The 243,047-nt window shown below is 44.6% G+C and overlaps 6 protein-coding genes across 19 annotated transcripts; 5 read left to right on the forward strand and 1 right to left on the reverse strand.

Annotated features, from left to right (window-relative positions):
- The first annotated feature begins 8,444 nt into the window (after positions 1-8,444).
- On the forward strand, positions 8,445-12,235 carry LOC142575809 (mitochondrial ubiquitin ligase activator of NFKB 1-like). The gene is made up of 3 exons (XM_075685472.1): positions 8,445-8,693; positions 9,291-9,502; positions 11,095-12,235. The coding sequence occupies exons 1-3, from the start codon at positions 8,568-8,570 to the stop codon at positions 11,807-11,809; spliced, it is 1,053 nt and encodes a 350-aa protein (XP_075541587.1). The 5' UTR covers positions 8,445-8,567; the 3' UTR covers positions 11,810-12,235.
- Positions 12,236-12,757: 522 nt separating this feature from the next.
- Positions 12,758-33,974, forward strand: LOC142575810 (uncharacterized). 4 transcript variants are annotated; one of them, XM_075685473.1, is made up of 13 exons: positions 12,758-12,853; positions 13,309-13,389; positions 14,003-14,080; positions 16,303-16,398; positions 17,890-17,907; positions 18,030-18,097; positions 21,268-21,333; positions 22,675-22,805; positions 25,538-25,700; positions 27,488-27,604; positions 29,995-30,099; positions 31,082-31,168; positions 32,797-33,974. In XM_075685473.1, exons 1-13 carry the CDS (start codon positions 12,829-12,831, stop codon positions 32,971-32,973), a joined length of 1,212 nt encoding a protein of 403 aa, XP_075541588.1. In that variant the 5' UTR covers positions 12,758-12,828; the 3' UTR covers positions 32,974-33,974. The 4 variants fall into 4 exon arrangements, with proteins under 4 accessions (XP_075541588.1, XP_075541591.1, XP_075541589.1 ...); XM_075685476.1 differs by lacking the exon at positions 16,303-16,398; XM_075685474.1 differs by lacking the exon at positions 14,003-14,080.
- A 5,367-nt stretch (positions 33,975-39,341) lies between these two features.
- On the forward strand, positions 39,342-60,451 carry LOC142575813 (neprilysin-1-like). 2 transcript variants are annotated; one of them, XM_075685487.1, is made up of 9 exons: positions 39,406-39,720; positions 40,795-41,003; positions 42,457-42,606; positions 45,852-46,210; positions 48,433-48,733; positions 52,391-52,621; positions 55,410-55,663; positions 58,010-58,330; positions 59,639-60,451. In XM_075685487.1, the coding sequence occupies exons 1-9, from the start codon at positions 39,483-39,485 to the stop codon at positions 60,039-60,041; spliced, it is 2,466 nt and encodes an 821-aa protein (XP_075541602.1). In that variant the 5' UTR covers positions 39,406-39,482; the 3' UTR covers positions 60,042-60,451. The 2 variants fall into 2 exon arrangements, with proteins under 2 accessions (XP_075541603.1, XP_075541602.1); XM_075685488.1 differs by lacking the exon at positions 42,457-42,606 and having other exon boundaries at positions 39,342-39,720.
- Positions 60,452-60,543: 92 nt separating this feature from the next.
- unc-104 (kinesin family member unc-104) lies at positions 60,544-192,489 on the forward strand. Of its 9 annotated transcripts, none has more exons than XM_075685478.1 (45): positions 60,544-60,813; positions 131,216-131,377; positions 132,256-132,338; positions 132,970-133,049; positions 133,676-133,841; positions 138,205-138,383; positions 139,109-139,220; positions 140,227-140,370; positions 141,408-141,486; positions 141,580-141,658; positions 143,442-143,578; positions 145,027-145,195; positions 145,532-145,607; positions 146,020-146,099; positions 147,063-147,154; positions 147,863-148,003; positions 148,100-148,144; positions 148,463-148,540; positions 149,045-149,129; positions 149,226-149,298; positions 150,139-150,256; positions 152,093-152,247; positions 153,042-153,226; positions 158,541-158,681; positions 163,249-163,389; positions 164,070-164,188; positions 164,790-164,878; positions 165,671-165,776; positions 166,594-166,777; positions 168,165-168,255; positions 169,052-169,176; positions 170,812-170,910; positions 171,003-171,074; positions 171,696-171,847; positions 172,271-172,376; positions 172,760-172,874; positions 173,709-173,791; positions 174,419-174,543; positions 175,593-175,738; positions 176,703-177,059; positions 178,890-178,972; positions 180,134-180,374; positions 180,913-181,032; positions 184,009-184,127; positions 185,254-192,489. In XM_075685478.1, the coding sequence occupies exons 2-45, from the start codon at positions 131,278-131,280 to the stop codon at positions 185,294-185,296; spliced, it is 5,313 nt and encodes a 1,770-aa protein (XP_075541593.1). In that variant the 5' UTR covers positions 60,544-60,813; positions 131,216-131,277; the 3' UTR covers positions 185,297-192,489. The 9 variants fall into 9 exon arrangements, with proteins under 9 accessions (XP_075541593.1, XP_075541595.1, XP_075541597.1 ...); XM_075685480.1 differs by having other exon boundaries at positions 178,893-178,972; XM_075685482.1 differs by having other exon boundaries at positions 174,419-174,534.
- On the reverse strand, positions 177,845-222,165 carry LOC142575814 (uncharacterized). 2 transcript variants are annotated; one of them, XM_075685489.1, is made up of 13 exons: positions 221,913-222,165; positions 221,571-221,822; positions 214,296-214,495; positions 211,584-211,859; positions 210,967-211,252; positions 208,846-208,919; positions 208,153-208,236; positions 205,249-205,381; positions 204,694-204,813; positions 203,081-203,211; positions 201,432-201,506; positions 179,473-179,539; positions 177,845-178,911 (listed from the first exon to the last, which is right to left on the reverse strand). In XM_075685489.1, exons 1-13 carry the CDS (start codon positions 221,986-221,988, stop codon positions 178,847-178,849), a joined length of 1,839 nt encoding a protein of 612 aa, XP_075541604.1. In that variant the 5' UTR covers positions 221,989-222,165; the 3' UTR covers positions 177,845-178,846. The 2 variants fall into 2 exon arrangements, with proteins under 2 accessions (XP_075541604.1, XP_075541605.1); XM_075685490.1 differs by lacking the exons at positions 177,845-178,911; positions 179,473-179,539 and adding an exon at positions 201,115-201,260.
- A 193-nt stretch (positions 222,166-222,358) lies between these two features.
- Positions 222,359-241,567, forward strand: CSN7 (COP9 signalosome subunit 7). The gene is made up of 9 exons (XM_075685491.1): positions 222,359-222,514; positions 223,342-223,544; positions 225,186-225,261; positions 225,933-226,021; positions 227,315-227,517; positions 232,341-232,446; positions 238,193-238,314; positions 241,117-241,197; positions 241,477-241,567. Exons 2-8 carry the CDS (start codon positions 223,362-223,364, stop codon positions 241,139-241,141), a joined length of 804 nt encoding a protein of 267 aa, XP_075541606.1. The 5' UTR covers positions 222,359-222,514; positions 223,342-223,361; the 3' UTR covers positions 241,142-241,197; positions 241,477-241,567.
- Positions 241,568-243,047: the final 1,480 nt, after the last annotated feature.

Here is a 243,047-nt window from a genome sequence, read left to right on the forward strand (position 1 = left end):
CGTTCCTAGTCAATCCCGTTTTCAACGTCAAAATAAGATAGGCATCGTTTAGAGGCCTCTCTTTGTGTCTATTCCTCTATAAAAAGTGGCACACATTTCCTCAACCCTCTTCTGGATAAGCCAAAGCACAGCGCTGATTAGTTTATGATCTTCATGAGATCACGTCTGCACGCAGGTCGCCTTCGAACAGATGGGTGAACCATACCCGCCTGTATGAACATCTTGAAGGGGCAGCTCAAGACGACAGACAGAAAGCAGGAAAGGCACAGGACAGCGCTGAACTCGCAACTAACTTTATTGGAAAGTGTACACAAACATAAGTACTGCCACCTTGCTTGCATTTTCTAGCATCAGTGGTGTATCTGTTAGTAGTTTTCTCGAGATTCTCTCTTTTTAGTTAGCTTCAACTTTTGTTGAATGGAAGGGAAATTTATTCCGACAAAAATCTGGCATTTGCATTGGCTCCCAAGTTGCTCTCCAGTACCACCTAACATTTTCCTAGGCAGGGTTGACAGGAGTATAAAAAGTAACCTAGACGGCCAAACGATCAAAGTACTGTGATATGTTGATTTTCTGGCCTTTGTGAATAAAGCTCATTTCCAACAAACGGTTGATAGCGTAGTTCAAGTGTTCCACAAGTGTGGCTCAGGGTTAGAAGTCACATATGAACTGCCAGATAAGAACGAGCTGCAATTTTTTTAGATACGAGGATTAAACTAACTGTTAAGCATGTGTGCTGGATGTATTGCCCAAGGTCATAAAATTTTTTAAAATTTTAATTCAACACATTCAGAGGTGGTAAAAAATGGCATTGCATTTTCGGTGCTCCTTTCCGCACTTTGGAAATCTTGTTTTCACCAGACTTCTGAGAGTTTTTTAATATAACTAGAGCGTTTGAGAGCGGTAGGTTTTCGGGAGGACGCTATCCGGGTGAACCATGCAGAAGCTTGTTAAGAGTGTAAAATTAGGAGCGCCTACAAGAATAAGTGATTCAGAGCCTGCTGAAAAGAAGAAAAGAGTAGTTGTAATTCCATATATACATGAACTATCACACAGCCTCAGGAATGTAGCATTCAGGTTTGACGTAGAGGCTCATTTTTTTCTGCCCCTAACAAGGTAAGCAACATTTGCGGAAAGATTGTTCGGAATTTGGCACAGGCTGTCTCCACTGTTACTAAGAAAGGCTACACTATTAAGCACGCGTCCCCACCTGTGCATTGTAGAATGAGCGTTGTTTACCAGCTTCCGATTTCCTGTCTGTATCGCCCAAACCGGTTTATGCCTGGACATTATATTGTCTGAGCACATGCGCTCGCTAGCAGGTAATGCCTACTCACATGTCGCGCGGCATTGCCCTGAGCATGGGTGTGCTTTGAAGAATCTATGAAGACGCCACAACTCTTTCCGTATATCAGACTACGATGGAAAAATACCAGGAAAAAAGAATACGTTGTGTAAGCATGCCTTCATTAACTTTGCATGACAGTGAGAGGGAGAGTCAACTTTTATTATTTCCAGCAATCGTGAGGGCACGCAGCCTCCCTCCGCCTAGCAGATGGCCGAGATCCCCCGGAGTCTCAGCGGTTTCTTAGACTAGCTGGGCAGCCAAGACTGATCTCGCTGGTCTGAGCTGAGCAGCAGGGTCTCCCACTGCTGTCGGTTTTGAATTTTGCGGCTTTCGAAAGGCAGTTAATTTGCATTTTTAGACCGCTTCATAGTATAGCATTGGATTACAGGTTTTTACTGTTTCCCTGTGCACTGATAATACCATCGAAAGGAGAGCACGGGAGTATAGGTTAGGGGGGGGGGGGGCACTTAAAAAAATTAAATTAGATTATGGGGTTTTACGTGCCAAAACCACGATTTGGTTATGAGGCACGCCGTAGTGGGGGACCCCGAAAATTTGGACCACCTGGGGTTCTTTAACGTGCACCTAAATCTAAGTACACGGGTGTTTTCGCATTTCGCCCCCATCGAAATGCGGCCGCCGTGACCGGGATTCGATCCCACCACCTCGTGCTTCAGCCGTGGTAGTACTTAAGTCTGTGTATGCTTTCTAATAAAGTTAGTTGCGAGTTCAGCGCTATCCTGTGTCTTTCCAGCTTTCTGTCTTTGCCGTCTTGCTGTTCCCGCCGCGCCGCGAAACAAACAGCTATTCCTCCACGGCTAAGCCGGCATTCCTCCATGACATTCCTCCATGACATTCCTCCATGACATTTTCCGAGGGAGGAGGATCGCGAACTGGCCGTGACCCCGCAGATTGTAGGATATTTGGCAGGTCACAAATCACGCCGAACCTGACAATGAAATGGAGCGGACGGCGCCTGCTTTTCACTGTCGGTGCCGGCAACGCGAGTCACGTGATGCGCGGTCCTTTCGTCTGTCACACAGATTGGCCTTGTGATAACCCACCTGCCGTAAAGTTGATAGCCCGTCTAAATTAGGAGAAAAAAAATGAAAAGTAAATATCCCTATGCAATAAATAAGATTGCTGCAAAACGCAGGTCCACTATTAAACTAAGAACTTCGTTGGCATTCGGTACAACACAGCGTTAGTAATTCGTTAGTTTAAGAGAAATAAAAGCGCTTGATTCTATTTAACAGAAATTCAATTGATAAAGAAATATTTTCCAGACCTTCATATACTAGAACTGAGCTGTAATCCGTGCTGACATTCTAATTTGGCGTTCCCTTTAATAAGAGCAGACCATGCTGTATGTCTCGATTTCTATGCACCTATGTTACTGATGGCTTGCACGATTATTGTTATGCAATGCTAGTAGACTTCCAGGCATGTGCAGCACCGCTGCATTTCTTGACCATAACTATTTTTGTAAGCACTAAACAATGTTTTTACAGCGAAGCTGCATATCTCTATACCGTCCAAGGAAATTTTCGTGTCGTTGGCGTGGTAGGCAAAAAACTCCCCGTACGTGGGCCGATCCCTGGGATAGTGCAATGCCGGGCCGACCCGCGACGGAGGTGAAACAGGCGTTAAGCACTCCCCATACGCGGGCCGATCCCGAAGATAGTATCATCATCATCAGGATAGTTCATCAGGAGTGCGCACTACTCGTGGTCTTCCCATAGTTGTAGCTGGGATGGAATGCGCGGAACCACTAATCCAAAGCTCCGTATGTCGGGCGCAAGGCCCACCACTTGAGATGCGGGCGCCGCAATCGTTTTGACGACAAAGTCCTTATTTGGCGATTGTTTGGATTGGTTTGACGACTGACGTGGCTGCCGGTACTTCTTACCGGCGCAAGAAGTGCCGGCAGCCGCGCGCTCCTAGTATCGCGTTTCAATCCCTGGGCACTGTTCGTTGGCAACAAACCGCCAGCATGACATTTGTTTGTTTCGCGGCAGGGTGGAATCAATCGCCGATAAATTCGACGCCGATCTGGCTCGATCGCCGAAAATGCACGGCGCGACAACCGTATAAGATTCGCGTATAAAAATTGCGTTTTCACAGGCGGAAATGAGTCACTCCAACCCCTTTTCCCCTGTTGGGCTCATCTTTTCCTCTCCCGCTAGGTCGCGTGGCCCCTTTTTAGCGAAGTCCGACAACGACGGCACGAGGTCCGCATAGACAGCTTCGCTGTAAAACTCCCGCATCCCGTGCATTGGGACACGCTGAAGATCCCCTGGTGGTCAAAATTAATCCGGTGTCCGCCACTACGGCGTGCCTCATAATCAAGTGGCTGTTTTGGCACATAAAACCCCAGAATTCATTTTTCTTGTCTTGCACCAAATGGCACAGACCTATACGCACGCCTGCAAATTTCCTCATCTCATCACACATCATTTTGTTTGATGTCGTCCTCTACTGCGTTTTCCTTCCCTTGGTGCCCATTTTGTAACTATTAGACAAACAGTTATCTAACTGTTCTATACACTGGCCTGCTTACTTTCATTAGAATTTTGGTTACCCCCGTTTGCTCTTCTGGCTACCCCCGCTTACCATGGATGTTTAAAAAAGTAATAAAAAGGAGTTCGGCAGCGTGTCTCGCTCCTGTAACACGTGAAGGCATAAGCCTGCTGCACACTTGGTAATGCGCCGCCTCGCATCGTCCCGTTGCTGCTTTCGCAGTTCGGCTCGTTCGGCTCGTTTTCGACGCTCAGCTGCGGCTTCGCGCGCTCGTATATAGCGGGGTCAGACTAGCGCCACCGACGTTTCTCTTCGACTATATGCTGCATCCCCTCAGCAGAGAATTGAAACGTATGCTGTTCTGTGTGCTGTGTGGGTGATTTCAATGGATGTATGCACTGTTCGCTTAACTTTGCTGAGCACTTGTAGCCTCAGCCTTACGGGGTTATGAGCCATTGCATTTTTTTCCTTGCTTGCGGGGGTATGAGCCGTTGCGAAGGTCACGTATTTTTTTTTTTTTTTTGACCACTCGACTATTAACCGCATTTCTGTACGTTGTATACTTGAATCTAATGAATGTATACACTGTACGCTTCACTTTGGTGAGTGCTTATAGCCTTCGCATTACGAGAGGCATGAGCCATTGCCTTTGATAGTTTTTGTACCATTGGACCGGACGACGCGTTTTCAGAGCGATAGCTCTACTACTCCAGGTACTACCTCTGCTGGTAAGAAGCTGCGGCAGCTACCACTAAAGAGAACAAACATTTGAACATCATTAATCCACAACGCGCTGTCTTCTTCCTATCACTTCGTTACCTATAATTTTTTTTGTTCCAGCACTAGTGGCGCCGTTTTTACCCAGACGCTCATGGACGTCCTAAAAAGATCCACGTCTCCACATCGAAATGAAGACGTCCGGTGGAGTTCCAAGCGACGTCCACGGCAAGTTCTAAATAACGCATCGATCATCACGGGCATCATTGGGATGTGGCATCAGCATGCGAAATATCTTTTGCGAACGAGCGCCAGAAGATGGTCTGCCAGATGGATGTGTGTCTGCTTCTCAGACGGGCGCGCTAGCTACCATGGCGCTTCCCGAGGACATCACGCCCGGGCCTTTTTTCAGCCCACACGTTAGTATAATCGGCCTCCAGAAGTTCGATCTTTCAGTTTCCTAGAAAGGAACGTGCTTACCATATGCTCAAAATGTAACCCATAGCTATAACATCTCCAGCTCATGTATTGACCTTTTTCACGGCGATCCCGTGGGCGCTGCCATCTTTGATCACGTGGTGACGCGTCCATTGCTTGCCTCAACTGCCTCCGTTGCCTCCACTTTACAATGGGCGTGTATGACGCCGGAGCGGCTTAGCAAAACTCTGTTCCAAGAGATATTGTAGACGATGACTGGGTGGACATGAAGCTTTGGCCACAGCTTCAGAGAACATGCAAAAGCGCTTTGGGAGCTGATTAAACTGTGTCCAAATGGCGTGAACAGCGTATATGGTGCTTGTTTGGAAAGCGAGGCTAAATATGCATTTCAAGCTATCCAAACTTTCCGCTCATGAATTGAATCAGGATTAGGCTGTTTTGCTCTTCGTCCTTTATTTGGCAAATATTTTGAAGCAGCGGCTTGTCACTTTTCTGACTCATCAAACTTCCTTGGTGCGATCACTATCTGATTATTTCTATCTAATCATTCGCGGGTGCGCTCAGTTTCAATAGATTTGTTCTTGCTGCACGCAAGAGGTTGGGGTTGGGTGGGCCAAATGAAACTTGGGGGTATGCTTACGCATACATAGACAACTTCAGTGGAGTTCCTACATTTTTCAGTTCTTTAATTTGCTTTGAATTGGGCCGCTACGAACGCATGAGTGGGTGACGATTATTATTAGTTTTTATCACGGATACAGGCAATCTGCAGGGGGTGTTCGCATGATCGTGCATGCTTGCTCGCACTGAAATTGCACAACTGTCCTATTCAGTTTCACATTGAGCTACATAGCTACTTTCCCATAGCTATTTCCACATTGATAAGAAAAACACATGGGCGGACGATGCAATCGCGACTAATTCATTATATGAAGGCACGCTGAATACCTGCGGTGCGCATGGGCGCACAGAAAAAAAAGACATACAGAGAGATATGTGCCACAAGCAGTACTAGATCAGATGCACAAAGTAAATCATCTTATCACGTGGCAGAAAAAAAAAATGTCTGGAGTATAGAACTCGCCTCAAAGCTCCTTTCACGTCAGTATGCCCCATTCATGCAACTTTCGGAAGGAAACAACCTTCTCATAAAGGTTGCCTTCAGCATTCCCGATGCTGTTATCATCATTTTTCAAAATTTTCTGCAACACTGGGACGCGCAACAGTTCCAAAATCATGCGCCTCCATCGAATACTACGGCCCGTGCACGGGAGCCAAGGAGAAAAAGCGTGACGTGCGCAGCGTGCGCGGGACTGGCGCGTGAGGAGAATTGAGGGGGAAAGCGTCGCTCGGAGGAGACTGTCTCTACTTTCCCTGAGCACGTGCCGGTGGGCGAGTTGGTTATGCATGATTACAACGAAGGCGCCAAATAAAACAACGGACGAAGGAAGGAGACACGAGACAACCACGTAGCCGCACTAGCAACTGAGCGTTTTGTTTCTTGACACAGGAATAAATACCTGCTGTCAAGGATCAAAACAACAAGAAGGAACAGGGACGTCATCTGCATCGCACAAGGAAACCGCAATACAGAACAACTTCTAAGTGCCGCTCCCAAGATACGCCAGTTCGTTTGTCGAAAGGGAAACTGAGGCTTCACTGATGCAATCATCACCACGCTTTTTGATCTCAAGCGCTTCCAATATCTCCCTTGTCACTTGATCATCAGCTCTGTTCAAAACAGCTGATGATGATCTTCTTGTTGTTTTGATCCTTGACAGCAGGTATTTATTCCTGTGTCAAGAAATAAAACGCTCAGTTGTTAGTGCGCCTACGTGGTTGTCTCGTGCCTCCTTCCTTCGTCCGTTGTTTTATTTGGCGCCTTTGTTGTAATCTCTACTTTCCATAATATCAAGGGGTTTTAGCGGCACGCCGCCGGAAGCGCCATCTTATTTCTCTAGAACAAACTGCTTCGCACTTCGTAAATTTTCTGATAGGCAGTGATAACATTGACTTCGAAAAATTTCTTTAGTTGAATATCCTTTATCCAGGGGGAAGGTCTTCAATAATTGAACTGCCCAATTCACTTCCATGCAGACGCGTACGCGATGTACCTGCTCTTACATGTGTGATGTACCATATGTCCCATCCCACGTAATATATGTGTCAAAATTTAAAAAATATATGCAAGTGTAACGTAACCGGCGAGAACCAAGGTAATGACTATTTATTGTACTTCGCCTAATAACATAACTAGTTATTATGAACAACTTCTAAAATAATGTGAGCAAAAGTGTCAATGAGAAAATTGTAGACCATTCTGAAAAATTCCCGATCCAGCTTTCTGCTGCTCAACACGTGCTACTTAAAATTGCCTTCCCTCCCCCCCCCCCAACCCTGCGGGTTTTCTCAGAGAGAGAGAAACTTTACAGAAAAGATCACACGAGCGTACGTTGCTCTTCCGCTGTGCAGTGGGTGGTCACCTCAGTCCAAGAGTCCAACGGCCTTAGCTGTCTTTCTCGCTCGGTTGACCGGTTTGAACTGGTCCGTCGAGTCGGAGCTGGACGGCGCTGCCTACCGTCGCCGTGTAGTGGGGTGTGTTATGGGTGTGAACTGTGGTGTGCTTGCGCAAGTCCATACCATGTGGTAAAGCGTTGTGCATCGATCGCAGTGTGGGCATTTGTAGAAATACAGCGCAGGGTGTATGGCACACTGGTAGAAACTCAAATGTGGATATATGTTTGTTTGGAGTTCTCGCCAAAGTGCATGTGCCACGTACGTGAGCTTCGCAATTATCAATTATAATAAACTGCGATCGATGGAGGTAAACCATATCGTTAAAAGATCACAATAATATATGTCGCATCGAGGACGCGTCCTTTACGTTAGCTAGAAGGTGCGAGCATATTTCGCTAACGTGTCCGTCGCGGAACACCGATCTTCCAGTAGAAAACAGTGCCGGTGAAACTCAGTACTTTCTCACTTGTACGCCGATGAACCTTGCGCGTGCTTGCACCAAGGAGGTTGGTTTGCACTAGGTGGGCCAGGTGGAACGTGCTCCGTGACCGTGGACAACCTCCTACTTTTATTTGACGGCGCATATTGCAGAAGTATTTAAACCCGCGAGGAAGTTCAGACGTTCAGATAAGTGTCAATGCTATGAAGTGGAAAGAGCTACAAGACAGTATTTGGGCATGTCTAACAAAGTTTCAGTTTGATTTGCATTCGTTCTCGCTACTCCATTAGCGCATCATCGCATTGTGTCGCAGCCGGCCAAGAAATGGATAAGCTAATGCAAAAATACACTTCACGTCCATAACAGCAGTTTCAGCGTCCTGTTTCAACCACCCCAATGACCATCCTTTCGAACTAATTTTAGCGTTGCTAGACTGCCGTCAAGCAACTATGACAAGAGTTGCTTTTATTTGTGTGTTTTTGTTAGCGCATTTTCTTGGATCGGTGTGGCATGCGTAGGGAATGAAGAGGATAAACAGCCGAAGTGTACGATAATTGACACGATTCGCTTCTGATTCCGAACATCACCATGGCACTCGATTGGCTTACGCAATACGTAACGTTAGAAAACGTCTGTCTTGGTGTCAACCTTGTCACGCTCAGTGTAATCTACAAGGCGTACCGGTCTAAAGTGACGAATTTCGAGGCAGTGCAGGTAAGTTTCGTTTGCTCCTTCATCAAACATCCTAAGTGATCCCGCTGCGTGTTAGTTCGATCAAAACTAAATCCAACGCCAATCGAATCGGAGGTGCCTTGAAGGGCGAACGAATCAGTTCCCTTTGGTTAAGAGGCCATCGGAAAGAGGAAAACACTGTTTATTTAACTACGCGTGTGCTAAAGACCGCCGAGGACTCCCGAGGTCTTTGAGATCGCTAATGACCTTGTAGAGACTAAGCGCTGTACCAAGCTAACAGTTATTTCGTTGTCGGTAAAAGGAGAAAAATGCGTGTTATGAATTGCTGATATTGAAAGAATCAACAGCTGTGTTTGAGGTATACACTAGCGACTGAATCGCAGCATATTCACGAAGCGTTATTAGATCACCGGCTTATATAGTTAAACTTCTCCCTCGGAAAACACTTAATCTAGTATGTTCATTTACTGTAGCGCAGCTCGAATCAATCCAAACCTGTTGACACAGTTGTGTTCGAGACACAAAACACCGATACTGTGTTGTTTCTCTGATTCGGCCGTCGTTTCCCTGCAGTTTGCTGTGTGAGTTACACCTGCTTCTATGTTTTGTCTTTTACAGACAGCTCGTCAATTGGACGTTGACAATAATTTAGCATCGAAATTGCGCGAAGAGTACCCCAATGCCACTGCGGTGCACGCCGTCATCAGAGGCCAAGTCAGGGCCCTTGGAGAAACGATCAAGAGCAGGCACGTGCGCGGTGCTAAGGCAGTCATTCAGGAATGTTGCCTCACAGAGCACAAGATTCAGTGGAGCCCGGTATCCCGCTTCTGGTAAGTACGTGGTGGTGGTGAACTGACACCGTTCGGTTCTTTGGTTCTCTCCAATGCTGGCTTTGTCTTTGTAGCATCATTTTCTTTCTTATCCTGTTCTTCTAAATGTCTTACCCTCGCGAATTGAAATGCCTACAGGTATATATGAATGAGAATGTCTTCATTTAAGATGTGTAGTTAACTTGTAGCTAGCTTAAAAGCGCACCATAGCTCAGAAAACTCAATGCTCCATTCTGTGCGAAATGCCAATGTCGCTTGTGAGTATGACTGTGCTAAGACACATTGTGGTTTCTTTCTTTCTTGTTTGTGCTTTATTCTATATAAGTATTGTGGTATGTGGCATGCCCAGACAAAGCATGTAATTAGAAATGAAAAATTTTTTCCACTTTTCAACATGTTTCTTATGCATAAGTGCCTGACACAGAGCATAAGGCAAATTATTTTAAAGGGACTGACAACTGCCCAGAATGTGTTGTGAGGCTTTGATATTAAATGACCATGATTTATAGTGATATAATTCAGCATGCCGTTCGCAATTTAAGTAGGAATTATAATTTTAAATTGGCAAAGAAAGTCACAAAATCCAGTAAGTGGCATGGCCTGGCGGTGAAATCTTGGTACTTCAGATGTAGTCTATGAGATTACTGTACGTAAGTCGGCTGTTGTTAAGTACAACATGATTATTGCCTAAAATTGCTGTTGCTATATTATTAGGCTCTTGCACTTTATTCTATGATTCGGAAATCAAAACAGCACGCATGGCAAAGGCAACATGCTGAACTGCATATCACATGCAAAAACATTGTTTCGTTCTCAATCTGTTTGGTTTTGCTTTGACTGGTTAAATACCAAAGCAGTTGGGCAGGGAACCACGGAAACACGTAACTATTATTACAGAAGTACTTCAACACATTGGAAAACATGAATCACAGGAACATCGACTTGATAAACAAAATAATACTTTCTCACAGTTACGATGGCCCTTGTCATTGCCTCCCACTAATGCTGGCGTATAATTGCTATTGCGGTCACCTACCACCGCTTTCAGCATGTTTCCAGTGAACGGCTACATCCTCACTGAATATCGAAAATTTCCAACAAAAAATTTTCAATCGCGTTTTGCGCATTGCCACGTCATGATTAGATACTCTGACTGGTAAGCTTTCCCTCGCATTAAAAAAATAGGTACCATGAAAATTGGTTGTCAGTCCTTTTAAGGAAAGATCTAGTCTTTTGAACTTGATATGTAACATTAGCTATAGTCACTGTTGGAATGTCAATGCTTTGCTCTTCCTCAAAATTGTTACATATGTTGCGCTTCTTGTGCTTTTCAAATTTTTCCAGTATAAACAAGTCACATAGCCATTTTTAGCTATCTGTGCAGAATTTATGTGATGGTTGAGGATGAGAAATTAAATAACTGTTCAGCATGCATTGATGTTCTGAAAGGAGCAGGACTGTCTTATTGTTATTCATTCTGTTCTGCCATATAATTTAGATGATGAACCAGCAAACAAATGCTAAGAGCATTGACTTCTCTCATGCTTGCTGAAGCTTGCCGAGTTCACTGAAAGAAGTTTCCTCTTCTTCAGGTCACAGACCCAACGCGAGATACATCGTATCATCAACTATGTGCCATTCGCCATTACGTCACGACACAGCAAAGTGATGGTTGAGGTAGTGGATCCACAGGAGTGTGAGAGTATTCCAGTAAACTGCGTCTATGAAAACTTTATCCCAAATCGAGACGGCCTGAGCGGTGTTTTCTTTGGCTGGCTGCGTGGAGAACAGACCAAGGGCATTGAAGAACAGGAATTTCTTCTAGAAGAAGGCTCCACTTTAACTGCCTTTGGCACATTGACAGTCATGGAAGACGGTTCCGTCAAGCTGATGCCACCAGCTGATGGCGTCTGCTACTACCTTACACAGCTAAGCCACCCAGCACTAGTGTCAAAGCTTCGCTCAGAACTCAGCATATTGCGCATCGTTAGCTTTGTGCTCGGCTGTACAGCTCTAGGCCTTTCATGCTACCTCATGTTCACATGGTGGAAAGCAAGGCAGGCAATGGCCCAGCGAAGAAAGGACTCAATTCGTCGTGAAGAAGCGAGGAAGCAAAGACGAAAACTGAACCGTGAAGCACCTTCAGAGAACCCGTGTTGCGTCATCTGCCGCACAAACCCCGTCGAAGTGATGATTCTGGAGTGTGGCCACGTTTGCTTGTGCGCTGACTGCTCGGAGATGGTTACTGGGAACTGTCCCATGTGTCGCTCACCCATCAAGCGAAGTGTGGCAGCGTTTCTTCCTTGATCAAGGTGCAGTGGTGGATATGCTTTCTGCAGAAAATATATCATCAGTGAAAGCTTTGTTCTGTCTTTTACATAAACATCATGAACATTGATGGACACTCAGAACTTCGTTCCTGTGGTAATGAATATACAACGTATTAGTACTCAGCAAGATGTTGCTGTATGTGCACATAACAAAGAACAACGTTCTATATAAGTTCAGAATTTCTTATGGTATTTACATACGCAATAATTGTTTTCAGGTTTGAATGTGTGGTCATGCATTCATTCACAATTTGACTAGTTGACATACTTTGGATATGTTGTGAGAAGTCACCAATTCACTGGTAAGATTGTTGTGCGTTATAAGGGCTGCCTACTGAGCACCAATAAAAAGTTATCTGCTTTTATGTTGATGTATTCACAAATAAAGTTTGTGTAAAGTTCACTTGACTACTGAAGTAAACCCATTTATGCAGCTTATTGTGTCAAATGTTTCAGCATTTAAATTTTGCATGTTATACAAAGATTGAAGCGGGGGGGGGGGGGGGGGGGCTGTAAGTCTACCCAAGCTTTTGGCCTATAAGGACAGTTTGTCAGAGCCTGCATTTGCAACACGTCATTCTGGCATAGTAACATCTTGGTTAGTGTCGATCAAGCTTTGCTAAGTCGCTGAATAGTGTGCTGACGGCACTGCTAACTCGGAGTGCTAAGGTTGGTGTATAGAGCGCTATCGATACAATGAAACCAAGAGCCTCAGGCGAGCAAAATTCGCCAACTGACGGCGTGCCTGTAAACGAAACTAGAACTGGCGGGAACATCGCATTCAATTTTTATAATTGTATATATCGTATAGATATCAGCTGAGAGTAAATGTTTGCATAATCTAAATATTTCTCCTAGCTCTTTTTTTTTTCCACAGCGATGTCTGCGAACGCAACACCAGAGGTAAAGGGGTGCAGCATTGAATGGGGTGAAGTATGGCGTCGCCAGTAGAGGCCGCTACGGTTGCCACTTACTTTCCGGTGCCAGTTTCCAAAGATGAGCAATAGTGGTGCTAGCGCAGGCAAGTATTTCTATTTCTTTCGTGTTGCGCTTCACCCTTGTTTCCTTGTCGACACTGAGGTACGCTTGTCGATGTTGCGGTCAGTGCATCCATCGGATCACGAAACGTTTGCGACACTGCGAACTCCTTTTGTCACTCAGAGGCGCCTATGTGCGCGTTATATGTGGTACGGGGTAGTGCTGCCAAAGCTAGTCGCGCATTTTTTGCTTCTCTCACGCCGTTAATACGAAATAAGGTATTGTTCGCATGACTGATTGACTCTATTTGCATCCTTCCTGTGGTTTCGATTGCTGATGATACACGACAGTGCACTCAGTACTGGCGCACCTCCGTTTGACTGATGATTTCTGGATACAGCGATGGTTCCCCGTCAAGAGCTGCCCCCTACGTAGTGCCGTAGAGTACGCTTGCCGAAGTTTGCAGACACTTTTTTAAAGCCTATGTACTGTTTCCAGGCGTACCTCCGCCAAAGTCTGAGGAGGTGAAACCAGGCGTCCAGGATGCGACGAAATCGTGCAAGGATCAAGCAGCGAAAGGTGAGCGTTGCTCCTGTTCGTGCATTTTCATGTAGTTGTAGAAGGCCGATAAATGCGAAAGTCACGCCAGAAAGTTTGGTCATGTCATGCTTGAACTGCGTCGCGGCTGGAACTAAGAAATGTATTTAACGTAAGCAACGTAGCTGTGTACAACTACAACAAATTACGCATAGTTAACTATTGTAGTTTAATTTTTCCTCTTTCTCACTACTAGAGGAAGAAGATTTCCCGACATTATTGGAGGTTTGGCAGCTCGCTAGTGTAAAAGTTAAAGCGCGTAATTTGCACTTAAATGACAGAATGTAAGCTACCAGTCGCACAGAAAACCAATCGCATGTACTCTAAGTTGCAGCAACGTTACAGGAACGAAAGCATTCAAAAGATATGTTTCATGTGTAAATGCCTCATGAGAGGCTTAATTAAATGGTTTTTCGTCACTGCATATTAGTCATTCACTACTAAATGTTGTCAGCATTACATTATTTTTTTAAGAAGCCTATAGTTAAACGTTGTAGAACATGATGTAATCCTTATTACAATTTGAGTTAGCCGGTGCAGTGCTTTTCAAAGGCTGTAACAGTTGCGTCTTCTTTTCATGACACCACGTTCACAGCACCACAGGGTACTGAAGCTAAAGGAACCCCGGAAGCTGCTAAGACCGCTCAGCCCGTTGCTGCTGCTGTGAACAGTGGTATGTTAGCGTTCAAGCATAAGATGGTCTAGTTGGTTATGCTTATCATGAAGTATGACCTTAAGGTACACATTTAGACAGGACAGAGGGAGATGTACAAGACAAATGCAGAACCGCTATTTTGGGGGTTGACCTCAGTATTTTGCTCTGTCCCGTCTAAACTTGCACCATAAAATTGTGTTCCATAGTGTGTTAATGTACTTGCAGAGGCTGCGGGTTGCCACACCTGATCCATTGCATGGTTTGCTTTTGCACTTCTACTTTTTGACATTGTTCAACCAGGCATGAAAACTTAATGCTTGCTTTGTGCATTGTCACTGCTTGTTTCATAATCAATGCTGTCAGAATATAACCATTCTGCTTATACTATTCCTACTCATTCCTGTTATGCATCACACCAGACTAGCCGATTCTAATGGTAATGTTAGCGGGGTTCGGCCACAGCCAGTAGCGAAAGGCAGAAATGATTGTACTAACCAGAGCAGAGGCATTGCATTTTTCAGGCTTAAGGAGATCAATTGTATGTCATTTTATCTCTATTTGTGTGCAGTGTGAAGGTCGAATATTGTAGGGGTTCGCTAATGTCAGTGTAGTGAACCTCGATATTGTGTGGAAAAGCAAAGCTTATAGCATGTGGGCTTGTTCAACTTTACGCAATCAGTGTTATTTTGCTGTGCAAGTATTGGCATAGTACTAACGTTGTAAGCTCCAGGGAATGAGTGATGGGATGTTGAGTCGAGGCTAGTATGACTAAAGTTCATAACCTCTCTGTTGATGAAGCTGATTGGAGCTCTGTTGGGATTGTTTCCTCAAAGAGATTGCGATTTATGGTGAAATTAGCCTTATGTCAGCAAGGCAGTTCATCATTCCCACAATGGAGTGCATACTTACAGCCATTCACAGGCCCAATTCATTGAAATGGAACACTTCTGCTAATGGCAAAACATGATAGCATTTAATCCACTTGAACACATAAGGGAGTCAAGGAAATTTGATTGCTGAAGCAAAAGCTGGAAGATAAGTGTCATACAAGCCAGCTACCATCCACAAAATCTGGTTATGATAGTGTCCTTTCATGTTCTGGCATTTCTGGTAGAAACCAACATGTGAAGAGCACATGTAGAGTCAGTGCTTACATGCCTCACTGTAAGCCTTGCTTCACTGCTACAATTGCTTATTCAATATCTGCCTTTATTGGTAGGCACCATGCTGCCACTGGGGGGAAGGGAAACGGGGCCAAACCTGTAAGGACACAAGCTGAAATCAGGGCTTGAAGCAAATGTACAATTTTGTTTAGAACATCAGTGTAGTTTCTAAGCATGAATACAAGTGTAGTGCCACATGCTCTAGTTGAGCTACTCTCTTCCTTGCTCAGTGCTGGATTCTGAAGCAAATGAGTTACCACAACAGAGGTGCCATGTTCTTGACTGATCGCTTTTTGCAAAAAAAAAGTATTCCACTGAGCAAGTACTGACTGGCTAAACCTAGGAAATGTGGTTGGGACAAATGAAATTGCACACCTGCCGTCATCATTATTTTGGCGTTACATGATTATAATGCATGTTGATTATGTTTCTCACTTTACCGGCACATTGCAATGCATGCTGTATTATACCCAACAAGGTGGCTCCGTGACTGGCCAGGCACGAGGTCATGCATTCAATTCCTGGCAGCACTTCGGTGGAGGTGAAATGCAAAAATGCTTGTGTACTTACACTAAGCTGCACATTAAAGAACCCCAGATGGCCAAAAGTAATCTGGTGCCCACCGCTATACAGCATCCCTCACACACCACGCTGAAATTTTGGCATGTTAAGCCACATAATTTTAATGCTGTGCAGCAGGAAAGTGAAAATGTCCCTGAAAAAGGGTTGAGAATATGGCCCCTGTCATCAAAAACATTTCCATGGGTACCTGTTTGAATTTACCAATAGGTGTTTTCATTGCCTTTTCTTTTGATCCTTCTTTAACCATCGATACATTTTTGATATGCAGTAGACAATCGATAGATGTGGAAGAAAACAAGGCATTTAGTTTTGGCGTCTTGTCACAAACTTCATCCCACGTTTCTGTCTTGATGCATGTTTATGATCTTGTTGGGCTAGTCAGACATTTTTCTCAAGTGCACTTATTTTTATGCATAGCCTATGCTTCAGTGTCCATTCTGATAGGTGGCATTTGTGCTTCTTGCGGACCAAATCGGGTGATGCTTTGGCTTTCAGCAAAGACGGAGGGTGCTCAGCCAAGACCTGTCCAGAATGTCGAAGGAGATGCTAAGGTGGTCTGCAGCGTTGCGGTGACCCTTTCGCCATCCCTTGGTACGGAACAAGGCGCTTTGACCATGTTTTTGCACACACTGTATGGTTTAATTATGAGCAACGCAAACAATACTATAGTTTAAAAGGGGAGCTTTTGGTCCATTTCAGCTAAAGGGGTGGGAATTAGGTCCAGTACAGCATTGCAGAGAACTGTAGAAAAATAACTGGAGTGAAATGGAAGCTGTGCTAGTACTTGACTCAAATAGAAAGTATTTATATGCTGTGATTACTGCGATCAAATCTTCATTCCTCTACTTCACCAGCATTGAATTTTTACATGCGTCAAGTAACAAAGAGAGTAGCATATTCTATTTAAACATTTCTATGTTGTACAGGTTATGTATTATCGTACTTGATATGAGTGGCAGATGGTATGCACCCACCACTTTTTCATTCACTAAGAAAAATGACAGGCACATTTTTCTTGTAAATGAGGTGCTACAAGTAATTAGAAGTGTTTAGTTTACAAATATGTGCTGTACTGCCGCTGTTAGGTCCCTTCGGTAATGGGCGCCATTGTTGCAACTCATATTGGGAACACGCAGTACACCCTATCGCAACAATAAAGGCCAGGCATTGTTATCAACAGCCAGGTGGCCTTAACCTTTTTGCAATAGGCTATATGTCTCGGCAGGATATCTATCTGTGATAGAGATGCTAACTCACTCGTTAAGGTGGATAAGCCTCTTTTGGCTCTTCGCTCAGGCTGTTCAATGGATGTAAAAATTCACTGTGGACGAGCTGTGAGAGTTGAGCCCGCAAGTTCATCAGAGGCTGATCTCCATAAATGGGACTAATGAATCTTAGGATAATATCTAAACAGAGTTGTCTATGTGAGCATTATGTAAGATCCGTAAAAAATGTTAACTAATGTTCATAGACAATAACACTAGGAACAAGAAAAGCCTTCTGCCCAAAATCCAACTTACGGCCATTTGAAGTGATGAGTCACCGTAGTGCTACATGCTAGAAAAGCTCCTCTACATTAACAAATAATTGCTTGGCAGTGATTGATTGGCAGGCATGCTGTCCTCCTGTGAGCTTATGTTGCTGCAGCTGTCATACTTTTGTGCTGCATTTTGTGTTCAAGATTAATTTATCTTCGCGCATGTGTTGGAATGCTTTGTCATGACCTTATGCGTGCATGCTTGCAGCATTTTCGCTTGCATTGTGCATGTTTTTTATAATGGGCACACGCACAGTCAGTGCCATGACATCTGTGCATGCACTTGCTTAACTTGTTCATTTCAGAGTTTACTAGACTGCTATGGACATTATTTTTTTCTATACTAGTGTAAGGTACTCCTAGTCTTCGCATATAATTCTATATTAAATATAAAGAGGCATTTGGACTACAGGCTTTTGCCGTGCTGAAGGTTCACCTTATCATCACCTTTAGTCTAATATATGCTGTAGTAACCCACACTCACTTCTAATTAGTTGTCTTTTTCTCTTCTCTCTCTCTCCCTCTCTCTTATTTTTGTTTCCCAGCTGGCACAGACCAGAAAGGTAAGCTGCAACCAGTTTTTTATACTTCATAATCTGCCATGAGAACGTACTCAGTAACCTTTTAGAAGGTAATTCCACATCTCTTATCATTTTGACTTTCCTTGAATTTCAATCATCCACAGACCAGCAAAAATCAAAAGGACCTGAAGTACATGAAATATCATTGGAAGATATTGATCCCGACGCAACGGTGAGTTGTGAGAGCATTGCTGTCGGAGATAATTGGTGGTTGTAGCTTGCGAAACACACTTGCGGCTCCTACATGCAATTTGAAGAGGTCACACTCCATAAAGAGCTTGAAATATTTACTTGATGGCTGATTGGCTGCTAGCTGTAAGTGGGAAAGTTTATTGCAGCATAGTCATTACTATAATTGCACTGGGTGTTCTTTTTTGGGCACAAGCTAGGATTATGTGAAATGAGATACATTAACTCCAATAAATCAGTGTTCTCTCTGCAATGTGCAAATAATCTGTGATATTGTAATATTTATTTAAACATGTAAGCTTCAGCATCCAGTTTTAGAATTAATGCGACATACCAATAGTAAGCTCCTCAATGAGGTGTGGACACTTAATGCACATATGGAATACTAACTGGCTGAGTCTTGCTGCGAGCAGGAACTTAAATAGCAGGAATGGGAAAATGGAAGACTGCTGGTGATGCTAATTTGAGATTCCGGCACCAACTTTGTGAGATGTCACTGATTTTGACAGAGTGTGTGTGCTCAGGGATAGTAAATTGTCTATGAATCAAGAATAATCACATTGCTTCGTGAAGTAAGCAGACAGGGAAATGCGATGCAAGGTAAAGGTTTTTAGGGAACTGCCCTGTACAAGCACTATGTAAATTAATGTACTACAGAGTCTGTGATGCCACATTTTACATCATTTGTTTAATGGCTTAGACATGAAATTTACGTTGGAAAAGTTTTGCCATCATTTTCTGTCTTGCTAAACAACCCTTTTTTGTATCGGAAGAATGTGTATAAAGGTTTTGAAAGAAGACTGCCAGTCTAAGCTGTCTTTCTTTCTTTTAGTTTTGTCTTTACAAGTGATGAAGCAGTTGTGAAGCAGATTTTCTTTTTTCACTGCTGCCCTATCCATGGGCTTTTAACTGTTGCTGTAAACATCCACACTTTTCATCGTCCATTCTTAGGAGCATTAAAGAGATGCTCAAGACGAAAATAGTCTAGCTAAACAACATATCAAGGCATTGAAATGTCTCGGTGTTTCCTGCGCCTAAAGTTGATCTCATCGTTCAGAAAATTGCAGTTGAAGACAGCATGTCTCTTTCTCACATTAAATTGATGATATGCAAAACTTGCAAGTGCATTTCACCACAAAGTTTGTTTGACGTAACCAAGATGGCGGCCCCTTGGCTAGAATCGTAATTGAAGTGTCACCATGCGAGGTTGTGACATCGTTCCTGCCGCCGCCCATTTCTGGCACCATCCAAGCTTTCAAAATGCGTATCTCAGCTTTAACAGCGCACTATTGCGCTAACACGTCCATATTGGTTAGGGCAAGGCAGATGTGTGGGAAAGCCTCATTGCGGACTTTCGCATATCGTCTATTGCCGCCTGAAAAATGGAACAAGTGCACCACACAGATACTGCAACTGCACTGGCAGTCTTGAAGGCCATGCTGTAGTGTAGCGAGTGAGTAGGTTGCAGGGGGACAATGACACACTTCCATTAAGCGCTGTGATGAAATAACATCCGTGCGCACTGCTTGAGCACCTTACAAAATTAAATTCGATAAACATTACCACAGTGCATTTCTCTTAATGTTCAAGAGAACTGCAATTATCATCTTATTGTCACTGGCTGATGACTATTTACTGCACTTGGGCAAATAGTAGGAATCAAATAAATCGGGCAGTCAAACCCAGGTGCATACAGCAAGAATATTTATTTTGGTATAATTATATGCCATGCCTGTACTGACTAGTGCAAAAAAGATGGCAATCAGGAGCAAAGGATTATTTTTATGCACAAGATCACTAAGTGTCACTAAAAAAATAGCTTCTTAACATATTTGGAGCCTACTTGCAAACAAGTTTTCCACTAATGAATGACTGCTGTACGAGTAGCTTTCCGAGAATGCTAAATAAATCGGAACTTGTGAAAAAAGAATACAAAAATCTGCTAAGAGACTTGTGGGCCGTAACCACTAAAAAAACTTCACTGGTGGTAACTTAAAATATCAAACTGCTATATGAATGGATTTCCAAAAACATAAATGACAGATTACATACAAACATCACGGTTGCCATGTAGGCTTCCACCGGGAAGCCAGAAACAAAGCTTGAATTATCCATTTTGCGTCTGCATTGCTTTGAAAACTTTTTGTCTTTGTTTCACTTCTGATCATTCGCGGTACTTTCTTTGCTTAGCCAACCGAAAACAGTATCAGAGCATTAATAGTAGGTTCTTGTAAATATTTGTTTAGTTTTGAGTATTTGAATATGCTGAATATGTAGTTCCTTTTTAAATACAAATATGGATAGTTAAGATATTAAAAAAACAGCGCAGACAACAGGACTACGAGCAGACGGCAACACGGATGCTGCGCATACGTCAATGTTTAACCAACCAGCCCAAATTAACACTCTTCTTACGAATGGGTAGTGTGTCATGTTCAATTCATATTTGAAACTTCAAATGTTTACCTACCCCTACTGTTTAGCAATTATGTTTGGTACACAAGATGTCATACCTAGATTATGGTTCCGGATTTTCGCAGTAATGGTGCCAATCCAGCTGAACATTAGCATTATTTTGCCTCTTGCAATACTTTCGTTTCCTGGATCCTTGACGTTGCAAAGTGCTGATCTATTGTTTTAGCTTTACTTATTGGCATGCCCCTTTGTGTTTGCACCACAAAGAGATCCTTGGCACTTCATTAGAGTGCCTCAATGACTATGTTGAGACCCGTCGTGGTTGCTCAGTGGCTATGATGTTGGGCTGCTGATCACGAGGTCGCGGGATCGAATCCCGGCCACGGCGGCTGCATCTCGACGGGGACGAAATGCGAAAACACCCGTGTACTTAGATTTAAGTGCACGTTAAAGAACCCCAGGTGGTCAAAATTTCCAGAGTCCTCCACTACGGCATGCCTCATAATCAGAAAGTGATTTTGGCACATAAAACCCCATAATTTAATTTTTTAACTATGTTGATGAGTGTATGAGATTCGTGTGCATTGTGATGGCTGCCGAAGCTCTATGACACTTTGCAAGCTAATGCTCATCCCCCCAGTGTCTCACACTCTTATCTCATTAGGTGCTTTATGAATTTAGTAAGGCGGCAGCTGGTGACAAAATGCTAATTATCTCATTCTCACCTGTTTCACCCAGGATGTCGATTTCACCCATTGTCGCTTGGGGAAATTGTCAAACTTGGAAGGACTGCAACGAGTAGAGGTCAGTGAACTTATATGTACTGTCTTCGACATGTCTTCTCTTTAGGGGTGTAGAATAGCTTCACAATTTGCTGTGGATTGTTTCATGGCTTGTCACGTCTGCCTTCAGTGCGACAGCGACAGACAAGCAATGAGTCAACATAGTTTCGACAGTTGCCCTTCACACATAAATGAAATGCCTGAAGTTTGCATTTAATGAAGCATATTTGTTATTCAAGTGATGTGTCAGAGGACTTGCACAGTTGACTTCAGATGAATTCAGCATCAGTTATTTCACCCATATTTTTAGTTCAATTGCGGAAAGTACTGAAGGCCAACCATACTTCGTAAATATTGTAAAATTTAAGCTACTAAATATACATCTGTTTATACTTGAACAACTTAAGAAAATAAGATTTGCCATATGCTGTTGCTTCCTTTGCACTCGATATTCACTACCAGTCGATGGAATCGCAATTCATGTGTTGATGCGAGATCTGCGTTATCTTCTTGCCGTGATTGATATCACAAAACGATTCCACTTTGTCGAATCATGAAACACCAAACAGCCAACCCCACTAAATTGCCCTGCTACATGTATTATTCATGCTGTGTTAAATCTTTAGTTGCCAAACGAACCCGGCAAACGGCAATGCCAAGTGTATACAGGAAAAAAATTTATCATGTAGCAAAATTTGAGTGGGAAAAAAGTGGGGCAAAATCATTTTCTAAAGTTGCCAAAATACAGTTGTCTGATCTTTCTGACTCCATAGGGACCGGGAAAACAAAAAAAAAATGAATTCTTGCATTTTACAGCTCCCAAGGGCTCAAATGGTCAAAGGCACATCCAAAATAGCCCTGAAGGCCTGCCAGTAGTACACTTATTAGGCGTATCGGTGCTTGTACTGTGACAGGAGATGACGAATGCACATGTGTAATAAAGGAATACATACTGTGTCCCGGGATAGTTGCCCCTTTCCACTCTTGATATGCTCGATCACAATAAATTGTGTATGCTTCATTGCGTAACACCGCTGCGTTCCTGTGTCCAGGATTTACGACTGTTATTATATTACACTGGCTCTATGGGATGCATTTCGGCGCCACGAAGGTGTCCGAATTATTGGGCATGTCAGAAAAATCCGTCATTGACTGTAAAGATGCACGTCTGTAAAAATGCACATTACCACTTCTTGGCGCTCTTTGGCCATCATTGTCAAATATGCATGTCACTGTTTGTATGCACTGATAGCCTTAAACAGACCTAACGTGGTAGCAGACTTATCACAGATAAATGCCACCTCCTTATTTTAATCAGTATAGAAGATTTAAATGTGCTGCATTCTTTTTATTTCCTTTTAAGGTTTTAATATTTAGGAACAACCTGCTCAAGAAGATTGAAAACGTGCACATGTTGATAACGTTGAAGGAGATAGAGTTCTACGACAACCAGATTACAAAGATTGAGAATCTTGATGCCCTGGTTAATCTTGAGTGAGTACTGCATTTTGGTCTTTTGGTAAAAGAGTGATGACTTCACTTGAAGTGTAAGCAGCAAAGTTACATTGTTCTTATCACCAGCGTTTTAAGCACAGTCACAACTTGATATAACGAACGCTGTTGTGGTACTGGAGATGCTGAATACTCAGCACAGAGCAACTTGACATGGCACATTCTTGATGCACGTGCGCATTTCGACCAGCAGACTGGCTTGGCTGTGTCACCAATGGCAAGCCAACATGCCAATGCAATGTGATTCAATCTTACAATTGCATATTAACAGCAGTTTAAGCGCATGTTGGTAATACAGTAGAACCTCGTTCATACGTTTTAGAATAAAAGCTGCAAGAGAAAAACGTACTAACCGAGAAAACGTACAATCCAACGTAACTAAAAAAATTTGACAGACTCAACTATTCTTCACATCTGTGTAGCGCGAAGCGTCGCATCGATCATTGCAGCACGAGACGCTCGTCGGGCTCTTGGTGTTTCAGCACCCCTCCCCCCCCCCGAGACATGTTTTGTTGTTTGCCTATTGCGTAATGTTTTGAGAGTGCAACGGGAAACCAAAACGAAATCGAGCTGGTGGGCGATGCCAGATGCTGCCGAAGCAAAATGTGATGCCCAGATCCCGCCACCTGCAGCAGGGAACGGCAGTCCATTTGGATTATCACCTACTAAAACCATGCAGTACGCTACCAGTGGCACTACCTCCACGCGCTGTAAAATGGATAAGTGAAGATGCTTATCGTAATAGGTTTGGCGGCGTTAGATGTGAATGCAGCGATTGGGAGGAGATTTGCTGGTACTGGAGCAAGAAACTACGTGCCGTCGTTTTCGCGTGAGACAGGCAGCTATATACTGTTCTCGATCATGTGCGCCTCTCGTCTTTTCTTGTTCACATGGGATCTAGCAGCCGGAAAACGTATACAATTGCAGTCTGCAGCAGAGAATGGCGCATTTCGGTTAGCGCCTATTAAAAGTGTGCGCTATGCTTCCGACAGCCCCACGCACTGTGAAACAGATAGGCGAAGGTGCTCATCATAATAGGATTGGCAGTGATAGCTGTGAATGCCGCATGCGATGATTCCGGCAAATATTTGCTGGTACCGAAATGAAAAACTGTGTGCGCACCGGCGTTTTCATGCAAGATGGGCGGGCGAGTATTGCGGTGAAGCTGCCACAGCAGGCAGCTATATACTGCAGTCGATCGCGTGTGCATCGTGCATTATGTTGTTTACATGAGATCTAGCAGTCAGAAAAAATATCATACGATCACAGTTTAGCCACGTACGGAACGTTGGTGCCGAAACATAGTGTTTTCTGGGAATGTATGAATCATTAAAACATGAGCGTACCTTTAGTGGGTCATTTTCTGTGTTCTTGATTGCGAATGTTGGCACCAGGAAAACCTACGTAGTGGGAACGTATCAGCAAGGTTCTACTGTATAGTGTTGTTAATGTGTCATGTATCAGTGCAGCAAACTGCCAATGGTCCATCATAATTAACGGGACACATTTCATTGGTCCGTGAGACGTGTCACAGTTGCATTTCTATTGCATAGAGCTGGTTGTGATGTCGGCATTTAATTTCATTTATTTCCAACTTAAGAGCCCGAGAACCTTCGAAAGGGGGGAGTATTGAATTGTTCTTCAGTATCGCAGAAAATAAAACACACAATAAAATTAATGACCAACCAAACAATGAGAAAAGCAAGATTGCTGTTTGTCAATAATTATTCAGTTCTATTGCAATGCTTTGTTGACTTCTGGCAACACATTCATCCATACTAACAGAAAAGACACGCACATTGTTTGTTTTGCTGACAGCATTTATAAACCTTAGAAGGACATAGAAGAATTTATGCAATATTCGAGGCACACTGTACCTTCAAAAGTATCCTGTAGTCTAATGTATCATGGTTGGCATCTGGAACTATGTGCTGGTATTCCGGCAAATATTTGACAGTCTGTACGTATGAAAATATTGTCAGGTAAGGGAATTCCATAGATTTATTGTAGGAGAGGAACGAATTCCTCATTGCTGAAGAATGGCAGCGTGCACGAGCTAAGGGATGGCATTGAATAATACGTGAAGAAGTGCTCAATGGCAGTTTTAGCAGTGTGTGCCTTGAAAGCCTTGGGTTTTTGCCAGTATATGCATGTATGCTTATAACAATTATTAAAATGTTAGTTTTTTTGTCGATCACAACCGTTTTAACGAGTTCAACTGCATATTAGCCAGCACCTAGCATGGTGCTTCATTGCTGGGGTGACCCGCCTGTCTTTGTTTCTCACACTGTTTGTTTTTAAAACGCACAGAGCTGAGAACCTACAAGTACGTTGCTGCTTGCTTTCACAATATGGTGCCGCACTAGGGGCATCTGTCGTCTCTGTTGAAATGCATGCGAGTTGGATAGTCCATTTCAATTCCAGCGGTGGAGCTATCATTGTTGCCATAATGGGCTATGAGGGGTAGTGTCTCAACCATTGACTGTTTGGTAAAAACGTATTTGTCACAGCTAATTTAAAATGCTACTCATCATTAATTCAGACCTGTGCATTATGGTTGCTGAGGGGTTACTAAGGAGGCACAGTATGTAATGCAAACTCAACCTTCTTCCTTTCCTTACCTTAGCCAAACTGTTTAATAAAAGCTGTGTAGTTTGCCTAAAGGCTGCATAAGGATCTTTCTCTTTTATTTTCTTTGCACATCTGTGATCAAGAACACTGGACATCTCATTCAACCGGTTAACACACATTGAGAACCTTGACAAGCTTGTGAAGCTAAAGAAGCTGTTCCTGGTGAACAACAGGATTAGCAAGATTGAGAACCTTGATCATCTTGTCAACCTTGAGATGCTTGAGCTGGGTGGCAACCGAATCAAGGCAAGTGTTGCACAATTTTGCTAGGTTTCAACTCCACGTTTCCTTAGTATGCTTTCGTTTAACTATTTGCTCCCCCACACCTTTTGTAATGCCGTCTGTCTTTTGCAAATCGTTATTTGTAGTGCTTCTGCCAAAGTGGAAAAAAAGAATGTGCTATATTCTCAACACCTAGTAAAATAATATAATAGTCTGGGATTCATTTATTTGATGGAAAATTTGCTTGTTAATAAGGGGTGCTGTTTTTCAGACCTTCTGTCTCTGGTATGAAAAGAGCAGCAAGCGGGGTAGAAAGGATACATGATAGCAGTGTTGGTAACTTAGCAAGAAAGTCGCTGAAAATAGTGAATTTTTCGTCATCTGAATGACAACTTTGCCTTTTTGGTGTCTTAGCAGCATATTTAGTGAACTTTTTCAGGCCAGTCAATGTTTCCAAGAGCATCGACTGAGTAATTGCTTCTCAGATCGTAGAAGTCAACTGTACAGGCACAGCTAAACTGGATATCTTTGCTTTTACATTCAACACTGTTTTTGCAACATTGCCTTTTCACATGCCAACATTTGGCTTGTCACTGCAAGAATTTAAAGCTGTCATTTAAGATAATCAGGAAGACATCTAAATGCTACAAAAATGAATATAACATTTAAAAAGCAAAATTCCAAACAAATCATTATCATCACTTAGTGACATTTTGCTAAAGGTGAAGTGTTTTGAGCCACAGCCTGGCAACTTTGTCCAAGAAGTCACCAACACTGTGTAGTAGTGACTCAGCATGCAGATTGACGACTGTCCTTGAACCTTCACCTGGAGGTTTTCATTTTATAGCATTTAGTCTACTAATTTTTTTCTTCTGTGTATTGGGGACACTGTCTTATTGCACTGTTAAACGAAAAGAATATTGTGGGCAGAACCAGTGGCACGTACATCGCTTTGTCATGCTTGTCGGATCATGCGAGCAGTGAGCTGGGAAATGTGGCAGTGACGTGTAAGACGGCACGAGTTAAACTTTGCAGAGTGTAAGGATCAAAAGTGGCTTATCCTGCAATTTGTGCTCAGTGAGCAGCCATGTTGAGACCACAGACACTCATTAGTATCACTGCCATCCTTCGGAGCACACCATTCACGATCCCTACATGGGTGTGATTCAGTTAGCAGGCTCATGAGAAGGAATTAAACTCTTACCATGCTTTAGCTGCAGTAAATTGTTTAATGCATAAGCTAGTAAATAGAGTGTCCAGTTGGCTATGTGCAGTAAAATATTGCAAATACTTGCTTGCATGAACTAACATTTGTCTGCTCCACTAAATTGGCTTTCCTAAAGGCATTCATGAAGGCATGATCTCATTTATACAAAACCTTAAGTTTTTCATCCTCTACCTTTCTTTAAAGCATACTGAACAGGGTAATGTGGCAGATTTTGTTGATATGTAGTTTACAGGGCATTATCCCTGCCGAAATGACCCCAGCTGAGACAATTATACCTATATGCAAGTGCAGGAAACTACATAGTTATTTGTCGCATAAGTAGAAACTAGATGTTCCTGCCATAGTGTTCATTTTTATTTCGAGTGCAATCCATGGAACAGTGCAGTTGATGCCAGTAGTAGGATTTTGTTCTTTCTTTTCTTCTTTAGTTAATTTGTAACAGCAGGTCATTTTGGTATCCTTTATTCTTTCACCTCTTCAGTGTTTTGTGTGCTGAACTGTAGGCCTGTTGCTATGTGCAGTTCTTAGCTGGCATTTGGGGGAGGAAGGTTTCACTGTGGTCATGGCTCGTTGCCAATTACAGGTCATTGAAAACTTGGACCGGCTGGCAAAAGTGAAAAGCCTTTTCTTGGGGAAGAACAGGATCTCCAAGCTTCAAAACCTTGAGCCTCTTAAACAGCTGGAGCTTCTCAGTATTCAAGTGAGCCTTCTCTAGATGAACGTTACGGTTTGTGTATGCCCACACTAGTTGGAAGCAGCGTAGTGCTGTTGCTAAACAAAAGGATTCAAGCGCTGCTCGACGGTCTGCCAAATGAGCGGTGCATGTGATGGCACCGCATAGAAGATCCATATGCAGACAAAACCCACAACCTACGACAGTGATGACTGATGCATAGGGTGGAACTGTAACTTCTTTAGGGGGGTGAGTCAATTGTACTACATGAAATTTAGTCAAATTTGTTTCAATGATACGTGAAGTTTTGTGAAATTGATATGCAATATACAAAATGTAATTAAGTCAAATTGTCATGTAATAGTTTACAATGCACCGGATACTTCCGTCAGGTTGTCATCTTCAAAATCTCAGCTCTGACACCACACGGCAGAGATGTGTAAATGACACACTGATGTTATGATGCCAGTGGAGTGTACATGGTGCACATGTTTCATAAATGCAAAGACAGTTTGGTTTTTATTGCACATTGTATAGAGATTCTGACATCCACCTCACAGAATGTAGTGGGGACACAGCTCTGCAAGCTCTCTGTGGGTGCAGGACGTGGTCATGGTGACTGACTTTTTCTATGTTCTGCTTGCACGAGATGGCAACATTGTGCGCCCTTATTCGCCGAAAGCCCGTTGCTCTTACGAGTTACACTTTGTGCTAAGCTTGGACCTATGTCTCATAGTTAAAGAACCAAGGTATCTGTTCTCCTGTTTTCAGTATGCAAACTTGGCACATGGACCAAGGCTCTCACATTACTGATTTACTGTATGAAAGTGCTGAACCTAGGCTGACTATATAGCTGCTTGCTGAGCATGAAAAGTCACGAAAGTTAAGGTACGATGTCCAATGTGTGGTGGGCTGGTTGAGAATTTGCTTGCAGAGGGACAGTGTCTGGCCCTTCAACTAAAGAACTACGCTCTGTAGCAAGTCAAAGACACTCTAGCAAATAGTGTTCAAGATCACAATGAGTCTTGCAAGTCACACAGAATGGCGATGCAGCAAGTCCTCTTGTATAGCCATTCCTGAGTATGCACTGAACTTGTGCAGAGGCAACATAGCAAGGATGCCCCTGGTCTGCTCAGTCCCTTTGTCGCGCAGGACCATAAAGGCTAAAAATGGCTGGCAGCAGCTTGTTTAAGAAGACATTAAGGGTCCTTAGTGGGCGTTCTTCATTGTCCTGAGTGCTACGGCACCGCAGGCAAGTCTATCAGCCACCTCATAGCCTACTACACTTACATGCAAGGGAAACCAGTGAAACTTTATAGTAAATTCACTTAGGCACTCCATGTACTTGTGTGAATGACATGGCGTTTCTGCGAGGCAACTGGACATTCAGGAGGGAGGTTTTGCAACTCCTTCTGGATGTCATAGCCCATGATTAGTTCTTATTAGTGCTGCGATTAGTTCACTGATTAGTTCTTCGCTTGAGATTGGTAACATTTAGCAGACTCTTTTCAGGATATTACATCGTCAGGGGGAGGCAGTTTGGCATCGTAAGCTGGATGGCTTATAAGCTGTAGGCTGCTGTCCTGTTCCGCCGTGCTCTTTGTGTTGTCTTGTTCACTCATCCCACACTACATTTGTGAAAGATGGCAAATTGAAAGACTTAACTACCTATAGCTTTTTTCATTTATTAAATTTTCCGGAGAGGAGATGCTTGGGCGGAGCTGCCAGCATGTCTTGTAAGACTAAATCTACCTGTAGCCAACAACATGCTTCTCCTCCAGCATTTCAGAATTAGAGGGGGGGGGGATGACATAAATACCTAGAATACAGTGCCCAGGAGAACAGTCAGGGGACAACTCAATAATGTGTGTTCACACATGTGACTTATGGGATTTGCATGGGAACATAGGTCCAGGGCATTTAGAATGTCCTTCATGTTGACACTGCAGTGGCAGTTCCAGAGATCCTGGCTTGACAGTGGCCGTCCACAAGTGCAAACTTGAAATCGCGTGCTCGAAGGCACCTCGAGCCCTACAGCACACAACTGGCAATGCTTCATTGGCTTGCCTTAGATATGTTTTTATTCCATGTTATGTGAGCATTTTCAGTATATTGATTCAACTAACTGGTTTTACCTCCTCTGTAAAGCAGTCGAACCTCAGTATGACAAGGTCGCACCCGACACAAAAATACCTTCATAACATTCAATATTTGTAGTAAGCATGCATTCATTGCCTGCTGACATTGCCAACCAAATTTCAATATTTCAATTCTTTCATTGAATAATTCATTACATATCAGTGTTTGTTATATCGAAGTTCGACTGTAGTGGGCTCACAACTTATTTTTTTTCGTTGCATGACACAAATTTCTTTCAGGGCTGGTTCAATAAAATATTGTTGCTCTTTTCCTCCTAGAGTAACCGAATAGTGAAGCTTGAAGGGCTGCATGAGAACAAGAACCTCTGTCACTTGTACATGTCTCACAATGGTGTTGAGCGCATCGAAAACCTTGAAAACAATGTAAGTAGTATCTCTCCTTTTTATTCAAATGGTCTTATTGGTGCCTGTTTGCAGCTTCATGTGCGACACTGCATGTTGGCTCTTGAACAGACTACAAACCCAAAGAACGCTCACTGAGTTGTACTGTCATCTTTGTTCACATGTTGAGGCATAACGTAAATGTTGGCAGATTTGATTAAACCACTTAATTCATTCCATAGTTGTAGTCTCATAGCTTGGAGAAAAAAAAAAACATCATTGTCCGCACGTTTAGCATACTTTTCAATAAGTACACTAGTGCGATACTTTATAATCAGGCATGGTACACTGAAGTAAAATCACATTTTTCTAGGATACATTTTTTGTTCAATATGGACATAAGAAATCGCTGATGAAATCACCATGCTCTGTGAAGAGCTTTGTTGGTACCCCTAGCATAAGAAAATGGAAAGATGGGCCATGAACATTCTATTTAGTATGTATGTGAGATGTGACGTATTTAGCACTCAGTGCCATCATCAGCTCCTTCCTCTTATTTTCACGTATCTTAGGTCAAAGATTTTCTTATTCAACTTCAGGGGTTTTAAAAAAATTTACTTTTGCAGTAGGTTTGTTTGTTGTGCTGATTTATATGTAATTAACAACATACTTGACGCCATAATTATAAACCTCTGAAGCACCTAATTATGTGTTAAACACTTTGGTGAACTCGGATTTTTTAAAATAAGGCACACTAATGCACTTGTAGTACAGCTGGTTTTTGTCATCAACAGTCGGACATTTTTTCTAGGCATATGAAAAGTGTGGAATCTATAACAAATCGTGGCAGTTGTGTTTCTTATTGTAATGCTTTTTCTTTTTTCTGTGTGTGTGATGAATGTTGTACTTTGCAATTGAAAATGTTAGAGGAACCATAGGTTGTCAGCGATACATTGAGTAGGTACTAATTGCTGCAAATTGCGTTTCTTCTTTGCTAACTTTAGATTTCCTCTTATATGCGCAGGTAAAACTGGAAACGTTAGACCTTGCAGCCAACAGGATCAAGCACCTGACCAACATTAAACACCTCGTCAACATTGAAGAATTCTGGGTATGGAACTGGGGCCTTTCTTGATGTCTCTAATGAGCTCCTTCGATATTGACGTGGTGGGAGTTAACATTATGCAGTTTCTACTGTATCACTGAACTGTTTTCATGGCTCCCATTGGTTTGATCCTGGCTTACTGACCTATGTGTCCTTGGCAGCCAATGTGTGCCAAGGCATTGTACTAATAAATGCATTTATTATTACATTTATTGTTTCGCTAAGAGCAATTCGATTCTGGTCCTGTCCCTTGGTGACATCTCGAGCTCAGACTGGTTGGCCGCTGAATACCCGGGCATCAGAATAATAGGCATTCATTAAGAATACTTTTGTACCTTTACCCTTTTATTACTTTAGGCCCATCTACATCAATATTGTAAGGAAGTGGGGTGCCCTATTCCAGTGCCATTGCCAATGGTTTGCGCATTGTAGATGTTCAAGTTTTAAGGCATGCTCAATGTGTTGGCAGAGCTCAGTTCGCTGGTGCACTTTCACCAGTAAACTTCTTGACAATATCTGTTGTTAGCTCTTGCAATGGGCTGATATAAATGGACTTATCTACAGTGCTTACATTGCAAGGCAACACTGGGGCTATGGGAGCCATTGTAGTGGAGTCTGGATTAATTTTGACCGCATGGGGTTCTTTAACGTGCACCTAAATCTAAGCACAGAAGCGTTTGTGTATTTATACTGTGGCTAGGAGTCGAAGCCGTCACCTCTCACTCAGCTGCAGAACTTCATAGCTACTCAGCCATCACAGTGGGTGAGCAAAGCAAATAGCCGGTTCTGAAGGCCTTCGCTGCTGTAGTATGCCTTCTGTGTGTTGTCTAGTATGTTGTGTTTCCATAGTGTTTCTGCATGCTGAATCACAGATCTTGTTCCTTGATTTTTGTGCATATGCCAGGCTTTACATGTGGGACTCGATGAATTCTTTTACAGAATTTAAAAATCCTAAAATGGAATGTGTGTAGTTGTCTAATACACTCATTTCTCCGCAAGCTCGTACATGAGACTACTCTTCATGCATTTCATACAAAATCTGCCAATTCTGCTTTCTTCCTCATGATGCTTCCCTAGATTTATTACCCACAAGGTCTCTCATCTGCTTAGTGCTATCCAAGGGCCTCACTTAAGAATTTTTGAAAACTATAAGTGCCCTGGAGAGCTTTCATCTAGAGGGCTTATTATTATTCTCATAATTTTGTGATAGGAATTCCAATAACAAAGAGCTGGAATAATTTCCAGCCCAAATGGCCACATTTTGTTTGGGCCCATTGATTGGGAATGCCTGTGTATTCAAATTTTTGTGCATGATGAAGAATTTAATGGGGATTGTCATTGATCAGACACTCTTCATCACAGTGTTCCTTGTAATTAAGGCATAGCTTTGGAACATTAACATTGTCACATCATGAAACATCTGCACAATCTTTAGTGACAAGCAGCTTTCCTGCATGCCTGATGGCATTATAAAATGTAATTAGGCAAAGACATGTACTAATAAGCTCTTTTTGGTCTCTCTCTTTCTTTTTACTGCACAACTTAATTGCTGCAAAAGTGGAAAGCCATTCCAACTGTTCAGCTTTGTCTTATAACTGCTGCCTCTCTCTTCTTCTTTTTTTGCTCCGTTGCAGTTCAATGACAATGAGATAGAAAGCTTCGAAGAGGTGGAGGTGCTCAGAAACTTCCCCAAGCTAGCCACAGTCTACTTGCACAGCAACCCCATTGAGAAGGACCCCATGTACAGGCGCAAGATCATGATGATATCGTCCACTGTGACGCAAATCGACGCCACAATGTGCCGGAAGTAACCCGCCAATTCACCGGGCTGCACAACTTGACTTCTGCGCTCAGTGCCACAGGGTTTTTTTGTCCACGTGAGGCTAGTGGTTCAAAACTTGGTTTTGTTGGCTCCGTAATAACCAGCAGCGGTCATCAGCTAATGAGCTTCGAGGCTAAGCTTATGAGCTGCAAAGCTGAGTTGTGAAAAGGGCATCAAGATAGGGCGGACGAGAGCAGAGACCTCTTTGTTGTTTTGTTTGTGTTCTAAATAAATGCTACTTGGAAGTGTTCACTTCTCCCATAGATCCTGTGAAAAACTGTTTAACATCTGGTATTTGTTTTTGTACTTAGCACAAGCACTCTGCTTGTAGGTTGTGCTGTGTTAATTGATGCTTCTGAAATCCAAAGGCAGGCCATCAGAAGTGATAGTGAAAAATATGAACAAGGTAAACGGGCAGTATCATATAAACTATCTGTATACTACCTGCCTGCTTTACCTGGCTCTATTTTTGTAAGAGAAGGTGGCTGCAAGCAAACTTTTGATGTATGTGCTCATCTTTTAGTGTATTATACCTCTGCTTGCAATTTGCCAAAGAAAAGCAGTCTAGAGAACCAGATGCTTTTAATAAATTTAACCTATTCACAATATGTTTATGCAGATAGCATCCAATGTAGAATGAAGTCACTATACTTTAGTTGTGCACTAAAGAGAGACACCGTTTGTAATATGAAGCTCTTCATTAGGATTTACAGATTTTTATTTTATTTGGTGCTGAGTGATTCACATTACTAACAGACTTCTGCACCTCACGACACGCCAATTTGCTGTGTAACATTGTATTTTGCTTACGAAGAGCTGTCCGAAAATTAATTCTAGAGAGAGTGGGAGTATGAATAAGTTGACATGTATATATGTCTGTCACATTTTGACTTTGCAGTGCATGAATCGACATCCCTCCTCTATGTCTATTTAATGTAAATTGAGCTGCTCGTCTGTGCAAGAATAAAGGAATGTTTTTTGGATTCAATATTTCTTAGTGCCCATTTTTATGAACGAATTCTTGTAGTAATGTGTTTTTCTTCTATAGTACAAAGTCTATTCTGTATGTGCTCACACTCGCATTTAGTTAAAACGCTCTCCATTGAGCTCAAGCAGAACACTAAAACTTGCTATTGCGGCCAGTGCTTTGCCCTTCAGGTGAAACTGCTGCCAATTTGTAGCGGGCTGAAATGCCCTACATCCTGCTATAGATGCTTGGGGTGAATGATGACGGTAACTTTTTCTATTGCACGATGCGTCGCTGCGTATGAGCTGCTCTTTAATGAATCTCTTTGGCGCCAACATGCGTCACTGGGTATGTGCCAGAAGAAAAAAATTCGGGTAAAACTTGTATCTCGCGATGAATGTTGATGTAAATGCATTTAACATTGAAGCAATTTAGCGACACACCATATTGCCACTGCCGAAACATGTCTAGTATAAACACCCAGCATCGGTCAAATCCTAAAGGATTTTTTATTTGTCAGTGAAGAGGCTACGCATATCCAGTCACACATACCCATAGTGACTCAAATTGGGGTTGCAAACAAGGCACTGCGTAACATCGACCCAAAATCGATGGGAGCGATAAACGAATACATGAATGAGTGCTGGCACTCCAGCTGTTTACCTCCTGAGTGGGAACACGCACAGTTGTTCATACCAAATCCAGGCAAGAAACTGAACCTAGAGAATTTTCGCCCCGTTTCACTCACCTCCTGTCTAGGCAAGCTCATGGAGCATGTAATGCTCTGCCGCTTGCAGATCTTTGCAGAGGAACACTATCTCCTACCCCCCACGGTGCTCAGTTTTGGGCACACTTGTCTGCCCAGGACGTCCTCCTTTAATTACAACACAACCTCTTGCATCCAGACAGTGGTTCGAGCACGAAAGCTCTGCTGCGTGTGGACGTCCATAAGGCTTTTTGACGACGTGCGCCGCACGGCCATGCTTGAGAGCTTAGCTGACTTACAACTCGGCAAATAAACCTACAACTGCACCAGGTCGTTCCTCACAGATGTGACTGTCGAGCTCGTGGTCAATGCTCACCTGTAATCCAGTTCGGCGACAAAGGCATGCCGCAAGGCGCAGTCTTGTCACCATTCCTATTCAACCTAGCAATGCACACCCTGCCTCCTTAACTGAATGAAGTCCCGGGACTCGGACACACGCTATATGCCGATGACATCACGCTCTGGACATGGGAAGGGTCGGACGGCACAGTTGAAGAAACACTCCAACATGTTACCGACATAGTCGTGCAACACGTGAACGCAGCGGGACTAGAGTGCTTCCAGCACAAGTTGGAACTCGTCCTGATCCGGCCACCCACTCGAAGCAAGTACAAGTCACCGCCCCCTCCCATCACAATATGCGTAAACTGGCAACCAGGCACCCATGCCAAGCATATGCGAGCACTGTGCGTGATACTACAGCAGAACCAGCGGAACGTCGTCACCATTGACGGGCTCCAGATAACATTATACCAGACCACGAGACTGCTACACAGAGTGAATGCGCATAAACAAGCCACGAAGGAGAAGGACCTGCTCCAACTAGTCCAGGCCTTTGTCGTCACCGTCTCACCTATGCACTACCATACCTCCAGTTACAGAAGGCGGAACGAGCTCGGCTCGACTGCATTATACAACACGCATGCAAGGTAGCCCTCGGCTTACCGAGACACACATCCACCGAGAAACTTCAACTGGGAGTCCACAACACCATCGATGAACTCATTAGAGCACACCACACATCACAGGTTCACCGTCTCTGAAATAGCAAACCAGCCGCTGGATCCTCGCTCGAACGAGCCTCGGAGCGTCCTCAACTGGCAGAGACCTCACCACCATTCCACCACACATAGGGGACAAGTTCGTCATCAAACCGCTGCCCCAAAAACACACTCGCCGGCCACCACGACGGCAGAAGAAGAGCGAGGGCCCAGGCGCTACACAAGACGTACGGGACCAACTCCGCCGTGTCATACGTGGGCACAGCCCAGCTCTGATCGACCCCACACCTACACCATTTGCACCGTTTCGGGCCCAGGACTCAAGGCACGGACAGCTTCGAGCTTTCTACATGCTGCCACACCCACTGAAGCAGAAGAAACCGCCATTGCGTTGGCCACGGCCTCAACAGACGCCTGTAAAGTTATGAGCGGCTCCAAAACCACCATAACTTTGCGTGAGGAATAGTGGCACAGACCACATTAAAGCGCCTACAGTCAATATACAACAGAGAAGAACCACGCTCAATAGAGTTGATATAGGACCCGGCTCATGCAGGGAATCCAGGTAACGAAGCAGCCCACCAACATGCTCGAGGATTCGTCAGCCTAGCGGAGGGCCTGCCGGGACCGGAGACCTCGAACGAAGCCCTGCACTCGTATCACGACATAACCCAATATTATCATCTGGCACGATGCACTACGCTCGCACCGCACAGTAAACTAAACAAGCATCAGATCACCTGGCGCAGTTTACAGACGCACTCATACCTGAACCCCTACATATAGTGGCACATTTACCCGGACAGAGCAAGCCCGTACTGTCACTGTATGATGAGCTAGCTACGCTCAGTCACATCCTCTTGGACTGTGAGGAGGACCTCCTCCCTCCGATCTCCTGGCCTCTCCCTCACCTTCATTGTGGGAGGAAGTGCTGCTTAGCTCGAGCCCGGATGTGCAACTGCGAGCCGTTGAACCAGCCGACGAGGTCGCTGTCACACATCGCCTGGCGGCCATCTGGCCTTCCTGACTAGCACATGAATTAACTCCCCACTCTGACGAATAAAGTTGTCTCTCCCTCTCTCTCTCTCTAAAGTTGGTGTCAAAGAGGTTCCTTGAAGGGCAGCACATACCTAATGTCAGCTTAATATGCATACTTAGTGACACCAGTTGGTCCAACAGTTGGTTTCAAACACGGTTCCCTCAGAACACGTAGCACTATGCTCTCTCTACCCATTAGATCATGGACTGCCCACATGACCAAAGTTGTTGGTAAAATGATCTAGACACGCAAAAAAGGTACAAGCATAGTTACCGAAAAGTGCATGAGGTAAACTAAGAATCACAATCACATTAAAAATAATTTGAAATTTATCCGGTACTGGGCGGAATCGAACCTGCGTCATATATTCAGACACACGCGGCCTTTGCGTGGGTGCCGCCAGATGGCGCAGCTTGTCCTGAGGAAAGCGCCAGAGAGGAGCCCGGCTGCAGTACACGCCTCATGTACGCGTTTCAGGGGCGATATTGCGGTGTGTCGCTACTTTGCTTCAAGGCTAATCGCATTAACTTCGACAGTCATCCTGAGGTTGTTTTGTTTCTTTAGGGAAGCGTGATGTCCGTGATGATGCTAGGTTTCGTCGCACATTTATAGACACGTTGTCTTGGAATCTGGCAAAAAGGCAAATAAATGTCTGGCGAACCGCCTGTTACCCATAAGCACTTACTGAATGTGAATAACAAGAGAGAAAAAGTTATCCCAGAATACAACAACAATAAAAAAACGCAAAAGAATCCCGGTGATTTACGATATTCCCCAATGCGAAATTTGAGCGCAGCTGTATACATGTTTTCATTTCGCAAAGAATATGAGACCGAAATCGCCGCACTGAGTGGCAGTGGACCAACGCCTTAGCACAAGGAGGGGCAGTACATGCGAACACTGGCACTACGAGCGGCATCGGAGCCAGCTGTGGACGACGACGAACTCGCGAGCGGCACGTGGCACAAGCGCGTTCGCGCGGTTATGCCGAGGTACGCAGACCCTCAACCCAGGAATGGGCGCCCAAGAGCTGCGCTCTAAAACCAGGAGCTCATTGTGCACCTGTAAAGAATTAAAAGAGGTATAAGTCACATATACCTACAAGGTAACACAACATATGCAAAGTGTAGGAATTCTCTCTCATTCACTAGATTGGTCCTATTCGATTAGACTTCCCGATTTTACTCCCATCTATTTAGCAAATTCCTAGCTGCAGTTTTAGCCCTGTGCATACTGAAGCCCTCTCATGCATGAGTAGCTATTATCACCGACTCACTCTCTTTATGTCCAAATTGCTTACCACGTGTAGTGACACAAAAGTTATGCAAGCACTATATCTCATGGCTCCGTCTCATATGGGTTTGCTTCGTTTAATTTGGGTGCCTGGGCACAAAAGCTTGCCTTTGAATGAGTGTGCCGACTCATTAGCAAAAGCTTCCATGACTGGGGCGTTTATTAGTTCCTGCCGCTCCCCCAACCACATACACCACTGTCGCTACGTCGCTGCCATCACCACTTAAGCCATAAATTCTGCCCAACACGTAGATTAGATGCTACACTAACGATATTGCGCTGCCCTACACCAACACTAAACCTCCATACACACAGGGCTGGTTTGGCGGCATCCAGAAACAATTGACCACCTCCTTCTTGCATGCCGACGATTTTCCTCAGTAAGAAGAAGGGTGCTCGGTTTTATTTATTTATTGATACTGCCGTCCTGTTTCCAGGACCTTAGCAGGGTCCTGCAGGGTCCTGCAGCAGTGTCCGCCACGGATGTCCCTATAAACAAGCTTGGCCTGAGCATGAACGTTGCGGTCTCCCAGCCACTAGAATGTTTGCACAGCGATGAAAGACTTTATTCCTGACACCAATCGGCTGCCTTCCTGAAACAGTCAATTATAATAATTAATTACATATCTTTTTATTCATGTTAGCATGATGACTGTTCCACTTTGCACATCCAGCAGAATACATATTCCCCTAGCATTTTCTTTTCTGATCATCTTTTTTATCTATTTTCTCCAAACGGCCCAATTCTTGGCCGATCCCCCATGGTGGGTATGTGGCATTTGTGCAGAAGAAAAACAAACAAATAAACAATAAAAAAACTTAAAATTGTGGGGTTTTGCGTGCCAGAACCACAATCTGATTGTGAGACACGCCGTAGTGGAGGACTCCGGAAATTTCGACCACCTGGGGTTCTTTAACGTGTACCTAAATTTAAGTACAAACAATAGGCAAGGCATGCTAACATCTGGAGTTGAAAGAGAGAGAAGCATTTATTATGATAGAAAAACTGAGATATCAGCCTGAAACAAAGTTCTGACCTGTTACTCAGCATTGCACTGTACAAACAGTTGACGATGGTGCTGCACATCACCTTATGTCCACAGAGTAAGACAAATATTGATGTTATGCTGCACTGGAATGGCCATGTCTATACGAAGAAACGTGACGCAGACCTCACGTGGCTACGTCCCCGCGGCTCGTTAGCTGTGTTGCCAGCTGAGCCGCACTTACGATAATCGCTTCTTTTGAAATACCATATCTGCAACATTGGCCAACCCCCCTTTGTGGGCGTATGCGTCATGGTCTGGAGATCATCATCATGACGTGCCAATGTGAAAGGGCAGCCGCAGCACCAGCACGAGAGCACGCGCATCACAGCTCGCGTTCGTGACGTGTCGGGTGGAGGCAAACCCGTTCGAATCTCCCACGAGTCATGCAGCAGCATCTTCAGGGTCGGGAACACCAACAAAGTTGGGGGCCTCAACAGGGCCAGCAGCCGACCGAAGAACCACGGCAGCAGTCCCCGCAGCCGCAGCATCCTCAGCAGGCTTTGCAACTTGAACAGCGGCCCTCTGCATTTCGCGAGCGCAGAGATCGCGTGGTGGACTCGGTGCTGAGCGCATCCCGGAGGGCGTCCGCGCAGGCGGCCAGCTTCGTCAACACGGCACGCAGTGAGCTTTCTTCAGCACGCGCTTGTTCAAGTGTCACTGCAGGTTTTTTTTTTTTGTCTTGTTGACCGAACAGGATCGTCGCCACGGAACAGGAAGGATTAGCGTGTGGGCCAGCCATTTCATAGCCTCTCGTGCCTAAATCGGCTACATATATAGGTATAGATAGCACCGAAGAGAGGGTACATGCGGGCAGAGGAATCGCCGTAGCACTGTTGTTTGAGCAGCTGCGAGAAAATTTAGAGGCATTTCGCGGTGAATTTTGTTAGAAACGCGCGTGCCTAACGGCTTTAATCGCCAAACGCTTTGAGCAGATGTTCAGATAGTGAACGTCGCTTGTCCCTTCTCATTTAAAAACTTCTCGCGCCTCCGAACTATTCGCGTGCTGGTTGAACTGAACGCTGCTATACGGTTACAGCGGACCATGGGTTCGTTGGGTCTGGAGGCAGATGAAGCGTGCGCGGTATTTCAAAGGCAGCAGGAACAATTTTTTTTTTTTTGACAAAAAGCAGAGGTGTGCCCAATGGGAGTGAACGTACTCCGCACTACTTCGGAGGTATACGAAGACTCTCAAAAGGAGTCAAATTTGGCAGGAGCGCACCCCTATGAAAAGTTTGCACCCTTTGGGGCTTATCTTGCCCCCAGATAATCCTATATCGTGCGTGCCATTCCTTTCCTTAACGCTACGTGTACGGTACTTCCAGGTCACGAACGGCATGCCCTTTAGTAGAGTGACAAAGCATTCCTGACAGGAAAGTATACCGACTGCAGCGTTCTCAAAAGAAAGAAAACTCAAGCAAGACAGACGACGGTTATTGTCCGCGGACAAGATGAGCCCCCAAACGGTGCAACCGTTTCTTAGAGCGTATATAAGTTAGTCCTTCAAGCAGTTGCTAAGGTTCCCTCTGTTGCTAGAATGTATATGCACTCTATGAAGTCCTTTGACCGCGCTCACCACCAATCGCACCTGTGTTCATTGGCGTACGCACACACATGCAAACATGATGGACAAGTCGGATAAACGGGTAATGGATGAAAGAACGCGCGCACCTTTGCGATGCGCATGCGCACACGCAGAGCGGCTGTCCTGCTGGAGCCAGCCTCCGCTGGGGCGCCTCAACGAAAGCGCCGTGTACGGTACGTGCGTGGCCGGCGCCGCCTTGGTCGTGCTCGTGGCGCTGGCGCTCATCGCTCGGGCCGGAGTGCGCGGTGCGACCAGCCTCGCCTCGGCCGCCGGCGACGTCGGCGGCGAACCGCACAGCGTCGAACACGTGCCCGCGTTACAGGTATATATATGGGTCACCACAACAGCGCGAACGCATCGTCGGACAACGTTTGGAACGTCGACTAAACGATTAGTTAAAGCGAAGCAGCATTCTCTGCCTCTTCCCACGGGTATACACTGTTGTCACCAGAGAAGATGCAATCAAAACCGGATCGATCCCTGATGCACTGTAATCGAAGCTGGTGACATGGTGACGCGAGCCGATCCTGGACGCAATGCATGTCGAAGGGATTGGTTGGGCGATATATTGATAGCATGCATTACGGTCTCTCAGATGGAGCATAGTTTTGCCTATTGCGCCTACATTATCCGCGTTCGGTGTCTTTGTCTCGCCGATTATAGATGCAGCGTGGGGTCTCACAGATGTGCGCTGTGTTCGTCGGAGCTGCGTTAAGATATTGCCCTAGATAAAACAAGTTTTTTTTTTCTTTTTACATGATGAGGGACACTTGCGTCGCGGCGAGGAGAGTTCCGTAGCGCGGGAGGATGCATGTGTCGTAGCGCGTTCACACTAACAGCAGCTGTGACGTATAAAGTAATTTGGCGCACGCCGTAATTGGTGTTCGTATAGTTCAATGCTACCCCGAAATACGTTTACCGACATCTCGATTGGGAGGTGCAACCGACTTGTCTTTGCAAGAGGTGAGGGGTCCGCATTATCATATGCCATTCAAACCGTGCTCATAGTAGTCCAATACGACCTTGATTGGTTCAGTCATTTGGTGCTGCAAAGTGAAAAAGACAACGAAGACAGAAAAACCGCGTTCGCCGCGGCGCAAGACTGACGTCATCGCACGCGCCGGAGCGGCTGTCACTGAAGCGTTCCCTTTCTTGTGTGAGCGTTATTATGCTCCTGGCCGTCCGGCCGGATGCCGTTCCCGCCCGGTCGCAGTCATAACAGTCATATGGTTTCGTGGTAGGGGAACTATAGGGAAGAAACGATAGTGTATATGTATAGCGAGCCCTTAGTAGCATATGGTTGCTCAGCTGGGAAGAATTCTGCGGGACTCGTTCTGCCGGTTGACTGGGAAGCATTCAAAGGCCCGTCTGCGAGAAGTCGTGCCTTCACTGATAAACAGAGGAAAATTTATAACACTGACTACCAGGATATATTGTCAGTGCTCAGGATACAGCAGATACTGGTATATCCCTATTCATGCCAGTACATGCAAACGATCAAGGACAGCTCTGGAAAGAGATCGCCAATTACTACATTAAAACCGACGCAAACGCCTTTCTCAGGTTGGCTGTTTCCTAATTTATTTTGTATACCATGCTTGCTAACATTTTTTTTTCTTTTTTGACGTGGCCACTTGTATTTCACGCACTGCACGCGACTGAACTGTGTACCCATCTCTTCCGCCCCTTTGTAAGCAGCAGTAGGGTTGCTTCCCGGAGGTGTTAGTGAGATCAGGACTGTGCTCATGTAGCGACCTTATCGTTTCGGCGTGCAGGAGCAGCCGTGCTCTTCGCCGTCGTGCAACCAGGTGTCGCGCACGCTGCTTCTCTCTCTGAGCCACGAGACGTCGCCCTGCGCCAACTTCTACGAGTACGTCTGCGAGGGCTGGAAGCGAAGGCATCCGCTGCGAGATGACAAGTACCAAGTACGTCATCCCTTGCAGAGAGCCAAACAGGACAGAAGTTAGCGGTGAAGACGGTGACTTGAAGAGATGCAGCGGTGGTTGAACGAGGAATGTCGCTGTGGCCAAGGTTTCGACGAGAGGAGTTGCCTTCGTCGTCGGGGCAGCGAATGTTTTGCTTAGCAGAGTTTGCATGCAGGGTCGGCCACCTTTAGGGGAAACGCTTCATAAGTATTCAAGAGCTCATGGCAGCTGATGTCCAGCGTAAAGTCCGGAAAACGATTATTTCGTATATCGACGTCATCATTATATGCGTTGTGTAAGGTACATTTCTCCCGTAAAGCTTATGGAAGAAATATTGAGGTTATATATGCAGGCTTGAATGATATTGAGGCGTCTCTCATAACAGTGCACGGCCCTGTGTGCATAGTTTACTCACTCCGCCCTCACCCACCCCCCACTCTAAGTGAGGGAGGATGAAGAGAGTAAGCTGATGCGTAGAGTATGGTGAGGGAAGTCGACTCATGAAAAAGAAAAGGGGGGGGGGTGATTTAGTTGTGGTATATTGGACACAGGTAGGGGTACCGGCGTTGATTTGATTCTTAGCTTTCTATCTCAACTAAACCCGATGTTTCTTTCTCTATTGAACAGTCTACATACCTACTTCTCTTCCTCCACTATTTGGAGGAGAGGGGAGGAGTGGGCTACGCGTACATAAACGCTGCCGAGGAGAGCGCTTGCTGACCTGACTGCCCTGACGAAGGAAAGTCTCCTCGTCGAAACATTTACCATAGCGACATTCCTGGCCAACCTCTGTTAATCCCTTGCATAAAGTGTTCCACACATGCATACTGCCTTTAGAATTCAGTCTGCTTATCGAAAGGTTACTTGCCCTTGAAAAATCCATAGATTTTCTGTATACAAAGTTGGGTGCCAAAGCCATTCTTTTTTTTAAAGGTCCCATGGGTCGTTTTCAGGAAGTCTGTAGACAAGAGTCCACAAAAGGTGCAACCCCACAAGCCCGTACACATTAAAAACACGAGAAAGCTACATAGATTTCCTATATAGCATAGATTATCTAAAATGACTTGACAGAGCTTCATGCGTTAGCACCCCACCCATCTAAAGAACTGGGGCTAAATACCGGCTGTACGTTGTCGGCATAATTCATCGAGTCCGTTTGTCCAAGGCAATTGGGAGACGCTGCGCACAACGCCGGATGCCGCTGACTCAGAACTTGAGAGAACGCGCCGGGGGGCGACTCTCAAGATGAAAGAAGTCTACCCAGCTTTCTCGTTCATCCCTCGTTGCCCGTTACCGAAGACGTCCAGCAAATGGCGTAGTATTAGCTCTGACAATAAGCATGATGATATATTTTTTTTTCAATATTTACAAGGAAGCCTGCATAAGTTAGGCTGACGCGTAGAGTACTGACGCGTAGAAAGCACATCGCGAAAGACGGAAACGGGATAGAAAGGCACACAGCATCTATCTTGTCCCTGTCTTTCGCGCTATGCTTATGTCACGATGAATTAGCAACACGCCCAAGCCTCTACCTTTGTCAGCGTAGAGTAGGGCGAGGGAAGTCTAAGTGTTAAAAAAAAAATTGTATAGGTGCTTAGCTCTGATATAGGGGGAGGAGGGGCGGGGCGATGGGTAAGGGGTATTGGCGTTGGTTCTTCGCTCTTTCTCACAATTAAACCCCATTTTGCCTTCTCTCTCTCTCTCTCTCTTTGCTCTTAATGAGGCAGAGAGACGCGCAATTTTGGCGCTAAAGTGTCGACGCTCTCAAGCCGACAGACAGCATGATTGGCTCGTTTCACATGCCCTAGCTAAGACCGTTTAATGAAGTCGTGAAGAGTTATCCATTAATTGCCATGAACTGATATATCCCAGGTGCGTAGATGGACTATCTGCCTAAAAGGTGCATGAGTGCAGATCACAACAACGTCGCATCCGTCGATCATTTTTCCTTTTTTTGTTGTTGGAATCATTCCCATGACATTGTGCGCGGAATATACTTCCAAGCCGTCGTGCAGCTTTAGGCTATCTATAGCGCACCGGGGCTGATGGAAGGCTCAAAGGGGTGTTGCAATGTCTCTCGTCGATGGAGTGTTTTTTCTTTCTTTCCTTTGCATTTCCTGGCCTCGCTTACGCTCCACCATTGCAAACGTGCTCAGTCAATCCTGATTCAGTATGTGCGCGGCCTGCAATGCTCGAAAAAATACACGCACAACCTTGCGATATATACATTTATTTTTCTGTGGTCAGCATGGTCAGTTCCTTATTGAACCAGGTAACGCGCTTTCTAAGTCTTATGTCTGCAATGGATAGTTATTAAAGCACAGAGGATGTTAGTGCGCTCAAACGTGTACATTAACGCCGATCAAATTGATGACTTATTGCATTGCGCTTGCAATTGTTATGGTTGTGTTATCTATCTGATCGGCCGTCTCCCAACGGTCGTTTTTATCGTTCATCAGTCGCAGACGGGGACAAGTAGATGGGCGGAACTGCGATAAAATTCATCCTCGGTAAACATGCCCCAAGCTCGCGCATGCTCGTGTAGCGAGATATCTCGCCGAAGTGGTCTTCACTGCAAGCGCACCTAGTGAGTGGAGAGGCCGCCCTTACACTGAACACCCGCATTTGCTGCATCGCTCTGCGGCGAGGAACTAAATCGGATTGTTGGTTTGTTAACGCGCGTCTGTACGGAAATAGCACACCTAAAGCCAGTGTGTTCGGCCTGAAAATTTGGGGACGGATACATTGGAGTCGGTGCTTGAAAAAAAATGGGGAGCTGAATTTCGATGTTGCAAAATTGTGGTATAGAAGTTCCATAAACAGCGATAAAGTGCCTCAGAAAGGCTGGCCTACGTTTGTATAGGTCCACCTATCCAAACAAAGGCATGAAATGTCAGATTTCTTTGTCAAAGACATCTGATAGAATGGTGCATGAATGTTTTTTTTTTTGTCAGCCATCTTGACTTCTTTTTTATCTGTACACAGTCTGTAAGTCCACCGTATATATATATATATATATATATATATATATATATATATATATATATATATATATATATATATATATATATATATATATAGAGCGAGAGAGAGAGAGAGAGAGAGAGAGAGACTTTATCGGTACGTAGCAGCATGTACATACACCGTATGTCTATAACGTTATGTCAGTAATTATTTGAACGCGCAGTCGAATCGTACACACACGGGTAGAAAGGTGTGTACGCGTCCCATCCGCGCGGCCACAGGTCAGCGTCCTGACGGAGGCCGAGCGCGAGGTGCGCAAGCGCCTGATGCTGGCGCTCGAGACGTCGGCCATCCCCCGCCGCAACCAGTCGCAGATCGACAAGGTGGTGGCGCTGTACCGCTCCTGCGTGGGCTCGCTGTCGCGCGGGGGCCAGAGCCTGCACGACCTGCGCGCCTTCTTCCGGCTGCACAACAGCCGGTGGCCCGAGCCGCACGCGCCGGAGCGGCCAGAGTTCTTCGACCACCTGCTGGAGCTGGACATCCGCTGGAACCTGGCCATCGCGTTCCGCTACCGGTTCGCGCCGGCCGACGACCGCGCGGGAGGGCGCACCGTCGTGTTGCAGCCCGTCGTGCCTGACGCGTGAGCTAGGCGGGCCCCCGCCCTCTTTCTCGTTCGTCCCGTTGCGCGGCGACGGACGGAGCCGTTCACACTGGCGCGATCGCGGATGCGAAATCGCTTGTCAGGAGAGAGATCGGCGGAGTACCGGAGAATTAAAAAAAGAAAACAGTCGTTTAGGTTGTAAACGCGCGGATCATAGATCATCCTGTGGGAGCGCGCATTGTCCCTTCCTACTGCGTCTTCGATTCTGCAGATTCGCGACGCCGTCCCACGTCTGAAGTCGCCTGTGTGAACGGATACGCACTGACCCGCACATTTATTATGTGACCTTTCATTTCTACTGCGTGCGCGGACGAAGATTAAGTTCTCTGGTGACAGTGACATGCCCATGGTAACCTCGCCCAGCTTCTTTCCGAAGCCTGTATCCGGGTAGTAAACCCATCTCTTGTGTTGAAACGCGACACCTGAGAACAAAATTTAGCGAAGAGCACCGAGATGTTCCGATGCGAAACCTGATAAGGTCACTTCTTGTGTTTGCACGTTACAGCGTTGCTGGCGGATTTACCTGTCCTCCCCCAAACAAAGAATGAATGAATAAATAAATAAAATCAATAAATTAATCATAGTTAAAAAAACACCGAGCTTTTTCTTATTTATGCCAGCGTGGGCGCAGTTGGAACAGTAGAAAGCACTCGCGTTACTTTTCTTCTGCATAGTAAACTGGGTGCGTATTTATTTACTTATTTATTCATTTATTTATTTACTTATTTACACGCAAGCGCGTCTACGAAGGCTTGTATCGGAGCGTCGACAGAGGCGTTTCTGGGGCCGTACAGGCTGCAGCCTTGCAATCGATCAGTTAGTTTCGCGCTAGATGGTCTTGTCTGCCTTTCCGAAGTTAGTAACATATTATACAGCCAGTGCTATAGATTGCTTATTCCTATGTACGGCTGGTTATGCTTAATATAAGTGATTAAAAATACGTCAATGCAAAATCATAGTAAACATGCGCAAAGAATACCGCTTCTGCTGAAAGCGAAACCATAAAAAAAGAGCCTGCAAGGAAGCTTCTAGCTTGCACTTGTCTTCAGATTGTTCAAGTCTGCAGAACCTTACGTGAGAACTAGTAAAACCCAGTGGAGAATCCTGTCCGCCATGTTCTCGCAAGTTCCAATTTTTATTTACGGGCTTTACATTTTACCACCCACTCTGGGGCTTTCACAAGTATGCACACGTGGACCACTCGTGGGTCCTGCACTGTTACAAGTCGATACGTCTTAGCGATCACTTCAATATCGCCCCCAGGTCCCTGCTTGCTTCACGACGCCCAACTTGTGGCATGCCCGGACACGGGAGCTCATGACAAGACACGTGTCCGAAAAACGTTCCCGGCACGACGCATCCCACGATGACTGTCGATGTCCACGCGATTAGTGTTGCAGCAGTGTGTAGCGACAAACCGCATTACTGAGAGCACCTTTGTTTACAATCTGTAGTAGTGGAAGTATGCAATAAGAACGACCACAGCGTGTACACAGCGTCACGAAATACGGCCTCACATCCGCAGCCAGTTTTTTTTTCCCTGTCCCTGGCACTATAGAGTTAGGGTCTCACTTGGGATCACCAACGGCGCAGTTGAAGAGGCCAGTACTTCAGGCCTCAGTTATTCATCAGCAGCTATAGAAGAGCGGGCGTTCTCACTATTGTCAGTCGGACATGTACCTGTCGAGCGGGCTCGCAGCAGTTGAAGGGCGCCGTGAAAGAGGTTAGACAGCACCGGCCGACAGAAAAGTACCTCGAGTATCCAAGAAAATTAGTCACTTAAGTACCCTTACGTGATATGAATGCGAAAGCATTATGACTTCTCTAAGTCGTCACCTTAAACTGAAACTCTACCTTAGTCCACCTTGCTCTAATTTGTACCAACCTTAATCCGCCTTAATTCCTCTTATTCGACCTTCATACACGTTAATGCATCTGAATTTACCTTAATCGATCTTATTCCACTTTGATCAACTTAATCCATCTTAATTTACCCTAATCCACATTATTACACCTTAATCAACCTCAATTCACTTTAATTCACCGTAATTCACGCTGATGATGATGATCTTTCATGCCACTCGTTGCGCACAACGCCGGCTTTTCTGACCCACGGGGCACACAATGCTTTCGCATCAACAACGCCACTCGCATTGAAACGTTCTTTTGAGAAATAAAGATGGCGGCCCGCGCCGGCGCAGGAGCGTGCTGGGGCCGCCCACGCGGCGCGCGTACCAGTCGCTGATCGCGACCGTGGCGACCCTGGTGGGCGGCGAGGCCAACTACGTGGACCTGGTGGACACCGTGGTCAGCGTGGACAGCGTCCTCGTGCGCCAGCCCGCCGACGACACGCGTCTCGCGGTGCCCTGGACGCGGATCTACACCGTGCTGCCCGGAACCACGTACCAGATGTGGCTGCGGCCGTTCGCCAAGTACCACCCGCTGGGCGGTACCGTGCGCGGGCTCGACCCCGTGCAGGTGCACAGCCCGCGGTACTTCAACGTGAGTGCGCGCCTGCTGTGTCCTACATATTCGGCCGCGGAGGCTTCGCCGCTTTTTGAACTGCACCAGCGTTTGACTCGAGCGGAGATTTAAAAAAAAATTTAAGTGGTAGGCGACCCTAATCATTGACTTGGGTGTCTCCTAGTGGCACTCGCACATCGGCTTTGGTGTTCTTTAGGTTAAGCGAGCGAACGTCTTTCCCCTGGCAATGCTAGGAGAATGCCAGCAAACTTGAGAGTAGGAAAAAATTGAGAGGCAGACATAGACAAAGTGACACCTTCCTGTCACTTTGTCTATGTCTGCCTCTCAATTTTTTCCTACTCTCAAGTTTGCTGGCATTCTCCTAGCATAACCATGTACCAACTAGCCCAACAGGCCACTCTCATGAATTCCCCTGGCACGATACGCGGGCGCAAGCCGTTCGTCACCGGGCTCGCAGCGCTAAAGAAAAGTAAATGCGGGCGAGACAGACGACGATTATCTTTGTGGGACGAGATAAGCCCCGAAGGGCTTAAATTTTTAATGAGTGTGTGGTATTGCAGCCAACTATATAGAATTTAACTCCAGAAGAGCACGAATTTGCGCCCAGCTCAGATTAAGAGATTTATTTATTTATTTATTTATTTATTTATTTATTTATTTATTTATTTGCTTGTTACTTGCTTTTGCATCCTACAGCGCCATTGGTGCAATTTAAGGCGTGGAGATAGCACCACATATCACTTGCGAACAAAAAATTGGTCAGTGGTAATAAATAAAAATCTCCAGGCAAAGCATTCGAATGTCCAATGTTAAAGGGGGATGGGGGTGGAAATATCGGCCCTAGGTCCCAGTTGAAAGGTTAAGGCTATAAGATATGAGTACGGAGTGGTTCAGTGAACTCACTATATTTATCTATAATCTATTTATCTGAGCCGGTACAGCGGGACGAGGTTTAAGCTTTCAATGTGGTGACGTCAGTTGACAGAGGGAGGGGTTAGGTTCAGATTAGTAAGGTTAGAGGAAGGTGAACCGTCCCTACCATATCTACGGCAGATGTAAAACGAACAGCTTTCTTCTGTACAGACTCAACCTTGTCAATTTCATTTTATCTGAGGGGTGGTTCGATACTATAGATGCATATTCAGGAATTAACCAGATTTGTGTTTTGTACGTTAAGAGTCCGTGCATAGGCTGCACGGTTCTAACTATAGGGCCGTATTTATGTACATGGATGAATTTTAGGGATAATTGAACTTTTTGTGTCACGTATAGCGTCCAGTGAGAAACTTAATTCGTTGGAGCAACGAGCTGCTTCCTGTCGCTGGCCTATATATATAGCCAATCAGCGTTCACTGAAAGGGATATATATCCGCGAAAGCGACCGAGCCAGAATACGGGCCTCCGACTAGCACGGAAAAGCAACAGCAGTGTTCGTGCCTCTTTCATTACATGGGAAACGCGGATATATTTGCTCCCTGCATGGTTTTTCTTCTTTTGTTTTTCCCCAATGTCTCTTTATGTTATAAACTTACTTTATTGCGTATTTTTTTGGCGGGTTTTACGCTGTCGTTCGGGCTTATTTTGGACGCAGCTTTCCTGAAAAGGTCACGGCCGATTGCTATAGCACAGCTCTTTGGATAAAGAACGGTGTTTATTTCACATAACCCAGAGGGCTGGAGAGTCTGACGTCGCAAAAACGACACTAGCTGCTCTACAGTGAGTGAACTAAAGAACGCGAAAGAATAAACGGAAATAAAGTAGTGTCTGGGAAGTTTCCAGAAATAATTCGAATCATTCTTATAAGTGTGTCTCGCCACACGTCATTCAACTTTTCGGGATATTGCAATAGCCATTAGCTGGCTGGAGGCGATCTGAACAGCAAAACTTGGTCAAGAAGAGCGATACCGCACTTGAAGGGTATCACTCTTTTCTCTCTCTCTCTCCTTTTTTTTTGTTTTTTTTTTTTTGAAGCTAAATTTCCCAGAAAGTATAGCTGTCTCGCTGTGCCTGTCTTCGGTAGGTTCCAGATTCCTGAAGCGGCGTTTTTTTTTTCCCGCATTGCATAACACGGCATAGGGTCAAATGGCGTTGTTGGCTTCCGGAAAAGTCGGCTAGGCGCCATCCTCTCCGCGTCATTATGCTCCCCGGGAAAGACAAATTGCTTGCGTGCATTGTTTTGAATACGATCTGTTAACACTGATAACCTGGCGTTCTCCTTGTAAGCTATACGCTTTTCTTATTACTTTGTTCCATTGTCATCCACCATCGAGATGCCTTTTCTTTTTCCCTTCGCAGTTATACGTGTAATATGACGCTGATGTCTCAGCGACCGTCGTTCATACTGTATTGCCGGAAACTTTTATGGCGCGAGTCAACCCGCGCTTACGACATTTCGGCCCGCCTGCCTGAGGATGCTGTCTGGCTGAGGATGCTGTCTGGCTGAGCATATGTTGACTGGCGTATATACCGTACCGGCATATACGCCAGCCAGCAGCGTTCGCTCCTCGACTGAGGCTATGGTCCCCAAAATATTCTAGGGACCGTACTGAGGCGATTCGCTTCTGAGTATATGGTTGCGAATTCGATTTTAGACCGCATTGGCTGCATTCCTATGGCGCAGCACGCTGTACTTGCATGTACAAATATTTCGGCTAATAACGACAAAGAACTATTGAAATTTTGTGTACTACAATACACGTAAGGCGCCCTTTAGAGCCCTCTTTAAGAAGTTTTATTTCCGACAGAAAATTCAAGACCTGTCTTTTTCTTTTTTCAATTTTTCTTTCACAGCCTAAATTCGAAGTTTCGCGACCTTAAACATGACTACAGTGGCATCGTTATTTGTACGATGGCTCCTTAATGGCATTGTATGTAGTGCGATCAGAGTGGTCGATATCGTCCGTACGAAGACGTCGTACAACAAAACGACGCGGATTGTTTGGGAGCTCTTGGAGAATAAATAAAACAATGAAATTAGGTTAAAGTAGATAGTTTATATCGTTTCTAAAACCGCACAGGTAGGTATGGATGAATAAGAGCTTCGGACTATATTTGACCAACTAGGTTTATTCTTTAACTTACTTGCAGCCAAAGCACGGTACACGAGCGTCTTTCGCATTCGTCCCCTATGGGAAACAAAGAACAGCAAAAATAGTAGAGAGATGGTCCTCCACCATGCATCGATATATATATATATATATATATATATATATATATATATATATATATATATATATATATATATATATATATATATATATATTCGCTTCGCAATAATACATGTGATACTGCTGGTGTCCTAGCGACCGGCGTTCCCGTGAGGACATGCAGGGTCACAAGAGCCCTGATGTTAGGAATTTCGGCTTACAAATTTGAATCCGCAATATCTTTAACGTTCTCCAGTCCTTACGAGAATTATCCGGAAACGCAGAACCTTACCGAAACGGCATTCTCAATCGATCACTTTCAGGGCTGTATACTTTCACTTTTGTGCGACGTAACGACAAGCGCGCAGGTCGCGTCGTTAAAGCGATTGGGTGTGTGTCTGCCGCCTTATCCAATGAGCGCGCAGTGAAAGTGGTCCCAAAGTTTATCGACCGAGGATACGCATTTACGGTCTCGGGGCGGGTACCGTTGGGACATCCGCGCGGGTCTCTCCTCACTGCGCATGCGCAGTCCCTGCTGACGGTGCTGCTGGAGAACGTGGCCAACGGCCGCTCGTCGTGGTACGTGGGCTGGCGGCTGGTGCTGACGCTCGCCTGCCAGACGTCGCACGAGTTCCGCTCGCTGCGCCAGACCAAGTTCCTCTGGCCCCGGGGCCAGTGCGGGGCGTTGGACGTGCACACCCACTGCCGCGCCCTCGCCCAGAGGCTCTTGCGGCCCCAGTGGCAGGGGTTCGTGACCAAGGTATAACCGGCGCGCCCGAGTCGCGTCTGTCACGTGGCACAGCAGTCATCATTCTCGCTAGCCTATTTTAACCATGTAATGCCCGAACACAATTACGCATCAAAAAAATTTTGAACTTGTTCACCTTAATTCTGGTCGTGGAGAGTGAACTTGAACAAAAAATATCGAGGAAATGTTAGTTGAGTGTTAACTTAAATAACGTAGTAAATATTTAATTGGTAAGTGGAACAACCGCCAAAGTGCCAGAAATGGGATGACATACTAACGAAACCTCTTATCATTTTTATCACATGTCCAGAATTGAGACTAAGAAGATCGTTTTTCCGCGTCGTAAAAAGAAAATAAGGAAAAAGAAAGCACAGTTCATCCTGCCCAACCACTCGGAGACGACTCCGTAGTACCCCTGGGAAATGCGGCCATGTTCTTGAGAACTACACAGGTTTTTAATCAACTTTAGACAAGCGCACCTAACCAGATAAATCATTTAGATAACAGTGCCGTTCTATTACATTTATTTATAATTGGAAATTAGAATAATTTCGAACTGTAAGTACTTATGCACATTGTGAGTGACGCCAGAAAACTCGACACCGGTATCGTAACCCAAAGGAGTCTGAGCACGCTCCCTATATAGCAAGTCTCTGTAACCTTTTCTGTGCCAACCGGGACCCAATTATGTGAAATTACTATGAAGTGCGAGACATCACTCTGACGTATATGTACCGGCGTCGAGGTTTCGGAGCGATGATTTAAGAAAGGAAAGTTCGACCTTCACTTACAGCATTAGTAAGCGAGACATTACCGTCGCGAGAATGAAAGTATGTATAGTTCAGAAGGAAATAATTATGGTTCATATCACAGGAAAATGAAAGGACGCCGACCGAAAGTTGTTGTTGTTGATGATAAGTATTAGACGTTTCAGCTTCCGTACCGAAGCTTTGTTAAACTCTCAACTGCCCAAAATGTGAAGCCAATGTGTACGTCACATACGAAGGGCAAGCTAAAGAAGGAAACGTTGCCACCTGGTGTATATAGAATACCCTGCGTTTACATAACCGAATGTGGCCATTTCGAAAAGCGCTTGAAGCAGCATACGTGTATGATTTCAAAAAAGAACGTGTCTTCCGTTGCATTTGCGGAACGCTGGCAGCCTCCATTCATGAGGCTGGCTGGCACAAGACTTCCATTATACTGCCAAATCGACTGGATTACACGGCGGTCTCTCGAGTCTCTTGCTATATCTAGACTACGATATGCAGGACAAACGCCGAATCGCAACGGTGCCAATCTTCTGCCCGCATACGCAAGATGCTATAGGTCGGGGAAATGTACCTAAGCTCGTGCGAACAAAGTTGGTGTTTGGAAGCCGAAACGTCCGCTGCTTATTAACACTGCCTTTCTTTTTTTTTCTTTTTCCTTTCTTTCGTGAGATACCCCAACAGGCGAGAGTCGTCAAACCATCAATTTCAGCGCATTAATACTGTATAAACTGATCTAGTGTTGGTCTGTGGTATCCCATTAAGCCCGCTGGAAGACAAATATCTCTTTTTAGAGATCTCCAGTCGTGCTCGCGCATGTGCTGCGTCAACTGGACACATTGCTTTGTATATTTTATAAGTTATCGTTGTCTTGTCTAATGTTGAATTCCAATGGCGGAGTCGGAGCAGCCGACGGACTCCGTGAGCGAGCACTCGACTCTGGCGCAGAGCAACGCCTCCAGATCCGCGAGTGGAACACAACCTGCGCCGCCGGAGCAAAGCGGAAGCGGAAGTTCTATCACCGAGTTACCCAGGATACCTTGCGTGCTGTCATTTCATTCCGCTGTTTGCTCCCAGCACCGCTGCACCGGTCACTTGTCTCTTCAGCGCCGTTCACCTGTTGTTTATTTAAAAGCGCGGAATGCATATCTCGCCAAGCGTGCAGCAGCTTTTGCTTCCTCGCGAGTCGTGACCAGTGGCGCCTCCTAGCAGACAAACGTGGTAAAGGAAATACGTCACGCAGAGTTCCGGTCCACTCCGCCGATTTTGGCGGAGCATCTTTTTCTGCTCCACGGACTGACTCCCGCTCTGAATCCCCTCCGACTCTCTCATTGGAACACCTTACTCCCGCCCTCACTCTGCCATTGGAACAAACTTGCTCCAAAACGAGCACAAAAACTTGCTCCGACTCCGCCATTGGAATTCAACATAAACCTCTTGCGCACTCGACTGTGTTTTCTTGCTTCACCGGTATACCACTTTTTTCAGTTTGATAGACACCACTGGTCTTTCTTTTTTAATGTATATCGTTACACGACCTGGTCCAGCTGCCCCTTGTTCCTCATGATCCGATGGGTAATAAGGATCTCACACTCGAACGAGCGGTCCCACCAACGCTGATAACAGCAGTCATGAAGTTAACCGGCGCTATTGTCTGCTATGTGCATCTCTGTAGCCTTAACCATTTCCTGGGTGCCCCGCTTCTACGCAACCCTCGCTCCACCTCTTCCTCTGCTTGCCATCCCATGCCGCGATCGCTCTTCTAGTCATCGCATAGCGGGCTGTGTACTATAGCTCGGAAGCGCCCATTCTGGACCCTTTCAAATTCCGTCATGGCGTTTTCAGCCAATCGGAGAGGGCATACAGCCGCCCTTAGAAGCCCATGAGACCAGACAATAGGATGGCTAATTTGACTCGGCGGCAGCGAAACTTCACAATTTCCAGAATGGCATCCCTATAGTTCAGGGTTTGCTATACTTATAGTGCGGCGTTTGAGCGAGTGTGTGCCGCATCTCGGCGCACGCGGGCAGGTGCTGCTGTCGCCGGACGCCGTGTTCGAGGTGCTGGGCATCGTGAAGCGCATACGGAGCACCCTGGAGGAGCGGCTCCGCCAGGCCACGTGGATGGACCCGGAGACCCGGGTGCGCGCCTTCACCAAGCTGGAGGCCCTGCGAGAGCAGCTGCCCAAGTTCTTCGTGTTCGACGGACGCACGCCCGAGTACGAGCGATACGCTCGACTGCCGGACCTCACGCCCTCTTTCCTCGAGAACTGGCTCGCCTTCAGGTACGTCGTTATGGCCTCCGAGATTGCGCGCGCTGCCTGCGCGCGTAATCTCGGAGGCCACGGGTATGTGCTGTGCGCACGCACGCCTATCTGCACCGCGCGCGCTCATGATGTCGTTTGTTGCGCTCGCATGACGCTTTTATATAGGAAGAGTTGAAGAAAATGCTTGGGAGTAGTTGGGTGCGGTCATCGGATATCGTGTTATTGCGCGCAAAGCTGGAAGCAAACGTCAACATAGCCGGACGAGTTTTTTGAACGTTGTATATGCCCTGGACAATAGAGTTGAAGTGCGAGACACATATGTGTTGTTTTGTCCTTCAGAGGGCTGGGAACGACGTACGCAAGCGCAAACTTCCACACCACACCAAAACTGAGTTTTGGTGTGTGTTGGTCTCTTATTCAGCTTTGTGCGTAATATCTGGATATTTAGTAGAAACAACGGAGAGGCAACCGCTATTGTTTGTTCTCGACTTTCCGTGACAATGGAGGCTTTTGTTATACCGTGGCAGCCCTGTACGCGAAGTACATGCTCCCTTCGGCTTATTCCACTACTACCACAAAGCATTACTGTCAAGGTGACTGTCACAAGGTGTCTGTCACATTCGAACGTGGCGATGCATATGGAATATTTCGTGAAAACCAGAAAAGAGAAAATAATACTCTTGGACGGGTTCTTTTTTATTCACTTGGCGAAGAATTATACAATAAACATGCAGTTAAAGAACAGTTAATAACAGCACCAAGAGCGTATCAAATAACAGTAAACATGTTCGTGAGTGGCTGTTTAATCGTCTATACTTCTCTTTCGCCACACCTATAGCTGTTTAGACATCTGCATGAGCCGTATTCTTGGGCCCATGCAGGTTTTGAAGATACTTTCAATTGCGATTGATCCCGATGGAATGCATCCGAGGAGCTCCTAACCCTTTCCAGAAATGCAAGAAGTTGACGCCGGATTTTTTTTTCCCCGAACAATTCTACACAGAAAAGCGCAACTCAACAGCCCAAGAGCGCTACTGTCACGCCCTTGGTAGACGCCTATGAGCGCGACTTGCTCCTTGCGCCTCATCGTCGGCACAGCATGAAGCGACCGAGATCGCGGCTTGATAAGGACGCATGCTTGATGCTCGCCCACCGGTGAGGCTCAAGCAGTTGCACGTTATTCATGTGTATCTGCTATGGGCGTCACAGTTGTGCTCTTCAGGTTTTCAGTTTCGCTTTACTTGGTGAGGTTGTCCGGAATTCGTTATATGCTGTAGCAGCGTCAAGTTCTTGGATTTCTAGAAACTCACCGGATGACGCGCTTCGAGTCTTCCATTGGGATCAGTTGCATAGCTATATTTAATAGAAATGGTTAATTAGCTTAATTTACATACTTTGTTGTCTAATTATTACACCGAGTCATTTTCGAATGTTTGGATCCGCGGTAAACGCAGTCAAGAGAAAACTTTGCCTATTCTTTGCCTATTCCTGAAGAATTTTGAACGCATATCGTGAAAATCTCCGTATGTATATAGTAGCTCGCCCAAAGGAATTACATCGTGGGCAACAACCTTGCTGACAAGGCTGCCCAATCTGCCCACGAAGACACCCAGACGCGTCCAACAGGTTTGGTGAGGTCGGACGCTGCCAGGGAACTTCACCTACTAGCACGCAAAAAGTCACGATTTCTCTGGAGTTCCAAGCGCCTTCAACTGCCGATACCATAAAGTGGACCCCACGCCATCGCTACAACTGCCATCTAGCCTTTCCCGCGGCGAAACAACCTTGCTGTGCGGCTCGTGGTTGGGAGTGGCGTTTACAAGCGCCTACTCCTGTCTTATGAGAATGGCTGAGAAACCCCTGTGGGTGCGAGGAAATCGTCGAGCACCTATTGTGTACCTGCCCTCGCTACGACGTACAACGCCTCTCTCTGCGGACAACTTTAAACCGACTGGACTCAAGACCGTTCCCCGAGTCAAAGATACTCGGACCGTGGCCACATCCGTCACTGGCACGAAAAGCAATTTGTGCACTAGTACAATACTTGAAGTGCATCGGCTTAAGAGGCTGTTTATATTGTATCCCTGTGCATCCTTCCACGCGCACTCAGTGCTCACTCCCTCCCTCTTTTCCTCCTTCTATTCCCCTTTCCCCCACCTCCATTGTAGGGTAGCAAACCCAGGTGCTCGTCTGGTTTATCTTTCTCCCTTTACTGTCCTTGCTCTCTCTCTCTCTCTAAAGTCATTGCGTACCTCGCGCGAACAAATCGAAGAACCAGCCGTCAGAAACCAGTTCCGACAGCGTTACTTTCCTCCAGCGCTCTCACACGCGGTGAGTGACGCGATCGCGGCTGCATCCACGCAGGCACGCGCTGGGCCCCGGCGTGGACCCGCCGCACACTGCCAACGGCTCGCTGGCGTCGTCTTCGGGCGGTGACCGCAGCGAATCCGACGAGGAGGACCTGCTGCGCTTCGAGGTCGCCTACGAGGCGGCCGCCAACGAACTGCGGCTGAACGTGGACGTTCTGGCGCGCCCCGTGTACAGCCGCGGCGCGCCCGCCCCCATCAACTTCGGCGCGCTGGGCGCCATCGTGGGCCGCGAGCTGACGCGCGCGTTCGACCGGCAGGGGGCCCTGGTCGACGCCGTCGGCAAGCCCAACCTGTGGTGGTCGCCCGAGACGCAGAGGTTGGTGCATGCACGCGGTGCCACCGCGCTTGCTTTTGACGTCGTTCGCTACGCATCGCCGTTACATGGGCGGGTTAAGTTGAAACGCGAACGAGTAAATAGCACGCCTTATTTGCGTTTCCGTTCCGGGTTCGCCTGTGTTTGTGACGATAATCGCGTTCATGCTTCAAACCGTAACGCATGCACAGTGTACACGCAATCCTCAGAAACCGGCCTCGGAGTGATTGGCCATCGCATTCCTGACTATGGGATGAATTATTATTATTATTATTATTATTATTATTATTATTATTATTATTATTATTATTATTATTATTATTATTATTATTATTATTATTATTATTATTATTATTATTATCCCGTACGCGCTTTAATTTATGCCGATGGTATACACTTGAGTAACTCATCTAGTAACGCACGTACGAGTCAAGAAACGCGTTACGTAACGTGTTTTTGGACTCGCATGATAGTTGCGTGTATTCTAGAAACAATGAAATAGAGATTTTGTTTCGCCAGACTCAGTGGCGTAGGAGAGAGAGAGAGAGAGAGAGAGAGAGAGAGAGAGAGAGAGAGAGAGAGAGAGAGAGAGAGAGAGAGAGAGAGAGAGAGACTGCGTAAATTCGTATAGCCATGGGATAAAAGTAGTCGAGATGACTAGTCCTAGTTGCCAAATCGATGGAGGATGCACCTTCCCTATTTGCGTACGTTTTCGCATATTTATATGTTAGCTTACCTAATTACACTGTCGGAAGAATAACTGTAGGGCTGTTTAGTAATGCATATGTGCATGCAGTGTATAATGACTAGCAATGTGCACGGGCGATCAGTTTTTCTTCTCTCTACTATAGCAGTGGCATTCCATTTGTATGATGGATATTGTGACACCCTCCGCTTAGTGCAACTGATGTTTGACCAGTACCTCTTGGCCAAGCTTACCCCTTCTGAAAGGAAAAGAAAATCACAATCGTTAGATTGAGGTACACAACAACGAGCCTGTTTACCTGCACCGTGAACAAACCAGACTGAATTAAATTTTTTTCTATGATTTTGCGTGTCAAAATAACGATATGACGGTGGCACACCGTAGTGGGGGCTCTGGATTAATTTTGACCACCCGCACTTCTTTAACCTGCACCCAATGCACGGGTGCAGAGCGTTTTTTGCATCACATCTGACTACAACACAAAGGCAGGACGACACCACGCCAGCGCTGGCTCACGGCTGAAAGTTGCTAGTTTACCAGTATAAATAGAAAAAGAAACAGACAAATCTGAAAACAAAGCGAACGAAAATTGTTCACGTTTGCAGGAAGTACGAGATGCGCGAGCGCTGCTTCCTGGGTCAGCTGACGCGTCACGTGAACGACTCGGCCGCGGCGGGCAAACTTCTGCGGCGGATCGTGACCGTCAGCTCGGGCCTGCGGCTCGCCTTCTTCGCTCACAAGGCGCACGAGTTGGAGAGCGGCAGGCGCGAGACGCTGCGCGACGTCACCGCCCTGTCGGGCGACCAGCTCCTGTTCGCCAGCTTCTGCTACGCGCACTGCCACAGCGTGGGCAAGCTGGGCGAGGTGCTCGACCTGCGCTTCGGGCGTCGCACGCTCGGCGAGCTGCTCTGCAACGTCGCCGTCACCAACATGCTCGAGTTCTCCGAGGCCTTCGGATGCGCCGACGACGCCAAGATGGCCGCTGCGGTCAAGTGCCGCATCTGGTGACGACGCGGAGGGGGGAGCCGGTGTCGTCTTCGTGTCGTAGCCGCTGGGGCCGTCGCGGCGCGAAGCTCATTGCCCGCTCATCGCGTTCGTTTTAACCCCTCCTCCCATGTCCTTCTGAAGGCAATTCCTCCACCGCCTTTTACGTCCTTTAACACGGCCAGGGCTGATATTTTTCTTTTATATTTTTCTTAATTGTAACTCTCTTGTAAGTCTTGTAGCTCTCTATCATGCGGTTATTCTTTTTATAAAAGCGTGTCTTGTGACTGTGCATCTCGCGAACGTTCGCGTTACCCTGTTGACAAGCTTGTGCGTGACTTTCTACAGCATGCATCGGGATTCCTGCCGTGCGATACCTTGTATCTCTAGAATTTTGTGCGTCTGAATAACCTTCTTGTTCCACCCGAAATTGCCATTTGACTTCGTGATTCATTTTCTTTGTTAGTAAGCACAACGGTGTGGTAAAGCAACAGCTAGCCCTCTAAAGATCGCGCTTTGCTTTTCACCTCCGATAGTAAGCCGCACACTGCGACGCGCATGGCGCCGCTGTTGGCACGAAGCAGTTTAGTCGTCTGCTAACAATGTGCGCGCAGAAAATGGCGTTGTTCGCCGTGTGAAATCAATCCGTGGGCCGAGTTTCACGGAGTTTCGTTGATCACAATGTGTCGATGCCTGTTTTTAACGCAAGTGTGCGGCGACCTAGTGTTGTAACTTCACCGTGCAACGCGACCAGCCTTTCTGGGGGACTTGCCCGGCGAAAGGCGGCTTCGAACAGGTATGAATGGGCTGTGTTCGTCAGCTGATCGTTGCGACTCGGACGTAAAGCTCATTTGTCGTCGTTGCGGATAAACTCGCTTTCGTATCGCTCGCTGTTGCTTGGACTGGGACCTTATTGGTCTTATTTGTCTGTATGAAGTGCTTTGGTTAACTGTGATCCCGTGCATTCTTTCTACGCTTGCGAGAGAACTAAACTCGATCGAAGCCATCGTAATGAGTCTACGTTTCCATGGTGACTCATTTCGCTGAGCAGTGGTTACTTGGTTTCGCTTGGTGACACGCGAGTTGATCGTAATGAAAATATTCTTTAATTTTCACTATATACCCACTACGTGCAAGTCATGACTGCGTCTTTCGGCGTTCTTGATTTTTTTTAGTGTACTGTTCTCATTCGGTTTGTTTTTGTTTTTCTCTCGCTTTTGTTTACCGACTCACTCTGTTTCGTACCATAGTTTTTTGTTTTTAGAAAAATAGCTCGTCCACAGCTACGCTGCATGCGTGTTGGTCAGGACAGGTCGGATGAAAAATCTCTCCGAGATGCTAGGAGGTTGCGTGATATTTACTGTTCGATGCACAGCTGCGCTTTGCGGAGTGGTGTCGCCGAAGATCTGGCTGTTTGCCAGGCGGCCGTAGCCGTGATGTAATGCGCCCGCGCGCAATGAAACGCCGTGTCGACAATTTCGCAAACTTGTAGAGCAAGTGTGCTAGACGCATTGCGAACTCTTTAGCATTGTTCATTTGCCTCGCTGACATCGCGCACGAACCGTGTTGTTGCGCAGTGCTTCCGCGTGCGCTTCGTTTCGTAGATGCGCTTCTTCAGAGCATTTCTCTTTCGTTTGGGGCGGGGTCGCGCAAATGTTCGTACAAAGACTTGTTTTGTATTGACATCTCGCCTCGGCGTCACGTTTCTGCGCTTCACGTATACTATAAGTTCGTGCAAAAATCGCGACAATCGGACAACCTTGTTTTTTGAAGTGGCTGCCGCTACCGACCCTTTCTTCTTTCTTTTTTTTTTCTCATTATGTAGGCTTGATTTCTTGTTCCTTTCTTTTTTTTGTGGCAGCTATCTTTAGCGTGGTGACTAATTGTTGCTTCTAGTCGCACCTATCTATGGCGTTTACCTTTATGAGCGGGCTTGCGAGCGAAACTGGTCCAGTGGTGGAGGCGATAAGGCGAGCGTGGCGTCGTAGCTGTAGATAACAATTCGGAACTGAGATTATTCTGCAGTTGTTACCCGAAAGCTAGGCGTTGTGCCAAACTGTGCGCTCGCGTGCTCGTGGTATAGGCTGCGCTTATGCTGACGACGGTCGTTCACCTGTAATACAAACGCAATGCTAGCATGCGACGGAGTTTGACCATTTGTTTGGTGTGAGCGGCTGTTATTGTGCCGACGTACTCCTTCGGATGTACGATCCCCTATATACAATCGTCTGAAAGTGCAGTGAAACCAAGGGAATATGCCGGATCACGCCTGTTCTCGTACAGTGTCTCACAGTCGCTCGGATGTACATGGTGGCGACGAACTATGGTGACGATGGGCATTGTTTTTCCAACACAGATCACGTTTCTTAGGAATCCGAGCTGTTTGTACTCGTCAAACAAAGCCGCTAGTGAAGGGTATCTGTACGGAACAACACAGCGGCTATAGAGCTTGTTTTCCTAGATGTGTATGCCTGGCTGCGCTCCTGCCTTAGACGTGGGATTCACTGTACAGTACAGGGAGCCACGTGCATTACCTGTTCGCACACTCGTCCATTTGGGCGTCGCTCACGTCTTGCTCAAAGGCATTGTCTTTCCGCATCGTGCTTGGAATACTGGCGGAAGAAGTTTAACGCGCCTACCCATCTCCCGCTGTGGATCGTTTGTACAAGATGGGCATATAAGATTGCTCTCTGCGAAAGGGGAGCTGGCTGACTAAGATTGATTTGGTAGTCGTTGGCTTCGGACGATGAGTGTCGGAAACTTTCTCGAGTCTGGAGAACCAGATATGGGTTACTCAATAGGAGGGGGTGGGGTCGACACGCGTGCTCTGAATGCGCAATAAGCGAGCAGAACGGGACCGCTAAAGATTTGAAGAGCACGACGCGTTCAGGCCGAGTATTTTAGTTTCACCACCAAGGAATTGAGGATTACGAGAGTTGGTGAGCCTTCATATTTATGCTTCATGTTGAAACAGAAGTTGGGCGAGTTGGCATGGGTTCATATTACAGTGAAGCTGTTAGCCTCTAGTAGGTCGGGATTTCTCGCGTCGCATCCTCACGAAAAAAAAAAAAAAAAAAGAACGCCCTTCAGCGATTGAAGGGAAGAGTACATACATTCCTTGGCATCACGCATATAACATACAGCAACGCATTCGTTTCAATAAAGAACTAGCACCAAAACAAGCATACAAATCACATCATTGATGATAAGGCGCTCCTGTTAACAATGCGAAGCATGTAGCGTTTCCCGCATACGTTTCCCGGTTACTGTTGCGCAAGGTGTGTCTGCCACGGCAACTTGCGACGTGGAGAGTGACGTCACTAGCCTTTCATATATGAACGAACCAGCTTAGCAACTGATTTCATTGTTGTTGCAGCACTACTATGGGTAGGCAACGCATAGTTAGGACTACCGAGGAGTAGCATGAATACGAGGAGCGGCAAAGGGAAAAAGAAACGGCATTACGACCAGCAGCGGCGTGCTGTCAAAATTGCCATTACTCCCGTTACTACCATTACATATACTGCATACCCCCCCTCAGCAGTTGTGGTGGGGGTTTTCAACAGGTTCGCTGGACATTCACTTTCTCAGGGCCGGGATGGCGAGTAAATTTTTTTTTAATTATGGGGTTTTACGTGCCAAAACCACTTTCTGATTATGAGGCACGCCGACCACCTGGGGTTCTTTAACGTGCACCTAAATCTAAGTACACGGGTGTTTTCGCATTTCGCCCCCATCGAAATGCGGCCGCCGTGGCCGGGATTCGATCCCGCGACCTCGTGCTCAGCAGCCCAACACCTTAGCCACTGATCAACCACGGCGGGTAGTAATTTTTTTTTTTACATGTATTCTCTGATCTGATCTCTGAGCTGAAAGGTAATTAAGTAGCATTGCAATGATTTCGGTTGCCAAGCTACCTTTTCATGACACTTAGGTTTTGTTCACTCACAAAAGCCAGCCAATTAACAGAATCAGATGGTGGTTTCGGCACGTAAAACCTAGAACTTAATTAACAGACACGATTCATATCAAAAACGCGTAGAGAGCCATGTTGGCCGTCCTGGACCATCAATCTTTTTAACGACGAATTTGAAATCTTTAACGCCCTATCTGCTTTTACCGACTCATCTTAATCACTTGTGATCCGCGCATGTCGAAATGCATTTGTTGCTTTCTGTGTGTATTTTCCCATATTATTCCTTTATGACTCCCGTTGCTTATTCGCGCGACTATTGAAGGGAAAGTGCGCGAGTCAGCGTTTTCATCCGCGCGTCTTCGTTTCGTGCTGTGGTCGCTTGTGCACACCAGGGAGCTTGTTCGGTGATAAATTTCCACACGCACACACACACACACAAAAGAAAAGAACTCTCGGGTCCGCTGTATAATCCCATAAGCCTGTTTCGCGTTGTGCGCATATAGTTTGCGGTTGTCGAGCTCGCCTCCCGGCCGGTCAGTCATGTCCGCAGCTACGGCTACTTGGAAAGGCGAGAGGTCATTGCCTCCGTGAGGAGACCAGCGGGGACGAGGGGGGGGGGGGTAGAAGGGAACGCAAAAGCATGCATGCCAACCCAACACCCTCTAGAGAACATCTCCTGCCGTCTAGGAGGTGCTGGCCAACCGCGCTCACGCACTGCCCCGGTGCTACTCTCGGTGTTACTCCTTGTACTCGTTGCTATACTCGTAGGGGTGTCGAAACCGACGCATTCGGGGAAGGCAACGGAGCGAAGACGACGGCGGTGCTGGCTATGTCCCCTCCGTTTTGTCAACGGTTATACTGTCAGACCCGAAGCGCACAGGACGCTCGTTCACTGGTTCGACTTGAGAGCTAAACAAAACGTGAGTTTCTCATATTCGTTCGGCCTGTAAGGCTGTTGATTTGTTTCATCGTGCGGGAAGAAAAAGAAGAAACCCACGAAGACTGGTCACCTGTCCGTGGATATGGCCCGAACTGTCCCACGGGACTTGGGACTGCGGTATACCTACACAGTTTACGTCAACCTTCGGGTACACGCCTCCGACGCGTGTATATAGTTCCCGGGAACGACGGAGCGGTCGGTGTTCTTCCTCTGCAAAGTTTATTATTCAATACGACGCGTAACAAATAAATAAATAAATAAAATAAAAGAAGCATGCGTTCGTCGCAGTTTGAGAAAGTGCCGTTGTATAATTCATTACACAGTTTGCCGCTATAGCGCTTGTATATAGCGACTGATTCAATTTGTAACGCAAAACGGTTCGTACAACTGCGAGTGACAGTGTTAAGCGCGACTGAACGATTCACGCGCGTTCTCGCTTCATCGTCGGTTTGCACTTCTGCGCATACTATATATCGTTTCATTAAGGTTACGCAAGCGATTTTTGCTTTCTTTTTCGATTTCGGTAACAGAATCGTATGTATATAAGTGTTTCGTAAAAAGGGTCGGGGTACAGTGTTCGGGGTTGAAGGTGCGCCGCCTCACGTAACCTCCTTTTATGCGTGCCGCGCGTTACAAAACACGCGCGGGCGAGACACACCATCATTTTGTCGAGCAGTCACGAAGTCCGGTGGGAGCGGTGCGTATAGATGTCAACGTCAACTGACGCCCGTGATGTAACCAAGTGCCGCCCGTTGTAACCCCGACGCAGTTGCTATACCTCTCCGCGGTGCGAAGATGCCGACGACGCTATTTTTCTTTTTTTCTTTTCGAGCGCCTCTGTCACAGTAAGGTGTTCTCCGTAATTCATTTTGTCATTCCAATGTCTTATCTTCTGTTCTATGCATAAAGTACTCACGCCTCAATTGCCTTCAGAGTTGATAGTGCTTAAAGGAGTATACACTGACATGACATTTCCGACTTGTCGCTTTCTTTTCTTTCTTTCTTTGCGTTAGCTGGCGGTACAACCCCTCTTAACCATTAAAAACATAATAAAAATACTGTCAGTCGTCAGAGCGCTGTAAATAATTATCTATGTTTATTAAACAGTTTCGGTTTCGGTACCCGCGATGTGGACGTGTCGTGACGTCATGATGCACCGACTCGGACAGTTCCTGCGGTACGTCACTGCGCGTGGCATGCCACACGCGTGCGCAGGCAGAAGAAACAGGCGCGCAGCACTCGTGACGTCACGATATCACGTCGACGACGTATAGGTCCGTATAGATGACTTATAGATCAACAGTGGTCGACACCTTCAGATATCAAACTAAAACATCGTATGCAAGTTTTTCACAACCTTCACAAGTTGCCGAGTGTCGTCCTCTTACGTGCGAGAGGCGTGTGGTTGGAGTTTCTATACGTATACCGCATCGACAGCATGTGTATCAGCACGCTCCTTTAAAACTGCGAGTAAAAGAAGCTGCCGGCAGGTGCGCGCTTGTGACCTTTGTGAGAATGTGAAGGAAAAACACCGTCACGTACATGCACACAGACACAGCGGACGTATTTTCCCTTTCTTTCCATTTCCGTTTTTTTTCCTATTTTTTTTAATTGTGCCTTCCAGCTGCAATTGTCAACGACAGAGAATACGGTAACCTTTGTGTGCGGGCGGTTGTTCGCTTCGTGCCGGTGATTCATTACATGGGCGCGTGACTTGTAAGAATAACAATGCCGCGCGCGAGCGTATATCGCGTCCACGCGAACATAACTATATAGACGAAAATATCGCTAGACCGGGGAAAACGAGGGAGCCTGATGACCGAAGGAGACAAACGATTGCCTCGTGCACTCCGTCTGTCCGTCATTTAAGCAGCAGTCTATACGACACATGCGCCATGAAGTTTGATGCGATAACTGCACTAAAGCTTACTATATATGGCGTTTGCAGCCATCCCTTCGCTACCCTTGGGAACGATGAGGAGTATACGTCGATCTCGCTCGGCTTGGCCGAAAGCGGACTTAAAGCTTCCTTCGTTGTTCTTTTAGACTCGCTATGTTTTGTCGCACCTGCGCAGTATTTCTTTTACGATCGAGTACTTAACGTCGCGAGCTTTGTGGTCTATAATCTCCAGAGTGTATACTATATGTAGGTGAGTGTCTTTAACTTCAGAACAGCAACGGACGTCGTATACGTGCAAGGATTAGACAGGGGGGTCACAGGAAGCTCAGTACTTGAATTGATCAACAGTGGTCGAGCGACGGAAGCCTCCGGCCAACGTTTGGACAAGGGGATCTGTCGAAACGTTAGATTCCGTGCGTATGTATGGATTACGGTTTTCCACTGTACTGGCTGAAAGAGTGCCTGTAGCTCCATTTATTATACATTATAGTTAATTTTTGTTGTTTGTTCACGTAGCGCCGGCGTTCATTTGCAATGATAAATTACGACTGTGCGGTGACCTGCGCGTCTCCAAGTCTGTATAACAGTATTAGCGGTAACGCTTTCACAGTGGTCGAATTGTTTTCGGTACGACGAACGGTTTATCCAGGAGTGCCCGGGCGCCGAAAGCTATTGAATAGTAATGTACTGAGAGATTGAGTAATGTTAATTGTAGTCGCATGACTCATTATCGACTATAGAATTAGCCCCGGGGAAGAAAGGTTAATGTAAGAATTAAGCCAAACGGGCGCGAAATACGTATCGCTCAACCTATGACCACGAAACTTCTTGGACTATGACGTCAGAAGTATAGTTTACCAGACCGCGGCAGCAAAGCTATAGCTTCTCGCAGTTTCTCGATAAAGCCAACAGCTCCCTCTGTTACGTACTGTATATACGCACTCCATATGACCCGTAGTGGGCGTCGTAAATACGCTCCTAACGTCACAATGGTGCGCCCGCACCCTAGCACACTTATACGCAACGTTAGTTCCATCGTAACGTGCTCATTAAACCATCGTTATAGCGAAATCGCTTTATCCGAAGTACTTTATGGGTCAAAACCGCAGTGCATGCGTCTTAGACCGCAGGCTATCTGAAGTGCATGCGGTAGCGCCAGTCTTCGCCTATAGTATACGAAGTGCGAAGCGGGAAATCCGCACGGGCACGCACGGTACAACATCGTCTATCCACTGACCTTCTGCGTTTCTTCGTATCAACCTGGAGACGCAACTGATGATGCGTTGAAGTTCACTCCACCGCATGGCGGCTGCTCCTTGAACCTAACTACCCGCCGTGGTTGCTCAGTGGCTATGGTGTTGGGCTGCTGAGCACGAGGTCGCGGGATCGAATCCCGGCCGCGGCGGCCGCATTTCGATGGGGGCGAAATGCGAAAACACCCGCGTGCTTAGATTTAGGTGCACGTTAGAGAACCCCAGGTGGTCGAAATTTCCGGAGTCCTCCACTACGGCGTGCCTCATAATCAGAAAGTGGTTTTGGCACGTAAAACTCCAAATATTATATATTATTGAACCTAACTGTCTCGCGCGATGTTATAAGCGACAGACGAGGCAGCTGCTCGCGGGCGTCACCAGGATTTCTTCGTTGCCAAGGGAGCGGTCGGTATTGTGCGCGGACGGTATTGTACGTTTTACAAGCTCTCACGCTATTAAGAGTGCACGTCTCGCCCTATATACTTTGGGTCCTTTTAGAGCCTCTTCGCTTTAGCGAAAAACTGCTCATAACGAAGTCGGGTTCCCGTCCCGACTGCTCCGTTAAAACGAGAGTTTACGTTCACGTGCCTACCGGAGCCGCACTACACACACACACACACACACACATGCAATATATATATATATATATATATATATATATATATATATATATATATATATATATATATATATATAGCACATTGCAGTTGGGTGGAACGTGGTGCAAATAAGAAAAACTGCTGCTGAACACCACATCGCCAAGCTGTGCAGGGACCACAGTGTCCACGCATGACTTATTCGCATTCGAAGGCAGCTCAGTCGCATAATCGCTTTTCAAGTCCGTTTCATAATGCCCTCTGTTATCGCACGAACGTGGAAAAAAAAAAGTTTTGTGCTGAAAGATGCTGAAAGCAGTACCTCCATAATGCGTCGACAAAGTAACCGTCTCCTCGCATTTGTTGTCGTATAAAAACCGGTTTTCGTTGCCTAAACGCAAAGACGATGACGTAACATCGCCTGCGTGCCATATAGGCTGTTGTATTTGTCGACGCTGCGTTCTGGATTTTCGTTGCACGTCGCCGTATTCGAAAAGCACTTCACGGGAGCTCCTGTCTCTTTTTGTACCCTCGTCTGTGATGACGCAACTGTCTAGATCGTATGTTATGTCAATTTTTTTCCCCGGGCATCTGAATTCACATCCCGAATGAATATTTAGCGTACTCGTTGCCGCTTTAATTATTACAGGGATTCGAGGCTAATTGTACGGTTGCCCGCAGACTCGACCGTAACCACGAAGACACTCATCTAGCGGCCTAATTTTAACAAACGCAGGCTGTAAGGCGCAAACATCTAGTGCCTTAACTGGAATAAAGGATTAAACCAAGTTCAAGGCATCCTCTAACCAGAAATCTCCTGCACCATCCGCATGGCATAAGCAAGAAAGGCGCTTGAGGCATGTTCGGGTTAAGTATTACGGAGGCCGGCGTATAAGGGAAACTCACGAGGATATGTGCTCAGGATTGTAGATCCGAGATCTGCGCACGCAGGCGGAGGCGCCAAAAATCCTCGTCTATCGGCGCGCCCGTGTGAACCTCTCTCCCTCCCTCCTTCCCTCCCTCGCCGAGGAATAAAGCGCGGAAACGACGGGGCTCTACTAAGCACGCAGCACGTGTACAGGCGCTGTCCATTCATCATGGCGACGAAGCTTTCGGCAAAACGCGGACGATAAATTACATACGGCAGCGTGACGCCAGGCTTTGCGTGCGTGCGTGTGTGCGTGCATGTGCACGGGCCACGGCGGCGGCGGCGCGCGTAATCCGCGCGGCCGTGCTGCAGCCCGCGCCGCTTGCGGGTCGTTTGCGGCCCGGTCGGGACTTGTGTATTTCGCGGGGATCATCCGCACCGGAATGCGCGTCTGCCGCCGTCTTTTGGTGTCGTTTTTTTTTTTTTTGCTTTTTCTTTTTTCGGGCGAGCTGCACCCGTGGACGCGGTTGCGCGTGGGCGCCGGAGACACGGCGGGGAGAGGATAAATAGACCGCGGCCGGTTTGCCGGGATTAGTGGACCGCGTCGAGCGCCGGTTGTGTTTGTGCGGGTCAATTCTGTGGCCCGCATGTTCTTATCTTTGGCATCGTTCCTCCTATTATTTCTTTTGGCTGTTGTTATTTTATTTTTGCTTGAAAGCAGCTTTCGTGGTTCGTATATACGTTTACGATTCTAATTAAATGTTGATTATCCGCCTCTTTACGCGTGCAACGACAGCGAGAGCATTGCGGTCCGCGGTCACGTCGTTGTTTGCTGGTGGTTGAGGGGAAAGCCTGGTGGGATCGAGCGTGTGCGTAGAAATATATTTCCTAACATTCTGCTCGTGAAAAGAAAATTAGTAACGATCTTTCTTTGCATACGCTCGATCCGGCCACCGACTTTCTACTCAACCAATTTCATCATCTCATCTCGTCATCAGCCTGTTTTATGTCCACTGCAGGACGTTCGTCGCACCACCTAGTCTTCTGCCGTCCTCTACTGCGCTTCTCTTCTCTTGGTACCCGTTCTATCACACTAATGGTCCAACGGTTACCTAATCTGCGCATTACATGACCTGACCAGCGCCATTTTTTTTTTCGCCTAATGTCTATTAGAATATCATCTATACCCTATATCGTCTATATCTTATGCCCTATGTTAGAACATCGTATATACTATAACCTATACCCTCAACGAACTAACTCACCAGTAAAGAACACCGTGACTGCGACCTACAATGCCCAACTTTCTCTCTCTCTCCCCTGCACACACACAGACGCGCACGCGCGCACGCCTCAAGAGCACGCGCTACTAAGCTTTCAGCATTGTTTGTCCCCGTGACATTTCTGGGAAGGGGACGGCCACTTCCGGACTCGCTGACAGATGTCCGCTCTAAAGGAAGCGACCGAAGTACAAACGCAATAGATTTGTGCCGTCGCGCTCCCATTCTCCCACTTCCTTTCGCGAAGAGATTGAGTCTTAATTGCTTCAGTTCTGCCGACTGCCGCATCAGCAGTGTTCTGTCGTCGATGCGGCAGTTCTTAATTAGAACGTCTGAAAGTTGGGCAAGTTAGTATAGGGATTCACGGCATACAGAGATCCAGACTTGGGAGCCACGGTCACAAGCGGAACGAGCAAGACAACACAGATGCCGGCTAGATAAGTTTCGCGGATCGGGCTTGTGTCTTCCTGTCTCTGCACGCTACTCCGTCGTCTTTCGGTTAATGATCGGCGTTTGTGTTTTCCTTATCGCTTAACCTGTGTCTGTGTTTGCCAGCCTACCCCTCCGCGCCGTCAGCCCTTGAGTCGTCTCCCTGTCAAGCTCCATTTGTTCCAGTTCTTCTAGAACATCTTGTCTTATTATATGTGTAAAACAAGTTTACTCTTTGCAGAACATAGTGCTTCGCCTCGTCTCGTGTTCCGTCTCGTGTTTGCGAAACCGCGCGATCGGATCGGATTGTTGAGGAAGCTTCTTCTGTGTAGCGCTAGCGCACGTGTATAACCGTTGATAAGAACACTATCGATTATACCCGAGCGACGTTTGTCGTAAGAAGGGGGTAACCGATCTACACGGAGCACTGGGTACATTGTTTGTCCGAAAGCTTTGTTTATTTCGATCTTTGTTTTATTCGGCGCCCACGCATTTCAGCGCACCATTCTAGTCTTGTCTCCTACCGATTTATTTATTTATTTATTTATTTATTTATTTATTTATTTATTTATTTATTTTCCACTGTACTCCACGTTCTGAAAGCTCATATCCAGCGGTGACGATGCTGCGCTCCGCACGTTGACACATCATATCGTATATATCCTATGTTCGCACGGTTGCCTTGAGGAGAGCACTTCGCCGTTTTACTTGAGTTGGGTGTTTTGTTTCTGCCATGAATTTTTCGGACTTCGAGCTAGTTGGTATAGAAAGTAAGTTACGAAGGAGAAAAGAAGCAAATACGAAAAAGAAAAAAACGAGAAAGGAAATAAAAGGAAATATGGGGTCTCGAGCCGGCAAATAGGCTTAACCGTTAACTATAACTATTATTTATCGTTAACATAACTATTGAGTCTGTAACTATCACGTCACTAAATCGGTGATGGCATGCTTAGACAAAGTAATACTAAGGCAAGCTGTACTAGTAAATTACGCACATCCGGTATAGCAAAACAGCCACTCTTATACCGTGTAAGGGGAGGGGAGCTTTGACAAAGCCTGAATAAAAAACGTTAATTAGTGATGTTTGTTAGTTAGTCGAACATGCATCTTTTAAGACTTATTTCCTCACACATAGTCGAAGAGAAGGCCGACACAGAAGGCATGGGTGACAAGACGCCGTGCCGCTTAAATCAGGTGCAGTGATATTGCTCTGCTTTTTTTTTATAATAATGTCAGCTTTGTTTGCAGAATGATTGAAATTAATGCTATCTCACAACGTAAAGGGACAGCGTCAGCTGCCATGCAGCACATTATTAACCGCTAATGTTTCCAGGCTGCCTTGCACATGCGTAAAGAGAATTTACAACCGTGCATTGTCAGCGCTTAGGAAACGCGGTTTAATGGCCCGTATTCTCTATGTCGCCTTTTTAAATTTAGAACGCATCTAGCAGTCCTCCTGACAGAGCATACAATTGTGTCGACGTAGTCAAATTCACATTTATGCAGTTACACACAGCTCCGATTCCGGCATTACTTCGGAAGAAGTGGGAATAAAATTTAAGAAAAAGCAAGTACAGTGTAAATCCATGGCCTACATACAAACAAAACGTGCAAAAATTTTAGAAATTTGCTTTAAATATACCATTGCTCAACTCAGAATTATGACAATGGCCAAGAAACCAACGGCTTAAAAATGTTCGAAATGCTTGCCTTCCGCCGCAAAACACCACATGAACCGCTCTCGCGTCGAGTCAACAACTCTGCGCAGCATTTCCATGCCAATGCTTCTACAGGCAGTAACCATTCTCATCTTCATGTCATTGACATCGGTGGGCTCAATTGCGTAAACGCGATCTTTCACGTAGCCCCACAAAAGGAAGTCCAGTGGAGAGAGATCAGGCGACGTCGGCTGCCAAAACATCTCTCCTTCGCATCCAATTCACTGCCGTGGAAAGTTACAGTTTAACCAGTTCATTGCAGCGGAGGAGAAATGTGGTGGGGCCCCGTCATGCTGGAACCAAACTTGCCGCAGTTCGTTGAGAGGGAGACTCGAGGCAAATGTATCGACGACAGCAGCAAGAATTTCGTGCGCAGAATTATTTCCAGCGAGGTTCCCTTCGAAGAAGTGAGGGCCAATGATTCTGTCCCCTAGTATCCTACACCATACATTTAGACCCCAGCGCATTCGGTGGTTGGGTTGCCGCAGCGAGTGAGGATTTCCTTGCAACCAGTAGTGAGCATTGTGACTGCTCACTCTACCGTTCCTGCAAAATCGAGCCTCATCAGTTCAAATCACTCTTTGTACGAATTCCTTGGTCAATTTTTATTAGGGCCCAATCACAAAAGTCTGCCCGTTTTTCAAAGTCTGCCTCACTTAGGTCCTGATGAAGACTTACATGATATGCGTAAAATTCGTGCTGTTTTAGAACGTCGTGCACTGTTCCCACGCTATTCCCGCATTGTTTAGAAATCTCTCTGTTGCTTACATTTGGCATTGCATGCATGCAGGCAGAGGCAATCCTCATCAGTGATGCTCTTCTTGGGGGCTGTGTTTTTTGGTGAACTGAGCCTGTTGTGCAAAAACGTCTGAAAACGCTAACAAATGTTCCTTTGGTTGGAACTCGCCGATCCGGATGGCGAGACGCGTAAAGACTCACTTCTAATGAGGCATTGTCGTTCATCTACGCCATTGATAGCACTACATCATTTTTTTTTCTGCCGTAGAATAGTACCTCGACCCAGACGAAGCAGCCATTTTTCAACGCAGAAAGCCCCCAACGCAGGGCTTGCTTCTTCCAACGGCCCAGCTTACTAGAGTCAATCAGTGGCAAAGACAAAGGCACATAATGAAAGCTCAGGGGCTCACTCGATGCGCTTGCAAGGTGATGCCTGATCTGTTCGGCACTTTCGCAAAACCGCGAAGAATAAAAAAAATCGTCAGGCATACACCAATGAAGCGCATTACTCACGTCAGTTCGCAGTCGTCCTTCTATTTCACAGCAGTTTTTCAGGCGTAGGCAATGCAGGGCCATCAAATCACACACTTCGGACAGGTGCAGCGTCCCTGGAACACCACAGGCAACTACAGCGCTGCCCGGCAGCTGTCACCTTTGCTTCATGCTTAGCGCTTGCATGACTTTGAGCCTCCGAAATGAAAAAAAAAAAAGAAACCCCAAAGCCAGTATTGTAATCCTGGACTTGATTGCTTCGACAGTACGTGTATACGGTGGCACCGCGCTTTGTCGCCAACTCTGCAAGTCATTGCTTCAAAAAAAAAAAGAAAAGCTCGGCTAAGCCGCCAGGCGCAGTCATTCTTCGGTCTCACTGGCCAAGAACGGAAACGCTGGCCGAGAACGAAAAGTAATCACCGTCGCCTATCACCCCACATTCTTGTCAGACGGGGCGCCATACGCAACAGCCGCGTCACACTAAGGAGGGGCCTCGATGCGTAGTTAGATGGCTTGGGCTGAAATTTCAGACGTGCATACCTCGGGACGCAGGCGCGTTACTAAAATTGTACAAAATGGAATAGTCACCAAATGGCATCGCCTCTGAGTTTTCAATATAAACATGCATTCTAATTGCAGTAAATAAAACGTTAGTTGTCGAATTTAATGAAATACTGACATTACGACAACAATTATCCTCACAGATTGCGGCCGCCTGGCCGCGTAAGCTAGGTAGACAAATGGCTTATGTGTACTCTTCGCATATGTTTAAAAACCCGGAAAGTCTAACTTTGAACACCCTGTATAGAGCATGTACTTGATTTTTATTTTTGTACTGTTGTAGTTTAAAGCAGTATATCTGGTCAGCTTTTTGCATGTTGTATATTATACATAATGGCTGTTTTCTTAAATATCTTCTATTTCCACGGTAACACTCATATATTTTTTTTCTGTTAGATAATTAGTTGTAGTTTGTTAGAGTTGTCGTACTCAAGACTATAGTATGCCTTCACTTAGTTTAGGAGTACTCAAGTGTGAAATATAGGGTCTCTTTTAACCTTGTTATAATGAGCTCTTGTATCTTATACATACACTACCAATAAGCACTTCTAGTGCAAGTAATATCTGCCTGTCTGAGTAATCCATCTCGATGTAATAGAAGTTATGGTATCTGCCACACGCGATCTTTTATTTAAGTACTTTGAAATCCGTCACGTCGCAGTAACGGTATATACCGGCGCTGGGGTCTCCCGCGCGAAGTTCGCAGAATTTAATTTTCGCCTTCATTTTCCCGTCGGTATAAACCATTCTCCACCGCGAAATTAAGGAAAATGGGAGTTCTGAAAGCATGCTTAATCTGCCTATACTGATTAACTGTCAGGCGTCCTTATTAAACACATGTAAAGTGAACCTCTTCTACTGTAAACTTCTACTTTCCGCCGTATACCGGAGCATACGGCTAGGATTTCGTTTATCACGTACAGCCCGAGGCGTTGCCCCGTATGTAATCGGAGACGTTTATACGCATTTATCGGTTCTTATATTTAGCGCCGAGGCGTATATACCTGATAGACAGAGGGTCGCTGCCGCATGTTTGTTGTTGCCTCGCCCACGCGGATGTTATACGCTCTCCCTAGACTGCTGTACGGAAACAAAAGAGGGAGGGAAAATGTCTGCGAACCTCACGACCGAATTCATCCAGGCTGCTGCGTACACTGTGTTCATTTCCGCATATACACTGTTTGCGTAGTGAGTGTGCGCTCGATATGGGGATCAGGTTGTGCTTGCTGTAGGATGCGGTATTATTTTTCCGTATTGACTGTTTGCACAGCCAATGGGCGCTGGCGGGGATTACAAGGACCCTGTATATTAATGCCTAGCGCCAAGAGAGAGAGAGAGAGAGAGAGAGAGAGAGAGAGAGAGAGAGAGAGAGAGAGAAGAACGATAGAGGAGCAAACACAATGCTGGCACGTATACGATTACTTTTGTTTTTCCCCCCACTATCCTGCCGGCGATTTGTCACCCAACGAAAAGGTCTTTAAGTGGGAGATTCCGCCCAGTCATCTTGGGCTTAGTATGTGTATAATGCTGTTGTACTCGCACTTGGAGCATCAGTACGAAGCTTGGAACATTTGCTGAGCCGTGTGCAATGCCTCTGCGAAGCAATAAGATAATACCTTGTTAGTGTTTCAATATTTGATCACCCGCCGTGGTTGCTCAGTGGCTATGGTGTTGGGCTGCTGAGCACGAGGTCGCGGGATCGAATCCCGGCCACGGCGGCCCCATTTCGATGGAGGCGAAATGCGAAAACACCCGTGTACTTAGATTTAGGTGCACGTTAAAGATCCCCAGGTGGTCGAAATTTCCGGAGTCCTCCACTACGGCGTGCCTCATAATCAGAAAGTGGTTTTGGCACGTTAAACCCCATAATTTAATATTTGATCAGTCTATGCCACATCCCCGCCACCCGCGTTTTATTTTTCCTCCGTAAAATTATGAAATTGATATTTCCATAAAGAACAAATTCCGAAAGTTGAGTTCGAAATCTGTGAGGTGTATAATCCTTTACCACACTCCGTCCTTGTTTACCCGTAATAATTTCGTTCTTTTTTTGTTTTTTGAAAGGCTGACTACTGTATTGAGCATTGCTCTATTTGTTTTATGGTACGTTTACCTTGTACTTTCATTCGTTGTTTTTTTTTTTCTGTTCCTGTGATGGACACCAGTTTCTCGTGCTATCCGCTAAAGGGGGCTTGTGCAATTTTCGGAGGAAATCGCCGGCGTCGTCGTCGTCGTCGTCGTCGTCGTCGTCGTCGTCGTCGTCATCATCATCATCATCATCATCATCATCATCATCATCCCTTGCGAAGCAGCGCAAGAGCCCGTATACGTACATGCACATCCACGGTTATTATACTCTCGGAGTCGTCTGTTCTAGCACCCGCTACACGTACGAGTAGAACTTCCTTCGTAATACAAAACACGTTCCATTTTCCCTTTGCCAGAGACGGTATGTTGGAACCTTGCAAAAACTTTTCGCTTCCGACTTGCCTTCGTTTTCTTGTGACTTCTGTGCTGCGCGCAGTTTCGCAAACTGTTCGCTCGGAGGACGCGCGTTTGTCGGATCCGAAATGTTTACCAAATGCCGCCATTGTTATTTCTATACGCGGCAGCTCCGAGAGCAAAAGTGAACGAACTGTCGAGTGCGCGCGTCTCGGAGGCACGCGTCTCGCATTTTCGATCGTCTGTTTACTGGCCTCGCATTCCTTTTCTTTCTTTTTTTCCCCCTCGTATAGTACGTCAGCATGTCGTCTTACCTCCCGTCGTCTGGTGCAATCTCCCAGGAGACTTCTGCGCAGCCTCGGTGATCGCGCGCGTTGGCGGCCAGTCTCGGAGGCCACGCCTTCCGTGAGCACGGTTTCAGGCACGTCGTCTCGCACAGCAGCAGAAGCAGCGCCACCACCGCGGCCCGTTATGAATAATGTATGGTCTTTTATGGAATGGGCCCCAGCTGTGCACGTGCGCACTAAGCAAGCAACGCATCGGGAAAGCGTGGATGTTCGTCGAGCCCGCACACGATGTAGTTCGGTGGGGAAGCAGACCTGCAGGCAGCGTTTGCGAGCGCCGAAGCCGCGGTGCGTGCCCGGCATGAACTTTCTGGTCTGCGACGCTCGTCTGATAAACGACGAGGGAACGAAGAAGACTATATAGCATTACCGCAATTTGCGCCCTCTCTCAAAAAAAAAAAAAAAATAGCCGTCACTCTATGGCAGGGCGCAAATTGGACGTAAAGCGAAATGGGCGGGTCGAGCCTGTTGTTCAAAAACTTAAGCGACCGAAGTGAGTGACCCGAAGTATGACGCGAAAGAGAAACAAACAAACAAAAAAAACAACGCCACAACCGTGATACAGTGAATGCAAACTTGAAACGAATTTTTTTTTTTTTCCTGTTGTGTCGTTGCTTAAGACACATGTGTTTTCGTGTGCCTGCTAGTCCCTCGTGCCCTCACACTCTAAACGTGCGCACGAACCCTCCTTCTCTGCCTCTCTCGCCAGTATGTGAAACCTTCATAGCTCCCTTCCGCCATTTCAATTCAGTTATTATTTATTGACCAGAAAACACTGGCTGAATGCTCTCCGCGGGCTTTAAAAAAAAGAAAGAAAAGAAAAGGAAGACGTGCAAGAGACCGACAGCGCGGCCGTCTACCTATAGAACTATATTTATTCCACTCACTTTATTGTTTTTATAAGTTTCCGGAGTTGTTCTGTTTCCAATAGCGTTTTTATAGCGCACCAAAGCACGCGAGCGAAATACGCAACGTCACCTCGCTTCCTCCACGGTCGTCCGCACCGCACGCGAACACAGTGCTATATGCGGTGCGGTTCGCGCTTACCTCGTCTGTGTCATCGTGTTCGTTGAGCGTATTTTCTCTACCGTATTTCTCTCCAGTTCAATGTTATCGACTCTCGCCGCTTTCCCTTCACATGCCTCCGTTTCTTTCAACACCTTAACCCCCACCCCTTATTTATTTATTTTCTATCTTTGTAGCAGCGCAAAGATAGAAAATTTCTTCGGTGGAAAGTTCCTTCGGTTTCAGTTCTGACTGCCTTCCCTTTCATTTCTCCTCCTCCTTTCTGACTACTGTTGTGTGTGTGGGGGGGGGGGGGGGGGGAGGTGAGTGTTTCGTTTTTCGGTAGTTTTCTCCTCTTTTCCGCGATGCAGACTTGCACCCATGTCACGATTCGTGCTACTCTGTCCACGTCCGCGAAAAAAAAAAAAAAAGCTTTCTTTTTACAACATGCAAGTTTTTTTTTTTTTTTTTTTTTTCAAGCACGATGCAGTTCGCTGACTGTGGGACCGAAGTGCGCTCGCGTAAACAAGCATCTGCACACGCACACAGACAAGGTCGCATCTGAATTACTGGGTGCGCATACACTATGTGTTGTTGAGCTGAAGATGCATATGACACTACCCGTAACGTGTGATTGACCAAGAATTAGTTGCTTACGGCAAACTGACAAAGGCGAGCTATATTAATAAGGATTTGGGCGTGGTCGCAAAACGTAAATAATCTCTCGGAGTACTCCAACAATAGAAATAAAAAAATTTTAAAAATAATAAAAAAGCGATTAGCAAGGTGATCGGTTTGCTTCCCACGGGACGAAGTGGGCGTTCGTCTTCCTCCGCGGAACGCCTGCCTTAGGCTGTACCCAATTTCCACTGTTTGTGGTTACGCATACAGATGCTTAGGCGCTGCAGTCCGGAACGCTTGGCGCACCGAGGATCTCGAAGGCATTGATCGAGGCAGGCTCTTTTGTAGCGCGCAGTGCTCGTCGAAAGATCTCGGAGGCCACGAGTGTAGGAAACACCACGCACGCTTCGTGAGGGACTCTTCAAAAAAAGCGGCGCAGAAGGCCTCCCGGCCGTTTCTTCCTCGAGGGAAATCTGGGTCGCCCGAGGAGCCTCGCAGTGCGCGCCGTCCCAAGGAAGAGCTGCGGCGGCCCCGCGAACGCCGCTGCGAGGGTATTTGACGAGCCGCCGGGACGGAAGCAATAAAGACGTCAGACAAAGGCGGCTGAAAAAAAAAAAAAAAAGGGCCGAGAACTCCGTGCTGCGATGAAGGAAGACAATGGCATAACGGGCAGAGTACATGAGCGGCAGAGGGGGATACGCGATGTCTCTCGAGAAGCGGAGGGCAGCGCGAAACGACCGAGTTGAAAGACCTTCCGTATATGTAGACGGTCGCTGTTCGCGATTTGTGCCTTCGAACGCACTTGCGCAGGCGTGGTGTGCAGGGACGGACGAACGAAACCGCACCTACATGAGACATGGAGTCGCGGTTAGAGCATATGCGACAGTTACCGCTGTCAAATGCAGTCAAGTATTGGACGCGAAGAATCAAGTGTGTAAGTGCACGAAGGCTCGTTTGAAGCAAGGGAAATATAGTAGATCAACAGTGGGCGCACGAGGGGAGCTTCATGCCGGGGCCAGCATGACTTGTCTTCGTCCTGAACTATACGTATACCCGTATATAGCAATCTATATAGAGACAGCAAGACCATCGCGAGAATTAAATGTAGTAATCTAACACCGGTTACAGCGTTCGGATCAAGCGCGCTTCGGCTGCAAACAGCGACAGAAGCAATAGTGCTGCAGTGGCAGCAGTAGAGCGTCGCACGACGTCTGTTCAATGAAGGAGTAAGCGTAGAGAAGAAGACGCGCTCGCGCTTTTGAAGCGAGCCGTGTTCCCTGCATTCTAGCGTCGATCGACAGTGCGCGCGCGCTTGGAAAACGCGTCCCGCCGTGCCACGAGCCTTCGGGTCCGTTGATGCGTGGCATCATTCCTCTGCCGCGTCCTGTCGATATCGCCGTCCTCAATACGCAGACTGCGTAGACGTACCATTATGTATAGAGAAGGGTGGGGGAGGCCAAAGAAAAAGGAAGAAGAAAGAACAAAAGATGCTAGGCGCACGAAAGCGCGCTCTGGAATCGCAAAAGGAAAAGATTGCTTCCACCATGCACAGGCACGAATGCGTTCAATTTCGCCGCTGGTATGCGATTCGCTCCCGCAGCTCTCTTCTTTTCGTTTCTTTTTCGGCATGTCGGGGACAAACAAACAAACAAACAAACAAACAAACAAACAAACAAACAAACAAATACGGACGCCGTCCAGGAGACCGGGAAAAAGAAAGGGGGTGTCCGAATGCTTTATCGCCCCATAGTATAAGCGGAAACCTATAGAGCGCAAGCACCTGCAGGTTTGCCTCAACCGGTATTCTGTACCACCTCTTGCGGCTTTCTTTGTTTTTGTGCGGTGCACGCGTGCAGGCGCAAGCTATAGCAAGCGCGCACGTACACAAAAAAAACCCCGGTACCCGCCCACGCTGGCTCGCGGAGAGACGTTCGCCAAGCGCGTTCTTGTGGATGCCAAAAGACGAGCGGAAACGCGGGAGCGTTTTCTATAGCACAGAGTCCACCACCATCGGCCTTCTTTACTATTCTCTCTCTCTCTCTCTCTCTCTCTCTCTCTCTCTCTCTCTCTCTGTATGCGCTAGCCTGAGTGCATCGCCGAGGCCGAGTCCGCAGGCGGAGCCCGACGTCATCTTGTTTATTTTATTACATGCCGCATGGGCCACGGCTCTCCATGGGCTGTTCTCGCTGTTCGAAGGGAGTGGGAGTCCCATGCTGCTTGCTGCTACTGCTGCTGCTGCTTGCTGCTTGGCTGCGTATATAGCCGCATGCTGCAGTCGCGGTCCACTCGCGCCTGCTGCCCACATATAGCCTCTTGCGCAAAGCGATCCTGTCGGTTCGATACACGGCGGCTCACGACTGCAGCGCGCGCGTTGCTGTGCGCTGCGGGGCCGGAGGAGAAGCACGGAGCGTTCGCCGTCGTCGGCTGCCGGCGGGATAGCAACAGGAGGAACGTCGGCGGAAGCGCGCGCGGCGTTATTGCTCCGTCCGAGTACTTTCCGTGTATGTAGAGGCCCGCCCGCCTGTATGAGAGCACGTAACCCCGATTTTCGAATATTCTCGCATCACGCAAAGAAGGATAGGATGGAGAGGTTGAATGCAGTATATATAACGACATGAACGATCCCTCTTAGCAGTCATATAATGGTAATACTAGTAATAAACGCGCGATTTAATTTAGCGGAGCCCCAGATTAGTAGGGAGTTTTCGATTTTTGTGCACCCAAAGCTAGGATAATAAACGAACGTGAAAGCGGGGGGGGGGGGGGGGGGGGCTTACGCGTATACGCAGGGTCGCTCGGGCTCGCCATATTTTTAAAACTCCTTAGTATTAGGTTTTCTCAGACGACGCCTCATGGATAGCAAGCCTGTGCGCTCTGCTTTATGACGTGATGCTACTTGGACCGAACTTTACACTGTCCAACCCGGCGTGGCCAAAAGCGGAGACGTCAAGGGGAGAGCGTCCTCGTTAGATTTTTGTGGCAGTCGGGCGAGGCTGCACGGCTTCATGGATCGAAATGCACAGGCCTCGTGCTATGCCTATAGGAGGCATTGGCTCAGACGCGCGTAAGCGCATGCCTCCCCCCCCCCCCTCCCCCCTCTTTCTCTCTTTTCAAGAAGATGTAATGTTTGCCATCCGTTCTTAAATTCGTGACCGAAGAGCCCACTTAGTTGGCCAGGAAAACGATATGCTATATATGTGCAATCAACCGCAGTGTCGGGTACATTGTTCGCTTCAGTGGTTAAACCGATCAGATGGGTTTAATTCTGTCGCATTGTTTAGCGTTTACCGCATTCCGCAACGCATGCAAATACGGTCGCCCTCGCCAGGAAGGAAATACACCCATCTTATATAGTCGGCGATCGACAGTGGGTGTGTGTCACCCCCTCCGAGGACAGCAAGGACTTGAAGCGGATGAACAAGAAGCACTGCAGCGGGGTATGGCGTTGCGTCTTCTTTTCTATATGTCTTTTTCGAGCCGTTAGCTTCGAGTCGCATCGATCTACGAAGCAGCTTTTCTTAAATATATGTGGCCGCGCTGAAAGATGATTCGACCGACGGACGCGTAGTGCCGGAGCTGTGGCGTCTTTCCTTGCCTGCGCCATTGTGCGTTCTCGTTAATGCAGTTTGCACTCGCTGAACTAAAAGTCTTTGCTTAATTGTCAACCAGATTTTATAGAGGATCACTTAAAGTCACGATCGCACCTGTAATTATCGCTATCGTCATCGACGCTTCTATACAGCCATCATTAGCAATACCGATGGTGATAGTACCACGGCGGCGTTCTTCCATAAATACCGGTTGTCATAGTTGTTATTCTTTTCTTTCTCTTTTTGTATATATTATACAGAATCTTTAAAAGTCACCTGTGGCAGATAGCATACGTCTAGTCATTCAGCTGGATTAACCAACGAGGCGGGCATATTACTTGTACGAGAAAATCGAAATGCATAATGAGGGAATTATTACAAATGAATTAATAAGCTTCTGAATTATTTTACTGCTGACATTGCGATTTAGATATCGTAGCGGGCGCGTTCGCAAGGTAGTATCCACTTAGAACAAATTTTCAGCATGACCAGCTTCGCGAAGTTGGCGACAAAATACATTGGCATCTGAATTACTCCTGCGATTCAGTGAAAAAATAAAATCAAAAATAAGTAAAACGTTTTTTTTTATTTTCTTTAGAAAGTGCATTATTTGCCGCAAGTTTGACGGCGCGTATCACGCAACTGGTGCCATCAGTATTCGCTCCTGGTGAATTTGCCAACTGCAACGTGTGCCGTAAGACAATTAATTAAAAAGCTAATGAGTGATTATTTGTTAATTGTTCGATTGGGGTGCATATCGATTTATTGTGCGAGTAGTAATGCCCGCAGCTTCGCGTAATCTACAGCTCAAGGACTACAATTATAGGTTGTCCGCATGCTACAGGCAATTAAAAAATGCACGCACGCGCAGATCGATAAATCGAATCGAGATATGCATCCTCATTGGTATGCGTAACGCCTTTAGCAGACGTATAGGAAACCACGCGCCCAGTGTTAACCCACTAAATTAACCCGTTACCCCTATATACAGAACGGAAGCTCGAAAGAATCTCAGCCGACTGAGATCGCACGCCCTCGAAGAACGTTTCTTTTTTTTTTTTTTCTCCCCAAGAACATATTCGCAGGGTTAAAAGACGAGCGGCGTTGTTCCTTCCCAAATCCCGTCGCGCGACGACTGTTGAAACGCATGTCTCTCTCCCTCTCTCTCCTCCCTCAGTCTGCCCGCATCCCAAGCCTCGTAATCCCGCAAGACCTAATCCGCCCTGATCCGGCCGCGATATTACGAGCGTTCCGCTTTCCTCCACTGCGTCGCGGAGTCGGTACATAAGCGCGGAGCACCCTGATGGACTCGGGTTCATTTTGTCTTCGTCGCGGGCGCTCCTGCAGCTTGCGAAAGGGTCGGGCTGCGCGATCGAGAGGGCGGCGCGCATGCGTGCGATGCGGGCTGTATGCGCGCACGTACCGTGCGTGCGCGTGTGTGCGTTGTCGCTGGAAGGTGAAGGTTAATTAGAAACAGGCCCAGACATGCGCCGCAGTGCCCTGTGTGTGTATGTATTGTACTGTTCGCGCGTAATGGATATATATGCGTCCGTCCGCGATCACCGCCGCTCGCAGGCACTCGCTCGCTTCATCTTCTTGTTTGTCTTGGGGTGAACGGGATGTCTTGTTCCTGCTGCTCGTTTCTCGCTCGTTGTTTCTTTTTTTTTGTCGCTTTTTCTTTTCTTTTTTTTTCGTTCGCTGCGGCCTCTCTTTTCGTGCTGTGCGCCGTTTCGCTAAAATACCAGGCGCACACTTTCTCTCTTTCTGCGCCGTGTGTTGGATGGGGCCATTTTCCCCGGGGGCCGTTTCTCGTTGGCCGATATATAATTTCATTTGATCCTAATTAGGGGGCACCATCCTCCGTCGCGGTCTTTTGTTACCGCCTATATCCGTCACTTTCGCGTTTCTCTTTTGTCATCGGCCAAGCTCTCCGCCTTTCTGCTCATTGCCCTCTCTGTTTCCTTTTCCTCTCGTCTTTTTTCCTAACTCTAACCATATATAATGCAATAAGACTACCGAACCGCCTATAGTCTGCGCTATCGATGAGCGAGGCGATGACGGTTATGTCTGACGCCCGTTCTTGCGCAAACGGTGCATGGCTCTGCGAGGAGCCGGAGCTCATTTAGGTGTTACGCAAGCATGCGCCGCTGATGGCGTGCCGCGCGGAAAAACTTGGTTATCGTGGCGTAAAGGTCATCGTAACACGGAAGAGCGGGGAACGGGAGTTGGCAGCGCCAGTGATCTGCGGCCGTAATCGCCATATGGGCGCGGAGAGGGCTCTCATGTAAGAAGGAGCCGCTCTGGAAAGTGGATTTTCGCACCATGTCTTCTGTGTCTTTTCCATAAGCGCGCAAATGTAAAATGACTTTTTTTTTTTGTTGCTTCTCAGTCGATATACGGGTCGTTGGTGGACATTTTCATACTGTACAGAATGCATTTTTGTCTGTTATATATAGAAATGGACATTCGGGAAGAGACTGTTTCGTGCACGTATGGTGTAACTTTACCTGCTTTTGCATAATGATTTCTTAATTAGCAGAGCTATAGTGTTATTGTAGGCCCTCCGCTGTCTGCAATGCAGCATGGAGCGCGTGTCACCGTATTTTCAGATATATACGTTGACAGTGTGCGCCTGCCTGAACGTGTCGGAGTAGTCGGAAGACTTCCGCAACAAATGCTTTTCATTCATGCATTCATTCATTCACCGGTCACATAAAGTCATGAAATCCTGGCACAGCACTGGCTACTATAAGACTATATATACGAGAGCTTCGTTAATTCTACCCGTGACTATCGGTCGCGGCATGTATATCGTGTATTAAGAAACCACAAAGGTGCGAACGGGAACAAAGCAATGTAGAGCGGACCTCCGCCGCTGTGACACTACAGCACGATTCGTGCTCGGGCGATCCGCAGAGAGTCGGAGTAGTCGGAAGACTTCCGCAACAAATGCTTTTCATTCATGCATTCATTCATTCACCGGTCACATAAAGTCATGAAATCCTGGCACAGCACTGGCTACTATAAGACTATATATACGAGAGCTTCGTTAATTCTACCCGTGGCTATCGGTCGCGGCATGTATATCGTGTATTAAGAAACCACAAAGGTGCGAACGGGAACAAAGCAATGTAGAGCGGACCTCCGCCCCTGTGACACTACAGCACGATTCGTGCTCGGGCGATCCGCAGAGAGTCGGAGTAGTCGGAAGACTTCCGCAACAAATGCTTTCCATTCATGCATTCATTCATTCACCGGTCACATAAAGTCATGAAATCCTGGCACAGCACTGGCTACTATAAGACTATATATACGAGAGCTTCGTTAATTCTACCCGTGGCTATCGGTCGCGGCATGTATATCGTGTATTAAGAAACCACAAAGGTGCGAACGGGAACAAAGCAATGTAGAGCGGACCTCCGCCGCTGTGACACTACAGCACGATTCGTGCTCGGGCGATCCGCAGAGAGTCGGAGTAGTCGGAAGACTTCCGCAACAAATGCTTTCCATTCATGCATTCATTCATTCACCGGTCACGTAAAGTCATGAAATCCTGGCACAGCACTGGCTACTATAAGACTATATATACGAGAGCTTCGTTAATTCTACCCGTGACTATCGGTCGCGGCATGTATATCGTGTATTAAGAAACCACAAAGGTGCGAACGGGAACAAAGCAATGTAGAGCGGACCTCCGCCGCTGTGACACTACAGCACGATTCGTGCTCGGGCGATCCGCAGAGAGTCGGAGTAGTCGGAAGACTTCCGCAACAAATGCTTTTCATTCATGCATTCATTCATTCACCGGTCACATAAAGTCATGAAATCCTGGCACAGCACTGGCTACTATAAGACTATATATACGAGAGCTTCGTTAATTCTACCCGTGGCTATCGGTCGCGGCATGTATATCGTGTATTAAGAAACCACAAAGGTGCGAACGGGAACAAAGCAATGTAGAGCGGACCTCCGCCGCTGTGACACTACAGCACGATTCGTGCTCGGGCGATCCGCAGAGAGTCGGAGTAGTCGGAAGACTTCCGCAACAAATGCTTTCCATTCATGCATTCATTCATTCACCGGTCACGTAAAGTCATGAAATCCTGGCACTGCACTGGCTACTATAAGACTATATATACGAGAGCTTCGTTAATTCTACCCGTGACTCTCGGTCGCGGCATGTATATCGTGTATTAAGAGACCACAAAGGTGCGAACGGGAACAAAGCAATGTAGAGCGGACCTCCGCCCCTGTGACACTAGCACGATTCGTTCTCGGCCGATCCGCAGAGAGGGTCGGGCTGCTGAGCACGAGGTCCGAGGGTTGGAGCGCCGCGGCTGCCGCGGACGCGTTTCGAGAGTAGCGTCTTTCGTATCCATTGTTTTCTTGTGTTGTTCTTGGATGTTAAAATAAATAAATAAATAAATAAATAAATAAATAAATAAATTTCGGACGCCGAGTTCAGGTACTGCGGTGTGTTCGAGCTGCCGGATGTACATGCAATGTTACCGAGCACACTCTTCACCACGCATCCGGATGTATAGAAAATTAGGCACGCAGCCTGACAAACCTTTTCTTTTTTTCCACTTTAAGAGGAAGCTTTAGCTCGGGTGCTCCTATCTAAATACATGTAAAAGGAGAATTCGTTTTTCTCGGCAACCACTGCACCAGATTTGACGAGGTTTGTTGCGTTTAAAAGAAAGACTTAAAATCTAGTGACTGTTGGTTTCGAATTTTCGAGTTAGGTCGTGAATATTTTATTAAAAATTGGCAAAAATCGAAAATTTTCAGAAAACGAAACTATCAAGTTTACACCTCTGTAACTAGACAACAAAAAATGATAATACAATTCTGTGAATTCTATCCAATAGTACATCTAAAGCGGACAAAATTGATATGTTACTCATGAATATAGAAAATTTTAGCAATAGGGAAATGCAACTTTTGCAGAACCCTTGTAACCAACGTAATAAAATCACGTAAGATGTAAAATGACACATCAAATTTGTCCTCTTTGAATGATCTAATAGATGGCGTTTACAGAACCGCGATATCAGTTTTTTATGCAGAGCTATGAATTTGTAAACTTCGTGCTTCTATTTCTTTCAGACGGTCAAATATTTGAAAATCTTTTTAAGAAAATTCTAGCCCTAAATCGAAATTCCGCTTCCAAGAGTCACTAGAATTTAACTTTCTTTTTCAAATGCAACAAGTTTCATTAAAAGCTGTCCAGGGGTTATCTCACAAAAACGTTTTTGCGTTTTACATGCATTTGAATAGGCCGCGTCGGAGTTGGGCCCGAGCTAAAGCTTCCTCTTAAGTTAGGGAGTCCGTCTCTCAAGTGACAACTGATGTTTGAGGTCCCGATTTGTAAAAATTCTGTCATTCGCTTTCGCGTTTCAATTCAAGCTGCACCGAACCCGCCCATCGCGCACCGCCTAACTAAAAACGAGGAATGAAAGAAATCTGTCTTTATTCTTTCACCTATATATATATATATATATATATATATATATATATATATATATTTCTTGCTGATCTTCCAGTAATATACACCGCCTCCGTACATTCCTAAAACCTGAGGACCAACTATACGGCTGGGGAACATGCTATCAGCACAGGGCCACGGCTACCTGGAACGGGGTGGCCGCCCACTTTCGGGCACCAACAGCTTGGACTCCGAAACAAAGTTTAGTCACTTTCTCTGTGCGAAAACGAAGGCGCGTTCTCGCGTAATTCCGAGTTTCGCGACGGCCACCTTACGCACGTATACGCGCACTCGATCACGCCCGCGTTGTTTCCGTCGTGAGACGACGGCCCTATATCCATCGAGTTGCCTCGCTCGCCCGACGCACGTCCTCGAGCTACAAAGCGCGGCCAGTTCACTCTCCATAGGCGTTATATAGCGCGGGCCAGTCAAGTTTTACCGCCGCCGGTCTTAACCACTCCCGCTGCTCCTCTTTCCTCCGCGCGGAGATATATACTGTAAGCAGTAAACTATGATTCGAGAGTCGTCGGGAGCTCGACTTTCGTTATATGGCCAAAAAACGGCAAAAAAAAAAATAGCAAAGGGCAAAGAAAGAAGATGGAACAACACTGGCCCTCGTGTCAGATAGGCAGCGAGGCGCCGCCGCGTACACCCGCGAAGCGATCGTATACAAAAAAAAAAAAGAAAAAAAAGAAAAAAGAACGCGCTCCGCGAACTCCTCTTCCTTGCTCGCCCCCCCCCCCCCCACCCCCTTCTTTTTTCTCTCTCTCAGCCTTTGGCTTCTCAATGAGTGCCTCCGCTGCGTGAGTGCCGCACCACCAAGTGTACGCCTCGAGTTCGAGGCTTGCGAAGAAGACGAGGGAGGCCGCAAGGAGGAAGGTCATATAGCGTCAATGACAGGCATGGTGGCGCCCCTTCTATATACTGCTGTATAACGACCCGAACACCCTGCCCCCGCGAGGAGGGCTTCTCCTTGACGCTCCCGTTCGGTGCGCCTGCGCGCGAAATGCCGCATATACGCGCGTGTTATTGGATGCAGCGCTAAGTTTCACGACCCGCGGATTCACAAAATAAATAGATAAATAAATAAATAAATAAATAAATAAATAAATAAATAAATAAATAAATAAATAAATAAATTGCCATCATCAGCCTATTTTATGTCCCCTGCAGGACGAAGGCCTCTCCCAGCGATCTCCAATTGCCCCTGTCCTGCGCCAACCGAATCCAACTATCGCCCGCGAATTTCCTAATTTCATCGCCGCACCTAGTCTTCTGCCGTCCTCGAGTGCGCTTCCCTTCTCGTGGTACCCATTCTGTAACCTTAATGGTCCACCGGTTATCTAACCTGCGCATTACATGACGTGCCCAGCTCCGTATTTTTTTCTTAATGTCGATTAGAATATCGGCTATACCCGTTTTCTCTTTGATCCAAGCCGCTCTCTTTCTGTCTCTTAACGTTATGCCTAGCATTCTTCGTTCCATCGCTCTTTGCGCGGTCCTTAACTTGTTCTCAAGCTTCTTTGTCAGTCAGCACCGGTAAAATGCACTGATTATACGCCTTCCTTTTCAATGATAATGGTAAGCTTCCAGTCAGGAGCTGACAATGTGTGCCGTATGCGCTCCAACCTATTTTTATTCGTCTGTGAATTTCCTTCTCATGATCGGGGTTCCCTGTGATTAACAGACTTAGATAAACCTACTTCTTCACAGATTGTAGAAGCTGATTGGCGATCCTGAAGTCTTGTTCCCTTGCCCTGCTTATTGATCATTATCTTTGTCTTCTGCATACTAATCTTCAACCCCACTCTTACACTCTCTCTGTTAAGGTCCTCAATCAGTTGTTGTAACTAGTCTGCAGTGTTGCTCAATAGAACAATGTCATCTGCAAACCGAAGGTTGCTGATATATTCGCCGTCGATCCTTACCCCTAAGCCTTCCCAGTTTAATAGCTTGAATAGTTCTTCCAAGCACACAGTGAATAGCATTGGAGAGATTGTGTCTCCCTGTCTGACCCCTTTCTTTATAGGTATCTTCCTACTTTTCTTGTGTAGAATTAAGGTAGCTGTGGAATCTCTGTTGATGTTTTCCAAGATATTTACGCAAGCGGTCTGTACTCCTTGATTACGTAATGCCTCTATGACTGCTGGTATCTCTACTGAATCAAATGCCTTTTCGTAATCTATGAAAGCCATATAGAGAGGTTGATTATAATCTCCGGATTTCTTGATTACCTGATTAATGACATGGATGTGATCCATTGTAGAGTATCCCTTCCTGAAGCCAGCCTGTTCCCTTGTTTGACTAAAATCCAGTGTCGCCCTTATTCTATTGCAAATTATCTTGGTGAATATATTATATAATACTGGGAGTAAGCTAATGGGCCTATAATTTTTCAATTCTTTAACGTCTCCCTTTTTGTGGATTAGTGTAATGTTTGCATTTTTCCAGTTTTCTGGGACCCTTGAAGCCGATAGACACTTCGTATAGAGAGCCGCCAGTTTTTCAAGCATTATGTCTCCTCCATCTTTGATTAAATCGACTGTTATTCCATCTTCTCAAATAAATGAATAAAAAGCTCTTAAGCTAGAATTGTTCGCAAGAAAAAAATTACAGCCAGTCATGGCAGCCTACCAATGGCAGGGAGCACTTACGAACGAAAAGCCTCGTGAATTCGGCTCCAGAAGGGAAGGACGTAAGACGTCGTGTATGTTTGAGCAATACTTCAAGTATTTTACGAATGTGTAGTTGATAAACGTGATGAGGTGAACGCACCGTGTAGCACAGAACAGAAAAGAAGCAACGGTGTGTATGGGAGGGGGGGGGGGGATCTGAAGGGGACACAGTGCTTCTCAACAACCAGGACCTGCATTCACACACACATAGAATAAAGGAATCTTACGCTCATAAAGAATTGTGAGAAAAAAAAAATGTCAGCCAATCGCGAAAGGCGGCCGGCGAATAGCAAACAGCGCTTGCGAACGAAAAGCTCTGTGAATGCGGCTTTATATAGTTGCTTTATTTCCTGAAGCGTCACACGATAGATAGGCTGAAGCGCGCAAAACAGCAATGAATGCTAAAGGATGGAAAATAAATCTTGCCTATCTATCCTTTTCAGGCGTGCGAAGCCGCGGGCAAGGAGAAAATGGCTGGTGGATAGCGAGGGAATATATAGCTGCATGCGGCTCTGTAGCCCTAAGTTGTCTCTTCTTCTTCTTTTCAGCGACCGTCAGAGACAATTGATTGTGTTCCTGCTTCCCTGCCGCCCCTTCTCCTTCCTCCGCAAAGTGTTCCTCGAATTTTCGTCGAGACAACTATAGCTCTTTATCGATCACTTAGTCGTCTTGATCAACATTATTGACCTATTCCCTTTAACTCCATCGACATGCGATGTCTTTCGGCGCGTTTCAGTTCGGCGAAGGCCGCGGGACCATTCTGATGCGCTCTTCACAAGTCCATTCAAGCGTCCTGAATGCAGCACTATACTGTATAGGTTTGCGGTCGAGGTGTGCTTTTCGCGCTCTGTGAAATGACACACTGTACTCTCGTTGTGTCTGTTAACGTATTTATTTATTTTATGTGATTTTATTTCTCGCTTCGCGAGGACATTATCTCCGCCTGAGTGGCCAATCCCACCCCCCTCCCCCTTTTATCTATCATGTTTCGAGACGACTACAGCCGGGCTATGTAGCATATACCGTATACACGAAGAACTCGTACTCGAGTACCACACACGATAAACTAAGGTACACGAACAACCTGACTTAGTCACCGACCCTGTGCGATCGTTTTGTAAATAGTCTCTCTCGCTTCCCTCTTTCCCTATCCTTTGCGCTGTATAGCCTTTACCCCTATACCTCGTCTTCCCCCCCTGTGCTGGCCACCGCTCTGGTAGCAGCAGCCTTGGCTGGACAGTTAAGTATACGGCCAGCACTAACAACACCAACAACAGCAGACAATGACAAGCTGCGTTTCCTATGCTCGCTTCCGCGCGGCGTTTGCTCTTCCCAGCCGCTTCCCCACCGCGCGTGGTGTTCGAGGTCGCGGCCTCGGAGACGCGGCTTTCGCAGCGACCTCGGGTATCGGAACCGCGGGATACGGGGCGTTTGCGTGAGCGGCGGGTGGGGGCGGCGAGTTTACATTTGCGCGGCTAAACAACGACAACAACAACGACAACAACAACGGCAACAACAGCAGAACCGGGACGGGATATGGCGGAGGGAGTCGGGAGCGGGGAAGCGGGTGCGTATGCGGGACTGAACGCTTGCCGTCACGCAACGCACGCGCGAGCGCGGCAGGACGTTCCCGACCTAATTTTTCGAGTGCGCGAGAGTATATGTGTATATACGTGGGCAAGGGAGACGACGGGGGGTGTTTGCATAATTACGTAATCACGTTGTCACGCCACGTTCGAGAAATCTGGGCTGCCTCTAAGGGGGGAGGCTAAGCTTTCGCTCGGGGTACGACTTCCCTCTATGGGAAACGTATAGAGGTACTCCCTCTAGAGAACGGATTCATGAACACATTGGAATGTACTTTGTTGTAGTTAAGAAAAAAGAAAATACGCTGAATTTTACGGTTTGTTAGAAAATATAGGCGTGAATCTCTCTATAACAACGACCATAGATCGGCGAATTTCAAAATTATAACGATATAATAAAGTATATGGAGGAAAGTCACAGAGCCTACGACTTCGTAAGCTTTCTTTAAAAAAAAAACAGAAAGATCTGATGTATATCACAGTTCTGTGATCTGTTTGATCGTCGAAAACACACGAATATGGTGCGGCGTGTTTTACGGCCTATGAGATGTTGCTGCATTCTTTGACGCGAATTCTGCACAAGTCCTTCTCACAAATTAGTGACAGTAAACATTCCATTGAGTTGTGTGTAATATACCTTATTTGTCCGCTTTACGGATCTCCCGATAAATGCGTTCTGCGGAATTATGATGTCGTTGTTTACTGTTGACTTACAGAAATGTCAACACGACGATTCGTTTTAATCCCTTAAATTATGTGCAACTGTTCGCAATCTCAGCTAAAAAAGAAAAAAAATGGAGTGAAATCTTTATTTACACCATTTGAATGTTTCGGGAGCGTAGAAAAAAAAAAAGTCGTTATGGAGGTTTGGAAATGCCGAAGTTAAATAGGGCGGGGCCGGGGGGTATAGTCAACGAATTGAATTTTAAAACACCGCGTGGTGTGTTTTTGGTTCGGCCTGTAGTATCAGCAGTGAACGTGAACGCAGAGCAACGTGTTTAAAGTACGTCGGACGTACGGTGTAATTACCCAACATATACGCGTGTTTTCTATACCCTGAGACGTCCCATCATCGCCTCAGATTCACACGTTTACTTGGAAAACCGAAGCGTACTGCAGCGAGTCGTGTTGCGTGTTTAGGGAGGAGGTATTTAGAGTGACGTATGGCATACCGAGTGTTTCTGCGAAGACCTTTAACTAATTTTTAAATATCACCTGTGGCAGATGGCGCAATTCTAATCTTTGAGCTGGATTGCACAAACAGGCGGGCATTATTTGCACGATAAATGTAAGTGCATAATCGATTTAATTTGTTTAAATATCACTAATCGAGAGAGAGAACCCTTTAATGAGAGGTACTAATTGAGTTCTTAAACTGCATTATTTTACGGGAAACATTGAAATTTACGAATTGCAACCGGTATAAGTTCGCGAAGGCGTACCAACTTGGAACGAATTTTTGCAGGATGACATGCACCAGTTCCGGGATATTAATGACCGAATTTGGTGACGAAATACATGGGCGTCCCAGCTACTTGTGTGCTTCTAGGCATAAAACGACGTTTTCTTCAAAAAAGTAAGCGGTACAACAGTGCATTCTTAACTCAAATTTGACGGCGCATATCTCAAAACCGGTGCCATCCTTAGTATTCGCTCCAAGAGATATGTCTTGCAAGCTCACTGGCTCCAATTCGCCAATTGCAATATGCACCGTAAATTAATTAACTCAAACGCTGATTGTAGTGAAGTTTTATAAATTAGTCGATTGCGCATTTCGAACAGGGACAGTTATCTTTGCCAACGCATCCGCCCCATTGTCAGACTATAAACGCCCGCACGCAACAGTCGCGTCACATCAGGGACGAGCTTTGCGCCGATCCTAACTCTCTTTTCAATACAAACGTACCCACTTATTCCTGTCAACAAAAAGTGAATTATTCAATTTTAGTTAATCGGGCTGCTGACAGCTGTAATTTTCATCTCACTTCGTGCCCCCTGGCTACATAACTTATTCGCGCAGGTGGTCCTCGCGTGCCTCCCAATGCTTAACTTTAAGAAAACCATAAAGCTTAATTTTGAATACTGTGTTACGTGGGTCACTTTCTCTTCTCCGAAAAAAAAAGTACATAAAGTGCGTCAGGCCTGTCATATATATATATATATATATATATATATATATATATATATATATATATATATATATATATATATATATATATATATATATATATATATATATACGCTGATCTGTGTGTGTGCTGGCCTTACATTTCGCGTCACCGCCCTTGACAGATCGATGTCCTATACGTTCTGACGTGTTGAAGGATGTGGGAACACCAACGCACTCCGAATTAGATTCAGGCTTTGCCGCGTAACGCGAAGCGCGACCGGCAGTTTCGTGCATAATGACCGCGATAACGCCTCGCTTATAGATTTCTTGCGAGGCATCATTTTAACGGGCGTGAGAAGGAAGACGCCGCCAGCAGCAGCAGCAGCGAAAGCAACTGCAGTAACTCGGCTTTGCCGGTAGAGCACTGACAAAGTTACGTGCACAGAATTCTGTGGGTAACGATGGCTCCGGCCTGTCCGGTCTCACAGGCCATTTTACAGAAGCCACATATTATAGAGACGCCTACAGAAGCCATCTATTTGACTCTGTAAAGCAAGCCATCGAGCGCCAGCTCCGTGACGGTTGACATTTCTGCGGGGAAATCAATGAGGCTGTCTCCATGCACCGGAGAGGCATGCAGCCGTCTCGCGTGTAGCGGTAGCGTCTTTGTTCGTCATCGTGTCCGGGTGAGCGTGCTGCGAAGATGCTTTAGCTTTACATTCTCTTTTAAAACTCTCCTTTGCGTAGCCTCCACGATTATGGAAATAGCTCGTGAAATTCAACGGAGACCGAATTCACAAAGCCTCTCGTTTTTAAGTTTCCAAGCGCCGGCAAACTACATTAGCTTGATTCTGTGCAGCTATACGTGGCATTTGCTTATTTTTGAAATCTAAGTGCATGATAGTTGACCCACCCTGTAGAGTCCAATGTGCGCGTTACACACACACACACACACACACACACACACACACACACACACACACACACACACACACACACACACACACACACACGCGCACACACACACACGCACACGCACACACACGCACACACACGCACACACACACACACACACACACACACACACACACACACACACACACACACACGCACACACACACACGTCAACAGTTAATCTGTTGCCTTCCCTCTGGCAGACGTCTTTTGAAATGGCTTACGCGTTTTGCCGCAGATAGTATAAAAAAGCGGCTGACCTGCGGTTTAAACATAAGGTATATCTTTGTAGACTGTATGCCGCTGTAGAACGCAGTATAGGTGACGTTGCTGTAAAACGGGTATGTGGGCTTTTTCCATTAGTAATTAACCCAGGCCCCAATTTTGCAGCGATGTCTTTCGCTCGATTCCATGCCACTCATTATCATTCGCCGTTCGTGACGACCGACAGCGCGGGCGGAGCTTCGCTCTGACCACTAATGAAGCGCGAAAAGCCGCGAAAAAGAAATTGCATTGGAAAAAGGCATTGCAGAAAGAAATCGCGGACCCATGCAGGCTGCTGTTTCGCAGACACTAATATTTCGCTTTCTCTCTTTTTATTTTCTCATTTGATCAATTAAAATGCAATAACCGGCCTATTATTCTGACAAATTTGGGAGAATATTTTGTGCTTACTTCTGCTTTGCATTTAGCATCGCTCAATAAAACATTTGGCATCGTTGCTTGCTTCGTTTGTCCGGACATCTACTTTCCAGCAGGCGTCGAAACCGGTCCACGTATTTAGGCTAATAGCTGGCGTGCACGATGGCGAGATCTGCACGCAACTATGGTTTCTTTCTTTCTTTCTTTCTTTCTTTCTTTCTTTCTTTCTTTCTTTCTTTCTTTCTTTCTTTCTTTCTTTCTTTCTATCTATCTATTCTAAATAAACCAGGTAAGCAAAGAAGCCACGTTCTTTGCATAAAGATTCAAAAAAGAAAGGGGGGTGGAGGCGACCATTGGGTGTACTTGCGCGGAAACAGAACAATGGTAGACACAAATCTTTCTTTTTAAAAGCCGTTGAACAAAAACACAGGTCAACATTCATTCATTCATTCATTCATTCACTCCGTCGGCACGAGATGAATACCGACATTTCTATGTATCCTGTTGGTATGACCATTAAGTGTATTGATCATTTGATTAATTGAGTGATTAACTGATTGCATTTTTGTAACACACCATAGGCGGGGCGACCCGCGGAACACGGGGAATGCAAAGGAGCTAACGACATGAAAATGTATTGATTGATTGATTGATTGATTGATTGATTGCCCTGAGCGCGTGGCAGACCCTATTCATTCGTGCTATGCCGGTTTTCTCAGCGCTGCGCAGCATTCAGCGAGGAGAGGTGCAGAGCCGGTCATGACAGATGTGCAGGCGGACCGTCATAAAGGGAGAGAAAGAAGAATAAAGGGAACTGCGAAGGAAAGAAAAAAGAGGGAAAGCAGCGCAGGCGAGGCATGCTTAGCTTTCCGCTCAGCCGTATAGTGCGAACCGCGCGTGGGCGTCCCGAAAAGGGCGCGCGCCGACGAAGGCGCCCTGCATCGCGATTCGGTCTCCCTCGCACACTCCCCTTTTAGGGAACTGCGCAGCAGAGAAGGGGGTTTAAAGGCCAATTCTTCGTCCTCCCCTTTCTTCCTCGCAGGACGTGTACGCGAGCGCAATTTCGCCATTGCCGTTCGCGCTTCCCAGTACGTAAGCTTACCGGGAAATTTACGTAAGTGTAAACGTCCATGGTTGTTGTCCAGCCTAACATAGGGGCCGAGATTTCTTCAATAGGGATAAATAAATGGATTGAGGGAAAAGGGGTCGGAGCGCGTGACGAACGGCGCGCCTTTCGTAGATGCGAGAGCGTGGTGCCGTTGGCGGTGCTTCACTATTGTTAAGCGTCGTTGTGTAACGAGCGAGTTATAGTTCAGTGTAGTTTCGCTTCTTTTATTTTTTCACGCCACTTCTTATATAAAAGCTGGGCATAGAGAAATGATTAAAAATTCGCCGCCTCCCGCCGTATCCGCCTTTATAATTTTTTTCTTTATTTCCTCGGAGAACCTCGGGCACCAGAAAGAGAGTCCATGCGCGATATAGTATACGCCACCGTTTTAGTGAATGTTTCGTAAGTGTATGCGGCTACAACCTCTTGTTCGTCACAGCATATAGATCGAGAGGTTTTTTTTTTCTTTCGGTTTTGTTTAAGGCATTGCGGTACCGGCCAGCGTTGCTGGTTTTATCACTTTGACTAGGCATAGACATGTGTGCATGGTTTAACGGACGACTGAGTCTATAGAGTGATACTTGGAAGCTTTAAGGGCGCGCTCCTTTCCGCTCTCCCAACGTTGCGCCTACATTTTTCTTTTTTTCGTTCCATAGCTCTTTCAAGTTTCTATGTTAACCTCCAAGTTTCTGCCTCATATGTGTTAGTACTCGTATAATGCAATGACTGTATATGCACACTTCGTTTCAACTATTACGGATAGGCAGCCAATCGTATGACTTTGTAATATGCCTCTCTACCTTTTGCTCTCCAATCAATGAGGAAAAAGCAGAGTTTCTTCCTGCAGGTGACCCTATGCATAGCCTCGCGAGAGTTTGTCCGAACGCCACTTATCGAATGCGGTCTAGGGTCTCAGGTCCGTCACTTTCCATCTGGTAACATAACGTCGCCAATTATTATAAGGGACCGTTTAGTGACCACCATATGGAACGTGCGCTTCCGACGCATTTTTCCGTGTATATAGAGTTTCCGTGTATATATTTTCTGGCCGTAAACAGTGCATTCTTTCCTGGGTATACTTGATTGCGGCGCGGAAGACATTTCGTGAAAAGGTACAGAAAAAAAAGAAGATGACAGTGAAGCGCCAACACTATCTTGTTTTTTTGTGTCCATTTTCACGAAATCTATTTCGTACTAGCAATTCACCGTCTTCTCTTTTTCTGTCGCTTTTCGCGAAATGGATTTCGCGCCGCAATCAAGTATACCCAGGAAATCTAAGCACCAACTTTCCCAAGAAGTCCTTTTGCAGTGCATTCTTGTTCCGGATTGCATCGTACCACTGTGAATGGCGGCGCATGCGAGTAAGGGTGGAAGGGACGTTGCATTGCGCGCTTTGCGATGCGCTTCAGGCTATATACCGCGCCTAATGCTTTTGTGTTTGAGGTTATGTGGAATAAATACAAATGTGGCGTCCTGGCGGAGCGATTACCCGCTTCCTTCTACAAGACATCAAGCAGCACTCCTCCTCCTCCTCCTCCTCCGGAGTTTACTGCGCAGTAATAAACGCGCCCTTGTTATATTTGTCGCAATCCTTTTCGCGTGCGTCTATGCGACGCATCCTTGCGTGCGCTCGCGTCCGTTATACGTCCACCCTTTTACGTACGTACAGTGCGTCCGCATCCCGCGACATTTACGTCGTGTTATCTGGAAGACGCCATGCGGCCAGCCGGCGACGTCGTGCTGGACGGACGCGGTTATTGGCTCCACGGTGACATTCTCGACTACCGCGTTACGACTCCCCGCAGCGGCGAACGATTCACGTGATCACCGTGGGCGGCACGCGCGTCAAACAGGGCGCAACGGCGCGAGGAAGGCGACGCACGCACACGACTGAAGCGCCTTCTGACGGGAGCGCATAGAATAAAGAAAAGGGTGACGAAAAGGGAGCGCGTCTGTTTTTCGCCTGCAGAGCAAACAGCAGGAGAACCTGGGAGGGAGCTAAGGTCAGAACCGGTACACGAGGCGCGCCCTGCCGGCCAATTACCGCTGTTTCAACAGACGAGCCGACGCAGTCCAACCATGGTCCAACCCCGTTCTCCTTCCCCGTTCGCACTGCGCAAGCACGGAGGAAAAGTGCGCATTCAGTGTCCCCTTCGGGGTTCCGTCTCGAGCGTGGATCGTCGCTCCCCGCGCCTTGCTGCGTGAAACGACGCATGTTTACACAGCCGCGAGCCGTGCGGGTGTTGTCTCTTCCCGCGTCTGTACGCGGGTCGCGCGCTTCCTCGATGTTGTTGTTGTTTGCTTTCGTTGTTTGCCAGCTCTCTAGCTAGCTCGCTTCGTTTTCGGTTCCGCTCTGTCTCGTCGCGATTTCTCGCTGGTTGGCTCTTTGGTGTGTTTTTCTCGCGTCGTAATCGTTCCTGGGCCACAAAAAAGCGAAGCGGAAGCGTTTGTGTGCGCACGCGGATTCTTTTGGGCAATGCGCGAAGTAACGTCGTGTGGCTCTTGTCCCTGCCAGCAGACACTTCGACTCCACAGGTGTGCTTGCAATCCTTTCGGTTTGCATGCGCTGAGAAAGCGCGTTGTCACGTGTATGGAGGTTCTTCTAATGACGTTTGAGCTCGAGACTGGTGCAACGCTCCCTGTTTGCTCGCGTTGTGTGCGTGCCTGCGTGCGTGCGTGTGTTAGTAAGTGACGAATAATGTGGCTAGACGTGGGTATGAACGGGACTGAGAGGGTTAGTATGAGTGGGCGTGAGTATAGAAAAAATAAGTGAGTGTCAACGAGTGTGATCACACGAGTGTGAGTTAGTATACATAACCTGCGAAAATAATGATGAATAAGTACGAGTATCGGCTTATATCCTGCCGACCTACGGTTGTATGTGCGTGTCTTCAGTGTATACGTACAGTAGTTTACAGTGAAACTGACAGCAGTACCATCACCATCGCGAGAACCGAAACTTGACTACACCAGTAGAGAGAGAGAGAGAGAGAGCTTTTTCTTGAAACGCGCAGTGTTTAGCAGCCAGCGTATGTTCGCGCACGTGCTATACTGTGCAGGCTTTCGCTATGAAAGCGCCGTTGCAACAGAAGCAGTAGAAGCATCGTTCGCAGCGAAAAGGATATGCACTGTTAAGAACGGCCCAGCTGAGGTGCAAGTTTTGCCAGCAAGTTGCGACAGCGGCGTCAACTTTCTAGGAACGCCACCGTTACGCTCTAGCCTCGTCGCCGTTGTGACTGAATGCGTTCGACGGGCCAACTATTATTACCGAACCCACCAACGTCGACCTAGGGCCCTACAACGTAAAACTATTCCAATATATTTATATTCCAATCTCCTGACGTCAAATTTGCGTAACCACCGACGCAAGCACCGGGCGGTCACCCACAGGGCTCTCTGTACAGACCAATCAAACACTCCCCTCGTTCATAGGAGGTCACTTTTGCTTGCTTGAAAAACGAATAACATTCCCTACACTGTGAGGTTTGTCGTATCTAATTGGCTGACAAGAGACGAGGAGAACGCTCAAGTGGAGAGGGATCCGCTGGGGCAGAGCCAGCGCACTGAAAATCTATAACCGGGTGAAGAGGGTGGTGCCGGCGTCTGCGATTGGTCGGCTTTCCCTTACTTAGCTTGTGGTGGCTGGTCGAAAATCGCGGCGGCATGCAACGGAAGCTTAAGAATGACGCTAAAGCTGACCCTTAGCAAAGAAGAGTTGGCAGAATGAGGTGGTAAACGTGCCGAAAGTGCTCGAAAACATTACACGGCCACGCAAGAAGCTTTATTATACGCAAATACACTCATGCTCTCCGGCAGGTGCGAGTAGTCAGCGTCTCAGAGATCGGCGGTAGCCATCTTTTATTCCTTTTGGAACGGGGCAGCCTGCGGCTATTCCGAAGAAAATTCAGTTTTGTTCGGCATATTAATGGATCTTTATCGCGTACACGTCACTTTGACGCGGTGAGTTTGTGCGGTTTTGCGACGTCGCGTGACAGGCAGGTGAAGTGGGTGCAGCCCGAAAACTTTGACTTTGACTTTATTGAAATTTAGACAATATACAGTTGTCCGGGTGAAGAGGGCTAAAGGTGACACACGTGGTCACCTGACTAGGCCCTAGACACCCTGAATTCACGCAGGCACAGTTTCGACATGGTAAGTTGCGAAGTACAATTTTTTTTTTTTTTTACGGGAAGAATATAACAATTCACATAAAGCAATATACATACACTGTACATTCAAATCAATCTAATTAATTATGTATAATACCTAGAAACATGTTCACTTGACTAAGAAGAAAAAAAAATAAAAAACAAAGCAAGGAATCCTAACTGCATGTCGCATACGACAAAAAAAAAAATGTTCACATGACAAATATGTTCACTTGACAAGAAAGAACAAAGGAAACAAATTTCTAACTGGTTTATACATGATTTAAGAAAAATCTCTTTGCCTGGCTTCGGAAAGCAGGCAAAGAGGAACAGTTTTCCATAAAGTCTATCAGAGCAGGATAAAGGTTTAACACATTAGGAATTTGCCAATTTAACAGTTGTGTCCCGTAATTCGTCCTGCATTTAAACTTGGTGAAGTTGGTTCTCCTAAACTCGTAGTGGGATTCATGTTTGGTATACCTCAAAGAGAAAAGTTGTGGATCAATTTTGAAATCTGAATATGCAAGCTCTGATAGTCGCAGTTTGTATAGTGATTCAATGTCCAGGATGCGATTCTGCGAAAAATATACAGATGTTGATTCACGTTGTGGTAGATTTTCAATAAAGCGCACACTTTTTTTCTGTAATCGATGGAGGCTTTCCATGTTAGACCTAGTAGTGGTGCCCCAGACAAGCAGGCAGTAATGCAGTCGCGAGTGAACGGTATTAAAATACAGTTGACGTCGAATATAACGAGGCAACAATAAGCGAAACTTATTAAGCATACCAATACAGTGTGCAATATTACGCTTAATATAGTGAATATGGCAAGACCAACGAAGGTTTTCATGAAACTGAACACCTAAAAATTTAATTTGTGCTACCTTCTTTAGCGGTCGCGACTCGAATGCCACATCACTATTAATATAAGCAGGTCTGTTAATAGGGGTAAAAACAATGTACTTAGTTTTGTCAACATTTAATGAGAGTTTATTTGTAACAAGCCAGTCAGATAGATTCTTAAGCCATAAGTTTACACGGGGGATTAAGGAACCTAGATTTTCACAAGAAAAAAATACACTTGTGTCGTCAGCGTAAAGGATAATAGAAGGGGTTTGTGGGATAGATACCATGTCATTGATGTATAAAAGAAACAGAGTAGGTCCTAGGATTGACCCCTGAGGAACCCCAAATTTTATTAGCTCAGAATTAGACGTAGCATTATTAATAACAACATACTGGGAACGACCGGAAAGGTAGTTTTGCAATAATTTTAGTGAAGTGCCTCGTATTCCATAATACGGTAGTTTGCTAAGAAGTATATTATGTTTAATAGAATCAAACGCTTTGCTGAAATCTAGAAAAACACCTAATGTGTACAATTGATTTTCTATGTTGTTAATAAGTTTATCCTTAATACTGAGCAATGCAGATTCAGTTGATTTCTTTCTCTGAAATCCGTACTGGCTGGGAGAGATTAACTTGTGTTTGTTAAGATAGGTAGTAATCCGTGTATTAATCACTTTTTCTACTATTTTGGAAAACAACGGTAGAACTGATATAGGTCTATAATTACCGATTATATTGGCAGCACCGCCTTTAAACAAAACAGCAACTCTTGCCATCTTCATTTTTTCGGGAAAAATACCTGTTGTCAAGATTTGATTTGTTATATGACAAAGTAGATTAACTATTAGGTCAGCAATTGCTTTAATTGGTGCTACCTTTATGCCATCAAAACCGCAAGAACAGTTATTCTTGAAACCTAATATAATATCATTAATCTCTGCAGGAGTAGCTGGATATAAGAAAAGGCTGTGCTGAAGATTATGTTCCATGTATTTTCCAGTATTACTGGGCGTTCCGGCAGGAAAATCTCCAAATGCCAAAAAATGTCTGTTGAACTCGTTGGCAAGATCTTTACCACTCAGAACCGTTCCTCCAATTGTCATTTGTGTAGGTATATTTGTTTCTGATTTCTGTAGAAGATCTTTGACTGTACGCCACGTTTTTTGAGGGTCAAAGGAGATATCTGAAAATTTATGAGCGTAGTATTGAATTCTAGATTTCTTTATATCTGCACCTAATTGATTTCTAACTTTTTTATACTCTTTCAAAACTGTCAAGTCTTTAGATTTTATAAACTTGGAGAAAAGCCTATTTCGTGCCTTGATTCGCCTGAGCAGGTCTCGTGTAATCCAAGGCTTCCTTCCTTTTCTACACTTTGCTATTGTTACAACTGGGAAAGCGCATTCATACAACTCTGTCAGTTTGTGCAAGAATTTGTTGTATAAAATATTAGGATCTTCATCACGCTGTAATTGGCTCCAGTCAACAGAGTAGACGATTTGACGAAAGTATTCAATTTTGCTTTGGTTTATAACACGGTAACTATTTGGCGGGTAAGTATGTTCGAATGTTTGTTTATTTGACCTTTTCATAAAGCAGAAGGTTGACAGGTGATCACTGATGTCGCTCAGGAGTACTCCTGCCGTGGTACCACCAATATCACTGTTTGTTAGGCATAGATCAATAAGTGTTTCGCTGGAGCTTGTGATACGAGTAGGCGTTGTGATTATATTGGAAAAGCCGTCGGCCAGCATCATATCAACAAATTCATTGACAGAATTTGACGTTTCTAGTAGGTTAATATTAAAATCACCCATTATTACGACAGGCCTACTTTGTAAGGAGAGGTCGCCCAATACTATTTCTAAAAAGTTGAAGAACTCTTGAAGAGACGCAGAAGGTGGCCGATAAATTACGCCAAAGATGAATGCATTTGTCTGAATAAAAAGCGATTCGTACGAAGGGCTCAAAACTGTGCACTGTGGCATTATTTCGTAAGAAAAACTGTTTTTAATGTACAAAGCTACACCTCCCCCTTTTTTGGCTTTTCTAAACAGCGCTTCACACCTATAACCAGGAAAGCGAACAACATCATTCGATTCAGTATACCAGGTTTCAGTGAAAGCCAGCGCATCAAATTCATGGTTCAATGACGACAAAAAAATATCAATTTCTTCTTCTTTGTTTCTTAAACTGCATGCATTCAGATGATAAAAGGAAAAGCATCCGGATTTTGAAACCTTCATACATTTAAAAGAGTTAACATCGTGATAAGGACTGTTATCCATTTGAACTGTCATTCACACTAGATATACACTATCTAAATAGCACATCATATCATGTTATCAATGTCACTTTCATCGCGGATGCGAATCGCGTTGGCGCCCTCAGTTTTTCGTGCAAATATGTGACCATTCTTTTGCCACACAAACCGATAGTTCTTTTCCCTGCCTTTTCCACTTGCTAGCCAGAGAAGGCGTTTGTTGAAAGGTGTCAGGTTGTCCAAAAATTTCACGTTTGGTGCTTCATTCTCAAGGCGCGAGCGATTGCGCATCCACTCTTCCTTATGTAGGACGGATGAAAACCGAGCAAGAAGGATAGGCTTCTTTCCCTTTCGTGCAGGTAGCCTATGAAGCGCATCAAGGTTACCGTTCTCAAGCAGCGGGAGCTGAAGTTTGCATGCAAGATCATTCATTTTCGCGAGCAGGTCTTCGTGTTCCTCCACTATAACGCCATGTACTTCCATGTTTTGCCTGCGACTGTACTGTTCCAGCTCATTCAGCTGCAGTTTGACTTCCCTCGTGCTTGCGGACGTTCCCGATTCTACGGCCTCGACCCTTCTTTTCAAGACTGCAATGTCAGAGTTTTGCTTGTCTAATTTCCTTAATGTTGTATCATATTTGTCGGAAAGGTGCTGTATCGATGTTTCAATGTCACTGACTTTTTTCAATAGTTGTGTCAGATTGTCAACTTTAGTGACGAGGGGAAGCATGAGGGTTATCTTTTCATCTAGCTCTTTCAATCTCTTCTGAATGTTTGAATCTTCTGTTGGTGTCACGGTATTTCCACATCTTTTTTTTCCAAGTTCACATGTTGCACAGTTCCAGCTAGATTTTAGTGAGTCACCCTTGGCACGGAAATTGGATGTTTTCACCCCCGAGCATTTACCTAGATGGTACGAGTACTTGCAACCAGTGCATGTTATGTACATGCCATCTTCAGGCAACACACTATGACATGTCAAACACTCTTTTTCCTCCATATCCGAGATCACTAAGAATGCTCTAATAAACACCTCACTGTGGCAGCAGTGGATACAACCAGATCTACAGTCCTTACAAGAGAGGCTAAAAGTACCACCAACCTGTGAACAAGCGTAGAATTTTGTAAGAACGCGTTAAGTCTGCCGTCCACTGCTGCCACTGCGTGAATGCCAGCACAGCCGGTGGTGTCCGTCTTTTTGTAGCCAGAGTGCGGTCACGTGGCTTGTCCGCAGTTATCGATGCGAAGATCGGCACGATGATTCTTCAGCTGTCAGCCAGGCGTGCAGGCGCAGCTCCGATGATATCCCAAGGCTTTCGTGATATCCCAGTGGCTTCCTGTGAACAAGCGTAGAATTTTGTAAGAACGCGTTAAGTCTGCCGTCCACTGCTGCCACTGCGTGAATGCCAGCACAGCCGGTGGTGTCCGTCTTTTTGTAGCCAGAGTGCGGTCACGTGGCTTGTCCGCAGTTATCGATGCGAAGATCGGCACGATGATTCTTCAGCTGTCAGCCAGGCGTGCAGGCGCAGCTCCGATGATATCCCAAGGCTTTCGTGATATCCCAGTGGCTTCCTGTGAACAAGCGTAGAATTTTGTAAGAACGCGTTAAGTCTGCCGTCCACTGCTGCCACTGCGTGAATGCCAGCACAGCCGGTGGTGTCCGTCTTTTTGTAGCCAGAGTGCGGTCACGTGGCTTGTCCGCAGTTATCGATGCGAAGATCGGCACGATGATTCTTCAGCTGTCAGCCAGGCGTGCAGGCGCAGCTCCGATGATATCCCAAGGCTTTCGTGATATCCCAGTGGCTTCCTGTGAACAAGCGTAGAATTTTGTAAGAACGCGTTAAGTCTGCCGTCCACTGCTGCCACTGCGTGAATACCACTGCGTGAACTTTTTACCAATAGCCGAGGGCTAATGGCGAAGAGGGGTCGAATCAGAAATAACTGTTTTTATTTTTTCTGTTAAATCATGCATAATCAGTCTGTACACATCATATCACATGGGGGGCTGTCGCGGTTTTCGTGACGTCGCGTGACAGACAGGTGAAGTGGGGGTGGTCGAAAAAGTTTTTGACCAATCGTGGAGGGCTGATAGCAGAATTGGAATAGAAAAGTTTGGAATAGTTTTACGTTATAGCGCCCGTAGGCTCCGGACCGTGAACCTCGCGCAAAGAACTGTGTGTATGTGTGTGTAAACCGTCCCGCAGAGAGGCGACTTGTTTACGATGACTGGACGAAAGTTTCCGTCACCTTGGGATCGAGGGGTGACCGAGTGTTTATAAACCGCTGTTGTGCGGCTGCTCATTGCACTTTCTCAAGCAGTCATGTTAGACTGAGGCACTTTCTCAAGCAGTCATGTTAGACTGATGTACTTTCTCTCGCAGTCATGCTAGACTGATGTAGATACTGTAAATAAACCCGTATTCCTCGTTCTCGGTGAGAAGCAGTCCTACCCTTCGTCAACGTCCTCAGCGTGGATAAGTTGGACGACGGCATGGGCCCGCTACCTTGTAATTGATGCCCGACTCCAGTCTTGACAACGGGTTACGAGCGATGGGATTGAGCCCCCAATGCTGACAGCACCAAGTGTCAACGCACGCGAGTTCTTGTTCTGCTGAATTCATTCAACATTCTTGTTTGTCTGTTTTTTTTTTCTTTTGCCTAGAAAGTCATTTCGCAACAGTGCACCGTCTCTATGACGTGTGCGTTTGCGTCTGTTTTCCTTCTGTTTTTTTTTTTCCTCGGAACGTTCAACTCCTGGTCCTTCATCCTTGACGATCCTTGTTTAGCAGGAACGGTTTGTTTATCCGCGTCGTTGTTAGTGGAGTATCGCCGTTTCAAGGGGGACGCTTTTTTCCCCCTCCCCTTTTCAATCCGTTCGGTGCGTTGACACATGACCCGTGATCGATCATGACGCGCCGTGCGCGGCTTGGCGCGCATGCGTAGAGCAAACGAGTGTAATTTTAGACTGGGGGCAGCTGCGTCGCGGCTCTGGCTTTGCCCTAGCGACTCCAGGCCGTACAATTCATCCACGCGTTGAGCGAAGGCGGAATAGGTGCACCGCCTGCGTGCGGTACGCGAGGTACCGTGCAGTCGACTTGTGCTCACCAAAAATATGCAGTATCTCGGCTTCTAATGAGCGCGAATCGGGCGCCAGTAGTGCTAACTTGAGACGCGCGATAAGGACAGGCTGCATAGCCTCGCTGAGAGTATACAGCTGAAACGGAGTTCTCGAATTATGCGCCCCGCGCGTGAAGTTTCGTGTGGTATATGGGACGTTCAGCAGCCGTCGATTTCCTGCCAGATATACTCGAGCTATAAATGACATTTTAAGTGTATAGAACACATTGGGCGAGAACGTTAAAAGTGGATGCAAGACACAACATCAACACATTATGTTACTGTTCTTCTTTTCTTTTTCTTCTTTTCTTTCGTGTCAGCATGGACCGGCTCACCCGCATAATCACTTCAATTAACTAACACGTGAATATTTATCGCGTTCATTTTTTTCGTGTAACGTGTGACGTTAGACTAACGACACCATACATTCACAGATGCCTCTTGTATGCATACGCTATATACACGCTACCCGTTAGTTCACGACACTGTATACAGGCCGTTTCGAAAGCACAAGACTGCGCTGCAGGTGTTCGTGTGTAGAGCTGTCGCTGGGCCATGCCGTGCTTGGGTCGCCCTCCGAATGTGGTTGGTGCTCATTCTTCGGGGCGCGCGTGAGAATTTTTCCAAGTGGGCTGTGCGTACGCATCCGCGGCGACCGCGGGACGGTTTCATCGAGCGACGTCTCACCGAACGCGGCTTCGTCGACGGCCGCTTCATCGAAGGAACGTCTCCCTCGCCGGAGCCCGTTTCATCGAAAATGCAGCCGTCGCTCTGTGATCCGCGGAAGGTTCACAACGAAATTATGTTACACGCCATCGCTAACAGATATCGACACCGATTTCAAGACGTGTGAGGTGTATATATAAGAACAATTCTTGTCAGCGTATATCGTGAAACGTCGCAGGACACAGAGCGCGAGGTGAAAGACGCAACGAGGACAGCGGACTCCCAGCCATACGTCTAGACACACACGAGGGCAAGGGATCAAACGAACGTGTATAGCGAAGGAAAGAATGGCTGTTGCTGTTCTTGCGGCCACGCGGCATAAGCAACGACTTCGAAGACGCGGATAAAGTATGCATCGCCGCGTATAACTTACACACAAGTCCTATGGATTTCTCGATCGCGTTGCCGACTATATCTCGATATAATTTTGCAATTGCGAAGCACGCGGGCGCCGTGAACGGCTAACGGACAAATGAATTCCCAGCGACCCAGGCCGCTGCGTGAGTCGACTTGTTTACATAGGCGCCCGTTTAACCTACGGGCCCATCGGTAATGACAATTCTCGGGCCAAACAGAATGGAAGCTGCGCTGTGTACACGTCATCGAGCGCTTACAAATGTTCTTGTAGCGTTTTCTTCTTTGCGTGTTCTCTTCCCTGTCGGTGGATGATGCACGCACAACGGTATCGGACGGAACCAAAATGAACTTGCATTTGGGAACACTTCTGCAGTTCCCTCGCCGTCAGTACAGCTACGTTTGGAATTCCTCCTGCTGCTGTACCTAATGGACAAGAGGAACAAAAGAAACAGGGAGGCTTGTCGCGGCCGCGGGCAAAGACAAAGAGGCAGGGAAAGCGTAGTTATGTGTTGTAATCGAAGTGTAGAATTAATATGGAAAATGAAAATGAAGGTAGAAGAAAGGACAACTAACGTACCACCCGTGGGAACCGGGTGGGTCCCACGTAGCACATGGGAACCGAACCCACAACTTCCGCACGACGCGTGCGATGCTCTCTACCAACTGAGCTGTACGGCGACGGCTATCCCCTCGTATAAGTACCTGCAGGTATTTGTGGTTGACTACTAGATTGCAGATAAAACTACAACACCGTGCTTTTGGAGATCCTCGTAACACTCTTAACTATATATTCCCGGCCTTCGTCTAACGATTTGTTCGCCATCAATCCAAACACGTTCCGCAGCAACACATCCTCCCTCGGAGTAATTACTCGATAAACGCCATTCCTGGAGCACACGTAGACGTGATGCTCGGCAAGGTTTCAGAGGTCGTTGGCGTACTCTAAAGATTTTGATAGCTTATATGCGCCGCAGCGCATAACGCATATCGTGCACATTAACTCTTACGTTTTCATCGCGACACAACTTTTTTTCTTTTCTAATCTGAATCGTCCGAGCGTTCTTCAAAAGCGCGCAGAGAGGAAAATCTTAAATCTTCTACACCGCGACGCCCCGCTCTTATGTTAATGCTAGAAGTATATGCGACATTACTTTCGTCAGGCGCTGCGATTCAAATTAGCTGATTCATCTTTAATGCAATTGTCCAACTTAAAACACTAGCAGCACGCTCATAACATACGCACTGCTCCTTACTGAACGCTAAAACAAGCGAGAGAATACCTGCGTTTACCAGATGCTGCCATATACAACTTGCCGAATTCGTTGAACAACTCGAGTAACGTCGGACGCGTTTTCTTTGCGTTTGTGAACTGCCCTAACTCTTCATAGAGCGTTACAACAAGTAACGGTATAAAAACAGCAACGTTCAGTATTGTCATTAGTGCTCTGTATTCTTCTACTAGTGCTGTTTTTTGCAGCAGAGCTACCTGTCGTGCCTTTTTGTATGGGAATGAATTCCAGGGTTTTACGTGTCGATTATGAGGCACGCGGTATAGTGGGGGACTCCGGGTTGACTTCTACCCCCAGGGGATCTTTGACGTGCCCCCAATGCAAGGGACACGGGCGTTTTTTGCAATTCGCCCCGATCGGAATGCGGCCACCGCTGTCGGGACTTGATCCAGCGACCTCGTGCTCGACTTTTTGGTATCGGTATTTCTTTTTTCTTGGTGCACCGAAGGCCTACGTTTGTACATGTTTGCAGAGGGCCTGGCGCCATAGTCAAGCCACTGTTATGGAGTTCTGTCCATGCCCTCAGACATACTTGTGGTATAAATAGAGTTCATTTCGTCTGCATTCAGCCTAATTGGGGGTGTAACTAGCTAACCAGCACCGTTCGCGGTCGTTGCTTGTTGCGTTTCCTACGCGTTGCGGTATGCACTAAAAGCCTGCGTCGACGAAATGCGTTCGGTCGGATCGCTTCCTTTCAATGCATTCTGTCAAACCGACTGCGGCGAAACGGCAGTTTAACGAAACGCTGTTCAAATTGCATCAGTGGCCGTGTAACGTGGGTGACATTAACGCAAATGTCAAACCTAGGAAACGAAATAAAGCCGCTCGAATCGCTGAAACACCTCTCCTCGGCTTTTTTTTCCCCCTCTACATGTACGCAAATTTTGTGGTTCACGCCGATTAATTATACGTCAAGAGTGCAATATATATAAGCCCCGTCGGATTCCCGGGAAAAAAGCGAGCGCTGCTGAACCGCAGCGGTGAAAGGTGCAGCGCCTGCATGTCGTGCTTTTACATGCATAGCGCGGTCGCGTCACCGCGTATACCTGCTGGTAGAAACGGAATGCGAAACTCTTGTTTGCTTGAAGTGTCGAAACCATCTCCACGTGCCGTTCGCGGCCCGGCATGCGCACGCCGGATCGATTTCGCTCTGCCTACGCACCTGTCGTCGACGCACTCCTTCAACGTGAGAGCGAATCAAAAATTGCCACGGCAACATTTTTTTTTTTTTTTTACTGCGCTTCGCGCGTTCGCGTTCTTTGCGTGGCGCTCTCGATATTTGCCATTCGAACAACTCGGCGATTATCCGTTGCTCTTTCCCTTCGTTTTTCTTTCTTTCTTTTTTCTCTCTTTTCGGACGCAGAAAGGCGTTCGCCAATCCATCCATCGATGCATGCTTTTCGCCTACTCATCGTCCTCTGCGCCTCGACCAGCCGGTAAAACCGTTCTCAATTCCCCTGGCTTGAAGTGATGAAAGGACGCGGCACATTTTTGAGAGCTCGTCTCCAATTAGCGCTTCGATCGTGTAACGTGACTAACGGCTCCTTTGAGGCTGTTGTTGTTGTTGTTGTTGTTGTTGTTGTTGCTGCTGCTGCGGTTGCTGTTGTTTTCACAGCTAAAGTGTTGGGGTTCTACGTGCCAGAACCAACGATCTGGCTACTAGGCACGCCGTAGTGGGGGACTCCGGAATTAATTTTGACCACTCGCGGCGTCTTTAACGTGCGCCTAAATGTGAACACACGAGTTTTTTTTCTTTTTTTCATTTTTTGCCTCCATCGAAATGCCACTGTCTGGATTGAACCCGCAACCCCTGTCTCTGCAGCGCGGGACGCCATGAACGACAAAGCTCTCGACCGGCTTTGATTTAGTGTTTATATGTAGATGTCGAGGCCTGTATGTGTCAGTGGCACCGCAGCCAATCTGGGGAATTGGCAAAGAATCGGGTATAGTCCAAAATAATAGTATGTGTGCTATATGTAACATGCAAAATAAATATACCGCTATTTGAGAATAGGTAGGTTAGAATCAAAAGAACCAGAGCTTGGCGACTACTTATATTAATGAAGACAAAGGAATAAATCGGAACAAATGAATGTACGGAACCATCGTCTTCATCCGTGTCACACTGAAGGTTTCGTGTCCCTAATCAGCATTTACTTAAATAAAACGTAAATTAACAAGGGGGGGGGGGGGCGGGGGGTATTCTTCATGGCGCATTACAAGTGCTCTTACGGACGGATCTTTTTTTAGTGACTATAGGTTCGTGTTTACTGTACAAGCCTTGGTTTAGTGACCATAGTTTCATATTTACTGTGCGATAGTGGGCGCAATTAGGGCTCGGAGAGAAATGGTCTCTCTCTCTCTCTCTCTCTCTCTCTCTCTCTCTTTTCTTTCTTTTTTTGACGCTTGTGCCCCGCAACGGCTCTTTTCATATTGTCCGAGTCCATCTCTGCCCTTTCATCCCTTTCAAAATTTCGGGCAAAAGTGGCCTTTGAGGAGAATGTGGAAAAGTGAAGAAAATAAGGTGGCGCGTTACGTTTTCGCGACGAAAGGGGTCGCGAAACGAGAGAAGCCAGAGAAGAACAAAAATGTGAAAAGAAGCAGGTGCAGCGGAGAAATAATAATAATAATAATAATAATAATAATAATAATAATAATAATAATAATAATAATAATAATAATAATAATAATAATAATAATAAAGAAAAAATAATAAACAGAGGTTTTTTTCAACAGTTTGTCACGGTGCGGAATCTTTCCTTTCGTCCGCGCACGCGCAACTTTGGCGCGGGACAACGCGCGAGACGGTCCCGCCGTAAACAACCATTGTTTTTTGATCGCCCCGCACAGCCGCGCCGCGAGGTTACTCCACGGGGTTATTGTTCCGTGCGATCGGATTTGGCCGCAGAATAATAATCATTGGCCGATGCTTCCGTGGAAATGTGCGGGGTGCATCGCGTCCAGTGGTCGAGAGCTCGAGAAAGCCGCGTGGGCGCTTCGTTATTGTTTGTTTCCTTTTTCTCACGCCGATGCCCTGCAGCGTTTGCGGCGTGCTTATCGAGCGCTATATACGCGTGTTTCGTTTCTCACTGAACACCGCGAATCGCACAGCCTTTGTCAAGAACAGCGCGACGAGTTGGGCTATGTACATACATATTTAGTGTGCGTCCATTTGTTCTTTCGCAATGTACAGCGCACACACTGAACATAACGAGAAGAACACCGTCCAGAAAAGCAAACGGAAGCAAAAAAGTTCGGCAGCCATTCCACTCTGTGACGGTAGATGACCAGCGAAGCTGTATCCATGATATAATGTACAGCGCAGATGTACGCGAATATTTTGGCGTTGTTTATCATTTCACGCAATCTACTATAGCTTCGTCGTCGCTGTGGTAGACGGCCAGGGCTTCGGTGACGACGATTGACAGGTTCTTGGCGAAGGTTAGGTCTAAACGCGAGCGCCTCCTGGTCGACGGCATCGGTGTATAGCACTTGGGATCGTGGTGTATAGCACTGTAGCCCGAACCGTTCGGGCACGAACGAGGACGGACAATTGCCATGCGACCGCGACACGTCCACGTTGAAGTCGCCAACGACGAGGGCCGGAGTTTGATCGTCATCGGCCGGATCGAGTAGCCATCCAAAGTGGTCGCTCGTAAGGTCCTCCACGTCGCGCTTGGTAGAGGCGGGTCTAACGTACACGGTTGCAACGATCGCCCCGATGTCGTCGGTCTTCACGGCACGCACGTCGGCACAGAACGCCGCGATTTCTAGTTCCTGGGTGATGATGATGATGATGATGATGATGATAATGATGATGATAGTTGTTGCTGTTGATTATGTTGACGACGATAGTTTCCTCTTGCCAGTGAATGGCTCATACCTATAGCACACTCTACTCATACTCCACTCAGCAATGAGCGACAGCGGAGCCAGGTGTGGGAGGAGACGACGAGGACGACGACGAACGCGTGAGCAGTGGCAAGAGCGCAGTCGCGCGGTTGTGCCGAAGGGCGCCATCGAGCTAGTTCGCGGGTTGTTCGCGCACGACGGGTGACGGAAATGCCCTAGCCGTATACCGCTTCTCTGTAAAACAAAACGCAAACAAACGCGAAGAGGCGCTTTTTCGTGTTAATACATGTAGCGGCGTTTACGCGAATGCGGCAAACGACGCGTCGCGTCGCATTTCTAGCACATAGCGGTCACATAAATGGCGGAAATGCGCTATAGGAAGGAGAATATGCTACTGGAGAGGATAGTTCGAGTCGTCTCTGTGGCTATGTGCTGTAGCGGTGCAAACGCTGGCATATATGGCTCTGAGGTATCTATAGACTGCTGCCCACCGTGTGCCTTCATCCGCTCACCTTCGGAACGCAGATCGCTGGAAACAGGTTATACCGCTGTTTCAGAGGAAACGAATGCGCCGCATGTAAACGTTGTCGCATAGTTATGAAAACGTTGTCGCGTAACGCTTAAAAAAATAGAAAGAAAGAAAGCCACGCGATGCTGTCGCATTCACATAAACGCAGTTTGTGTTTTCCTTCCCGTAGTCGGTGTTCCTCTCGTTCCCGTTAGTGTATGTGCTGTTCATAGTGCAAGAAGAATGAACAGTGAACCTTTGTCAATATTTTTCCAACCGCCGCGCGCGTGACTGCATCCGAGGCCCCTTTGGAAGTTTCGTTCCTCGGCAAGCTCAGAGGGTGAGAGATGCGCTTCTCTTCACTGCGTGTGATGACTCGTGACTTTCGAAGTGCGCGGTGTGCTATAGAATTGCTGCCGGTGGCAGACCTCGCTCTGCTAAGCCCTAAGTGTAGCTCACGCTTCGTGCACCGTACGTAAGAGGAATATGTGACGCAGAACACTACGCAAGAGCCCGAATGGACGCCTTCGCACTTCTATATATATGCGACCATGGCCGTGCGAACTTGCAGGCGCGATTAGCATTTCATTACAAACGGTTATTCCTTACACACGTTTTTCAGCATTTTTGTTGGTGACGCGTCGACGTCGCATCGTGCATGCAAATACTAGCACGTTGAGAAGTACTCGCGTTTCTGTTCCGCTTACGCTCGTGCTTCGTTTATGATCGAGCGGGACCGAGTCCCGGGCGCGGCGGCTGCATTTCGTTGGGGCTAAATTGCGAGAAACGCTCGTGTAACTGTGCATTGATTAGGGTGCTCGTTAAAGAAACTCCAGGTGGTCAGAATTAATCTGGAGCCTCCCACTACGACGTGCCTCACAAGCATCTGGTTGTTTTGGCACGTAAAACCCCAGAATATTATATATTTATTAAATTTCCTGATCGAGCGTCGTATTACACGCTTGAACCGACCGGAAGGGGTCACTAAAACAATGGGAGATGTTTTACCTAAATAAATCAATATTTGATTGGCTGTCGCAGAGGACACGTAACAGATGGAATTCTGCCATCGAAGGGTCATGCATCGTCACTTTAATCATTCCTGGTCGACCACAATTAGACGAAGCCTGCAGCGGTGGCTCTAACGGGAGGCGATCGAGGAGGGAGGGGGGCTGCAAATATTTCCTCCTGCTCAGCTCCTCGCTTTCCTGCTACTACGATGGAGTACCACGTGATGGAGTGACCTCCTACACTCCCAATGAGAATGGAGAATCGTGCTCTGGCCCTTCGAATAGGAAATCCTTGACGCCGCCCCTGATAACAGGTATCGTCAGAATGCAGCTGTACGTTATGCATATATTGTATTATTTCTCTGCAAGAGCCGCCATCTATTCGAACCGTCTTTCCGACTACGGTAACGCCATGTGTGATGCGGTAAAGCCCACGAGCGTTGTAGGATGCCACATGTACCTTCCGCTCCTTTATCAGGCATTCACAACCGAAGAGAGTTTGAAGATGTATGACAGTGCCGAAATTTGCGAGTATGTCAACACCCTATAAAGTGTCTATCCAGTCCTCGTCTTTAGGTGTTCACCATCTTTCATTGAAATCTGCGTGCATATTACCAACTATAGTCCAAGCCAAGCGTCGTCTCGACCGTGGTATTTCAATATATATATATATATATATATATATATACTATAAAGCTTGCTAGGAAAATTTTGGTGGCTGTAAAATGAAAGAGGCATACATCAGTGACGCTCCTGCGTGTCTCTGTAGCGCCGAAAGCCAGTTTATTGACCGCGCAAAATTAATGCTCGCGATCTTGTATCTCTTATGCTGAGCATAGTCGCTTCGTCTTTGAATAAAGGTCGTGCCTGCTAAGAACTTTAAAAGAGAGAGAGAGAGAAAAAAAAAAGAAGAAATGATACTGGCGATAATTAAAATTAACTGAAAGAAGTTCCGAACCGAAATCGATTCCAAGGCCCTTCTTCTCCACAAAGTATCTTGTTCATTCGTGCCGGGACGCGACCCTCGCATGCAGCGGTATATCTTAATTGCCTTCGACACCCAAGCGGCGGCGAAAAATCGGGGCCAAGGTCACGTGGCCGGCGAAGCCGCAGGGCAAGGACTGCACCGCCGTGATGCCGGCCCGTGTTCCCCAAAGCCGTCAGTCTCTGACGGACTCGCGGTTTCTCGCACGGCGCCTGGTTTTACGGCGTTCATTTCGTACTGGCTGTCTCCTCTTCGCACTCTGTCTGCATTGAGAGAGTGCATTGTCTGCATGAGAGCCGGCAACATGAGAGCAGGGGAGAGAAGTGCGTCGGCAGACTCAACCGCTGTGGAGAAGTCGCGTGATGTCCACGAATCGATTGCTTCGGTGCACTCTGGAAAGTGTTAGGCGCCGCCCATTACAGCTGTGGCCAGCTGGTCCGTTGGCGAGACAGTTCGCACGTTGCGGAATGTTAAAATTAATGAATTAAATTGTGGGGTTTTACGTGCCAAAACCACTTTCTGATTATGAGGCACGCCTTATAGTGGGGGACACCGGAAATTTCGACCACCTGGGCTTCTTTAACGGGCACCTAAATCTAAGTACCCGGGTGTTTTCACATTTCGACCCCATCGAAATGCGGTCACCATGGCCGGGATTCGATCCCGCGACCTTGTGCTTAGCAGCCCAGCGACATAGCCACTAATAAGCAACCACAGTGGTACGGGATGTTACGGACGGCAGAATTATAATTAATTAATTAATTAATTATACTTTACTCCTTTATTTATTTATTCATTCATTCAATCAACCAATCAATACCCTTAGCAGCTATCGCAGTACATATTTGGAAGGGGGATATCAGTTCGTGAATCAACATTCATTTACGTCATTCATCGACGCCCTTACATATGTCGCCGTTGATAAATGGAATGGGGATAAAGGTTCGCGCAAACTTATAGTAAACATTTATTCATAAATTAATTTAATGCATCTAACGACAATAATGGTAAAGCATTGGAATGGGGATGAGGCTTCACACTTAATTAGAACCGTGGCCGGCCTTAGATCATAAAGCGCCCTGGGAGAACTCCGGCCGTGATCGAATATATATATATATATATATATATATATATAGTGACAGCTGTCGCTGTCAATAATTAGAAGGGGCGTAGAGGACCGGGCAGATTTAGAGTTAATTTATTAATTTTCCAGCAGATCGTTGTGGTAGAGTAGATAACGAAGCATACAAGAGATATAGTGGTGCTCGACAATATACAGGGTAGTTCAAATACAGCCAGAGGCGCTCGGCAAACTGTTCAAATTGTAAATTTTAAGAGGCGTGCCGATCAGCCCGCATTGCCCTTCCCGAAAGTCGTGCTAAATCGCATAAAGCTTCGACGATAGGCAACAGCGACGGCGGGAAGAAATAAGTACGCCAAGTACGGTTGACTGTAAAGCAGCTGGGCACATATTTATGTAAGGAAGGAAGAGTGTGCATTACGAAAGTGCTCACAGCATAAAGCACGAGCTATACGCGTATAGCAGGTGTGAAGAATGAGAAAGAACGAGGAACAAAACGATGCCATAGGCAAAGAATCGGGAAATAGTTACGGTATGGGCGACGTCTACACTAGGCGACCTCAACTCCTAATCAAGTATACATTCACAGGCGGCACTGTGGCGCAGGAGTGGGCCGTCCTGCTAATCGCTCAAGGTCCGTCTTGCAGCCGATGCACGGTGATAGATGGTATTATGTACATGTTGGCCTCACCTGATTAATTAAACAGCAGCCTCTGACGGCGTGGGAGCTGCGTGGCAGTGGCTTAGCCGGAACGAGAGGAGGCGAGCTAGAAGGGGGGGGGGGGCAGAACTCCCCATCCCAGTCTTTCCGGAATTACGTTGATCACTGTGAAAACAATAAGAAGCAGGTTACAAGCTAACGAAAAATGACCCTAGAAATCCACACCAGGAGGAAAACACTCCGCGAAATTAATTTCTGGCTGGTTCATTGGTGTGCGCGGCAGCTTGAAGCTCGCCACTACGCAACGAATAAGCTACTCTTATTGTACCGGCGCTGAATAACCCTAAATAATAAAAGAAGTATCTAACGTTGCGTGTATTACGTACAGCACTGTTTGGCTTTAAAAGGAAAACGAGCGAAAAGCCTTCTTTCGTCCGCAGTGTTCTGAACTCGCAGTAGCAGCAGCGCGGTCGTGACCTTAAAGCCTTAGCCGCTCGCCTCTGCACTGGCTTGCGCAGCAGGCTAGCAACTACGACTAAGACGCTGCAGCACGCAATGCCAAAGCTTCATGCCTTGTCACCGCGCATTTCGGACGTCGCGCGCACTTCGGTCCATCTATAGCCAGACACGTTGTTACTCGCCGGCCCACAATAAACGCTAAGGGGCACTGCGCATACGCAAAGTGTCGTAAGGCTTCTGTACCCGCGCTCAACAGACGCAAGAGCTGCGCTCAGCGTCTTAGCTAAATTGGGCGCGTCGTCTTTTTTGCACTCGTTGTCCTCCACTGTCGTCAACAGCCGAGAGAATGCTGCTCGTTGGTGTTACTCCTGCCTGCACTAAGCTAAAACAGGCTTGTAACACGGAGCTGGAAGTAATCACCTCTGATCAGTAACCTCGTTGCCTTTTATGCGCATAAATGCCATCGCCGTTCCGCTCTCCGCCGCTCACGCGGTGTCAACGTCCCGCCGTTTCGCGGTCGTTGCGCGCTGTTAGGAGGCTGTCCCCCTGTAAAGCGTGCTTTGCCTGCCTTTGACTGGCAAAGTGAGAGAAGCTCCTTGCGAGGAGCAGCCTTCGTGAGGTGCGTGTCGCAACTGTAGGATGGCGAGACGCTCTGAAGCTGGTCTCAACGTCAGTCCCTCTTTTTTTCTCATTATCTCCCCTGCATCCGCTTCGTTCCCCCTCTCTCTCTCTCTCTCTTTCTCCCATCTCTCTTTATTCGACCGGAGTTGTGACGCGCGAGGCAAGTTTCGAGGTTGAAGTCTAATTTGTGTCCCTGGGGGGTGGGGACAGTGTTTCACCAACCACGCTCTGTCCAGTCGCTTTTTTTTTCTTATTCTTTTTATTTATTTTTAAAGGGTGGGGGGGGGGGGGTTATATTGTGTCGCATTACACCGTTGCCTAATGGTTCTCTTCGTTCTGTGTGACGTTGAAGCCCCTAATTGCCGTCCTCTATTGGGAAACGTGCCACTCGACTCGGCTTGTTGCGTAACTTCGCTTTTTTAGGTATTCGCCCCAGCGCACCCTTCGATCATGTTCGCGGCAAAAGTGCCTTACGAAACCGAACGCGTTTCTGGTCGGAAAATCGGTTCCCCACGCGTGGAGTTGAACGTGGAACCTAAACGACAAGAAAACAGACGGCGAGTTCGCGGCGAAAAAGTAAGTGTTAGCAATGAGCTGGCGAATCATAGCGACCTATTTGGGCGTGGCTTTTCTTCCCTTTTGTTTTGCAGGACCTTGCGACAGAAAGGAGGTGTGGAAAAGCAGGTAGTTTAACGAAGCGTTTTCCCGCTTGGCTACACTCCACAGGAAAGGGTGAAATATATGAAAGGGGAAAGAGAGCGCCAAAAAAAAAAGATAGCGTAGAACACGCGCTCCGTTGTCAGTTTATCGCACATACCCATAGACCTCAGGGACACAGGCTGAGGCCCGGCTGGAACTTCGCTCTGGGGCTCGTGAATGTACATTGACCCTGTGGGACTCGACTGTTTTCGCGGCCTCTAGTCTGTGTTCGTTCTCCCTTGGTCATTAGCTTATGAGTGTCGCTGCGCGTGGGAATTAAAAAAAAAAGATTTTTTTTTTTATGGGAAACTGAGCATACTTCTTTCTTTTGCTATTTGGCGGTATCACCCGCGTTGTATTGCGGTGTGCCCTGCACTCTGACGTAATTGAGCATTTGATTGTTGCTCACATCTTTCTGTAACGTGTTCTGCACCTGAGAATGGTCTAGGAGAGCCTCTACGGCACTGTAAAGCTATGAGCGGCTTTCGAGTGATCTGTACTATGGAAAACTTCAGTGCGGGACCCAGCATATACCAGTCAAGTTGTTGGTACGGTTTCTTCTGGCCTACGTCACGGTAGTGCTGCATAGTCTTGTGCAGTGACGAACGCCGAGCTGGAAGTCTTTTTTTCTACGGGCTTATAAGAATGCCTTGTAGAATGCTACAGCTGAAGTTTAGGTATCTCTTTTAAGGATTGATTGATAGATTGATTGCTTGATTTATTTTAACGTCCCAAAGCGACGCACGAGCTATGAAGGAAGGAGGAAAGAGAAAAGTAGAAGGCAGGGAGGTTAACCAGAATAACGTCCGGTTGGCTACCCTACACCGGGGGAATGGGAAAGGGGAAAGCAAAGATCACAGGGAGAGAGAGGAGGGAAGGAAAGAAGGAAATTGCGGCAAGTTCGCTGACGCGTGTGGTTTTACAGAAATTGCATTAATAGTCACAGGTGGTTGCACAAACCCGTCGCCCTTAAGAAACACAAAAGCACCTTCACCGCTTTATGGGCCGACGGGCGATGGGGGCGGTGTTCCAGCAGCACCTGCACAGAAATTAGAAAAGCCGTATAGTAGGGGGCTTTCCGACTTAATTCTGACTACCCCGAGTTTTTTTTTTTTATGTGAACCAAGGGCATGGCATACGAGCGTTAATCTTTCCCCGATTCTGACCGCATCGAAACGTAGCCGCGGCAGGAAATCGAAGTGGCGACCTCGTGGTGAGAAGCACATACGTCAAAGCCACCGAGCCACCACGACGGATACTTACTTTCATGGAAGGAAAGAAGTGATGAAATGTCACATCTGTTAACCACGCAGTACTACACGACTCGTAATTGAACTGTAGTACTGCGTGACCTGGTATAGTTGTACGCAGTTATACCCTACAATTACACGGGCGTGCTAACCACAGTTAAGACGCACCTCAATTCCGGCCAGCCGAAGTTACACCCAGACGAACGTAGCGCTTTGAACGTTGAGCGAAATAATAATGAGTGTGACTGCCTCGCTGGGGCCTCCCTTGTATTGCGCCCCCGAACTGACCCTGTTGAAATGAAAGCCTTTGGCACAGAGATCGAAGGAGGAACGCGAGAAACGCGCCGGGACCGCTGCCAGTTAATGGGGACTTGAGAAAAATACAAGTAGACCATAGGGAAAACGAGGCTGCGTATGAGGGAAAGAGAGAGAGAGAGGGGGGAGGGAGTAGGAGATGCCGGCAGTTGGTTGTACTGCCTGTGGCTTCTCCGCAGGATGTCGACGCCGGACGGAATCGGGGCGCCGGGTGTAGTAGCTGACCCAGTTCCTTCACGGCGACCCCGTTGCGCTGCTTCGCTTATTTCATTTTGTATCAATGGTCCCAAGCTACGTGTGAGATCAGTGGGAAAGCAGCTACTTCTCTTTTCGTCGCTCGTGTGGTCTTGGGTGCTGTGTGTTTGTGCGGGCGGCGGGACGCGAACGAGCCTCCAGACACTTTGCTTGTCCCCCCTCCCTCCCCCCCCCTTTTTTTTTTAACAGCCGGAAGGTGTCGATAAGGCAGCGGCCATAAATAACGGGGAAATGGCGCAGTTTACATGTAAAGTGCGGCGGGGAATGCAGAGAACTAGGTCGTTCGACTTCTGAATTTAGCTGTAGTCTTCTCTCTCGCTCTCTCTATTGCCTTTTAAATTTCTTTCCCCCGCGCCGTTCACGCGTGCAGTTTGATAGGTTGGTGAGAATCGGTGATAAGATATAAGAGGGTCGGGAAGGGAATGCCCCCACTGGCCCCTTGCACCCGGAGTCCACGCCCCCCCCCCCCCCCCCCCCCCCCCTGTTGCTACGCCACTGTACGTGTGTGTGTGTGGCATCCGGTCCTGGCGATGGAAAGCTTTACTTGGCTGTCGCAGATGAGATTCCATCCTGCAACCTCACATTCTCGAAGGGTAATTCGCACTTGGGGAACCAGCTCAGGAATGAGGGCACAGACGCAAGAGGCAAAAATCGACACGCGCGGAAAAGCGTTTCGGCGCTTTTCAGTATATATATATATCGTTTAAGAAAAGGGATATAAAAGTAGTTTGGCGACCGCGTGGGGTAATACCAGTGTTCGGAACTGGGAGTAATACTTATTCGGAACTGGGAGACTAATATCTGCGTTGCAGTACCTGTCGGCATATATACTGCGCCTGACGACATGCAGGGTGTCGTCTTGGGGATATGAAAGTCAGCAGTAAGGTTGCCTCTTGGCGAGGTGGTTCACGATGTTTATAAGAAACCAGCACATAATACCACGTACACGCAACGAAGGAAACAGGGAAGTTCTTGGGACAAACGCTGGAGTCTACATTCAATTTACTGACAAATAAATAAATAAATAAATAAATAAATAAATAAATAAATAAATAAATAAATAAATTTGCCTCATGAGTGACGAGTGCCTGGCACATTCACTATTCTTTATGTAGGCCCCTCTTTGCTTTTCCCGATATAGATAGGTTCAGCGTTTATATCGTGAACTTTGTTCGTAATAATGGTGCACCTGAGAAGATAGCGAACAGAGATGGCGTAAAAGTTAACGCAACACTTGCTATATACGTAGCCCAGAAATATACAGCGGCACTACCAGGCTTTTAGGGCCGACAGGCATCACGCTGTTGTATACGCAAACGTGCATGCTACGTGAAGTATACAGTACGCCTACCGACTGTAATTTCAACTCCGACTTCTCTCAATGCGATATTGCCAAGAGCAGCAACGCGCGGCCTAAGTCGCTACGTGTTTTCGCTTTTCGAAAGTGGTGATATAACTTGGCTGACACTCTTGGATCAACCTAGACCTTAGTCTCTAGAATTTGCTTTGCTTGGAATGGCTCACTTGTCTGCTTAGCCAACTGCAACGAGGTTAACACCTTTCTTTCCCACTCGCTCAGCCCGTAAGCTTCGCGCAGCTTATGTTACTCGCGCCTGCGTTCAATCGTGCCATGCACACGCGCAGTGACGCATCAAAGAAGTCTGAAAGTGCCCACCTAGTAAACCGATAAGGCTGGCCAGCATGTGATGCAACTAGAGCTGCGTAACGCCAATCGTGTATCCTTGCAAATGTATGGAGGTAGAGGCGCTCGCTCGGCTTAAGAAGGAAATCTGGATCGCTGACTTCGTGATGTGATCAGCGGTTCAGTATATCTCTTGTGACCACGTAACGCCAGTCTCGCATCTCTTCAAGCGTTCCAGGAATACGCGTGCCGGCCTCGCGAAGTATTTGTTGACATGTAAACCGATAAGGTTACTCGCTATCTCGTGTCGCCGCGCAACTCCTATCCGTGTCTCCGTCCATGTGCGTATATCTTCGCGCGCTGGCTTGTCACTGAAATTCGCATTTCTTGACTCGTAAAAGGATAAGGTATTCAGCACTCGCTGTCACGCCGCCTGTTGCGTCTCTTTTAAGGTGCGCAAAGTATATACGAACGCTGGCGTGTCAGTTAAATCCGCCTCGTATATAAGCCGATAAGCCCCTCGGTATAGCATCCCTTATCACGGTCGCTACGTAACGCCCGCTCGTGCTTATCTTTCCAACTGATCCGTCAGAGGAACCCAGATCGCTCGGAAACAACGCGCTCGCTCGCTCCCTTATTTAATATGCATGTCCGGCGTGGCATCTCGTCGCTGCTCTATCCGAATCAAGGCGGTATTACTAGACGGCGAACACCGCCCGCGACGTTTATTGATCCGTCTGCGCCAATCTCATTGGACGCTCTCGTGCCGGCTTCCGGTCGCTGACGTCTTCCGGTGACGTCACGCTCCGGATGGCGTCACGCGCAGTTCCCTCTCTCGCAGCGTCCCCATTTCTCCCTATTGTGTACCCTTAGCGCCGCCGGTGATCACCGCTGAAGGGAGCGGAGGGCCTCCCGTAGTTGTGAATATTTTGTTTGTTTTGATTTCGTGTTGCATCTAGTAGTCCGATATTGCGAGTAATGCCGTTCGGTTTATGACTCTGTCGTTTTGTAAACGCCAACGAGGACTGTCGCTCCAGCCTATTGTGCGCGTATCCGTGTCAAGTTTATGCTAACGATGTTGTTTTGAAAATTCATTCATTGGTATCGGCGAAGAACTTATGCGAGGCCTGTCAGGTAAAACAGCTTCTAGCTTTTCCCCTCTCTCACGAAATTGAAACTATTTCCTCCTTGTTTCTCGGCATCAGCACAATCGAAACCCTGTTTCGTAACAGCAAAGAGAATATACGTTTCGATGACATATGATACATGCCTCGTCTACGCAGCGACCTTAACTTATATTATTTACTGTACATAAGACGTTAACACGAGATGCGTTATAAAGCTAGATCACGTTCCTTTCGCGAAGCCGAAAGAAGAGCTTGTTTTGAAGGCGCGATTGGCCTGTCACATAACAGGTAGTTGCAGCTATAGCCTGGTATCTCGCCAGCTCCTCTGTATCAGCGCCACATGGCGCATTCTTTCTTTTTGCGTGACCACTCTCAAAGAATCATTGATCGGCACTGCTTATTGTATATATGAGTTCCGACTTTCGTACAATCCGCGAGGTACCAGAATTCACCTCCTGACAACGCTTTACTCAAACCACTAAATGTAGGTACTATAGAAGTGCTCTGAGCGTAACAGGGGTTATAAAATAATAGTAAGAGCGTCGTGCTCGTATTGACATAAGGAGCGCGCCTATTGACAAGTTTTATACGTCGTAATTAAATGTATGGCATTACTTATTACCAATATGAAATGACACGCAAACAACAAAATATGTTAAAAATCAACGTACTAGCTGCACTGTTAGAAGGACAACACCTCCGCTTGTTGACGAAAAGAAGACATAGAAATAGAGCATAGAGTAAATAGTGCACGCATATGTCGCATCACAAACAGACGAGGGGCATTCTAAAGGAACCAAACCATTCCTACGACCGGGATAAATGGAGACAAAGAACCGCCCGCCAAGGGAAAGGTTATGGATGTAACCTAAAAGGAGAGAAACACATCACGTGCTTGTGGGCGTCTTTGTGATTGAGACCGAAAGTGGCGTGTGGCGATTTCACCTGGAACCGTAGTACCGCCTCTCCGTTCCGCGCGGAGAACGTCCGCCCTACTGTCCCCACGTTCCGTGCTCGTGCGCAGAAGCGTCGTCCCTTTTTCAGGGGAGAAGAAAGGTGGGCATGCTCCCTCTTTGGGGAGTGAGGGAGGGCTCAGAAGGGAGAGGGAGGCCAGACATATTGGGGATCGCTCGGGGCCGGCGCTGTTGACTCCCGGACTGCCGCCATCTGTGGCCGAGAGGCGCGCCTTCGCGAGCACTCGCTGCCTTTCCCAACCACCCCGAAAAAGAAAGGATGATTTGGATTTGACCCCCGTCGTCTGCACCGCTGCGTCTGTCGTCCCCACCCCGTTGTCGTCGAATTTCGATCGTCCACTCGTGCACCGAAAGGATGCCGTCGTTGCCACCATGTCTTCCACACTGAACCGCCCCTGACACACCGTCGCCTTCGAACGCAGGTCTGTGCTGCCTACGCTGTCCTCTGCGCTACCGTTATTCGGCCGCGTTTTGGCCTTTATTTATATACTATACACCTGTGCTTGGTTTCTTCTCGCGCGCCGCCGCTTCTGGAGCCGCTTTATATTACGTCAACTTATCTGGAAAATCCGAACCACATTCCAGTTTCAGAATCCTTCGGCAGTAAGTTGTGAGTCGCGCTGCGCAAGCCGCCGTCTGCTGCGCCTGCCGACAGAAACGTTCGCCGGAGTCAGCGCTCCAGGTTTAGGCCTAACAGCAGCTCTCCATATTTTTACGTACCAGCCTTTCGTAGCCCGAAACCTAGTTCGAACTCTGTGTAGGGGCGTACAAAAAGAAGTAAACCGATAAAAATATGACTCTTCGGCAGTTCCTTTCTGAAGGGCGGCGATGTCTACAACGCATCCCGTTGTTACTGTACCTCCCGTGACACTCTTGGAACGAATACGAAAGCTACATCAATGCTTGTTTTCCGTGGGTAGTCGTAATTAGTCTAATTGACGTGTGTGCGCTAGCCAGTAAGTATAATGGATGCTTGTTTTATGACTCGTAGTCGATGCTCATTTATCCATTTGCGCTTCGCTAAAGAGGAAAAACATGTTTCCGCCGCGCTGTTTCTTAATGTTTTGCTAATCATTGTGACCGCGGGTCGCTGAAGGTGGACCGCGGCCAGTCGATGATCACGCCTCCTTGTGTTCGGGTATGGTTCAATGAAAGCTGGCTACGTCGGTGCAACTTCGAGAGAACACATATTGCCGGCAATACAAATCGCCCCTTTCTAGTAGTCACCGCGAGTAATGTGAAAACATATGGCCCACCCTGCAGCGATCGTCGTAAGAACGCTGCTGAACACGCCGCGTGCCTTGCCCTTCTGCTTGTGTTACCGTGTTTTCTTCCCTCGCGGTTGACCTTGCCTACGGGGGCTTTAGCCTACGCAACTGAGCCGCCCGGCGGGCCGGTGTTATTGTTACGTGAGCAGCACGATCACCTTTCTTTCGACGTAGCATATCGTTATGCTTTCGTCCTACATTTTGTAAGCTGTCGTTGTAACTTTCCTGTCTGCGACGCTGTCCTTGAATTCGCGATCCTATTTGCCCCGCCTGTCATCTGCATTTGTGTGTTTCGCACGGTCTTCGCGTCTGCGTTCGTTTTGCGTTTTTAGTTGCGCTGTCGCTTGCTCGGCGTGTTGGAATGGGGCGAGATTCTTTCTTTGGAACAGCCGACGTTGCGCTGTTCTTTCCCAAGCGGAATCGAAGCTTTCGAGCGCTCATTTATCGCCATCCCGCCGCCGGCCCACGCTCCGCTCTTTTATTGTTGTGTTTGTTTCAAAGATGGCGGCCTTCACTGCGGCGCTCGCACGCTATGCAGAAAAAATGGCTTCTCAGGGGGGGTCGCACTTGCAGTGTCGTCGCGCCGCATGACTCATGTGTCGGCGGGTGTCCGAGTCACCTTGCGAAATCGACTCGACTTAGTAGTCTTAGTATCGCTGGGCTAGTAACCAGCGCATTTGGCAATACGAGTGAAGGAGCAAGCGAAGGTTTAGGCTTAAAAATCTCGCATTTTCAGCACCGTTTATAGTGAAGGGGGCGTTTGCTGCTCTTTCCATACGGTTGTTTTTGCTTTCTTCTCTCTTGAATTTTGTTCCGTTTAGCTTCGATTTTTTAATGTGATTTTGCGGAGGATACGATGCGGAGTGCACCACTTTAAATTTCCATGTTCCTTTAAGTGTTTTTGATGATTTGTTCATTGCGCTTAATTAGGTGACATTTCAAGGCCGTGATTTATCTGTAATTAGAATGGCAGCTGGCTCATCTACTTTTGGTTGTGGTGCTTTCTATCGAGTGTTCGGTCCAGAGCACTTTGGAAGATTTGTCTCTACATGCCCTTGACAAACACTTAATTGTGCATATGTTTATGACTCATATATTACACATTCACATGTCACAACAGTGTGATCTCTGAGGTCTTTTATTTGTGCATTTTCGTCGTACTTGTTGATCAGTTCATTCCAATATCTTTCAGGAAGCTTGTACTGCAGTGAAAATTTGTTTGTGTTGAATGCAATACATCTTCTGTAGTGCAAATTTGCGGTGTCTAAAAGTGGATCACAACATTTCTTTTTGCTTCTTTTCGTTCTGTATCGGTGACTTACACATAGCTTTATAAAAACAGAACTGAAAAAAGAAAAGTCTAGCTTGTGTATACTGGAATTCACAAAACCTTGCTTTTTTATGCAATAATTGTTTGCCTTTGCTGTTCATTATAGTTAACCACATTCAAGAAGCCTCCAACAGACCCCACCAACGTCTCACAAATTAAGTATTTTAAGTCTACCTATGCTGTCACAACCCAGAGAACACAACAACTTTTTCTTTTTCGTACACAAACAATAGATATATCTAATTAGTGCATTGTCTAGAAACCAACTCAATAATGACAGAAACCAATTAGAAACAAATTATCTGTCTAGAAATCAATTATTGAAAATTCAAACAGTGTGGAGTGGATTAAACACCATGGCTGTTTCTTTGCTGTGGTGCCTCTGTACATTTCAGGTTTAGTTTGTTGCAGATCATAGTTAAACTAGTGAGCCATTGTAGTATTCCCTGAAAGTATTATCTCTAAGGTCCAACTGGTCAGAAACTTACTATGCTGTGGCCTTCAGGTGTTAGCACCTTGGATGAATTTTTTCCTTTCCGTTTTTTTACTTAAAGGGAGTGATAATTAATTCATTAATTAAGGACAGCATATTATATTATAATACCGTTATTTAAATTAAATGATGACTGTTGCTTGGTGACAGGTGCACTTTGTTGTTGTCATATTGCAAAAAAGAAAAATTATTTCATTATTTTATGTTCACCACTTTAGCATTAATGTTGCACAGAGATTGAAATTTTATTTGTGTTTTCTCTCTATAGGTATAAACTATAATGTAGCATAGATGTAGTCACTTCTTTCATGCTGGAGAGACTATGCAAGTACGTAGAATATGTTGTAGAATGCAAGTTGTAGAAATTTTCCCGATTTGGCTTCTTTGGCATTTAGTTACATGAATAATTACTTGCACATTACTGAATTACTGATGGGCAGCACTTGCTGTGATTTGGTCTCGTTGTGCATCCGACGTGAACGCCCTACAACCCACCAGCATGCAACCATGGAGACCAGTCACAATACTTGTTGACTAGAACCAACACAAAGCCACCACGACAGCTGTCAGGCTTTTGACAAATAATGGTGAAGAATTACGGGTGTCGAAAAAGCGAGCACATAAAAAAGATTCATGAGGCAATCGTGAAGCATTTGATGAACTGTTTGGAGAAAATATGAGATGGGCTTCGAGGTGAACAGTACAACCACCGGGGGGCGCTATTCCCTGAACTCGCCTCTCCGCTCATGCAAGGAAAGATGTCTCAAGAAAGAAAAAAGAGAGAGAGAGAAAAAGAAAGGAACACAGACAGCTGCGCAACGATACAGCTACTGACTGCGAGTCGTAGCACCCACTCTGCTAATGTATGCTGCAACAGGCAATGAAGCGAACAAAAGACCAGGGCAAGTTAGCTATTATGTTTAATTTAAATGTACAAGTAATTAGTTCAAAGGAGATAAAAGTGGGCTTAAAGATAGCTTGCCCAGGAGGGAGCTGAAACCACATCTTTTGCATTACACGTGCAGTGATTTACCAATTAAGCTACTGTGGCAGCCTCCCTAGCTCCCACCTGCTTTCTTGGGTATTTGCATAAGTGCCAAGATTAGCCCTTAAAATGTCAGCCAGCACCACTGATGGCCAAGGCGACGTATGTGGGACGTCCCTTTTTGAACATTGACACCTCATAGTAAGTGAGCAGGCAACTAGCCCATAAACCCTCATATTCTACCTCATGGCATCAAGGCATGCCCTACTGTCCAAGTTATCGTTTTGCCCACCTTCATTTTCCTTTACCTTATTGTGTCTACAATTCGATTGAACATATCACTTAACTTCCCCTATGCTTTCCCTGGCTTCATTGTTTATTACTTCATCTGGTCGTGGCTAATAAAAAACCAAGCCCCTCGGATTCCTGTATTCTTCTCACACTCAGCCAGTGTGTATATTTTGCATCCATAGGTGGAATAACTTTAATGAAAAGCATTATTATGCCTGACTTTGGCTTCCTGATGGGTCAAATCTAGTGCAACTGATACCACAGTGCTGTGTGCACACAAAATGAGCAAGAAAGAGTAATAGGAACCAAGGGGCTGAATCTTTAGTTAGCTGCAACCAATGAATTCAACTAACAATGGAGCCAAAGAAAGCAAAGAGGAAATTAAAAATAATAAGAAAAGTGAAATGAAAATGGACAAAAAGACAACTTGCCATTAATGGTAGTTGAACCGACATTTTCTGCATCGCATGTGCGATGCTGCACCTAATGGTATAGTCAGGGCATGGCACACTGGACGCGTGCTTAGCCTGTGCTTTTCTTGACTTCATTGTCTGTTGATCTTGTGTGGGTTTACGCAGTAAAGGCACAGAAATTAATGCAGAAATGTTGCAGAGCATACAACGTTAATTGCTATGACTGACATAGGATACAAACATGTATGTCAAGACTTATATGTGAGACATATCTAGGGAGGCATTTAACTCCTAATAGTGCAATATCAACAGCAGATATGTCATCACTCGTGCTCGCATGATATCAAGGGATTGTAATGCGACACTGCATGCCACCTGTGGAAGCCGAAACCAAAAGCATGGCGTGCAGAAAGACTCACCGAAAATAATGTGGTGCAAGCCTGCTCATAGCGACATTTCCACAATATGAAAGGAAAAAATAAATAAAAGCTGTAGCTGTTATGCCTGCAATCCTTAGAGAGAACACTTATATACATATCATGCCTGCATGCCATGCCTATGGCATATCACGCCTGTGGTAGCAGGTTTGACTCTCGGCCGTTGCGGCAATCATTATAGAATGCAACAACACTCGTTCACTGAGGTTTGGATGCATGTTAAGGAACCATAAGTGGCTGAAATTTCCTCATCTGGAGACCTCTACAGCAGTATTCCTTGTAGCCCTGCAGTGTATGGGCCAGTGAGAGAGACTGTAAAAGTGCATGTGCTGCTTCAATTTTGTGCGCCTATTCCCATTTATATACTCTTTTTTCTTTCTTGCTATATCTTTTCAAATCCTATTTCCCTTTTCCCTTGTGCAGGGTGGCAAACCGGACTTTTTTTGGTTTACCTCCCTGCCTTTCCCTCATTTCTCTCTCTCTCTCTCTCTCTAACCATCGTTAGCCATTTACTTACTCTAGTGTTTCTCACGTGCAGGCCGAGCTCCCAGCCATCTGTGCCCACCTCCTCGCCCTTGTTGCTCTTGAGAGGAGGTGGCCATGTCGTCTGTGAAAGTGGCAGTGAGGGTGCGGCCCTTCAACAACCGCGAGACAAGCAGGGACTGCAAGTGCATCATTTCTATGAGTGGAAACACAACAGGTACATATGCTGTAAGGTTGTCTATGTGCTGTATTGTCAGTATCATGCAACCTCAAGAATACTATAGTGCTATGGAGCAGTGGGGCATTGTGTGACTATGAACAAAGACGATTTGGCGAGAAGGGCTTGTGGCTGGTTTGGGCAGCCTTCTTGTGTATGCAGCGTTGCTGCAGTTTGTAAATACCTTGTAAATACACCTATGCCTCACTAATTCTGCCTCGTGGCAGTATATAGTATAGTACGTTGGCCAACATGTTGGCCACCATTTTACTTGAATAATGTTTTTTTTTTTCATTGAGTCTGTCACACTAGAACAACGACAATTGTTAGGCTATGGACTGAGATTATGTATCCTAGCAGCTCCTGTTGCTTTTCTGTGATGCAGCCATTGACAATATGCCATTCTCAGTCTTGTCCTAAACGGTGCAGAGTGTGACGCCACCCTTAGAGTATAGTATGTTACTTGAGAAAGGTTGAGGTGACAAGCAAAGGCTCATTTAATAATTTTCGTTTAGCATCACTGTTCTTGTAGGTCTTCTCAGTACCACTTCTCTTGTTATGAAACAGCAAAATTGCTGTCCTAAAATGTTCGAGTTGCTGTGTCTGGCTGCACTGAGATGTTCTCTTTTTCAAGTAGCTGCATGGTAACAAATGTTCATTATGTGTATATAACACTGAAACTCTTCTTCTTCTTTGAAACGCTTTTATTTGTGTTCACTCACTTGGCGATTGCTTTAAGGTATCTGTATCGATGAAGTGTTTTCAGCACTTTTCAGCACAATTTTCTCAGCATGTGAGTGAGCACTGTATTTACTGTATGTGATCAGTTGAACACTTGCGCCACTGCGTGGAATTGAGAAGTTGGCTATGTTTTGCAGCAATCACAAATCCCAAGGCACCACCTGGTTGCAAGGAAGCCGCAAAAAGTTTCAACTATGACTATTCATATTGGTCCCATGATGTAAGTTCGCCCCCTGTCTTTTTTGTATGCTGTGCGTCCTACGCAGAGAGCTGCATGCTTAGAAACATAGGTGAACACATGAAAACTCTTTGTCTCACATGAACAAGTGTTTTAGATATCTGGCCAGAAAAACATGCTCTAACCTTAAGGGTGTGCCTAATACCAATGATGCCACGACGGCAAGCAAACAGTTAAATCTGTGCAAAATTTACTGAGTGTATTATAGCAGTTTATAGATAATAGAGGATTCCTATTCTGTTTTTTATTCTTTCAATTTAATTCATATTCTTTAATTTGAGAAGCTCTGCAACGGGTTTGCAAAGCTAATAAGAGCCAATGATTGTGTTTATAATGGGTGCAACACAATTATACTGGAGTCATGTGTGTATGTAAATGTTGTTATGCTCTAGTATATTTCCGATTCACTGTTGTCCTGCTTGCATCTGCAGTGTACAGCACTATTAACTTAATTGTTCCTCATGAAGGGCAGATGAAATTTAATAAAATAAAACACAGAATGTAGTGCGCCGGTCATATACCAATGTACTGTATATGTTGTTGTCAGTCACATGAATCATAGACTGAAAGGGATCTGTGATCTGGATGCGATTCTCCGACTTTTTGCTTTCAGCCCACAGATGTTCACTTTGCTACCCAAGACAAAGTCTATGATGACATTGGAGAAGAGATGCTCCTGCACTCCTTTGAAGGGTAAGGGAAATATTCACAAGCAGGTTGTGAGGATGCTCATAGCAGTTTCTCTTCATCTTGAAGCATGAACATAACAAGAACAAAGGTACAAATAAAGGTGTGATGGTACTCTTGTTTTATTTCCACTGTGTAGAACCTTTAAAATGGGCCTTAACCAACTCACCAACCTTGCCGTCTTTCTATAGCTTTCCCTGTGCGGTCATTTGAAACCAATGTGTTCATGCGGTTAAGTGTGCACAGCAGGCTGCTAATGACAGCAATGTGGAATTCGGGCATCAATTAATTCGCGGGATAATTAAACCATGCTCATTTTACAGTAGAGTCCTACCGCATAATGCACAGATACTGTGCTTATGGAATGTTTACTTCATATGGAACATTTACTTCACAATGTTGATTTAGAGGTGCCTAAAGTAAAAAAGATTCTGTGGCTGTTCGAAAAACAGTCTACAAGCTACAGCTAGTGCATGTGTGTTTAAGTGAGCCAGTGAACCTTACCTGCCATCTTTATTGTAGCACTTCATGTCAGATGACTTTCTGACTTCTGTCTCATACAAAGCACACCGCCTTGTATGGAAACCTGATAGAGACATACTATTCTCCCGTCTTTTCTCCCCTTTGGGCAGGTACAACGTATGCATCTTTGCCTATGGGCAGACAGGCGCAGGGAAAAGCTACACCATGATGGGGCGTCAGGAGGAAGGGCAGGAGGGCATCATCCCGCACATCTGCAAGGACCTCTTTCGCAAAATCAAAGAGGACGTATCCGAGGACATGCTCTACTCTGTCGAGGTGAGCAAGGAGGACGGCTCTCGGTGCTCATAACCATGGGGTCCGCATGCCGTGTTTTCAGTTGTGCAGCACCAATCGTACTGGAGATTTGGTATTACCCAAAGGTTGTATGCATTCTCAGTGCACTTGTAAAGGAGCAGAAGGCAGATTGTGAATTCTCATTAACTCCACAAAGCTCAAAATATCTTTTTTTTTTGTGTGTGTGCTGAGTGTACTGGGCTCTGTAATTTGCTGTGCCAGCCCAAAATCTAATCCTCATTGCCACTGTTGCAGCTGAAGGAAGCGTTTGATACAGATCATCGGTAACAAAAAAGAGTGTTCATTGAAGTCTGCCCTAGTGCTTTTATACTCTGGCCATGGGGGCAGTGCATGCGTCGTTAGAAAGCTTTCATAACAATTTCCGTAACTAATGCGGTTGCTGCACATGCATCTGGCAGTGTATGACACAGCTGTGAATTTGATACCTTATGCAAATGCAGTTTGATACTTAATGCAAGGCACATAACTGCGCGATTGATATGCTAGAGTGAGATTCCAGTTGTGGATACATCAGTGAATCAATTACAAATTAATTTTTACTACGCTAATGAAGTTCTTGGATAACTTTTCATGCCTTCTTTGCAAATAATTGCAAACAATTTCTTCAAATTTTCCTCGATGTAGATAGGTGATCTTGGGCTTTCTGGTGTTAAGGGGAGATGTGGGTTCCAAAACCAATTTTGTTAATTTTAGTGTGAACTGGATGATATTTAACAGTATTGTTCAGTTTTTTTCTGCTGATTGCAAATATCTAATTAGGTTTTGTATATCTGCTTAGAACAAATGAAGCAAACTTTTAATACAGAAATTCAGTCAATTTCTGACAGGACTTTTCAAAAACTTAACTTTGTCAAAAGCAAAAACAACGTATACAGCCAGAACATCAGAGAGTAGCTCTAGCCGGTGATGCTATTTTTATTGTTCTCAGTGCACTTACAATGTAAAAAAACCAGATGTAAACATAATTGCAATATTTTTGCTAATTTTCATTTGTGTTTGGTGGCAAATAATATTTAGCCGAAAACATTAGAAATAAATAAATAGCATCACTGGCTAGATCCATTCGACACAAATATATTGATACCAAACATTTTGCTAGTACTTAGAACGAACATATGAAGATCCCCTGTAAGGCAGTGTGTGGCGTCCAACAAAATGAAGCTGAGAAAAACGAATTTGAACTTTCAGTTCACTGCAACTTTGAATGGCCTGATGATATGGCAATACGAATTGCATCACTATGTAGCCCTATGTTTCAGCAACAAGTTCATGACAGATATATATGGCCATTGTGCAAAAATAACACTCAGATTTTGATTGCAACATCATGCATAGTCATTGGAAGCAATGCCAGAAAGCTAGTACCACGAGCTTCACATTTCTATTTTAGTTCCTTGTTGAACAGAAGGCACACAAATAGCATCCCTATGCAAATAAAGTTGCACAGAGTTCATGGCCACAACAAAATATGTCCTTTCCACAAAGTTTATGGCTACAACAAAAAATCTGGATCAAATCCCAGTGGTGGTCGCCACATTTCAATGGAGCCAAAATGCAAAAAAGTTCATGTGCTTGTGTTATAGTGCTTCCCAAGTGGTCAAAATTAATCCAGAATCATATCGTGGTTTTGGAATGTAAAATCCCAGGATTCAAATTTAAAGAAAAAAATTTATATCTCTTGCACACTCACACAATTGTACATTCAGCACAGGTCACACCTAGACCTATAAAAGCCCAGGACTGTAGGCAGAGTCTGTTGCTGGCTTGTGCCTCTTTGCAAGCTTGTTTGTCAAAGCATTTTTGTTTGTGTGATCCTTGTTGGACATGTGAAGCCTCCGACGATCCTTGTCATCCTCCGACAATCCTTTCGCGCATGCCACATGTGGAGCACTCCAGCACAAGCTTGGCACAGAGCCTGTACTCCTTTGCAGGACCCAAACAATGGGACTAGTGCTGGGACTAAAGGGTGCAACTCTGTGCAAATGATTGATGTTTGCATTGCGTTTAGCTTGCAAACCATGCAAATGATAGCTCATAAATTATAAGAGCTTCACCCCGCTATTAATTTTCTGTGATCCCTTATTTAGTACAAAATTAACAGCGCATGTCACTCTGCATAGTTATTTACTGTAAATGAAATATATGTTATCACTGTCTACGTTAGTGCTATAAACAAAGTGCTTGTAAGATCTTAATTTAAATGCAGCCAAAGGCAAATGGTGCGCTGTTTAGGTCTGTAGTCACTCATAGTACTAACCCTACTCCTCCGCCCTTGGCTGTGATGAAAGGCTGATCTCTAAAGGACTGTTTGATTGCAGGCTAGTCGAATACATACTTGGTTATGGAGGAGGTTAGTATGGAAAAGGCTAACGTTGAAAATGGTAACTTATGTAGGAAACCCATAACCTGCATGTACACTTTCTTAAACCATATGGACTGCATGACATTGCTGACAACAAGGCCATATCCCATTAGCCGTTTTTAAGCAGTAGAATCTGATTAAAAAATGCATGTAGGTGTGAAAGTGGTGTCGAGGTAATTTGTGCAGGTTCATTTGCTTGCTATTATGAATGGCCACCTGGTCACACACAAAAAGTACCGCCGCCAATTTTCCCTTTTCCTCATTTCTTTTTGCTCTGCTGTACTTAGGCAGGAAGGCAACAATGTTAATGAAACCACTTCATGTTCTTTTTGAGGTGTTCTAGGTTAAATTGTACCAGCTAATCATAAGCATTTATGCTTAAATTAGAAAAAAAAAAATGTTTATACGACTTTGCAAACAGTGTCCCCTCTTCTCCATCTACTAATTTTCAACCACTCATGAGCGTTTGTATTAAAAAAAAAAGAAAAGAGAAAGAAGAAGAAAAAAAAACTCTGCACCACCAGTACTCATTGTTCACTCATTTGCAAGCTCCATTTGCCAACGTAGCACACTAATGACAAGACAAGTGGACGAAATGTTAAACTGTTGTGGGAAAGTTAGGAAAGGAAAGGGAAGTTGAAAACAATGGGAGGCACGGATGAATAATCGGTTCCGCTCCTTCCCCCGCCCTTTTTTCAACCTTTACTGCTTTGTGACTGTCGTCCTGGCTTCTTGCCCAACTGGTGTCTTGGCTGAGTGCCCATTGCGGAAGTGTCATTTTCTGCCTGGCGTTTTGTCTCCCGCTGAGCCTTTAAGGAATGCCGACTTGGCTCCCCTGTGACCTCATTGCCTTATTGTTGCTCTCTTTAAGCTCCTTTGGGTTATTTTTTCTCAACTTTCGATCTTTTCAAGTTTGAAAACTGGCACTCTTTTGTTCTGGCTCCCTTGAACATGTAGAGTAGGGCATTGAAGGCATTTATTATTAGGTCATGAGAGGCATTTATCCTTGGAGCTGGAGCACACAGACTGTTTGACAGAGGCATAATGTTTTCAGCTGAGTTAACTTGTTTACTTTAGGTTTCTTTCTTATGAGTGAATCTATGCACTAGACTTGCAAATTTTGAAATGTTGTGATGTTGTGACAGAAAAGAATGGCATGAAGGTACTATAAGTAATATTTACAGATTTTATAAGCTGCTTATTATGTTGTAAAACCAGCACAATAGTATGTTGCATCTCTTATTGAATAGTGAAGGCTTTCAGTAGCATCAGTTTAAATGGCTTGCACAATGAGAAAGCACAGGCCTTGTAAAGCGGGTTTTCAAGTTTTCTGAAAGTTATGACCTCCAAGGTTTCAATCCTTTGGCTTAAACCAAGCATGCAAACAGAATGTCAATACCATATTTCTCCACAGCATGACATTTACCTTGTAAAACATGTACAGTTTGTGCATTAATATGTGTTCAGCACTTAACTTTTCAATTTCATTGACTTGCTTTCATTTTGGGGTTTATTATGGTGGTTGTTGCATGCAAGCGTTCACACTGAACAATAGCTTTAATGTGGACTCAATTATGCAGTGAATGTGGTGCTTATAATGATGTTTATTACATATTATTGCTACATGCCGAGTCTTGCATGAGCAATCTTGCTTGTGTGCGAGGCTTCACGGTCGGTAAGTGGTAGAAACAGGCCCTTAGAGTGTGGCACATGGTTTTGTTTCGGGGGTAGTTGGGATGTTCACATTGTATTCTGTGCAGCAGATTATCATCCCAAGATATTCTGAGGTTGTGTGGCTTTTCCTGAGGTTGCATAAGGTTTTTCTACCAGGCGAACCTGTTACTTTATGTGACCATAATAGGTCACTACTGTTCCTCTTAGCTAGACCTTAACTGTGAGACATTGGGAATGATATGATGATGTCTGTACATGCCCGTGTCGACTTTACCTGGTCTTTGACAGGTGAGCTACATGGAAATCTACTGCGAGCGAGTGCGGGACCTTCTTAACCCAAAGACCAAAAACAACCTACGCGTCCGTGAGCACCCTCTGCTGGGTCCCTACGTGGAGGACCTCTCCAAGTTGGCCGTCACCTCCTACCATGACATCCATTCGCTTATGGATGAAGGCAACAAGGCCAGGTATGTATGTGTATAGCTTTAAACACTCCACTGACCACAGCTAAGTTTGAAATCGAAATTTTTGCTTCAGTAAAAACATTTGAGGCATCTAACCTATGGCCAGCTGCCACATAATAACGTGTCATGTGGCACCACGTACATTGTTGTTTTGACTCTGAAAATGTTGGATCAGATCATAGAAACATAAGAGAATAAAAGTTATGGAGTCCCGGTTGAATGTGACAACCAGGTTTTGACCATCACCTCCAAGCAGGATATTCACCCTCTTATGGATGAAGGCAACAAAACCAGTTCATGTGCGCCCTCAGTTAAACATTAGCACGAAACGAAATTTGTAATAATTTTTTGCACTTTCATGAAAGAAATCAAGTAAAGAAAACCTTTATTTTCTTGTCTTGCAATTTCTTCTGAAATTCTAAGTTAATTAGATGTAGCTTCATATGTGTAATCTGTCACAGTGGCTGCGAGAACATAGGGTTATTCCACTCAACACAAGGTTGCAAGATGAATCCTTGGCTACAGGCACTGTACTCAAATAAGGACAGAATGCAGAAACTCCTACTTTCCAAATTTTGGCAAATTGAAAGGAGCCCAAGGTGACTTATACAAATCTAGAGCTTTTCCGCACAGTTTTAGTACAACTTTCCAATTTCAGAATCAACCAGTTTTTCTCAATGCAAGTTGCTTCATTGATTTAAATATATCTTTACTATCACTGAATGCAGGACTGTAGCAGCCACCAACATGAATGAGACCAGCAGTCGCTCACATGCTGTGTTCACCATCATTTTTACCCAAAGGAAGACGGACAAGGACACAGGTCTTGCCACAGAACGGGTAAGTTGAGAAGTCTAGTTCCAAGAACAACAACATTCCACTAGGAAGGATATGCTTAACCGCACTTTGACATCTGTAGAACATGTGTGCAAGTTTCTTCAAAAGTTACTTTAAGCCACAGTTCTCTTGTAAGCTCGACTTTCCACTATTTTGTTTGATGCTAAAATCTCTAAATGGTTTGTAGTTGTTCAGCTTTATAATATCTTTTTAGCAGTCAGACCATAAGACATGCTAACAAATTAGGAAACCAGTTGTGTTAATTACCAACAAGACTAACATTTTGCATTTCTTGAAATATAGATCGTCATGATAGTTAAGTTGTTTACAACATATGTCACGCGGATCTAATGTGTAATTTTTGGTCGAGAAGTCTTGTGAGAAATGGGGCATGGAAGATAACTCAGATTGTTCTGTTTCATTTTTGTACAGATGTTTTTGTTTTGTTCACTGTCAGGTTTCTACCCTTGCTTTCTAACACGCAACAGTACGAACTTGCTCCTCCTGTGAACTTTTCAATTATTGCGACAGTTTTACAGAATAAGTGTGAATAAGAAAGCGTGGTATGTCTTAAACTAATTTTCACTAGTATTGCCTGTGTGTAATATCACTGCATGCTTCTTTCTAACTGAAAGCATGGTGGAACAAATTATCTGTGCCATTAATTCATAATGATAGTGACACTAATTATTACAAGTGCCTGCCTAATACATCATATATTAGAGGTGTAAAGAGTAAAGCAAGGTACAATGCCGTGTACTATTATCAGTTGGATTTTCCAACTTTGTCACGAATGAAGTGTGCAGTAGGCCATAGGTTGCTGTGAAAGTCTGATTTCTCACTGCACCAAAGCCATGGCATTAGGAGTGGTGACAGATTTGGTGAAGTGCATCACCTGAAACTGCTGTTCGGTAGTCGTCAGCAATTTATTATGGCACATACTTTGCAGGGTGTAAACTCATGTAATGGATAGCAGTGTCACCTCTGTTGTTGTGTTTTCATCCCTCAGGTGAGCAAGATTAGCCTGGTGGACCTAGCTGGAAGTGAGCGGGCTGATTCCACAGGGGCCCAAGGAACTCGGCTGAAGGAAGGAGCAAACATCAACAAGTCGCTTACCACTCTGGGCAAGGTCATCTCAGCACTCGCTGAAGTGGTACTAATTCCTTTTGCATTCATCTCACTTGGCATTCACAGAATTTTATTCTTAGTGTTGTTCACTCTTTCCTCGTCGCAGACACTTTCTTTGAGTATGACCATTAGGGTCTGATGGTGGCCGGGGTCTGAAAACTGAGACACATCACACCTCTTGATAATTTGTGAAAAGTATTTAGCTTAGTTATTATTTTTATCAAGACCAGTGCTATTCTCATGCGAGCTTTGGGGAATGACTGATCAACTCTGGTGGAGGATTGGGACTGAGAATCATGACATTGTGCTCTCCTCATAACTTTGTACAATTATGTTGAGCATAATTTGCTCTTCCCATCATCCCATTTCTCTAAATATATTTTTTCTCAGTTTAATGGAGCAATATTGCACCTTTTTGTTTTTCTTTATTCTTCAAATTAAACTGCTTATCTGTGTTCATCTGAATATTCAATAGTTTATTTAAATGTGTTCTGCACAACTATACAGAGTGACTTTAGAAGGCAGTTGTGGAATCTTTCTGCTCTATTCTAGTCTTTGTATCCTAGGGTTATCTGAGATTCCTTTTTTCAGGGAAAACTTAAGAGCGTAAGAAACACACATGTACACATGCACACAAACATTCAAAAACGGCTCCCCCCCAAACAAGTGCTCTTGGGTGGGGAGTTTCTTGGATGTTTGTGTGCATGCGTGCATGTAAGTGTGTTTTTTACCCTCAAGCTGTTTATCAAGATGAATTACCAACTATCCCAGCTGCAAGTTCTCCTCTCTCATTGTTTACAAAATTTTGAGAAGGCTTTAACATTATCCATGTCCTTTCTTTCTACATGCATCGGATGTGAACCAGGCGGTGAGTACTGTTGCAATGGTCCTGATCTGCCTTTTTCTTTTGCTTCAGTTTTGTCTATTATGCTTCTTAAGTCATACTTGGCAGATCTAAAGTGTGCAGCTGTGTGCATTCAGGCTGACAGAATGATGTAGCTCTAGCAATTGCTAGATTTATTACTGATGACTCACACTTCTTTTTTTTTTTTTTACTTGTAGGCGACCAAGAAAAAACGCAAGGGCGACTTCATTCCCTACCGGGATTCAGTTTTGACCTGGCTTCTAAGGGAAAATCTGGGTATGTTGATAACAGTGCGCGTGAGAGCTATGTTTACGACACCTTGTTAACCATCATCAGTGGATTAACCATAAATGGGTTTATTTGCTTCAGGTGGCAACTCAAAAACAGCCATGATTGCGGCAATCAGCCCGGCTGACATCAACTACGAGGAGACCTTGAGCACGCTGAGGTGAGCTCTGCTGTGCAAAGAATTAACCATCCAACATCCCAAGATTTGGCCTCTCTTGGTCATGTTCATCTCATTTCGACCTATGATTGAATGGAATATACACTACGTCATGACTCCCAAGAACTCATTCACAAAACCCACAACACCCGGATCAAACACTGTGCGACTGCACCTCGCTGAGAGCTGGCAGAGGCGATGTTTTGCCAATCAGAGCCACTACATGTGCTCCAGTGATGTAATGATGTGATGTCACCAGCAATGTGCGACGTACTCAGGGAGAGGTCTATTGAATTTGTGATCATATAGTGCAGTGAAATATATGCTTCTTTAAAGGGCCCCTCACCAGGCCCCATAGCAAATTCTGATTATACGCTGAAAGTTGTTATGTGTCCTTTAGGTAGCGTTTTGCCGCAAAAAATTGTTCAAATTAGCACATTAATAGCTGAGATAGAAATATTTAAGTGCCGCGAACCCATAATTTCAGAAGGCAAGATCCACTGCATAGTGAGACACTCTCTCCACTTGCCCCGTCTAGCCTCCGAAAGGGAAATTCCTTCCCTGCGTTCTCCCATACCGGACCTTGAGGATCGCACGGGTCCCACCTTCACTTTTTTTCTCCTCACCTTTCTTTTTTTTTTTTGCGCTGTGCACGGGTTGTTGTGATTGTCTGGTTTCGCGCAGCGCACAATTTTGCACGCTGAGCACAAGGACACATGACTAGCGGTGTAATTCAGTGTTACACGAATACTGAGGTAGAACAAGCAGATCGCATAACATGATCACGCGCTGTAACATGGTATAAAATGCCATGGTTTTGGTACCTGTGCACGTGACTGCATGACAGTGGGAACAAGCAGACAAAGAGGAAATGCATCTCTCTTGCTTTGGCGCAAAGTAAAACAAAAAGAAACATGTAGACATTCCGTTTGTATGTTTTATTATTTCTCTAAACTTCAATTCTTCAATTCAAGTAACAGATCACATGAATAGCAGAGGTTGCCTTGAATAATTCTCGAAATCATGTGTCACCACGAGTGATGTCACACTGCGGACCCGAGTACGTGGGCGCAGGGACACGAGTATGTCACCGTCTGGCTTGGAGTGCAGTTGCCACAATGGAAAGGGAAAACAGCATTCAGATTGAAATTTTGGATCTTTCCGCAGCGCGTAGCGATGTAATTCTTTGCAAACACGATCGTTAGTACGCATTGTATGCTGTGCGTTTGTCAGCTCAAAATGGCCAGACGTGGTGAGGGGCCCTTCAAGACTGCCACAGGCATACATATAAAACAGGTAATACTTGGGAACTCAAAAATAGTTATTTGCTAAACACTCTGTGTACAGTGGCCTAACTAGTGGCTTCACTGCCTAGAAATGTTATCAAAGAAAGCTTTCTGTGCTCCTGTCATTTTGCCAAATAAAGTGGCACAGTATAGGCTTTATACTTCTTATTTTCAGTTTTTGTTGCTAAAGGGTAAAGACAAGGTGTGTTTTCTCCAGAATGCATTACATTAAGTGGAATTCTGCATAGATGCAGGTATCAAATACAGCAGACTCTCTTTAGTGCTTGCCTAAAGCGACTCTGAGCTAACCGAAAATGCCGGTCCCGCACAAAAAAAAAAAAAAAAAGGAATGAAAGAAAGAAAGAACCTGTTCATCTTAGAGCCTGCCAATTGTGTGAAAGGTGCTGTTGTTGTCTAAATGATGGCGATGATCACTTTGTGTAGATCATAACGCCCTTTACCTAAGCCAAACTTCATTAATTGTTAATGCTCACATGCAGGTATGCTGACAGAGCGAAGCAGATAGTCTGCAAAGCTGTCGTCAATGAGGATGCCAATGCTCGACTCATCAGGGAGCTCAAGGATGAGATTTCTCGTCTCAAAAACCTGCTGCTGGCTGAAGGGATCGACGTTGATGGTGAGCTGCTTTCAGGTTGTGCTTTGGTTGCAGCCATGTGCCTTGTTCTGTCCTTTTTACTTAAACGTGGTTATACTTGTTGCTGTTAGACTAGAAGGAACCGCATGGGGTCATGCCGCTTGGGCTAATAAATATGGGTAGCATTGTGCTGAACTTAAGCGTAATCACTTGCATGTTTTTGCAAAGGCTGCATTAGGTATTGTAATCAAAGTAAGGCGGTATATATTTTCCTCGAATGCTGTGCATCCTTAGGAAGAGTCACTGTGATATTTACACTGCTATATTATTGTGGTACTGCTTGTATGTGCTTGCCCTGCATTCTTGATATGTCATATTTATTTGTTTGTAGGCCTTTAGTTAATGCAGGGTAAATGTCTGCACCTTTTGACTTCTGTGGTAGATTTCTTCTATATTAATATACTATTTAAGAGCAAGCTGTAGTGGCGAGCAAACAGTGCTGTTAGCACTTACTTGCTTACTTTTAACATAAAATGTTAATGAACAAAACCTCTTGTGATACTGTTGAAGCTTGGGCAAGTTGGTGTGACATTCTTTTTCAACAGTGCAAAGGACAAGGACGAGATGAGTGCATATACACAGCACTGAACTTGCAACTGGTTTTACTGAGACAATTTCCGCTGCTTAAATATGGTGGCAACCAATCTCGGATGAAAATACACAAAGACACACATCTTGTGGCAAGCGCTACACGAGGCAAACTCCTCGCTGCCTCAACGACCGGCTAAGGGAACATAACAACGTGAGCAACACCATATCTGGTCACCTGGGCATTCATTGCGGAGAGTGCATGGAAGAAAGAAAAAAAGAATAAGAAAGCGCCTTGTCATCCCATTGTCAGTCAGTACGGCGTGTTGTCAGATAATCAAACAAAAATCACTAGAGAGGCTATTGAAGCCCATTAAATCCACAAATTCAAAGACAAATGCGTAAGCGCCACCTCAATATCTCTGTCAGAAAAAGAACTGAATTTTCTTGAAGATAAATAGGAAACACGTGCACAGCTGTTCATGTGTCACTGTCGCCCTGTGCTCAGGTACTGTCATTCTCGCCAATTTTGTGTGTCTTCGTGTGTTTTCATTTGAGATTGGTTGCCACAGTATTTAAGTAGTGGAAATCGCCTTAGTAAAGCCAGCTGTAAGTTCAGCGCTGTGTATGTGCACTCGTCTCGTCCTTGTCCTCTGCACTGTTGAAAAAGACTGTTGTGATAACCGGTTATTGTTAGAGGTGGTGTCATTAGAAGTCAATTGCACTGCATAACCGCTTATAGTATGCTATTAGGATGACCATGCATTGGTGTTGATGCTTGTTGCAGAGAAAACTTAAGCTTAGCTAATGTTGCAAAATATGGCTGGTTGCTGCTCGTTAGGCTAGGACAGTGACCAGCAATGTGCATTACTTAATTGAGCTTGAATGTTGTGACATGGCAGCTGATGACAACATGAATGTGGAGACTGGCAAGCGGAAACCGCACCTGTCCGTCTCTGCGGCCTCGGAGAATGCAATAGAGCAGCTCCAGGAGTCTGAGAAGCTTATCGCTGAGCTCAATGAGACCTGGGAAGAAAAGCTGAAGAAGACAGAGGCCATACGGCTACAGAGGTAGGCTATCGTCCTGAGTCATCTTTTCATTCAACGTGCAGGCAGTGCAAAAATCAAATAGCAGGAACACTTGTATTTTGAAGAACAAAAATGCTGCATTGCTGTAACCCTTCTCTGGAGCAGCAGTTCACCAGAGTTCTTGATGAAGGCTCAAACAATTCTGAAGCTATTGCATGTCTAAGTAAGACAGTTCTGTTTGTGTGAATTAGAGAGGACTTGACTGGTACAGAACTGCTGAAATGATCTTGGAATGGAGCCTTACTTGTGAAAGGCTTATGTCATTAAAGGGAGCCATGTTATACCACAGTATGTTTTTTTCTTCCTTTCCCTTGACAGGGAAGCAGTTCTAGCTGAAATGGGCGTAGCCCTCCGTGAAGATGGTGACACTGTAGGTGTGTTTTCCCCTAAAAAGGTGAGACTTGCTTGCAACTTTTGTTTTACTGTAAATTCTGTGTTTAGTTATGTGATAAAGAACATTAAACAGCATCATGTTGTAAACTTAAGCATGATAGTTTTCTTTGTGCATGTGTGAACTTTACAACTAACTTTTGAAAGAAGTCCAAACTTGTGGCGAATTTTTGAAATACTAAATTGGTTATGAAATGCCTGGTGTATCCCCTTTGATTTCATATTACATGCATCTAACATGAAAAAAATATATACATGTTTACCTCGATGCTTTTGAAGTAAAGCTATAGACATTTTTGTGCCGTTGTTATAATACATTGACTCTGTTGGGTTGCATGTTATTGGCTTGAACATGTTAAAAAATAATTGTGGTTGCTGTTGCACTAATTAACTATATTTCGTCATTTTCTTGACAGACTCCTCATTTAGTGAATCTTAATGAAGATCCACTCATGTCTGAATGCCTCTTGTATTACATAAAAGATGGGATAACAAGGTGAGCAGTGCTGTGTAGTTCTGTGGCTGTACGTCTTGTGAATGTACTCACAGCATCTGATATATACATAACGTGAAGATCGCTGGCAAAGCATCAAACATTACAATGCACGTCATACCTAAGTTGAATCTAAGGTCTAAAGGAAATTCCCCGTGTAGACCAGTCTGCTCAATTGCAATGCTTCCCCACTGTTTGGCTGTGCAGTACTAAAGGATTTCGATACTGAGTACTAACGTCTGTATAACTGATTTATCTAGTTTAGAGCTGACCTTTCCTAGCTTCTTATATTATTGTTGTAGAAGGCGTTAGGAGCTTGACCTTTGGTTTTTGTTGTGTACTTACGGTGGCACATAACTGCAAAACCAACTAAAGCTGATATGTGTGAACAGCTGCATATGAAAATGCTTGTACAAGGAAACAGCTTGTTAGGAAGCGCATCCACTTGCTGTTTGATGGTGGCTTCACGAGAACCGTGCAGTGTCGTGAGAGTTTTGAAGCATGTTGATATAGTAGCTGGTAAAGTGGTATGGAAAAAAATTGCCACACCTTGCCAGTGCTTCGCACTTCATTAACAGCATTCTTTAGAGTACTGTAACGTCATGCTCTGCAGTTGAGAGGGTATTCTAAACCTTGAGCAGAGAATGTCGTGACCGGCATGCATGTGTGCCGCTGTTCTTTATGACCATCCAATTTTACTGAAACACGTAGTAGCTTCAACAATGCTGCATGGTTTTAGTGAAACAGTTGGAGTGGAAGTGGTCCGCAAAGACAGGAAAGTGGGAACTAAAATTAAAGACAGCTGTATTGTTGCTTGATGGAGCCTTGCCTTCAATAGCTGCATAAGACACGGCGAGTCTTACTGCACGCAGTGGTGTAATTAGCCATCACAATAAACGCTACACTCTTTTCGTAAAGCTGTAATAATTGTAAATGTATTTATGTTCGTCTCTTCTTTTTTTTCAGAGTGGGAAGGCCGGATGCAAATGTTGCTCAGGACATCAAACTTAGCGGCTCTCAGATTCTGAACGAGCACTGCTGGTTTGAGAATAACGAAGGTATTTCAGCCTGAATTTTATTTATTTTCATAGCTTTAACGAAAATCTGTTTCGTGTGCTTGCATCTTGCTGTGTGCTACGCTTACTATTGCCATTTTTTCTGTGCACGCGTGGGTGCATGATGTGCAATCCGATTGCCCGTGCTGCTTGCAGTGACAGTGGCTAACTAATTGGTCAAGTAAGGGAGCTCATTGAATGTTGAGTGAACTGGGAACACCTTTAACTTGTTTCACTCATTCACTAATGTTAATATATTTTAGGTAAAACCTTTATGCTATTAGGGAGGCACAAATAACAGTTTTTGAAAGTGAATTGAACACAAATCAACTAGTGCCAGAAGCAAATTGAATCGAACATTGAATATTTTTCTAATAGCTTGTGAATAATGTACAGCCACCGTTACAATATCAAACAGTATTATATCCTGGTACTCGATTGCAACATTAGAAAGTTTCTGTTGTTTCTGCGCACGTTAAAAGGCACGCTTTACTAAAAGCACAAAGGGAGCATTAGCAACAACGAAGTAGTTTGTTTGCAAACTCGGGGCTATTCAGAGCTTATGCAGTCATGCATTAGGCAGCCTTGTGGGCCAATTAGCATTAGCACAAATATAGCACTTGATCGCATCTAAACTATAGGTCGGTTGCTCGCATTGGAGACATTTTGTGAGGCAGAACAAGACCTCTTCTCACGGCTGCAACTACGCAGGCACCGTCACCCTGTACCCATGCCAAGGGGCCCTCGTCTATGTCAATGGGCGGGAGATCGTCGACGCCGTTCAGCTGAAGACTGGCTCTCGAGTAATCTTGGGGAAGTCTCACGTGTTTCGGTTTCAGCATCCTGAGCAAGGTATTGTTCGCACCAAGTTGTTTCATTCTACAAAAATATTTCCATGTAACGTGATGAAAGTTTTATATTTGTGTTTCTATTAAATTGCTCTTGCAGCACGGGAAAGTAGAGAGCGGAAGTCACCAGTTGAGGTGCCTGAAAGTAAGTTAATCTCTCTGTTCATTATTCCTTTCATCTAATTTACTTGGTTATTTTTCTCTTAGACAGAAGGCTTAAAGAATAGCATGCATGTGTAATCAATAATTATTTAGAGCTAAAGTTGTGTTTAACTTTTATCCAAACCATAGCACCTTTGTGGAAGAACACTTGACTTCATTCCTGTTTGTGAGGCATCTTATGTTTCCCAGTGTCGCTAGGCATTGAGTGCAACTTGTCTTGCTGATAGGGCAGTCACCTTTGCGCTAAATATTGTTATGTGTTTGCAGCACAGCTTGCTTAATGTTTGTGTCTATGTTACAGAAGCCCAACCAGATGAAGGTGACCGCCTTGAATTGTTGACCTCAGGCAAGAAGATGGATGACTCTGTTTACTCAAATGGTAAAACAATTACTGTGTTCATCATTATTTGTTATTTCCTTTAGGAAGCCTGTTTCACATGCTCAAATACACCTAAGGTTGAAACAGCACATTCTGGGTCTTTCTGCATTTTTTATTTGTGCGAAATGCAGCATGCAGATGTAAGCAGCTGTGCTCATTTTTGAACCTATTTGTGTTATAATTATCAGCACTATATTTCCTGTATTTTTTTTTCTTATGTACTAAAATGTGAAGGTCTTGATATTATAATGTGCCAGTAGGTTTTTAAGTTACACAGGAAAACAATTCCTGCCTACTTTGTTAGCTGTTTTGCACAGAATGGGATAGACAAGTTTAGTACTACATTGCAGCATGTGGCATTGTTGTATAAGATCAAATAAGGTTTAATTTGATTCGATTGAATCATTGCAGTAGTTTGAGTAATTAGGCATTTGTTCTTTGACCCTGGTGGTGTGCTGGAGAATCTATGCATATTGAAGAGTGCTCATGCTTTATTTTGGGCAGGTGGAGAGCCGATGGATTGGTCCTTTGCACAACTTGAGCTGTTGGAAAAACAAGGCATTGATTTGAAGCAAGAAATGGAGAAGAAGTATGCATTTCTTTTTCTTTTTTTACCCTTACCCCTGTCTTTCACGGACGTTAACAATTTTGTCACAAACTCTAATATTCACTTCTGTTCTTTCAGGCTTGTAGCTTTAGAGGAGCAGTACAAGAAGGAAAAAGAAGAGGCCGACCAGCAGTTTGAACAAGAGAGAAAGGTGAGGGCATACATAGATCATCATGATCATGATCATAATCATGAATGATCATTTTATTGTCATCGTGGCTGGAGGATGTTTCAACAACCTGGTAAGGTTAATGCCAACACAGGTGAGGTTAATGCCATTACAAGAGTCTAGAACCTCAAGTTCCTTGATATCATCATATCTAAAGTATCTGCTGCATGCCCATCTTTAATGACATCGAACACATCATGATTACGATAGCTGCAGTGAATGCAGTACATTTATTTCACAATTGTAATATAATTAAAAATAGTTACTTAGCAGACAAAAGTACAGCAATATGCCACCAAAAACATTGATATGCATATTTTACATAAAATTATTTTAGACTACTTCTGAAATGTGTTTTTCATGTGCAGCCATAACTGGGGCTAACTAGGGAGTAAGAGTGGCAGATTCGATGACCAAATGAGTTGTGAGAATGCTTAATATGTGCCACAAGTGACATCAGGTTTTAGTGCCATTAAGCATGTTTGTGTGGGACCACATGAACGGTTGTAAACTATAATGGATTGAGTAGCTAAAGATATTTTTTGCCGTTCATGTGGCACAGGTATAATACCCACTGCAGCACTACTAGTGTAGAGGCTGTGTTCCTTACAAGCACAGGGGCTGTTAATTTCAACCATCATTACAGTAGCCACTTCGAAGCTATTAGTATTCTTCTCACACGGTTCCCAAGATGAACCAACACCAACTACTACCAGTACTAACAAATGTAGTATTGGTGATAGCTAGTAGTATGATAGGGGTTTGTGATGCAACAACTTTGGCATTGGTGCAACAATCGTCTGCTATTGAAACCTATTTCAGACATATGAAGCCCACATTGAGCGTCTGCAGCGACAAGTAGAGGAACAGTCAATGATTTCAAGTATGTACAGTGCCTGCACCATAGACGAAACAACCACCGCTGAAGACGATGCTGTCTGTAAGTTTTTACTTTATTACAGCTTTTGCTAGCAAATTGGACAGGATTTGTATTTATGGGCATAGTATTTAAGTTTTAAGCTACTCTACAAAAATGTGTGTGCTAGCCTTAGGCAACAGGGTCTAGATGGGAATTGCACTTATGTGATATGTGCTGCAACATGTAAACTGTGTTTTCCCTAATTGAATGCCATCCAAATCAAGTACAGTATAACATCATTCATACGGTCTGAAAAAGAATATTGTAAGAAAAAACGTACTAACCGGGAAAATTTACCATCCAAAGTAACTCAAAAAAATTGACTCAAATATTGTTGACATCTTGCGTAATGTGAAGCATCGTGCAGATTGTTGTGGCATGAGATGTCGATGTGCGTTGAGCTGGTGGTGCTCCGCCGGCCCAAGACGCGTGTTGTTTGCCTATTGCGTCGTGTTTGAAGACGGCGACAGAAAACCGAGACGAAATCGAGCTGGTGGGAGACGCCGGATGCCGCCGAAGCTAAACGTGATGCCCACATCATGCCACATGCAGCAGGGAATGGCAGTGCGTTTGGACTATTGCCTACTAAAAGCATGCAGTACACTACCGATGGCACTACAATCCACGCACTGTGAAACAGATGGGTGAAGATGCTTATCGCAGTAGGATTGGCAATGATAGCTGTAAATACGGCGTGCAATGGCCCCCAGAGAAGATTTGCTAGTACAGAAATGAGAAACCGAGTGCGCGCCGGCGTTTTCATGCAAGACGGGCAGGTGATTATTGCAGTGAAGCTGCCGTGGCGGACACCTATATACTGTTCTCGATCGCGCATGCCTCGCACATTTTCTTGTTTACATGGGATCTAGCGGCCGGAAAATGTATCATATGACCGCACTTTGCCGACGTACTGAACGTTGGTGTTGAAAAATCGTGTCTTACAGGAACTTATGAACTGGTAAAAAAATGAGCGTATCTCTATTGGGTCATTTTTTTGTGTGTTTTTGATTGTCAACATTGGCGCCGGGAAACGGGAAAACATATGTAACAGGAACGTATCAGTGAGGTTCTGCAGTACTTTATGTCTATAATGCAAATGTTGTCACACCTATTGCTTACGTAACCTGAAATTGTCACCAGATTTTATCACTGCTTTGGCCATGAGTAATAAACTATGCTCGACCAAATCTGGTGGGGTGTAATATTGTAACAAGCATCAACAGTTCTTTCTGAAGTGCATATTTGCACTTATGTATGTCTTAAGCCTTCACAGATGATGATAACGATGACATCGGTCACAGTGTCAACTTCTGTGTTCTCCTTTTTCCCTGTCTGTCTTCTGTGTGAGCTGTACATGATACATAAACGTGCCAAACCAACTAGCTCTTTAGCATATCCTCATTAAAGCTTACGAGTAGTTGTTAATAGGTGCCTGTAAGCTCTTAATTCACTCTATTCTATTGTTCTACACCATGCTATCCTTGCCTCCTCATGCTCCCACATAGCTCCAACTTCTCGGCTGTATTATGCAGGTGCAAACAACATATCTTAACTCCTTGTGAATGTTGCACTTGCATTATGTTGCACCACACTACAAAAGAGGCAGGCAGAAAAGTCAACTTACAGTATTGCTCAATGCCCAAGTATGGCTTTCTACTGTAGCTCTGGCACTTGCTTGGCAAGCACAGTGCAAAGAATAGGAAAATAAAAGTAAAGCCGCAATTACATTTGTGCAGACATCTTTTGTTTGACTCTCGTGATGTCTACTTATGCAGAGTTACAAAATCAGCAGACTTTGTGTGAGCTCTTTCTTTGTTCAGATTAGATATGTTGCTATTTTTGACCAAACTTGCGCAGTTGACCAGCCCTGGAGTGATCGGGAGTACCAGGTCGCCGCTTGGGCCTTTCAGAAATGGAAATACCACCAGTTCACATCTCTCAGGGACGATCTCTGGGGCAACGCAATCTTCCTCAAGGAAGCCAACGCCATCAGTGTGGAACTGAAGAAAAAGGTAAATATTGTCAATCATTAGAATAACCTTTCCTTCTTTTAAAGGAACCCTAAAGAGAAACACAGAATCAGTTTACACTGATAAAGCATTCTTTTAAAAGTCAATGTTTGTTATCTTGTGGTAACAGGCAGATTATTACAAGAGAAAATGGCGGTCATAGTATAGTCTGTTGAATTTCGTGTTGAAAGCCCAGTGCTGGTACGGCAGTGTGATGTTATGGAATCTAAAGTATTTTCTTGTATTTGGGCTACTGTCGCACCGTAAAAGTTCTTGAAACTTGCGAAGTTCAGCCTCGGGCTCTTTTAGTATACAATGTAGTCCATCTGTACTGGCAACAAGTCAACGAGACCCGTTAAAAAAACCATGACGTCACAGCGAGCTACTGTGAGAAGTTCGAGGCAGTGCTGCCACCCGTCTTTCGTTTTTGTGTATTTTCTGGCTTACCACAGCTCCTCTAACAGTAAAAGTGGCTTTTTTTGGTATTGCAGCAAGGTATTTTACTAACACAGCCTCAATAATTTTTCATTTAGTGCTCCTTCAACAAACCCATTTCAACCTTGCAAAAGAATGCTAACATTTCTTATCACCATTGCCTGTTCTGCTGATTTCCATCACAACCGGCATCACTTGATTCAGTTTCAGTTTATTCTTTAAATACAATGAATTGGGTAAGAGACAATATACAGACGAGGGTCCCAAAGTCAAAGACTGCAATGGGACCCTTTGAATATTTGATACTTGCAGTGTGAGAATTGTTATAGTACTTATCTTTTTCTCTGAACTCCTGTTCGCAGGTGCAGTTCCAGTTTGTCCTCGTCACGGACACACTGTACTCACCGCTCCCGCCAGACCTGATTCCTCACGACGAAGCGGATGAGTTTTTAGACCAGGAGCGGCCTTTTCCTCGGACACTGGTTGCCGTTGAAGTGCAAGACACGAAAAACGGGGCCACCCACCACTGGACGCTGACCAAACTCAGGTTGGTGCTGCCTGCATTCCTAAAGGTGCCCATTGCATAGCATACGATTGAAGCAGTGATTATGCATGAGTGCTTCCTCATGTGCTGTGGGGCCCAATTTAGAAAGGGTTTGCACACAGACTTTACTGAAAGCCTTGCTTTGGGTTGGCAGTGCACATATTGCTTCTTTTCTGCAAGAAACCTATGCTGTATCTGCAGCAAACCTTGTTGAAGTTGGTTGGGGCCAAGGGTTGAGATACCACACTGGCACCTAATGCACTGAAAGTGCAAATATTTTATGTCTGTGCTCCTAAGTGGTTAAACCAGACAGTAAGTCAGAGCATAGGCACCCTGGCTGTTCAGTTCTGGCAAGGGGTGGAGAAAAAGCTTTTACAAGGACATGCTGTGAGTGCTTGTATCAGCAAAGGCTTCCCATACGCTGTGTGCTCGATGTATGGATGATGTGAGCATCCTGTTAAAATTTGGTGGTAAGTACCACCGAGCTTGTTCTTTTTGCTCTTCTTCTTCATCTTTGTGTTTTGAATTTTGTAATCCATAGTTTGGGTAACAAACCATGAAATTTTTAGAAACTTCTATACACTAATTGAAATTAGTATAAAATGTAATATTCCCTTCATGTGTGCTTTCTCTTCATAACTATCTTAACCATACTAGCTTGCATTGTAGACAATGGCATTGCCACCTTAGGGTGCAGCTTATCAAGTCAAGTTGTTAGCAATGGTACTTGTTCTTGGACATGCATGTTTGAAACGTAACTTTATTTCAATAGGTACCACCTCTCCTCCTCCATAAGCTGCACTGATCCTGTAGTCTGTAAACAAGTGATGTGCATTCGGCACGCAAGACCCCAGAACCTAATTTAATTTTAATTAAAGCAACTGATGTGAACACCTATCTATTAACAGTTACATTTACCACAAATAAATAAAAGACAATACTTTATGACCTTCTGCATAATTTCAAACATAGTGCTTGTGTTGTGCAGAAATGTGATGGCCAAAAGTAGGGAACTTGTCTTTCAAACTGTGGAGGAATGAAGCAGCTTAAGTAATTGCTTAAAGTCATGTTATTATATGTCCATGTGGTATTGTTAAGCACTTATTGCATCTATACTAAATTATGCAGTCAGTGCTTAATAAATTTGTGCACAAAACAATAGCACACCAGTTATACCTGCTACATAAGTATCTATCACCAAACTTTCAAAATCACTTCCAATAGGAATTGCTAAAGTCTTATTAAGTTTTCCATTCGTGATTGCGTACGGTTACTCTTCCTTTTGGTGCAGTGTAGTCGCATCATCATTTTTCATGTGATCTGCGTGCAGTCTGTGTTCTCTCTGTACTAAGCTGTCATAACTGATCGCGGTGATTGATTGCCTTTTGGTAAAAAACTGAAAACTTTAAAGAAATCAGAATGAGACCAACTGGTTATACAGAGAAGCACAGTCATGAACAAGTTCAATTGCAATGTAAGCATTCTTAAACACAAAGAAAACAACGGGCTCCAAGTCTACTTGTTTACTGTCTGGAAATGTTAGATTGATTCAGAGGTGAATAGCGCGTAGGCGACAACACACGTAAGAGAGATACACACACAAGGTGCCACTTCCAAAAAAATTTATTCCAAAAAACTTGCACTATTTATACACAGAGCGCTGTCACAATTCATCAGTGCGCATTCACAGTCAAGTTCTTTCAAAGCAGCTATTTGCGTGAGTATCGCATCGGTGTCATTATCGCCAAAAGAGCTGCTTTGCTTGAACGTAACTGCGTTATGATGAACTGTGACAACATTCTGTGTACAAACAGTGCCGGTTTCTCAGAATACATTTTCTTGGAAGTGGCGCCTTGTGTGTGTATCTCTCTCATGCATGTCTTTCACCTATGAATGTGCTGAACTAACGCGCCCAGCTTTCCATCCTAACATTAGATTCATTCCTAACATTAGATTAGATGTTCCAAAGCAATGAAGGAACACAGAAAAATGCTCTTGTAACCTATGTATCCAGGCATTGTGAAAAAGTAGTTCTTCACGAAACTTTAAACAATCTTGTTGACGTGATATTTTGGTGCCATATAGTGAAATTCCTAGGCACTTAAAGCTATAGGCCCTCCTTTCTTCTCTGTCAGCTATTTTAGCTATAAAATAACTGAGATTTGAATAAATGAGGCAAAACTACACGCGCCACATGTTTCTGCAAACTGTAGCGTTAAAGAATTGCTTATCAGGCACCACTTTCAAAGTCTAGAATACATTTATGGAATGCCAGTAAAGAGAGTTCAGGTTTAATTGTAGCCTCAGCATCTTACAAGGATTCTTTCTGGACAAATTCATGCTGCACATTCAAGGTCAATTCTAGCTTGCACATTAGCACCAAAGAGTTCTAGATAGAGATAGCATTGAATTGACACAAATATAGAAGGCTACTTTGTGTGGAATACTACTTTCCTGAGTTTCAACATTTTAGTGTCATAAATCCAAAAGGATAATAAGATGAAATAACTCAGAATTTTCCCAATGCACCTCATTAGTATAGATGTAGGAACAAGTTAGCCAAGAGTCCTAACCTCCCCCTGTACTTTTTGAGTTACATATGATGAATGACAAAAAACACTGAGGAAGTGTTACTTTCCTATATCTTGTTTTATCTGTTTGAGTGTATATTGTACAAAATTATTTAGTCCTGTATTATTCTCGTCCTTATATTTTCTTTGCAATGATTGATCACCTGTGTGTGATCATGAGACATGTGAACATACAATAGTCAAAATAAAACAAGCAACTATCTGGCTCTCATGGTAAGGCACAAAATAATGATGATGCGACAGCCATGATACCTGCTCTTCACTTTCTGTCACACTGTAACTGGTTGCTAATCGTAGTTCCAGACCACACCGTAGCACCCTTCTCAAGGGCTCCGGCACTTCAACCTTGCACAGATGTTTTTATCATGCGGATTGAAGTATTTACCTTAGTGAAGTATCCATCAAAATTTTAAGCTGTGTCCATTTGGAAAAACTAAAAATAAACTGTTGAACCGTTTAGATGTTGGGATTATACCATGACTCGTACAAGTCAAATAAATGTTTGCAGCTAGGTCACATATTCTCTGCGAAGGCATTGCTTTTTGGTGCTGTCTTAATACATTTAGCTTTTAGCAATAGCAATATTTAGCTTAGTGAACTTAGTGTCTTGTGAATGATGTGAAAGTGCTCTGTCATCAAACACCAGGAAGCACAGCTTACTTGTTTGTCACCTAAAAAATTGCAGCAGTACAAACTGTGTTCTTGTTTTGTTGATCTAGATGCTATGCTGGATATGTTGATCCTAGGTACTGTGCTGTAATATAGCATTTTAACTAAAGCATCTTCTGTGCAGGAAGGGTTGGGGCAGTGTGCATAATATGCTGTCATGGAAATGGCAGGGAATGAAATGAAAAACTTTGGCTGCATCTAGAGTAGTCATGATGAGGCAATGTGCATGAGGCAGTGTTGCTTTTTAAATTAGTTCTCGTGCATATTGAAGTGTCTCATTCATTTTACACACTGAAAGAAAAATTTGCTGCAGTCATCATGTTTTTACGTTATGTTATACTCCTTAGCTCACAATATAGTAACTATGTCATATGCATAGTTGTGATCTAAAATGTTATCCCTTGTTCTGTTCTTGCTCTTTTCTCTGTTAGTGATAGTATTGGCCTTTTTCTTTTTATTAAGGTGTGTTGCTGATGTTTCAGTGTGTGAAAGAAGCTCTTGAGCTGCATTGGAACAGTTTTTCATTTTACTTATGTGTCATTGAGGATGAAAATTTTTCATATTATGAGTGCATTTTGAGAGATTGAAATATGCATGCCACTGGCTGTAGAACAATTACTATATTGCATGTGAACTTGTGGTCTAGATTGCACCTTAATAGCTTGCACCTCAATAGTAGACAAAGTGGCTGTCTTATTGCAATTCTTCTGGTTCTTTTGTTTTTACATTGTGTTATGCTCTACCTAAATTTTCTGTGAGAGCATTCACAGCAAGCACTATAGCCTGAGTCCAGTTTCTTGACGTATGTGATGTTGAATTTCAAATTTCTTTTGCATACCTTTTTGCATGACGTTTGCCTACTACGTGGAGGTGTGTTTGGCCTAGTAGCGACTTTTGTCAGATTATTGGCCCCATGTGACAAGATAACAGGCACACCTTTGAGCGGTAATCACTCTGGGTGAACCATTCTTTCTTTTAAGCATCATTTTGCGATGGCTGGACACACCTGGCTTGCACAAATGCTATTGCGCACATTATTTGCATAACATAGACGACCATTGCTATGCAATGTTCAAGGCGCTCTGTCTACTGTTGGGGTTCCGATACCATTCTGATCAATGTACCTTACCACATAGTGCCCCAAGCTTGGTTGAGCTATGCCGTAATGCTGGAAGATTCACTGATGATGCTAAGAGAGATAATTAATTATATGAAAAGTAGACAGGTTGGCCTGGACTAATATGCTGTGGCCTGCTACTCTACACAGGGGAATAAGGAAAGGGGAGAAAAATAATTGTAAGTATAGGGACAGAAAGAAGGGACGCTTATACACAATAACTATGCAGCTACAACGAGTTTACACGTACAGAGTTTTAGGAATTTAAACACTACACGTTATATGTGTTTTTCTATACTTATGTATAGTATGACAGCGATAGGCTGTCAGAGCTTACTGAACACTGATGCACACATTTAATAAAACTAGTGATAGTTTCTCAAATGTTAAGCTCGCTAAAAGTCAACTCAGTGTGCGTAACACACAATTGTATGTTTGTTGTGTGCTTGATGGTCATAGCTGGACCAGGCAGCCAAACACTGATGGCCCCTAAATCAATTTAAATGTCATGCGTAAGCTAATCTGTGTGTACAAAGTGCAGCAATGCTGGTTACTTCTGTCGAGTCACTCTCATAACTCCACCATCTCCTAAATTTCGTTAACAGGTTACCGACACAGTGGCACAAACAGAGAAGAGAACGCATTTAAGATTGATATGCAAGCAGTGTTGATTTAACCATAACAAGGAAGTGTCTTAAAATCTTCTCGTGATCTTTTGCTGAATTATGACTGTCGCTTAGTTCAGACGGTGGGTAGTACCATTGCACTGTAAGCGCAGTGAAGTTGGTGAGATTACTCAGCTAACCAAACCTCGGGCACTAAAACGGTAGCCAGGCAAGGGCAGTAACAGTTGGGAGCATTGTCTGGCGTGGCAACTGATGGGCACACCTCGCTGCCCCCTCTCCCGCCCTGCCTACTCCCCCCCCCCCCCAACCTGTAGACGTCGCCTGGAGCTAATGCGCAATGTGTACAATGAGGACACCTGGTCCCCCGGGAGCCCCGAATCTCGGGAGGACCCACTGCAGTGCTTGAGCACGTCAGCTGCCCTGGGCCTGTCCAGTCTCATCCCTTCCAAGACAAGGTCATAATGCGCACTACGCTGCTGTTGCCACGCATTTTTCACTGCATTGGACCCCCTTTCTCCCCTTGCCGCAGTCGCGGTCGATGTTCCCACCGTATTGCACTTGGCCGCCAGCACCTCTCGTTTGGCTCCTACTCTGTCGTTCGCTTCATCTGCCGATGCGAAACTCTCCCCACTCTGCACCTTGCTTATACGCTCTCTGCTTGTTTCGATGTAGCACCACGCGTCGGTTACTGCTGTCGGCAGCAGGAATGTGCATTGTGCTGCTAGCTTGTTGGTTGCTCCGCTTCTTGTTGGCTTCATCACGTGTCCGCCGTGTTGATGCTTCAGCTTGAGGTGGCTGCTTGTTAAGCCATGTGTTCCTTGCTGCTTACGTTAAAGATGCACTTGAGTGCCACATGCTAAGCTGCATATGTTGCATAAGTTGGCTCATCATCGAGCCTGTGGGCTTGCTTCACTACAGACCTGATGAGGACAATTTTCTGGCATGAGGAAAAGTGGAAGTGTCAGCTTAGATGACATTTTCGCATGTATTGCGTCAGTTCAAACAATCTTCACAAATTCTAGTAAAGAAGTCGATAACCAAGTAGCCAGTTGTGTACATATTTGGAATGACATTGTTATTATTAAAATTAATAATGGAATAATTTGTTAGTCTTTATGTCCTGAAATAGTGTAGTCAAGGAAACAGAAAAATTAGTGGGGGGTGTGCTTTATTTACCTACTGAGCATGTTCAGTATTCATTGCATTCAAGCTCATATGCAGCATTCTTTTTCATCACAAAGAATAATACGAAATGAGACTCCTTTATGAGAGTATTTGAACTTTGGAGTTGACATGATCTTTCAACATGCCGCAGCATAAAGCAGTGTTCAGGGTACTGTACAACATGTTACAAGTGTGTACCCACAAAGCTGTGATCGATAAATTTGTTAATGCTACACTAAATGCACTAAAGGACCTTTGTTCTGTGTGCATGCATAATTCACTAAAAGAAATTGTGGAAGCACCATATATGCAGCAGTTTATCTTAGTCTTGTGTCTTCTCTGGTCTGGTCACCTCTCACATGCTGAACTGGTACATTCGCTGAACTGGCAATTAGTTAACTTCTTTCTCACGTCATGGCACACTTGACATTTATATTTTGCATTGAAAAGAGAATAATAGATAATCTGGGAGTTCTCAGCAGAGGGGCTCACACTTGGGTTGCACACCCTTCTTGCACAGTAGGCTAGTACCCAGTGCTTTGTCCAAGGCTAATACTATGAATTTTACATATGGTGATAGCTACGATGTGGACACTGGTGACATCCGACGAAATCTTGATATTTGAACAGACGGTTTAGTCTACGATCAAGTCAAAATATGCTTGATGCTTCAAGTTTTATATGAAACCCAGTACAAGCTAAATATAATTTGACTCTTACCACTCACTGGGCCTGTGTTCAGCTTAGAAGGGGTAGTGGATTGGGCTTGTTGTTACGTCAGGTTTACTGTGGTGAATGATGGCACAAAGTAAAGGAACACTGGATTTGTCTTTGTCTGTCTCGTTGTCTGGTGTTTGCTTACTTCTTTCTGCGATTCCCCACAATCATGTTCAGCATGCTTTCACCTGACTGAATAATTTTGCACTTTATTGATTTTAACTCTGTATGTTACATAGCTGCTGCTTGCTCTAAGACTACAATTTTCTGTGCAAGAATGCTAGTTGCTTAATATATTTGTCCAGCTTCTGCCACTGCCTTGAACCATCACCTTAGTTCCAACTTTTTAAGACTGTATGTCAATCCCCATAAAGTTTTTCTAGAATGATTTAAGAACCAGTTGGCTGTGTGTGCACTCCATGTTAATGTGAAAGAAATTGCACACAGTAGGTCTGGGTCTCAGAGTCATTGCAATACAGTAAATTTCACAATATAAGCTTGCAGCAAACACTAATATTTTCCTATTATACACACATCTTTCCGGATATGTTATGATGTTCACTAATCACATTAGTTGTGGTGCTATGACTCACGTCAGGAGACCATTTCATTCATCTCATATTCACGAAAATGGCACATTTGATGAGAAGACTGCGGTCAAGCATGCTGCAGTTTGTCTAATAAACAGGGATGTGCGAATATCAATATTTTTGTATATGAATTGAATGTTAATACTTAGCTTCAAATATTGAATAATGATTTGAACATGAATGCATTTGCAAGTTTGGTTATCTTGACATGTTAGAACATCGCAATTACATCGTCAATGGTAAAAAAATTATACTATATAAGGTGTTATACTAAAGATTGTGTATTCTGCTCATCTTTGAAAACTGAATAATTCCCGCTAGCTGTCTGTTCTCACCAACCTGTGCCTTATTATACATAATATGCCTGTGAACACAGAGGCATTTGACCCTGTCCCAGACGTCACTCATCGCATTTTCTGTCAAGCAATAAGCTCAAACTGGGGGTGGTGCTGCAAAAAGTGCACCTTCGCCTACCGCAAATCCATGCCTCTTGCTATTGAGAGGATTGCTTTCGCGCAAAGTTTTCATGTTTAGTGACCAAGCCTGCCTTGTAGCACGAAATTATCAGAAAATTCAGCACAGACTCAGACAAATATTCATACATTAGATAGAAGAAAACGCTAAGGACTGTGTTTGCGCACACACAGCCAGCATTATATTGGATTTTTTCCGAATATTCGTACAAAACTGAACGTTCGAAAATTTTTGAATACCTAGTTTTCAAATTGAATACAAATATCAAAACTATGTTAATAATAATATTCGAAAATTTCGAATATTTGCACGCCCTTACTCATAAATGATTCTCGCGCTGATGTGCCTATTTCTTGAAGTATCACTCATCCACCATACTGCCCTGTGTGCATTTTATTCATTGCTTGTAAACGAATTTTGTTTCTACATTCCTGTTTGCTTGAATGCTGACATTGCATATTGGTTGACGTTGGCCTACTGACGGCAGTGTCTGCAGATCTGCAGCAAATGTTGTTAGCTGTGGCCAGCTGTAAGCCATAATTCATGCACTGAACTTATTTGAGCATGGATTTTATTTCTTGTATGTCCTGTCTATATGTTACTTTGCATTCTCTATGTTGTAGGCACACTTTTGATTCTGCACTATTACTGTCATGACATTATGTTTTAGTTTGATTGCATGAGGATTCCAGACTACCTGGAACCATGCTTATGCTGTCCATATTCTATCCATCTTCTGACACACTTCAATGTCTTCATGTGTATTGTTGTTTTTAACACATTATCAGTGTTCCTTAAACGGCCCTGCTACACTTTTTCAGTGTGGTGAATAAATTATCTTTAGCACTGAACTATGCTGTCATGAACATCTGAGCCAAATATTTTTTCTTTGCTTTCAACAGGTAGCCTATAAATTAGTTGAAAAAGCCATTTCTTTAACTTCCTGAAACCCCCACCATTTTTTGTCTACATTCCTAAGCATTTATAACTGCGATGGACATCGGCCAGAGGTTTTTAAACGTCGTGACTAAGTAGCTTTTGCAGAAGAAGCAAAAAAAAAAAATAATAATAATAAAAAAAAATATGTCAACTGATAATGTGGTGGCATTATCTTGTGGCAAAGAACACAGTACCACTGTTCTGATCCTATAGCCTTTTCCAGAAACCCATGGTTGTTCCACACCACCTTGAAGTTATGCTGACGTTAAAGCCCAGCGCAATGATAGGTCAAGCATTTTGTTCAGCTTGAGCATGACAGCACAACCTTGAGTCCCGTAGAAGTTACGAAAAGGATGTAAAACTATGAGTGCATCACAGCAGCTGCATTTCATTACTGATAACTCTGTTTGAGGCATGTTCAACGTTTTGTTGGAAATAATTTCTGCAATATTCAGCATGTATATCGTCTGTATATTGTATCTTACCAGTTCATTGTATTTAAAGAATAATAAACTGAAACTGAAACTGAATATCAGGCAAATTTGCCACATTTCATAAAAGTTGCTGCATGGCCCCTTATAGGCACAGTTCTGTAATGAAAATAGTAGCACATCGTCATAATTGCCAAGCAGTGTTACATTGTCAGGTGTAGAAAAGATATAATAGGTTGTGCTATGTCGTCTTTTTTTTGTCTTGGACAAAAGATAATAAAATTTTAATTTTACAAAGATCACATGACTCTAGAAGATAAGAGATAAGAAGAGTTATTGTATCACCAGAGTTTGACACAAATTAGAAGAAAGCAGAACCTCCACACTGCAGTAAAGAAAATGTGTTTCCTTTTTCTTGTCCTTGCGGAGTGTGATAAACATATGCTTGTGTCATGAAACTGCCAAAGCTCACAAAAAAGTGCAGTACATATGTCAATGCAGAGAATTGCGGCCCTTGCTGGCTGAAACTCCTTAGTAACTTTCACTGTACCAAGATACATATGAGGCATGATCTTATCACAGGCATGCTGTGGTCTACTGTCATAAAAGACTCCAAAGCTGTGCACCACTGAACACGGTGTAGACACCAATGTAGCTCTTTAATGTGTTAAAAGTCCAGCTTTAAGTTTTGCTCTCTTAAATTACAGGCAGCGTCTGGAGCTGATGCGTGAGATGTACCACAATGAGGCTGAACTGTCTCCAACATCTCCTGACTACAATGTGGAAAGCAGCATTACAGGTGGCGATCCATTCTATGACCGGTTCCCGTGGTTTAGGCTCATCGGCAGGTATGTCCTTTTAAACTCACATGATGCAGAAGTAGAGGTGTATGTGAGCATGTGCATAAAGAGATACTGCCAGGTGTGGCAGCATGCCTCAGTCAACTGTAAAGTGTGTGTTCTACTGGTTATGGCAAAATCTGTATGCTGTAGAATGCATATAGCAGTTCATATTTATTGAGTTTTCATCTAACTTGCCTGACTTGTCTTCATCGTGTTATTGGAAACACTTGCTTTGTTGGTTGGTTGATTAAATGAATGAGCCTTTGTTTCCACGAAGAAAAATTTGTGGAACCTGCAGGGATTGTTTTCATAGCCATAGTTTGAGAACTGGTGGTCGAGCAGGTAGGTAGAATTGGTTAGAGGGTAGTGGGATACAAAAGCATTTAAATAGAGAATTATGGTAAAGGTGCTATAATACCTTGCAACAGCTAGTGCTTTTTATCTCGCTCTTGCTTTTGTAAGCTTTACGCATATGCATATGTATTCTGTTCTACTGTGGCGACATTGTGTAGTACTGAACTGGACCATGACCATCCTGCAGCTGCAAAAGCCATTAATATTTATGGCTAAAGACTTGAGTCATTTGTTCTATTAATGATTTTTAGTGTGGGAATGCAGGTCATCATATGTTCTGAACAAACAAGGTACAGCATAAACATATAATGCTTGTCTCTTCTGTCACCCAGGGCCTTTGTGTACCTCAGCAACTTGTTATACCCTGTGCCACTTGTGCAAAAAGTGGCCATTGTTAATGAGAAAGGTGACGTAAAGGGCTATCTACGAGTCGCTGTACAAGCCGTCATAGGTAAGCAATGATTTGTCTACATACGTAGTGCTTGAAGCCTTAAGCATACCCACTGTGCTTCTCAATGCTCTACACACTTGGACATTGCAACAGCTAGGGTGGGTGCCTGTCTCTTTTTGACTGAGTGCTGATGAAAGGTGTGCAATGCACAAAAAAAAAGCTAAACGCTTTTAGGGGTGTCCTAGTGTTCATAGTCCATTGGTCTCGGGTTATGTGCTTCTGCTCCAGCACAGTGTGTGATTTATTAGCAAGTATAAAGGTCAGAAGGAAAGTTGCTTTATGAAGCCATGCTTTATTCACAAAAGGGCTCTGATTTCTCCCTGGGAAGCATTACTTCTTGTGCTGCAGTGCTAAGCCAACAAGCATGCATAGTGCAGAATGCAGAAAGATATTAACTTCAAAAAATAAGTTAGCTTTCTAGCAATTCTTGCATATGGTTGTGAAGTGATACGTAAATGTTGTACGTGGATGTAATATAAATGGTGCTGGCATGAAAAGTTTGCAAATTGAAATTGAACAAGCGAGTGATTGAGGAAAGTTCTAATAACTATTGGTCTCCTTCACATAGCCACAAAAGTGTGTTTCTTTTTGCTGTTTTCAGATGATGAGGAGAGCACGGACTGCAGCACAGGAGTACGCCAGTCAGCAAGAATCAGTTTTAATGATGAACTTTTTGACACTGCAAAGAAAGTAAGTGATTCAGAAAAGCATGAGAACTCTGTGGTTCTGTTAGAGTTCCTGAGACATAAAATATAATTTAGTTGAATGTGATGGAAAAGCAAACTTCACTGAGGCTCCAGGGACAATGACAAATGTAGTTAAACAACAAGGAATGCATAGACGAGACAATACAGCATGGTTTGCTATCACCCTGTTTGCCACCAACCCCAACATGCGGGCTTATTATCAACTTTACTAGGCATTCTAACTCAAAATGGCACAGTTATTACGGTGTCTGTGCTGGGAAGCAATTTAAATGAGATTGTTGCACCAAGAACTGGAAGGTGGTAATTTAATGTTTTTGTCAGATGGCTTGATGCAGACCTATTGGATATGATGTAAATCAGCACCTTGAACTGCTTAACCAGCATCAGCTGTAGCACACTTTCTGCAGCACCATGAGACACTAAGAATGTGATTAGTTGCTGTTACCAAATAAGTTCTGTGAAATGTTGCAAGGTGGAGGAAAAGTCATGCAAGGGAAAGTTGGCATCCACCAGAATACAGCCCAAAGCAGCAAACAAAGCCTATGCAGATTTCTCGGAATCAAAGCTTTGCACTTGAAGAACAGCTTTAACTGCTAAAATTCCTTTTCAATGCACCTGCATGGGTTTCCTTTGGTAGCTTCTGCTACTTTCTAATGAATGCTAGTTTTCTCTTTCATCCTTGTCTTTCCTGTCATTTTGCATCATTTTGTATCGCTTGAGTGTCCCTTGAGGGAGGAAAGTCAAGCTAAGATTGCACCCTGGCTATTGTTCATAGGATCATTGTATAGAAGGTTCGTCACCCTGCCTTGAAAAAGCGCCGTGCTGTGAGGAACGCATAGTGGAAGGGGAAGAGCAACAACAACAGAGTCCACTGCAGCAAGGTATTAACTCTTTTTCTCTCTTCTTTTTGCCACTGTCCCACTTAAGCAAAGTTTTCTCTTTTTTCTCTTAGCTTTTGTATGGTTCTTGGCGAGATACAAGCAACCTACATGTTCCATAATGTAGCCAGGCTGGTGCTGTACTGTTTAATCTTTGTGTTTCTGTTTTCATGGTAGGTTTCTGCTATGAGAATTCAGAAAAGGCACAGTTTAATGTGACGGTTTAGAACTAGGAAGTTGAACTTTGTTGCCTTCTTCGCAAGTATGGGGATGTGGGGGTGACATACAGATGTCGCGACTCCGGACTCAAATTTGTGTGGTCTAATTCATCATAAAAAGCAATGTCAGTAACTTTTACTAGGTCATTCATGTAAGATATTTCACCTTAAAATATTTGCTCTGCTTAATATTCGAGCCAGTATAACAGAGGCATTCTTTTCAAAATGATCAAAGCCGTGGGCCAGAATGTCTTCAATCCTTTTCGAGCGAAATCAGTATGTCACTAAAATTGAGAAAGGCATCACTGTCATTTGTTTGTCATTATTAATTTCCAAAAGGTGGCTCACCCCTCCCTTAGGAAATGTCTGGATCCATTCCTGCTCCTTGCTTTCTTTAGTGACGTCCTTGATGTATTGATAGTCATACTTTGCAAAGATTATTCTACGTTAGAGATCCTTCATTATTTTTCAACATGGTACAGTGTTATATATATGGCTGTCATTGCAGTATTGATGGCTGTTTGCAGTGAAAGGAGCTGTCACAGTATATTATAATCTCATTAGAATGCTCCTGCTTGTCCCTGCATGGCTCTTCCATCCAGAGGAGCGCAGCCGGCTTGAGGCCTACAAGCAGGATGGCGAGAACAACAACATCCTTCCCCTGAGCCAGGAGGAAGAGAAGCTGCCTGAGCACTTGCAGATTGGCAAGGAGTTCACCTTCAGGGTCACCGTGCTGCAGGCCATTGGTATCTCGAAGGAGTATGCCGACATCTTCTCCCAGTTCAAGTAAGCAACCCACGTTTCCCAGCTGCTTGCGTTTTGTTGCAATAGCAATTATATAGATATTCGAGGTGCAGTCATGCTGTCACTGCCACTGTACTGTCCCGGGCATGATGGTGCAAGCACAGCATGCACACAAAGTTCTAGTGGTCATATGACCAGCTGGCATGCAAGGGCGAAGGGATTAAGGCAAGAAGGCTGGTGCTCTGTTGCGTGCTGTCTACCCACACACCTAATGTTGGAGGTCACATGATCTGCTGAGTTTCAGAGGCCTGGTACAATGAAATAGTACCCCCCCCCTTCCACTCTCCATAAAGAAAAAAAAAAAAAAAAGAGGCAGCACGAAGGCTTACTTTGGGACGAGCATGTGCACTCCCCACTGCCAGTGCTGCTCCTCATCGCATCGGTGCTGTGAGTGCAAGTGCTCGCAATCATCGAGCAAATTGTGTTCGTGTGTGTCAATGGCAGTGTGACAGCATCTGTGTTTAGTTAGTAAGCAAATGTTTACTTCAGTTTATACTGTGCATAAAACAATTTGTTTTGTGTAATGTTCTAACACCTTGCTATTGCTGTCAATGCTCCATCCTTCGAGTGAAATTCTCGCTTTTTTTTCTCAAGGCGTCAAGGGTACAGTTCCAAAAGTGCTGTGTTTTCCCAGCAAGAATTCACTAGTTATTCTTTGAACATGAAAAACATAAAGTGCAGAATCTAGCATAAAGTCAATTGAATGAAAATTTGGAAATAAAGGAAGCAGAAGAATATGCACACCTAGTCAAAAAATTTTAGGAGTATGGAAATTGTGGGAACAAGTGCTGCCCAGCGCAGAATGTAGGGAGGCAACATGATTGAGCCATATGGGGAAGCGCACTGTACAGCGTTGAAGTCTACTTATGATATGTTGACTGTGACATAGTAACTTATTTTCTTCACGATTACTATGTTTAAAAAATATTTGATGGTGGAGTGTTCTTTGTTGAAAACAGCAGCACTATGAAAATGGCTTGATGAAGTAAGCAAGTCGTAGTGAAGAATCAAACAGGTGCTGAGATGGATTGGCTAGAGAGTGCATTGCGCACAATAGATTTTCTAAAATAAATGCTTTTTACTAGTAGAGAACTGACATAAAAGATGGGAATGCTATTCAGCTAGTGCAGCTTTTTTATGTTGTAGGGGAGGTACTGGTTTCACAGTGACATCTTTGCAGCATGTCGTCACTTCTGCCATTGAGCTAACAGCAATCATTTCAAGATTTCTTCAATTGATGATAAAGCTGTTATTTTGGAAACTGAAGGAATTCCGATTGTTCCTGAAAGCATCAGCTGTTATGCTTTAGGGTGCTGTCACCTTGCCGTAATGTATATATTAGTCGTCATGTAAAGTTGCTCTTTTTCAGCTTTCTGCACCGTCATGATGAGGCATTTTCAACGGAGCCTCTCAAGAACACAGTGAAGGGACCTCCACCTGGCTTCTTCCATGTTCAGAATGTAGGTGCCATTTACTTCCATCTTCAATAATAAGTGCTTAAGTGACATAATCAAGCTAAGATATTGTACTGTTAATGTGGAAACCTAGTTTGCTGTCATGCCTTGTGAGATTACAAAAAGTGATGGACCTTATTGCATTTCAAAGCCACAAAACACACCTGTATGACGTGCTTGGCAAGGTGCCAGCTCTATCGATGCAACTTGAATTGCACCTGAGTTTATGTTTAGAACAGATAGAGTATGGGCTGTAAGTAGAGGTGTGTATACACCCTACACCAATGTGAAAGAGAGCACGTAAGCTGTGTTCAAACAGTAATTCCTGCAAATATGTATGTCAGAATTTTAATTATTGCTATTTGTTATATAGTTCTGATGTTGAATTTCTTTATGGAAATTTTATTTCAATGTAAGAACAAGAAAATTACTAGCTTTAAATGCAAATCTGGTGTTCATCCTTGTATTGGTATCCTTGTATGACTTTTGTGTACGAGATACAGTGAAAGAGGTTATTAACGAGATGCATCAACTGTTCTTTTTATCGCTGTCATTAATCAAGTAGCAATGACACTTAGAATATGTGTGCGGGATCAACTGCAGAAAATTAATGTTGATGTTATTTTCGGATGTCACTTTTGGCTTTGATTGGTAGGTGAACACAGAGCAGTGTGATTTCACACCATATATGGGCCGAATGTGGCTAAAAGAGACACGAAGTTATAGCACTACTGTCATGCATACACTGTTTGTGCAACCATTAACAACTGGTGATCACTGGCCCATTTTGCTTGTTGTGCAGATCACGGTGACGGTGACCCAGTCATTTGTGAACTACCTGCGGACTCGGCCTATTGTCTTCGAGGTGTTCGGACACTATCAGCAGCACCCCTTGCACAGAGATTCCAGAGATGCCTGCCAACAACAGTAAGCACGCAGCTTTCACTTCTTTAGTGGAAGGCTTTTTGTTGTGGCAAATCACTGTTAAAGCTTTCGTGCACTGATAAGTTATAATAGGAGTGGCCATACTACACAGTCATGAAGTCAGTCTGCTCTAATCAAAATGCACAAAGTATGTACAGTGCTGTTAGTGTGTGCCAGACTAGGCAGTTTTTGCAAACCTATATGCATCTACTGTCTTTGAAACCACACCAATGTTTCTTAGCAGGGAGAACGACCATTGAAAAGGCAGCCAACGATGTTAAGGTCTGAGGCTCCCATGTATAGTTCTTGAACAATATGATGAACTCCTTTGTGGCTCTTTGAACTTGCCTGTCTGGCCACCCTTGAGGTACAACAATGGCTTTGTAAGCTGGTTGTCCATGGCTGTTCGAACTGGTTGTCTGTAGCTGTCATAACTGAACCACAATGTTTCTACACAATGTACAGTGATATTCTGTGCAGTGCCTGTTTTGTAAGCCTGTTTCTCCCATTTCGCACCATTTCTTATAGGAAATTTTAAGTGTTTTAGCTGGAAAATTCTTCCTAGAATGTATAACCGACAAAATGCCTTAGCTGCTGTTTTAAGAGCCCATGATCTTCATTTCTGGTAACCTAGCTTGAGCATCATCTAGCTAGGAATAAACCACGGGTCTCGAATTCTCTTACATTATGTTATGCACTTAATTTATGTCTAATTAACTCTGCCTGATAAGCATCATTCTTTGTTGCTTAAGTTGTTGGGAAGTAGAAAATCTGAACTATTGACACATGTAGTCAGCGATTGATAATTTGAAATCAATGGGGACTGCCAAAATGGCGGAATATTCGGAAATCCGAAATATCGGATTCATCCAAAAATAAGTCATTTTATTCTACAAGTGGCAAAAAGAAGTGTGCCGTATCCTCGAATCGTCACTTTCCGAGATACCTTCAATTTTGCATGACTAGCGGAAGATGCGTCGGTGTCTAGGAACAATGGCATTGATGGCACTACGCGTCGACTACTCGATCAGCAACTGTTAGAATGGCTAAGCTTCGCTAGGTTTGAGTTCCCGGAGCACCAGTGACTTGGCCAACGACCATGCCAGCGACGTCTAAAAAAAAAATAAAGATAGCTAATTCTGCTCGGCCCGGTGGCCATAGTGGCACATGGTCATGTAGTCGGAACCTGAATTATTGCACGATGTGCTGTAAAGTGTCTGAAATTTCAACTGTCCTTACACATCGGCTAACAAATGTTAAAGGCTATTGCTCGGCACAGGACGCGCCTTTCTGTATCAGAAGTTTCTCTAATGTTGTCGCTGATTCTATCTGTTGCCTATGTCGTCATTAAACCTTGTGTAATCAGATTGCATGTGTGCAATGTGAATAATGGTGTACATTATAGAACTTATGCGAGCACCAGTGGTTTCGTGGGAATGTTCATTGAGCCATGTATAAATGGCACACGTCTGACCCTATGACCAGGTTTCAATGATCAATGAGTGTGCTCGCTGGTATCATTGTGCTGAGTGTTGTTTGTTTTGCTGGGCACTAATTCGCCCAACAAACAGTTTCGTGACTTGTGTTGCGTCACTGTGGTTGCTCACTGTCACTACAACACGACAATATTGTTTGCAGCAGCAGCGTACGTCAGCCGCCCCGACGGATGTTCCCAAGGACACTGCCTATTTCACAGCCTGTTCGGTCACCAAAGTTCGATATACTGCAATGCCCAAGGTAAGACTCCCATTTCTATCATCCGGTTTCTACATGCGTGCACCTCAAAACGACGGACTAACGGTGATATTTCATGGCTTCTTTTTTTTCAGCACGACGCACATATATGCGAAACACGACGTCCTGGTCTGGTTCGAAATTTGCGAACTGACACCTAATGGCGAGTAAGTGGTGCTGGATATATTCTAGATAGCTTATATAACAAAAGCTGTTCTTGGGATCTGGTAGGAGCCTTTTGAAGTGATGCTGCAGCTTGCTAACTTTGCTTGCAATTTGCTTGGTAATGGGCATTTAGTAATGCAGAGCTTGATTTAGCAGTGCATTGCAGAATGTGGGAGACTCGAGGAACTTTTGGGAATGGAAGGATTGCTTTTATTTCTGTTGCTTTCAGTGTAGTGTTTCGTCTTTGTGTTGACAGAGTCAGTGCTACAATACTTTTGCCTGAATAGTGAGAAGAATAAAGAGATTTGAGGGGCTAAATTTTTTTGTTTGTCATGATCAGTGAGAAAACAGCTGATGATGCCAGAGGAAGCATATAGCAAATTAATTTTTATGTCTAATTAAAATGTAGAAATAATAAGGTAAAGGGAAATGAAAGTTGACAATAGGGTAACTTGCTGCAACTTGCAGGAGGGAGCCGAACCTACACCTTTCATATTTCGCATGCAATATTTTACCAACTAAGCTAGTTACCACAGCGGCCATACTCCTGCTCACTTTCTTGGGCATATGGGCATACGTGTATCTCCGCACACAGCACCTGTCTTGTCTGTTTTCCACACTAGGTACACCCCGGCCGTGGTCAATCACAGCGATGATGCTCCTTGTAGAGGGACGTTCTCTCTCCACCAGGGGATTCAGAGGCGCATACGCCTAACGCTGGTCCACGAGCAAACACCCAACGTCTGCTGGAAGGATGTCCGAGAGGTTGTTGTTGGTAGGCACCTTGCTTAGCACATCTCATTTGTGCATGTCACAAACAAATCTTGTTAAACACGAAGCTGTGAGACAGCAGGCTGGTACACATAACCACAGGCATGCCTTTTGACTTTTTGTTGCCAAAAACTTCAGTACTGCTACTATGTTTGACCAATTTTGCAGGGGTAAAAATTCATAACCTGATGATAAAGCATTCAGTGTTTAATTGGCGTTGGGAGGTATTACACTTGGTTGAATTGGTATACCTCAAGTAAAGAACATGCAAGATAAAACTCCCTCAAGTGTCATAACTGTGATATGAGAAATGCTGGTATGAAAAATGCTGGTATGAGAAGTGCAGTAGGATGGCATTTCGGTAATTTTTAGCACTTGTGTCTTGATGTTATAGTAAAGTTAGTTTAATACCAATGCAATATTACAGGTCGTGTCAGAAGCACACCAGAGTGCGAGGAAGAGGACAACGACACCTCAGTGCTGTCGCTGGGCATCTTCCCTGGAAGCTACTTGGAGATGGCTGGTGATGACAGGTATGCTGTTGTTTTTTTGAGAGCCATGCCAGCTGATAAAGTCTTTAATTAGTAGCCCTACCAGGTATCAACTAGCTAGGTCCAAATGCCGTGTGAGCTTTATGTCTTTGAACTGGTGCCAATCCTTGCAGTATCATTGAGATCAGTGCCACAGTAGCTGTCATTAACAGTGGTAGAACGAGGAATGTTGCCCTGACGAAGGCAAGTCCCCATGTTAAAACGTTGGCTTCAGTGACGTTCCTTGTTCTATCGCTGTTAATCACTTCAAGCCTCCACCTTCTTGTAAACCATTTTTTTTTTTACGTTAGCTGTCAGTGTTCCTCTTTTTCAGCATTGGTGACAAACAGCTGAGTACTACACGAGTGCATTTTTGCATCTTGCAGGACGTTCTACCACTTTGAGGCAGCGTGGGATTCCTCCTTGCATAGCTCTCCTCTGCTGAACAGAGTCACTCCTTATGGAGAGCGAGTTTACTTGACCATCTCTGCTTACTTGGAGGTAAGCACCAGGCGTCCTACTAATTACAGATGTCATGTGACATTTACTAATTACACTTACACTTTGTGTAATTGTAATTACACTTACAGTTACACTCTAAAGTTAATTTATGGGGTTTTACTTGACGAAACTACGATCCGATTATCAGGCACACCGTAGTGCAGGACCTTGAATTTCAACGACCTGTGGTTCTTTAATGCGCAAGTATATGAGTGTTCTTGCATTTTGCCCCCATCGAAATGCAGCTGCCACGGCTGGAATCGAACCTGCAACCTTAAGTTCAGCAGCCTTACAACATAGTCACTGAGCTACTGCAGCAGGTTCTGCAATTGATCCTACTGATTATGAAAGTATCACTAATTAAAGCATTTACATTCTATAGTCATCTATAGTCATTTATAGTTTATAGTTCATCTTCCAAAGTAGCATAAACAATCTGAGAGAAGAGTACCAAGTGCACTAATTGCCTTACGCAAATACCAGCTGTCTTGGCTAAATTTTGTCAAGAATTTAAAAAGTAAGAGAGAGCGTTTTATGAACAGCAGTCGCTGTATGTTGATGGGCGTTAATGCTAGTCATGAGTATTTTTCTTTTCAGTCGAATTTAAAGTGGACTAATTAGACTTTATGAAATAATTGTTCTTGCAACATGAAAAAGAAAATACTTTTGACTAGTGTAAACAACCCCCATCAATATACAGCAGGTGCTGTTTGCGTAAAGCCCACCATTGTATTTTTAGTTATTTAGTGGTGATATTTAATTGGGAAAGCCAGCATAAAGAGACATGTCGCAGTGAGATCTGATTTTTCTGAGCTCCAACTGTCTTGTTCACAGCTGGAAAACTCTGCACAGCCTGCAATTGTAACAAAGGACCTGTGTCTTATCATCTATGGACGAGATGCGAGACTGGCACCAAGGTCAGTAATGTGCGACGAAATGTATACCATTATTTCTTTGTTACTGCTATGACTGAAAAGAAATTTTTTTGTTAAAATTTTATAGCTCTGTCAAGAGTTGTGTTTCACATACAAGTGTCACTTGATTCAGTGAAAACCCTATGCGCTCAGTGCCACTGATGCGCCGGTACATTTTTCCATTTTTGTCCTGCGGTGTCGCTGACGTCGCATGGCAATGGGAAGATCATATCACGATAACATTTGCCATTATCCTTGTCATTTTTTTCCCTTCTGCATAACCAGTATTAAAGTGTTGTGTTTGTTTTATAAAATCTATGAAAAAAAGCACGACACTGGAGGTAGGTCACCACCGAAAGAACACGACTCTGGAAGGGGAAGAAAAAAAGACTATTTAGCATCTGCAACTTTTTTGTTGCACTGCCACCTTTAGCTTCTGGATGTTTCACATCGTGTTTGATGCATTAATTCCTTCCTGTTGGAATCAAGTGAACGGTTCATGGCATGTTGCATTGCTCCACATTTGTAAAAAATGAGGTCATTGCAGTCTTGTTTACCACAGCTTAACACATTATACCCAAAATATTGTTCCCTGTGCATTCACTGTTTCTTGATGGCACTTGTACGCAGGTTGTCTCCGAACGCAAAATCCCTGCGCCACCTGTTCACTGGTGCCTACAAGAATGCTGATGCCAATCATGTGACCGGCATCTACGAGATGATCCTCAAGAGAGCGGCAGATTCAGGTAGCCCGGGTAGGAGGCACCTTCTTGTTTTTTTAGTTGTGCTAAGGTATGCTCCATGTGAGATGCTGATACATGCTACTTAGTGACAAAGGGACATGGCAGCCACTTGGTAATATGCTTGTACAGCTCAATTAAAGTGACCTTCTGTCATCTGCCCACTGTTGTCTGTACAGGTTTTCTCTAATAATGGCCCAATCCACCTTGCATTAATTGCGATGAAATATATTTATGGAAATAGTGGATTCTACTCAGCATGCATTTAGTCTAAAATTACATATTGCTCCTCAAATTTAGATTTATGAAGCTAAAGCTAGTGTAGCATTTGCACATTGCTTGTACAGCATGCAGGTACAAAGCTCCAAGCTGTTTAAAGACAAAACAAAAAAACTTGTGAATCCATGGGTGGTAGTGCAACATTCCTGTATGTAGGGACCTTAGGCCTGTGCCATCAGCAGCATCCTTTCGAGTAGCCATGGCATGCACAACATCAGTCAGGTAGCCACGATGAGCTGTGGACACTTTTAGTTACGAGCAAGATGGCGTGAGTTTGATTTATTGGTTTGGTCAGAATAGAAGCTGACACCGTAGTAGGCACTTCACTATACATGAACCTTGCTATTCAATGGCTACAAGAAAAATAGCCCGTGGCCGCGTATGTTCGCGGATACTGGCACAGCTGAGCATGTGAATTACTACTAAATGCAGAATTATCCAATTTGCAACAATCAGTGACAAAACATTTCTTACTGTGGTGTTGGTCACTGTTATTGTGAATCCCTGGAGTGCCTTGAACATCCTGTTCCCGACTGGAAAGGAGTGCCCACAAGCCCTCACTGCTAAGCTGTGGCATACATGTTTGTTTGTAACCTCGCTGATACTGCTAGTGACTATGTTCAGACAACGCTGCATGTATATTACTTTGACACTGCTCATTGTTCTTAAAGACAGAAATCTCTGTACAAATTTGTGTAGGCAAGCCTTAATGTGGGGCTGCTGTTTCGTTCTCACTACAAGAGCAGAGAGCTCATGATGTGTGCCTGGTGCCGTTCTAACCACAGGGGTGCAGCGTCGGCAGCGCCGGGTGCTGGACACGTCATCAACGTACGTGCGAGGAGAAGAGAACCTGCATGGCTGGCAGCCACGAGGGGACTCGCTCATATTTGACCACCAGTGGGAACTGGAAAAGCTGACACGCCTTGAAGAGGTGGGCTACGCTTTCACTGAGCTTATGTATGCCCACTGCAGCATGTGCTCCTCACTTGTTAAGTGCATCAGCCATCAAAGACTAAAAGATGCGGCAACAACCAATGCTTGTAACCTTGTGATCAGGTGCTGATTACGAAGTTATCCATAACCTTGTATCTGCAACCTTGTAATCGCCTTGTAACCATGATTCGTAACCTTTTAATCAGGTGCTGGCGCACAATTATCTTTGCACTTAAAGCTTAGTTTTCACTCTTTGCTGCTTCATAGATGCAACCTAGTTGCTTTTCACTCAACTGCTGGAATGCTGAACACCTTCTGAACAACTTTCAGCAAGGATGTATTGCATGCTACTGTAAAGTGATCTTTGAAATGGTGCCAGCTTTGCTGTCCTGGTATTTATTGGTCATGCAGACATTCTGTACCGTGAGAACTGTATTGTGCCGGAGACTATAGACCACATGCTTCCTGCATGCCAACTGCACTTGTGAAAGAGAGAAACATCAACTGGAGATCTATGGCATGCACTAACAACCAGTGACTTTCTGAAAAATTTTCTTTGGGATCCATGGTCCAAATAAATATACACTAAGCAGTGCACAATGAAGACCATTGCGACTTTCCGTGAGAAAATGAATTGGATATGAAAATGTAATGTAATGAGTGTTTCCACTTTTTTTTATTCATTCACGGCTATCTTTCTGCCCTTATCAACTTTACTTTCTCCTACTCCGTTTGTTTTCCTTCCCCCCTACCCGAACGCTGAGTGGCTGGCCAGAACACTGTATTGTTCATGCTGGCTTCTCAGCTATTCTCTAATTACAAATCTCTTTCTCACCATTTGGCAACAGTGTGCTTAAGCTTGCCCTGCCTAACATGCTTGCAATTGCAGCGTCTTGCCGACATTCCCACAGCTCAGCACTCGTGCAGAAGCGTTCCAACACTGCCGCATATAACATTCGCAGGTGGAGAAGGTGCGGCACCTCCTGCTCCTCCGAGAGAAGCTGGGCCTGGACTTGGGCGGTCCACCCCAGCACCAGGACATCTGCAAGTGGGAGAAAGAGGCCTGCAACCTGGTGGCCCGTGCCGCGGCTCGGGGCCCCAGCTCCACCCAACAGGCAGCTGCTGCCTCGCAGCTGCCATCGCCCACTGTGACTTCCTCGGTCGCCGTGACTCCAACCCGTGGCGCAGCAGTGGACGAGAGTGTGTATGCCCCTTGGGATATGACGCCTCACGAGCGGGAGCTGGCCACTCGCACCATCGGCCTCATCTTGAGCCACATTCCCAGCAAACCGCCACCTACTGGACCAGGGGCTGCCAAGGTATGGCGGATGTGTGTCATGTCTTTGTTGAACTGCTGCATTTAGGCCTAGCCTTAAAAACTGCGAGCCACTTTATCTGCCGGAGGCACCTCTTGCTCGGCATGAATCATATCACGCCACTGCATTTTGGTCAAAATTACAGTTGGTATTCTAAGAATGCAGCGGTTTTACTAGCCGGTGCTTAGGTGCCTAAGTGGTGGCTGAGCAACCAGTGATGCAATTATATATTCCTAGTGTCACCATAGTTTCACTTTCAATGTCTTTCTGTCTGCTTAAAATTCAAATGAAATCTTTCATTTTTATGCTTACCATTGATTAGTTGCACAAGACAGCAGATCTTACCTGGATAACAAACCTATCATACTTCTTTGAAATATCTAGTGCGTTTTTGTGTATATATGCAATTTGTAGAGCTGCTTGTGCACCTTCAACACTATTCTCACATTAATAACAAGGTGCACCACGATGGTTTTTCATGCATACATATGTACTACATATTCATACGTATTCATGTCTTATATTTATCTTGATGGAAAGTAGCACAAGAAATGAGAAAAAAAAGAAGGGTGAAACGACCAAGCGTTACTTCTTTGCGCTACTTTTCATCATTTCTACACACCAACTAGCCCAGCAAAGCATCTTGCTCGTATATTTATTATTTAAGAGAAGTCTACTAAGCCTAATGACATGCATGTATAAAACGTGTGACCTAGACACCTTCGGGTGCTTATCAAAAGAGACTATACTTCAGTGATGCAGTGCTAAGTAAAGACCCCATTTGTTCGTAGAAGTTCTGTTGTATTTTATTCGTTTAAGGTTCCTGAAGGATACTATTTTGCTTGTTCATTACAGTGTGCATTCAGATAAGGGCAGACTGAAGGGGCCCCAACTATGTTTAGTTTTGAGCCCTGAAAACTCAGGCTCAACTCATTTCATGGCTAAATAGAGAAAGACATAATCTGAGTCACTCTTCTTTGTTAAAAAAAAAAGCGGGTTCAGAATTCAATATGAGTGTGATTTTTATTTTATTATTAGAATGAGACACATCGTTTGGATCACCCTACATGGGTCATAAAGTAAGGTACAGTTTCTCACTTAAAATGAAAATAATCCAACATGTTCTTGCAGTACTAAATTTACCAGTCCTGGGTGGGTGTTTTATTAAATTTTCATAAAAATCGGTGAGGATTATTTTTTTAAATGTCTAAAATGTTCCGATTTTTGCTACTTTTGGAATTTTGACATTTTTGGGATTTTATAATGAAATAATTATGTGGTGTAGTTGCGTACTTCTTTATTTAGTTCCTAAGAAACCTTTTGAATATTTGTCCGAAATATTTTTGAGCTTCATCGCCTTAGTTAAAATGGCTAAAAAAACACCTGATTACGGGGTCAGTCAGAAGCAGTTGCTGAAAAACCAAGGTTTTGCAATTTTTCAAAAACACTCTGGGTGGCATATATTGAACTTCATCTGGGCCAATAATACTAGCGGTGTATAGAAGTACAGGAAAAAATTTTGGCGGGTTACAATGCACTAATTTTAGAGCGATAAGCCTTCGAATTTGTCAAATCTGCAAATCGTCAAAACGCTCTTTTCCACCTTTAGTGAAACAAGAATTTTTCTTTTTCAAGAAAGCAGTGTTAAGTTTTGCAAAACGAAGGTTGATTCCTTTTTAGAGAGACATTTTCCCAACTCGTATAACAATTTCGCTGAAAACTAAAAATACCGGGCACTCCCCTTAGTCTGTCCTCATCTGAACACACGCTGCATTATAAAGGGACTAACTTTATCTACTTGTTTCCTTGCTTTCTCTCTCGTTGGATCGGAAGCAGTCGAACACAGCGATGACACCTGTTGAAGAGGGAGATGCATCATCACTTAGTTCCAGCATGACATCAAGCTCTTCACAAGAGTAAGTACAAAAAAGAATGACTAAGCCTCTGCTCTCATGGTTACATCATTAAATGGTTTGGAAAACATCAGTAGCAGAGACCAACTGGTGGATAGCGATGGCTGTCCACGTCAGGTGATGATGTGCAGTGAGGTCCACTGTTAAAGTAAACGCCCAGCTTGTATTTGGCTACCAATAACAACTCAATTATGGCATGAGTGTATGAAAACCATTTGTGAGGCATGTCATCCTAACGCATACAATAACAGTAGCTTTCTTTTCTCAATAATGTAAAGGTGTTTCAAGTAATTTGGTTTTATTTCCAGCTAACCTAATGCTTCTGTCTTTCTCAAGAGACACACATGAAAGAATGTTAAGGCGGCATGTAAATGCATGCACATGTTAGCATAGACTTTGTTAGTTGTAGCTTTGTGCTACACAGTGGTTTTGTATCTTCCATGCTATGAAGGCTGGTCTGTGCAGTGAACTTGGTGCATTTCTTGCTGGTTAAATTTGCTTACCGTTTGAAAGAGAGGCACCCTGGTGCTGTTCATTTGTTGCTTGCTTGACCTCTAGTCTGCTCTGACCCTGCATGGAAGGGATGCGCTTTGTATATGGAGGACCTAAATAAGTCTCTAATTTTGTATATTTTTTTTTCCTGAAGTCTAATAAATGTGAGTTCAATTCGCATTAAGCCGGCTTATGCTGAGAGAATTTATACCCAGGGACATAGGTGATAGGTAGGTCTTGGTGGCCTATTGTGGCCAGCAATTTAGTAATATAATGTGTGCTTAAAAAATTAATAAGAAACCAAGACTCCATGATTGGCTTCAGTTAATCATAAATTGTATCAATTATATTAAATTTAGTTATTTAAGTTGACCACGTAATGCCAAGTTTTCACATTGGGATTAGTAAAGTGGAATTGTCTTGTGGACTTTGGGGCACAATTGCACAAATCTTTAAGGCAGCTTTCCTGTGAAGTGGCACACCAATAACATAGCAAGAGAATTAATGTTTAAACCAGAAGGCTATGTTTACCTGTATGTAGCTTTATGAGGACAATATGGTTTTCATAATGCCACGCACCATTATTCTGTGCTTCCATTGGTCGGGAAAAGACGCAGTGTGGGGAAACAAGCTTAAGCAACTGTGAAAGGCATCTACTGCTTGCACTTGCAGCCTGCTGTCACCAGAGAAGCCCTGTACGTCGGTGCCCGAGGCAATGGAAGCACGAGGATTGCCGAGCAGCTTGGCACCCCCTGCAGGTCTGAAGCCCGCCTCGCACCCCCCAACCTTTGCCGGAGGAAACCCTTGCTTTGTGGCTGAGGTGGAAGAAGTGCGCCCCAGCCCCATTGTGTCGCGCAAGGGCTACCTCAACCTCCTGGATGATCGCACCGGAAACTGGGTCAAGCGATGGCTGGTGAGCTGCTGCCACCGAGTCACTCCGTCAACAAACAATGCTCTCAAAAGAATAAGCACCATTTCATCTGGTTGAAGCGCAAGCTGGTGCATTTGTTTACATGCAGTTAACAAACTGTAGTTCTGATATGCTTTCGGAAAACCAAAGACAAAACGCAACCTATAAGAACTGTCCCACTAAAACATATACCCTGACACATAGTATCACGAGTGCACCCTTACTATTATGAATTGCTGAGGTCCTATTAAGTGCTTAAAATTTATAACGAGCTATCTAGCAGCACATTTTCATTGAGTTCACATAATCAACTGCACGCTATTATACTTTGTTTAGAAAGTTGTTAATACAACATTCTTTCATCTTTTTTGTCAGTTTCTCATCCTTCGTCCATTTGCGTTGTTTAATGTTGGTATGTTACTAGAGTTCTTCACTTGGTGCTGTCGTATCCTCTAAAGGAAGCCCTGCCAGGTCATTGTGGAAGAAGAGGCTGCTTTTCTGGCTGTTGAGGTTCTTTCAACATGCTTTTTTTCTTTTTCAGGTCATCCGTCGCCCTTATGTCTTCATCTACCGTGACGAAAAGGATTACATCGAGAGGGAGCTGATCAACCTAGCCACAGCACAAGTGGAATACAATGAGGAGCAGCAGGCCATGTTGAAGGTATGCGACAGAGGATTTTTATTCATTCTAATTTACAGTAAGGTACCCTGGTGTTCCAACAAACCACAGTAGACTCCCTTTAACAAAAACATAATTTTATTTTTGTTCATGTACATGGGAATTCTTAAAGGGGGCTTGACACCCAATTTTTGATCATTATCTGTACTGTGCGAGATAATCTTAGTGCGCTCAAGAACATGTTGGCAAAATTTTAGCGCATTTGAGCCAGCACGTAACCTGTAATTGAATTTTTTATATTACATTCGAACGGGCAAAATAGTGGGGCAACAGTGGCATGTTCCCAAGCCGTGACGTCACAGGCTGCATGTCTGCCGAGCGAGCATGTATATTGTATATTCTGGTGAAGAATTGGTGTGTCAGCTGTGCCGTTGGAATTGTTCAACTTGTAGCGGCTGAAACAATGCCACCGCAGTGCCTGTGTAGCGCTGTTGGGTGCAGGAGTGAATGGAGCAAGGAGTGCTCCGTATCATATTTCAGGTTCCCCAAGGAGCCGGAAGATTAATGTGGGCAGGAAGGACTGGCGATTATCTGACGCTTTTGTTTTTCTCTCAGAACACTTCACGCCAGGCAGCTACAATGACGATTTGCACCTGCTCGCTGAGTTTGGGACACCCGTGAAAATGTTGAGGCTGCAGCCAGACGCGATGCCGACCGTGTTCGCGCACCGACCCATCTGGCAGGCAGCACCCCGGCCAAACATTAGCCTTGCTATTTGTTTTATCGATGTCGGGTGCAATAAAGCGAGTTCAAGTGAAGGTTCAGCCAAAGCATACATTACGCCAAATCCTTGCACCATGGACACTTGTGCGAGGGCATTTGTTTACATATGTTGCACGCAACTTGTGGGGATGCGCGACTCTCACGCGTCCCCTGATATGTTCGTTTCCCGCACGGCTCGCGTGGCCTGGCGCCCGCGGCGGTCGGAGTGGTTGAGGCGCAGTACGAGAGATGGCGCGAGTGTTGCGCTGCTAACGCCGCCGACAGGCGGGGTTACTTGGGCGCCGAAAGGGAAGGCGCTTCCTCTTTGGTTCGGGACAGCAAGCAGGGCGGACGTGCCGTGCTGCGCGTGCGCCGATCCATGCTTCTGCGAGACCGTCTCGCGTGGCCACCTTCGAAAGCACCACCGTTCGCGTGACCGTACACGCGGACGACCAGGCGTTGGGATCCAGCATGGGGCGAACATATTCGCTCGCTATCAGGTCGTGGTAAGTCGGACTTCTAGATTTGTCGCGCACCCATCGGCATGTTTTGTGGATAGCAACTCGGCTAGCAGGCATTGATCTATGAAAGGTGCAATAAATGCCCTTGTGATTGTTTGCACAACTGTGTACTGTCGTTCCTGTGTCCCAAGAGCATGGAGGAGAACCCTACAAACTACAGTGAAAAAAAAACAAAAACAATAACTGGTGGGAAAATGCGGCAGCTTAACAACATCACAGTTTTGTTGAGTACGGATCCTAGAGAAATGCATGCCAGCAAACAATGTATGCACGTAACAATTTGCATTGTGCGAAGTAGCACCAGACTTCACCTTCCGTGAACGGATGGCTAAGCAGTGCTGAACGCATGAAATATCATGAGTGCGGAAAGGCATCAGGGACATTTAGCGTAACACCAATGTCGCCATCTATGTTGACCAAGTTTACTACGCGTACTTCGTCCATGGCCTCCGAGATTCGCCCAAGCCAGCCGGCACGTGTGAATCTCGGAGGCCGTGTTTTGTCACTTGATCTGGTGGTGATGAGGTCAAAATGTGCCGCGTATACTGCGCCATCGCTGCTCAAAGATTCCTCGCTTGCTTCATCAAGCGAAGTTGGCAGTGTTGAAGACATGGCAGGCAACATCTGGAGTAAATACGGCAAGAAATGGCAGCTATGCCCAGACCTCACATGGCACGGTGGCTGATTTTGTAGCAGACGATGGCTCTGTTCCATGCAGCACATGACGTCACACAAGGCTTGGCAATATGGTGGTGGGCGCCGGAAGGTGGGGCTTAGAGCCAGCAAGTTCTAGCTCATATTTTGGACAGAAATGTGCTTTTACTGACCAGTTTTTATGCGTGTATAGCCATAATAAACCCTCTGCTACAATTCATTGTGGGAAACCACAAATTGTTGGGTGACTGTGTCATGCCCCCTTTAAGCTTGTAACAGCATCTATGGAAAATTTGACTAACAGAAAACTGAGCATGTGGGCATGTGCCCAAAATATAAATTTCTGCAAAAGAAAATGTGTACGCTTTACTAAACTAGGTATGAAACGAGCATAATTGAGGAAGAATTTGTGAAGAAATATACTCAATGCTAAGCAATACTCTTGGAGAACTCCTACAGTACTTACAGAAATTAGCCGTGCAGTTTTTGCGATTTCTGCAACGATTTTGCTCCTTTGACAAAATGAGTCACAACTGCCCAGTGCTTTGAGAATCTGTTTAGAACTCATACACTCTTAAGGAAACTGATACAGAGTGGAATGTGCCTTTTTGTTGCCTGGCATCACTCCTCTCCATTGCGTGCAGGTATGAAGTTGTGTGGTGATGTCCATCCTTTTCTTTTTCGCAGCGTTTCTATGCAGTGCACTCTTCTTCTAAGCAGAGTAACGGAGTGAGAAAGCGATCATGTTGCGGAATGCTAGTCAATCTGTATTAAACTGTGTGCATGAATGAAAGGATTCATACTAACCACATTTTTTACATTGTCTACATGAAACAAAACAAACATCCGCGATGTGTTCAGCTTATGAGAGAATCCAGCTTTACAGAGTTTGCCCCCAAAGAGAGTGTGCTCTATTGCCAAATGCTGATCATTCTTTTTCTGTCAGCACGCCTCTTTCTTTCTTTTGCTTTGTGTTAATTTTCCATTTCTTGACAAGTTTCTTTTACCCTGCCCGATCGTCACTGTGCTTGTCCTCGTGGGTTGGAGGTTAAAACTTTGACATGCTCTCATGGAAATGCAGGTCCCCAACACATTTTCTGTGGTGACGAAGAGCCGTGGATTCTTGCTCCAGACGCTGGGGGAGAAAGAGATTCACGAGTGGCTGTATGCCATTAACCCACTACTAGCAGGGCAGATCAGGTATGCACCGCTTCCTGCAAACCCAGACTGGTCATCGTGCGCAAACAGCTGTTCGTGAGTTGTAATAACTGACTGTTGCGTGTCAATGTGTAATGCCAACATGTTCGAGGGGATGTCTCGCTTAAAAAAAAAGGAATGATGTGGTTCTTGTGCTATGTCAAAACAACAATTGAAGCCTCTGACCACATATTCCGGGCTTGAAAAACAGTACTAGTAACTCTGTTTTCTAAAGCACAAATATGCCAGCCAGTGAGCCATTTTCAGATATGTACGAACTACAGTACAGTGAAGTTACTTTTGAAGTTTAATGTTGTAGCTTGCAGCTCTGGCACCACGTAGGCAGTGCGTCATATTTCAAAGATGTTTTGTTGCATTTCCTTATCCCACTGTGAGTATCAGGGGTCTTGTTTTCATGAAATATTTAAAAGAAGCCCTGCTCTTGCATGTTTCACCGTTGCAAATAGGCATTGACATGAAGTAGTGATAGCAATAAAGAAATAAATTGGTTTTCTGATCACATTAGGTTTTCTGGTCACATTAGCTCAAATGATGGCAGACAACATTTTCTTCAGTTATTTTGCCGATGAAGATCAGTTGAAGGCTCAACTATTGCATACTCTACCTCTATACACTGCGGTTATCAGTTACAGTTTCAGTGATTTAGCACTTTCTCCTGACCAACTGCCTTCCGACAAGTATCTCTGTTTGTGTTTGAAGAACATACTCAAGAATTGAGTGACTGAAGTCTCTGCTAGCTCAACATGCTGAGCAGGTCAAGTTCTTAGTTGCTGTCATAAGCGCTTCCAGAAGCATTACTGTATGCAGCTCAATTCGTTAAGAAGATGAGAACACCAAGAATTTTGTGTCCCCTAAAAAGAACAATTGCATACTTGCAAATATAATTTGGCTATTTTAAATCTTTACAGTTTACGTTTTTGTTGGATTGATGCTATGTTTGTATGGGATTGCAGAGGATGTGGGAAGAAGCCAGGCAAGACTGTGTATGTCACTTGTGGTGCTTTACTCGATTGGAAAGTTAAAGAAAGAGAGAGAGAGAGAAAAAGAACTCTTTAAATCTCACCTTATGTTTCGTTTCTCCTTCCCCTTTTCTCTTTTTCTCCTTCAGATCAAAATTGGCACGAAAACAGAATGTAGACCTTGGCCTGTAAGTGATTGAAGCGGCACCCGCCCTGTCCTTGCTACTAAAAGAGGTGGTCCTTGGTTTCTTTCGAGAGGAGCTCACATGACAGCTTGCAATAATTGGGGGAGCTGACACGAGTGAACAGCTTAGTTGTTTGAAGCATGTGTGATGCCGTTTTTGGTTTTACAGTGGTTCTTAGTAAGTACGGCAGACAGCACTACGCATTTTCTTGTCCAGTCCTGCTTTGTTTTGCTTTGTTTCATACTTTTATCTTTATTTTTATTTCTCAGGAATGGTGTTTTAATTTTGATGACACACATACCGAATGGGTAAAAAGGTTGTGCACACTACGAGGGTGCAGACGTGAACGCTAGTGAAATGTGCGTCGGTGGACTTTCATATTTTTCTGCGTCATTATGGGATTGAAAATTATACGGCTGCGAGTATGTAGCACCCGGGTACCTCAGTTTGACCTGTGCCCATCGAAAAACTAGCGTATACATTTCAGCTGCTTAATGAATTTATGCAGTCCGAGACATTCACCCTTCAGTGCCCTCTTGGTGCATTGAGAGAGGAAAACATCAAGCTTTTTATTGGGCATCAAAGGAATGTTTAGTCTTTTTGAACAATGATCCAGTATTGTTTGGGTCTTAATTTTGTGTTCCCAAGTGGTGTCAAAATCTGTGCTTGTTTTTTTTTTTTTAACCACACATGTACGATTCACTGATGTTCATTGTGGTAGGAGCCGTAGTGTTCTGCTACATGCAGCAAGTGTGTAAAGAGTTGTTTTTGTTGCAATTGTTTTAATGTAAACTCCTTCATTCCTGTATACTTTACACATACACACGCATACATATATATATATGTATATTTATAGGAACCTCTGTTTCCATATCACATAGGTCTGCTATTTATATGAATGTATAAAATGCCTAAAATGGATATTTTACCCTGTTTGAAAAGGCACATAGCCCTGTGAAGTTTATTTACATGAGTTGTTCGCTTTTTGGAGTGTTTTTATTGTAGGGAGAAGATGGCCATTGATTATCACGATGGCTGCTCGGCATAGCTTTAGTGTACGTAGTTATGATTGTGGCAAGGACTCTCGGGTTCTACGAGTTTTCTATACATATGAAATCAAACTACGAAGGAAAAAAAAGAAGACAACAAGAAAGGCACGCTGTGATGATTATTAGCTTCGGAGCTTTCTGTACATAATAATGACAGCACACTTTTTCCTGTCTCCTTTATGTGCAACTCTTCTGACGTTCATTGCCTTGCGCCCCGACCGATTGTATATGTAGTTCGCTCGATCTTGCTTTTGTTTTCTTTCTCTCTTGGTGTGCTTTAAAGGATTTGAATGAGTGTGCAGGGCATTGCAAAACGAGTATGCAAGAGTGGTTTGTGTGACAGTGTCTCACTTGTGCAGTTGTTGATGCGATTCAGCTTGGCTTGCGTTGTTGCTTGGGGGTCGTCTGTCGCTAGAGCAACATCCCTAGCAAGTACACCTTTCTGGGCTCGCAGAACACCTGTACAATTGAAGCACTCTCACACTTGAAGGTGTACGAGGAAGAGAGGTCGAGAGAGAGATGTGCTTTCGAAACTGCTTTCGTGCTTTGGAGAGCACCATTCTTTTTTTTCCCACCAGCCATGCTGTGCAGCTTATTTCCTATTGCTGCTTGCTCTGGCATGGATCACTCCTGCATACTGTTTAGTGTACATAACCTATTTTTTTGCGTCTGTATGTAAATCTGTTATGTGTATATACAATGTACTTTCATTACCCGTGTACTACGACACGCCTATAGCATGCGACACTCTGGACCTCGGTGTTTACAGGTTGTTTCTCACGCGCTATCGCTTATGCAGTGGTTCCCGATCAATGCTATCACAGTTATGTACGCACTATCTTGTCGCTCCTCATGTGGAGAGCACGGCCTTTTGCCAACTTGATGTGCTGATCATGTTCAGGGTTTTTCTCTCTCCTCGAGGCTTGCAAACTAAATGAAATAAGAAATATCGAATGATGCTGACTGGCAGTTTAGTTTCAGCTGGGCAACTACTTCTAGACGGGGTTTTTGATGCACATTGTTTCAATTTCTTTATTAAAAAGAAATTTACTTTCGAGTGAATGCGTGGATGTTTCGTGACTTTTCAAATCAAAGAGCCTTAAGATTGTTGCATGTAATGAAGAATGGCATAACATTACCTAGAGAAGGGTGACAGTTTAACTTGCGCTGTAGCAAGTTACTCTCAGTTAGCTGCAGTCAACTGAAGTCAAAATTATCACAAACTATGGGCCATTTTATTTCCATTATTGCTTCACAGCATGACAAAATTAAAAAGCACAGAGCCCTATTTTTCTCCTTAATGATCATAAAACAGAAAGAAAAAAGAAAAAAAAAAGAGAAATACATGCGGGAGAAAAAAGTCGCAAACCAGTAAACTTCCAAGTGTTCCCAATTATCGTAATAATAATCTTAAGACCCTATTGTACGTAGTCAGCAGTGTGCTGTGTTGTGCATTACATCCACACCCAGAGGCATAATCTCACGGGGGCTTCTTCCAGGCTAATGAAACTCTTTATACTGCTTATCTTGCATTCAGCACTGGAGATAGCTAGAGAAGTTTATGAATCCATTGCCTTCACTGTGCAATTTTGATAACGCATTAACTGCAATGTTAGGTGCAAAACGAAACAGAGAGCGACAGTGCACTGGTAATATTGGGGAGAAGGATTTGAGTGCCTGATTCTCAGTTTGACACAAACTTCAGCAAGCCTGTTGTACACTTGAGAGTTTGCTGTATATCGAGATGCACCTTTAGCAGAGAAGGCGATAAGAAATTGTGGCAGCACGTGTACTGTATATGACAAACATGATGGCTTGGCAAGACAGGAGGTTGCAGTCCAGGCTGATGAGTTACTTTGTAACATTATTATTTAATCACGAGTGAGATGTGCCTGGAAATTCGTGCCTGCGATGTTTGCAGGCACGAATTTAAATTTGCGCAGGAGGCGTTGACCTGAGTCTGTACAGAATGGGCACATATATATATATTTTTTCCCTGGGCGTCGTGAACAGTCACCAATGCTTCATTTACGTTGTAACTCAGAAATATGCAGAGGAATTTGCTACAAACTCTCATTACTAGAATGCTGCTCCGTTAATATGAAAGCCTTGTGGCATTTGCCATGACGTGTTGTGCACCGTGCCCATGCTTGACACTTCATACACATGCTGTGCTGCCACGTTCGCATAAGTACACAGTTTAAGTAAATGTACTGCGTAGTATTTGCACTAGCAGAGACGAGTACAGCCTCTGTCAAAGGAAACTGGATCACTACAAGCACGAGTGTTGCCGAGTCCTGGCTTTATTGCATTGTGCCTGTGGAACATACAGCACAAGAAAGAGCCTGCACTCCCATGTAGCACTTTTAAATGGTGTGGATGCAACAGTTCAACTAGATACTCTCAGATCACGGCTGCGATCGTGTGCACAGTGCCCTTATTTCTTTTGACAAAGGCTGTAACTAGCGCAGTGAATGTGCAACTTGTTAGCAATTCTTGAGACCAAGTGTACTAAAAGTTTCGACCAGAAATTGTAGGTTTGATCTTAGCTAGCAAATAATGTGACTGGAAGTGCAGAGAAATTTATTCTCTTTTCTCTCGCCTGAATTTTAATTAGCAGTTCAAGCAACTGATGGCATGGTGTATGCTACTTCGCCACACCTTATGAAGGGAACGTCTGCATTTTTTTTTTTCAAGGGATCTGAAAGAGAGTGAAAGGCACTTTATACTTCCTTATAATGCTCCCACTTGTATGGTTAGTCAATGTCCACTGCTGCCTTAATGATAGTACGAGAAGCTGAAATGCAGGTGTAATCTTAATGCCTGTCATAATGGCTGGCCTTCTTGTGGACGGTGCATTTATTCTCATGAATAGGTGCGCAGTAAATTCAGCACTCCTGCTACTCTTGATTTGTTGGTAGTAAAACCAATGCATCAGATCAAAAGAATGCTCGGAGGCAGATCTTTACTGAATTGCAGTTTGAATGACTTGGTCTTGTAATTCGCGGTTCCCCATCACAGAGCTTCCGTTAGGGGGCTACCTGGTTTGACAAGCAGTGCTTGCAAGCGAGTTTAAGCAAACATTCCATTCCTGTACGATGTACGATGCTAGTGCTAGCAGACCTCACATGTAAGGCATATGGAAGCAACAGTAAAAAGCAGACCTGAGAGATCCTGTATGAAGAAGAAAAAACAAAACAAAACAAATGCACTATACAAACAAAACAAAGAAGGAAGTTGCTCAAGTTCAGACCAAGCAGACTGATAGACATGCTGTCGAGATATTGCTAAGTGAAACTGCCGGCAAATTTGAGCATTGCACTCTGAGAAGACAACTGACATGTTAATTTTGACAATTTAAATTTCTCGGACTCTATTACTTTATATTATTGCAGAATTTTTTTTTGTCATGAGACATTTGTCATCTGATGAAGGCTTTTATTTATTTTAAGTAAAATAAATACAGACGTTTTAGCACTTATGTTTTTGAACTTGTACAGGCATAACATCTCAGTTCCTGCAGTTGTGAAAGAGGCCTCCAGCGGAAGGTTGTCAGCTTTTTGCAACACAAAAGTCGTAATGTTCAACCTAGCTGGAGGAGACAGTCATTTTTTTTGTCATGACTGCAACAGTGAACATGCCTGTACAGCGCAGCTAGTCATTTTTGTTAACTTTATATCTGTATAAAGCTAGTATGCACAATTTTCACTATTTGTGACTCTTTAAGCAGTTTGCTTTGTCATATTTTCAAAAGATAACACAGACATTCTTTTTTTTATGGAAACATCTCATGGCAGCAGTTCTATCCTACACTTAAACAACCTTATGGTATGTTGTTCAAGCCAGCAAAAGGAAACATAAGCTGCAAGATGTATGTCACAGAGGTGTGGTAGCAATGCCATTGAAAAGAAATGTATGGTCATCCACACTGGTAGCATAGGTATTTTTACCTGTGCTCTGAATTGATGTCACAGTTACTGTCTTGTTTACAAATTTGTAACTTGTCTTTAAATATTCAAGGGAAGTCCAGTGCTTGCTGCAGTATAAGCACCATTGCTTAGCGCAGGTAGATGCGTGAAAACTTCGGAACCGCTCTGAACGTTGCCTACAAGAGCTCGTGTGAATGATGTGGTTGCACTTACTTGAGCTAGTAACGTTTTAAAAAGAAAGGTGAAATGGGTAAATGAACTGCCAATTAGTGGCTAGGTACTGTGCTGTTTTTACACAGTAGACAAAGCAATGACCCTCGCCAGTCCCTTCAAGCTGCTCATTCTGAATTGTTTTATCTGTTGACACTGCTTGTGGTGGTGTTCCTTCGTCATCTTGTGTGCACTGGTGCAATTTTTACTTTTTCAGAGCACTCCATTCTTCTTATGTGTATGACTCTTTTGTGTGAAGAATAGCTATCGACTTGTTTTTACCAAACCATTGCTTCAACCTGTGGTCTCAATATGTGTTTGTTCTCATTGTGAGAAGGTTTAATGACATACTATATTAAGCATGCCTAGACAGAAAAGAAGATGCTCACCATGGCATGAAAGGTTGGACAACACCTATAGGAACATTTAAATGAATTCCTACAAACGTCTTCACCAGTATAAGCTAACTTACTTTAAAAATTAACAACACAAAGAAGAGCACTTCATATGATGTCCAATGCCTTCTCTCATGCAGACCTCGTTCTATATGGCAGCAGTAAAACAAGCAAAAAGAGATCTAGCATATCTTGCCAACGGGGACTGCTGAGACGGAAATGTAAACATGTGTGTCGTATGACCTTCTCAAGATGAAAACAACATTCTGTCTTGGAAAATCTCCGTCTGTATTCGCTATTTGCTTACAGCTGCAATTCTAAAAGTGTACAAGTTTGGGCTGGTTGTAATGATTTTTCAGTGTACATCAATATGGTGGACACAGAAAGGGTCAAACATACACAATAATGACGTCTGTGAGTCTGCCCTGTGATGTACTATTAGCACTAGGTCAAATGTGAACAGCAGAGCCATTTCTGTGTATGTAGAGTTGCAAGCAAAAGTCTGGGGACTATGGCATCAGCTAAAAATTAAAATATTTTCTAGAGCAGCTCCGCGGCCTGTAATTGGTTTAATACATTGTATTCATCAAACACGCACACGCAGGCTTGCACTCTTGATTTTACTTTTTATTTCAGCCAGAATGCCCAGGCTGCAATAAAAAACAACAAAAATGCGGCACCTTTGGTCCCCAAACCTTTGCTCGTGACTGTACTATCAGTGCCGATCGAGTTGTGAACAGCAGAGCTACTTCTTTTTTTTTGCGCATAGTGAAAAGCACTGAGTACTCGAATTTTTGATCAACTCTGGTACATCATAAGCTTTGCTTATCACACATCAGAGTCGGTTGTGAATCGTCATGCCCACTGGTTTATGTTAGTTAGCATGGAAGCTTGAGCTTGTTGGTGATTCATCAGATAAAAGAACACAGCGCAAAAAGACAGGGACACGAGGGAGTGACATGCACACAGCGCTGTTAGATTGTGCAAAAACCAAGTGCTTTGCTGTCCTCATTTCAATCTGTGTCAACAGCACGTTTGCCCCTTGCTGTGGCCGCCATCTTGTGACGCCTCTCTACCTTTTTTATCTGAGCACAGTGAGAGTGTGTTGTACACAATGGCATCTACCGTGTATAAATTGTGTGTGTGCACTCGTTTCTGAAGTCTGGATCAAGTCACTGTGCTCCGCCAATCGCATGCGACTTTTTGAGACAAAGCACATTCAAAGGCGAAAGTCTGGGTTGGCCAAGGCAAAAGAAAAATTTTAAAAAAGGAAAAAGAAAAGAGCTCTATATTACTGCCGCATCTTAATTCCTTGTGGAAACATGTGCAGTCTGTGTTCAACATGTACAGCTGTGACTTGCATTGTGTAGTCGTCATAAAGGGCCAATTGTTTTCGGTGGTGAAAGAAAAGGACAATGAGAACAATCTACTATAAATTTAAAGAATGCTGTCCCCCCAACTCTGGATTTTTCGTCTGTCACTTTCAAGATGTTATTGTCTGTTGGTCGCGCTGACTAAAGAAAAAAAAACAATGACGAACACTGTGATTTGTTGCATTAAAGGCAGCCGTTTCTCCCTTCTTGAGTTTTTCAAATAAAGCTCAAGGCTGACTGTGCAGGTGCTGTTATTCTTGTTGCTTCTTAGTTGAGCCCACCTTCTCACTTTACATGGTGGGCTTGGAGGAACACTATAGCAATAGTGATCTCATTACATAACAAATCTTTTAGTCTGATAGTATCCTAATGGACACATAATGGGAGACTTAAGGTAAAAACACCTCTTTAGTCACATAGCGATCATTGCAGTTTGGTTGTGAAGGCATCACCTTCATGTAATGACAGAAGACATGGTTACTATGTTTAACTCTTACGCTATTTGAAATCCTTTTTCACCACTGCATATACAGCCCTTTCAAAGCTAAATGCAGCCACACAAGTATGGCATGCCACGTCAACTTACAAAAGCCTGTGTAATTTCAATAACAGCCTCAGTTTGAAGTTTGTATTATTGTGCCTCGACAATAGAAGCTCATGGAATACTTTTGGCATAGGTCCACAAACACTTGCATGTTATGTCAGTCAATGTTGAAGTTAGTGTCAGAATATCACTCAAGTACTTACTCAAAGCTGTGAGTCAAAACATAGAAAATTGGAAATATTGAAAGTATTCGGGTAGGAATGCATTCCAGCAATGCTTGGTGTTCATGCTATCAGATACCGACACAACCAAGTATCCACGCAAACGAATGCCTGTGCTCAAATGTACATGGCAACAGCGGTAGCCCATGTTTCAAACAAATACATGCATGATGTTATTTGATGTGGTGCGTCACACACTCTGCACGCTCTCGGAGAGGACTACAGCCCCTCCTTTTCAGAAAGCAGTAAACAAGACAAAATGTGTCTGCTAGTAACACCTTTTTGATTAAAAATGTAACTAGTAACAACCTTTTTGATTAAACTTGCAACATGAGATACTAATGTGCATTATTTCGGGCACCTAACATAGCATGTTCTAAGAATTTAAAAACGTATATGAGGCTTTGCAAGCACTTTACAATTAGTCTTGGTACAGTAGACCCTCGTTGATACATTTCTGTTACGTTTGTTTTCCCAGCGCCAACATTTGCAATCGAGTATGCTCATTTTTTACTGGTTCATATGTTACCGGTTCATATGGAAAACACGATTTTTTGGCACCAACATTCATTATGTTCCCAAACTGCGTACCATCCTTCAACCACAGATTCCAGATCGGTTTCACGGTGGCACCTATGAAGATGTTGAAGACTGGCTTGACCAGTTTGAGTGCATCATCAAGATCAACGAGTGGAGTTCTAAACAAAAGCTCAACAATGTCTATTTCGCCCTTGGTGATATCACTCGTACATGGTATGAAAACCGAAAAGGCAGTCTATTGACCTGGAGTGACTTCTGCCAGCAGCTCCTTGACACCTTTTATCGAACGACAGGACCGTGCCTAGCAGCTAATTGAGTTACTGGTTCAGAAACCCAACCAAAGTGTCACAATGTTCGCCGAGGACATGGCCTGTCTGTGTTGTGGAGCTGACCCAAACATGACAGATGATAAAAAGTTATGTTGCCTCATGCACAGTGTCAAACAGCAGTTTTTCGCTGGACTGGTGCGCAATCCATCAAGTACTGTGGCTGATTTTGTCAAAGAAGCTACTGCTATTGAGCGAGCACTTCATCAATGACGCAAACAGTATGATCGCTTGTCCAGCAGCAGTGAAGTCAATGCCGGCACCATAAGTGTTGACACTCAGAGCTCCCTGCATGATCTGATTTGGAAGATTGTTTGAGAAGAAATGCAGAAGTTCGCAACTCTGACAGTAAAACTGCCAGTGGCATCAGTTGACGAAATCGTATGTGACAAAATCAGGCAAGCGTTCTCGTCTACGAACCTTAGTCCTGAGTCGCATTCCATGAACTACGCTGCTGCGGTCCGACGTTCACCATCTATTATGTCGATACCGCCGTACCACCAGCTGTCGACTGCTACACTTTGGTCATCCCAGGAAGAGCCTCCGAGCCGTCCACAGTTTGTGAAAACGGACGTATGGCAGACTGCAGATCAGCGCCCACTCTGTTTCAACTGCGGTAGTGTTGGCCACATTTCCCGCAATTGCTGGCATCACAACACACTCTTTCACCCTCCACCCATGGTTTGATGGTCGACATGCCAACGATGACTATTCGCTATGCCGCCAAGCTCCTTTTCAAGGTCCTCCAGCCACCCGCTTTCATTCTGACGATTGCCGAGCCAATGACGAGGAGTCGCTGCCGAACCACCAGGCCGACATGGATCATCAGTCGTGCTCCCTGTCTCCTACACATTCGTCTGCACCAATATGCTGCACTTTCACTGACCTCAGAGGCAGGAAGTCACCTAGCCCACACTGGAGAAACGAAAGGCGGCAGCCACTGGAGGTAAAGTTGCGAGCCGTCACAATGATAAAAAGCCCCTGTTGCTTCCGCTGCAGGACGCTATAAAGCCAACGAGCCGTAAAAGCGACGAAGTTGTAAGCACAGACATTATTTTTTGTTGACGGGTAGCAAGTGACAGCTTTGGTTGACACTGGTGCTGACTTCTCCATAATAAGGCGGCCAGTTACTGATTTCTGCCAAACGACATACGGCGAGAGTCAACATAGGAGGTGCATCTTTTGTCTCCACTTTCGTCATTCTCGCTACATGCTGTAAAGACTTGGATTATCGGAATGGACGTTTTGAGGGAGTATGGTGTGGTCATCAACATCCCAGACTGTGTGGTAGCATTTTACCATAAACCTGATCCAGATGATTGCTTAGAACCACCACGTAACTCATTATGCCTGAGTGATGACATTGTCATCCCACCTCGGTCGTGCACCCTTGTTTGTGGCATGTGACGCGCCGTTTGATGGGGAACGAGTTGCAGACTAAGCAACCCCTCTGTTATTTACTCACGGTATTTCAGTTGCATGAGGTACTGCCAACATGGTTATTGAGCACACAAATTTGTTGCTGACAAATTTCAGCATGGAGTGCCAGCACCTTCCAAGGGGCATGGCTGTGGCCTATTTCGAAGGTGTTGCAGATGTTCATGGCTGCTTTTCAATGCTTGAAGAAGTATCTGCACAAGATATGACTCCTGTTCTTGATGTCAGGACTACGTTGCCTCAAGAAGAACAACAAAAACTCCTTGCATTAATAGCCGAGTTTCAGGACTGCTTTGCATTGACATCAGAAGTCGGTCGCATGTCCTTAACCAAGCAAGAAATAATAACTGAAGATATGGCCAGATCAATTCACCAGAACCCTTCTCATGTGGCTCTAAAAGAATGTGAAGTGATACAGCAGCAAGTAACTAGAATGCTCGAAGACAACGTGATTCAAATGTCAAAGAACCCCTGGGCATGAGCTGTAGTTTTAGTCAAGAAGAAAGATGATAGCCTGCATTTTTGTGCCGACTACCGCAAGCTAAATCAGGTTACAAAGAAAGAAGCCTATCCACTCCCATGTATAGATGACTGCCTCGACAGGCTTCGACACTCTCGTCACTTCTCCTTAACGGATTTGAAAAGCGGATATTTGCAAATCAAGGTGGGCCCGAGAGACTGTGACAAAAATTACTTTTGTGATGCCAGATGGACTGCACGAATCTACAGTTTTGCCCTTCAGTTTGTGCTCTGTGCCCACAATTTTCCGAAGGCTCATGAATACTGTGCTATCGGAGCTGAAGTGGAAGACCTGCTTGATCTATCTTGACGGCGTCAATGTGTTTTCTGCAACATTTGACAAGCACCTACAATGACTGAAAGTGGTTCTGCGAGCCATCTGGTCGGCGGGCGCCGCACTGAAGCCAGAGAAATGCCACTTTTGCATTGAGGAACTGCAGTTTCTTGGTCACGTCATCAGTCATGCTGGTGTTTGTCCCGATCCTGAGAAAATTGCCGTCATTGTACAGTTCCCTACACCGTCCGATAAGAAAGCTGTTAGGCGCTTTCTGGGCCTCTGCGCATATTATCGTCGGTTTATTGCAGATTTTGCATGCATTGCGTCGCCATTAACTCGCCTCATGAGAGATGACGTGGCATTTTTGTGGGACGACACACGGAAAACTGCATTTAATGAGCTGAGGCAATGGCTACAAACAACTCCATTACTTGCCAACTTGTACGAAGCAGCCCCTACGATACTTCACGCTGATGCCTGCACAGTTGGTCTGGGAGCAGTGCTTGTGAAGTTGCAGGATGACGCCGAAAGGGTGACTGCCTACGCAAGCAGAACGTTCTAGTACACAGAAGTCAATTACTCGACAAATAAGAAAAAATGCCTTGCCGTGATATGGGTGGTTATGAAATTTTGCCCATATTTGTACAGCCGCCCTTTCAAAGTTGGTGATCATCATTCACTAAACTGGATAACAAACCTGAAAGATCCTTCTGGGCGACTAGTACACTGGAGCCTCAGGCTGCAAGAGTTCGACATGACGGTCATCTTCAAGTCGGGGAAAAGGCATACTGACGCTGCCTGCCTGTCGCGGTCACCGATAGAGTCGACTGCTTCATCCCATGAAGATGAAATGCCATTCCTCAGTGTTCTTGATACGGCCGCCGTTGCACACCAACGTGATGACCCCGAGTTGCTTGCCCCTATTAATTTTTTAGACGGACGAACTCCCAAGGTGCCTAGAATTTTTTCAAGAGGACTATCATCGTTTTGTTTTCACAACAACGTTCTCTGCAAAAAGGGACTTTTCACCCATGGGATGCAGCTATTTACTGGTTGCTCCTACACCCCTTTGGACTGAAGTACTCCAAGCATGCCACAATGAGGTAACTTGTGGATGAACACTGAACAGAGTACGACAAAGGTACTACTGGCCAAGACTTGCCATGGCCGTGAAACATCACGTACGAACTTGCCTTGATTGTCAGTGACATAAGTTGCCCCAAGAAAACCAGCCGGCCTGCTAGAACCAGTTCAGGTCCAACGCACTCCATTTGCCCAGATTGGAATGGGCCCTTTGGGCCCTATTCCTGCGTCTAGTGCCGGAAACCGTTGGGTTATTGTCGTGACTGATCATCTGACTTGCTACGCCGAAACAAAGGCTCTTTCACGAGGCACAGCAGCAGAGGTGGCGCGATCTTTCGTAGAGAATGTTGTGTTGAAACATGGTGCACCCACCATCGTAATCACAGACAGGGGAACCGCATTCACGGCAGTGCTTTTAGATAATGTCCTGATGCTCAGTGGAACGACTCACCACAAGATGATAGCCTACCATCCACAAACCAACGGACTCGCAGAGCAACTAAACAAAACTCTTGAAGACATGCAAGCAATAATGGCACTGGACTTCACCAAAGCCTTCGATAATGTCATCCACAATGCCATCATGAGTGCCCTCTCCGACTTAAACATGGGAAAGAGAATATATTCATACATCAAGGCTTTTCTAACCAACAGAACGGCTCAAATAACATTCAGAAGCACCAAGTCGGATACACTACAATTAGGAAGCAAAGGCGCACCTCAGGGGTCGGTGCTGTCACCCTTTCTGTTCAACATAACCTTCATACCCATGGCCAAGCTTCTTGCCGTCATACCAAACTTATCCTCGGCACTCTAGGCAGACGACATCACCCTCTGGACAGTCAGGGGAAATGAAGGTGATATCGAGAGCACGCTACAGGCGGAAGCAAATATAGTGACCAGATACGTCAGGAGAGTCGGACTAACGTGCTCGCCACAAAAATCCGAACTCCTAGTTATCAGACACAGACCAAAGAAAAACGATCCCCCGGCACACTTGGATGTTAGGGTTGATGGCACAAAAGTTTCAGAAGTACAAACCTTGAGAATCGGGAATGCACATTAAAAACAATGGGAAAAACGCAACTACACTAAACAAACCAGTCGCATGAGTTGCGACAAACCAACAGGCTCGTAAGACGAATAGCTAACAAACATCAGGGAATGAAAGAAACAAATTTGAGGAGGCTAGTGCAGGCTTTCGTGCTCAGTCGTATAGTATATTCTCTCCCCTATAATCAAACTTCAGGCAATGGAAAAGAAAAAGGTTGAATGCCTCATAAGACAATCGTACAAGGCAGCCCTTCATCTCCCTAAGTATACATCAACAGAAAGGCTGCTAATGTTAGGCATACACAACACGTTTCCCCAGCTAGTCGAGGTGCACAGAATCGCACAGTATGACAGGCTAACAAAAACACCCACGGGAAAACATTCTAAGGACCTTGGATATGGACGGATGCCGTGCAAATGCCTAGAGACATTCACCAGTATCTAAGAATAGATCCGATCCTAAAAAAACATGCATCCTGAACACCTTGCAGAAAGGAGATGGCGAGAGCCAAAGCCCTCCACAGGCCATATTCAAACCATAAAGAGGCAGTCTGTACAGACGTTGCAAAGCTCCATGATCACGATGCCTTTTCGATAGGTGTCGTGGGCACGGACCTAAAACCAATCTCCGCCGCCTCTGGATGGAGCAAAAAGGCACATGAGGTGGAGGAAGTGGCCACCGCCTTAGCCATTATAAGCACTGAAGACAACACGATTTTTAGCGACTCGAAGACGGCCGTTCGAAACATTGCAAAAGAGAGGATCCACAAACCCGCCAAACAAATCCTAAAACCACAAAATTTAAACGCCAGACTCATTAGCATCATATGGGTTCTGGCCTACGCGTCGCATCCTGGAAACGAGGTGGCCCACAACTTAGCCCGAGGTTTTGTCAACCGGGCAGCGGGTGAGCCGGTCCTGAAGTCAGCCGTAGAGACCTTGACCACCTACCACGAGATTACATTATATTGTAGAAAAACAGAAGGATGCTCCCGCCGCCGGACAAAAGCCTTAATAAACATCAACAAGTGGCATGGCGGAAGCTACAAACTAACACCTTCCCCAACCCCTACATATACTTCAAGGCCTACCCAGGAGTCTACACCCCCGAATGTAAGCTCTGCGGGGTCACAGAGGCAGATTTAAAACACATTTTATTCGAATGCGACAATCTAAAACCGAAAAGACAATGGCAACTCTGTAACGAGCAAGAGTGGGAAGATGCGATGTCCAGCTTGGACCCTGTGGTTCAACTGCAGGCCATCAGCTGGGCTTTGAAAGTCGCCGACTGACAGGACCTCACAACCATAACAGGTGGCACTAGAGGAACTGATCGGACGACCACCTCACGCACCCTGGAAGCCCACTAAAGTCAACCAAATCCTTTCTGTTGATGAAATAAAGTTGTTACCACCCACCCTCAATGAATGTGGACGTCAAACACAAAAGTTGGGACGAGACCTTGCCTTGTATAACTTTTGCGTACAACACCGCTAAGCAAGAAGCAACACGGATGGCTCGGTTCAGCCTTGTTCATAGAGGAGAAGTATGGATGATGTTGGATGCAATGCTCCCACAGGAATGTGATGGTGCTGACATGGATGCAGATGCGTTTACACAATGCGCCGAAGAAGCTAGACAGCTTGCACAGGTGGAGATCTGCCAACAGCAGGACTACGACGCAGGCCGCTACAATGCTCGCCATAGACCACTAACCTACAAAACCGGCGACCGAGTGTGGGTTTGGATGCCCATCCTATCTGAGAAGCTATTAAGGCGATACTTCAAACCGTATCGATGGGACGCCTAAGTGACGTCACCTACGAGGTAGTCCCAGATAGCCCCTATTGCATGAGATGCCGCCAGCACTGGCCTGAAGCTGTGCACGAAGTACGCATTAAACCATATGTCTGCGAGTGACTTGTGCAAGGAGCTTCACACCAGTGACCTCCTCTAGCATCGAGGTGATGCTTCTTTTTTAGAGGGAGGCAAATGCCACGTCTCTTCTATGTCGACAACGACGGGAGCTTTAGTAGGCTTCGCCTCGTGCATCGGCCTAGCGGAGGTCAGAAGACAAAGTCCTCTTTAGGCTTGACTACTAAAACAGGCCATCTTTGTTATATGTGTCACTGTCTCCTATATTCATTGCACCGCAATGGTATGGATCGTTTTGCAGCCACTAGATCCCATGTGAGCGAGAAATGGCATGAGGCATGCGCGATCGAGAATGGTACGTACCTGCCTGTCTCACGTGAAAACGACGATGCGCACACTTTCTTATTTCGGTACCAGCAAATCTCCAGCCCAATTGTCGCACACTGCATTCACAGCTATCGCCACCAAACCTATTGTGATAAGCACCATCACCTATCTGTTTTACAGCGCGTGGTGCATTGTGCCATTACATAGTAGCGTACTGCATGCTTTTAGTACGCGATAATCCAAACTGTGCCGTTGTTCCCTGCTGTAGGCGGCGCAATGCGAGTGTCATGTTTCGCTTGGGTGGCATCCGGCATCACCCACCATCTCGGTTTTGTTTTGGTTTCCTGTTGCCCTCTGACAACACCATGTAATAGAAAAACAACAAAACACGTCTCAGACCTCTGAAGCTCCACCAGCTCGACATGCGTCGGCATCTCCTACCGCAATGATCCGCATGATGCTTCGCATTATGTAAATGTAAAAACTTTTGTTTGTTACTTCAGATCGTATGTTTTCCCGGTTAGTACGTTTTTTTCTCATGTTTTTTCCCAGAACGTATGAATGAGGTTCTGCTGTATTTATCGTAATTTGCAACAAACTAGCCTGCCTTTCTAAGAAAGCACTAAGACTACCAAACAAACAAACAAAAGTCAGACATGCACAAGGATGAATAAATGTATAAATTTATTTTGAAGAAAATATGTATATCATATATATAAAGACGCAGTGTGACGACCGTGTGAATTAAAAACCGTGCTTGCAAAAAAAGTGCTCTTAGCGTCTTTGCCTCAAAAGAGGTATCTGTTCATTGTCCTGCAAAACAAAAACAAAACAAAAACACAGGAGTATGGCAGTTGGCACACATAGGCTGGTACAGTCGGGCTAAGAAAGCATGCGATTTCCAACACACAAATAGCAGGAAACGTGCGAGTGTTAGTGTGCATCGCTGGCAGTGGTTAGTTCCGTTTTTGATGAACTGTCTACCTCTTCTGCTTCCTCGCCGTTCTCATTCATTGACTGCTGCTGCCCAAGTTGTGGGAAGGAGGCAAGGAACAGCACCTAGGGACAGAAAAGACATGTGGTTTGAATGTAGCAAAGCAAGACATACACACACACACAAAACAAAATTCAAGAAAGACAAGTTCACAGGATGACCAAGACTTGCAAATCATCAACCATGGTCGAATGAGGTATGTATGTCTCTGGCTGGAGCCAACAATAAAAGAGTTGATGAATGCCACAACACCACGAGAAGCCTCAGCACAGGTCTTCGAAATTCATGATCATCAGAGAATCCAGGACAAGGTAAGTATGCTGCACCATAACCAGGAAGCTAGGTCACACAGAGGCATTAATACATTGCAGAGGTGATGAGTATTTCAGACCAGCCAAGAAATTGAAGTCACAGGTTATGATGCGAGGTCCCGGGTTTCATAGATATGTGAATCTAGATTGCAAGATTGTTGGCTCACATAAAAAACATACAGTGGACTTCTGTTAGTTCAAGCCTCACGGGACTGACGAAAGTGGGCAAATTATCTGGCAGGTCGAATTAAACAACATGCAGAAAAAACGCCAAAATGCGCCACTGCTTTACATTGAAGTATTTTTCCAACCCTTCCATGCCCCCAAATCAAATGCTCACCCGCTTTCTATGTGTCTAAAGTAAAAAAATAATGCATAAATGACATTAAAGTTCCCAAACAAAGTAGAAATCTAGTGCATGCCCGATTTTCATAAAGAAATATGGGCAAGGTTCTAATATGTGTGGCACAATGATGGCCAGCTTCCTAAAGTCAGCTTCGCCACAATACAGTGTTATGTAGTAAAGCATGCAAATGCCACAAATGCAGTTTTAGTTTTGTCTTCGATTGCACTGTACAAGCAATTCCCAGGCCAATTTCTTTTATAAAAAAAGTTGCGTGTTAGAATGGGACAAATGCCGCAATCAGACATTGTGAGCTACTGCTATTGCTTGGAAATATTCCTATGGCAGGCCGAAAATAGGCTTTTTGAGCACGGGATGGCATATATTTGACGTATTCACTGCCCCTAAGCTCTGCCTAGACAGACACTGTTGCTAAAGGGGTCGTGATTGGGCTCATTAGGTTGGGTCAGGTGTGTGTGAGCTGACCAGTCAAGTTTAAATTATTCAGTGAAGGCCCATTGTTGGATTGAAATAATGAAAGTTTCGACCAGTAGAAATGGTGTGGGTGCATGCCGGAACCTTTGGTCGGGATCAAATTAACCGAAAAATGATATAGAATTAACGGAATCGAATTAACAAAGAGTCTACTGTATTAAGTATCAATTGTGTGTGCTAGCTCATTGACATGATTTATTTTTCGGTACATCGACTTGGTAATCCATTTGGTATCTGGGATTGACTGTATGTGCCTTGCAAATCAGACACCCTCTTTACGATAGCTGCACATATCATATGGTGGCTCTGTGTAATGGGAAAAGAATAGGCACTGTGACAAAGAACTAGAACCACTGCGAGAATACACTGAAGTGATAGCATGCACGGCCTGCCCTTTGCCATGCAGTCCCAGTAGTAATGCTAGTATTAGTGTTTGTTTGTGTAAGAGATGCAGAACAGTGGCCATAGTGATGACCTCGTGCATACATACCGTGAACAGGACCGATAGGCCACAGGGGACACCAAAAAGCATGCTCTTGTGCTGCAAGGTACCTCCCGTCCACAGCGGTCCCAACGTACAGCCTAACTGCATTACACCCATGTACAGCGACTGCATAACAGCTGTAGAAGGAGGACAGGAAGATGGCATGTAGTGAACAATACTACTTCTCACAGCTGCCAACGGGGCACATGATGGACCATGACCATGCATCTAAACATTTCTCGGAACGTTCAAACAATGCCAGAGGCCGAAAAGTATCAATTGCTGTATTCAGTGACCGCAGTGGTTGCTAAATAGGGCAGCTGAAGTTTCGAGCGCACAAGTTATGATTAACTGACACAGTGATTGACTGGTGAAGTTTAACAACCCAAAACAATACAAGGGCTGTAAGAGAGGCCATGGTTGACAGCTCCAGATCACATTTGACCAGCTGATATTTTTTAATGTGCATCCAATGCTTGGTACACAAGCATTTTTGCATGTTCCCTCATCATAATGTGGCTGTGGCTGGGCATTGAAGCTGCAACGTTGTGCTCAGCAGCAAAATGCCACAGCCACAAAGCCAGCATAGCAGGTCGCTTGCACAGTACAGCATGAAGGTGTAGTGTCACACAGCAGATTTATGCGAAGAACAGCAGAAGTGCCAATTCAGCATGCGAACAGAGGGTTACATGGCTCAGCAGCAATAAGTCATGCTCCACGGAGCTTGTTTGCAGAGCCGTTACATACAACACAGGTCGATGCCATTGCACCGCATCACGCTCTGTCTGCTTGCCGACTGAAGTGGCGGTTTGGTGCACTGTATGAATTTACCTTTAATTTCAGTCATAACGAATAACTAGCATCACGTGACTTCCATATCCAGGAATGCACTGCTGCTTACGTCAAATCCACCTAGATTCCAAGTGCCTAGTTATCTGAAATGTAGTGTGAAACTTCTTGAGAACTGCACTTCTACTTCATTTGACACCTCAGGCAAAAGTAAAGCTCGCTACGAAGAACAAATGCTAATAAATTAGAGAAATTAAAATATAGAGCTACAAGCAACTCTTGTAGTTGGGACCAGTTAAAGCTCATAAACTAACAGCGTGGATACACAAAGATGCATAGTGCATCGCAGACTTCAACATGGAAATGTGGAGTATGAAAAGACGAAATGTTTTGCTGTTTTGTTTTTTAACATTGTGAACATAAAACGGTATGGTATAACAAACACTTCAAATTACAGGCCATGATGTGAAGGTAAGGCAGTGCATTATGCCACAGAAGGTTAATCGGATCTTCATGAAAACAAAGTCAGTGCCAGTTAAGCCACTTCATGTGGTTACTTTACTGTATGGACTGCACCATTGTATGGCAAAAAAATTATGACGTGTCACTGAAAACATTTTTCATTACGGAAATCACCTAAATGGAACTCCTGATAAACGGAATCAATTTCCATGGTCCCTTGAGGTTCCATCTAAAGAGAATCCACCGTATATGTAAAACTCTCAGACGTGACCTCTTCAATATTATATTACAGGTTAACCCATGTTTAAAAGCCAAATGAAAAAAAAAAAAAACTGTGAGGTGGGAAAAGGCACATGCAGACCACTAACCTTGGTGTTTGCTGCTGGTGACCTTGGATATTAAAGAACTTGTACACACTGTCAGCATGGGCATTCCAAACAAGTCAATGGCAGTTCCGAGCACAAACAGAGGCAGCGAGCTCAACCTTCCTGTGGACAGAACAGCAAAGTGAATTTTTTAGTCCAGTTATTTAACTGTTTCCATGCGCACACAGTAGATGAACACAAAAACTTGAAGCCCAATGTAGATCTTTGGGACACATAAAAATTATTAAGGCTAACTAACTGAACAGTGTATGAAAATTTGAGTGAGTGACAGCCAAGACATGATTTCTATTACAGGTTTTGATAAGAAGTTGATGGGACACCTGCAATAAGATGCTTTTGCATCTACATTCCCACAAGAATTTCTCTGTTTCTTTAGTTTGGGCCTGAAATTCAATTAGTGCAGTCTTCTTCAGCCAAAGTGTAAACATCGTTTTGAAGGAGTAGTCTATTACCTAAAATTGTTTAAGTGTTTCTCTTTGGCAGCCTGTTAAACCATGCAGCTTTCCTGCTGCGCTGCTCATACAGCACATGACTAACCTGGACTTGCAACAAAACTGAAACCAAGCCAAAGGAAAGTTCCCGCACAAGTGAAGACTAGACCAACTAGGAGCAACAGTCGGTCTGAGAGCTGTCGACTCAGGATGCGTACACTGACAAACACCAGGAGGACCTGCGAAAAAAAAGAGACAGAGCCTTTAATACCAATCTGGTGCTCGCAGTTATTCATGTCCAGCATTTAAGTAATTGGTGAATACTCAATGCCATAAAGCTACAGCTGATATTGACAACACACTATGTGGGACTTCTTGAACGTGGAAATGTCCTAACTCGTCATTGCACTCTCATACATGTTACCTAAAACACGAAGATACCTGAGTCGAGGCCCTCTCTATGCAACGCACTACAGGGATCAAAGGCACTGGGTGACTCAGTATTTAGTTGAGTAACTAATACTAATATAACATTGGTGTCAAATGGGCACCTTTGGTTGCCTTTGTGCACAACTGCGATTGAATTCTGAGGACAATGTCTTTCTTTGCGAGTTACCGCCACTTCTCTGTATGGGGTATGTCTGTTCTCACCGTCTGGCCTCTTTTGTGGGCCAATCCTGGAGATAGTGCAGTCTAAAAACGAGGGTGCAGTCCCAAAGCTAGTGCAGTCTAAAGTCCCAACGCCTTTCCTACTCCCCTCATGCAAGGGGTGACATGATATAGAGTGCCATGCGCAGCTGAACTCCTCCCCTACTGCATCCATTGGGCATCGTTAGTACACTATCGATGGTTTGAAATGCCGCTTTCAAGACCTTCCACACCACTCATGGACACACTGCGCTATTGGATGTGAAGGAGAACCACATTTTTGTTTTCTAAGCAGCTCGCTTTTTTTCCTGCCAGGCAGTGAGTTTTGAATGCACTCGGAAGTTTTGCGATTGTCAAAGTAAAAAGCAAAAATGGCTGCCCACTAACGATGGTTTAAAACGCCGCTTTTGAGACCTTCCGCACCGATGATGATGATGATGATCGAATGGCATCCCCTTTGCAACGGGGCGATGACAAATTGTCACCAAGTCTGCTTCATTGAATCAGGTGTGCTATACATGTTTCTTATCTAGAATTTTTTTATGCATCTTCTTAATCTTTTTTTTTCTCTTCAAAATCTACCTTGTACCTCTAGCTACGACTGCAAGAGATGTGGTCGTATTAACCTCTTCCCTGCTTTTTTTTCCACCAATGCTCTAAATGTCTCTTGCTTATCTCAACTGCTGACCGGTTGATGCTTCTGTCCACTTTAAACCCATGTGGTTCTAGAAGGTGTATGTTACCTACGGTTCTCACTGAGTGAATCCCTTCTCATTACATAAGGATGGGCTGAGTGGTCTCAAGATTTTTGCTGTAGCATACACATGCCTCATCTAGTTCACAGACACACTAGTGAACTTCTGAACATTCGCTTGGCTAACTAAATTAACAAATATGTTGTCAGCATGCACAGCAAACACGAACACATGAGGCTCGATGACCGTGAACACTCGCCGTCGAAACACTGGCATGAGCAAGTGCGGTAGCAGTGGCAAGCTAAGTGACCTTCGTGCCGTCTATCGCTTCAACACAAACTGAGTGCCAAGAGCACACAGCATGCACAAAGCTACTAGCCGTTGATGCACTCAGACTGCCCCCAATGCAGATCGCTCTCAAGATACAGCTCCATGGCCGCGTGCAGCCACCACACACGCAGTTGCAGCCCGAATAGAATGCCGTCCCCTCCCTCCCCTACCTCCAGTACCTCGCAACATTGGGTACCTCGCACACGGTGGAAAACGGTGTGCTTCCTCCCCGTTATCTTCCCTCTTCCGTGCTTTCACTCGCACATACAGTGTAAGATGCGCGGCAATGGTGTTATAACCCTTGAACTTTATAAAGAATATCATGGTGTCACCAATGGCAGTAATGCGCCAGGAGTGTCCATATAATTGTTGCAATAAAAAAAAAATCTGGTGTAACCTACAAAAAACACCTATTTTCCCCATGGTAAGGAAAGAGTTAAATGCACTCTGCCTTCAGTATGTGCAGGAATGCAGCACTCCACCTGCGCCGGGGAAATATCAGTACTTTGAGGAAGCACCATGGAATGAGACCGGCGCTCGCTTGCTCACTACTTGCCTTCGCATTACTATGCCACGGTCGAGGAAATTGATGGCCATAGCAGACTTTGAAGAGCGCAAGAAGAAACGTGCAGAATGTGCTCAATGTCGCACTCAAAAAGTTGGAAGGGCAATTCAACCTCTATCTGACATTGATCAAACATTGTCACTCCAGCGCAGCTCTGACAATAAATTATACAGTCCATACACCCAATTCTCAATCACAACTCACCAAGGAAGGCATTGTTTTTCATCTACTTGAACTAGAGGCTGAATTGCCTTCCAACATTTTTTCAATCATAATTTGTCCCATTGTACAAGCTCACAGAACACAGCCAATGGGGCCCACAGATTTCGATCTTCATTTTGAATGCTCTTGGAAGGCATGCACGTGACAGAGCTACTGAACTTTATAGTTACAGTGTAAGAGCAAAACATATGTGTTCACTTGAACAAGAAGTACATTTATTAAACAAGTAACAAAACGGCTCATTTCTCAGACAAGGCCTATCACTTAGCAACATGACGCATGAGTGATTACTAAGAATATGTAACAAACGTGTGACTTGATGCAATGACAAGCCTTGTGACGGGCACTCAACTGTTCATGATAAGTATATGTGCACTGAAACTTCAGTTTTACTGATCCATAATTTAGCAGCAAATTCAGTGACTGAAAATATTCACGACAAGAATGTCTAGGAAGACCTTCTTCAGTGTAATCAGTTTCAATGACACAACAGTACATGCATAACCACATGCTACCTTTTGACATGATGTGCCATGAACTGCCTTCTTACCTCAACACCGCATACGAGGTATATTGCGATACTTTTCATCTCTCCATAGCGGTAGTACTCTTTTGCCACAGGATAAAGGGCAGCCTGGAATTTATAAAAAAATTGGAGATACCAAAATTCAAAATAGTGCAGAGTCATGGAGAGCCAATTATTATTATGACAAGCACTGCTGATCAGTCCATGTTATGCTACACTGCAGTGGACTGACCATGGATCAGTGGCATAGACTGCAGACCAATGGTAGGAGCAGCACCATTGAAGCAAACAGGGATAAAAATAAAAATGAATTGATATTATTCACAATGGACATTTTCAAGAACATCTGAATCCATAGATTGAGACTAGTTGGAACCTATTAAAGTATAAATAAAAACATAAACATATTACACACAAAAACGATGTCAATATGAAAATTGCGTAAAAATCCAAGCAAACTGATCAAGGATATATAAAAAAAAAATGTGATGTGTTATTGTAACTTCCACAAACAACAAATTAATGTGAACATTATATGATGCACTGAACACAAAGGCAATATAGCTAATAAGCTAAAGTGACAATAAATGAATACCATTAGCTAACAAGTGAACGTAACAATGACGTGAGGGTTAGATATAATTCATGGTGAGGCGCAAAAAAAAAAAAACACTGCCGCAAGTCATGACATTGTAATCTGAGGATTGCTTGGCTCACCTGAAGAGCCGTTTGGCTGTAGGTGACCAGAAACGTTATAGCCAACAACACAACTGTATCTTCTCTGATATACTCTGCAGGAAAAAAAAAAAATGATCAAGTGAATATAAAGTTGGTATGCAAAACACATTCTAGACTGGATAACAAGTCCTAGGAAAACAATAACACATCTTAAAGTGTGGTGAAGATTTCTAAATTGAATAAAAAAAGTTAATGTCAATTTTCGAAGAGCGACTGTTAGCTTCCTGTGGAAACTACAGTATTTCACATACAGCTTGCCTAAGACAGTTTATGGAGCTCACAATATTACAGAAATTCACCGCAATCAGTGTTTCTTGGAAAGATTCATTTTGTAATTAGCCTCACCACCTTTGTTAAATCCTGAATAATTATACTCTGGCAACCCTTAAAAGGCTGCCAAATCTGTGAGCAATCTGCACAAACACAATCGCTGCTACCATGAAAACTTAGTATATGGGTAGTGAAATAAATCTGATCACTTTATTCCATTCGATGCTCTTTACAAACGAAAACAAAGCTCATTCCAAATAAGGTGATAATTGCTCCAGAGTCAGCCAAACACTGAAGTAGCCAAGCCTAACATGAAAGCTACGGTCGACTTACAATGATTGAAACTTGGATAATTATCAACAGCAATTAATTTAGAACAAATCTATAATTCTCGGTTCACCAGCTTTGTTCTGGCTCTTTTCAAAGATGTCTACTTCAAATTGCTTCCAGATAACTCAAAACGGTTGGCTTCTAAAAGAGCAGAAACACAGCTAAGAACAGCGAATGAGAATATATATATGTAAGGCATGAATAGTGAAAGCCGCCTGGCAGCAGTTGGTATTCAAACTTCTCTGTATGTTGGTAGGCATCACTGCTAATAGCAGGCACCAACTTGGCCATGTATTTGCAGTCCTGACATTCTGGATGTGTTTGTGTGTTTACTTTCCCTCATCTGCACCAAAGAACTTGGTTGTGACCAGTAGCTCATCCTTGAACAATGCTTCGCGGGTGTGTACATATATCTGTATCCTCATCATCAGCCTATCTTTATGTCCACTGCAGGATGAAGGCCTCTCACAGCGATCTCCAATTACCCCTTTTCTTGCGCTAGCTAATTCTTACTTGCACCTGGAAATTTGCTAATTTCATCGCCCCACAGCCAACATTATGCCATTTTTTACTGTGGTTCCCTTCCCTCGGCACCCATTCTGTAGCTCTAACGGCCCACCGATTGTATACCCTACGCATTACGTGACCTGCCCACGTCAACTAGAATATCAGTTATCTCTGTTTGCTCTCTGATTCACACCGCTCTCTTCCTGTGTCTTATGTTACGCCTAACATTTTTTGTCCCATTGCTCACTGTATGAATCTTAGCTTGTTCTCGAGCGTCTTTGTTAACCTCCAAGTTTCTGCCTCGTATGTTAGCACTGGTAGAATGCAATGATTGTGCTTTTCTTTTCAACGACTGTCATTAGCTCCCAATCAGGATTGGGTAATGCCTGCCGTATGCACTCCTACCTATTTTTAATATTCTGTACAGTTTCCTTTTCATGATCAGGGTCCTCTGTGAGTAATTGATCTAGATAAGCAGACTACTGCACAGGCTCTCGAGGCTGACTGGTGATCATGAATTTTTTTTCCCTTGCCAGGTTACCATATAAAATATTGTGTTGTATTGTATTGTATTGCATATTTGTATAAAAGCCCATGATTCTGATTGACAATGGTTGAACAAGGGAAGCCTCAGGCTCCAGTCAGTGTTTCGAGAAGGGGAGTTGCCTTTGTCAAGGCACCAACAGTTGTTGTCCTGAAGTTGTCATGATGAGGACAAGTACTCTTGTCAAAACATTAACTCTGGCTTGTGGCTTCCCATATTCGCTAAGTGTTCATCACTTTGTATCTATTGTCTTGTGAACATCTGTATAGTTTGAAACGTATAATTATACCTCTTACCACACTTCATTAAACTTGGGACAACTTGTACAAAAAGCTCAGCATCCCTAGGAGTTTCAATTAGTAAAGTCAACTGCATTTAAAAGTAATGACAGAGTTTGAAAAAAATTATCGCTCAAGGGTTAAATAAAAGAACTGAGGAACAGAACACACCTGAGCAGTACCTGTGCAAAACCTGCGTCTCTGGCACAATAGATTCTGACTTGACATTGTCGGAGGTCGAGTGGGTCGCAGACTGCTCGATGTCACTCATGCTGGGAGGTGCACTGAAAGTGCTTCTAAAAGCAGCACCAGGGTTGGCAGACTCTGAGCTCAGTATGAACCTTTCGGCAGTCTCGATCATGGCATCGCTGAAGAGATCACCTTCGTCCAGGGACAAGTTAAGCGGGCTGCGATGCATCTTGGCAAGGTTGCTATTGAGCGAGCCCATTAGAGGAGCCTGAAACAAAACATAAAATGAATTTGTCAGAAGCTTAGGAAAATGTAGGTCACCAAAGAGATCACATGTCAACAAAGTGCTTCATTTTTTTCTTTTGTCAAAGGAATGCTGACGTTGAATTAATGAAAGTCTACTGTTATAGCATTTGCCTTCCAACAAATTGGAAAAGGTCGCTTTACAATGACAACAAACAAGTCAAAGGATTTGTATTAACAACAAAAACTTCAACACATAAAAACAAAGAAAAAGAAAGAAGAAAAGAGAAGAAAGACAGCAACATGATCGCCGAAACAAGTTTTCGCACCATACTGAATAAGCCAAGCAACCCTACCTGAATAATTCGATGCGGGTGGTAGGGGTGGTGTGATGACGGCCCTCCTGCAGAATAACTGATGCTATCGGCATGATCCAAGTCATGCTGAAGCTCACGGTGCTGGGGGAATGGACTGGGTGGTGGCGCACACTCTGAGACATTGCCCATGCTCGCTTCCAAGTAGCTGCATTGCAGAGTGTCTTCGAGTCTCTGCTGATGGCAAAGCTGGGCCATGTTGAAGTACGCCAGGAAGAAGCAGGCTTCCATCAGTAGCCAGAGGAAGGCCATCAGCAGCTGGAAAGGTTACAGAAGAAAGGACATCAAACCAGTACTGGTAACATTGTTTGGGAAGCAAGGATGCCAGGTGGCGGCCCACAACGCTCCATCTTTAACGAAATGTCACTTATGGTACATGTGAATGGTTCCTACTGTGCTCCAAATCTTTTTTTGCGTCGATATAGAGCCCCCTTTAGATTGTAGCGAGAAAAAACCTACCCAGCTGAACACTCACAGCTGCTCCCAGAGCAATTGGAGTAGCCACGTGATCGAGATTCTGACGGATCTCGGTAGTGCTCCCAGCTCAAAAGAGGTGAAGGTGTCTCTGGGCACTCCGAGTGAACCATGCGAATGTGTTTCAAGCACTCAGTCTTGACCAGCCGAGCGTTAACCGCATTGCAAGAACGGTTGAAAGTGACCAGTCAAATGTAACATAAGTGATGGTGACGACTTGCCCATAATTTTGTTTCTACATTTTAACTGTTCCTAGATGTCTTCCTTATTATTTTTTGAAGTACACCTTTACATTACCTTTTGTAGTGGCGGGCCAATGATTGGAATGTGAAAAGGCAGAACAATCCTTCATTTTTAAAATGGTATTGCATCCCGAGATTGTGCTTTGACTATAAAAGCAGCTTTCATGCATCTGATGCACCCAGATGGATACTAGTAAGCTCTCTATAATGTCTTTATAGGGGTAGCGACAAGTGAAGGTGTATATATCCCTCATGGGATAAAATGGGGCGAGGCATTGAATTCAGTCAAAGCAGCTTGAGGAATTTTACTAGGGCAGTCTACTGGCTATTTACATCACTAAACTAAGTCAAAGAGTGGAAACAGCGCAAAATAACAAGAGGTGAGAAAAGGACAGACAACAGCGCTGTTGTCTGTCCTTTTCTCACCTCTTGTTATTTTGTGCTGTTTCCACTCAAGTCATAAATCAACCAGCCCAAATGCATGTGCTTCTGCAAGAAAAGTCACTAAGGCTCCAAAAAGGCAAAGTTATCGTTAAAGTGACTTAAGAGGAAGCTTTAGCTCGGGCCAAACTCTAATGCCGCCTATTCAAATACATGCAAAACGCAAAAATTTTTTTCTGAGATAACCCCTGGACCAACTTTAATGAAATGTATTGCATTTGAGAGAGAAGGTTAAATTCTAGTGACTGTTGGAAGCGGAATTTCGATTTAGGTACTCAATTTTGTTACAAAAATTTTCAAAAATTTGAAAGTTTGAAAAAAATAGAAGCACGAAGTTTACAAATTCATAGCTCTGCAACAAGAACAGATATAGTGGTTCTGTAAATGGCATCCATTAGATCATTGAAAGTGGACAAATTCGATATGTCATTTTATATCTTACATGAATTAGTTACGTTGTTTACAAGGGTTCTGCAAAAGCTGTATTTCCATATTACTAAATTTTTTGAGATTCATGTGTAACATACCAATTTTGTCCACTTGAGATGTGCCATTAGATGCAATTCACAGAATTGTATTATCATTTTTTGTTGCTGAGTTACAGAGTTGTACACTTGATAGTTTCGTTTTTTTTATATTTTCGATTTTTGCAAATTTTTAATAAAGAACATATGACCTAAATAAAAAATTCGAAACCAAAAGTCACTAGATTTTAAGTTTTTCTTTTAAATGCAACAAACCTCATCAAATTTGGTGCAGTGGTTGCCGAGAAAAACTAGTTCTCTTTTTTACATGTATTTAGATAGGAGCACCCGTGCTAAAGCTTCCTCTTAAACCCATTAAATTTAGTGACTTCCTCACTAGGTTAGCTACACTGCATAATACATAGCTTCATGTGGCTTTTTAGGAGACCGATCGCAAAGTTTTCAGAGGATGTACCACATGTGGGACAAGCAGACAGAATGATTTCTGAAATATTCAAGTTTCATTGCCATGTTGGGAAAAGTACTGAGGCTGCTGAAAAAGTATCACATTAGCAGCCAAAAGTGCACTGCTGTGAAATTTGTGAATGAGTGAATCTCATATACTTCAGTAGAAAGCCAAAGAAATGCTATGTAAGGTGAAAACACACACAACCTGTTTTTTTTAAAACAGAATTACAGTTCCAGAAAGCGATTCTTATGTGTTACAACATACACTTAATTTCAAAGAGGGCTGCGTGTTCCTAATGACAATGCTACCATTGCACATATGTAAAAAGTGTTCAACTACATCATGCCGATTTCTAACAGGCACGCATGAAGGTAATCGGCCCAGGGCACTTGTAGGCTGCTAGTGCACCAGTCTGACCCAGAAGGCAATGGTATCGATTACATGTTCACAAAACCAAAAACTGTAACAAGCCCTTAACCAGCCATTCGTTGTAAAGAATTCTCTCAATCTGCTGCATTAATCTCAACTGTTCAAATTTTAATGTAGGCAACCAAGCTGTTGCCCGCATAGAATGAAAAGGAAAACAAGTACTGAGCACACATACTGCAGGAATGGAATAGCGATCGAACGGAAATGCTCCCACGCTGAGATTCTCATTTTCAAAGACGACGTGCAGGGACGATCCAACAATAAGGCCGAGTTCACGGAAGCCTGCCAGCAGTGCAAACGTGGCAGTGCGATCTTTCTCGGTTGTGGAGCGGGCTGTATCAGCTAGTATGACTGCAGCTGTTCCCGTGCCCAGACCTTTAACAAGAGAGGGAGAGAGACAGTGAGAGAAAAAGAAAATAGGGTAACAATTACAGTACACAAAATGCAAAACCTCTTTTTTGATTAAAGAGGACAAACTCTCTGTTAAATATTTTTGGAAATACCAATGAGGAACGCAGTGCTTCTTGTAGACGTCTTCGCCCTCTTGAGCAGAGCAAAACAGTCATTCTTCGGATCATCAGCATGTGTTATCTACAGCGAGAAGTTATCGGTTTGTACTATGGAGTTGCTCATGCATTCATAGGTAAGAACTCATTTCATTTCAAACGCTGGCCATAGTTTATATGTCTATTCAATATGCGTGCACTTCCTGCACTTCAAGACCTGGGGTATTCTCGAGCAATCACTTTCGGTGATAGTTTCACTTTTGCGAGACAAAGTTCGCAAGAGCCAATGTTCTTTCTTGTGTTCGCTTGACCCTTGTGCATATGCACCCAGTGTCGATTCTGTTTCCTTATGTCTCGCATAATGGACAATAGAACACTGGATTCTTGTTAACGGGGGTTAACTGGGTTTATTAAGCACGGGGTACACAGGAATGGGTGTGGTTACATGGAGGTATAGAGAGTACAGTGTTTAGAGATGGGGTGGATGACAAGCAGGAAGAGAGGAGCAGAAGGGCTAGTCGCAACTTGATACTTTGTCTGCTCCAAGTTCACAGAGGAGGAGGGTTGCAGCAATGGAGGGAGCGGAGGTTTCAGAAGGGGCAGATGGCCAGTGTGTAACACTGTACGTATAGGATTGTGGCGCCATCTCGTGATCCTTGTTGTAACAGATTCTTGTGAGAGTGGTCGTTTGAGACTACGTCCCCCGTTCCACTTTGCTATTCATTTCATCAGTGCAATGTGGCAGCACACTGTATGTCACCATACACTTCACTGAGTACAGGACGATTACTCTGTGAACTGTCCCCTTCCAGTGATGGAAGCCGATGCTTACTATTTAGTATGGACTTGTCCCGGCTTTCAAGTGAAACGTTCCCATCTCCTACTGCAAGCTGGCCTATGATACAGTGCCATGACTAGCTATGATCACTGGGTACACGACAACAGATACTACAGCATAGATATAATACACATCGTACATTATGAGGCAAGGCTTGATTGCAATAACAATAATAACCACCCAAAAATGCAGAGCAACACGAACAGGCCATTCTAGGCCTCAGTTGGGTCGTAGAATCGTGCATGTGAACATGATACATATGATGAATGATGAACACTGTAACCTAATGCATGTACAATCATTTTTTTGAGAGACATGGGTGCAATACTTTTGATATTAAACAACAGCCAAGAGAATGACGTCAGTCTTGAACAAATAAGCAATAAGTGATGTTGCCAAGATAAGTTATTACCGAAAGATATTCCAAGATAGTTAACGTAATCCACGTATGGAATAGGCCCACATTTACAAGAAACACAGTTCAACGTATGTAAGTAGAGAGTGTGTTAACTACAGTAGTCTTGAGCGTGTGTTTTTTGGGCATGGACAATAATTCCATTGTTAGTGAACCTATGCATTGCATTGTACACATCATTTTGCAACATTTCAGTGGACATACTGCAATAAAGATGTTTTGCCAGTAACACAGTGTCATCAGTATACCGGAACACGAAACATTTGGAAATTGCCAAAGGAAAGTCATTAACGAAGATGTTTAACAGCAATGGCGATAAAATTGATCCATTCAGTGACAACTTAGAACTGAAAACACCCTTAATGTAGGTGGAGACCAAGAGAAAGCGGCTGCTCAAGTAATTTTTGAGAATGTTGTAAAAATGCCGACAAAATCCCCAAAAATACAGTTTACTTAATAAGATTTGGTGGTTCAGGGTGTTAAACGCTTTTGTTACATCTAAGAAGACAGCACATGTGAAAAGATTTCGACAGACTGCTGTGAACAGTTCACCTGAAAATTCCTCAAGCAATGCAACAGTACTATGCCCGGAAACAAAGCCAAACTGCCGATCAGTCAGGATAGAAAATGTGTTTTTTTCTAAGACCTGAAGAATAACTGGTAAGATAGAAATTGGACAATAGTTTTCGATCTTATCTGTCTTCCCTGACTTGTATAGTGGTATAACAACTGCAGTTTTTAGGCATTCCGGAATTTCGCCACCTTCCAAAGAACCATTCAGTATATGAAGGATAATATCTGACAGTGCATTGAAATTCCTTCGGATGATATGTAATGATATTCCATAATATCCAGGGGCGCTTACTAGGATGGCAACTGAGAAGAATTCCTTCCAGATCACACCTCAAAACTTTTGGAAGAAAACCTGATGCATATATGGATTGCATTAATGACCGAGTGTTTATGGATAGAGACACAGCTCCTTGGGACGTTCTTACAAAGTGCCTGTTGAAAGCATCAGCCACTGTTGTGGGAGGTTGCTGAAAGAATCGAAAACAGACCGTTTACTGGAACTCACCCTCTGAGATCATTTATCAAAGACCAGGTTTTGCTGACATTATTTGAAGATCGCTGGACCTTATTAAAAAAGTAGGGGCGCCTGGCACCACACAGAAGAGCAACAACTCTATTTCTTGCCGACTTGTATTCTAATCACCGTGCTTGGTTTCTCTGATTTCTTTAACAGCGTTTCCACAAGGTATCTTGATACGAAATCGCAGCAAGGATTTCCGTGTTCATTCTTATCTTATCGGTTTAGCTACCAACTGTGTGCAACGTAATTCAAAATTTTTCAGTTGCATACACAATCTTTCATATACTTTACCCAACGAATCTTCTTAGGTTAAGGATGCCCAGTCAAAAGAAATGATAATATTAAATAGACACTTTTTCAGACATAAAATGTTGATGTAATGCCCAATGTATTATATGTGCTATGCTGAGTTTCATGCCTCAGGCCTATAATTGCGTTTTTAATATGCTGTAGTGAAACTTCAGCTGTGGACAGTGTAACAAACCATTTGATAATTAATTAGCACAGTAATTAATTTGTAACTGAAAAAAAATCATTGCTTGTTTATTTTTTTTCCTAATGTACTCTCCAAGGCCAGAAATAAATGTCAACAATAAGTTTCATCAAGCTCTACAACAAACTGTGAAAGGCTGCATGAGGGCGATCTATAAATCGATAAGATATTCACAGAAAATGACATCTTACAAACTTTTATCATCATAGATCCAACATGTACAAAAAATGCATTAACAGAAGAAACTTCACAGTTGTTGTTTACGAAGAGAGCAATACCTACGCAACGACACCCGCTTCATGTAACAAAATGTGCGGGAAAGCCCTGCAAGGTGAAAGTATCAAGGCAAGCCTAAGGAACATTGATTTCCATTATTACAAGAATGTCTACGAAGCCAGCTGCAGACTCAGCCACAAATTTAAACTCTTCCCAGTATTTACGCAGATTTCGAATATTAACGCTTACAATGGTGAAAATTTGATTATAATTCCATTGAAATTCTGTTTTAAAGGAATTGAAGTCCGGTAGTTCACTGAAGGAAAAAGGCATGCTGGCTAAACAATGTTTTCGAGGTCTGCTTGTTTACAAATTCGAGCAAGAGACACTGTTTCATTTTTCTAAATGAAAATCTTGCCTCCTTTTGTCCAACAAAACTGATAACCCTCCTCCTTTGCCTTCATTCTGGCTTTCTAGAAGAGATAACGGTAAGCTTTGGTCTAGTTTCATTGAAGTAGATCTTTGGAAACTATGCACCTTCACGCAGCTGCTTCAGCTTCCATGCACTTCAAGCCATTTTTCCTTCCAAATTACAGATGTAAAGCGGTACCAGGACCACAGGCGTGCCCCAAATTTTGACTTCCAAGCGATGTGCGGCCGTAATGTCGTTGGATGAAAACCCAGACAGTTCCAGTTTTGCTGCCATTTGCATGATTGTTTGTGTTAAGCTTTCATTACCTTTCTCTGGCAAACCGTGAATCTCAAGATTCTTTTGTGTGCTGTACTGCTCAATTTAATTTTTGGTTTTCTTCTAGCTTTTGTATTACTGCTGTCTGGATTATCACATTTTGTTTTCAGAGCTTCCAGTTAAGCACCCTCAGATGTTTGACATTCATGGATGTCCTGCTGCTGTTTCAATACAGAACTGCACTTCTCAGACAAAAACGACACCGATTGTTCGAGTTCCGCAACTGATTTTGATACCTCCGTGAAGTATTCCTGGAGCACTAGCAAAGAATCATTCTCTTATGTAGAAGCGGCAAAGACTGCAAACTTTTTCTGAATTCCCCTAGCTCATCCAACCGTGATGATCTGAACCGCTGTTTTCCTCAAGAGCAGGCTCTGTGCCGCTATTTAGTCGCTTATTATTTCAGCACGTTTTACACACCCAAACATCTCTCCTAGCTTTACTTATAGTAGTAAACGTATTAGTGGATACTCCAGAGCATGACTGTCCGAGATTATATGAAAATTTGCATTCAAATAATAATAATAATAATAATAATAATTATAATAAAGAGGGAATGAGGGAATGAGGACATGTTCTTGTGTTTTGCTTCGCCCTCATTCTTTTGCGCATCAGTTGTAATAATTATGACTAAAGAAAAGGTTATATGTTTTGCCCTGCCATCAGTGCAGGTGACGCAGATTTTCCTGTTAGACTGAAAGGTATGCTTAGATGCTAATGGGTTAACAAGACTGCCTTTTACATGTTTGTTTTAATAATTTGCATGCACATACTCCCCCCAAAAGTCCCAATTTGGTGAAAAAAATGCTTATTTGTTCATATTCTCCATTTGTGTTTTTAATAAAGCATGCTTCATAATGTGCAGTGTAACGGAAACTTGCCAACATTATGAATGCTAGGATGTGAACACTGATCAATATCAGTGGTTTTTGAAAATCGCAGCTTTTTATTTGAAAACTATTACAAAAATATTAGATTCAGCCTCAAAATTTACATTTTGCACACCCCTAGAATGAACATGTTAATTTGGGGTTTGTTCATGCCTGGCTAGAAAACAGTGTCTGTACACATGACAGAGAGCACATGAAAGGTACACGTGCCTTTCACCCAATAAGTCTGCCCTGAACTATTCAAATGCATGACTTCTTCAACAGGGACATCAAAGGTGAACCTGCACAATTAATAGCCTACTCATGTATTTAATAAATGTTTTGATAAATCATTTTCATTGAGACCAGGCAACGCACTCAACCTTTTATATACTCTTTCATCGAAATGAAGAGCACTCAGTTGATAGTCAATGTTTGTATGTGCCATTTGTCTATGTTCATGTCTGCTGTACGGTACTTTTCTAGCTATACTTACTCAGAGTGCATGAAAGATCAAATGGATCACACATGAGCTAAAGTCTCACCACTGCTACCTGGCAAGCGTCTCAGATGACTGTGTGCAAGTGAAGCACACACTCGTCTGAGATGCAGCCTGGGAGGTGCTACTAATCTGCATGCCAAATTGCGTCATCACAAAAGTACAATACTGAAGGTTCTAAGGTCACTTTAGCTACAAATTACATGAAAGATTCATACATAAAATGGGAGAGCAGCTGTAATAAGTTACACTTGAGGTGTGCAAGAAAGCATGACAGACATCAAGTTATTTATTTACTTATTCATTTAAAAATGCCTTACAGGCACCCGCAGGCATTGCATAAAGAAAGAGTGTACAGCAAATGTCATAGCACTAATATAAGAAAGATTAAAAACACCTGTAACCGCAATAATTCCATAAATATGGAAAAAAAATAGCAAGAAAAAGGCAAGTAAAGCATGGTATATACATCAACGATTAACACATAAACATGTTAATAAGCGCAAGAACAGCAACATACAACTGCCAAACAGTGATACAGCACAGGGCACTGAATATGAGACAAGAGTAGCGTGTCTCGGAAAAGAAAGCACGTGCGTTAATAACCACTCCTGACAAATCAACGGCAGTGTGGTTGCAGACACATGTCCTCACTGTCTTCTCCTATGCGAGAGAAGAGAAGCCTTGCAATTTATTGCTTACACTTCACAAACATTGAAACAAGGCACAGTACTTTCCTTTCACAGTCGGCTTTCAAACCTGACACTCTGGTGCTCAGCTGAAGAATAACTTGGGTCACTAAACTACTATGGCGCATACAACCTATATCAGGGACACGTCCAGAGCTACAACAGAACTTTAGGACCTTGCTCTTATTTCTCTGTCTTTACGGATCAGATCAGTATTTTAAATATAACAAATAATGCTGAAAGGTTTGAGCAGGTCTGGCTACGTATAGGCTTTCTTGTGTCAAATTGCAAAACGCCAGAAACGATTCGTATTACAGCGCAAGAGATGCGATGTGGCAGATCTACTATGCGGGCTTCTCAGTTAAGTGGTCCTGCGTTGAGACTCCTCAATTAAAGCAAAAGAAGCCTCCTCTAAATAACACAAACACGATAGTCAGGTTTATGACACACACAAACACAAAAGGAAAACATAATATAAAAGAAGAAACTCAGAAACGCCGTCCTATTCCACGGTGTCTGCAAATGCAAACAATGGAGCGCACTTGTGTAGAGCCGGTATTTAGATAAAATACACGTATGAACAAAACAATCGAAACGGCGCGCTCGTAGAATGACCCTTTTAAGGCGCACTCCAGACCACAGCAGACAATAATTGTCCTATTAAAAAACTGCACGCAATTTTTAACTCCTGAACACTTTCGGTAACAATTTCGAGGAGCCTGCCCGCACCGATCTACAAGGAAATCACATCGAACAAAACAAACAAAAGATCGAGAAAACCGTTTTAAATCGAGCACCTTAGCGACAGCTTCCGCAAAGCGGCTTCGCGCGGCGTTTCTAAATAAAGACACACGCTGCCTTGGTGTTTCAGTGACGTCACGCGGTGCAGCGGTCGGTCAAACGCGAAGGGGCGCGTGAGTTGTGCATCGCAACGAAAGTTTTTCGTTGCGCTCCTTCTTGACAGCGCATGATTCACTCTAACGTTAGGACACCCGCAGGATTTGCGGTGTCGGTTTGTTTACACTCCTCGGTGAACCGGCGCGCTCGCACGCGAGCATCGATATAACCGTCCGCGCTTACTTACCTGATAGCAGCCGGGCAACCAAGAGAAGCCAAGGAGATATGCCAACGAAGTACAGCAGGCTGCCCGCGAACTGTCCCACATTGACAACCAGTAAAACTGAACGTACGTTGCGCGTCCCGTCTGCCCACACACCCACGAACGGGCTCACGAACAGCCCTGTGAGGCAGCACGCCGAGATCACCGCGGCGATCGCATAATCGGGCGACTCGAGGCAGTTCTTGAGATACATCCATACCGACGGCAATATCACAGCTGCGAAAGAACAAGAGAAATGACGCTTTGACAAAAGTTGCGAAAGAGAAAAGAAGCGTGACACACTGCCCGTATGCCTACGCGACTCACCGTATTCTATTCCGGTGATGACAAAAAAGCAACACGCTGTACAGAGAGTTATCCTGCGCTTGGTCCTCAGATTCATATTACTGTCAAACGACTATCCTTGTCAACCGCATCGCGTGAACTAGCAGGTAATGACACATGACGCAAATTTCTGCGACAATTTTCGATAAGCTCTGCTCACATGATGCTGTTAATTTAACATTATCTTAGTGGCGAAGATCGCCCGACAGAAGCTGATGCTGCCATTCCGCGTTTCCATAGCTACGGAAGGAAACGACGAGAACGCTTTCAGGAATATTGACGTAGTGCCGTAGCAGCACTGCGCTTGAATATGCTCTTATCTTCACTTACAAATACCTAACACCGTTACTTAATTTTTACTAGAACAACACTTTAGATCAAACAAATTGTAAATATGTTATCTTCCCAGAATGTTTTATATATTGAGTACGAAACTGTACAATTCCCCCTTGCTGGCTGATTCCGTTTGTACTTTATATCTGGGTTGAATAGACTAGAAGCTGTCTATATAGTTGAAGATTGTGTAGCACCCTTTTAAAGCTGTCTTTTGCAGCGCTAGCTTTTCTTGTATAACCATATTTATCGTAAGTATGTGTTCTGTTCACAAATACTTTTCTACGTTGTGTGCTGCAATCGTTTCAACCGTGTGAACGCGTGTTCTTGCTTTGGCGAGTACTCGCCTTAGAGTCGCCAAGTTGCCGTTATTAAACTAATATTTTCTGTTCGATAGCTTGTGTTGATTGCTAAAAGAGCATTTAAACTGCCTTAGACCAGCATGGTGCTGTGTAGGATGCTTTTTGATTCAATATCTTTCACGAGGACGTGATCTTGAAGTATTGTCGAGGCAGCTTGTGGCATGCACTTACGAGATTACTATTTTAACTTACTGCTGCACCACTGTCATTACCAAAATTGTGTTACATAAAGCGTAAATGTTACGGTCACTTAAGTTGCATTCTGTTGAAACGTTTAGGTTAGACTCTAGTTCAATCCGCTTAGTACATTTCATTGTTTTGACTGCGTCCAGCCGTCTTGACAGTTCGGGCTTGGCAGAAACACAACGCGTTTCACATAGCGGGATTAGTGGTTTTCCGTGTATGTGTCGCGCACAGTGTCAAACTCGTGAGCTTCACAGGAGGAGGCGACTGATTGCTGCAGATGTCTCGAAATACGGCCGGTGACCTATGGAGCAGGCGACTGACAGTGCGCAGACTAACGCCTTGCCCTAGCTCTTATTGCTGTACTACTGCCCAACCTGTTCAGCGCGGGAGCTCTTGCTGTTTTCCCATTATGGTTTCGTGAGGAAACGTGCGACTGGGAATTTGGAAGAACCTGCTGCTGAGCTCGGTCGAGTGATGAGTCTAGTGCAGGTTGTGTTCTGAGCGTCTCTTCCGTTTACTGGATTGTGCAGAATAGTGTGGTTTGGCAGCCATGGGTGAGAACAAAACCGCCGCCGCCACCACCACCGTGATGCAGTCATCTCAGCTGGAACAGTACCTTCTCTTGGCCAAGACAGCGAAAGGCGCCGCAGCCGCCGAACTCATCAAGCAGGTCACAGAAGCCCCTGGCGTTCATGTCTTTGGAGAATTACTCGACATGCCAAACATTCAGGAGGTAAGCTGTTAACCGAATCCCATTGTCACTGAGCTACAGTTCAACGAATTTACATCTGTTTATCCATGCTAGTAAAAATATAATAGTATTATTTTTCTTAAGGTTAAAAGAAGGCCACGCCACTTTTTCTTATCACTTGTATAATTGTTTTAGTGGGGGAAATAGCGTGTACTCTCTGGGCTGTTGCACAAGAGTGCAAAGTGCATATGTTGCGAGTTCGTCAGTGCGTTTCAGTGGGTGTTCACAACATCCCAGAGGGCATTACTCCGATGCGCAGGGAGCTCTCGTTAAGAAGCTTTGTAACCCGCTGTGGTGGCATAGTGGCTCTGGTGTTGTGCGGTTTAGCCCGAGGTGGCAGAATGGAATCCTGGCCACGGCGGCCTTATTTCTATGGAGACAAAATGCAAAAACACCTGTGTACCTTGCAATGGGTGCACGTTAAAGAAGCCCAGGTGGTCAAAATTAACCTGAAGTCCGCCACTATGGCGTGCCTCATCATATTGTGGTTTTGGCACATAAAACCCCCGAGTTTACTTTTCTTAAAGGCTCTGTATTCACTATGCTGTATTAATGATTAAAGCTTTTACGGAGATTGATGGAATAATGTCGAAAATCTATTGGAAGAAAATGAGAGTCTCTGAGCAGAAGAATTTGAAATGGGCTGTAGATACTTTTACTTCAGCTGTAGCTGGTATGTGTGTGCAGTTCCTGTCACCATGCTGTCATAATAGTGCCTTAGAAGGCATGCCCAAACTGTAAAGCTAACTCTTCCCGTAGAGATGCTGAAAATATTTCGAGTTCTGACTTTTTGCTCCACCAGCTCATTTCACTTCAATTCATTACCATTGTACACTGCCACGCCACCTTCAATGCTTAGTCAGAAAATACGAGCAAACAAAGTAGAAAGAGGGCTTGCATAGTCTAGCCTGCAAAAAAGAAAGCTTGCCAAGCAGCCGACTAGAAGCCTCATTCCAAGCAGCAGCCTTTAGATCACTGGAGGCTGTGTGTTACTCCAGCTTTCATGTGCCGCATCGCTGCTAGAAACGGTTTCTTGTGCTCCTTTGGTTCCAACATGAGAAGTACTGCTCTCTGCTTGCACATCACGACGTATATACAATTTATGGGATTTATTCCGGACTATCGGTGCCTGTGCACCAGAGCTCTTCCTTCACATTGGCAACTAGGCATCCGCAATCTCTGAAGTTCAAAAGCCAGCACACATCAGATGCATGTGGAGCTGACAAGCAGTATATGTCCATTCTGTGGGCAATTTCTGCGTTGCACTTAGTTTTGTAATTTGTTATCATTTTGAAAGAAAAGTGCATTGCAAAGAAGTTGAATCATGAAATAAAGAAGTCTACGAGCTTTTTATTGAGTTAGAGATGTGCCCTTTCAAGTCTTAACACTGGCAAATGCTAAACAAATGGTATGCGCACAGCGTAATGCTTGTCATTGCCAACTTTTGCATCAACTGCATGCTAGAATTCATGGTATTTAATGATGCAAATGACAATCAGTTATAGGATACAACAATAAAATTCAACATTGATTGGTAGTAAACACAATATAGTTTGCATTTACAGCAACTGCTAGTCTTTCCATGTGGACAGTTGAGCTTTCCTCTTTTGTTTTCCTTTCTAGCTGGCAAATGGTCCCCACAGCAGCTACCTAAACCTTCTCAACTTGTTTGCATTTGGGACCTATGCAACATACCATGGTGAGTAGCAGCCATAACTTTTTCCATTAGTTCAGTTTTTTTGTTTGCTGATTTTTTTTGCACACAATATTTCGGCTTTCAATCCTATACTATCTGGCAACACAACTTCAAAGTTGCGACATCATACAGCTGCACAGCACAGTGACATCACTATAGTGCCGAAGTTACAGAGTTCATATTTGTGATGAAACAACATTGTTTTAGGGCGTAAATGACAAATTGTGAGTTGAAATATCATGATTGTGGTCATGGTAGTTCTTGGTGTTGCTATTAGCATGGAGTCAGGCTGCTAGTTCTAATCCATCTATTGTCAAAATTATGTCTCTGTGCTTATTAATGAAGTTTAGCTGGTTAGGTTTCTCTATTCTTATGCTGTTTTCTTAGACCTGTAAACATACAAACAAAATAACTACAAACCTTTCTGTCTTTTTCTGTCACATTGCTGATAGCTTGATTAGCCATTGTGTACTTTGCTGTGGTTGTTGTCTGTTCATAGAATTTGAGAGCGTAACTTTACTACAACATTATTGTGCTTGCCCAGCACTCAAAGGTTTAATGCCAGCTTTGTTCATAATGTAGTCCCCCCTTTTTTCTCCCCCTTGATTACTGTACTTGTGTTGTGATTTCTTGTGACCCTTGTGCAATAATTATGTTTTTTTTTTTCGTTGCAGAGAACAAATCTCAATTTCCACCATTAACACCAGCTATGATTACAAAATTAAGGCACCTCACAATAGTGTCTTTAGCAACAAAAACAAAGGTAGTGCAAATTTTTTATCTTTTTACTATCACGCATCACTAAGGGCTAAGTTTTTGGAAGAGAGGGGAAGGTCAGTCCCAGCTTAAGAAATGTTTGCTGAGCATTTGTGTTCATTCAGTTGTTTGCTCAGGCACAAAAGAGGGAAGAGGGAGCTAAGAGAATCTAAGTTTGGTGAGCTAATGGGAGTTTACTTATCAACCTCAACCTCTTATGTGACACATGGAAGTGCTTTCATTTAATATCTGTCCAGTACTTATAGTTATAAGACTAAAACTGCATGATGCACTTTTACTTTTCTCACATCTTCAGTGTTTGACATTCAGCAATAATTATAGCGATACAAAATGAAATTCCACCAAGTGTATTACTTCATGCATATAATACGGTCATCCTTTAAAGCGGTCTGAATGCAGCGAGCGATTTCTTTATAGGAGCAATATTTCAAGCTGATTAGAACCGTTACACCACTGCTGTACTATTTCTGTGGCGCCTTCGCCTAGGTACACCCACATAGTGAATAAATGTTGTTCATAATTGTTGTCAGCCTTCCTATAGAACGATTTAACAAGCTGATGGCAGTGTAGTTAAATATTTTAAGTCTGCAGCTTTGTGCACAGCTGGCGGCGTCTATCAGTTGAAAGGTTGAAGACGTGGCTATAGTGATGAAATAATTTATTCAACAACCAAGTGCTGTCGTGTGCAGTTCTTACTCCGTTCATTAAAAAAAAAAAAAAAAAGAGCAAGAGCCACTGTTAGTGAGAAAAAGGTGCAGCGCTGCACTGAAGAATGCTTGTGAATTGAATAAAGGGTTTAGCGCGTGAACAGTTTTCTAGTGTATTGAGTGAATTGCTCGGATGTTCACTTTACAAGTGAATTTCTTAAGGTTTGTTTTATCCACCGCTGTTTCTCAGTGGCTATGGATACTGTTGCTGAGCAGGAGGTTGACGTGTTTGATTCCCACCCGGGGCGTCCATATTGCAATAGTGATGGAATGCAACAATGCTCATGTATGAAGCCAACCCAAAGGCCTTTACTATAGTGTCTCTAATGACTTGTGTGCTAATGACTAATGACTCATGCAGAAACCAAATCCCATAATATAACCTAAAGTGTTTCTCTTTACACATTATACGGGTGTATTCATTTGCAAAGCAAACTTGCTGTCATATCACCATCTCATGATTCCTTCTCCATTCATTCGAAGATCTCAGCTGTAGCCGGTGAGGAGTGCTTCCGCTGCGTGCTTCCCAAGATGCATAAAAAATGCTGCTGTACCCTGTTTCTCCCATCCAGTGCATCCCATACTCCACGTTGCTAAAAGAACTTGACATGAAAAACTTGCGGGAGTTGGAAGATCTGATCATCGATGTGATTTACGCGGACGTGGTGCGAGGGAAATTGGACCAGAAGAACAATCAGCTGGAAGTGGACTACACCATTGGCAGGGACATCCGTCCGGAGGACGTCAGCACCATAATCCGAGTGCTCCAAGAATGGTAATCCACGCTGCATTTTGTTTTGCACTATCGCTAAGCCAACTTGAGTTATAGCCAAAATCTTTTTGTTCATGCCAACCTGAAAACTGCATTTGTTTTAATATACGCTGCCATATATATTGAGTACAAAGCCATTTTGGCTTTGTACAGTAAAAGCTCATTAATTCGAATTCCGCGGGGATGCCATGAAAATTCGAACTAATGAAAGTCAGAGAAAAAAAAATCGCTCGGTTAAGGCGCGTATTTAGTCTGACGTGGCTTGAGCACGCGCGCACACGCTACGTCACGTTGGCATGAACAACGTCTATACGTCGAAGCACTGGCGCAGCCAACGTAACCGGACGCGGCCAGCGCGGTCCGACGCGCCCGACGTCGAGATGGCTCTTGCTCCATCCGCGCGCTCGTCGCGCTGACTGAGGCGGAGAAAAAAAAAAGAAATGTCGCAGACTCGCGCGAAAAGCGAAGCATCGATTGCGATAGAAAATTAGTAAGGATAATAGTTTTATTGGCCGTATAAACTTGTAAGCATTCGCTTACTAAATAAATTAACAAGCACTGTGCCACGCGCGCACAGGTAAGCATGAACGCATCTCGCTCGATGACCGCGGAAACTCGCTGAAAAACGCTGGAGTGAGGACACGCAGCAGTAGCAGCGAGCGAATTGACGTTCGTACAGCTCTCGCTTCAACGCGAACGAAGCGTAGAAAGCACATCGCATATGAAGCTACCGGCACTACGCGCCCTCTGCAAACATCGCAGATCGCTTTGAGGATGAGGCCCACGCGGGCGCGCACTTTGGCCACGTCGCAGATCGCTTTCAAGATGCGGCGCCCGCATGGCCGCGCCGTAAGCAGCAGCCGCCGAAGATCGCCCTCCCGTTCCTCCCACGCCTCACTGCTCCCCCCCCCCCCCTGCCTCGCGCGCGACGAGGGAGGGCGCGCACCGCCCCACCTTCCCCTCTCGCGCACGCGAGATTGAGCCGCGTTCGCCGGCTCACCCTCGCAAGCTCGTGCACAAAGAACACGGCGCGCGGCGATCGTCCTTGCCGCTGATCGAAAAAGCAAAGCTGCGCGACCCGCGCGGCGACGCCAGCGTGCTCCCGCGCACTAGCACTCTCCCCATCCACGATGATGCGGATTTCAGTGTGAATAAGCAGGATGTGTTACGTATTGCTTTCAATACATTGTTGGACGGACCGCGGCGACTACTTCGAATTATCCGAAATTTCGAATTAACGAGTAGTGAATTAACGAGCTTTTACTGTGCACAATATATTCACTTTTCACCGTTCCTGTTATAATGAGCATTGTGATTCACAGTATGTATGTACAAATACAGTACAACCTCGTTCATACGTATAAAAAAAAAACGCAACAAAGAAGGTACTAACAGGAAAAATGCACGATCCGAAGTAACTAAAATTTTACTGACTGAACTATTGTTAAGATCAAATGAATGCGAAGCATCGTGCAGATTGTTGCGGCACGAGACGCACATCGGGTTGGTGGTGATCCAGCGGCATGAGATGCGTTTTGTTGTTTTCCTATTGCACGACAAGAAAGTGAAGCAAAATTGAGCTGTTGGGCGACTCCGGATGCCGCCAAAGCGAAACGTGACGCCCACATCGCACTGCCTACAGAGATAACAGTGGCACATTTTGATTATCGCCTGCTAAAAGCCCGAAGTACGCTACCAATGGCACCACACACCATGCACTATAAACAGACAGGTGAAGATGCTTATTGCAGTAGGTTTTGCAGCGGTAGCTGTGAATGCAGTGTGCGACAACCCGGGCAGAGATTTGCTGGTACCAGAATAAGAAACTGTGCGCGCTATCATTTTCACGTGAGACAGACTATTGAGATATACTGTTCTCGATCACGGGTGCCTCGCACCTTTTCTCATTCACATGGGGTCTAGCAGCCGGAAGACGTATACGATCGCAGTCTGCATGTGCTACGTTTCCGATGGCACCATGCACTGTTAAACAGATAGGCGAAGATACTTTTCGTAATAGGATTGGCTGTGATAGCTGTGAATGCTGCATGCGACCACCTCGGAGAATATTTGCTGGTACCGAAATAAGAAGCTGAGTGCGCGCCAGCGATTTCACCTGAGACGGGCGGATGAATATTGCGGTGAAGCTGCCGTGGTGGACAGCTATATGTTGTTCTCAATTGCGTGTGCCTTGTGCATTTTCGTGTTTATATTGGACCTGGCGGCCAGAAAACATATCATAGAATCGCAATTTGGCGACATACTGAACGTTGGTGCCAAAAAATCTGGTCTTCCGCGAATATATGAACCGGTGAGAAATGGGCGTAACTTGATTGGGTCATTTTTTGTGTTCTGGATTGCGAACGTTGGCACCAGGAAAATATACGAAACGGAAATGTATCAGTGAGGATCTACTGTAAATGAACAAATAATAGGGGACATAAAAAAAACAATGACACATTAGGTTAAGCTAGGTTGGTAGAATACACATCTGGAATAGCAAATGGGACTTACTGTCACCAGGAGCTTGTTAGACTGAAAAGGACGTAAGGAAGATGAGTGGCAGTGCGAACTTGAAACAGGCTCCTGTGACTCGGCAATGATTTCATGACATCAAGTTTTGGCAATGTGTGCTAGAAGTTTAGCTGTTGTGTATTAATAAAAAATATAAGAGAATGACTTTACATTCTAAATGAAATATAGAAACTCACCCCAGCAATTTTTGCTGGCTTTTCATACTCGCAAAAGTCTCAAGTACGTGAAAATGTGCCATAGAACCAATGCCACAGGAATGATGTTATAAGTGCTATGGTTTAGGCAGAAAATTTAGAGGGAATTGAAGTTAACAGAGCTAAAAGCAAAACAAAGACGGAAGCGGATAAATGCTTTTGTCTTGTTCCTGTTCTTATTGCTGTTACCTTCAAGTTCTGAAATTTATTGACCAATCCAATTCAGTGTGCTGCCTTAAGGTTTTGCTCGCTCATGGTTAAGCTTTTCTTGCTGAGGGAATATAGCTTTGGAAATGCAGTGTACCTGTCAAAACTGTTTCAGTCTCTCCTCATTCTTCTTGTGGTGTTCCGAAATGGAGTGTGGGAGAAGAGAGACTGGCACTTGGTAATGCCCCAAAATAGAGAATCCAAGTTGACCTTTCAAACTTCATTGTTTGGGAGTTGCAGAGAGGGGAACCGAAGGAACAGCAAGCGGGAGCATGGGAGTTTGGCAGTTTTCCTAGGTATACTTTGTGGTGCAAAATACATTTCTTGAAAAGGGACAGAAGAAAGAAAGACAATGAAACGCCAAGTTACCAACTGTTTATTAACAGCCTGAAAAATACGTATAGAAGAAAAGAAAAGACAACTTCCACTCATGCGCAGGGAGGCAGGGTGTGACAGAACAACATGGTCATGATAACATACTTTGGATAAAACACATTTCTGTAGAATATAATATGATAGATGTATCGCTGACACAGTCAGACCCTTTCTTTTTAATATAAAAATGCTTCCAACAACTTCCTTGCAGTTTGGTACCTACTTTTGCCAAGAATCAATACTTGCTCAAAGCATGGCATACAACGACAGGCTTTACAGTGCGCAGGAAGGTGCGCCTTGTCACACTTACACCTTGTCTCCCAGCTCATGAGCGGAAGTTGTCTTTTCTTTTATTCTATACGTTTTTTCAGGCTGTCATTAAACAGTTGGTAGTTTGGCGCTTCACTGTCTTGTTTTCTTCTGTCCCTTTTCAAGAAATGTATTTTGTGCCACAAAGTATACCTAGGAAATCTAAGCACCAACTTGCCCAAGAAGTTCTTTTGGAGTTTGGTAGTGTTCATAGGCACCGCAACTTCAACAAACATGTAGCACTGGTGGGTACAGAGGGTACTGGTAGGTACAGGTGCCTGTCTAGAGCACGTAGGCTGCGTGTTTGGGACTGCATGGCCAGTATCTAATGATAACACCTAGTTAGAGACCGGCTGCATGTGAGCATGTGAGCATTTGCAAGATGCCTTGTCTTCTCTTGCCCTGCTGGTCACTGCTAGCCTTGACAGCTGCTTTTGCCGTCATAATTCCTCCCGTGTTGCCACCCTGCGCAGCACTTCAAAACACTTTGCTCACAATATACCTGCAATAGTTGGCAGAACAATGACACAACTGTAGCTGTGTTCACGTGCACTGAACATTCACAGCATGCGCTGAATTGTGTAATTATGCCTCCACTTTGTGCTGTAGCGCCTCTGGCAGTGGCCTTGATGTCGAAAGCAGTTGCCAAAGCATGTGGTTACCAACAGTTCGAGAAAAGGCTGGGCATCTCAAAAACGTAACCATGCATGCTCACGTTAAGCTAGTTTTAAACCAAATGTTATCTCTGGTGCCGGCAGCGAACTCCAGAGCATGTGGCTCCCGCATTCTGTACAAGTGTCTTGTCATCTTGCAAGGTTTCTGCTATAGGTTGTGGGTTGCAGTGAGGAACTCACAACTGTAGTGTCAATATGAATGGTAAAAAGTCCAGAGTTGTGCATCTGTGCTGAAATATTGGGTTCAGAATGGAAATTTGTCTTTTGTTGCCACTGGATTGTGCTTTCTTTGATTAGGCAATATCGGAGAACTCTTCAACTCACATTTTTAGGCTGAAAGATACCAAAAAAAGACTGCAAAGCTAGCATTCTGTTTTCAGTTTGACTTGCAACGTGTAACTGATTATTTTTAATGGCTGCAATTATTATAGCCTATTAGCCAGAATGGAACAGCAACTGAAGATGTGGCTGCACTTGCTTCCACATCAAATGGCACATATTAAAATACTATTGATGTTTTTCTCCACCTTAGGTGCACAAGCTGCGAGACTGTAGTGAACAGCATTGAGTGCCAGATTGCCCGTGCTAATGCCATGAAGGACTCCCACATGAAACTCAAGCAGCACATTGACAATGAGGTGAATTACCCAGTGCATCTTATGCGTGTCTTGTATTTCATTGCTGCTGTTACATTTTTGGAGCTGTAACATCTAATGTTACCAGAAGCATAGTGTTATAAAAAAAAAAACACGAAAAACTTTCAAATCAGTATTAGACTATGTATCTTGTCTCTTAGCAAAGCATGAGTAGTTTGTTTTATTCGTGTCATGATAACATTATATGGTACTGTTCATACATACCTTATCGGCTTGTATGTATACAGTCTACTTCCGTTAATTCAATTTTTCGATTTATTTGATCCACACCAAAGGTCCTGGCCGTCGTTCGTGCATTTCCATGGGCTCAAGCTTTCATTATTGTGATCCTAAAATTAGCTTTTGTCAGATAATTCGAACTTGGCCTGTCAGCAGGCACGTGCCTGACCCCTATGGTGACCTCAACTGTTGGGGTTGTGTTGTTGGGGGGAACTTAGGGACAGTGAATGCGTTGAACACGTCATCACTGATCGAAAAACCTATTTTCGGCCCACCCTAGGAAGATTTTCAAGCATAGGCGTAGCTCACAATGCCCGATTAAGGTATTTACCCGACTATAAAGCGCGTCTTTCTTTTGGGGGTGGGGGCGAAAATTGCCGGTGCGATGCAATCGGATATGACGCCAAAACAGCCTTCGCGGTGTTCGTATGCTTTGTCGCATAACTGTGTACTGCAGCGAAGCTGACTTTGGGAAACCGGCCACCATTGTGCAACACATACTTTTCTTGCTAAAAAAATTGGGTGCACATTAGATTTCCACTGTGTTTAAGAGCTTTAATTTAATTTTTACATTAGTTTTCTACTTTGAACACACAGAAAGTGGGCACATGTTTGGTTTGGGGGGGCGGTTAGACTCTGGCAAATACTGCCAAATGGATTGGCACTATTCTGGCATTTTTTCTGCAACTTGTTCAATTCGATCAACTTCGCCAGTCCCGTCAGGTTGAATTAAAACACGTCGACTCCATATAGTATGTTACAGCCATTACCAGACGTTAATTGTAATATACCAGCACGTTACAATACCTTGCAAAAGGAGCATTAAGCAAAGAGGTTCACAGATAAAATATGGACAGTCAAGTAAATAAGCAAGGAAAAGATGGACATCATTATGCAAGCTAGGGAAGAAAATGTAGATACAGCTTACACATACAAGGTTCCTGGCAAAATGAGCATCACTGTATAATATTAAGGTATGTCTTTGTACAGCTATTCAAGGGGCACTAAGGAGCAAAATGATTTCACCTGTATAGCAGACTTCCGTTAATTCGACCCCGGTTAATTAAACTTTAGGTGCCCCATAGATCCCAACCGAAGAACACTGCCGGCACCCATGCATTTCTATGGACCCAAACTTTCATTATTTCGATCCTAAAATTGGCCTTTCCGGATAATTCAAACTTGACCAGTCAGCACGCTTGCGTCTGACCCCTAAGGGACGCGACAGCGACCCCTTTAGTAGCAGCGTCTGTATTGGTGGAGTGTGAATGCATTGAAAAGCCGTCGTCTCTCGTCGAAAACGCCTGTTTTCGGCCCACCCTAGGAACATTTTCAAGCTTAAGTGTAGCTCACAATGCCTGATTATGCTATTTACCTGACTCTAACAGCGTGTCCTCGTCTTCTTTATAAAGAAAGTTGGGCCGAAAATTGCCAGCATGGTGCAGTTGGACACAAAACCAAAACTGCCTTCGCAACGGTTGTATGCTTCATAGCATAACCCCTTTGCATTGTGGCGGAGCTGACTAAAAAAATCATATCGCGAAGCTGACTTTAGAAAACTGGCCGCCATTGTACAACAATTTTTCTAACTAAAAATTGGGTGCACGTTAGATTTGTACTTGTTTAAGAGCTGTAATGACATTCCTACATTAGTTTTTTTTACTTGGGACACCTAGAAAGTGGGCGCTTGTTTGATTTCGGGGTTTGTTAGAACAGAGCAAATAGTCAGCAGTATGAGTCAGCAGTATGTTCTGGCATTTATTTCTGCATCTTGTTTAATTCGACCCGCCCGATAATTCGATCAATTTCGGCGGTCTCTTCAAAATTGTATTAACAGAAGTTGACTGTATTAGTAAATTACCCTCTTACAGTACTAAGAACACCACTCTCATAGTGAAAAGAGGCTTTGTAAGCCAGAAAAGATGCAGAAACGAAAGACTGGTGGCAGTGCCACCTTGAAGTTCCCACATCAGCTCACTGCCATGGTGTCATGGATTTTGATGGTGTCTCCAAGGTCCCAGCTAATTTTTTATTGGTAAAGATGAATTTACTTTACGGGTGTGCGAATACTCGAATATCATCGAATCGAAAAGTGACTGTCTTGAATAATTCAGTTCGTGAAATCGAATAACTACTATTTGACTTTTCTAATATTCTATACATTCGATGTGGAGACCCGTGCAGTGCCGCACAAGCCAGTGTCCCACTCATTTTTTGGCACGAAACGAATGCTGAGAGAGCAGTAGATGGACCACAGCCCGGCTGATGCGTTCGCGGACTTTGTCACTACTAGCGCTCCTTTACGTTGGCCAGATGCGGGGATTGCGCACAACAGCACCGCATCGGCCAGGTCCACTTCTGTCAGTACAAAATTTGTCCAGTCTGGGTCAGCAGGACCAATCGACACGATAATGCAATGCAAAGGGAAGGGCAACAAAAGCAGTGCATATTTCAGGAAGTTCGCATAAGCACTGGCTGATTAGCTGCCAGTAGGCATGCTGATTGTGTTGGATATGCGGTGATGAAGTTAACGCCGCTTCAACAGCTTCCAGACTAACCTACACGTGTGATTTCAGGACTGAGCCACTGGTATAAACATATTACAGTAAAAGCACATTAATTTGAATTCCACGGGGATGCTACGAAAATTCGAATTATACAAAATTCCAACTAACGAAAGTCGGGGAAAAAAGAATCGCGTGGTTAAGGCACGTACCGTATTTGCTCGCATAATGATCGCACTCGCGTAATGATCGCACCCCTGAATTTTGTCGTCAAAATTATATTTTTTTCTTTCCCGTGTAATGATCGCACCCTGAACTTGTCGCAGCGATATGTCGTGTGCCAAGTCTAGCTAATGGTGATCGCGCTTACTATCTGTCGAATGCTACGCGAACGACTCTTGAAGACATACCAAGTGGTCTGCACGCACCCAACATTCTTAAGCAGATGCCCAATTTCATTCCTTTCATCACTTTACACACTTCCATGAAAAAAAGAAGCTACAACCACACTTGCCGAGGCTTTATTATTTGTAGGCTTCACAATAGTTTTGGTCAACCACAACATAAAGAGTGCCTTTCGATTCTTCTCGTCTGCACTCTGTGGGGTCTCTCACACCCGTACTCTTGGGACAAAGGAACGACAACACAGTAGTGCAAACAATCACAAGGGCATTTATTGCACCTTTCATAGATCAGTGCCTGCTAGCCGAGTTGCTACCCACAAAACATGCCGATGGGCACGCGACAAATCGAGAAGTCCGACTCACCGCGACCGGAAGCGAGCGAATATGTTCGCCCCATGCTGGATCCCAACGCCTGGTCGTTCGCGTGTTCGGTCACGCCAACGGTGGCGCATTCCAAGGCGGCCACGCGAGGTGGTCTCGCAGAAGCATGGGTCGGCGGCGCGCGGGACGGCACGTCCGTCCCGCTTGCTTCCCGAACCCAAAAAGAGAGACAGAGCGCCTTGTCTCCCGGCGCCCGAGTAACCCCGCAGTGGCGCGACGCTCGCGCCATCTCTCGCACCGCGCTTGTTCCACTCCGACCACCGCGGGCGCCAGGCCACGCGGCGGGTGAAGCCGCCCTGCAGGAGACGAGCCATGTGGGAAAACTAGATCTCAGGGGAGGCGTGAGAGTCGCGCATCCCCACAACTCGTGGGCACGTAACAAATCGCGAGCGGCAACGATAGTGGCCACGTTTACACTGATACGTTTGAAGTGTACCCTATTCATACACTGACGCTTGTAACGCAACTAAAATATTCGCCCACCCTTATCGGAAACATGCCGTGCTAGGATAGCAGTGAAGACAAATGCCGCAGTTTCCGCAGCATGCCTGCCATGTGTTTCTGTCACTGGCAGCTAAGCGCATCCATCTCTGTTTCTGTCCCCTCAAAGAGGACATGGCTATGTTATTGTCGCAAACTTGCCGATATTAATGATATTATTCATTACTGATATGGAAGAAACTGTTTCAATGCGCGTAATGTACTCACGAGCAGAAAAATAATTGCGTTCAGCTTGTTCCGCCGGCTGCCATTTTTGCTTTGGTGTCCCGCACTGACCGCGGCAGCCACCTGCTTGTCATCCCGTAGCAAGTGCGAGATGAAAAAAGAAAATGTTTATTTTCATGGGAAATTTAACCCGCGTAATGATCGCACCCCTGAATTTGCATCAGTTTTTTTTTACAGAAACGTGCGATCATTAGGCGAGTAAATACGGTATATAGTCTGACGTAGCATAGTCCTGACGTAGTCACTTTTCGCCTGTTGTGCAGATTGCCCTCACAGTAACCCACCAGCTGTAAAATTAGAATAGCGCTTTTGTTGTTTGGAAAAAAAAAAAAAAAAGCTGGAAAGCACAACTTTCTATGCAATAAAAGTTTGCCGCAAGACACTGGTCCACTATTAAACTGAAAACCTCATTGTTATTCAGTACAACAGAGCGTCACGCGCTAGTTTCAGAGAAAAAAAAGATCATTTGATTCTATTCGACATAAATTTATTGATGAAAAATTATTTCCAGCTGTAATAAGAGCAGACTGTACAAATTGTCTCGATTTCAGTGTACCTACATTACTAATAGCTTGCTACATTCTTCTTATGCAATCGGTGCGACAAATGATAATGTTGATGAACTAAAACGCCTCAAGCCAAATGATGCTTGTGCTATCAAAATCTTTATGGGTGCATCAACTGGTAATATGCTAGTAAATAACCTTGAAACATTAGAAGGCAATGCTCCTTGACCCCCGAGCATGTGCAGCACCGTAATTAGATGCCCAAAATTTGTAACCACTAAATTTTCTGAAAGTTTTTGTGATATTTGATTTGTTATACGGCTTCTTTTTCTTGATTGGATTTGAAATTTGATTTGAAATCTGTTATTCAATATTCGCACACCCCTACTTCATTGCACTCTAAACGAGCGAAGGAGTGAACACGGCAAGTTTTGGGAACTTCCACTGAGCCAATGCAGTCCAGATATGAAAAAAAAAGTACCTACTTTGAAATTTGTACCTCATAATGACGTACCAGCATTGTGGTTTAGGCAAGAAATTTTGAAAAATCGGACTTTGACCTTCCTTTTCTCTTCTAATAATCAACCTATTATCACGAAATTGATGACAATAGAGATCTTAAACAATGTTATCAGACTAAACTGGTTTAGTGTTTTGCTCTATTGTACCTTTCATAAAAGGTTTCAGAATTAGGTATAGAAACATTCGAAAGGGCTTCTAAGTTTGCATGATATAAAGTAACCGAAGTCGAAGAAGCTTGTATTCCTAGAAATGCTACTGAAATCAGAGCTTGTGAAATTCACTTCATGTATGCTGCAAATTTTCAGGCGGAAGCCGAGCCAAACGCGAGTTGTAGAAATGATCATGAAAAAGACATTACAGGGTAGCAGGCGGATGCTTCAAGAGGCAAAAACTAAACATTGGGCTTTGAGCATGTCGTGTTACATGAAACGAGTGACTCGACATTCTTTGGGATGCTTTCCCTTAGGTTGCAAACATAAAGAAGAACCTGAAGGTACAATCACAAGATGTGGATGACCAGATGGGTGCTGATGGCCGGGAGGACAGCCACATGGACAAGCCGGGCAAGAAGGCATCCAAGAGCAAAGGGTGTGTCTTTTATTTACCATATAATCCTTCACCAGGCTCCGTTACAAATTTTGTTTATACGCCAGAAGTTGTAAGGTGCCATCTAGGGGAGCACCTTACTGCGAGAATTTTTTGAATTTCTCTTTCATTAGAGGAGCTAGGAGAAATTGAAATGTTGCATTGCCATGCTGCCAGTAGGCAAGCATCACTGCCAATGTAGGCGCTCTCTCTCTTTGGCTCGACTAGCATCCACAAGTGAATTTTCTTACCTGCTATCGCCCATACTGTAACTGAGAGACTGTCAGTGTTACGTCGCAAGCCTCCTCTTTTTTTTATTCATCTTTCATTGCATTGTCGATGTCAGTATTGCACATTTTTTCTTCATCTGTATGCTGCTGCACGTGCATTCACATGGGCAAGTTTTGTGGACTAGCTATCACCTGAAGATACAAGAATGGGTGCTTATTGAATGCTAAAGGTGTAAATCTAAATGGAGGAAAGAGGAATAACTTGCCGGGCATCTTGAGAACATTTTCTCACTAGCATATGTGGGCTAAATACTGCGCACATTCCAACAAGGCAAACTATTTTCCTAGCTTTTGCACACTTGTCGCCACGTAGTAAAAATTTCCAGAACTGTTCTCTCACGATGTGTTGAAACCTTTAGATGGCAGCACCAAACAAATAAGATAGTTAAACCTTAATATAAAGAAATTCTCTATGTAACGAAGTACAGTAGAACCTCATTCATACATGTTAGAAAAAAATGAGAGAAAAGAAAATGTACTAACCGGGAAAATGTATGATCCGAAGTAACTAAAAAAATTGAGACTAGACTATTGTTGACATCTACGTAATGTGGAGCGTTGTGCGGATCGTTGCGGCATGAGACGAGACGGCGACATGCGTCGAGCTGGTGGTGCTCTGGTGACACGAGATGCGTTTTGTTGTTTTCCTATTGTGTAATGTTTTGAGAGCACAACAGGAAACCGAAATGAAATCAAGCTGGTGGGCAACGCCGGATGCTGCCGAAGCGAAACGTGTTGCCCACATCACGCTGCCTGCAGCAGGGAACGGCAGCGCGTTTGGACTATAGCCTACTAAATGCATGCATTACACTACCAATGGCACTATGCACCATGCGCTGTAAAACAGATAGGTGAAGATGCTTATCGCAATGGGTTTGGCGGCGATAGCTGTGAATGCGACATGCGAGAAATCAGGCGGGGATTTGCTGGTACCGGAATAATAAACTGTGCGCACTGTCGTTTTCACGAGACAGGCGACTATGTACTGTTCTCGATTGCGCGTGGCTCGTGCGTTTTCTTGTTCACATGGAATTTAGCGGCCAGAAAAGATACACAATCGCAATCTGCAGCAGAGAACGGCGGCGCGTATCGGTTATCGCCTATTAAACGCGTGTGCTACGCTTCCGATGGCACTACATGCTATGAAACAGGTAGGCGAAGATGCTTATCGCAATAGGACTGGCTGTGAATGCCGTGTGCGACGACCCTGGAGATGATTTGCTGGTACTGAAATGAGGAACTGCATGCGCGCTGGCGTTTTCACGTTAGACGGGCGGGCAAGTATTGTGGTGAAGCTGCCACGGCGGCAGCTATATACTGTACTCGATCGCACGCGCCTCACGCATTTTCTTGTTTATATGGGACCTAGCGGGCGGAAAACATATGCGATCACAATTTGTAGACGTATTGAACGTTGGTGCCAAAAAATAGTGTTTTCCGGGAATGTATGAACCAGTAAAAATGAGCGTAGCTCTGTTGGGTCATTTTTTATGTTCTCGATTACTAACGTTGGCACCGGGAGAACGCTCGTAATGGGAACGCATTGATCAGGTTCTTCTGTATTTAACTTATTACGACTTCTTTCACCATAGAACCTCAATATAACGAAGTGTGTTTATACGTGATTTCAATATATTGTAGCGAAATTTTACTGCAGCCGCAAAGGCATATCGGGACAATAAATAGAAACTTCCATGGATGCAGACGGTCAAATGGTTTGATTACAAGTGGCTGCTTATGAACACACCTCTCAAATCACGTGCTGCATGATGACAAAAAGCAACCCGACCGCAGAGCAACATAATGTTCCTTATGAAGTCAAAGTGCAATAAAATGCTATCACACCCGGCACCCTGTATACTTTGGGTGTGTGAGTGAAAACGTGGTAAGGTGAGCCAAGAAGGATGGTGGCTTGACGAGTGCCGTCTGGCTTTGCATCTTCCTGTGTGAGCAAGGGGATAAAGGAGCAAGCTCACGGTAACGTGACAAAGCACGCGCGACGGGAAGGGAGTGGGGGGCAGATTGGTGCACATCTGTTATACATGGCAGTTGCATTAAACAACGGTGTGATGAGCATGTACGAGTGGTGATTAATCCAGCTTTGTAAGCCTGAGTTTAAGAGTGCGAGCATAAAATCTGGCAGTGCTCGCTTGAGATTGCACAAATGGTGTCGCCTGGAACCAAACTATGCATTGTAAGCGTAGATGTGGCAAGCTACAGCTGTGATCAGCAATACAATAACGGCTAACATTTAACAGCAAGGTGCCAAAGGAAATGTTTTTAAAGGAGTGACTACATCGGTGCATAATTTGCAGGCACACGATTGGTCGGGCAGATGTAAGGCCTGGCTATGTAGTTGGAGACACTACAGGAAGGCCTCAGTCTTGTAATGGAGTTTAATTGGTTGACACGAGGGGCAGATTGCATTATGCAGAGTTTCTTAGTACTATCGTAACTGCTGTCACTCTTGTGTGGAGGGTGAGATTTTAACGGACTTGGTAATTACCTTCACTAGGCTACCACATCAGAGCAGAAGATGAGAGTGGCTGAGAAAACGCCTGGGCTTTAAAGACTGACCTGCTTGAATTGAAAACAGGTAAGTGTCCTTACTAAATAATCTCATTTTGCTATTTCACTTTCATTTGTCGCATTTCTTAATACTATTCTTACTAGGATGCAGAGGACACAGTACCTTGTTGTTCTGTCAGATTGGTGTGTGTTTATCTGTATAACTTGATTTAATGCAGCATATCAAAACATGCAGATTTCATCATTTTGCATTAAGCAATAATTATTTATACTTTCCTACAGGGGCAACTAGTTGGAGCAGCTTGCATTTCTTCCATTACAGTCAATCTTTTTTTTATCATTGCAGGATGGAGAAATGGCCAAGAGAAGTTCACCAAACGCTTTCGTGACGACACTGTATAAACTGTAAAATAAAAATCCTGTTCCATGCTGCCTTATTTTGTGGCAATATGTGCAGTTTTGAAAGTGCAGTAGCTTGCCTAAGCATGTGTGTGATCTGTTCTGATAGAGTTAAAAGGCTCTCCATGCAGCATGCAGTCCTTGTGCAAAGGCTGTTTAATGCAAGGTTTATGGTTTTCTTCATTGCAAAATGACACAAGATTATGTACACCGTGATATCTGTATGGACTAGGTATGTGTCATACTGAGAAAAAAAAAAGAAACACAGGTCCGAGTGACTGAAGAGTGATGGCACTGAAGCCAGCTAAGAAGACAGTGTCCATAAGGTTCTTTTGGCACTAGCATAATAGTGCGTTTTAGCACAGAAAGTATAGTTGAATAGCAGAAGACAAATACTAGTGGTGGAGGCTCGAGATTCTGCATTTTCACCAATGCATGTGCACAATTCTTGCTTCATGATAAACTACACAGCTTTATTTGCTAATACTGAGTGTTTAAGCAGCCACCTTATTGTCAATAAGGTCTTTTTTATTGTTTTTTCTCTTTACTGCAAATAAGAGTTATTAGCTAGGAAATGGGCTAAACGCATTCACTTGCTCATCAACCCACTCTGCCACTCAAAGCTGGGAGACGGGGGGAAGGGGTGTAAGCTCCGAGCTGCACAGAATGAATGCAGAATGAATGATTTGTAATTGTGTGTGCATAGATCTCAAGTAAAGGGACAGTTGCCCAGCCTGTATTTCACTGGCTGGGCAGGAGGAGGAGGAGGAGAAACATTTATTAAAAAGAAAGGACAAGCAGGTGTCTTCCTGCTTGTGCGGGAGGCGCCCTTAGTCCAGGGCTCCTGCGGCTGTTGCTGTCTCCCGGGCGCGCCGCACCAGTTGCTGCTGGTTACGAGGGTCCGAACTAGTCAGCACGGCCTCCCACTGTTTGGGTGTGGGGTTGGGTATTTGCGGGGCTGCCTTCACGTTGGGGCACGCCCATGTGGTGTGATATAGGGAGGCGTAATCATTACAAAGGGGGCTTTTGTATGAATATAGCGTAGGGTGGATTGCGTGTGGTCTGCTTAAATGTGGGTATGTATTGGTTTGTAGCTGTCTTCACGTGAGAGGGTCTTGTGTGGAGGTGGGTATTGTCGTCTGTTCAATCTGTGGTGTTGTAGTATGGCGTTGTATTGTAAAGGTACGGGCTCCATGGATGCGTCTGTATCCCTCTCTTTTGGCGCCCGGGAGGCATGAGCTCGGGCTACAGCGTGCGCATGCTGATTTCCACGGAGGGACTCGTGTCCTGGAGTCCACACTATTTCAACGTCCGGGAATTGGGAGGCTTGTTTGAGGAGTCGGTGGGCGATTGAAGATATTCGACCTCTCGCGTAGCTACGGCAAGCTGCCTGGGAGTCGGTAATAATTGTGATGTACTTGTTTGTAAGACTAGAGGTGATGGCCAAGGCGATGGCTGTCTCTTCCGCCACGAGGGCGCTGGCAGTGCGGACCGTCATCGAGACCACCTCTTGTAGGC

Source organism: Dermacentor variabilis, chromosome 3 (assembly GCF_050947875.1).
Source record: "Dermacentor variabilis isolate Ectoservices chromosome 3, ASM5094787v1, whole genome shotgun sequence".
Classification (NCBI taxonomy): domain Eukaryota; kingdom Metazoa; phylum Arthropoda; class Arachnida; order Ixodida; family Ixodidae; genus Dermacentor; species Dermacentor variabilis.

Excerpts from the sequence above, each read along its gene's own strand:
- CSN7 (XM_075685491.1), top strand. The coding sequence starts at position 223,362 with ATGGGTGAGAACAAAACCGCCGCCGCCACCACCACCGTGATGCAGTCA. Across the intron at positions 227,518-232,340 it reads ATCCGAGTGCTCCAAGAATG|GTGCACAAGCTGCGAGACTG; the intron begins GTAATCCACGCT and ends TCTCCACCTTAG. Across the intron at positions 232,447-238,192 it reads AGCAGCACATTGACAATGAG|GTTGCAAACATAAAGAAGAA; the intron begins GTGAATTACCCA and ends GCTTTCCCTTAG.
- LOC142575814 (XM_075685489.1), bottom strand. The coding sequence starts at position 221,988 with ATGAATCTGAGGACCAAGCGCAGGATAACTCTCTGTACAGCGTGTTGC. Across the intron at positions 208,920-210,966 it reads TTTGCACAGGTACTGCTCAG|AGTATATCAGAGAAGATACA; the intron begins GTGTGTTCTGTT and ends TTTTTCCTGCAG. Across the intron at positions 201,507-203,080 it reads GCCTATCGGTCCTGTTCACG|GTGCTGTTCCTTGCCTCCTT; the intron begins GTATGTATGCAC and ends TTCTGTCCCTAG.
- unc-104 (XM_075685478.1), top strand. The coding sequence starts at position 131,278 with ATGTCGTCTGTGAAAGTGGCAGTGAGGGTGCGGCCCTTCAACAACCGC. Across the intron at positions 149,130-149,225 it reads AAGCAAGAAATGGAGAAGAA|GCTTGTAGCTTTAGAGGAGC; the intron begins GTATGCATTTCT and ends CTGTTCTTTCAG. Across the intron at positions 172,875-173,708 it reads CCATCTCTGCTTACTTGGAG|CTGGAAAACTCTGCACAGCC; the intron begins GTAAGCACCAGG and ends TCTTGTTCACAG.
- LOC142575813 (XM_075685487.1), top strand. The coding sequence starts at position 39,483 with ATGCAGCAGCATCTTCAGGGTCGGGAACACCAACAAAGTTGGGGGCCT. Across the intron at positions 39,721-40,794 it reads CTTCGTCAACACGGCACGCA|AGCGGCTGTCCTGCTGGAGC; the intron begins GTGAGCTTTCTT and ends GCGCACACGCAG. Across the intron at positions 48,734-52,390 it reads ACAGCCCGCGGTACTTCAAC|TCCCTGCTGACGGTGCTGCT; the intron begins GTGAGTGCGCGC and ends GCGCATGCGCAG.
- LOC142575809 (XM_075685472.1), top strand. The coding sequence starts at position 8,568 with ATGGCACTCGATTGGCTTACGCAATACGTAACGTTAGAAAACGTCTGT. Across the intron at positions 8,694-9,290 it reads CGAATTTCGAGGCAGTGCAG|ACAGCTCGTCAATTGGACGT; the intron begins GTAAGTTTCGTT and ends TGTCTTTTACAG. Across the intron at positions 9,503-11,094 it reads AGCCCGGTATCCCGCTTCTG|GTCACAGACCCAACGCGAGA; the intron begins GTAAGTACGTGG and ends CCTCTTCTTCAG.
- LOC142575810 (XM_075685473.1), top strand. The coding sequence starts at position 12,829 with ATGAGCAATAGTGGTGCTAGCGCAG. Across the intron at positions 12,854-13,308 it reads CAATAGTGGTGCTAGCGCAG|GCGTACCTCCGCCAAAGTCT; the intron begins GCAAGTATTTCT and ends TACTGTTTCCAG. Across the intron at positions 14,081-16,302 it reads TGCTGCTGCTGTGAACAGTG|CAAAGACGGAGGGTGCTCAG; the intron begins GTATGTTAGCGT and ends TTTGGCTTTCAG.